The sequence below is a fragment of the Thunnus thynnus genome, chromosome 3, assembly GCF_963924715.1.
Source record: "Thunnus thynnus chromosome 3, fThuThy2.1, whole genome shotgun sequence".
NCBI lineage: Eukaryota > Metazoa > Chordata > Actinopteri > Scombriformes > Scombridae > Thunnus > Thunnus thynnus.
In genome coordinates this window covers 37,288,216-37,576,573 of record NC_089519.1, presented here as the reverse complement: position 1 = coordinate 37,576,573, position 288,358 = coordinate 37,288,216, and the positions used below count along the sequence as shown (strand labels likewise).

The 288,358-nt window shown below is 39.0% G+C and overlaps 15 protein-coding genes, 2 long non-coding RNA genes and 2 pseudogenes across 20 annotated transcripts in view; 5 read left to right on the top strand and 14 right to left on the bottom strand.

The window, feature by feature from the left end:
* Positions 1 to 4,193, bottom strand: part of LOC137180390 (protein jagged-1a-like) — a 33,093-nt gene extending 28,900 nt beyond the window's left edge. For both annotated transcript variants that reach the window (XM_067585722.1, XM_067585724.1), the window contains exons 1-2: positions 3,445 to 4,193; positions 1,265 to 1,567 (exon numbers count right to left, since the gene is read on the bottom strand). In XM_067585722.1, coding sequence (XP_067441823.1) covers positions 1,265 to 1,567; positions 3,445 to 3,876 — 735 coding nt within the window. In that variant the 5' untranslated portion in view covers positions 3,877 to 4,193. The remainder of the gene's footprint in view (positions 1 to 1,264; positions 1,568 to 3,444) is intronic.
* LOC137180410 (uncharacterized) lies at positions 1,581 to 3,633 on the top strand. Its single transcript, XR_010927965.1, has 2 exons — positions 1,581 to 2,566; positions 3,402 to 3,633. It is a non-coding gene; the product is annotated as an uncharacterized lncRNA (long non-coding RNA).
* A 42,632-nt stretch (positions 4,194 to 46,825) lies between the features above and the next one.
* LOC137180404 (E3 ubiquitin-protein ligase TRIM21-like) lies at positions 46,826 to 49,878 on the top strand. The gene has a single exon (XM_067585753.1). The coding sequence runs from the start codon at positions 47,313 to 47,315 to the stop codon at positions 48,954 to 48,956; it is 1,644 nt and encodes a 547-aa protein (XP_067441854.1). The 5' UTR covers positions 46,826 to 47,312; the 3' UTR covers positions 48,957 to 49,878.
* A 5,198-nt stretch (positions 49,879 to 55,076) lies between these two features.
* LOC137180389 (E3 ubiquitin-protein ligase TRIM21-like) lies at positions 55,077 to 57,944 on the top strand. Its single transcript, XM_067585721.1, has one exon. The coding sequence runs from the start codon at positions 55,572 to 55,574 to the stop codon at positions 57,213 to 57,215; it is 1,644 nt and encodes a 547-aa protein (XP_067441822.1). The 5' UTR covers positions 55,077 to 55,571; the 3' UTR covers positions 57,216 to 57,944.
* A 3,163-nt stretch (positions 57,945 to 61,107) lies between these two features.
* On the top strand, positions 61,108 to 63,754 carry LOC137180388 (E3 ubiquitin-protein ligase TRIM21-like). The gene has a single exon (XM_067585720.1). The coding sequence runs from the start codon at positions 61,108 to 61,110 to the stop codon at positions 62,746 to 62,748; it is 1,641 nt and encodes a 546-aa protein (XP_067441821.1). The 3' UTR covers positions 62,749 to 63,754.
* Positions 63,755 to 65,370: 1,616 nt separating this feature from the next.
* Positions 65,371 to 71,365, bottom strand: rrp36 (ribosomal RNA processing 36). The gene is made up of 8 exons (XM_067585719.1): positions 71,236 to 71,365; positions 69,710 to 70,102; positions 68,121 to 68,256; positions 67,968 to 68,034; positions 67,778 to 67,882; positions 67,613 to 67,690; positions 67,394 to 67,511; positions 65,371 to 66,586 (listed from the first exon to the last, which is right to left on the bottom strand). The coding sequence occupies exons 2-8, from the start codon at positions 70,095 to 70,097 to the stop codon at positions 66,432 to 66,434; spliced, it is 1,047 nt and encodes a 348-aa protein (XP_067441820.1). The 5' UTR covers positions 70,098 to 70,102; positions 71,236 to 71,365; the 3' UTR covers positions 65,371 to 66,431.
* Positions 71,366 to 75,755: 4,390 nt separating this feature from the next.
* On the top strand, positions 75,756 to 110,550 carry LOC137180384 (apoptosis-stimulating of p53 protein 2-like). Of its 2 annotated transcripts, none has more exons than XR_010927958.1 (18): positions 75,756 to 76,222; positions 90,772 to 90,919; positions 91,043 to 91,156; positions 93,102 to 93,178; positions 93,473 to 93,574; positions 94,707 to 94,887; positions 96,117 to 96,319; positions 98,052 to 98,216; positions 98,314 to 98,533; positions 99,143 to 99,265; positions 99,709 to 99,815; positions 100,809 to 101,211; positions 102,299 to 103,068; positions 103,902 to 104,039; positions 104,394 to 104,527; positions 105,710 to 105,876; positions 107,087 to 107,381; positions 107,565 to 110,550. XR_010927958.1 is itself a non-coding variant. In XM_067585717.1 (18 exons), exons 1-18 carry the CDS (start codon positions 76,214 to 76,216, stop codon positions 108,835 to 108,837), a joined length of 3,303 nt encoding a protein of 1,100 aa, XP_067441818.1. In that variant the 5' UTR covers positions 75,756 to 76,213; the 3' UTR covers positions 108,838 to 110,550. The 2 variants fall into 2 exon arrangements, 1 of the variants encoding a protein (XP_067441818.1); XM_067585717.1 differs by having other exon boundaries at positions 107,087 to 107,286; positions 108,796 to 110,550.
* A 686-nt stretch (positions 110,551 to 111,236) lies between these two features.
* Positions 111,237 to 124,974, bottom strand: gtpbp2b (GTP binding protein 2b). The gene is made up of 12 exons (XM_067585718.1): positions 124,613 to 124,974; positions 122,504 to 122,530; positions 121,844 to 122,028; positions 121,307 to 121,418; positions 120,506 to 120,703; positions 120,248 to 120,422; positions 117,999 to 118,218; positions 117,240 to 117,375; positions 116,680 to 116,738; positions 115,242 to 115,413; positions 114,916 to 115,080; positions 111,237 to 113,899 (listed from the first exon to the last, which is right to left on the bottom strand). The coding sequence occupies exons 1-12, from the start codon at positions 124,799 to 124,801 to the stop codon at positions 113,699 to 113,701; spliced, it is 1,839 nt and encodes a 612-aa protein (XP_067441819.1). The 5' UTR covers positions 124,802 to 124,974; the 3' UTR covers positions 111,237 to 113,698.
* Positions 124,975 to 126,307: 1,333 nt separating this feature from the next.
* LOC137180381 (E3 ubiquitin-protein ligase TRIM21-like) lies at positions 126,308 to 131,673 on the bottom strand. The gene is made up of 3 exons (XM_067585715.1): positions 131,428 to 131,673; positions 129,949 to 130,326; positions 126,308 to 129,267 (listed from the first exon to the last, which is right to left on the bottom strand). Exons 1-3 carry the CDS (start codon positions 131,573 to 131,575, stop codon positions 127,979 to 127,981), a joined length of 1,815 nt encoding a protein of 604 aa, XP_067441816.1. The 5' UTR covers positions 131,576 to 131,673; the 3' UTR covers positions 126,308 to 127,978.
* Positions 131,674 to 133,077: 1,404 nt separating this feature from the next.
* On the bottom strand, positions 133,078 to 157,054 carry LOC137180383 (uncharacterized). Its single transcript, XR_010927957.1, has 3 exons — positions 156,935 to 157,054; positions 134,444 to 134,472; positions 133,078 to 133,171 (listed from the first exon to the last, which is right to left on the bottom strand). It is a non-coding gene; the product is annotated as an uncharacterized lncRNA (long non-coding RNA).
* On the bottom strand, positions 136,309 to 140,156 carry LOC137180380 (E3 ubiquitin-protein ligase TRIM21-like). The gene is made up of 2 exons (XM_067585714.1): positions 139,766 to 140,156; positions 136,309 to 139,121 (listed from the first exon to the last, which is right to left on the bottom strand). Exons 1-2 carry the CDS (start codon positions 140,148 to 140,150, stop codon positions 137,848 to 137,850), a joined length of 1,659 nt encoding a protein of 552 aa, XP_067441815.1. The 5' UTR covers positions 140,151 to 140,156; the 3' UTR covers positions 136,309 to 137,847.
* LOC137180382 (E3 ubiquitin-protein ligase TRIM21-like) lies at positions 148,198 to 156,996 on the bottom strand. The gene is made up of 3 exons (XM_067585716.1): positions 156,897 to 156,996; positions 150,795 to 151,077; positions 148,198 to 150,194 (listed from the first exon to the last, which is right to left on the bottom strand). Exons 2-3 carry the CDS (start codon positions 151,069 to 151,071, stop codon positions 149,119 to 149,121), a joined length of 1,353 nt encoding a protein of 450 aa, XP_067441817.1. The 5' UTR covers positions 151,072 to 151,077; positions 156,897 to 156,996; the 3' UTR covers positions 148,198 to 149,118.
* A 14,684-nt stretch (positions 157,055 to 171,738) lies between the features above and the next one.
* Positions 171,739 to 172,709, bottom strand: LOC137180504 (E3 ubiquitin-protein ligase TRIM21 pseudogene; annotated as a pseudogene).
* An 8,759-nt stretch (positions 172,710 to 181,468) lies between these two features.
* On the bottom strand, positions 181,469 to 194,869 carry LOC137180503 (E3 ubiquitin-protein ligase TRIM21-like). Its single transcript, XM_067585892.1, has 3 exons — positions 194,769 to 194,869; positions 183,856 to 184,138; positions 181,469 to 183,039 (listed from the first exon to the last, which is right to left on the bottom strand). The coding sequence occupies exons 2-3, from the start codon at positions 184,130 to 184,132 to the stop codon at positions 181,748 to 181,750; spliced, it is 1,569 nt and encodes a 522-aa protein (XP_067441993.1). The 5' UTR covers positions 184,133 to 184,138; positions 194,769 to 194,869; the 3' UTR covers positions 181,469 to 181,747.
* Positions 194,870 to 196,207: 1,338 nt separating this feature from the next.
* On the bottom strand, positions 196,208 to 277,884 carry LOC137180378 (E3 ubiquitin-protein ligase TRIM21-like). 2 transcript variants are annotated; one of them, XM_067585710.1, is made up of 3 exons: positions 277,855 to 277,884; positions 198,935 to 199,217; positions 196,208 to 198,334 (listed from the first exon to the last, which is right to left on the bottom strand). In XM_067585710.1, exons 2-3 carry the CDS (start codon positions 199,209 to 199,211, stop codon positions 197,244 to 197,246), a joined length of 1,368 nt encoding a protein of 455 aa, XP_067441811.1. In that variant the 5' UTR covers positions 199,212 to 199,217; positions 277,855 to 277,884; the 3' UTR covers positions 196,208 to 197,243. The 2 variants fall into 2 exon arrangements, with proteins under 2 accessions (XP_067441811.1, XP_067441810.1); XM_067585709.1 differs by lacking the exon at positions 277,855 to 277,884 and adding an exon at positions 204,967 to 205,079.
* LOC137180502 (E3 ubiquitin-protein ligase TRIM21 pseudogene) lies at positions 220,434 to 225,984 on the bottom strand (annotated as a pseudogene).
* On the bottom strand, positions 263,267 to 267,849 carry LOC137180379 (E3 ubiquitin-protein ligase TRIM39-like). The gene is made up of 3 exons (XM_067585711.1): positions 267,748 to 267,849; positions 265,738 to 265,939; positions 263,267 to 264,877 (listed from the first exon to the last, which is right to left on the bottom strand). The coding sequence occupies exons 2-3, from the start codon at positions 265,799 to 265,801 to the stop codon at positions 264,234 to 264,236; spliced, it is 708 nt and encodes a 235-aa protein (XP_067441812.1). The 5' UTR covers positions 265,802 to 265,939; positions 267,748 to 267,849; the 3' UTR covers positions 263,267 to 264,233.
* LOC137180377 (E3 ubiquitin-protein ligase TRIM21-like) lies at positions 275,315 to 277,256 on the bottom strand. The gene has a single exon (XM_067585708.1). It carries the CDS (start codon positions 277,254 to 277,256, stop codon positions 275,613 to 275,615), a length of 1,644 nt encoding a protein of 547 aa, XP_067441809.1. The 3' UTR covers positions 275,315 to 275,612.
* An 8,523-nt stretch (positions 277,885 to 286,407) lies between the features above and the next one.
* LOC137180501 (E3 ubiquitin-protein ligase TRIM21-like) lies at positions 286,408 to 288,052 on the bottom strand. Its single transcript, XM_067585891.1, has one exon. The coding sequence runs from the start codon at positions 288,049 to 288,051 to the stop codon at positions 286,408 to 286,410; it is 1,644 nt and encodes a 547-aa protein (XP_067441992.1). The 5' UTR covers position 288,052.
* Between the last annotated feature and the right edge of the window lie 306 nt (positions 288,053 to 288,358).

Sequence of the window (288,358 nt, the reverse complement as noted above, 5' to 3'; positions counted from 1 at the left end):
AAACGTGTATCGTGTGTGTGTGTGTGTGTGTGTGTGTTCTCCTGGAGAGGAAGCTCACAGTTTGAAAACCTCTTTGAACCTCCATATACAACCACCTGATGACATATAGCTCATGTGATGACATCAAAATCATCTCCATGGCAACCGAGTCAAACCACCAGCCGTGTTTTGCTGCCTCTTTGCAAGTCAAAGGTTTAGTTTTAATTTAAAAAGGACCAGTTCCCAGTGTTCCCAGTGTTCCCAGTGTGTTAAACCAGCAGTCAGGTATCTGTAATCATTCCTCCTGTTCATACTGGATATTAAAAGATCCTTCAAATGTGTTTTCAATGCATTTAAAAGTCTGTGTGAAGCTTCTATTCAGCTTCAGCAGTCTGAGTTAGTCATATCAAGTGGATATCTGACACATTTACAGTCTTTGTGTTTCCTCGGACAGTGTTTCCCTGTTGAGCTGCAACCCAGTCGCCAGAAGAAAACGTCGGCATTGAACGTTTCTGCAAACCACAGAAACATTGAATATATATGTTTCAACACGTGAAATACGCAGCATATCAACATTTCTACCCGTTGAATAATGATGTTTTATGGTGTGACAACGCTGTGGTTCAGGTCTGGTTAGGGTTAGGCACAAAGACCATGTGGTTAGGGTTAGAGAAAGATCATGGTTTGGGTTAAAAACGTCTCGCTAAAAACATCCGCTTTAGTCGGTTGAAACAGGAAGCGGACATTGGTTTCGGTGTGCTCTCTGCTGCCCCTCCTCCTATATAGGAAAGATCAACTCATATAGATCACATGTGAACTACGTCACTTTAGAAATGTTGAGATGCTGTAGTTCATGTGTTGAAACGTACAGCGCCGACGTTTTATTCTGGCGACCAGGCTGTTGAGCTGCAGGTGGAAGTATAGTAACAAAAAGAGGAACTTTGGCACTAAAAAGACTGTAACGTTGAAAGATATCTACTTGATTTGACTCATTTGGACGCTGAAGCTTCATATTAGCTTCAGACTGTGGATTTTGTCCTCCATCACTTCCATTGTAAGGTCATTATGAAGGGATCTTCTAATGGTCAGTATGAACAGGAGGAATGATTACAGCACCTGAATGTTGGTTTAAGACACAGTTGAACAGTTGTGAACTCGTCCTTTAAGCTCATTGTGGATTTACTTGAACTCTGTTGGATCTAAATCTTTCATCCAGGATTTGAACATGTGGTTTGTGACACAACAAGCACCAAAAAACTTCCATCGTCTAAACTTCTGGACTCACCGGCCACGCGAAGCTGAACGGCAGCACAATCCTGGCTTTGTCGCTCTTGGCGTTGCGTAAAGAAAAGGTATTCCCACCGAGCACGGGCGTGGAGGCGGTGCCGAAGCTGCAGGGCCCGGCCGAGGACACCTTCAGCTGGTACTCCTTCAGACAGACGCGGAAGTAGGTGTCGCATTCGTCCGTCGTGCAGCGCCGATCCGTCGCGTCCCGGGATCCGTCGCAGCAGGCGCCGTTCTGCAGCTGCCCGTTAACGTTCTGCATCGACAAAATCTGAAACTCAAAGTGTCCTGAAGCTGAAGAAACCTGCAGAGAAGAACAACAGTTCAACAGTTACTGGAGGACGTTGAAGCCAAACTTCCTCTTGAAGAAGCTTTAGAGTTCCACATGTTGGTTGCTGCAGCTCCTTGTTGAAGCTTTTAGCATCATTTAGAATGAAGTAACGAAGCAACTAACGATTATTCTCATTATTAATCAATCTGCAGATTGTCTTCTGGTCTTTAAAACACCAGAGAACTTGTCACAATCTGCTAGATCTCAAGGTGACGTCATTAAATGTCTTTTATTCTGAAAGTCTGCAATAATGTAAAACAAGGACAGGAAATCCTCACATTGGAGAACTTAAAACGATCAATAGTTTGTCTTTAATTGCTTGAAAAGTCACTTTATAATCATCATCTGGTTGCAGCATCTCAAATGTGAGGATTCGCTGAAGATCTTTGGACACTTGAGAAACTACGTTGGACATTTCTTTTCATTATCATTCTGACATTTCATCAACAAACAACTACGTAAAGTTACACATTTCCACATGTTGGTTGTTGCAGCTCCTCGTTGAAGCTTTTAGCATCATTTAGAATGAAGTAACGAAGCAACTAACGATTATTCTCATTATTAATCAACCTGCAGATTGTCTTCTGGTCTTTAAAACACCAGAGAACTCGTCACCATCTGCTAGAGCTCAAGGTGACGTCATTAAATGTCTTTTATTCTGAAAGTCTGCTATAATGTAAGACAAGGAAAGGAAATCCTCACATTTGAGAGCTTAAAACGATCAATAGTTTGGTGTTAATTGCTTGAAAAGTAACTTGATAATTGTTCACATCATGTATCAAACATCATCTGGTTGCAGCATCTCATGTGAGGATTTGCTGAAGATCTTTGGACACTTGAGAATCTACGTTGGACAAACAACAACAAACAAGTACGTCATTGAAAAAAAAAAGGATCAACAGATTAATCGTTGCAGCAATGGATGAAAAAGGTCAACATCTTCACCTGGAAGTGAAAGTTCAATGTTATCAGGTGAACAACTGCTGCAGATTTTGACGAATATGTTTGGTGTCACAGAGTTCAGCTGCTGCAGAGTCAGTGTTCACACACACACACACACACACAGCAGGAAACAGCCTGAATCCATCATGTTCGGGACACTTTTACTTTACGACTTCATCGCTCCCTGAAGCAACATCAGACTCACAGAAAAAAAACTGCCAGAAAAACTCTTTAAATTCAACAAAACTGGAATAATTCTGACACATGCATCAACAATTAAAGTCCCGACCACAGTTTGCTCTCATGTGATCCAAAACCTGACCAACATTATGGAACCAGAATCTCATTAAAATGTTTTAATAATGTACACAGGTCTTAAAAATAAACTAATTTTTTAACATGAGAGCAGACTGAGGAGCTTTAGTAACATTTGGTTTGAAAAGTAGAAAATTCAGTAAGTTTAAAGCCCTTAAAGTCGCTTATTCACGTAAAAGTTCAAATGTAAAGGATTGTGTTGGTTTAGAGCAAAACTTTCTCAAACTTAGTAGAAATCCAAAGCAAGTTCATCACTTTACATGAATTTAGGACTTTAAAAGAACTTCATTCAACCCTTTTATCTCTTGAAAGTTGTTTTTTTTTCAAGGCATATTTCACCATAATATGAATAATTTAATATTTTAAACTTTAAAATGACAAGTTTCAGTTCACTTCTGCAACTTGACACAACTCTGCTTCAACTTTAAAGCAGGTAAATGCAGATTAATGAGCTGTCAGCGGGAGGAAGCTGCATATTCTTTATCCAGAACATGAAAGAAAGATTTATTACATATTTCTGTCTCTTCCTCCACAACTCAAACTAATCCAGCGAAAACCTGAATGACACAAACATCGGCGGGAGTCTGGTGTACCTTGATGCGGGCGGAGAGCAGCAGGAGCTGCAGGCTGAAGGCAGCGGGGAGGAGGAGGAGGAGGACGGGGCTCCGGGTGAGGGTCATACCGGCGGCGGGCTGCTGCCTGGCGGCTCTCGGGGGTTCACTGGAAGTCGGTGCGACCCTCCGCTCCGGGTTTATACTCCTCCGGATGGGACATGCACAAGCTTTTCTTTCCAAAAAAAAAAAAAAAAGATCCCCACAAAGTCCTGACAGTAAAGACGACGTCCTGCCTCCTTCCCGCACGGAAACCTTTTGTCTGCTATTGTCCTGATTCTCTTTATTATCGTCTCCGCTGAACACGGTCTGGAGCCCGACTGGCTGCAGCTGGAGCCCGGACAGCACTTCAGCGGCCCCGCAGGAGGCTGGGTAATATCCACCGACAGACCCCGCCCACTGATTAATATTCATGAGGTCGGTTTGTTTACAGTGAGTTCACAGGGAGGTGGAGAAGTGCCTTCACACATGGAGGCTAAAAACCCCCAAAACTGACATGAGAGGACTTTAACGTCTGAATGATAATTATACAAACAGACGAAGAAGAAGAAGAAGAAGAAGAAGAAGTCTTACAGGAGTTTACCGTTCAAATAAATATTCAAATGTTTTGCTTCTTTCCCCAATTTTTCTGTAATTTTTCAGTTATGTTGCGGCTTCTTCTTCTATGGTGGCTCTGAAATGTCAAACAACATTCCCCTGAAATGAAAAGAAAAGAAAAAATCCACAAAATCCATAATGTACGGAGTCCCGGAGGTCCCAAATGATTATATATTTATTTTTTTAAAAATATTTTAAATTCATTTTTTTCTAAAATTGGATTATGTTATACAGAAGCAGATAATTACAAGATCTTTTCTTGTAATTATGAGATAAGGACTCCATTTTGCACTTTGTTTTTTGTGCGTTTGAGATTTTAAAACAATCGTCTTTCAGGACTTCAGGAGCTCTGTAATAACAACTTAACCAACAATATATAACACAAGTTATTGAGATAAAAAAAGCAAAAAAACAACATCTCATTTTTGAGATGTTTTTGGGCCTCTTTAAAAAAACACACACACGCAATTAAAATACAATAAAATAGTTGTTTAGTTCATCATTTTTAGATGGTTTATTTTCTGTTTAGTTAATTAATTATGTGAAGAGTTCTGTTTACACTATATGATCAAAAGTATTTATTTTTCTGAGATAAGGAAATAATTGCAATGTTCTGTTTTCTTTCATCAACAACAACAACAAAAAATCAAAAATAAAATAAAGCACTCTTGTGTAACAAGTCATCCACAGATTCCTTCAGCTGCTGTCAAAATAACCACCTGATGATGATGATGATGATTCTTTATCTTCTTCCTCTTCCTTTGCCATTTCATGAAATCTTTCACATCACTTTTATAAATACATTTTATTCAGATTTTTCTTTATTCATATTTATGTTTTAGTTTGATGTTTTTTTCTTGTTATGTTTCTCATTCTGGACTCTATTGGACTTTATTTCTTTATTTCTTTCTATAACGTTTAACCTGAGAGATAGCTGAGCTACATAGAATATTTATATTTTTAAATATTTTATTTCACATTATTTTCTTTTCATGTATTATTTGAGAGGACATAAAGAGAGCACTGTGGAGAGAATGAGACCAAAAATATAGAAAATATTGAACAAAGTTGAAGTGGGAACATACATACAAAATATATTTTAAAACCTACCAGCATCAACAAAAACACATCAAACTGTATAATGTGTGATATGAAATTATAAGAGCTTCTGTAAATTTAAAGCAAAATATGTGGATTTGTGAAACGTGTGTGAGTGGAGGAATGAAAGGAGGCGGTGTAGGAGGGGGTGCTGGGAGGAGGGGGGAGGTGGCTGATGTTTCTTCATGAAATAGAGCCTGAGCGACAGAACAAAGGTGGCCTCCTCTTTATTCTCAAATTAGAGCAGCTGGGCCCTTTTTCCCCTCAAGGAGCCCCATGAATAGATTATTGGACTGCTGTCACTGAAAAAGATACAAAACACCACCCAAACCCCGCCTCCCTCACCCCCACCCCCCACCCTAAACAACAGCCCCGAGCCCCCCCCCCCGACCCCTCCCACCCCACTGCTGTGATCAGACCAGCATGAGACTGACCCCCCTGAAAACACAAGGACCAGACCTGAACCAGGTTTGAGGTTCACAAATGGTCCTAAACACATTTCTATGAACATCAATATTCCCAACAAGTCCTATAAATTAAACAAGCAGATACGGGGTTTGATCATGTGACTCCAGAACGACACATAGGAGCGTTTTCTAATCTGGAGCCTCTATCAGCAGTAATCAGCGGGACCAGGGACGATTCTAGGATCAGACCTTTAGGGGGGCTCAGCCCCTAATGAGAATGTGACATACATACATACAGCACCTTGCAACAGTGTTCAACGGCCCTGATAAATGGATAACAATTCATATATTATTATTTTTACATATATGATATTTCAATTTACAACAATAATCCCTTTAATGAATTACTAGTAACATGAGTTTTACACCACAAAATATCCAACCCCTTTCACTCTGGTAAACCTCAATTCAATTACGTACACAATGTTACCTTTAGACGCAACCTAATTAGTTGGGTCATCTATTGTAGGGCACAGTCACAGATTTCAATATAATGCACCTGTTTTAGAGACGACTCTCGGTCAGTTAATGAAACCTGAGGCAAAGACTCAGTCATGATGACCAGAACTTTCCAAAGTAAGTAAATGTTCAAGTTATAGCAAAGCAGATATGAGGAGAAATGTACAAAACATTGTTTCAGTCTCTGAACCACATGAGGACAGTTCATCATATCTATCAAGCAATGAAAGAAGCATCATACAATACAGATATTGTTAATTCAGGCCGTCCCTCCAATCTGTGCACCTGGGCAAGAAGCAAACAGGTAAGAGATAACAATCTGAGACCAAAAACAACTTTGAAGAAGTTCAGTGGCTGCAGTAAGAGAAACAGTCACATTTTCTGTTCCAATGCTTCAACTGTCCATAAATGTTCTGTAAATATACAATAAGGCTCAATTCTATCAGAATAACAAACATTCTGACCACTTTAACTAAATAATAAAGTGCATCTGTTGGCTCGTTAGCTGACAAGTGTGCAAGCAGACTAGCTCAGAGAGCTAACATTAACCAATAATCTCTGAGCTAGCTAGCTTGCTAGCAAACATCGTCATGCTCACACCATGGAACTATAACCAGAGACGCTCTAAGTCTTAAAGCGACTTTCCTATAACTATGAGTCACATAAACAACATTAACTAACTTTAACAGCACCAGAAAAATGACATTCATACAAGCAAGCTAGCTCAGAGATGATCTAACATTAACCGTTAACTAGCTAGCTTGTGAGCACACTAACAAAGTTAACGTCTGAAACTACCGCCAGTTAACATTATTGCTCATTCTGAATTGTTTGTGTCAACTGCACAGTAATAACAACCAATTTGACTCAATGTTCTCCGTCAGAACAGTCAGCAGTTTTATTTGCTAACGTTTCAATTTATTATTTATTAGCAAGTTATGGTTAATTAGCCAACCCACCACCTCCAAATGTGGAAATCTGTCAACTTATATAGAATATAGAATATTTTTTCTACCATTATTATTATTATTATTATTATTATTATTATTATCATTATGCACACTTATAAATGATCTCAATAAGTTTGTAATTTTAAATCTTATATTCTTTTTCAGAGTGATTTTGTAACATCTGTCCAGAGACTGCAGAAAAATTAATGTGCACCGTCCCTGTTAAATAAACCAATAAATAAATAAATGACCAGGTCCAACTGACCCTCCTGAGCCCAGGGACATTTTTGATGATTCATTCTGTGAAAACACCAATATTTGTGCTCAAAGTTGTGGATTGTTCATGGCTGCAGATGGACGCATAATAAATAAATTAAGTAAAATTAAAAATATATCAAAACTTCTATGAGACATCTAACGCATAATAACAATGACCCCAGTTTGATTCTTGACTATGAACTGAAAGACAAAAAACTTATTTCCTTACATTCAAGTAAATTTTGTCTTACTGTTTAGCTTATTGTAAGACTGCCTGAAGAACGTTTTCTTCTCAATGAAATTACTGGTTTGAAGCACGATGAACACGATCAATATACTTAAAATATGTATGTAAAATATAATAAATAGGTAGAATTAAAAAATTTTTTTAGTCCCAGTTGACACACAATCACACACAAAAGCAGAGCCGGAAACACCCATATGTGTCATGTGAAAACCATCTGAATGTGGTGCAACACGTAGAGGAGCTGTTCGTTTTCTATGGGATGTAAATGAAGAATCTCTCAAAGCATTGTGGGATAGATAACAGCAATGAAGGTGAGGGGTCGAAAGCAAGTCCTCAGGAACAGCGCTGGGCTTTGAAGCCAATTTGACATAGCAACCAAACCGTGTAATTATGACGTCACGTGATGCTATTGGGGCCCAAAAAGACTTTTTCCCATAGACTTACACTGTGAAAGAGACATCTGTAAATCAACAGATACATTTTTTTGAGAGTCACAACCCCTGTGAAATGATTAATTTCACTATCAGAATTTGATCCATTCGCTCGGATCACATTTCGAAAGTCTAGAGGAGCCACATGGTTGAATCATTTCATCCCCTTTCAAGTTAGCCGGAGGGCTAAACCGGAAGTTAGCCGTCTCGGCCAGCAGAAGTCTCTAGTGAGCATGCTTCATGGGCGCATGCAGCCCATAGAGTGTACCTGTATGTTTTCACACAGGTAATTTCTTTACAGCAGGAAGTGTTTTTTTTGGCTTCATGTGCCACTGAGCAACTTTCATAGGAATGAATGGGGCACCACCTCCAACGCTGTATCAAGTTCTCTTTAAACATCTCTACGTCCTACCTTTGGCTACAACATTCGAGTAAATTTTATCAGGCTGATTTTGGTCTGACTGCAGCTTACTGGTTTGAAGCATGATGAACACCATCAATATACTTAAAATATGTATGTAAAATATCATAAATAGGTAGAATTTGTTGTGAGTCCCAGTGAAAGTGCCCATATGTGAAGATCCACTGAATGTGGTGCAGCGCATAGAGGAGCTGTTCATTTATTATGGGACATAAATGAAGAATCTCTGAAAACATTGTGAGATAGATAGCAGCAATAAAAGTGAGGGGTCAAAAGTTGAAAACTGTAACTTTATGCAAATGAAAGTGAAGTTTGCCTGGAAGCTCCGTACAAGTTTGCCAAAAACTGACTTGCTGTGCTTCGTACAAAATCATGTTAATTGTTGGTGAAAGTTGTAGCTCATTAGCACAAACTTTGCTAATGAGCTATTAGCTAGCTTGCACACTGACACACCCACAGCGATAGTAGTACAGTAGTAGAAGTAAAGTCACCACCACTGAAGCTAAAGACTTCAAGAGAATATGAAGACAACAAGAAGAACCTGTATCTTTGTGTTACTCAGTGACACCAGCCAGGTTTCCATCCAAATGTAGTACAAATTTTGACCAGATATCAAGTAAATCTACAAAAGAAAATGTAGTGAATGTTTGTTTCCATCCACTCCTGTTTTGTGAATATTAGGAGTTTTTGTTGTTTCCAGTCCATTTTAATGTCCATAATTAAAATACAGATTAAAAAAAACAAGTAGATGGAAACACCCTTAATATTTGCTTTGAACGACATTCAACCTGCAGGTGTGAGGCCAAGTTGTGCCAATTGTGGCTGAATGCTGACACACTCACTTATCTTCCAGCACTAGTTGAACAAATACGTGCTGCTGCTAGCCCATATTTACCAGATTTGGCAGCCATGAATCGGGATTTTGTGGGTTTGTACCTGGCTGAGAAACAGCTTGTTAGCAGCCACCTTTAGACCAGAGTTGCACCCAGAATCTAACCAGTTAGACGCTTTCAGGAGGGAGAGTGATTGATACTCAGATTTTGGGTGGAGGTTGAATCTTCCAGTAATGACTGACTAAGAATTCCTGTAGGCTCTTAAGTGTTAACCACCTGTTAGCCTCCCAGTTATCTGTCACTGTTACACTCCTTTCCCACTGTACAGTCCTGTTTACTCAGTGCACACCGCTCATATAACCCAGATCTGATGACATTATGAATACACACTGTTCAATGTTGTGAATCATAAAATGATTTGACTCAGAGCACTGCTGTCTAACTCATTCACACGGGAACTTTTTTCTTGATGTGTTCATCAGCAACTGTTTTCATATCAGGGTACTTTACAACTCTGGTCGCATTTTGCCCATAATTTATATCAGTAATAATATCATTGGACATTGGATCTGTGAACACCATTGTTTTAATGGGGCTGCGTTAACTGTGGATAACGAAAGCTAACTGCTAAGCTAGGCTAAGCTAGAAGCTAAATAAACAGGACAGAACAGAGGCTACCAACTAATGCCAATGTTGGGCTAAGCACAGAATAACAACATGAATGAATGAAGAGGTTTATAAACTTAAAATGGCCATTGGCGTCATAGAAAGTGGACCTTTCATTATTCTGTTCCCAGGGACAAGTTATAACTTTAGTGTTTTCTTCTGTCATCATACAGACTCACTGGAGTTAATACTGTTGTAACCTTTGACCCTGAACCTATTGATACTTGTTGGTAATGCAGTTAATGAAGTAAATATCACCCTGCTGTCTCCTTCTCCATGTGTTTCTGTGTAACAGAGTAATTGTAGTGTAAAAATGAGAACCAGCGTCCTGTGAATGAATAACCAGCTCTGCTCTGTGTGAAAACTTCCCACGCTTTCTGCCTTCCTCTGTCTCTGACCTCGAGGTCAACGGAGTGGGGAGAGAGCGAGCGTTTCGAAACAAACGCCTGCCGCTAAAACCTCAAAACAACCACAAAGGTTCATCAGCGGCCAGCAGCTCGGCCCTGCTGCTTCCCCAGAGTGACTCATCTGTTTTATCCGCAGCAAGCTGCAGGCAGGAAACAAGCTACTACAAAATATCTGACTGTATATTTCACTTTTTGTCAACAAATCACATATGCAGACTCAAACCAACAACAAATTGATCGACTACCCAGTATTGTCTGTAATATATCTTCTTCCTCTGTGCCATGGAGCTCCATTGTTGTCCAAAAACTATTGACAATCCCACACAAAGTCCTGCTGCCAGAATACTCACTAGAGATTCATCCGCTATTGAAAATAGTCCCCAACAAATGCATTATTCCCTCCTATTTGTTAAAAACTACAATGGCCAGCTGTTTTAGGAAATTACTGGTTACAGAAATTAATTTGAACCAACAACTTAAAAATGAAGACTAAAAAACAGGAAAACATTAAATATATACAATATAATACAATACAACAGATTGCTTTGTGTGTGATGTTAATCAGAAAGAAGTAAATATTTACTTATTTAACTGGGATAATGCAAATTACATTTATTGTAGCAGATATAGTTAAAGGCTCATTTCCATCTGTGGAGTGGAGGCCACCAGTAATAAATAAAACAATAAAACAATTGAAACACTTTGAAAACAGACGCAGTGAAACATCAGTATTAGAATCTAATTTAGCACACTAGCTCATAAACAGGTAATAACTCAATTCAATTCAATTTTATTTATACAGCGCCAAATCATAACAGAAGTCATCTCAGGGCTCTTTTCACATAGAGCAGGTCTAGACAGAACTCTTTAACAGTTTTACAAAGACCCAACATTCCTCCATGAGCAGCAGCAAGGAAAAACTCCCCTTTAACAGGAAGAAACCTCAAGCAGAACCGGACTCTCGGTGGACGCCATCTGCCTTGACTGGTAGGGTTGAGAGAAAAAGAAGGAGGGAGAGAGACACAGAGAAGCATAATAACAACAATAATAGAGATATGACTAATAATAATAATAATAACAACAACAGCAACAGGGTTGCTGTTGAAGCCAACAGCAACCCTCAGACTCTGGATTTGGAAGGAGACAGGAGCTCAGTGCATCATGGGAAATCCCCCAGCAGTCTCGGCCTATAACAGCATAACTAAGGGCTGATCCAAGTTTTAAGCCTACTCTTAAACATAGAGAGGGTGTCTGCCCCCCGGACCAAATCTGGAAGATGGTTCCACAGGAGAGGAGCCTGATAGCTGAAGGCTCTGCCTCCAATTCTACTTTTAGAGACTGTAGGAACCACCAGTAAGCTGCATACTGGGAGCGCAGTGTTCTAGTGGGATAATACGGTATTATGAGCTCTTCAAGATATGATGGTGCCTGACCATTAAGGGCTTTGTAAGTTAGGAGAAGGATTTTAAATTCTATTCTAGATTTTACAGGAAGCCAATGCAGCGAAGCTAAAATGGGAGAAATGTGGTCTCTTTTTCTAGTTTTAGTCAGAACACGTGCAGCTGCATTCTGGACCAGCTGGAGAGTCTTTAGAGACTTGTTAGAGCAGCCTGATAATAAGGAGTTGCAATAATCCAGCCTAGAAGTAACAAATGCCTGGACTAGTTTTTCTGCATCTTTTTGGGACAGGATGTGCCTGATTTTTGTGATATTACGTAAGTGAAAAAAGGCAGTCCTTGAAGTTTGTTTTATGTGAGAGTTAAAGGACATATCCTGATCAAAGATAACTCCCAGATTCCTTACGGTGGTGCTGGAGGCCAGGGTAATGCCATCCAGAGTAGCTATATCATTAGATAATGTGTTTCTAAGGTGTTTAGGGCCAAGCACAATAACTTCAGTTTTATCTGAGTTTAATAGTAGAAAATTGCAGGTCATCCAGGTCTTTATGTCCTTAAGGCATGCTTGGAGTTTGTTTAACTGATTGGGTTCATCTGGCTTCATTGATAAATATAATTGGGTATCATCTGCATAACAATAAAAATGTGTGTTTCCTAATAATATTACCTAAAGGAAGCATATACAAGGTGAATAGAATTGGTCCAAGTACAGAACCTTGTGGAACTCCGTGTCTAACTTTTGCCTTCATGGAGGATTCATCATTAACATGTACAAACTGAAATCGGTCTGATAAATAGGATTTAAACCAGTTTAATGCAGTTCCTTTAATGCCAATTAAATGTTCCAGTCTCTGTAATAGGATGTGATGGTCAATTGTGTCGAATGCGGCACTAAGATCTAACAGGACAAGTACAAAGAGAAGTCCTTTGTCTCATGCAGTTAGGAGGTCATTAGTAACTTTCACCAGTGCTGTCTCTGACACAGACTGAATCTATGAGACGGTCCTCCCGTTAAAAACAACCACATGTTTCTCAAACCTTAACAAAGTGATAATTTTAACCCAAACCATGAGCTTTCCCTAAACTTAACCAGACCTTAACCACAGTGTTGTCACATCATAAAACATCATTATTGTTTAACAGTGATGTGTGACGGTTTTGGAAAGCACAGACAGAATGATGTCGTCCTGCAGATTACTGCCGATAGCGGCTGCAGATTAGGAAACACTCCTATGTATCATTCTGGAGTCATATGGTCAAACCACGTATCTGCTTGTTTCATTTGTAGGACTCGTTGGCATCTATCTGCATGGAAAGATTCAACTAGGAGGTATAAATTTTAGTCCATTAACTTCCAGGCATTTCATGGCTTTATGATGTAAACAATTTTGCTCCACAGCCGTTGCTTAATATTTTTCCTGAATTGTGAAACATGTAATATAACAGCTTCATTTACTGCAGGACATTTCAACATCATTACACTCAGCAGCTCACAAATCTGCATCATGTTCACCGTATGCAGAAACAAACATGTTTTTTAATTCCTGGGTACTGAACCTTTTCAAAAGGATTTCAAAAAGCACAAAAAACAAACTCCCTCTACCCCCAACGTAACGTCCAGCAACAACAGAAATGCGACTGCAGAAAGTTTCAGGTGTTGAAAGTTGGAATCAAATACCATCCTTCTTGTTATCCGATCAGATAAGCAGCGATATAAATCAGGAAATCAGGAATCTAATCTAATCTAATCAGGAATTTAAAAGACATTTTGTCTCAGAAATGTTCTTGTATGGCTGCTTTGTTTAATGGAAAAAAGTCTCTTAGACAAATATGTTTTTATTCCTCCAACAAAAGGTCTTGAAGGTCTTGTGCTGGTGCATAAACTCGTCTCATATTGGGACCATTATCTAAAAATATCTGTAAGCTGTAATCCTGATGTGACTTGACAACAACAACAGTGGAAACTTCTTCTCCTGCAGACTGAAGCATCTCTTCCTCTCTGCCCTCTGTTTACTGACAGATGCCTTACTGTCCAGAGTTTGTTTGAGGGAAATGTAATTAGATGAAGCTACTCTTTGCTTTGTGAAATGAAGCAGCTCTGTAAATAGCAGCAGCCTTCCCTTGATTTACTGATGTTAATGTGACATGAGTTCAAACCCAGTCTGAGCTTTAAAATAAAAAAGACTTTTGTCACCTGCTTCAGGGCGACACAGTGAAGATTCCTGTGAATAAAGGCTGCTCTATTCACATTAAATCCACATTAAAGTCTCAATATTGGAGAGATAGAGAATGTTTTTGCTGGAAACGATCAATTAATTATCAAAATAGTTGCCAATTATATTTCTGTCAATCAACTCAACATTTCGGTTCTACATGATATTGTAAAAGTGGAATTTCAGCCAGGAAACATAACGCTAGCACCAAGCTAACAGACCAGCGGGATGGCTGCTCATGATTGGCCTCGTGTAGGCAGATCATGTGATCTATAGCGGCCCCCCGGTCGGCGCTTAGAATGACACATGAGGATTTAATGGAGAATTCTGGATTCATCTGTATTCACCATCAACACACAACACGCTAACACCCAGAACTAGCTAATGCACAATAGCATGTGTCACAGGTGTGTGAACGAGGCGATATGAGGAGGAAACAGGTATCAGGTCACAAATACAGCTAGCAGATAATCAGCAGTGAAAGTAACTAAGTACATTTACTCAAGTACTGTATTTAAGTACAATTTGGAGGTACTTGTACTTTACTTGAGTATTTCCATGTGATGCTACTTTCTACATTTCAGAGGGAAATATTGTACTTTCTACTCCACTACATTTATTTGACAGCTTTAGTTACTTTTCAGATGAAGATTTGACACAATGGATAATATAACAAGCTTTTAAAATACAACACATTGTTAAAGATGAAACCAGTGGTTTCCAACCTTTTTGGCTTTTGACGTCTTACAAAAAGCAGTGTGTAGTCGGGGTCACATTTCACATGTCTATGAGTTGTTAACAGCTCCACCAAATAGTGATTTTTCCCTCTAAACTTCTCACATGCTTTCATTTCAATAAATGTTCAAATGATCCAATATTTCAGCAAAAATCAAAGATTAGACAAAAAGTCCAAAAACTGAAAACAGATTTGTGTATCAGAACTTTGTTTTTTCTTCTTTCCTCTCCCATTAATCATCTCACAACCCCTCAGATTTATCTGCTGACCCTTTGGAGGGGCCCCACCCCTAGGATGGGAACCACTGGACTAAACTAGCTAACTGTATATAAAGTAGTGTAAACTAGCTCCACCTCCAGCAGCTACAACAGTAACATGCTGCTCTAACACTGATGCTTCACTATTAATAATCTAATGATGTCATATATAATAATATATCAGTCAGAGGGACCAAACCACTACTTTTACTGCAATACTTTAACTACATCAAGCTCATAATACTTATGTACTTTTACTGTAGTAGGGTTTTTCATGTAGGACTTTTACTTGTAATGAAGTATTTTTATGTTGCTGTATTGGTACTTTTACTTCAGTAAAGCATCTGAGTACTTCTTCCACCACTATAATCAGGAAGAGGTAACCGGATGTCTAGACTGCAAAGGCATGCTGCACCATTGACAATCTGACAAGGACCAGTATGTCAACTACTGGGACTGATGAGGTAATGGGGAGTGGTAACAGGTGAGCAGGTGGGTGTGGAAACCAGGTAAAACAGTCTGGGAGCATCTAGTGCTCAGGTGGAGAAAGGCGAAACCATGGGCAGAGTGTTGGGGCTGAAAGCAGAGACGGAGGCAGAACGGACAAAGGAAAGTGAAGAATCAGGAATCGTGACGAGCTGTGAGAGGTTTAAATTGTCATAGAACGTTTGTGTCAGATTGATGTTCATACATGTAGGCGGTCTGACAATGGATTTATTTTTTTTATGATGTTTTGAATTATACCTCAGAAAGCCTGAAAATAACCATGACTGGAGTTTTTGGAGGTCACAAGTTTCTTTGTTCAGTGGAAACTGGCTGCAGGCCTGCAGAAAGATGACAGATCTTCATCTTCCTCTGGTTCAGTTTATAACAATGTTGTTGTTTTGGGTTTTTATTTTCCTGCTGTGGTTTGTGTTGGTTGCCGTTTTCTTTTCTCATCGGCTTCCATGAATCATTCTACGGTGGCCTGCAGGGGACAGTGGGCACATTCAGTTTTTTTGACAACTCAGCACAAGCAGTCTTCATTAGCTGTGGTCTTTTAAAACTTTAAATCATTTTTAAGCCATTTTTTAATGGTGCAGTTTAAATTTTTCATCTTTTACTGGAGATTTCTTTATTTCTACTTGACATAAAGATTTATGTATGAGGCGAGTGGTAAACAAATATATATCTTGATATGGTGAACCTGGAAAGATGTCTTGTGTAAACTGCCATTAGCAGTACACAAAGAGTGTGTGTGTGTGTAAAAAGCTGCCCCCCCCACCCCCCGCCTCACCAGCACTTTCAGATCAGCTGATGTTGACTCTCGCGGTTTGATGCAGTCGCATCAGGAATTTTCTCAGCGTGCGGTGTGGAAAACTTGGCGAAGCTCCATCATCAGTTCTTGTTCATTTTCACGCCTTCTGCAAAAGAAACTCACACAGGTTGAGAGCTGTGCTCGGACATATTTAGGCCAAGAGTATCTGTGTCAGCACGCAGCAGGAGGCCTCAACTCAGAGAAACTCTTTTCTTCTTGTCCTTCTTTTCAAAACTCCATGTTGACTCTGATCATTTTAACTTCTGGGTCACTCTAATTCAGTGACTATGGTGGCTCTTTTTGTTTACAAATTCAAAAGCTAATTACTGCTCTGATTCACACCTCTGACTGGCTTCTTCTTCATACTATTGGTATTTGTAGTATTCTCAGCTGTCACATCATGCCAAAACATGATTTCTCAGAAACAAAGATGATATGATTAAAACTGATGGCCACAACTTAAACCTGTAGGATTGTCAGATTATCCAGGAGAGTCCTGAGTGTCTTTGCTCAGTAACATTAAGAGGATTGTTTAAAGAAAAAAAATGAAATTGGACTAAAAAAATAGGGAAAAACACTTCACAACACTATGGCTGTTTTAAAACTTTTATGTTCCTAAACAAAGTTAACAGCCAACATCTTTATCCAGACATATTCAAACCGATCTATTAAAGAAGACATATTCTGCACATTTCCAGCTCTATATTTATATTCTGGGGCTCTACTGGAATATCTTTACATGATTTCCAGTTAAAAACTCCTTATTTATCTTCTACTGGTCCTTTATGCAGCCCCTCAGTTCAGCCTCTGTCTGAAACAGGCCGTTTTAGCTCCTGTCTCTTTAAGGCCCCGCCTCCTGATGAGCCCACTCTGTTCTGATTGGTCAGCTTTCAGGAAGCTTCCTCCGGCTCCGGAGGCTACGTAAACAAACTATAGTAGCAGGATTTCACTTCTTTTTCTCCTTCTTTACTCCAAATGTCAACTTCTCAAATCCATCCGTACATGTTGGAGCTGAACAACACATGGAAACACCTTAGCAACCACCTTAGCAACCACCTTAGCAACAAAGCTGTTTGTTGGCATTTGCGAACAATCTTACATCGTCATGAGGAGAAAGCAAACAAAAAGTCAGAGCAGCTGAAGCTGAAGTTCACCTCAAGTTTTGTGACATTGATCATGTTTAACATTCAACATCATAACAGGATATAAATAATAGAAAATCACAAAAAAGATGTCCCCTTGAAAATACGCCTGGCTCGGTTCGGGACGTCTCTACCAGAAACCTGAGTTCAGCGTCCAGCAGCTGCACTTCCAGCTTTATATTCAACTGTCTGTGTTATTGGGTGGGAAGCCAGTGAGGGATCATGTCCTTGTATTTTAATGTCTGTCCTCTTAGACTCTTTCACTGCTTTGATTCATTTGGGGGGGAAACAGAGTTTCCACCACTAAGTTATCCGCCTGTAGCAATAACTGGTCCTAAACCCTTTGACCTGACTCTGACTGAATCTTACATCTAAAAAATAACAGCACACAATGAACACAAATAATTGCCCAATCTGTACATTATGCACTCAGAATACCACAGGTTCTTTCTTTGCTTTGTTCTGGAGTCCCTCTGTGTTTTGCTTTGGCTGCAAGTAAAGTTATTATTATGCAATCTGACTGGGAAGACAAACCCAACGTTCCCCAGAGGTGCCGTGGTTAAATTAAAGTGCTGAACTGAATGTAACAGCGGGAAGAAGACCAGTTTGGTCGGCTAAACTCACAGCTGCCGAGGGCTCAAACCAAACATAGAAAGCTTTGAATTAAAGCTATAATATGTATCAATTCCACATTAAAATGTCTAAACGGCCAGACCACCAGTGTTATATATTTTGTTGAGTGGTGTACTTACGTTATCCCAAATGTTTCCAGCAATTTTCAAACCCAGAGAAATCTGTAATTTTAATCCGTAATGGTCCGTTTCATTTGGTCGCCTGTCAGTGGTGTCATACGCCCTCTACCAAAGAGTAAACACGCACAAGATGCATACGTTGGCATTGTGTTTGTCCGCCACAATAGTGTCTACCAAAGAGTATACGCATACAAGATAATACGTGTTATGGTTGTCTGCCAGGAAATGTCATAAATCAACTTTTATGCAGTTTTAAGCCGCATTTTTACGATAAACTTTTTTAGATTTTGGTCATTTTTAACTATTTTGAATTATTATTATATTATTTTTAGAGCTGCAACGATCATTAGTCGATCGTCGATCAATTGCTTAATCAGTGAATGCCAATTTTTTTACAATTTTTTAAAAACATTTTATTAACTAAATGATTAGCCAATTAAAACACACCTCTACTGTGTGTGTCCAGTACAGAGATAGAGCCAGGTTAGCTTTAGCTTAGCATAAAGACTGCAAGCAGGGGGAAACTGCTAGCTTAGTTTCATCAAAAAAGAAAAAAAAAATCATCTTCCAAGAATCCCAGTTCTGTCTGTTATACATGTTCTATCTTGTTTATTGAACAGATGTATAAACAGAAATGTTAAGATAGGAGACACTGTGGTTTTAGCAGCAGTTAGCGTTGGACGTATTTGTGGACCAACAACTGCAGCATCTCTAAAGTCCTGACCTCATAGTGGAGTGACTGGTTTGATCTCTGTCAGCTAAACCAGCAGACTACAGGATGGAGCTAGCTTGTTAGCTAATGGAGCTAGGCTAGAAGTTTCCTTCTTACAGTCTTTGTGCTAAGCTAGGCTAAAAATGTCCTGGACTTATCTTATTATTTTTTCTATAGATAATGTAAGTGATTACAGTTTGGATCAACATGTGAAACTCTCCTGGTTAAATCATCAAAACAAAAGATGAACAACTGTTAGAAAATATCTGGTTCTTTAGTAAAAAGTCAAAGCTAAAAGACTGAGGACATAAAGAGTTCAAGGTAGAAGTTAACTACAACTCCCAAGGTGCAATTCAGCAAGAAACACCCAATCATTGAGGTTAAAATTTGGTCATGTGCATCGCTAAGCTAAGGATAACAATGTTGAGAAAACTGATTTTACAACTTCAGCAATGAAGCATTTTGAATTCATTTCGCTCTGATTCACACCTCTGACTGGCTTCGTCTCCATAGCAACGGCGGACGAGGCTCATGGGTATTGTAGTATTCTGAACTGTCTACCAAAATCACAGACAAAACATGAAAGTGTTGTAAACTGGTGTCAGAATATAAACTTTTAGGATCGTTACATTATCCAGGAGAGTCGTGAGTTCTTATGTTCAGTAACATCAAGGAGATCATTTAAATAAATATTTGAAATGTGAATATAGAAGTCATGCTTCACAACTGTACTGACTCTAAATAAGACAACAAACAATTTCAAAAAACTGTTGGAGTGACGGTTCGCATTTCAAAGACGTTTAAAATTAATCTGAATATAAACGCTTCTCAGGAATTCGGCGATTTGGACGTGATTCTCTAATAACGTCTGACAGGCGTAAATGGAATGAACAATAATGTCCTGAAGGAGTTTCAGGTGCGGACGTGACTGACAGGAGACGTGACCTGAGATTACCTCAACTGTCTACTGTCATCACAGAGGAAACGACAAACTGAAGGAAATGGAAGAATTTATTCTTCAAACACATGCTGGAGATAAATTCATCAAACTGTCTGTAAGGTTCCTACAGGCAACACACAACCACACACACACACACACCTTCCTGACTCCTCCAGTACGCTGAAGACGACTGGAGGGGTAAAAATGTTAACTTAATAAGAGAGGAGAATCAACCTTCTGTCCTCACTAAGGATGCGTATCATTCCCAGAATTCACCGCTGCTGCAGACACAAGCCCTCTCTCTATGTCGCTGTTCCCACCGTCAGGAATCACATGATGGATGACTGCGTGGGAACTGCAGAGCTGCAGACACACTAACACAGGAACAACCTTATCACTACAGAGTCAGGCTCAGTGTTTGTAGCTGCTGCTGTGGTGCCCTTCAGCAAGGCAGCTCACCATTACAACCTCACAGGGACACGTCTACTCTCTATGATAAAATTTGTGTCTTTTTAGAGGTGGGGAGACTTTTATTTTCTGTTTAAAGCACCTTGTTTAATCTCATCTTGTGTATTTCTACTGCAGTTAGTGGTTTCCTACGTTTCCCAGGATGCCTTGTGGAAACCCTCAGAGAAGAGATGTGAACTCATCACATGTGGAGTTCTGAAAAGCTTCAGGCGACCGCAGGCTGAATCTCTATGGATCATCAGGACATTTTCCATCCTCACCAGCTGAAGAAAACAGACCGTGACTCCCAACATTTTACCTTTGGCACCGGATTATGATTTAACTTTAGTCTTTTTATGAGAATGTGCATTTGTTTCAATAAAAATGTAGTCATTAAAATTTGATTTTAGTTACTTTTAAACAAAAACTCAAGACATTTTAGTGACATTTTAAATTTTTATGTAATTTAAAGAGGACATATTCTGTACATTTCCAGCTCTATATTTATATTCTGGGGCTATACTGGAATATCTTTGCATGATTTACTGTTAAAAACTCCTTATTTATCTTCTACTGGTCCTTTATGCAGCCCCTCAGTTCAGCCTCTGTCTGAAACAGGACGTTTTAGCTCCTGTCTCTTTAAGGCCCCGCCTCCTGATGAGCCCACTCTGTTCTGATTGGTCAGCTTCAGGAAGCTTCCTCCGGCTCCGGAGGCTACGTAAACAAACTATAGTAGCAGGATTTCACCTCTTTTTCTCCTTCTTTACTCCAAATGTCAACTTCTCAGATCCATCCATACATGTTGGAGCTGAACAACACATAGAAACACCTTAGCAACCACCTTAGTGACCACCTTAACAACCACCTTAGCAACCAAGGCCACAGAATGAACGGCTGTTTATGGGCATGTGCGATGAGCCGACGTCAGCTCGTAAGCAAGGTAGGAAAAAAACATCACAAACGAAGTGTTCAGAGCACGTCGAAGCCCTGACTTTTGACTTGCAGGCAGCATTTCTACATATGTTCACCTAAAGTTTTGGAACTTTGACCATGTTTAACATCCAACATCAGAACAAGATATAAATACCAGAAAAAGCATTGTGACGCTACAGCTGTTGCCATCTTTGTTGAGTACAGTTACCGTTACTGAAAGAGACAGAACATTACTGGATGAAGATGCTTCTTATTAACCGCAGAGCAACAGGTCAAACAGCACAAGCATTATTTACACTCTCTTGTCTCATCTGGGTGTTTTATCTTTTAGACTATCTATGTAGACTATGGTAATGGACTACATTTATATAGAATCTTTCTAGTCTTCCAATCACTCAAAGTGCTTTACATTACATGCCACATTCACCCATTTATTCATATACTGATGGCAGAGGCTGCTATAAAAGGTACCAACCTGCTCATCAGCAATTTGGGGTCCATTTTGGGGTTCTGGAAAGTTGCCCATCAACCAGCGGACTGGAGGAGCCGGGGATCAAACCGCCTGTCTTCCAGTTAGTGGACAACCCGCTCTACCTCAGAGCTTCAGTCGCCCCTGTCTATCTTGAAACTTTGACTGAGTTCATGCCAGCTTCTAAACCAACTACTCGCCTACTTGACCCTTTACCGGTAAAACTTTTCTGGGACCTACAATGCTAGATATTGTTAATTTATCACTTACGACTGGTATTGTCCCCAGAAGCATTAGGATGGTTGTGGTTAAACCTCTATTTAAGAAACTGCACCTCAATCCAGGGTCTCTTAATAACTATCGACTGGTCTCTAATCTTCCATTCTTTTCTAAAGTACCAGAGAAAGTTGTGTCTCAACAACTTTCGACTCATATAAAAGAAAATCATCTATAAGAACCTGAATTTAAAACAAAACAAAACAATATCTTGACAATTTCTTTAAGATTATATCACCACTCTAACTGTTGTATGATGTTATGTTGGTGTGTTGTTATTTAGCTAATGTTTCATGTGTTTTCAAGGTACATTTCGCTTGATTTGTATGTTAATCCAATATGCAAGTTACAACAATGTTATGTTAGATTTATAACAGACTGGAGCTTCTTGTGCATATGTGATTGATGTTAGTAACAGACTTATGTTAGTAAGTTAGCAAAACTGTGGTAATACCCTAACTAAATTAACTCTGAGCCTGTTAGCTAACGTTATGTAACGTTATCCACAGTTGATCTGGCGGACAGCAGAGCACCAGACAAATGGGATTACAGCCCAGGCGTTGATTGTACATGATATTCCCGTAACACTAGCTATTATTAGCCCTGTCAATCGTCCTAAAGCAGCCGAAATAAAAGGAAGAGAGACGGATTGAAGACTATTATTTTGTTAGCAGTATTTATTTATCCTAAACTCAATATTTTCAAGGGCCACTTGCAACTTTTTAAAAGAATTTGCCATGGAGAGCATTTTAATTGGACTCACCATGAGCTGTAAAGTATGCTCTTTGGAGATCAACAGCAAATAGACGAATGCGCACATTTAGAAAAATCAGTCAGTATTCTGTGAAGAGTGTTCTTACATTTGGTAGAAGCATTTCTCCATCAAAGGTCATATGATGTAGATATGTTGGGTTTTAGTGTGCTTCTCCATAGACTTCAATAGAACCGGCACCAAGCAGTGCATTAGAACGTTGGTATTATGATGTAATGGTCCTTCAGTCTTTTATAGTTTCCTTGAGAGCAAAGAGGATGTGGGTAACATGATCTGTCATAGATGTGATTGATTGCCTGAAGAGGAGTGACAATGACGACAGCAGAGCCTTTCTGAAAGTTCAGAGCCACACAAAAAAGGCGGAGCGCTCTCTCCTCATTGGGAACCATCGAAAAAAGACGCCGGTGCTCAGAAAGAAACGTGATGTAGACACAAACTCTAAGCCGGCTAAATACATAAACACATCTTTCTATCTCCATTTTAACCCTCCATCCAGGCTAAAACAGTGTATTTTCTTCCACGAGAAAGCTCTTCCTTAACATCCTTCAGAGTGTGTAAATGTGAAAACGTCGGCTTGGCGTTGTCGTGTGTTCAGGGAAAACAGAGCTTTGTAGAAACGCTGTCATATCGCTGACTAAACAGATAGTGGCAGTAGTGTGACGTTTCATTGGAAGAGGAAGAAGAAGAAACAACAGGTTCATCTCAATTCCCTTAAATTACATCCATGTTTCCCTCACTTGCATCCTTGTGTCTTAGTCGCTCCTACTGAGGATGCATGAAGAGACGCGAGGAAACCAAGCGAGGAAACGAGGAAGTATGTTATCATGTGACGTGACGTCTGTTTCTGATCACAGCTGATCAGCTGTCAGTCGGCTTGAACAGCTGTAGAGACTTTTGAGTTTGTAGTTTGTGTCTACACACACATGCTGACACTAATAAAGCTGCACAGTTATCACAGCTGTTACCTGTTCAACAAACACCTGCACATGAATAAAAACCTGCATTCTGTATTTATACTGCGTCCTGCTCAGAGGCTCATCAACTTCTACTGGTCAAATGTGTTTATATTATTTCTGAATTATTTGTGTCTGTATTTATTGATATTCTGATTTTGAATTAATTATTGAATAAGCCAGAATATGATCAGGGTGTCTTTTGAACACTGGAAATGATTCATTAGGCTAAACGTTTCAGAGAAAATCCATAATAACAGTTAATGGGGGAAATAACAGATCATGAAAAGACAAAACTTTATGATTCTGTTATTGATCAGACCTTCTATTAACACAGATGTTTAACTAGATGGTGAAACAGATCCGTCCAATCATCTGCAGCGTCCAATCAATAACTGATATCCAATAAGGAGCCGTGTCGGCTGGTAAAAGACTTCCATGAAGGCTGCGCTCATGTATCACTCACATAAGCGTTTTGGGACAGCCTTCAAGATGGCGGACAGAGCGACTTCCGGGTCAAGGAGCGAGGAAAGATCAAATAACTACTGACGATGACAACAGAGTTAAACGTAGCTATCTACCACCTTTCTCCGCTCAAACTTGTAATCTGCTACAGTAAACAAAACGTCAGAAAGCCGCCGCAGAAACAAAAACACTACACCGTTTCTTCTTCGCTGGTTTTCTGTGGCTGACTTGCTCGTCTGTCCTCTGCACATGCCCAGTAGGAGGATCAGCCGTTTTAATGTGGACGAAGGTCGTTTTTGCATGAAAACATTTTAGAATTTGGTGGTTTCATGTAGACGTAGTCTGAGCGTGAGCAGACACTCAGCATGCTGTAGGATTATAACTTGAAACCAAATCTCCCATCTGATCCACCTGCACCTCCTCTAAGGTACAACTGCTTCTTCACAACTTAATGCGTCTGAGCTAAAACAGCTTCAAAGCATCAAGTCACTCTGTGAACCATCAGCTGTGGTGGTATTAGAAACATTTCACAGAAATACAAACATCAACGGGTTTCCTGTTTTCCACAGACAGCAGCATGAACAAGCTGCTGGATCGTCTGCAGCGACTTCTGCTAATTACCAGCAGATGTTTGGCTCCTGAAATCTGCATACACACACACACACACACACACACACACACACACACACACACACACACAGACTTACTAATGTGTGTCACAGACAATCACTTAACATGCAACTGTGTTCACATCCAGGAAAAAAAAAAACCCCAGAGGGAAACATCCGTTTTGTAAATGTCAGAGAGAAGCAGAGCTGCTTACTTGTGAAACAGAATAAAAATGTTTTTTTTTTTAATACCTGCTAGTGCAACGTTAGCTTAGATGCCTTTTCACCTACAAAGTCTTCACATGGTTGCATAGTTTGTATAAATACTGAAATGCTAAATATGTTAAAGATGGAAATAAACACTTGTGAGGAAAAACAAATGACCTTTGTCCTGTGCTGCATAAAATTTAACTGTAAATTTACAGATTCACAAAGTCTCAGTGGACCAAACTCGTGATGAATTCAACGTCTAAATCATCCAATTTACGCTGTTCAGTTTCCAGGCGCCGACACTGGGCCCAAAGCTGGGCCGAGTGGTGGTTAATTAGAGCTGACTCTAAGATTTAATTAGCATTTCCAGGTCGTTTTAGTAGAGAACCCTGTCCACAGAGAAACACATGAACAACATAAAAGGACTCAATCTCTTCTTCTTCATCTTATCAGCTGGCAAACCATCAAATTTCATCACAGCTAACATGTCTCAACGAGTAGGAGAGACGAACAGCTGACCGAGTAATTATCTTATAGTCGCAACACCATCTGACAAAATCAACATAAATGCAGGTTAACTTCATTAACTGTGCTAGGACACCAATGTTTTTCTCGTGGTTTTGTCGTGATCAGGAAGACCTCATGTTAACAGAAATATGGAGTCTCAAATGTCCTTTTTTAGAGATCCGCTTGAACCTTTTCATGAAAGAAACACCATAGAGTTGTCAGACTGGATGCTATCGTCTTACTGCCATTTAGCTTTACACATTAAGCCGCAAGACAGTTATTTAGACTGAAAACAGATGATTTTTTTTATTTTAGGCAGACAAAAGTTTTTAATTTTAATGATTTTCAAAGACCTTCTGCTGTGTTTCTGACACATCGGTTATGTCATTTTAGTTTGTTGTTTCAAAATAAGAGTGGAGTGGAGGATGTGCTGTATGATCGGCCATATTGTTGTTAGTTAGATGACAGAAACTTGTCTAACTGACAGCTACAGAAAGCTGAGTTTCAGTCTGTAATTCAAAATGTCATTGGTCTCATTTATATTTTTCTGTTTCCGTTGTCAGACAACGGAACAAGTATAAAATAGTGATTTATTGTTAACCAGCAGTCAAATCAATATTATATAATCACAACGTCATCTGACAAAGAGGAAGTTTGAAGCTTCTTTTGTTCACATCGAGGCCACACAGCCGCGACCCTCGCTGATCCTCATGTCATCGTTTAGTGAGAGTTTTGTTTCCCCGCATACACACAGCGTTTAAAGATTTACTCACTCTGGAAACCGTTTCAGAAAAGCTCAATTCTGGTGACACAAAAAAAAAAAAATGCAGATTTAGTCCAGATAGAAGGCTGAAACGGAGAGAAAAAGATGTCATTACAAAAGTTAGAATATAAACTCACATCAAACATTCAACCAAATTCATCTCAGCTCATATTTGGTCCTCGGGAGCACAGATCCAGATCAGCTGCTGGTTACATGAAGTCTCCATTAATCTGTAAATATAACTTAAAGTCACAGTTAAATTGATTAAAAGCAAAAATAATCACAAGATGTTTCCGTAATGTAAATAATCATTAAAGCCCTAATCTGTTGTTTTAGTTTATGGGAACATAATGTATAAATATATAAATATGTTGGTGTGCCACAGAGTGAAAAGACGATGTTTTAAAGAAACTGCAGGATTTGAGTCAAAAATCACAATTTAGCTGTTAAGCCAACACCCTAAAAACACACACACACACACACACACAGACACACACACACACACACACACACATACACACACACACAAATACACACACACACACACACACACACACACAAATACACACACACACAAATACACACACACACACACACACACACACACACACACACACACACACACACACACACACACACACAGACACACACACACACACAGCTGTTTCCTGGTTGGCCTGGTTTAGGGAGTCAATGAGTCAAATTTCTAACACATTACACGACACTGTGAGTACATTTACATGTAAGACTCTCAGCTCAGACCGAGAGAGAGAAAAAGACAAAAGACCGCCGGCTTCTTGTCCTGAAAAATCCTCAGTCAGGAGGCCGCGTTAGGATGCAAAATATTTTGTGGGTATCATTTTTCCGTTTTGGACAAATTCTCTTGAGAAAAAATGTATGTGCGATGATTCACTCGGTGCATGAAAATAGTCTTTTTTTTGGCAGATGATTTTAAAAGCTCCTTCATGCTTCCCGATCAATAAAGAATTGTCTACGGAACAATAAGACACGCACAGTGGACTCTGGTTTCTGAAATATGCAAGGAAAGAAAAACAACAATCTGTGAATCGATAGCACGGCCACAATCTTCAAAACATTCCCAAAACTCGTAAAGCATTTTCCTGCAGTGGGCTGTATTTCATAGCTTACAAATCCACAACATAAATCTCATCTAAGCATACAGATTTTTTTTTTTATTTTTTTTTTTTAAGTGAGCTGGCAGCCAAACAAAACTGTTAAAGGACAACTCTATCTCACACGACAGAAAGTTATTTTGCTGATTCCTGTGTTCATGAAGTTGATCACATTTTTTCTTTTTTTTTTTTGCTGCCCCACTAAAACAGAGAAGGGAAAAACGGGGGCATCCCTGGCTTGTAACGCAGCCAATCTCCAACTGTAATTGCAGGAGATCGCTGGGGGACTTTGTAGCAGCAGCATTCCTGCATGATAGAAATGTATTACAGGGCTGAGACAAGGCCTGGGAGTAGAGCCAAAGGTTTTGGGTGGAGTGGTGGCGGCGGTGGTGAGGGAGGAGGAGGGAGGGGGAGGAGGAGGGGGGGAGGCTGGCAGTGATCCCAACAAAACCATTTAACATGTTCAGTCTCCTCAAACAGAGCCCAGCAATTCCCTCACATAACTTTATACAGCTGCATTACAGGCACAATGACAAAGCACTGCTGCAACACCACATATACAGCACGTTAACAGTATGTTTGCAAAGAATGAAGCATATATTATTTTCTCATCAGAGTTTAATGCATTTTTTCCCCCCCAAAAAAAAAATAAAAAATCATCATGCAATGTGATTTTAAAGCATTCCAAAGGCCCCCCCCAAAAAATGTCATGCAGCTCAGGCAACACATTTGATGATCATGTCAGCTTTTATTTCTGAGGAAGGAAAAAAAAAGAAGTGCAACCGCAATATTGCAGCTCGGTGGGTTTTTTTTTTTTTTTTTTCCACGACAACAGCAAACAGAGTAATGACGGCGAGCTGGCATCTTAACGCTGATCCGTGGAGAGGAGAATAGAGCCGTTATTGTCTGAAGAGACTTTAAATTATTCATCAGGCTGATCCTGGAGTCTGCAGAGACCCCCGCCCCATTCCTCAGCAGCTCGTAGCAGTTTAAGGCGAGTTGATTTTATATTGGTTATTTTATTGTATTGTATTATTGTAAAATTCGCCTTGCTTGTGATGGAAGCAAATGATGATGGTTGTTTGGTCAGTTTGGTCCAGAACAAGATGCTCTATTTTTGGACTGGATATTTTTGGATTTCTGTGAATTTTGCAGTGAATATTGATGGTTCCCAAAGGATGAAAACCATCAAAACAAAATATACAAATCTAATGCTCAGATTATCCTGAAATTTACTGAGCACACACATTGATTGTAGCAGTGTCACTCAGAGTAAAAACAGTGATAAGACAGTAACCTGCAGCTGTGCACAAATGCAGTTTAAAGCTTGTGGGGGAAATTATTGTATGAATATGTATAAATGCTTGTGTGAACTTCTGAAAGGTTAAAAAATGCTTGGTGACAGTCATAGAAACCATGTTGTTCGTCTGAACAGTATGTTCCTGTGTGAAAGGGAAACAAAGAACATCTGTTCATGCTGAAGCTTATCCTTCCATGTCTGTATGGGTATAATCATGCATACAGTAGTCACAACAACTCCTAGAGGTCGGTGTGAAAGAGATAAAGGAGTGTTCACTTGTTCAGGGCTCACTCCTCTGCATCGGGTGTGAGTGAGCCGTGACAAATCTGTATTGAGAAATTGTTTCTTTCTTCATTGAAGTCAAGTGAAAGAGGTGAATCGCCACGTCAATATCGGAGCTCGTCCAGGATGCAAATCTCATTCCTTCATCTATTTTCAAACAGGTCAAATCTGCACAGCTGGTGAAAGGACTGCAAGTCACCTAAGACCTAGAAAGTCTACCTCCCAGGGTGAGAAGAGACTGCTATAAGACATATAAGGATTATAGATAACGGTTTGAATGAAACAGCATCTGAAAATGAGGATACAGTACTGAAGACTATGAGAGACGTCTGAAAGGTAAAAGACATTACATCAGGGGTGACGAACGTTAACAAAGGAATGACTGAATAATGTCTGATTGAGTGATTAAGAGCTCAGACTGAAATCAAAGGGTGAGTTCGCTTGGGTCGTGCCTGATAAAATAAGTAAAGGTCAAAGTAAAGAGTTTCCTAAGTTCTCAGGATGTGTGAAAATAATGAGTCATAAACATGGAGCAGAGACTTGTAGGCTGTTACAGTTGTGGATTGAATACTGGTGGTTCCTTGAAAACAGCAGTTTCAGTTTGGGTCAAATTGAGAAATTACAAAAAAGACTTGAAGAATGCGACTGTAAAAAAGGGAAAAAGAAAGTGTGGGTGGATTGGAAAGCAGTTTTCTGTGGAAAAATGAGGCCGAATATAGAGACAGACAGCGAAAACAAGAAAGACAGCCTAAAACACAAAAATAAGGGGGGAAAAGGTTGGGGAGGGGGACTGATCAATGTCCCCAGTTTTCTCTCCAGAAAGACTTGGACCTCCTCTCGATACCAGCCGTCCATCAAGGGCCAGAATCCAGGTCCGCTTCCAGACCAGTCACCACAACCAGATGCAGGCCAGCCAGACACACGTCCAGACCGGTGTGGCGGGGTTCGAGATGACCTGGACTGGATAGCGATGGGAGAGTCATCAGCCAGTTCTTCAGCCCTCATGGCCACCTCCCTCATATTCTACACAGTCAGCCCATGAAACTCTGTCAAAACAAGCAAAAGCAGGCCCCAAACACACCAGAGGCAGAGAAAGAGGAGAAAGGATAGAGGTCTCCAACCCTAGAGAAGACAGTGGAGAAATAATGTATGTCTACCGCCCTTGGACATGCGAAGAAATGGCCTCTGTGGCAAGCAAACTACCTATGTGATCATCCTGCGCCAAATCACTGAACAATACAAGACTATACTATCCATGCTAGAAAAATCCAGACAACAGCAGCAGCAACAGCCACTCGGAACGAAGAAAATTAACTAAGAGACTCAAAATGGCCCAGTTACCATGTGCCATGAATGGAAGAAATGGCGGTGGACCATGTCAACAACAATACCCACTGAAACCAGAAGCCACTAAGGGAATCACACCAGTGTTCAATAGTTTGCTATCAGCGAGAGTGACTGTGCCATGTTCTGACTCACCTGTCAGAAGCCCTGTTTTACCGCTCACAAAGGTTCGACCGGAGGGTCTGAGTTGAAAAACTGACGCAGTGACCCTGCTGAAATATTTAGCAGCACAAGGTGACAGGGCTAACCTGTTGTAAATTGCAGTTTGTATTACCTACAGTGACATTCCTTGGGCATGAGATCTCAGAGGGCAAATCCCTGAGCCCTAAAAGAGTGGAGGCTATCCTAAAAATTCCAAAGCCAAAAACTAAACGTTAATTGATATCATTTTTAGGCATGACGGGCTACTGTAGACAGTGGATCTGTGATAATGTCTCACTGGAAGTTCGACTCATGGCCACAGCCTCAAACCAACTGACCCAGTGACTTGGACCCCAGACTCAGAAACAGCATTCAGCATTGTTGCTTTAATTAGCAGAGGTGCACACACGGAGACCTCTCCACAATCACAAACCAACTTCCATGTATTTTGCTTCTTTTACTTCTCTAGTATTTCGCATCTATAACATAATCTACTGAAATGTCCATCAAAATAGGCTTCAGCTATTAATGTGACTCAGGCAACATGTTAGATTAATGTCTTAATTTTACATAAAGGTATCCAGGATGTGACTGATGTTCTGTTGCCATCGGCTGGCGGCGCGTCAGATTCTTTGACTTTATTAACTACCTGCAGCATCACACAGCAGCAGAAACAATAAGTGTGTCTTTAAATTGAGAGAGTGATGTGCACACTTACTCATGTGGCACAGCAGCGGTAACTTCATTAACACCAGATCGGTCGGGATCTGAGAGTAATTAATGTTCTGTGTTCTGCTACACATCTACACCATTGACTGGATATAAAGAGGTCGGCTGTTACACACAGATTTCTGATCCTGAGCTCCATCAGAGCTGTCAGGACATTTTTATTTTAAGTAGCTAAGGGTCCAAGATAAGCCTAAAACCCCATCCCCTCTTAGTCCCCTCCAACCCCTCTCATTGAAGTCAATTGCAAGAAGTGAGTTGCCATGACAACATATCAACTTATCAAAATATCTTCAACATATTTTGACTTTGTACTGATGTTCATTGAGAAATTTAATGTAGTACAAATTCAAGAGGCTGTGATATGTAGCACAACAAGGTGGAGCAGGTGGAGCCGTTATGGAAACCACTGTCTCCAGGAACAAAGGAACATGTCACCCAGTGCAGCGGTGTGGCTCATTGATGTGTTTTTAATGGTTTCTGGAACAACGAAGGTCTACAGCTCAGAAGAATCAGATATATCAGGCTTTGATACACACACAATACTTGTTAGTAGATCAGTTCATTGTTAGTTTTGTTCCAAACATGAGATTTGTTGACAAGAAGAAAAATATAGAAAATCAACAGTCAAATCCTTTAAGATAACAGGATGGGTCAGATGTAATTATCCAGATACAGATCACGTGTTTAGACGAGCAAGACGCAGGACCAGGAGCTCAGTTTGCAAGAACGTTCTCTCAGTAACATAACGTTTTGCCACAAAACGATACAGAAGTGACCGACCAGTCATCCTGCAGGTGTCAAAATGCATTCTGAGAAATGTAAGATCCACATAATATACAGTCATACTCATAGGCAGTTGCAGGTAATACCTACATGCTGTACAGGTCTTCTGGGTTGTGGTGGATTTTTAGGATTCCTGATCATCTCTATGACATTAACATCAACCAGTTCTATTCAAGCCTTCACTTTTAGAGTCTTTATAGCAGGATAAAGCCATCCATTCTGAAAAGGTCGTGGATCCTCAGGGGACATCACGTCAGCGGACAGGAAGATGACTCGCTTTTACCCGTTTAGGCCAGAGTTTACCCAGTGGGATTCTGGGATAAACAGCGAGTCGATCCAGTTGAAGTGATTAGCAGGTTCCCGTCAGCGGCAGTAAGCTGGACTGTCTGAGTTTATTAGTGTCATTGCTTCATGTTCTCTTACTAAGTTCTGGACAAAATGTTGGTAACTACAAATTTCGTCATCTTCAAGACCGATATTTTGCTCTGACTGGTCCTTGTTGTTGGCGAGGTGCAGTGCACCTATGTAAAAGTACCAGCAATGTAAAAATACTCCATCACTACAGTAAAAGTACATAAGTATTATGAGCTTGATGTAGTTAAAGTATTGCAGTAAAAGTAGTGGTTTGGTCCCTCTGACTGATATATTATTATATATGACATCATTAGATTATTAATAGTGAAGCATCAGTGTTAGAGCAGCATGTTACTGTTGTAGCTGCTGGAGGTGGAGCTAGTTTACACTACTTTATATACAGTTAGCTAGTTTAGTCCAGTGGTTCCCAACCTAGGGGTCGGGCCCCTCCAAAGGGTCAGCAGATATATCTGAGGGGTGGTGAGATGATTAATGGGAGAGGAAAGAAGAAAAAACAAAGTTCTGATACACAAATCTGTTTTCAGTTTTTGGACTTTTTCTCTAATCTTTGATTTTTGCTGAAATATTGGATCATTTGAACATTTATTGAAATGAAAGCATGTGAGAAGTTTAGAGGGAAAAATCACTATTTGGTGGAGCTGTTAACAACTCATAGACATGTGAAATGTGACCCCGACTACACACTGCTTTTTGTAAGACGTCAAAAGACAAAAAGGTTGGAAACCACTGGTTTCATCTTTAACAATGTGTTGTATTTTAAAAAGCTTGTTATATTATCCATTGTGTCAAATCTTCATCTGAAAAGTAACTAAAGCTGTCAAATAAATGTAGTGGAGTAGAAAGTACAATATTTCCCTCTGAAATGTAGAAAGTAGCATCACATGGAAATACTCAAGTAAAGTACAAGTACCTCGGAATAGTACTTAAGTGCAGTACTTGATTGAGTAGTAGTAGTAGTTACTTTCCATCACTGCTCTTGAACCCATTTGAACCAACAGTAAAACCAAAACCTGTCTGCAATCACAGTTGAAGTTTTATTTTATAGCTCTACTTTACTTTAAAGAACCTGAAATATTTAGGCTGCATTTGTTTCAGAATGTTTACTCTGAAAAACAACAGACAACAGAAAAACATGATAAAAGCTGGAAAACCGAAAATGAAAGAGAAACAACACAGAGTCAACCTTTTAAATGGATGTTTTACATTTTACATACTAACTGCTGAACTTCAGGTAACAGTTTTTATTTGAATTGAACCCCTCAGCTGTAACTCGTGCCGTCTGCTTGTCTCCTCTCCTGCTCTGCTTCACCGTGTCATTTCAGAGCAAAAACCCATAAAACCATGCAGCTGAAGTTTTCGGTCCTCCCATGATGCCCTGGGGGGAACAATCAGGAGCATAACGGACCGTGGGCTTCAAAGAGCTGCCAGCAGAACCAGCTATGTAATTACAAAGCTCTGCTGTTGTTAAAAGCCGTTTGATCGCTGCAGATACCTGACGGCAAATGAACGGAAAGTAGAGAAATCAGACTGCTGACTGTGCTGTTTCAGTCCAGGAGACAGATAACTTCTCTCTGATCCCCTTCAGTAAAACATGTGTCAATCATCTTCAGTCATTTTCTTCTTGTTGTCCTCCACATGATGAAATAAGACTACAGGGTCAACAGCCACACTCGCTGCATTACTGTGAGTGAAGGAAACACCAAAGTTACTATAATTCATCTTCTGGGGAACATGAATGAAATTGATCCATCCAATAGTTCTGAGATATTTCACTGAAAACCACAAATGATGAACCATATGGTGGCGCTAGAGGAAAAGTAAGGGGGATCACCAAAGTCGGCAGGATTCATCCTCTGCAGACCATGAATGTCGATTTCTCAAGATAAACCCAGACTGTGAACAGGTGAGTAAAAGATCAGCTGCTCGAGTGGAGAGCACGGCTAGCTGTGCTAATGCTAATGCTAATGCTAATGCTAGGTGAGAAGGAGGAGAGTCTGTCTGATGGATTACTGCAGAGAAATGTCACATGGACAACACTAACCTGTAACCATGGTAACCTGAAACAACAAAGATGGCTATGGCTGGAGCCTCAAAGTGCTTAGAGGACATAAAAATTAAAAATGCAACAAAAAGGGTCTATTTTGATTTGTGTATTTGTGACATTTTCAATGTGTAAAGACTATAAAACTAACAAAAATTTGACTAAAACTAACATACATTTCCGTCAAAACACTAAAATGAAATCAAATTCAGGATATTTCTCATAATTTGGAGTAAAACTATCTCCTGTTTGTTGTCTGCATGTTGTGTTAAGATGGATATTTGCATCGTCGTGACATCCGGCTCACCTGAACAGGGTCTGAGTGGATCAGGCAGACGGCATCACTTAATCTGAATGATGCTGACCACAGAGCAGCACTCACCAGCCTGATGATAAAGGATCAGATGAACCTGTCATTGATTTCTGCAGGTCAAAGGTGACAGCTGTGGTGTGATGGAAGTCCATCAGAGGAGGCAGCTCACAGGCCTGTAAACTAACCTGTTTTTCTTCTGTTTAAATATAGTTAATGAATGAAAATGTGTTCCAACCAGACTGATTCTCACTCCTGCAGCCTGCAGCCTGTAGGGGGCGCTAGCTGGACTTTACACTGTTAATCTAATGAAGTCAAAACTGGCAAAAAAAAATTTCACAAAATGTCAACAAAAGTGTAAAACTGAAGCTGTTCCCACAGTGATGAACATACACTCACAAACACACAGTGTTGTTCCGTGGCGTCTGGTATTGTGTTATCACTGCGCAGATATGGAGGTGCCAATGACTGACAAGTGGAAGTAAGAGGCAGCGGGAGGACAAACTCTTCTGTTAGATGTCATCATGTCACTGTGCTGCCAACAACCAGACAGCCAGACTCACCTCCACCGTCAGTGAGTCTGGAAAATTAGTTAATCTCTGAGTCACTGATATCAGTAAAGCCAAATCAAAGTTTGTAAAAACAGTGGTTCCAAAAATAAATCATATTAATGTTGTAATTTGTATATATATTTTTTTTTTTTACATTTTTTAACATGTCCCTGAAGGTCTCGTACCACTGCCCAGGTCACCAAACCAACCAGTTTTTACTCAATGGCAATGTCCAGACTGAAATATCTCACAACCTATTGGATGGATTACCATGAAATTTGGTTCATACATTCATGTTCCCACCAGGATAAATTGTAAAAACATTGAGCTCCTGAGTTTTTATTTAGCACCACCATCAGGTCAGGTTTTATTTTGTCCTATACTTTTAATTTCTGACCAATCTAATGAAATTCCCATCAGCCTCAGCTGCACTTTGCGTTCAGTGCTAATTAGCAAATGTTAGCATGCTAACATGCTAAACCAACGGGTTGAACATGCTAAACATTAAAACTGCTAAACATCAACATGTTAGCATTATCATAGTAAGCATGTTTAGCCTCGCAGAGCTGCTGGCATGGCTGCAGACTCTTAAGGGGACATTTACAAAGGATTTGCAGCCATTTTTAGACACTAAACAGGGCACTAAAAGTTTTTCCTTATTTACCATGGACCACAACAAAGTGTTATGCCGGTAAAATGGAAGAAAAGCGGCACCACTGAAAATTGTGTGTTTGGGCTCCTTCAATATGTGTTTTAAGGCATTCCTGTTCAGAGGCACAAAATATGGGAGGAGGGAATGGAAATTCTTACAAATATCTGCTGCACCAGATTTATCACCGCAGACTTACCACTGCAGCAAGAAACTTCGTCTGAAATTTAACATCTGAGAAAAAGCAAAAATCTGCAGCATTGTTTTATCAGATACTCAGAGAGAAACAATAGCAGAGAGAAACATAGACAAACATCAGACCCACATCAGCTTTTACTTAGTAGCACTTCATGCAGATCAGATGAACTGCGGCTCATTTACATTTGTAGTCTTTGTAAATGCCCCACTAAAAGAAAAAAAAGGCAAATACTAGTTTGCATCTATTACATCTCTCCAGATGTGTTTGGTTTTGTGTTACGTTTTATATCTCTTTATTTATACAACAAATAATTGATCACAAAAAAAAATCACAATGGCAATGAAGCAAAAGTTTGCATCCCTTAAGGTAATTCACAACAGGCTTAGTAAATATCACTTTTTGTCTTGTTTAATTGGTGCGTTTCAGTGATATTTCAACGTGTATTTAGGTTCTGCTTCATAATGAAATGTGGTTGTTCAACCACTGTTAAAACAACAGTTTGTGTCACTTGGATGTCTTAAAAAATTATCATTTCAACCAAATTTAGCCTAGTTTTACCCTGTTACGGTGGTTCACAGACTGTGGGGTGCAAGTGAAATGAATCTGATTCAAAACATGACATTTTTCAGCATCTAAAGGGGACCTGACAGAGAAATGTTAGTGAACTAGAGAATCAGTAGAAGTGTAAGTATAAACCACTTGGTCCCTGACAGCTGCTGAGTGTAGACATGGTGTCTTTAGAGGAAACCTGCAGCAGCAGATTGTATCTGCAGTGTTAGACGTTCACTGCTGCACTGACTCACTCTCACCTCCACTCGACTCAGACGTCTACAGATAAGAAGAAGAAGAAGAGGGTTGTTTTTTTTTAAAAGCATCACATGGGAACGCAGCAGCAGACGACTGACTCAGGGGAGTAAAAACCTTCTTCTGGACTCATAAAACCCTATAATGAGTCTGTAGACCACAACCTCCTGCTGGTCTGTCTTATCACAGTGTTCAGCTGAGCCTTTTACGTCATGTCAGTTGGTTATGGCTCTCTATATGTCCAGTGGAACATATAATAGGTTTACACACAAAACTTATCAACATCAGTTAAAAAAAGTACAAGGTCCAGCTACATTTTCCAACGTCACTCTGCTCTATATGGTTTTTTCTCACACAGGGTTTCTTTCATCAGTCTAAGACTACTTATTTAAATTATTTTTATTAAAAATGTACTATATGTTTCCTCAAACTGTTATGAATATTTGCAGCATCACTGTAAACCCAAACCAGACCTTCACACGGATATTACATACTTTGACACATCTGAAATATTTGTTTGATGAACAGCTAATGAAGCTTGTGTCAGCCTGTCCTCGGGACGTTTCTTAAGAAAAAATGTTTTCTTTTGCTGCTGTCTCAACAGTTTTAACCATTGAACTCTCCCGAGGAAGGAAGTCTGCAGATTTGATGGATGATTTCACTTGTCAAGAAGCATCATGTCTGTCTGTCAGAGGAAATGAGCAGCAGTTTCTGCTTAATTTCACCTGCAAGGCTGAACTATTCACCTGTGGTTGTCTCAGAGGACACCTGAGTCTCAACCACTTTGGTCCAGACTGAAATATGTGATATGAAAACCCCAAATCAATCCCAGTGACTTCAGTGACTTCAGTGATCCCTGTTGTGCCAAATTGAGTCTAACATTTCTGATTACCTGGTGGACTGACTTTTGTTAAAGACTTGCAAGCTACAATGCTAATGTTGCTAGCAGTAGATTGCTGTGTTGCAGAGACTCAAACTGTGAGATTTTGTAACAAACCTGGTAGCTGTAACTGCAAGCTGATGTTTCACCAAGCAAATATTGTTCTTGTCGGGTTCAGTTTGAGGCCATTTTGTTATTGTACAGTTCTTGGAAATTCAGAAATACCAGTAATTAGTGTTTCGTCCATCTTTCTGTTCAAATAGTGAGTCAACAGCGAGTGGCTGTGCCCAAAAAGGTCAGTGCAACTCAGGTCAAAGTTCAACAAATTGGCAATATTGTTGCATCCCACTCTGCTCAGAGCATCACTTACATCCAGGCAGAGCCTTTGCAACACACCACATACACAATAATGGAGGAAATGAATAGAAACGTCGCTAATGTGAATACACCTTTACTCTTGGTTTTAAATTTCAGATTAAGGAACTTTGATCCTTGGTTCATTCCTGCCAAGCTAGCACTCGACACACCAGAAAGAACAGCAGTGAAGTTCATGGTTCTAAAAGCTTGTTGATGTTCTGATCATTTGTAGGGCTAGTTAGTGAACCACTGTAGCTGGGAAGCTAACAGCTAACTGAAACAGCTAACATGCTACCTCTAGTCAGTCAACTGCTGTCTGAGCTAAGTAGTTTGCTAACTGTCACTTAAAAAACTAGCCAACTGTCGACAATGAAAACTATTGACTCCAGTCTCATAAGTTAATAAAAGTGGATGGTGGCATACGACCCTCAAAGGTCAGCACTGTCAAGACGGCTTGTTATTGGTCAACAGTGTATATTTGCATGTCAAAGTTCATGAAAGTTGAACTTGACATGAAAGATTCATGCAGACTTACTTTGCTCTTCACAGATTCCACTGAAACTGATTCCGCTGTTAAATTCTGTTGTTTTAACGGTGTGAAAGGACCACTGAAAGCATGAAAGGTCGTACTGTAGCCTGAGTAAAAATGAGATAAAAAATAAGAAATGCAAACTGGTTTTAAACATGATCTCTGTATAGCAGTAAAACGCTGCACCAGCAGCTGTAACACTGAATATTCAGCTGAGCTTTGGGATTTGGCCGCTGAAAACAACTAAATTCACATGAATGTTTTTCACATCAGTGTTTTCCTCCTGTTTGTCATCTGTGTTTCATTTTGCAGTATTATCTGTCACTGCAGTGTTTTTAACCTCTTGGATGTTGGGGTGTCCTAAAAGCTGCGTCAATGGATTTTTGGCTGGTAGAAGGCAGAAAAACATCAAATCAAACTAACAGATGCATAACCACCACATTTCACCAACTTATTAAGTTATTACTGCTAACATAGTGGTAAACAGCTGCCTGTTTACACATCCATCACATTGGAGTGGTGTTTGTGTCCACCTGGTGAATGTAAGTCCAATATTCACTCCCCCTTCACCGGCTAGTTGCTAACTTTGTGTGTCTGCTGTTAACTGCTGGAAAAAGACAGTAAATGTGCCATAAAACTAAAACTAGGAGTTACAAGAAGCTAAAAAGATCTGTAGAGCTGCAGAGCTGGTGCTAATTCAGCAAATTAGTTCACCTCAACCAAAAGATGTTACATGTCATCTTTATGAGCTGGAGTATTGCCTTAATTAAATTAACGTGTAAGTATTTTTGGGACATGTAAACATACTCAGTTATTCCTCTAAGCAGCAGGGAGATTAAATAAAGGTCGACTGTCTGGGAAACTTCATCAGCTGCAGAGTTTCGCTAAGAGCTTCGACTTTCCAGATGCACATAAAGGACAAAATTTATGACAACTGGAGGGAGACAAGGGGCTTCCCGTGACTCTGTAAACGTCCAGTAATGTCTTTTACACTGAATTCTGCCAAAACAGAACATTTACTTACATGTAATAATGACACACCCTGTTTCCACTTCACATACAGTGTAAAATGCTGTTAGACAGATCGGAGTGAGGAAAGTGTGATGCTGATAAGGCGGCAAAAGAGATGAATTATTTGCTCTGTTGACGCGCTGCTGTGGTTAGAATCCCACAGTGACATGAATGTGGCGCCCAGCGATTAGAGCAAGGGACTAACGCTGCCAGAGGTCAGGAAGTTCATTCCCACTCAGACCAATCAGGCTAAACTTTCACTCACACTGCTGTAAGACACTTTAGAGGAAACCTCCACCTAAATGGCTGATGTTTACGCCAGTTTGTAGCTGGAGAGTAACTCATCCTCTGTCGAAACCTCCTCCCTCCCTGCTACCCGCTGGACCGGACACATCTGCATCTGAAGGGTTTACAGTCTGTTTTATGAACTGTAGAAAGCCCGTCCAAAAACTCTTGAGTTTTACTTTCAGCCTGTAGAAAAGCCACCATGACAAACATTTAAATCTCACTTTGGAGTTATTAGACAGAGACAGACTTCTTGTGGACGGTCTGGTTTCATGAACACAGACTCTGAGTGTGGCTTAGATCTGATTACAGTAATAGTCAGACTTCACATACTGTAGATGTCACACAAAGCTGTCTACTTCTTGACTATGTTAAAGGACAGTTTCACGATTTTTCAAGTATCTCTAAAAACAACAGTCAGGAGCCCAAATAAACACTGAAACAATTATTCCTCCTGTTCATACTGAACATTAGAAGATCCCTTCATAATGACCTTACAATGGAAGTGATGGGGGACAAAATCCACAGTCCTCCCTCTGTGCAAAAATGTATTTAAAAGTTCATCTGAAGCTAAAGTGAGGTGCCAGCCATCCAAATTAGTCAAATCAAGTGGATAGTGGAGAGTTAGAGTAATTTAATTTTGTGTTTCCCTAAATAGTGTTTCCTTGTTGAGCAGCAGTGGAAGGATAGAAACAAAAAGAGGGACATTACTAATGAAAAGGCTGTAACTCTGGCAGATATCCACTTGAACTAACTAATGTGGTTGACTGAAGCCTCACATAAACTTCATAAAAACATTTGAATAGATTTGTGCACAAAATGTGGACTCACAGTGAGCAAAACTTGTTTCAGTGCTCACATGTGCCTGACTAAAAACAGACAGAAAAATTGTGAAACTCTCCTTTAGGACTAATTTGCCATGAATTCTGCGTAAATTGAGGCTTTTTCAAACTAAAAGCATGGCTGACTGAGCATTGACATTAAACTGTCAGCTTCTGGAAGAATTCAAGATTTATAAGGACACTTTATGGGACAATTTAGTGAGGAATTTTTATTTGTATCTGTATTTGATGAGGCAGCAAAATTATTTGTATTTGTATTCGAATAAAAGAGGAATGAGGCTTAAAAATCCTGTTTTTATTTTTATCATGCTTTTAATTTTAGAATATTAAAGTGTGAATAAAATAAAGTGATGATGATTTGGTTTTTGCTCTCTCTGACAACAGAAAGTCCCAGTAGACATTACACTCAATGTAACCACCAACACTGTAATTAATGAAAGACGACCTGAGCGACAGTGACGACTGCTGAGAAACCATGTCTTTCTCAGCTACATGTGTTTTTTTTTTTTATTTTAACACTTTTCTCAGTGAAGTCTATTTAGCAGCTTCTCTCTTTGTTTTACACGACGTGTTGTGGCGCGAGCAAGACGCTCAAATGAGGTTTCGGCGCTCTAACGAAGCGTCTGGACTGTTTCTCGCTCGTTTATGGAGTCGTGAACAATTATGGCTACAAGAAGCAATCCATAAAAACGCTTATAGAGCTTTAATACGATGTGTTAAAGTCTTTTCCCAGGACCCAGTGTGTGTGTGTGTGTGTGTTTTGAGCCTTTTGTCTAAAGTAAACAGTTAAAAATAAAAGATTTTGGACATTTTCATTGGAGACAGGAAGACGACATCACCCCCTCGTGACCCCAATGCCATCTGGTACTGGCTTCTTCTTCTTCTTCCCCTTCCTTCTCTTCAGCAAATATTATGTATGTATGTGCATCATTTTATACACATTTAACCAAATTTCAGCCTGACAGAAATGTATCCAGACCTTCAGGGTGTGAAATTAAACCAGTACTGATTATTCTCGGGGGGGCCTAGAATTCCCTTAATGGCCCCTTGGAGTCCCCAGAGTCCCCTGATCCTAAACACATCAAGAACACCCCGCCTTGACTGTTAAACCTGCTAAACAAATACATATAAACATTTATTTAGATGAAAGATCTTAAGTTATAGTCCGTAGTTTCTATCTGTTTCTGGAGGTTTCAGCCTCATTTCACAGTCTTCCTCAGCAGACAGAGTTTGCTCAGATGTATTTAAGTTTATTTCAGGGCAATTAAAGCAACACTGAACACATGATCCAACTGTAAAGTCACTTAGCAACCCTGCAGCCACTGAGGAGTGTTATTTTGGAATCACTATCAGTCTTTCAGTCTTTATTTAGCATTTTTAGCATTGTGCATTACATTATGTAATACGATGAAACAGGTTCTTAACAAACATATGCTTTTCATAACCTATTTAACTGAAATGGTATAAAAACAAGGGTAAACAGGTAAACACACATCTTTTTTTTTCATCATCACTTTTTTTTCCTGCTGATGAAGATCATGAGATATGATCAAAAGCTGCAGAACAACCACTAAATGGACCTTGTGGTGGTCAAGAATTAACTTTTGAGCTCAATTTTAAAGTGATGAGAAAAAATGCTCAGAAAAAAATTTGAACATCTACAATTCCATGACGACTGCTCATGAAGCTCATGTGATATGATCGAAAGCTCCAGAACAGCTACTAAATGGACCTTGAGTTGGGATTCTCAGTCTTTTTTTTTCAGCTTTTTCAATGGCCTGCTGTCCTTTGTCACTTCTGAGATTCAGAAGTGACAAAGGACAGCAAACTTCAATGAAACTTCAATGGTTTCATAAAAAAAAAAAATCTTTAAATATTTATTGTTCAGATTTTATATGTTTTTATTCAGATTCAGGTTCTGTGGTTCCACACAGCACCACTACACTGTAAAATAATCTCATCAGGTCAATTTTCTCTGTAATTGCATTCTTAAAGTCTGCAGTAAAAAGGTATTTCAATCTGTTTCTAAAGTTATTTTGAGTAAGTTTCTATGAATCAATTTTATTTCTCTTTCTAGTACAGAAACCCGTTTTATTCTTTACTTTTCTTGGACATTAATTTTGAGAAAATTCTTTAAAAAACTTCAGTTGGAAACAAGTAAAAATAATCTTACTGTTTTTAATTGTTAAGACTCAATTATAGACAAAATTGTTACGTTTTCATTAAATTGTGCAAGTTTCAAGTGAACTTCTGAGACTTCTGCAAAATAAATTGTGTTTCCTTTGACCACCTTTATGTGAATATGTTTGAGGGAATGTGATAAGACTTTTTTATCAGTTTCTATTGTTTTTATCATGCAGCAAGTCTTCTGTGTAGAGTGGACGTCTGTAAGTGACAGCAGGACGTGAATGTTTCATCTACAGCAGCAGAATAAAAAGAAAAACATTAAAACTAAATTAATAAAAACTCTGAGCTAAGCTAAAAGATTTAAACATTATTTGTTTGGGATGGACACGCTTCCAATCTGTTGATGGCATGTTGTTCTTGTTCCTGAGGAGTTTTAAGTTGAAAAGCGTCTGAATGTAATGTGATGTGACACTGACGTGTATTTTTCCGATCTGACATTTTTTTCCACCTTAGTGATATTTTGTTTTATTTTGTCTTTTATTTCTGATGTTTCCATTCAGGTTTTTTTAATGTGAAAATTGAAAATGTGCATAAAAGTAGTCTGATGGATGCTTTTACAGGATGTTTTCTTGCAGTGTTTTGGTATCAGTGCTGCGGCTCGCTGCTTAGTCTCAGATTAAACCTGTTAAATTCATATCAGCTCCGGCTCACGCGGCACTAATGGGGATTAAACCTGCAGCTTTTCATCACCAGCGACACCATTGACACCGTTGGCATTTAGTCCGTTGTCCCTGTTCGTGCATGCAGACCTCCTCTGGCCTGCATGTGCCTGACTGACTGCCTCTTCATTCAACCCTGCTCTAATTAATTGTAACACTGCAGTGAAAAGGCAGCTCATGAGCTGCAGAACAATGGCCGACAAATAGATCAGGGAGCTCGTTCACGCTGCCAGCAGCCGCCGCCTTCAGTGGCTCGCTGCCAGCTGCAACAGCAGTCAGCTTTTCAACCATCAGCTTAGCTCTTATGAAGTGTTGAAGGAGTCTGAGTGCCAGCAATCTGCATTGTTTCCCCTCCTTCTTCCCAAAGAAAACAGTCACTAAAGTCTCATTTGTTGCCACTTCTCCATGGCGGGCGTGGCGTTGGATGGAGCCCTTGTGTGGATAAAGGGATTATGAGGGCTTAATTGAGTGTGCTAATTGGTGGGACAGTGAATGTGGCTGAATGGAGGTGAGGGGCAGATGTGGTGTGAAACCCCTGGCTCTTTCTAAAGAATACAAATCAGCAGCAGAGGGATCCATTCTCTGCTCTCTATAACACTCTATTATCCCTTTCACAGGGTGAACAGGGGGCTGAACGGACAGATGGTTTCCACGCTGAGAGCTGTATGGAGGCCATCACGGCACCTTTTCTTTGGCTCCGATTCACCGTGGCACGATGGGCTTTTTATTGGCTATTCATGATGCACAGGGTCTAAGTGGAAACAATGGCTGACTGAGCGGCCATGAATCGGAATGAGAGCCGAGGTTTTAGTTCGGTGCCGGTGAAGCGTCCGTTACGCTTTGACGGCGAAGAGAAAGGAGGATGAGAACCGAGGAGGGGCGTGTTCACCTGGAGAGGAGGAGGAGGAGGCGGAGGAGGAGGAGGCGAAGAGTCGACGCACCGTCTGTCGACGGCCATTTCAAGTCAAGAACAATGACATCCTTCATCTAAAACACCCTCCCAACGATAAAATCCACCCTGTGTGAACAACAACCATACTTTCACCCGGGAGATAGAACTTAATGGAGCCTGTTGATATGTTTTCAAGTTCTTGTTCCTGTTGAAGTTCTTGTCTGCAGAGCTTCCAAAGACAAGATGTTTCTTTTTATCTTAGCAGTCAGCGATAACTTTGTAAAAGTATTCTCACTTCTTTTAAGGACGGGTTCAAATGTGTCTTAAAACAACAGTCAGGAGCCCAAATGAACAGTGAAACCTGTTTTTCTTGCTGTAATCATTCCTCCTGTTCATACTGACCATTAGAAGATCCCTTCATAATGACCTTACAATGGAAGTGATGGAGGACAAAATCCACAGTCCTCCTTCTGTGCAAAAATGGATTTTAAAGTTTATCTGAAGCTAATATGAAGCTTCAGCGTCCAAATGAGTCAAATCAAGTAGATATCTTTCAACGTTACAGTCTTTTTAGTGCCAAAGTTCCTCTTTTTGTTACTATACTTCCACCTGCAGCTCAACAGGGAAACACTGTCCGAGGAAACACAAAGAGGGAATTTAATGCTGTTTGTATACCGTTACTCTTTCAATATTGTCGCCACTTTTAGTTGAGATGATTAGGTTATCCCAATTAATATTTTTGGCTCTCGTGAAAAACATAAATTTGGTTTTGTCTGTGTTTAAGACTAACTTATGGATATTAAGTGCAACTTCTAAATCCATAAAACAGTGTTGAAGAGATACTACAGCAGACTGTGCAGTATTCGCAGTGCAATACAAAATTGTATCATCAGCGTAAAGATGAATATTATATACAGTTACAGCAGAAACAATACCATTTATATAAAGTGTAAACAGAACAGGACCAAGGACTGAGCCTTGCGGGACACCTTTTGCAACCTGAACAAATTCACATTTAATGGATCTTATTGTTACAAACTGCTGTCTGTCCGTGAGATAACTCTGGAACCAATTACATGCAACTTCATCAAAACCAATATTACTAATTTTCTTGCTGTAACTTGAATTTTCCCCCCAATGAACAATTAAGTCTGATCTAATAAAAGGTTTCTGTTACTGCAATAAAAGTTTCTTAAACAGGGAAGATCATTACAGTCATCAAGATTTACTAAAACAGGTTGAGGATTCAAACCATCCAACTCCTGCTAACAAACACTTTTTAATTCTTTAAATGTTCCAAACCTCAGATTGACAGCAGAGCTGCTGACATGACGTTAGCTCTGTGGCTAACAGGGTTCACACTACAACTCCCAAACTCCCAAAGGACAGTGCTGGCAGTGTGAAGCATCACTCAGTACAGAGATGATAGATTCTACATTTATCCCTGTCAGGACTGTGGTGGTTCACCACAAAACAGTCTCAACTAATCGGCTTTACAGCAAAGGAATAAATAAGGTAGAACATGAAGCAAAATATAGAAATCGTATCTGCATGAGATAAAATAAAATGATCCTTTGGTTGTTGTCGACTGTCTTTCACCTGATTTTGTGAAGTAAACTGGAAACTGTTTGTAGAAGTTAAAAAATGTGTTTTTGAAATAACTGTTGATTTAACATCAACGTTGACCAGACGACATTTGTTGAACTCGATTTAAGATTAAGAGAAAAATAAGTTAATAGTTTCATGAAAACTTCAGCAATAAAAACTGGCTGTCTGTTATTTACAGTATCATCTTTGCTCCATGATATTTCACAATAATGCTGTAAGTCAGAAAGAGGAAACAAACTCACAGTCAGAGCTGCAGTAAGAGGAGGTGCAACACCGGAAAGCCGCAATGTCACTCTGCAGAAATGAAACTAAAAGTTTGTCAGAGCGACAGCAGAGCTGCAGTCGAGTCTCTCCACTTCTGTCCAAATAAAAATTAAACTGAGTTCATCAAGTCTTTCTCAACAACACAGCAGAGTCTCTGCCAAACACTGGTGAGTACAACTGATCATATTTAATGTTTCAACAACCAGCTTTAACACAGCAGACAGGAAGTTCCACTCTTTTCACTTCATACTGACACTTTTGAAATTAGTGACAATATAACTAAAGATGTTTTTACACAGATTCAGTGAAACAACTTTAATTGTTTTTTAAACAGTCTCTCTGTGTCAGTTCTCAGGACTTTTGTAACTTGTAACTGAATCTCTGTGGTTTGGAGTTCAGCTTCACTCCAACCTTCCTGGTCTTATTACTATTTACTGATCACTTCCTACAGACACACTGCATTCTATTTCCTGTAGCTGTTTCACATTAAAAGCTTTCTACCAACAAGCAGCAGCTTGTGTTTGTCACCAAGTTAGCAGAGCTTTGTTAGCAGTGCTATTCTTCAATAACAGTTGGTCTACACAACAAGATATGGACATATTCTGTGTTATGTTGTCAGTGGTTCATTTTAAAGATTGTATGGAAGAATAGTACAAGCAGAAACAGCCACAATGAGCTGTTAGATAAAGAGCTGCAGATGACAGTCTCTTACTGTGTTTGTGTAAACCAGCTCACATAAAACACGTCATCAAAGTAAACAACAACTTTAAACTCACCATGCAGCCTTGTGGATAACTGTTTGAGCTGCCAGCACGACTTCAATGATCACGATTGCTCACGACTCCGTTCACGTGTTCCCATCCCGATCGATAACAGAAATATAATTCAATATTACTTCACCTTATATCACATGTTATACTTAATACAACAGTAATTATCTTTATTTCTTTTTGAACAAATAATTGAAATTTAATTTTAAACAAATTTTGTTTTTCACACTCAGTGTGTAGATATGTCTGCTGCCAGCTGTCTGCTATCTGAAGATCAGTTTCTGTGCTCCATCTGTCTGGATGTGTTCACTGATCCAGTCACCACACCATGTGGACACAACTTCTGCAAAAACTGCATCACTGAACACTGGAACAGTAATGTCCAGTACCTGTGTCCCATCTGTAAAGAGGTTTTCTACACAAGACCTAAGTTGAAGGTGAATACTTTCATCTCTGGGATGGTTTCTCAGTTCAGACAGGAAGCTCAACAGAAAGCCAGCAGCAGCAGCTCAGAGCAACAAGCTGCCAAACCAGGAGAAGTTCCCTGTGACGTCTGTACTGGAACCAAACTGAAGGCCCTGAAGTCCTGTCTGGTGTGTCTGACCTCCTACTGTGAGACTCACCTGGAGCCTCATCTGACAGTTTCAGGCCTGAAAAGACATCAGCTGATGGACCCTGTGGAGAACCTGGAAGACAGGATGTGTATGAAGCACGATAAACCTCTGGAGCTGTTCTGTAAGACCGACCAGACATGTGTCTGCATGCTCTGCTCTGTTTTAGACCACAAGACACATGAGTTTGTTCCTCTGAAAGAAGAATATGAAGGAAAGAAGGCAGAGCTGGGGAAGACAGAGGCTGAAATTCAGCAGATGATCCAGAAGAGACGACTGAAGATTCAAGAGATCAAACACTCAGTTGACCTCAGTGAGGAAGATGCAAACAGAGAGAAAGCAGAAGGTGTTCAGCTCTTCATCACTCTGATGGAGTCTGTTGAGAGAAGCCTGAATGAGCTCATTGAGACGATTGAAGAGAAGCAAAGAACGACAGAGAAACAGGCTGAAGACTTCATCAAAGAGCTGGAACAGGAAATCTCTGAGCTGATGAAGAGAAGCTCTGAGGTGAAGCAGCTCTCAAACTCTGAAGACCACCTCCACCTCCTCCAAAACTTCCCGTCCCTGAAAGCTGCTCCACCCACCAAAGACTGGACAGAGGTCAGCGTCCGTCCACCATCATATGAGGGGACTGTGGTGAGAGCTGTGACTCAGCTGGAGGAGACGCTCAGTAAAGAGATGAAGAAGCTGGTTGAGGCTGAGCTGAAGAGGGTCCAGCAGTATGCAGTGGATGTGACTCTAGATCCTGATACAGCACATCCTGATCTCATCCTGTCTGATGATGGAAAACAAGTAAATGATAGTGATGTGGAGAAGAATCTCCCAGACAACCCAGAGAGATTTTCTCTTTGTCCTGGTGTTTTAGGAAAGCAGAGTTTCTCTTCAGGCAGATTTTACTTTGAGGTTCAGGTTAAAGGGAAGACTGACTGGGATTTAGGAGTGGCCAGAGAGTCCATCAACAGGAAGGGAAAAATCACACTGAGACCTCAGAATGGTTACTGGACTATATGGTTGAGAAATGGAAATGAGTACAAAGCTTGTGCTGGTCCTTCAGTCCGTCTCTCTCTGAAGTCTCAGCTTCAGAAGGTGGGGGTGTTTGTGGATTATGAGGAGGGTCTGGTCTCCTTTTATGACGTAGATGCTGCAGCTCTTATCTACTCCTTTACTGGCTGCTCCTTCACTGAGAAACTCTACACATACTTCAGTCCTGGTCCTAATGATGGTGGTAAAAACTCTGCCCCTCTGATCATCTGTCCTGTCAATCAAACTGAGTAGAGTAATCACCTGTTTTATGTCATAAATGTGTCTTTGTTTTTGAAGAGAATAAATATACAAACACATTCTTGTTTATTATGAGAAAAAACACAAACTAGGATTTCTATCTAAAATTAAATCTCTATTTAAACATCTGATCAAATCCACAGAATTTTAGTTTCATTTCTAGTCAAAAACACAAAGTTTCCAAAAAACAAAACTTTCAGTTTGAAGTGAAACCACAGAAAACAAAGTGTGAATATTTCACAGTGTCATAAAGCTTCATTGTAGAGTTCGGCTGAGACCATGACTCCACAGAATATGTGTCAATATGTTACAGGCTGTAATAAGTGCTGAAACACTTAATGACAGAACAACAGAAATGAATTGATTTATTGATGATCATTTAAATTATTTGTCAGACAAACATTCTCAGGCTCCATCTTTTTAAATGTGAGGTTTTGCTGCTACTCTCTGCTCTATATGATGGTAACTTGAATATTTTTGGGTTTTGGACTGTTGGTCAGACAAAACATTCAAAGACACCTTGAACTCTTAGAAATTGTGATGAAAATTTTCATTATTGTCTGATATTTTACAGAGTAAATAATGATTCAAAAACAGGTTAAAACAAGGTTAATTGTTAATGAAAATCATTAGTTGCAGCTCTACAGTTGATTAATAGAATATATGTATAATGTGTATAAAGGATTTTCTTATCTTGTCTGAGGTTTGTTTAGTTTCTGTCCACTTTGGCTGATTTGTTTGTTTTAATACTGAATAGATTGATTATAATTTAAAGAAGTCTGTAAATATGTGATTGTAAAAATCTGTAAACTAAACTATGTCTGTAGTTTTAATGTAAAGCTTTAAAAACATGGCCTGAGTAAGCAGTGACTTGTTGAACACCAAACACAAAAAATAAAAGCTGGTTTACAGAGAAGCTGTGTTTGTGTTTCTGTTACAGTTCATTAACAATCACAGATGTTTTTCTGCTTTCTTTACCAAACACTTATTAGTCTACATATGCAGCTTTGTATCATCATGTTTCAATATTTTCTCTCTGCACTGATTATTGTTTTTTACTTAATTGACCTACAATCTATTGAGAGGTTTGTTTTCTACTGAAGTAAATTATCCAAATGTTTTTATTGTTGCACATTGTTAAACTTTACGCCATCTGTACAGTAACCAATATTTCAATTAAAAGAGATTCAATGATAAATTCAGTAAACTCATTCTGTACAAATAGAACAAACTACTATCAGCACTGAAAACCAGTCTGGACCAACAGTCTGTGGACTCCTGTTCCATGTCAATAGTCAGTAAATTATTGAGCTGAACAGAGGGAGGTTGAGACTCTCGGGGACCATGAGACGGAACAGAGTTTTTTAGGCACCCCTCCCACCAACCCATAATTTCCCCGGTGGCCCAGTTAACTTGTGGGCAGTGCTGGGATAACCAAGGGAACCCCAAAATGAGTGAGTGTAATGGGGAGCTATACAGGCGGAAACTTAGCTGTTCAGTGTGTCCCTTAGCTGTGAGGACTTGAAGGGGCTCAGTGCAGTTAGTGACTCTATATAATAACCTCCCATCCAAAGCGCTGGCTTCTAAAGGTTTAAGACGAAACAGTTAATTTAAGTCTTTTAGCAAGTTTCCAGTCCATAAAACTCTCATCAACACTAGAGTCTATCAACACCTTGAGTCTTTCAAAGAAAACAGGGGAAATTATCTCTACATCAGTCAAAGATCATGGCTTATAGTTAGGAGAGATTGTTTGGCTCACCAGTGCCCTCCTCTTCACCGGCGAGCCCGGTCTTTTAACGGACAGGAACTCAGAAAGTGGCCAAGCTGACCACAATAAATACACCGCCCCTCCTGTAGGCGTCGCTGCTGCTCCTCCAGGGACAGTCTGGTGCGTCCCAACTGCATGGGTTCCTCCTGCCCACCAGAGGGCGTTGCTGCCACTGGAGAAGGTGATCGACGCGGCGAGGAGCGTTGGATAGGAGGCCCCCTCCAGGAGAGAGAGGAAAAGGACAGACGGGCCCTCTCCTTTTCTCGTTCTCTCTGATGGTTGTCAATCTTAAAAGCCAAAGCGATAAAGGAATCCAGGTCAGAGGGGCGCTCCAGGGAAACCAGCTGGTCCTTAATGGCCTCGGCTAGCCCATGGTGGAAGACATCGAGCAGGGAGGGGACAGTCCACCCACAGTCAGCTGACAGGGTGTGAAACTCGATGGCGTAGTCCGCTACCTGGTGTTTACCTTGGCGTAAGTCCATGAGAGCCCAGGCGGCATCCGGACCTTGAGTCAAGTGGTCAAAAACCTTGGACAGGGTGGACATGAAGAGGTCCAGAGCCCACTCTGCCGTAGCCCATGCCTCTGTAGGCGACTCTGGAGCGGTCTGAGGGGAATGCCGCGGGCTGCAGCTCAAAGTGGAGTCCACACTGTACCAGAAAGGCCTGGCAATTGTTCTCGTTCCCCGAAAAGTGCTCTGGACTGGACAGAGGGAGAGCTACTGAGGAGGACACCATCACAGGAGAGGGAGGAGAAGAAGTACCGGCCGGCGAAGAAGAAGCTGACGAGACAGGGACTGGAGAGCTGAGTTTACCCAGGAGCTGCTGCATCTGATCGGTTAGCGTACTCACTTGGTTAGATAGCGAGGTGTGAAGCCCCTCGTAACGGCAGTTGAGTTCCCGGAGGCCTTGGCACACCGAACTCAGCTGCTCCTCATGCTGACTGAGACGCACGTCCTGAGAGCGCAGAGCGGCTTCTAGTGTGGTTGAGTCGGCTGGGTCCATGGTGTGGCCAGTTCGTACTGACACGGTTGTCTGGTACACCAGGGCTAGATCCAAACGCACGACTTGAACAACAGTTCCAAAAACAAAGTCTTTTAATAGCAGGTTCGGTACACGGGCAGGCAGTCAGCGAAGGCAACAAGACCAAAAGGGCTAGGCAGAGGCAGAGTAAAAAAAACAGATCCAGGGTCAAAAAACACTAGAGACTATAACAGAGAGAATAATGTTAGAACGCTTGCCACAAAGGGCAAAGATGAACTGGCACAGGGAGCAGGGATCACACAGACTAAATACACAAGAGGAGTGAAGGTAATGAGACACAGGTGGAGGATATTAGGGGATGATGAAGAGGACAGGAGCGGGAAACACACAAGGGCAGGAAGTGGATCTGAAATGAGAGGAGAGTTAGCAACCAAAATAAAACAGGAACTGCAGAACTAAATGGGGAAGAAAAAACAAAACATAACCTAAAGACAGGATGAGTCATGACAATATGACTAACTCAGACTGCTGAAGCTGAATAGAAGCTTCACAGAGACTTTTAAATGACTGTGTGGACACACTGGATTTTGGCCTCCATCACTTCCATTAAAAGCACATTTGAAGGATCTTTTAATATCCAGTATGAACAGGAGGAATGATTACAGCGAGGAAAACCTCTTTCACTGTTCATATGGACACCTGACTACTGGTTTAACACACTCCTGAAAAATGATGAACCGTCCTTTAAAGGTTCATTAAATGTTGTGTGTTGCACAAACTGACAACCAGCAGAAATTTGATTGTTCGGCTCTTCTTGAAAAACACAATCATGAAACATCAAGTTTCTATGTTAAAGTGGCAGAAAGAAGAGAAACTAATGGACGATGAAGTAGCTGAAGGATTTTACAACCTGCAAAATCAGTTTTCATCTGAATATTAACATTAGCATTGGCTTAATAACTTTTTGTATATTGTAACCCCTTAAGTATGGAAGCCCTTGAATGACAATACTGAAAAGAAATTGTTTTTGATTTGATTTTAGTTTGTGTGCTCTTGTCTGGCAAAAGACTAAACTGCATTTCATTTTTAATTTTAGGTTGTTGTTTTGGCTTTTTTTTTAAAAATTATAAATTCACATAATAAAATGTTTAGTTTAAAAAAACAAAGGTTCTGTAGTTTTGTCTGTTTGTATGTGAATAATAACATTTTTGTATTAATTGTCTATTCTCATTTATATGAATAAGTCAATCCAATTAACAACAATTGTAATAATAAGGAAACTTGCAGCTCTTTTAGCTCCACACACACCAACCGTCCATTAAAAGCAGCAACACTGAAGAGTCTTTTATAACAGCAGTGACACAAAAGAGAAGGTGGAGGGTGATGGGGGGGGGGGGATGGGTGAGGTTGAATGGGGTGTATTAGCTCATGAATATAAGGCCCTGTATTATTGCTGCCCCCCCCCCTTATAAAAGTATTCTCACTTCTTTTAAGGACGGGTTCAAATGTGTCTTAAAACAACGTTCAGGAGCCCAAATGAACAGTGAAACCTGTTTTTCTTGCTGTAATCATTCCTCCTGTTCATACTGACCATTAGAAGATCCCTTCATAATGACCTTACAATGGAAGTGATGGAGGACAAAATCCACAGTCCTCCTTCTGTGCAAAAATGGATTTTAAAGTTTATCTGAAGCTAATATGAAGCTTCAGCGTCCAAATGAGTCAAATCAAGTAGATATCTTTCAACGTTAGTCTTTTTAGTGCCAAAGTTCCTCTTTTTGTTACTATACTTCCACCTGCAGCTCAACAGGGAAACACTGTCCGAGGAAACACAAAGAGGGAATTTAATGCTGTTTGTATACCGTTACTCTTTCAATATTGTTGCCACTTTTAGTTGAGATGATTAGGTTATCCCAATTAATATTTTTGGCTCTCGTGAAAAACATAAATTTGGTTTTGTCTGCGTTTAAGACTAACTTATGGATATTAAGTGCAACTTCTAAATCCATAAAACAGTGTTGAAGAGATACTACAGCAGACTGTGCAGTATTCGCAGTGCAATACAAAATGGTATCATCAGCGTAAAGATGAATATTATATCCAGTTACAGCAGAAACAATACCATTTATATAAAGTGTAAACAGAACAGGACCAAGGACTGAGCCTTGCGGGACACCTTTTGCAACCTGAACAAATTCACATTTAATGGATCTTATTGTTACAAACTGCTGTCTGTCCGTGAGATAACTCTGGAACCAATTACATGCAACTTCATCAAAACCAATATTACTAATTTTCTTGCTGTATCTTGAATTTTCCCCCCAATGAACAATTAAGTCTGATCTAATAAAAGGTTTCTGTTACTGCAATAAAAGTTTCTTAAACAGGGAAGATCATTACAGTCATCAAGATTTACTAAAACAGGTTGAGGATTCAAACCATCCAACTCCTGCTAACAAACACTTTTTAATTCTTTAAATGTTCCAAACCTCAGATTGACAGCAGAGCTGCTGACATGACGTTAGCTCTGTGGCTAACAGGGTTCACACTACAACTCCCAAACTCCCAAAGGACAGTGCTGGCAGTGTGAAGCATCACTCAGTACAGAGATGATAGATTCTACATTTATCCCTGTCAGGACTGTGGTGGTTCACCACAAAACAGTCTGAACTAATCGGCTTTACAGCAAAGGAACAAATAAGGTAGAAGATGAAGCAAAATATAGAAATCGTATCTGCATGAGATAAAATAAAATGATCCTTTGGTTGTTGTCAACCGTCTTTCACCTCATTTTGTGAAGTAAACTGGAAACTCAGTTCAAGATAAAGAGAAAAAGAAGTTAATAGTTTCATGAAAACTTCAGCAAAAACAACTGGCTGCCTGTAAATAATCTTGTAAATCAGAAGGAGGAAACAAACTCCCAAACAGAGCTGCAGTAAGAGGAGGAGCAACACTGGAAAGACAATAGAGCTACAACGTCACTCTGCAGAACTGAAACTGAAAGTTTGTCAGAGTGACAGCAGAGCTGCAGTCGAGTCTCTCCACTTCTGTCCAAATAAAAATTAAACTGAGTTCATCAAGTCTTTCTCAACAACACAGCAGAGTCTCTGCCAAACACTGGTGAGTACAACTGATCATATTTAATGTTTCAACAACCAGCTTTAACACAGCAGACAGGAAGTTCCACTCTTTTCATTTCATACTGACACTTGTGAAATTAGTGACAATATAACTAAAGATGTTTTTACACAGATTACTATTTACTGATCACTTCCTACAGACACACTGCATTCTATTTCCTGTAGCTGTTTCACATTAAAAGCTTTCTACCAACAAGCAGCAGCTATTATTGTGAAGCAGCTGCAGGGAATAAAAGGTGTTTGTCACCAAGTTAGCAGAGCTTTGTTAGCAGTGCTATTCTTCAATAACAGTTGGTCTACACAACAAGATCTGGACATATTCTGTGTTATGTTGTCAGTGGTTCATTTTAAAGATTGTATGGAAGAATAGTACAAGCAGAAACAGCCACAATGAGCTGTTAGATAAAGAGCTGCAGATGACAGTCTCTTACTGTGTTTGTGTAAACCAGCTCACATAAAACACGTCATCAAAGTAAACAACAACTTTAAACTCACCATGCAGCCTTGTGGATAACTGTTTGAGCTGCCAGCACGACTTCAATGATCACGGTTGCTCACGACTCCGTTCACGTGTTCCCATCCCGATCAATAACAGAAATATAATTCAATATTACTTTACCTAATATCACATGTTATACTTAATACAACAATAATTATCTTTATTTCTTTTTGAACAAATAATTGAAATTGTCTTTTGTTTTTCACACTCAGTGTGTAGATATGTCTGCTGCCAGCTGTCTGCGATCTGAAGATCAGTTTCTGTGCTCCATCTGTCTGGATGTGTTCACTGATCCAGTCACCACATCATGTGGACACAACTTCTGCAAAAACTGCATCACTGAACACTGGAACAGTAATGTCCAGTACCTGTGTCCCATCTGTAAAGAGGTTTTCTACACAAGACCTAAGTTGAAGGTGAATACTTTCATCTCTGAGATGGTTTCTCAGTTCAGACAGGAAGCTCAACAGAAAGCCAGCAGCAGCAGCTCAGAGCAACAAGCTGCCAAACCAGGAGAAGTTCCCTGTGACGTCTGTACTGGAACCAAACTGAAGGCCCTGAAGTCCTGTCTGGTGTGTCTAACCTCCTACTGTGAGACTCACCTGGAGCCTCATCTGACAGCTTCACGTCTGAAAAGACATCAGCTGATGGACCCCGTGGAGAACCTGGAAGACAGGACGTGTATGAAGCACGATAAACCTCTGGAGCTGTTCTGTAAGACCGACCAGACATGTGTCTGCATGCTCTGCTCTGTTTTAGACCACAAGACACATGAGTTTGTTCCTCTGAAAGAAGAATATGAAGGAAAGAAGGCAGAGCTGGGGAAGACAGAGGCTGAAATTCAGCAGATGATCCAGAAGAGACGACTGAAGATTCAAGAGATCAAACACTCAGTTGACCTCAGTAAGGAAGATGCAGACAGAGAGAAAGCAGAAGGTGTTCAGGTCTTCACCGCTCTGATGAAGTCTGTTGAGAGAAGCCTGAATGAGCTCATTGAGACGACTGAAGAGAAGCAAAGAACGACAGAGCAACAGGCTGAAGACTTAATCAAAGAGCTGGAACAGGAAATCTCTGAGCTGATGAAGAGAAGCTCTGAGGTGAAGCAGCTCACACACTCTGAAGACCACCTCCACCTCCTCCAAAACTTCCCATCCCTGAAAGCTGCTCCACCCACCAAAGACTGGACAGAGGTCAGCGTCCGTCCACCATCATATGAGGGGACTGTGGTGAGAGCTGTGACTCAGCTGGAGGAGACGCTCAGTAAAGAGATGAAGAACCTGTTTGAGGCTGAGCTGAAGAGGGTCCAGCAGTATGCAGTGGATGTGACTCTTGATCCTGATACAGCACATCCTTATCTCATCCTGTCTGATGATGAGAAACAAGTAAATCATGGTGATGTGTGGAAGAATCTCCCAGACAACCCAGAGAGATTTTCTCTTTGTCCTGGTGTTTTAGGAAAGCAGAGTTTCTCTTCAGGCAGATTTTACTTTGAGGTTCAGGTTAAAGGGAAGACTAAATGGGATTTAGGAGTGGCCAGAGAGTCCATCAACAGGAGGGGAAACATCTCACTCAGCCCTGAGAAAGGTTACTGGACTATATGTTTGAGAAATGGAAATGAGTACAGTGCTTGTAATGACCCTTCAGTCCGTCTCTCTGAGATGTCTCAGCTTCAGAAGGTGGGGGTGTTTGTGGATTATGAGGAGGGTCTGGTCTCCTTTTATGACGTAGATGCTGCAGCTCTTATCTACTCCTTTACTGGCTGCTCCTTCACTGAGAAACTCTACTCATACTTCAGTCCCTGTAATAATGATGGTGGTAAAAACTCCACCCCTCTGATCATCTGTCCTGTCAATCAAACTGAGTAGAGTAATCACCTGTTTTATGTCATAAATGTGTCTTTGTTTTTGAAGAGAGTAAATATACAAACACATTCTTGTTTATTATGAGAAAAAACACAAACTAGGATTCATATCTAAAATTAAATCTCTATTTAAACATCTGATCAAATCCACAGAACTTTAGTTTCATTTCTAGTCAAAAACACAAAGTTTCCAAAAAGACAAAACTTTCAGTTTGAAGTGAAACCACAGAAAACAAAGTGTGAATATTTCACAGTGTCATAAAGCTTCATTGTAGAGTTCAGCCGAGACCATGACTCCACAGAATATGTGGAAACTCAGAAACTCAGTAGTCTAACTCAGACTGCTGAAGCTGAATAGAAGCTTCACATCAACTTTTAAATGACTGTGTGGACACACTGTGGATTTTGGCCTCCATCACTTCCATTGAAAGCACATTTGAAGGATCTTTTAATATCCAGTATGAACAGGAGGAATGATTACAGCGAGGAAAACCTCTTTCACTGTTACTATGGACACCTGACTGTTGGTTTAAGACACACCTGAAAAATGATGAACTTGTCCTTGTGAATAATAACATTTTTGTATTAATCGTCTATTCTCATTTATATGAATAAGTCAATCCAATTAACAACAATTGTAATAATAAGGAAACTTGCAGCTCTTTTAGCTCCACACACACCAACCGTCCGTTAAAAGCAGCAACACTGAAGAGTCTTTTATAACAGCAGTGACACAAAAGAGAAGGTGGAGGGTGATGGGGTGGGGTGGGGGGGGGGTGGGGGGGGGGTGAGGTTGAATGGGGTGTATTAGCTCATGAATATAAGGCCCTGTATTATTTCCCCCCCTCCATGTGATGGCCCCCACCTTGTCCTCTATTGTCCTGCTGTGGGGACTCTGATGGGATGAATGCCACCTGTCAGACAGCAGAGAAAACAGGATTGAGCCGCCGTGGAGGAAAGTATTAAGCGTTGTGTTCTCGTTATACACCGCTAATTGACTTTTAGGGACCCCGGGGGGGGGGGGGGGGGGGACCTCAGGATGAGATAGAGAAACAGAAAGAAAGACTTGTTCTCTGCTTTAAGCTAAAAAACTTGTGAGATCAACCGGTTTGGACAGATTTTCTGCTGATTCTCTGTACCATGTAGTGTTTTTTTCCTCCTGTTTTTGTTTTTATATTTAAATACACATATTTATAAGAAGTAGATTTGCTTTAACTTGTTTTCAGCTGAATTAAAGTATCTTCACTCTGTTTCCTAGAAATACGTTTATATTTGACTACATTTCTAAAAAAACGTAACGCTGCTGAGTTACGTCTCCGTCATCGTCACATAATGAGAAAATGTTGTTAATTAACGTATTTGGCAAGTTGCAAATATGTTGTTACTCAGTCGGTTTCCATCTGCCCTTTTTTTATAAGCTTTTTAATTATATATAAAGAAAGAACGAGAGTGGAAACGCTGGAAGTTTGAAAAAAATATCGCAAAAGAAATTGTCTGCTTGATTGAGAAGTTGATGTATCGATAAAAGCAAAATGTGATGGAAACAGATTTAGTGAAGAGGATGATCCTCCTGGATGACCCACTATGGATTACTCGTTTGGACAGATGCACTTTGTGCCTGGTCCCATCAGAAGAAGAAGAAATACGCCACCTAGCTGCCATATATCTATACAAACAGTTTATAGACGTGACAAAAACAGGCTGCAGTGAATATGAAGTTGCAAAAGTTAAAAGCACAACACCTGAATATTCCATGTAAAAAATATACTTATTTGGTTACAGTTATGTAGTTATATCGTCTAATCATGGTGTGGGTGACGAGCTATTTAATCTTTTTGGAATGAATGCACTGAAAAGCCTGATGTCCGAGTTTTCCATCAGCACGTTAACGCAGCATTCATTCGTCTCACAACTTCACGTGAACGTTACAGAAACAAATGTTATCAGATCTGTGAACGTGACGTTGAATATATACATATAAAATATATAAAGTACTTAAATTGTTTTGCATTTGTTCAAGTCATTTGTGGATTGGATGATGAATTTGTAAATGTATTTGTAGATCATATAAAATGCATTTGTTACCATTATTGAGACTAATTTCTCTTCGAACCAGAACCTTTGAAGTGTCGTCACTGAGATGAGCTGAAACTGCAGTGAAGTCAGTGGACGAGTCTGTTTAGCATCAAATTCCCTCTTTGTGTTTCCTCGGACAGTGTTTCCCTGTTGAGCTGCAGGTGGAAGTTTAGTAACAAAAAGAGGAACTTTGGCACTAACAAGACTGTAACGTTGAAAGATATCTACTTGATTTGACTCACTGTCTCAGTCTCAGAGAGAGAATGTTGGTTGAAGACACACTTATGTGAACTCGTCCTTTAAAACACAGCTGCAGCAGGTAAAACTGATTCAGATGTTTCACGTAACAAACACTGACGATGATGAAATGTCCCCAGATCATAAATCATTAGTGTCTCGTTGTCCTCTGAAGTGTGTTGAGCTGCTTGTATCTTCTGTCCTGCAGCTCCCTCTGCTGTCCGATCTACCACACTGCAGGTCTGTAGAGCTTTAAGTAGTTTCACACTGTAAATGTGACTAAATTCATCTCAGAGCAGTCGGTATTAATTAAAAACCTGCTGTTGATGGACTCGACAATATTAAGAGTAATCGTGAATGGTGGTGAAACAGCTGCAGGAACCAACCATTTTGTGAAGTAAACTGGAAACTCAGTTCAAGATAAAGAGAAAAAGAAGTTAATAGTTTCATGAAAACTTCAGCAAAAACAACTGGCTGCCTGTAAATAATCTTGTAAATCAAAAGGAGGAAACAAACTCCCAATCAGAGCTGCAGTAAGAGGAGGAGCAACACTGGAAAGATAAGAGAGCTGCTACTGTCAATCTCTAGAACTGAAACTAAAAGTTTGTCAGAGTGACAGCAGAGCTGCAGTCGAGTCTCTCCACTTCTGTCCAAATAAAAATTAAACTGAGTTCATCAAGTCTTTCTCAACAACACAGCAGAGTCTCTGCCAAACACTGGTGAGTACAACTGATCATATTTAATGTTTCAACAACCAGCTTTAACACAGCAGACAGGAAGTTCCACTCTTTTCATTTCATACTGACACTTGTGAAATTAGTGACAATGTAACTAAAGATGTTTTTACACAGATTCAGTGAAACAACTTTAATTGTTTTTTAAACAGTCTCTCTGTGTCAGTTCTCAGGACTTTTGTAACTTGTAACTGAATCTCTGTGGTTTGGAGTTCAGCTTCACTCCAACCTTCCTGGTCTTATTACTATTTACTGATCACTTCCTACAGACACACTGCATTCTATTTCCTGTAGCTGTTTCACATTAAAAGCTTTCTACCAACAAGCAGCAGCTTTTATTGTGAAGCAGCTGGAGGTAATAAAAGGTGTTTGTCACCAAGTTAGCAGAGCTTTGTTAGCAGTGCTATTCTTCAATAACAGTTGGTCTACACAACAAGATATGGACATATTCTGTGTTATGTTGTCAGTGGTTCATTTTAAAGATTGTATGGAAGAATAGTACAAGCAGAAACAGCCACAATGAGCTGTTAGATAAAGAGCTGCAGATGACAGTCTCTTACTGTGTTTGTGTAAACCAGCTCACATAAAACACGTCATCAAAGTAAACAACAACTTTAAACTCACCATGCAGCCTTGTGGATAACTGTTTGAGCTGCCAGCACGACTTCAATGATCACGGTTGCTCACGACTCCGTTCACGTGTTCCCATCCCGATCAATAACAGAAATATAATTCAATATTACTTCACCTAATATCACATGTTATACTTAATACAACAATAATTATCTTTATTTCTTTTTGAACAAATAATTGAAATTGTCTTTTGTTTTTCACACTCAGTGTGTAGATATGTCTGCTGCCAGCTGTCTACTATCTGAAGATCAGTTTCTGTGCTCCATCTGTCTGGATGTGTTCACTGATCCAGTCACCACACCATGTGGACACAACTTCTGCAAAAACTGCATCACTGAACACTGGAACAGTAATGACCAGTACTTGTGTCCGATGTGTAAAGAGGTTTTCTACACAAGACCTAAGTTGAAGGTGAATACTTTCATCTCTGAGATGGTTTCTCAGTTCAGACAGGAAGCTCAACAGAAAGCCAGCAGCAGCAGCTCAGAGCAACAAGCTGCCAAACCAGGGGAAGTTCCCTGTGACGTCTGTACTGGAACCAAACTGAAGGCCCTGAAGTCCTGTCTGGTGTGTCTGACCTCCTACTGTGAGACTCACCTGGAGCCTCATATGACAGTTTCACGTCTGAAAAGACATCAGCTGATGGACCCTGTGGAGAACCTGGAAGACAGGTTGTGTATGAAGCACGATAAACCTCTGGAGCTGTTCTGTAAGACTGACCAGACATGTGTCTGCATGCTCTGCCCTGTTTTAAACCACAAGACACATGAGTTTGTTCCTCTGAAAGAAGAATATGAAGGAAAGAAGGCAGAGCTGGGGAAGACAGAGGCTGAAATTCAGCAGATGATCCAGAAGAGACGACTGAAGATTCAAGAGATCAAACATTCAGTCAACCTCAGTAATGAAGATGCAGACAGAGAGACAGCAGAAGGTGTTCAGGTCTTCATCGCTCTGAAGGAGTCTGTTGAGAGAAGCCTGAATGAGCTCATTGAGACGATTGAAGAGAAGCAAAGAACGACAGAGAAACAGGCTGAAGACTTCATCAAAGAGCTGGAACAGGAAATCTCTGAGCTGATGAAGAGAAGCTCTGAGGTGGAGAAGCTCTCACGCTCTGAAGACCACCTCCACCTCCTCCAAAACTTCCCGTCCCTGAAAGCTGCTCCACCCACCAAAGACTGGACAGAGGTCAGCGTCCGTCCATCATATGAGGGGACTGTGGTGAGAGCTGTGGCTCAGCTGGAGGAGACGCTCAGTAAAGAGATGAAGAAGTTGTTTGAGGCTGAGCTGAAGAGGGTCCAGCAGTATGCAGTGGATGTGACTCTTGATCCTGATACAGCAAATCCTGATCTCATCCTGTCTGATGATGGAAAACAAGTAAATCATGGTGATGTGTGGAAGAATCTCCCAGACAACCCAGAGAGATTTTCTTTTTGTTATTGTGTTTTAGGAAAGCAGAGTTTCTCTTCAGGCAGATTTTACTTTGAGGTTCAGGTTAAAGGGAAGACTAAATGGGATTTAGGAGTGGCCAGAGAGTCCATCAACAGGAAGGGAAAAATCACAGTGAGACCTCAGAATGGTTACTGGACTATATGGTTGAGAAATGGAAATGAGTACATAGCTTGTGCTGGTCCTTCAGTCAGTCTCTCTCTGCAGTCTCAGCCTCAGAAGGTGGGGGTGTTTGTGGATTATGAGGAGGGTCTGGTCTCCTTTTATGACGTAGATGCTGCAGCTCTTATCTACTCCTTTACTGGCTGCTCCTTCACTGAGAAACTCTACCCATACTTCTGTCCCTGTCATATTGATGGTGGTAAAAACTCCGCCCCTCTGATCATCTGTCCTGTCAATCAAACTGAGTAGAGTAATCACCTGTTTTATGTCATAAATGTGTCTTTGTTTTTGAAGAGAGTAAATAAACAAACACATTCTTGTTTATTATGAGAAAAAACACAAACTAGGATTTCTATCTAAAATTAAATCTCTATTTAAACATCTGATCAAATCTACAGAACTTTAGTTTCATTTCTAGTCAAAAACACAAAGTTTCCAAAAAAACAAAACTTTCAGTTTGAAGTGAAACCACAGAAAACAAAGTGTGAATATTTCACAGTGTCATAAAGCTTCATTGTAGAGTTCAGCTGAGACCATGACTCCACAGAATATGTGGAAACTCAGAAACTCAGTAGTCTAACTCAGACTGATGAAGCTGAATAGAAGCTTCACATCAACTTTTAAATGACTGTGTGGACACACTGTGGATTTTGGCCTCCATCACTTCCATTGAAAGCACATTTGAAGGATCTTTTAATATCCAGTATGAACAGGAGGAATGATTACAGCGAGGAAAACCTCTTTCACTGTTACTATGGACACCTGACTGTTGGTTTAACACACTCCTGAAAAATGATGAACCTGTCCTTGTGAATAATAACATTTTTGTATTAATCGTCTATTCTCATTTATATGAATAAGTCAATCCAATTAACAACAATTGTAATAATAAGGAAACTTGCAGCTCTTTTAGCTCCACACACACCAACCGTCCGTTAAAAGCAGCAACACTGAAGAGTCTTTTATAACAGCAGCGACACAAAAGAGAAGGTGGAGGGTGATATGGGGGGGGGGGGGGGGGGGGGATGGGTGAGGTTGAATGGGGTGTATTAGCTCATGAATATAAGGCCCTGTATTATTGCTGCCCCCCCCCCCCCCCTCCTCCATGTGATGGCCCCCACCTTGTCCTCTATTGTCCTGCTGTGGGGACTCTGATGGGATGAATGCCACCTGTCAGACAGCAGAGAAAACAGGATTGAGCCGCCGTGGAGGAAAGTATTAAGCGTTGTGTTCTCGTTATACACTGCTAATTGACTTTTAGGGACCCCGGGGGGGGGGGGGGGGGGGGGGGGGGGGGGGGGGGGCCTCAGGATGAGAGAGAGAAACAGAAAGAAAGACTTGTTCTCTGCACTTGTGAGATCAACCGGTTTGGACAGATTTTCTGCTGATTCTCTGATTTCCTCCTGTTTTTGTTTTTATTTTTAAATACACATATTTATAAGTAGATTTGCTTTAACTTGTTTTCAGCTGAATTAAAGTATCTTCACTCTGTTTCCTAGAAATACGTTTATATTTGACTACTTTGCTAAACTACGCTGCTGAGTTACGTCTCCGTCATCGTCACATAATGAGAAAATGTTGTTAATTAACGTATTTGGCAAGTTGCAAATATGTTGTTACTCAGTCGGTTTCCATCTGCCCTTTTTTTATAAGCTTTTTAATTATATATAAAGAAAGAACGAGAGTGGAAACGCTGGAAGTTTGAAAAAAATATCGCAAAAGAAATTGTCTGCTTGATTGAGAAGTTGATGTATCGATAAAAGCAAAATGTGATGGAAACAGATTTAGTGAAGAGGATGATCCTCCTGGATGACCCACTATGGATTACACGTTTGGACAGATGCACTTTGTGCCTGGTCCCAGCAGAAGAAGAAGAAGAAATACGCCACCTAGCTGCCATATATATCTATACAAAAAGTTTATAGACGTGACAAAAACAGGCTGCAGTGAATATGAAGTTTGAATACTCCATGTAAAAATACTTATTTGGTCGCAGTTATGTAGTTATATCGTCTAATCATGGTGTGGGTGACGAGCTATTTAATCTTTTTGGAATGAATGCGCTGAAAAGCCTGATGTCCGAGTTTTCCTTCAGCACGTAAACGCAGCATTCATTTGTCTCACAACTTCACGTGAACGTTACAGAAACAAATGTTATCAGATCTGTGAACGTGACGTTGAATATATACATATAAAATATATAAAGTACTTAAAATTGTTTTGCATTTGTTCAAGTCATTTGTGGATTAGATGATGAATTTGTAAATGTATTTGTAGATCATATAAAATGCATTTGTTACCATTATTGAGACTAATTTCTCTTTGAACCAGAACCTTTGAAGTGTCGTCACTGAGATGAGCTGCAGTGAAGTCAGTGGACGAGTCTGTTTAGCATTAAATTCCCTCTTTGTTTCCCTGTTGAGCTGCAGGTGGAAGTTTAGTAACAAAAAGAGGAACTTTGGCACTAAAAAGACTGTAACGTTGAAAGACGTTACAGTCTTTTGACTGTACTTGATTTGACTCACTGTCTCAGTCTCAGAGAGAGTAATGTTGGTTTAAGACACACTTTTGTGAACTCGTCCTTTAAAACACAGCTGCAGCAGGTAAAACTGATTTAGATGTTTCACGTAACAAACACTGACGATGATGATGAAATGTCCCCAGATCATAAATCACTAGTGTCTCGTTGTCCTCTGAAGTGTGTTGAGCTGCTTGTATCTTCTGTCCTGCAGCTCCCTCTGCTGGCCGATCTACCACACTGCAGGTCTGTATTAATTAAACACCTGCTGTTGATGGACTCGACAAAATGAAGAGTAATCGTGAATGGTGGTGAAACAGCTGCAGGAACCAACAGAAAACAATAAAATAACCTTAAACTTTTTGAAAGAACATTTTTTTAATTGACTTTAATTCTGGAGTCACAGTGTGATTGCATCATTTCCTGCTAGTATAAAACAATGTAGTTTGCTGGTTTCATGAAGATTAGTATTATTATTATTATATATATATATATTATATAAATAATGAATTAGATTAATATGCAGGATGAATTCTGGGTAAATATTTTCTATTGTACCTCATGTGTGACAGTGTTCAAACTCTTAAAACAGGTTGGAGACATCAGGAAAACTTTAGAAATGAATATTTGCATATTTATAGATTCAGGATTTTTCAGTGAGGGACAAAGAGGAGATGATGTTTTCACGTCATTGAACTTTTTTTTTTTTTTTTTTTTTTTTTTAATAGGAACAAAAAAAGATATTAGAGACATTTTCTAAGCAGAGTGTTTGTTCTGATCTTTAAAAAAAAAGACTGACTGGAAACGCTTGAGGAAGAAACGTTATGAGGACGTTTTACAGGGAACATTCAGTGACGGAAAAGCAAGAGAAGAATATAAAAACAAACATGTTATATACAGTTCAGAGTTGGACAGCAACACAGAGACGCCATTTACATCCGTATTAGATGAACAGTTCGACTCGTAGCTGATTTTATAAAAGTTCTCCAACTTGAGGAAACATTTCTCTACATGATAAACACTCAGTGATGTTTGAGAAACACCGTCTCAAACACCCTTCCAACCATCTGGATGAAAATAGAGAGTTTAAACCGCTTTCTGAAGCTCGGACTTGGTGGCAGCTGCTGTTTATCTGGACAGAAAGACGTCGTTACACAGTTTGAAGCAGAGACTGGAAAACTCTCACTGACGGTGTGTTCACTGACACCCTTTCACCAGGAGCGCTCAGACGTCGGAGCGTCCCTGAATGCACCACACATTTTTCAATAAAACATATTTAAAAACTTTTGACAATAATATAAAGTTGATTCAGTTCTTCATCCATCAGGACCATCAGTCTGTCCGTTACTTCCCTTACACGCGGCGCCCTGCAGCTTCTTCTTCACGTGTTTTTTTTTTTTGGTCGTCGAACGCCTCACGCAGTCTTCTTCTTCTGCTGCATCTGCTTCGGCAGCTTCCTGCGGTCTTTGCCGGCGTTCCTCTTCCTCTTCTTGCTCAGGAAGTTCTCCAGCTTGCCGCTCTTCTTCAGCTCCTCGTATCTCTCAGCCAGCTGCAGCTTCTTCTTCTCCGCTGGAAAAAAAAAACAAAAAACAGATGATTTAGTTTAGAAACTCAACGAGTCGTCTGATCAAAGAATCACAAAGATGAGGTTGTTTTCATATTTACAGAATTTTTATAACCTTTTAAAGAGTTTTTATGTTCAACCAACAACTTTTAAGGATTAGCATCTCAATATATTCTAGATTCCTCCCTGCCTTCATTGATTTCCTGTTTTATCACATATTTAAACATATTTAAACATATTTAAATATTAATATTTAAACATGGTTTCGCTGCTTTCTTTTTCTTTTTTCATCATCTATATTTACTTGTAAAGCATTTTGAGTCACAAACAGGATATTAAAACACTTTCTAGCACATTTCTCTCAGATTATTATCTTTTAATCAAATGTTTTGTAATATTGTTCATTTCATTAATTAAAACTTTATTTAATCAGGTTGTCTCAGTGCAGATAGCACCTAGTTCATTACAGTGTCTGTATATTAAGTGGGGACACTTGTGATGAAAGACTTCTTAAACACATTTTGAGTTTCCAGAGAGACTCTACGGCGCCTCCTGGAGCTCAAAGGCTCAGACTGGCAGCTTTCTGCCAGGAGACACTTCCTTCCTCATCCTTTCTGTAAAGAGCTGAATCAAGACCGACTATTCTGCAACCATTAGAACCATCCTGGAACGTTTATTCAAGTGATCAGGTGTCCCAGACAGGAAGTTAAAGTTCTCCTGGAGCTCTGAGACGTTTAAATCTTGTTTCATACAGATAATTAATTATTTCTTGATGAATCTGATCAGTTATTCATGAACGTGTGTCGTCTTACATTTCTTGAGGAAGAACGGTCGTTCGCCCTGATTGGCTCGCTCTCTCTGCTGCCTCTTGAACTGCAGCTCTCTCTCTCTCTGCTGCTCTCGGCTCTTCCTCGCTCGCTCCTGGTTCTCCTGCACAGAGAGAGAGAGAGAGAAGTTCACACACGTTTAAAAAAACCGGACGCCGCCCGCCGTCATCGGACCGCACACAGGAAGCCCCGGAGGAGACTCACCATCCTCTTCAGCAGGAACTGCAGCTTCTCCTTCCTCTGGCCGCTCGTCTTCGTCTTCTTCAGCTTCTTCTGGACGATCTGCGGACAAAACAGGAAGTGAAGTTAACGTCCTGACTGATGGAAGCACCTCTACACCAGCAGCAGCAGCAGCAGACGTTCTCTCACCTCTTTCTCTCTGTCTTTGATGTCATTGATGAATTTATACGTCTTCTCAAAGATCTCAGCCTTGTATTCTCCCGACAGGTCGTCAAATCGAGGATCTCTCAGCGTCTGCAGCACAAAAAAAACAGAAACACGTGAGAAAACGTCTTCTCATAAACACACAAGCTCAGCTCTGCAGGTTTGCTTCACTCACTGGTTTCCTGACTGGGACGACCTGACGCAGGAACGGTGCTGGTTTCTTGGATGAAATCTCCATCGGCCTGAAAACAAAAGACACGGAACGTAAGAACACGCGTGATGAAAGTGTTGAAGGTTCAGCAGCTGAGCGAGCGGAGACGCTGCTCACCTGTTCTTGTTCAGTCGCTTCTTCTTGCTGCTCTGGTGACTCTTGCCGTCGTTGCCGTAGGCGACCTCGTTGTAAACTTTGGTTCCGACTTTGTTCTGCAGCTTCATGATGTCCTCAAAGGACATGTTGGACAGTTCTGACACAACAGAGTCGATAAGTTTAATTTACATGAAAACACTCATAAAACAGAGTTAAATATGAATCAGTTCATCATTTTAAGTCATTTCTTAAAGAAAAAAAGTAAAAATTCTCTGATTCCAGCTTCTTAAATGTGAATATTTTCTGGTTTCTTTAATCTTTATGACAATAAACTGAAGATCTTTGAGTTTTTGATGACGTCATGTTGAGCTTTAAGAAACACTGATCGACATGTTTCATCATTTAATGACATTTTATAAACCAAACGACTAATCGATTAATCGAGAAAATGATTCACAGATTCATTGATAATCAAAATAATCGTTAGTTGCAGCTCTAGTAGATCAATAAACAGAAAATTAATCAGTAACTGATCATCGAAATCGTTTCAGACATTTTTTTAAAGCAAAAATATCAAATATTTGCAGGTTTCAGTTTCTCAAATGCAAACATACATTTCCACTATTATTTATATTCATAAAGAAAATAAACTGCAGATTAATTGATAGAGAATAATCGTTAGTCACAGACATCGATTAAATGTTAGTTTAACAGCAGTTTTCTTCACATCAGCTGCTACGATAGTTTATCTCATTAAATCTCAGCCGTCAGTGGATCAGAAAGCTTTACAGATGTTAGCTTTGCTACGCTAGCTGTTTCCCTTTGTTTACAGGCTTTGTGCTAAGCTAAGCTAAGCTAAACTAAACTAAACTAAACTAAGCTAAGCTAAGCTAAGCTAAACTAAACTAAGCTAAGCTAAGCTAAGATAAGCTAAACTAAACTAAGCTAAGCTAAGCTAAGCTAAACTAAACTAAGCTAAGCTAAGCTAAGATAAGCTAAACTAAACTAAGCTACGCTAAGCTAAACTAAACGAAGCTAAACTAAACTAAGCTAAACTAAACTAAGCTAAGCTAAGCTGCTTCATGGTGACTGTATAGACCTGCTATCAGTTACTAACTGTTCTTTTAAAATAAGGTGAAGAAGTGAAAGAATGACGTTCACACTGATGTTTTCTGTTTATTCACCTTAAAATATTTAATTTACCGTCAAAAATCGTCACACATGAGAAGCTGAAATCAGAAATATTTGACTTCTTCTTTGAAAAACGACTGAAACGATTATTTGATCATCAGAGTAGCTGCAGATTGATTTTCTGTCGATCAACTAATTGATTAATCGTTGCTCTACTTGAAATTGTAGATGAATTGATTATATTGACGTCGATATAAACCAGATCTGATCAGAACATTTGATCCATTGATATGAACTGTAAACAATAAAAATGTCGGTTTATGATTTAAATAACTGAAAGAACATTTATATTATTAGTAGATGTTAATATTCAAAGATAAATTAAACTATCTGCATTTTTAAAGTATTATTTATATAATATCAGTTATTGATGTTTTTAAGTTATTATCTGTATTATTAATATCAGCAGATAAACTCACCGTTCTTAATGTCTTCTCTGGTTTGGATCTCACTGCTACCACCAACATCCTCTGGCTCTTCATCATCATCATCCTCCTCCTCCTCCTCCTCCTCATCAGAGGCTTCACTGTCTCTGTCCTCTTCTTCATCCCCTTCAACCTCCTCCTCCTCCTCCTCCTCCTCTTCAACATCAGACCCTTCCTCCTCGTCACTGAATTCCTCCTCTTCCTCTTCTTGGCAGTACTGCTCTCCTTCCCCACTCATTCCTCCTCCTCCTCCTCCTCCTCCTCTCTTGGTGAGCAGTGTGAAGTTCTTCTCCACATCAGAGTCTTCATCATCGCTGCTGCTCGCCATGTTTTTCTTCTCCGTGACCGCCGGCGCCCGTTGCTGCTTCTGTCTCCCCGTCATGACGACTGACGAAGAGAAGAACAGATGAAATGTTAAGATGATGAAGGTTCAGGACGGAGGAAGAAACATTTCTGACGTGACGCTGAAAACACAAAACCTTTAAAATCCAACACGCTGTTGTGATGTAACTTCCTGTCATTAACAGCAGCGCTGCAGGCGGAGGTACTGATTGAGTTTTACCATGTGATGCTACTTTATACTTCCACTTACAAAAAGCAGTGTGTAGTCGGGGTCACATTTCACATGTCTATGAGTTGTTAACAGCTCCACCAAATAGTGATTTTTCCCTCTAAACTTCTCACATGCTTTCATTTCAATAAATGTTCAAATGATCCAATATTTCAGCAAAAATCAAAGATTAGAGAAAAAGTCCAAAAACTGAAAACAGATTTGTGTATCAGAACTTTGTTTTTTCTTCTTTCCTCTCCCATTAATCATCTCACCACCCCTCAGATTTATCTGCTGACCCTTTGGAGGGGCCCGACCCCTAGGTTGGGAACCACTGGACTAAACTAGCTAACTGTATATAAAGTAGTGTAAACTAGCTCCACCTCCAGCAGCTACAACAGTAACATGCTGCTCTAACACTGATGCTTCACTATTAATAATCTAATGATGTCATATATAATAATATATCAGTCAGAGGGACCAAACCACTACTTTTACTGCAATACTTTAACTACATCAAGCTCATAATACTTATGTACTTTTACTGCAATACTTTAACTACATCAAGCTCATAATACTTATGTACTTTTACTGCAATACTTTAACTACATCAAGCTCATAATACTTATGTACTTTTACTGCAATACTTTAACTACATCAAGCTCATAATACTTGTGTACTTTTACTGTAATACTTTAACTACAGAGCCGGAAACTCGCCACCAAACCAGACAGTCAGTAGTTCATCGAGGCGGCGGTTGAGTGTAAATTAAAGTTATTAGTTATCAATAAGACAAACTCTTGGATTCTGCCTGCGTGGTTTTTTGTTGGTGAATCATTTTCATGTCGAAATAACTGTTAAATGTTACAGATGAAAGGAAACTCTCTGTTAGTGTGTTTACTGGTTTCACTGGTGAACCAGAAGCTGTTTAACAGGCAGATTTACGACACAAACACACACTGAGACTCACCGACTCACTGCTGGCAGCGCAGATCCAGTAAAAGCGTCTATTTCTTCATATAAAGTCCGGTGTTGCTGAGCTCCATTATCCACGTGTGTGCGCGTGAAGGCTGCACGTGACACTCCAAACATAAAACACACTTCCGGGTTCAAATTAAAAGTCATCATTTTATTTTTTCCATGTTTCCCACAAGCTGCTTCCGGTGTTTATTTGTCTTTATTCGTTTATTAGTCATGTTTCTACCACAGCTGGTTAGTTGTTAAATTATTTACCAACTCTTTTGATAATCAATTAATCACTTTGAGTCTTTTTTTCCAGGAAAAAACGTCCAAATTCTCTGATTCCAGCATCTTAAATATGAATATTTTCTGCTTTCTTTAGTCTCTATGACAGTCAACTGAATAATTTTATGTTATGGACAAAACAAGACATTTGATGACGTCACTTCGGGAAACGCTGATCAACATTTTTCACCATTTTCTGACATTTTATGGATTGATTGAAAAAACGATCAACAGATTAATCGATAATGAAAATAATAATTAGTTGTAGCTCTAGTTTCTACCACGATAGTTTATTTTTTTACGCTGTCATTTTGTAGAAACTGTAAACACTGCCTACTTCCTGTCTCGCAGCTTTTACTTCCTCTTTGGGAGAAACTCTGTCATGCGCAGTGCTGCTCTCTGCTGGCCAGATCATCAACGATCAATCTGTTTTTAAACGAAACATTAAATTTATCCCATAATCACCTCCCTCAGTAAATGCATTTCTGTGTCCAGTGTGTTATTTAGTCATTTTACTGCAGAACTTCCTCATATTACTGCTTTACTTTGTTTACTGTAACTGTTTTTACTCCTTAATTGACAATAAAGCTGAAAACATAAATGAACCGTACAGGAAGTTAAGAAAGTCTTTAAATGTGTCTTTAATGAATGAGAAAACTTTATTTATTTATATTATTTATTTTATTTTCTGCTCTGATGTGTTAATAAAGTGTTCAATACATGAAAATCCCTGCAGACTCTCAGATGTTCTGTGTGTTGATATTATTTTGAAAAACCATAAAATGTTGAGGGAAAAGCAGCGCGAAGCATCTGTTCATACTGTTCAACTGTGTGTTTCTACTGTATGTTCTATAGTACTTGACCAATACAGGAGGCTGATACTGATATTGATAAGGTATTAGAAAATCTGACAATATGACATATTGATCAATATTGATTTTCTTTCCTCAACTCAACATTGATAAGATTCCCTAGATTTTTTTTTTTAAACAAATGTGACATTTCTGTACTTTTTTCTGTTTTAAAAAAAAGAACATTTCTTGTCATGTATCAGCCTTCATATACACAGATACCAATATATACAGTATCTATAATGAGCTCCTATTGGCTGATATATCAGATGAGACAAAACAAACCATGAAGAAGAAAGACGTCATTGAGCAGTGATGCAGTTAAAGGTGCAGTCCAACCAGTTTCCAGTCTGTTATTATCTAAAGTGTTCTAACATTCAACACTGTGTCAGTGTCTGTTAAAAACCATTCATCCCATTAGTTAAACTGGTCATTAATGGAAACGCCAAGACTGTTTTACATCCCATGTACCTGCACTTTACTTTGAAAATTGATCTTAAATTATTTTTGAATTATTTATAGCAATTTAATCCTTTCTTTTTCATGAAGTTGCATCTAATATAGTGTGAGATGTGTTTTACTTACTGCTTTAGTAACTTATAATGTGGATGATGTTGATGTTGATCATCGTGCTGCAAGCTGAAGGTGAGTTTCTGCTGTTGTGCAACGAAGCTGAACAATAAAGCTGTTTTTGATTTCGATTTAATCCTGCATCCATACCAAGTACATCCAGCTGCAGCACAAACATGCAGCATCAATGGGGGGCTGGTTAGGGTCAGGGGTCAGGGGGTCAGGGGGTCGGGGGTCAGGGGTCAGGGGTCGCGGGGGGGTCATCAGGTCTCATAAACATCTTTAACCTGTTGGACCAGAACACATGAGTTCTCCAGGTGGAAGTCCAACAGAAATAGTTTGCTGATGTCATTTATTTATGAAACAACAACAACAGAACTTTCACAGATGAAGCTGCTGCTGTTTATTGTGTGAATAACTGATAAAGTCTGTAGAATCATTATTAGACAAATGAGATTAAAATAAACTGAAACTTACAAATGATGAACATAACATTTCCCCTCAGACACAACCTGAAACACGATTAGAAACCTGTTTTATTCTTAAATAAATTAAAAGAAATAAACTAAACATACAGACTTGTGTCGTTAGTTAACGGCTCTCCAGTGATAAATCTGGATGAAACTGGATCACGGTTGAACTTCGTGTTGTTCACTACTGAAGTGACATCAGCAACTGTCTGTAAGTCTGTAATCATCTGGAAACATCAGCTTTAATGTTTATAGTAAATATCCAAAGGTTTTGGTCCTTTAAGGCTTTGAAACTGTATTTATTTTGCCACAAGTTTCACTAAATACAGAATTATTTGGTGTTAATCTTTGAAACTAAACCTGTTCAGTAGTAGAACATATACATATATCATACAGATTTATCTCCTGTCCATGTTTATGGCATCTTTAATGTATCTAGTTGTATTAAAGACAATGTTATATCTCACTTATTTATTGTTATATTCATTTTTTTATGATTTTTGCCTCAGTGTGATGAAGTACTTTGATTTAATTTAATTCATTATTTTCCAGAAAATGTAGCTAATACATCATGATATTCTGTGTATCAACATCTCAATTTATACTGACACACATGTGACAGAGAGAGAGAATTATATTCATATTTCATTCTCTTACTCATTAATAACATTAATAACACGTCACAGATTCAGCGCAGGTTTGTTGGAGGTCGACACACACACACACACACACACACACACACACACACACACACACACACACACACACACACACACACACACACACGCACGCCTTAACGGCAGAGGAGGAGGAGTTTATTCCCGTTGCCAGGAGACCAGGTGAAGTCAAGTTGCTGATATTAAAACCGGACGATGAATAAATCGTCCTTCACAATAAAAGCTCTGGTTGCCAACAGTAAAACCAAACTGCAACTTTCAGCAAAGAAAAGTTTTGTTATGAAATGAATGTTGTCACATAAGACAATGTCTCGTGCATATTTGACTACTGTAGCTGAGTAATTTGATTTTATGCAAAAGGTTGTAAACAGTTTTTGGGGGAAATTAAATTGTAGAAACATAAAACCCTAAAATATTAATATCAAGATTAAACTGACTAGTAAAATGTTGCCTGGAATAAAGTGACCTTCAAGGTTACGATAACTGTTAAACTCCTTCATGATTAAGTCAAATTAAAGAATATGTTGACACTAAGTCCTCCTGTCTGTCCGTACTGTTTACTAAGAAATTCTGTCTTTCAGGATGTTTTAGAGATGCTGACTGACACTCGTTGCCACTCATGTGGGATCTGTTTACAGACCGGATGGACAACAGGAACCACACAGCAGTTTTTCTAAGTACATACAGGCATGAGAGCTGTATTTTAAGACACTTAAAGACTAAACGTACACTTTAAGGGAGATTTGAGCAGCTTGTCTCCTATAACTTGAAAATAAGTGAAAAATGAGACGTAAATGTACTTTTTTCTGATCAGATATTTCTGAATTGTGATCATTATTTTGTTGCTTTTAACAGCGTTTAATTTAGAAGAAGTTCTTGTGTTTTTGTGACATTAAAGACTGATTTTTGTTACAGTGACAAACTGCATCCTTAAATCCTCAAATGTCGTCCTGCCTCCCTACAACTCAAGTTTGTTTTAGATAACGATAGAACTTGGTACTCATTTACTGTTATATTTAAATATGTTTGTGATCATATTGTGTTTTTTTGTATATGGAGGGCTTAGACAGGTGTGAGATATTATTATAAAAATTATCAAACTTTCTGACTCTTTCACAATCCTGTTAATTGTTATTTTCAATAGAAATTATGCAGGATAAAAAACATGTGACTACGTTTTTTTGGTTCATTTCCTATTTGATTGATTGTTGATATAATAAATCACACACTGTCTGTCGCTCAGACTTTTACAATCAGAATCTTCTTTGAAGTCGCTTCTGAAAACTTTTATCATGAGGATTTTCTTATAATCTTTATTTATTTATATATTTCTAAATGTCATATATGTGGGAATGTGTGTGTGTTTGTTTACTGTGTCATGTCTGTCCTGTAAAGCACTTTGTAATTACTGATTTGGATAAGTCTTATATACAGTAAATAAGCTTCTTTTTGTTTGATTTTTATTATCATCCAGGCTATTTATCAATAAATATTTATGTTTTCTATGTCAGATAAATTATATATTTCTTTATTTATTTACAATTTATATTTATTATGGGAAATCGGTTTAAATTGTTGAACAAATCTGAGATGTGGGTGATGATGGCAGTTTGGAATCGGTTACTTTAGTCCTACAAACGACGCTGTTATTCTGAAAAGCCGCAGCGGAAGCGCTGAAGCTCTCCCGTACCGTGCCGCTGCCGGTCACCGGTCTGCGCTGATTGAACGGTCGTGATCCAAACACACGTACAGTCAGACTGATGCTCAGCAGGGAGCCGCCGCAGCTCCGCCCGCCGCGCTTTGTTTTCTGCTCACACCTTCAAAAAACCTGCAGCGGCTTTATGGTTAAAAGCTGCTTCCTGCCGCCTCGTGCTCAGCAGCTCTGAACATATAAATCATCTTTTATTCTCTCCGGAGGGATCAGACAGATAGAAGAAAGGGCCTGCTGGTTCACTGCAACAGGTCGAGGAGGAGCTGAAATATAAGATATAAATCAGATGTGAAGAAGAAGAAGAAGAAGAAGAAGAAGAAGAAGAACAGCCAGACGGACTGCAGAGAGGAAGAGGAGGATGATGGTTTGATGGTTTGATGGTTTCAGCTGCAGTCTGGATGCGACAGAGCGGAGAAGTGCCAACATGATGCCGGTGAGTTCAACACTTCATTTACTATTTGTCTCCATAGAAACAGACAGCTTCCTCTCAGCTTTCATTCGTATTCTTCTATCGACACAATCCGGTAAATTTACACGTTAAGGCTCCTGGAAAAAGAATCTTTACCGGGTAAAATATCTGAATATGATCCTGAACAGACCAGGTTCTGCCCTTCTAATGATGATATGAAGTTTCTATCATTTAAAGGGCAAGTTCACCGTTTTTTTTAAGTGTGTATTAAAACAACACGCAGACTGAAACTGGTTTTACTCGCTATAATTGTTCCTGTTGTTCATACTGACCATTAAACGATCCGTTGTTAATGTTCTTTCATTAAGATGGTGGAATAAATCCACAGCCCTCCTTCCCGTTAATGATTATTCTCATTATTGATTCATCTGCCGATTATTTTCTCGATTAATCAGTAAGTCGTTTGGTCTATTGAAAGGCTAGAGATGGTGAAAAATGCACATCACTGTTTCCCAAAGTCCCAAAGATATTTAGTTTATTATCATAAAACCAGAAAATATTCACATTAGAGAAGCTGGAATCAGAGATTTATTTTGTTTGTTCTTAAAGAAAATGACTCAAAACGATTAATCGATTATTAAAACAGTCGCTGTTTAATTCTCTGTAGTTCAGAAGTTTATCTGCAGTTAAAATTCAGCTTCAGCTTTTCAAACGAGTCAAATCAAGTGTTTGTCTTCTACAGTTGCAGCTTGTTTTTAGTCTTTTGTTACTGTTATAGAAGATTTCTACTATATTTGATTAATAATTAATACGGCTGAAGTTTCAGATTAGCTTTTAATTAACTTTTAAATACATTTTTGTACAAACTGAGGGCTGATGTTAACTGATGGATATGAATATCAAAACAAGTTAGACTCTGATACGAGGCTTCAGCAGTCTGAGTTATTCATATTGAACTGATGTCTTCTAAAGTTTCAGCCTTCAGTGACACAAAGAAGGAAGTTTGAACTAAACAGACTGTAACTTTGGATAAAATCTACTTGGTTTGTTTACGGTTCTTTAAATGTGTGTAAAAACTTTTAATAGCAGCGCTGAAACAGTTACATGTTTAATCACACGTTTCCTGAAGTAAACACATCATGACGGTCTGATCCAATAAAAAGTTAAAAGGATGATGAACTTTACTTACAGGATCAGACGACGCTCTGAGATCAGCACTAATAATAGAACTATTGTACCATTGTCTTCACCGTGAACGGAGGTTTATAAGGAAAGAAAGAGTTTTGACCTTTTCATCCAGACTGCAGCGGCTCCTGAAGCCCCGTTTCACTGCGTCTCAACACTTTGACATTTTAAGTTTAGTTTAGCAGCCGGATTTAAGACAATAGTCTGTAGCGTTAGAAAGGAACTAACAGTTAGTTTCAATATCAATCAATATGTTGATTATTTTCTCCATTAATGGATTCATTGTTTCATCTATAAAATGTCAGAAAATAGAGAAAAATGCACGTTGTGATTTATTAAAGCTCGAGACGACGATTTCAAATGTTGCTTTTTGTCTGATCAACAGACCAAAATTCAAAGATATTCAGTTTATTGTCACATATGAGACAGAAAAGCTTCAAATTCTCACGTTTGAGAGGCTGCAACGACTGAATATTTGGTATTTTTGCCTTAAAAAAACTACTAAAGTGGATCTATTATTTTAAACTCTTTTAACTCTTTGACTCTGAACTGTCAGTTTTGCTTCCATGGTTACAATCTGTGACATCAATCATGACTAATAATCAGTGGTTTGTTAATAACGTTGTGGAGGGAGTAATAAGAGTAATAAGAAGAGTTTTTACAGGAGCAGAAACTAGTTGGAAACATTCAACAGTGAAGAGGAAGAAACTCTCCTGAGTCGGACTGTTAGTTTGCAGAAGTTTTGCCACATGAACAAGTTTCAGTCTCTCAGTTCTGCTCCGACGTTCAGTCTGAACAGAAATCTTTTGTTTTGTTCTTTGCTGAAGTGTTTCAGTAAAACGTCCTCGAAACTGTAGAATTAGACATCAAACATTTTCTGCTGGAGTGAACGGAGCTGAATGCTTTGGGATGGTTGCGTCAGCCATGTTTTTTTTTTTTTAGTTTAGTTTAGTTAATTTACCCAGAATTCATAGCAAAGTATTCCCACTAAAGACATGTTAGAACTGGATGGTTTTGTGCTGATGTGACGTCTGTTTGTTGGATCTGAGCCGCAGTCAGTCGGGTCCTGATCTGGTCGATGATTATTTTCCCCTTTATGATTGTCTTAATGAAGCTGGGTTGGGTTTGTGTGATTGTTCTCACCAGTTTAACCATCTTACTGGACCAGAAACAGCTTTTTTATGAAGTGAAACTTTCACAGTGCAGCTTTATGAAAACAGTAAAAACTTGTTTCACTTTTTAAATACTTCAAGCTTCCGTTTATTCATCCATAAAATCAGTGGAAACCACACCGACCCTTACACAGACAAACAGCAGTAACTACAGAAACATTTCTGTTCTTCACAAGAGTAAAAACACCAGTTTGACACTAATTTGATCTGAAACCATAATGAGTTCTGGTGAAGACCGACTGGAAGCAAACAAATCACGCATCAAGGCCTCCGGATATGTTTACATCACAATAATAACACGTTTTATCCTGCATTTCTTAGGAAACATTGTGTAAATAATCAACTCACCACTTTTCTCTGACAGTTTGTGCTACTTTGTTCCAAGTCGCATTTCTTCTGTCATCTGGAGAAAAGTTGAGTAAAAGCAGAAACTATTACAACAATCTTCCCAGAGCTTCCTGGTCTAAACCTCTAAACCAAGCTACAGTTTCACTGCATCATCACCTCCAGGCAACGTCCGCCAGTCCTGCGTTGCTCAGAATCCCATAATGCCTCGTGAAGCAACTCACTCGTGTCCCATAGAAGATGAATGAGGGTGAACTTTGTCTTTAATCTGGATGAATCTGGAGTTTAAATATGATACTAAAATAAAATATATAAGTAAAACAAACATGGCTGCCGGTTCACTTTATTTGATGTGATGTTTCTGTCGATAGTTCAGCATCATGTTGTGTTGCAGCTGACTGTAACATCACCTACTGTAGGCTGTAGTATTCTCCTCTAATATCTCTGACTGTCACATGACCGCCTCTCATATCAGTGATGTAGCGCTTTGCTACGTTTTTTAGCATCTAACTTCATGTCAAAGCGTTCTCTCTTTATTTTGAGGTTACAGCAGAACATGTCGCCTTATATGTGACGTTTTAGGAGCATCAATGATGCTGAAATCTCAGGAACCTTCATGAACAGGTGACGTTCATCAGGCTGAAAGCAGAGATTCACTTCAAGTTTGTGACGTTGAGATACTTTGTTAAATCCGACCTTGGCCCGTGTGTTTGATGTGTGGTGGTTTATCTTTTACCTTTTCACCATGAGTTAAATGATCAACAGGAGCAGCATCTGATGGAGGAGGAAGGTCTGTTTAGAGGAAACTGAAGCACAGAAAGGAGGAAGTGAGCTGAACTTCTCTCAGCAGCATCACTGTTGTTATTCACACAGTAAAATCTACCTTCCACATAATGACTAACATTCAGCTGCTTTGAGAGTGTGTGTTTGACTGAAGGTGAACTGCTGTGTGTGTGTGTGTGTGTGTGTGTGTGTCCTTCAGTTGAAAACACTTAAATGCTCTCTAAGTGTTTCATACAGGCCTCCTCTCAAACACACACCCTGATCATTGTCCTCATCATCTTCCAGGCAGGGCTCAGTGGAGCTCGCCGTGCTGCTTGGTAACTGTTGCCACAGTGACCAGAAACACACACACACACACACACACACACACACACACGCTGTTCAAGGTCATATGGGAACAGTATTATTTTAGTATTCTTGAGCCGATGAGGAACTAAAGCGGGGAAGTTGTAACCTTCCTGTTCATTTGTAGTATCGGCCTGATGTTGACCATAAAATCAGATATCTTTTTCCAGCATTGATCGTGTTTCACTCGGACCGTTTTCACAGCCAGCAGCACTGTAGGGCTGTAATGTTCATTACAGTAACTGTACTGTAATGTTCATTCTCTCTTTGCTGCCCCGTATGAAGGGCAGAAGATGTTGGTTTGCTCTGGAAAACGTTAAAGAGGATGTTGAGGAAGCAGGTCAATGAGCAGGTGTACATGCAAACATTTCCAGCTGTATATTTATATTCTGGGGCTTTACTGGAATATCTTTACATGATTTCCAGTTAAAACTCCTTATTTATCTTCTACTGGTCCTTTATGCAGCCCCTCAGTTCAGCCTCTGTCTGAAACAGGCCGTTTTAGCTCCTGTCTCTTTAAGGCCCCGCCTCCTGATGAGCCCACTCTGTTCTGATTGGTCAGCTTTCAGGAAGCTTCCTCCGGCTCCGGCGGCTACGTAAACAAACTATAGTAGCAGGATTTCACTTCTTCTTCTCCTTCTTTACTCCAAATGTCAACTTCTCAAATCCATCCGTACATGTTGGAGCTGAACAACACATGGAAACACCTTAGCAACCACCTTAGCAACCACCTTAGCAACCAAGGCTACAGAATGGACATGTTAGCGAGGTAGAAAAAAAACATTGCAAACAAAGCGTTCAGAGCAGGTTGAAGCTCTGACCTGCGACTTGCAGGCAGCATTTCTATAAACGTTCACCTCAAGTTTTAGAACTTTAACCATGTTTAACATCCGACGTCACAACAGGATATAAATGACAGAAAACCACAAAAGCAGAATATGTCTACCTTATCAAAATATATCAACAAAACAGAGGCAAATATGAACTCCGGGAAATTCAACAGAGATAACTCAAACATCGTCCGTCTACTCTGGTAACCACAGGATGAGCTGGACCAGTACAAAGCTTTAAAGCATTTAGAACTACATTGATTCGAGGATTTCTTTGTTACTGCAGACACAACGTACGTACAAACACATACAGCCATGAATGCACCAAATTTAACAGAATGTAATTTACTACAAAACAGTTTTCCATGGAGCCCTCCTGGGGTCACATGGTGGAAGGAAAAAACTTGATGTGTAAATCCGTGTGCACAGATTTCTGCCCTCGGATTCACAATCTGTGCACACGGATTACATTTTGTTAAATCATATTGTTAAATCTGCAGATAAATCGAGATAAAATTGAACTTACTGGGTAAATGTGGTCACCGCTGTCCATGCGAGGCAGGTCCATCCACTGAAGAACAGAAGAGGACATGTAATCCATGTGTATGGATTGTGTGGATCCGAGGGAACAGTTTAGAAATCTGTTAGCACAGATTTATACATCGAGTTTATTTTCTTCCATCCGTAGTTTTCTCCTTCCTAAAACAAAAACTTGACAGTCTGTCAGAGAGCCAGGTTTGCAATTTTTCAAGTGTGTCTTAAACCAACATTCAGGAGCTCAAATGAACATTGAAGCTGTTTTTCTTGCTGTAATCATTCCTCCTGTTCATACTGACCATTAGAAGATCCCTTCATAATGACCTTACAATGGAAGTGATGGAGGATAAAACCCACAGTCCTCCGCCTGTACAAAAAATGTATTTAAAAATGTATCTGAAGCTAATATGAAGCTTCCAAATGAGTCAAATCAAGTAGATATCTTTCAACGTTACAGTCTTTTTAGTGCCAAAGTCCCTCTTTTTGTTACTATACTTCCACCTGCAGCTCAGCAGGGAAACACTGTCCGAGGAAACACAAAGAGGGAATTTGATGCTAAAAAGACTGTAAATGTGTCAGATATCCACTTGATATGACTAACTCAGACTGATGAAGCTGAATAGAAGCTTCACACAGACTTTTAAATGACTGTGTGGACACACTGTGGATTTTGGCCTCCATCACTTCCATTGAAAACACATTTGAAGGGGATCTGATAGATTGATTGATAGATAGATTGATATGTACAGTTCAGTTCAGCATATCAAGTAGCCCGACAGACAGAAAGTACAATGATTGATGTACCAAGTCCAGTCTGAGTTCAGTCCAGAGCACACAGAGAGATTAATATCCAGTATGAACAGGAGGAATGATTACAGCGAGGAAAACCTCTTTCACTGTTCATATGAACACTGTAAACCTGCCAGAACACACTGTGTGTATCCTTGAGGTCTAACAAAAATGTTCAACACATTTCCTTCCTCAGAAAACATTTTCAAAGCCACATTTTTAAGTATTTTAAATCCTGCATTGTTGTCCAGTCACTGCCTGGTGCTGGTGCAGAGTTTAGGAACATGCTAACTTTAACCTCGTTAGTGTAATATGGTAACAATGATGGGAATATGTCCATCAGGTTTATAGGTATGTTTTAGTCTTTATCGGCTGCTGGTTATTTGTTTTTATTGGTGACGTCAGAGCTTCAGAAGCCAACTGATAACTCAGCTGTTAGTGACTATAATCACCGATACGCTACACCAGTCATCTGCTGCTTGGAAAAATGAAAAATATGCGATTTTAAAAACAGCTGGCAGCCAATCAGAGAATGTTTCTGGCTTTTCAGCATCCTGAGTTGTTGATGTTGTTGTTGGTGGTGGTGGTGGTAGTATCCTGAACAGCAGGCAGGGTTTAGGGCTCTGTGTGTGTGTGTGTGTGTGTGTGTGTGTGTGTGTGTCTTGTTAATCCAATATTGTTGCGTCACATGATGCTGTCGGCCATATGGCTCCAGCCGTCCACGCCGCCTACAAAACATTTGGGATGTGACCTGCAGCGTGCCAGCTGCCACCACGTTTCCCCCGAGCAGAAATAGAGCAAAACTGAAATCATGCATCTTACCGGCACAGAATGTTTGAGTTCATTCAGTTTTAGTTCTGGAGCTTCTTCTTTTTTTTTTCCTCAAATCATTTTTCCCTCATGTGCCTGATTTTCTATTTCAGTCCACTCATGTAGATCTGAATTCTGATTGGACAACAGCTTCTCTGCTGTTTAAATTAAAGCTGCCATATGTTTCATTTTGAGAGTCTAAAAGGGGATTTTTGTAGAAATCATCAGAGCTGCAAAGATAAGAAATCGATCAATTAGTTGATCAACTAAAAGATAATCTGCAGCTGTTTTTGATAATCAAATAATTATTTCATTTTTATAAGTGAAAATATCCTTAAAAGTGACGATTTAATGCTTAAGATAGTAAACTGAATATCTTTGACTTTTGGAGCTCTAGACATCATCTTGGTGTTTAAGAAATTACATTTTTCTCACATTTCAAATGATTAGTTAATCAATCAAGAAAATAATCGGCAGATTAATTGATGATGAAAATAATCATTAGTTGCTGCCCTAGAAATCTAATATAATATATAACATCTTCTCAAAACTGCTATAAACTTCCTCACAGACTTTAAAACAGAACTAGAAATGGTTCAATATTCTGAAGTAAATGTTTGTGCTTCTCTTGTTTTGTCCAAAATCCAAAGATTCAGTTTACTTTCATGTATGAAACAGAAAAGCTTCAAATCCTCAAATTTGAGAAGCTGCAGCCAGGAAATATTTGGCATTTCTGCTTAAAAACAAAGACTAAAAATGATTAGTTGATTAAGATAGTTGCTGATTAGTTTCCCATTGATCACCTAATCGATTAATCTACTAGGCAAGGCACATTTCAACAAGAAGGCAATTCAAAGTGCTTTACATGGAGTATAAAAGGCATCAAGATAGAATATAAAAGCAACACAAGTTATAAAAAGACAGAATAAGACAGATAAAACAGGAGAATAAAAGCTACAGTGCCGTGCGTGATATTAAACAAACAGAAAAGTCTTCAGCTGTGATTTAAAAGAACTGAGAGTTGCAGCAGACCTGCAGTTTTCTGGGAGTTTGTTCAGATATGTGGATCATAAAACCTGAACGCTGCTTCTCCAGGTTTAGTTTTTACTCTGAGGATAGAAAGCAGACCTGATCCAGACCTGATCCAGATCTGATCCAGACACTTACAGTAGTCGAGTCTACTGAAGATAAATGCAGGACAAGTGTTTCCAAATCCTGCTGAGACATAAGTCCTTTAATTCTTGATATATTCTTCAGGTGATAGTAGGCTGACTCTGTAATTGTCTTAATGTGGCTGTTGAAATTCAGGTCTGAGTCCATGACGACACCAAGATTTCTGGCTTGATTTGTAGTTTTTAACATTATTGATTGAAGCTGAGTGCTGACTTTTAAATGATCTTCCTTGGCTCCAAAAACAATTACTTCAGTTTTGTCTTTGTTTAATTGAAGAAAATTCTGCCACATCCAGTCGTTGATTTGTTCAATGCACTTACGCAGCACTTGTATTGGACCAGAGTCCCCTGGTGATACGGTTATGTAAATCTGTGTGTCGTCTGCATAATTATGGTTACATATTTTGTTGTTTTCCATAATCTGAGCCAGTGGGAGCATGTAGATGTTGGAACAGAAGAGGCCCCAGAATGGAGCCTTGAGGAATGTGTAATTAACTATTAGTCATAAAGTAATCCCTGTCCTTTAAGTTTTTGTTATTATTATATTTTTATCTTTTTTATTTATTTCTTTTAGTCCTTGCTAGACGCGACATAGAACTGGACCAAGTAAGACCAACATCTCAAAACGTCATGAGGATCAGATTTACATCAACAAAATCACTTTTTAGATTCTTTTTCTCTTTGTTTTTGTGTTTCATGTTTTTATTGTAAAGGACTTTGTAACTGTGTTTTGAAAAGTGCTACAGTATATATTATTATTATTTATTGTTGCATTCAACTGCAGTAGTTTTAACAAAAAGGACCTAATAAACTTAACAATGAAACAGCAGATGTTAATTAAAAGGCTCCTGCCCAAAAGAAGCATCTCATAACAGAAGAAGAGTTTTTGTTGATAAAGTTCGACACACGGATGTTCTTTTGTCTCATTTGTGAAGAATCAGAGGAAGTCGACCTGTCGATGTGAACGTGTCGGTCTGTTACAGCCGGTGATGTCTCAGTGGTTGACTGCGCAGCGACAGGATTAGGAGACGACTTCGTGTTGATGAGTCTTCATTGTTCTGAAGAAGCTGCTGACGTCTTTCAGACAGTCGATGGATCATTAGTTTCCTCCTTCACAGCGGTGGGGGGTTGTGGGTGGTGGTATTAAAGCTGCGTGATGCTGTGCTAATTCCTGGCTGGATTAAGAGCTGCAGCCTCAGGAGTTTAATGAGGCCTCAGCCTGTTGACAGACAGACAGGCGGACAGACAGACAGACAGACAGACAGGTGTACTCTGCTGCTCTGTCAGTTTTATTGCAGCTTCCTGTTGTTAGTTTTCACTGTCAGCATCATGGTGTTTATGGCAGTATGCCAGCCACTCAGCCCTTCACCCTCTGCATATGTTGGAGAAAAGATTATCGTTAAGCTAAACTTAAAGGCCTCGTGAAATGAAAAATACATTTTCCCAGTTTTAATCCTGCGTCCCCCGTATTAATAGTTCATTTATCTCTTGTTTTATGCCAAATATACGTCACAAAATCAGTATTTTTATGTCTTTTCTCTTCCTGTAAAACGGTTTCAAATGTTTGATGACTCATCCTGCACTCAGGGGTGTTTACAAAAGTTCATCCAATCAAATGTGACTTTGTGCGAGTTGCAGCCAAACCGCACGCCATTGTTTGTGTGTCGTAGAGGCTAACTGAGCGATGAGGGGAGCTGAGCGTCGACCTCCTGATCTAACAACAGGTGAGGCCTCCGCAGCTCCGTAAGCCCCGCCCACATTTTAGTGGTCCAATCAAATGCGATGATTTGATTTAAATAGCTCTTGTAATTGTACACCGCTCAAATATTCGGTTTCACTGGGAAATACGTCGCAGTACAGAAGCTAAAGACGCTCTAACTTCTGTTTCATGGAGCCTTTAAAGGGCCACTCCACCTATTTATCATCGGACTTGGAAAATAATGATCAAAATAAAAGCAACTATTCTGACTTTGCTGGATACTAAAACTCCCATATTGCAGCTGGATGGTGTCTTATATGTTTGTATCTCCAAGCCCAAGTTGAGATGACCCTGATGACATCACATCACTATGACATCATCAGGGTTATTTTCTCCACTGAAGACGCCGTGCAGCTGTTTTCACAGGCTGAGTAAAGCTCGACGGACGGTCGCTCAGAGCCGGTTGTTAGGATGTGTTGTCTGTTTATAGTCGTTCCAGACGGCTTCACTCAAAGGTGACCGTCACAGAGAGGGGAGGGGGGGCGGGGCCAGACGTGATATCATTAAAATATGGAGATAATGGTGCATATTTTCAGACAGTCTGTCCTAGAAGGCAATCATAGTGTTACACTCTGTTGTTCACATGAAAAGTTACAGAAATAGTGGATGAAAAAGAAGAGCTGGAGAGAAAAGAGATTTACTCAAGTACAGTTTTGAGGTACTTGTACTTTACTTGAGTATTTCCATGTGATGCTACTTTCTACATTTCAGAGGGAAATATTGTACTTTCTACTCCACTACATTTATTTGACAGCTTTAGTTACTTTTCAGATGAAGATTTGACACAATGGATAATATAACAAGCTTTTAAAATACAACACATTGTTAAAGATGAAACCAGTGGTTTCCAACCTTTTTGTCTTTTGACGTCTTACAAAAAGCAGTGTGTAGTCGGGGTCACATTTCACATGTCTATGAGTTGTTAACAGCTCCACCAAATAGTGATTTTTCCCTCTAAACTTCTCACATGCTTTCATTTCAATAAATGTTCAAATGATCCAATATTTCAGCAAAAATCAAAGATTAGACAAAAAGTCGGAAAACTGAAAACAGATTTGTGTATCAGAACTTTGTTTTTTCTTCTTTCCTCTCCCATTAATCATCTCACCACCCCTCAGATTTATCTGCTGACCCTTTGGAGGGGCCCGACCCCTAGGTTGGGAACCACTGGACTAAACTAGCTAACTGTATATAAAGTAGTGTAAACTAGCTCCACCTCCAGCAGCTACAACAGTAACATGCTGCTCTAACACTGATGCTTCACTATTAATAATCTAATGATGTCATATATAATAATATATCAGTCAGAGGGACCAAACCACTACTTTTACTGCAATACTTTAACTACATCAAGCTCATAATACTTATGTACTTTTACTGCAATACTTTAACTACATCAAGCTCATAATACTTATGTACTTTTACTGCAATACTTTAACTACATCAAGCTCATAATACTTATGTACTTTTACTGCAGTAAAGGATCTGAGTTCCTCCACTGCTGCTCCTTTCTCATCTCCACACAGCTGAACAAACACTGTATGAAGTGAGTGTGAATGTCAGCTTATCTGTTTCAGAAAGTTACAGAAACGGCTGCAGTTCATCTAAATTTGATCTAAACACAATCTGCAAAGACGGAGGGTCAACAGGTCCTGTGATGCTCTGACAGTTTCCTACTTCACTGAGTATAAACACACACCTTCAGTCTTTATTCAGGACATTTTGAGGGTCCGTAACCTGCCCTTCTGACGACAGGAGGTCTCACTCCCCCTCCCTATTGTCGTCCTGAGGGACAGACGGCCTCACCTTCCCGGGCTCTGATTGGCTCCGGTGTTTCCTGGCCGACCTGCATTTGGTGAGTGACGGCGGTGACCCACTTCATGTGCATGAACCTGAACGAAGACGGCACTGCTCCAGTTTTCCTTGTGAGCTGAATGTAGGACAGCAGGCCGGGCCAGACGGCTGCTTCTCCCCGAGACGAACTCATCTCTCTCACTTAGCTTCAGCCTCTGATTATCTGATCTAAAAGATTTATTTTGATTTTCTGTTGACAAGAACTTTGGGGTGGTTACTTTAGCTGACAGCATGATAAATCTCGCATGAGTCACGTCTGCAGACGAGCTAAACGACGCCCTTTTTTGGATGAGACACTTCGTTTCCATTCGCTGCAGTCGAACAGCTCGCTGTGGCTGACTGGTAACCTTTTAGTTTGAATGTGAACCAGGACAGAGCTGACAAAGTGAATATAACTTTTTTTTAAAAAAAAAAAAAGCTTTTTCCAGACTAATTAGGACTTAAAAAGAGAAACATTTACAGTCTGACTGGCAGTCCCTCCTGGTGTTTGACCTGCTGTTTAAAAACTGGCAGCAGGAAGCTTTTGATGAACTTGTTCCAAAAACCCAAAGAGCAAATTCTCTCTGCCAGACTCACACTTTATCTGTCCAGTCTGAGTGAGAGATTTTATATAACGACGAATCAGATCCAATTTCATACAACTGTTATGAATCCCAGGTCACCAGACTCCCTCTAACAACACCGAGAAGAACATTTCTGAAATTTTACAAGTATTTTATTTATTCAGTCGTCTGTTCAATTATGTTTTCTGCAGGTTTCATTTAAATGAAGCAGATTTTAAAATGAAACTCAACTGTAGCTATAATAACTGTAACTTCTGTTTGGATTAAATAGCTGCTTCCAGGAAACCTCCAAGGACTTTATTAGGAAATTTCAGAATAAAGCGTTAACATTTTGTTTCCTAATATTATATATAATAGTCTAAATGAATCTATATAAATATAGTTTGTTAAAAGAAGTTAAATTTAAATCTAAAAAACGTGAGGTCAATTGTAAATCACTTTGGATAAAAGTTAAATATAAAAAAAAGACATTTAGCTCAAAACACAGCTGTGCTTACGTCAATATGTCAATGTGTTGTATTTTAAAAGCTTGTTATATTATCCATTGTGTCAAATCTTCATCTGAAAAGTAACTAAAGCTGTCAAATAAATGTAGTGGAGTAGAAAGTACAATATTTCCCTCTGAAATGTAGAAAGTAGCATCACATGGAAATACTCAAGTAAAGTACAAGTACCTCAAAACTGTACTTAAATACAGTAACTTGAGTAAATGTACTTAGTTACTTTCTACCACTGATGTACAGTGATGAAAAGAAAATATAACTGTTTTAGTATTTTGGTGGAAACAGCTGAGAGTCAGAATGAGGACAGAAGAGTCTAAACCATGACAAACCTGCTTGTCTTGTTCTTCATCATGTAACTACTTTTTAAAATCTTTTTTCTGCCATAAAGAAGCAGTGTGACTTGATTTTTGTGTGAATCAAATTCCGTTTCTCTGGTATTTATGTACCTGTGCATCAGAGGAACATCTGCATGTAAATGATGCTGCAGTCGGTCTCACCCTGTGAGACGAAAAACCACCAGAAAGGTCGAAAGGAGGCAGCTCGTTTTTCAGATTCAAGCCGAGAAGGGGAAAAAGTGAAGCCAGAGAGCAGACGAGAGCTGAAGAGGACAGCGGAGAAACCAGCTCAGGACTGTCAGGTCCAAGGTTCAGATCCTGTAGAGCAGCAGGAGGAGCCGAGGAGCATCAACACCACCTTCCTCAGGATAAATAAAGACGCTGAACGCTGCCTGCCTGCCTGCAGGTTGGCGGGCTGTGGGAGGCGATCTGGCTCTGGGCCTGACGGCAGCAGATACCCTGCTGGAGTAACAGATGGCCCAATGCATCATGGGAGTTATGTCCACAAATATCTATTATGGTCTTAAATAGCACAGGAAGCTGCAATAAAGGTGGAAGAGGCAGGTTTGTTACATACTGGTGTACCAGCACAATCTGTTACAGGAACATTAACTGTCCACTAGTTTCCATCAGAAACAAGCTGTGAACACAACTCTGACACATCATCATCTTTTAAGTTGATTTGTTGAACTTGTTAGCAAACAGTTGCTTATTTCCATATCAAGCAGTTACGGAGCAACATTATCATTCATGTGGTGAATGTAAGTCCAATATTCACTCTCTTTTAGCTCTTGTTTTTACTCTCTACCAACTCCTGAGGGAAATATCTGGCTCTTTAGCTGCTAAATGCTCCACTATGTTCACCAGCTAGTCTACAGCTAACTGTGTCTGTTTGGTGCTGAGCAGGTAGTGAACAGTGACTTTTTACAGCTTTTTTCTCTGAAAACGACGCTATGAGACGCTGAGAGTGAACCAGAACAGTAAAGTTGCAGCCGGACAGATAAACAATGAGCTGAAACTCACTATAAAGCTCCATAAAGCTGAGAGGAGCTGCAGAGTCTCTGATAATTCTCTGTAGGTTCATCACTACGAGACACGACCAACACTGTCACTGTATAGATCAGACTGTGGAGCTGATTATAGCTGCTGTAAGGGTCAAAACACATCATATATTGCAAACATCATCTTACCAATAATACTGTGGTTAGAGGTTATGAGTGATAATTCTGTCAGAAAATACTGATCTGACTCCAAAAACAAACATTTTCATTATTTGGTTTTGTCTTATTGTGTTTGTTCAGTTCTGCACGCTGCCAGGAAATGCACTTTGCTTCATTAGTGAGTCTAAATATTGGATTTAGACTATAAATTACCCACCATGTGTTTGTTTTTAAAAATTGTGGCATGATTTTACCCCCAAATTCCCAGAGAACACACTGAGGACGTGACCTCAGTGTTGTCAGCAGCAGCTACAGTCCTGATCTCAGTGTTGGAAACAGTCCAACAGTCCAACCGGACGTTGCAGGAACCTGGATGCCTGATAGAACTCCACCCACGTTGTTTATGATGTTCCTGCTGTGTTTTTTTCTAGATGTTCCTCACTGTGTACCTCAGCAACAACGACCAGCACTTCAATGAGGTTCCCATCACGCCGGAGACGCTGTGCAGAGACGTTGTGGATCTCTGCAAGGAGCCCGGCGAGGCCGACTGCTACCTGGCGGAGACGTGGAGAGGCTCCGGTCAGTTCCCAAAAAATCCCTCAAATCAAAAAACTTTTTTTTTAGGACTGTTATCTTGAGATCACAATTTAATCATCTGATTTTCTCGAAACAACAGAAACTGTTTGTTTTTAAACCAATCAGAGCGCGTTGTCGGGGAAGGGGAACGGATCCTGGAGGTGTTGCAGCGATGGGGGCAGCAGAGAGGGGAGGTTCGGTACCTCCTGCGTCACCAGAGAGCTCCGGGTCGAGAGTCCGGTAAGAAACACACACACACGAGCGAAACACCTGCTGCCATCACAGAGTTTATTATAACTTTATTATAAATAAGGAGTGTGTGTGCTGACCGCTGGGAAGCCAGTGAGGGATCATGTCCTTGTTGCTGCAGTAGTGAGTTGGACTGATGTGAATCTGCACATTTCAAAGAGGGAGCCTCTGAAAAAGTCATGTCTTAACTGTAAAAGTAATCAGTTTCTCTTTGAGAAACAATGGAGCGACTTTATTGATGACAGAGTGTCGTGATCCCATCGGGGTCACCTGCTCTAGAGGCGTTTGGTTTGCTTGGATTTATATTTATCTTGCATATGTATGTTTATGTACAGTATGTCTGTTCATACAGGCACGTATAGGTCTCTATAGGTTTATACTCTTTACCTTAGTGCATGTAATATAAGTAATATTGCCATTAGTTGTATTATTCTTTGAAGACTTTCAGGTGAAGGAACGCAGGAAAACATATGTTATATATTCTTTATTGTCCTTTGATACTCGTGTCATATTCACAAGATATTGTGAAAAAAAAGAATCTGAAAATTAAGGCTGCATCTACCGACTATTTCATCATCTATTAATCTGACTATTATTTTCTCAATTAGTCAATCTATGACATATCAGAAAATAGTGAAAAAAATATTTAAATTGCATGTTTTATCCAATCAAGAGGCCCAAATGTTCAGATATTCAGTTGACTATCATAGAATAAATGTATTTATATATATATATATATATATATACGTGTGTGTGTGTGTGTTTGTTTCAATAATTACTTAAACAATTAATTAATTATCAAAATGTTCACTAAATCTGTCGATGAACAAACTTTATTCAAAAATTACAAATGTCTCGTCGGCCAGTGTATTCTGCATTATTTCATGTCATATTCTGATTGGTTGCTTTGACTTAACAGTCACATTGTGAGAATTTGGTCTTAAATTTCTGACTCTGTCAGTTTGACTCAGGATGTTTTTTGTCATCAGTAAACATGTCAGTCAGATCTCGGACGCTGTTCTGGATTGATGACTAAAGATTTCACCACGTTTCTCTCACGATTGTCAACTTTCTTCTCAGGCAGAACAAAAGAGAGTTTCAGTGAGAAGTCCAGAAGGCCACATTATGTATTATGTAAAATTAAACCCAATAAAATTAATCAGTGTTTTATTTTGCAGGTCTAGAGAGGAAATATATCAAAGCCACATCTTATAGAAAACTGCTTCAATCAAGTACTTTGAGGTTTAGTAGAAACTGCACTTTGTTCACAGTCGTCTTATTTAACTTTGCTGAGGTTGTTGCTGCTTTTCAGAAGTGGGATCATCATGTAAAGGAAGATGATAAACATGTACAAGAAAGTCTGTGAAAATGAGTATAAATACTTGAATTACACGTCTGCTGAGTATTCACAGTAATCCAGTTGTTTTAGTGCACGTGGAGGTGCAGATCACCAGCAGGATCTGCTGCACAGTAACAGAGGAGCTTCAGTGTGTAACTACAGTAGATGACAAACTGTAATCAGCTTATGACTGAAGGGAGTGGAGGAGTGTGCAGCTGCTGGGCTCTGTGGGGGTTTTTCAGGGGGAATTGTCATTTGTGTGGGTTTTTTTTTTCTGTCCTAAAAAACCAGGAAATCTCCCCCGAGGATTTCCTGAGCTGATAAACAATCCACGTCGTACGGTTTAACTCTGTCGGATCATTTTTTACTGATCTTAAAACCACTACAGAAAAAAAACATGACTTTAAAGTTGCCTCTGGTCAGGTTTTTTTTTTGCAGAATGACGTGTATGCAGAGTTTTTTTTACATTCATCTACTGAAGGAGGAAAGTTTCTCTGAGCTCACCTTATATCTCAGTTTAAGGATTTGTGTAATATCGACCCACTTTGGTGTCCAAAGAAAAATTAGCATCGAAACTAAGTGTGTTTTCTTGTGCAGGTGGATCCAGAGCTGCAGATCACATGATGAAGAGGAACCAGGTGAAGACTTCTGTGGAGTGGTGTCTGGAGAACGGGGTGAGAAACTGCTGGACGAGTTTGTTAGTCATATAGTTTCAGATGGATGCAGGTCCAGTTTAGCCTAGCTTAGCACGAAGACTGTTAGCAGGAGGAAACTGCTAGCCTAGCTTCATAAAAACAGCTCCAACAACTCGTCTATTGAACATGTGTAGAAACAGAAATGTAAAAAGGACACATTGTGGTTTTATCAATTCACAAATACCACGTTAGATCTTCTGTTATATTCTATGAGGACAGAGTCCTGTGTGAGTGTCCATGTGAAGGTGAACTCTGACTCTGTGTGTGTTGCAGGTCTCAGCTTCTCACCTGGACGTGACTCTGAACGAGCTGCAGGATCTGGCAGCGCGACAGCAGCAGCAGATCAACGCCCAGCAGCAGCTGCTGGCCTCCAAGGTACAACTACTGATACTGATACTGATGTTTGGAGTCTTAACTCAGTCACATCTCAACACATAGACATGAAACATATCGATGTCTTTCAGTGTGACTTACACCTCCAGAGGATTTCATCATCTCTGACGTCCATCGCCAATAAACATCCATGAATCCATCTTAGATATCAGAGAAAAAGAGGCTGCAGAACTCGCTGTGGTTTTCTTCAGTATCACAGTGATCAGTGATAGTTGTCTGTACATCAGGAGCTGCTAACAGCTGATTCACAGGACGTTTAATGGAGACTATTTGTGTGAACGACTTCTATCATTTTCACACAAAAGTCAAACGTCACACTGAGCCGGAAAAATAAAAGTAAACAAATGAAATATATCAACAAAGTACCGTCAAGTAACAATTACTGGATCACCTGATCCTCGTGCACTACTGCACTCTGTCTAGTCTGTATTATAGCATATTAGCCTTACATATTGCACAATCCATGTTCATAAACGCTGCTACAGTTTTCAACTGATTTCAATCAATTCAACCTTGCACACTATGTTCTTTATATTATATTTAAATATGTTTTTAAAACCTTTATCTTAAGTTTAAACACCTCTTGTATTTATGATACCTTTTCACCAAATCCCAGGAAACACAATTCCATGTCTTCATATGTAGCATTTGAAACTGAAAAGTATAAATGTAACTGTGCTGAGGCGACAATAAAGGTCCTTGAATCCTTGAAGTATCTCGTCCTGCGGAAAAAAACTCAGAGATCCGCTTTAAAACACGAGGACGTCGCTCCGGACAGGATTTAATAAGAGGAGGAGCAGCGAGTTCACTGATAAACAGACGCCCGTTGCAGCTGTAATTGTTTCTGGGTGGAAAATGAGCCACATACAGAGAGAGACTGGATTAAAATGACTGAACAGCAGGTGATCATCACACCTCCTCTCCACACACAAATCCAGTCTGAATGAGGCTTAATTCTGCTTTCATTCCCACTTTCTGCACACACCTTTCACGCTGCTTCCACTAGCGCTAGCTTAGTTTGTTTTAAGCAGCCTTTAGCGTCTCGCTGTGCGCGGGCTCTACCTGGCCAGGTGTGACCGGCGGCTGCTGAGTGTTTTTTGCTGGCTGTTTGCAGGAGCAGCGTCTGCGGTATCTGAAGCTGCAGGATCAGCGGCAGCATCAGCAGCAGGAGGCGTCTGAACAGGAGCGACTGCGGCAGCTCAGAGAGAACGCTCACAACCAGGAGGCCAAACTGAGGCGAGTCCGGGCCCTCAGGGGCCAGGTGGAGCAGAAACGCCTCAGCAACAGCAAACTAGGTGAGCGTGTGGTGGAGGTCGGGGTGGAAGGAAAATAATAACGGATTAATAACATATATGAGGATGTCAAGCAGCTTCCAGGTGACGTTATTACGGATCCCACTGCTTTTCCTGGCAAGACCCGCCCTATTCTGCCTCTGATTGGCCTCAGAGGCAGAGTAAGGCGGGTCTTGCCAAGAAAAGCAGCAGGAACAATAATAAAAAACAGATATGACCTGAGCCACGTGACCTCCATCACCATGGAAACCAGGGGAGAGAACAGACGACACATGCACACGGGGGGGAAACTCACATCACAACGTTCACACACTCAGGTGTCAAAGACGTGTGTCTCTCTGTGATGTGTTCAAGGACCACTTTGAAATCAGAGATAAAGTGGCTCCTCATAACTTGAGATCTTTGCTTCATAATCATCAAGTTCTGAACTTTTTCTCCAATAAAAGTTTTTCTTAGCTACATCCATGATCTGTGTGTTGTTATCAATCAGAATGACGTCACTATTGATCCTTTGCTGGCTGATACAGAACAATTACAAGCAGTAAATCAATCAGAGTGATCAAATCAATGAAAATGTCGCTTTGGCTTCGATCGATACATGTTTTGACATCACTAAGGCTCAGAATGTCCCATCAACATGGATCTCATCTCCCTGGAACTCTGACAATCTCCTCTAAACATTTAGATATGCAGATTTATGCCGAACTGAAAACTTCTGACATAAAAACAAAAAAATGCAAAACCTCAATTTAAATTTACAGTTTTTTTCCCCATAAAAAGTCTCCCAGATTATGTAAAGTTATACTCACATACAAAATTATAGCATTTCTGAATAGCCTCAGTCCCAGTGAAAACAAAATATGGCTGCCTGGAGGACACATATAGTGACTCTGCAATATGCATTAAAATGAGCATCAAGGGTTAAACTGTCTCATCTGTAACAGCAGGACGTAAACATCAGTGTTTCTGTCCAGTCAACACTAAATATTCTGCAGCCATGTGTGATGACAGAGCTGTGTGGACCAGATCAGATCAGATCAGATCAGATCAGATTAGATTAAATAGATTTGACCCTGATTCAGGCTCATCATTATGGAAATTACAGGATTACTGTTGCGTTCCCACTAACTGTGCAACAAAATGCTGAATCAAGTTCAAGTCTCTGCACAGTGTTCACTGTGCTCTTCTGTAAATATACGTGTACGTGTGAAATATGTGTGTTTGTGTGTCAGTGGAGGAGATCGAGCAGATGACCGGCCTGTTCCAGCAGAAGCAGAGGGAGCTGCTGGTCGCCGTGGCGAGGGTGGAGGAGCTGAGCGACCAGCTGGAGGCGCTGAGGAGCAACAGACTGGAGCCTCCTCTTCCTCTACCTCTACCTCACCTCCACAACACCTCCAACACGGTGGAGCTGGAGCGCCTCTATAAAGAGCTGCAGGTGAGACAGTGGTCGATGATGCAATGAGGAATCAAACCAAAATAGCCTCCTGACCTGCAGGTCCTCTGTGGGTTATTCTGGGCATCCAGGGTTTCTACAGTAGAAGAACTTCTGCGTACAGTACAGTTCAACTTTGGTGAGCTTTGACATTTGTGCTATTGACCAACACCGACTTCACAATGCTTTCATTTAAAGCGGCTTTAATCTATATTTCTATAACTCCACAGTCTGATCTAAACAGTGAGTAACGTGTTGGTTGTGTCTCGTAGTGATGAACCTACAGAGAATTATCAGAGACTCTGCAGCTCCTCTCGGCTTTACGGAGCTTTATAGTGAGTTTCAGCTCATTGTTTATCTGTCCGGCTGCAACTTTACTGTTCTGATTCACTCTCAGCGTCTCATAGCGTCATTTATGGAGAAAAAGCCATAAAAAGCCGCTGTAGTTAGCTGTAGACTAGCTGGTGAACATAGTGGAGCATTTAGCAGCTAAAGAGTCAGATATTTCCCTCAGGAGTTGATAGAGAGCAAAAACAAGAACTAAAAGAGAGTGAATATTGGACTTACATTCACCAGGTGGACAGAAACACGACTGGGAAGTACTTTAACACAATGCTGATTTAGCTTATCACCACCAGATAAATCTCTCTGTATTTGACAGTGTATGGAGTTTAATCATGTGGCTCTTCTAGATTTTCCAAATGTTATGGGACCGAATGGATCAAATTCTGACAGTGAAACAAGTCATTCTGTGGGGGTTGTGTGATGTTCAAAACAATTCATCCACCGTTTTACAGCCGCAACAGTAGCGACAGAGTAGGCTATGGCGGAGTATATGAAGTGAGCATGTGCCGACAGTGCGTCTGTAATTTCTCTCACTGCTAGAAGGGGGAGACAAAAGTCCTGCTCTTGAGCTTAAAAAAGCTGATATAATTACAAATTTTACACCAAATTGTCACTGATTTTGCTTCATACTTTCATACTTTGGCCGGTATGACCATGAAACAGGTGTTAAATTGCATTCTATGTGGAATTAAAAAGGTTGTAAAAAGTCTTGATTTGACTTGGGGAACCTGCAGAAACCCTGTATTTGCTGTGTGGGTAACTTATTGTGAGGTTAGCGACTGAGCTATCACTTGCTAACTGGCTTAGATAGCTGTTGTAGCAGGCTAGCGCTAAAATGTTCCTAGCTAGCTACAGTAGTGCTTGAGAATTTGTTTTTTGAGTCTCTGTCCACTAATACTTGATTGTCTTGTCTCGCTTGTAAGTCGCTTTGGATTAAAATGTCAAAATGTCAAAATGTCAATGTCACCCACCACCACCGGTGAAACAAAAGTTTTGGCTTCAACTCATTGAAAAAAGTTGGAAGTTTTAATTTATTCACTCTTCAATTTAGATTAATCCAGAAACTATTGTGCAGTGTTTTATTCCTAATTACAGCAACAAACAAATTACCCAGAAAACTGAATATATGTGTTTGTGACTGTTGAGGAGATATTTAAACTTTACTATCAGACTGTTAATTAGGAGGAACATTTATTACTGTACAATTTTGCAGTTGATCACCAGAAAAAGAGCAACTCTAGATCCACAAATCTCTGATGATGTAATGTCAGCTAGCTAACTATCTTACTAAACAGTAACAGGCTAGGTGAACAAGCTAACATAGCCTTTGCAACATTAGCATCCTTTTTCCTTACCTGTCTTACACTAAACTTCATCCCTGACCTTTCAGCTGAGGAACAAGCTGAACCAGGATCAGAGCGCCAGGCTGCAGCAGCAGAGAGACGGCCTGAACAAGAGGAACCTGGAGGTGGCAGCGATGGACCGACGGCTGGCCGAGCTCCGACAGCGACTCTGGAAGAAGAAGGCCGCCCTGCAGCAGAAGGAGAACCTGCCGGTGAGGAAACTAGCAAACTAATCAATCAGTGAAAGGTTGTCATTAACATCAACCAACTATTATTATAAACATCGACCAAAATCTCTGTTCCCTCCAGGTGGCGTCAGAGAGCGCGGCCCCTCAGCATGGCGTGGGCTCCAGAGTGGCGGCGGTGGGGCCGTACATACAGTCGTCCTCCACAACAAGCTCTCAGGGGCCCCCGGTTCCGGCCCGCCAGGAGGCTCTGGTGAAGCCGGCGTACCCGGACGGCACCGCCACCCTGCCGATGCCCGACTCGTCCCTGAAGCCGCCTCCCAGACCAGTCAAACCAGCCTCAGGTACGATAAGAAGTTAATACATTTATACATATATGTTTTTCTTTAAGCTGTAATTTATTTAAAGTTGCAACGATTAATTGATTAGTTGCTTAGATTAGCAACTTTTCAGCTATTAAACCATAGAAATATGTAATTTTCATGAAAACAGTCACAAAATGGAGATAAAGGTTGCAGTAACTGCACCAGAGCTGCAATGATTAGTTGATTTATTGATTAGTTGCCAAATATGATATCAATCGTTTACTATTTTGATAATTGATTGATCATTTGAATCATTTTTTAAAGTGCAAATTCTCTCTTCAGCTTCTTAAATGTGAATATTTTCTGGTTTCTTTAGAGTCTGAAGATCTTTGTGTTGTTAACAAAATAAGACATTTGAGGAAACAGTGATTGACATTTTTCATCATTTTCTTACATTTTATAGACCGAACAACTTATCGATTAATCAAGAAAATAATTGATAACGAAAATAAATGTTAGTTGCAGCCCTAAATTTATTAAATCTCAAACAAACGTGTGACGCTCCGTCCTCTGTCTCGAGTGCTGAAGCATCACTCGGACTAACATCTACAACAGCTTATTGGATCTCTGTTTTTCTGCTGTTTACAGGTTTCAACACATCAAAAATAACCAAACTCTCTGACTGGAACAACTCATTTTCTGAATCCAGTGGAGGTTACAGCCACGCCTCCACCCTGCCGCGCATGTCCAGCCTCGGCTGCCGCAACTCAGGTCGGTTATGGACAAAACAACAGCAGAAGCTGCTCATTTCTGGATATTGCATTAACAAGGAGGATCTATTTTAAAAACTCTCAATGTTGGTGTGTTCAAGGACACTTTAAAGGACAGGTTCACAATTTTTCAAGTGTGTCTTAAAACAACAGTTCGGTGTCCATATGAACAGTGAAAGAGTTTTCCTCCTCCCCTGCATTTAAGTCTCTGTGAAGCTTATATGAGGCTTCAGCAGTCTGAGTTAGTCATATCAAGTGGATATCTGCCACTTGTGAACCTGTCCTTTAACATCCCAGATGTGTGCTAGAAAGCTCTGCAGTCATCAGTGAGTTTATAATATTTCATAAAAGGAAACTTTCCATTTGGCAGATGAAAACTCTGCCGGCTGTGCTCAGGAACGAGTAGAGTCGTGTGTGTCACCAGGATGATTTTCTCTCCTGCAGGTGGTGAGACCCTCACAGACCAGAAGGGGCTCTCTGGGTCCGACATCCCGCCTCCTGTCCCCTCACGGACCAATCACATCACTGAGAACCTGCTCAGGGACAATCAGGTACCTGTGGACTCTCATTCTTCACATTTACAAACGTCATGTTTAAAATATGTTTAAATAAAACATGTAAATGAGATCCTGTCATCACCTCTAGATCTGAGACTTGAGAGGGTTCGGGTTAGATTCTGTCCCCACAGCAACATAAAATTAAATAAGACAGTGACAGGCAGCATAGGCTGACAGCTGGAATATTTACTCATTAAAGTGGATGAATGTAAGGAACCTGGTCTATAAATGAAATGCTGCGTCATCTTTAATGTGCAACTTTCAGAGATCTCAAACACTTGAAACTGACTTTCCATTTGCTGATTAAGGCCCGAGACTGGAGTTCTCCCAAAAGACTTAAAGGCCAGATGTAGTCCAAAATGTTTGATCCTGCACTGGACGTCTGCATATAGACTGCACATGCTGCATGCAGACGTCCACACAAACACACACAAGCATTTCATTTCCGTTTCAGATGCATTTATTCTTAAATGCATGGTGTACATGCACAGTATCCTGCTTTTTCGGCACAAACTCATCTTTAAGTCTAACTTATCATTTTCTTGATTTAACAAACTATAAAGATACCAGCAACTCAAATGACAAGAATAATGACACAGGCACAAATCTTTACTGATAATCAAACAAAATATTATTTTGACAGTTCAAAGTTGCAAAAAATATAGTTTCACTGTTCATACACACAATGTAAGAAATAAAAGTATAATATAATCCATTTCAATGTAAAGTGATTTGAACTCTTTTGTGTCATCCAGAGTTGAACTATTCAACTGTAAATCACTGAAAATATTAATAATTCAGTTTTAAAAATGTCTTTAGAAAAATATTTAATGGTTGACAGACTTTACACTAATATCTTGTATTAATAAAGTTATGTTACTATAAATACATGTAAATACATCCATAAAACTGTATATTCACAGTCGGGTTAAAATCTGCCTTCAGCATCATCACTGTATGTCAGTATTTGCTCTGTGTGTCACTCAGGCTTCAGGTAAAGGTCTGGCCAAGATGGCGGGACCACCCCCAGTTCCTAGTAAGCCCAAACCGTTCTCCTCGTCCGGCCCGCCAACCTTCTCCAAGCCCCCCTACAGCACCGGGACCTTCCCTGGGAAGGTGCGTCCGGTTGGGGGCCACCTCAGGGCTCCGGTGCCCCTCTCCAGCCACAGTCACACCCTCCCACTGCCGAACAAGCAGGAGAGCCCGCCGGCCGCCGCCGTGCGACCTTACACCCCCGACCACTCGGACGCCCCCCCACCGGTGCTGCAGAAGCCTCAGACTCTGGCGGCTTCATCTACGTCCATCTACTCCATGTACACGCAGCAGAGCACGCCGGGGAAGGGCTACCAAGCAGGCGGCCAGGGCACGCTGCCCCGCAGCCAGAACCGAGGTGACTACTGTTCATACTGCAAACACTCACAGTTACCACTCATGTACAATCTGAAGTACAACTTTTAGGTACTTTTACTTAACTTGAGTATTTACATTTTGTTCTACTTTATACTTTTTACTTTATTAATTTCAGAGCTACAGTTTCATGGTTAACTGTAGTTACTCTTCAGATCATTATTTTATACATAACCAGCAGTAGAAGTTAACATTAAATCTGCCTTTACAACATTTAAAAAGCTGCTTACATGTGTAAGTCAATAAATATTAATAAGTGTGAGTATTTCAATCATAAATATATTATAAATATATAACTAAATTAGGCCATTTTGTGTAATGAAGTCCTTTACTTTTGATACTTTAAGTACATTTTACTTTCAAATACTTCTGTACTTTTACTTAACCAAGATTATGAACGGAGGACTTTTACTTGTAATGTAGTATTTCTACATTGTGGTGTTTCTACTTTTACATAAAGTTATAATTTCAAAGATTTTCATTTAATCATCAGTCCGCTGATGAAAGCTCTTGCATTTGTAGTATTATGATTACTATGAACCAGATGTCAGTGGCAACTTTCCCGTCATGTATTCAAATCACAAGCGGCGCATTAGTGACGTGTTTTCCGTTAGCCAGCGAGGGTAGGCGGAGCTAACGCAACAGACTCGCTTGTCAATACACTACGTCATACAGCGTCATTGTTTGGATCTCTGGGAGTGAGGTCGAGTGAGGTCCAAAACACACCTGCAATTACTGCTTATCGCCACAGGTGTCGCCAAAGAGAACAAAACTCGCTCTTCAAGATTGTTACTTTAAGTAAAAGGTCTCAGTGCGTCTTCAACCGCCGACGTTCTCACCGCTCGACTCACAACTAACAACTAACACAAAAAACTAAATTTCACATTTAATTCTTTGAAAAGTGATTACATTTACTTATTTTACAGTAAGACAACTCAAAACAAGATAACAGGTGAATTAAGGTTGTATTTGTAGGATTGACTGTTTAGTTCAGTTTTGTGTTGTACTGTGATGAAACAGATGTTGGTTTGTTGGCGTTGCCTCTGATGTCAGAGTCTCTGTCCCCCCAGTTTATGGGAAACCAGTCCTCCCAGCCAGCAGTGGGCAGCAGCCTGTCGGCTCAGACAGCACCGCCGTGAATTCTGGGTCTTGTGTGACGGACGGGAGCGAGTTTGACACCAGTTGCCTTGGTAACAGCGAAGTTGTCGGAGCGGAGACGTCAGACCGCGCCACCCCTCGACCGCTCAGCCCCACCAAGCTCCTCCCCTTCCTGTCCAACCCTCACAGGAACCCGAGCGACGCCGACCTGGAGGCCCTGCGCCGCCGGTTGCACCACGCCCCCCGGCCCCTGAAGAAACGCAGCTCCATCACGGAGCCTGAGGGGCCGGCGGGCCCAAACATCCAGAAGCTGCTCTACCAGAAGACCACTCTGGCTGCCATGGAAACCATCCCCATGGAGACGGTTGGTCCAGCGGGGGCATACATCCAACCCGCAGCCACAGAGGACGTGATGGGCGGCTTGGACATCCACACTGCTGGACCTGGTTTCACCAAGCTGCTCGCTGAGAGTCCAGAGGAAAGCCTGACTCCTCCCCCTCTGCCCCCCCGCTCACCCATCTCTGACCCCGCCTCCTGCCGCGTCCTGCCTCCCCCTCTTGAGGACAAGGAGGAAGAGCAGGAGGTGGTCTGTCCGGCCGCCTCGCTGCTGCAGGACCGCTTTGCAGAGGATTTCCCCCCCTACCCGCCCCCACCTTACCCCACCTGTGGGGAGGCGGAGCAAGGAGACGACGCCCTCAACCTGCAGCCGCCAGAGGTCACCGGACAGGTCACAGTGCCGCCGGTGAGTGTCGACAGTCTAACAGTACACAGGGACAGTGATATATTGCTTTTTTGCAGCTTTATTTTTGTTGATATTTTCAGGCGAAGAGAACAAGTTCATACAGGAAACAAAATACTCGATTAATCAATCAGTCAATTGACAGAAAATCAATTGTCAACTATTTTGATAATCAAATAATCATTTTAGTCATTTTTTTAAGCAAAAATGTCAAACATTTGCTGGTTGCAGCTTCTCAAATGTGAAGACGTTTGATGATGTCACCTTGAGCTCTAAAAAGTTACAACTAATATTTTTCATTAATTTCTGACAATTATAGACAAAATGATTAATTGATTAATAGGAAACTAATCCCATTACTTTTTATGTATTGTTTTCTCCAGTATTGGTCATAGTGTACTCTTTAGTATCCACACAGTTTGTTATTTCACATGATGAGGATCCCTTAAATTAGATTTTTTTATAAGAATTGTGACTAAGATATGTAGAGAACGGGACATTTTACAGTGTAAAAATAAACTTGTCGTTCTCTGGTGAACAATACGTCAAACATTTCTTTGACATTTATCTACTCACACGTCTTGTCACATATTTGTTGACAAAAACACTAGTACTGATATATCTGCACCTGTAAATGTGTCTATTCGACAGTGAACACATATCACACTCTAAACATTTAGCTGCTAAAATAAAAAAGTCCCATTTTAACCAGCCGCTGTGTCTGGAGGGTTAACACAGCTGCTCTCTGTCCAGATACAGTTTTTCTGACTTGTTCTGGTCGTACTCTAATGAAAGTTGTTCTTATTTCCTCTCTGTGTGTCTGTCCCATGTTTCAGGGTAAGAGGTCGATCCTCCGTAAAGCCGGCTCCGAGCGGATCGACCACAACATGCGGGTCAAGTTCAACCCTCTGGCCCTGCTGCTGGACTCATCCCTGGAGGGCGAGTACGACCTCGTCCAGAGGGTCATCTACGATGTGAGTCCCGCTGTCTGTTCCTCCAGGTGTAGACAACTCTGTACGGGGATGTCCCTGATAAATAAAACAACTACAGCTACTGTATTTATGCTAAAATCTGGTACTATGTAAGCAATAAGTGATCTCCATGAAGTCCTGCATTCACAAGTTTATAACTTCCACTGAAAAATAGCACAAAACATGTAATGCCGAGGTTGTGTTTGGGGTGAGTGTGTCTACAGAGAACACTTGAGATGTTTTTAGTTAATATTTCATTTATTATTGTTTAGATTAAATATCAGAAATCAGCAGCTTCACTCCAGAATATATAAAAACCTGCCTCAGACTAACGTTGATCACATGTCCGTCCTGCAGGTGGACGATCCCAGCATGCCGAATGACGAGGGCATCACGGCGCTACACAACGCCGTCTGCGCTGGCCACACCGAGATTGTCAAGTTTCTGGTTCAGTTTGGCGTCAACGCCAATGCTGCTGACAGCGATGGCTGGTGAGTCTGAACCAACCAGCAGCTTCCATGTCTTGAGGCTGAAGTCCCTTAAAAGGCCACAGACAGCCGCTAGCTGCTCCAACTGACTCCCATTCAAAAAGCTTCAACTTCCCTCTAGAAATACTGAGTCAATGATTGGTTTCAACAAGTCATTCTGGTCTCCATCTCTAAATTCAGGCCCTCTAGTAAGTGCGCTGGTGGTCATTTTGGAGATTATTGCTCCGTTTAATAAGATTTGAAGACTGAGACAGAGACATGAATGAGCTGTGAATGTGTGTACCTAATGACCAATCTTTGATCCCCATTGTTTTTATTCTAAATGCTTTAACTTTACTATCTAAGTTTGTTTTTGTTTTGTCAAAACAGAATTAACAACAGCAAATTTGTTCCAGTGCATAATCATCTCTCTATTCATGATACTTCAGTTACAGTTTTTTAATATTACAGGTAGATTTAGATGCACATTGAGGAGCTGCTTGAAAAAATAGCTAATGATATAGCCAGTCACAGTTAATTTTCTTTAGATTTTTTAAAATCTTGTATGTATATAATTACATCATGATGTCATAGATATGCAAATTAGTATGTGACATCATCTAGCAACATCTAGCGACTTTTCCGGCAGGCTGTAGCTACTCTCCACTGAAAATAGTTGGCAACACTGGGTGTTCACAGTAAGCTAGCATTAGCTTGGGTCCGAGCTAGCGAGGCGTGTTTGATGGTGCCGACTATAAGCTGCAACTCACGGCTTCAAACAGGCCCCAATGAAAGCAACGGGTGACGTCATCTCGCTACGTCCATCTTTAAATACAGTCTGTGGTCAGAACCAGAACATCCGTCCAGTCCTGCCGACGTCATTGTCAGTTGACACAGATGCTGTGGTAACGGTTGCTGTACAGCTGCAAACATCTCATCCACGCTTGTTGCTATTTTCCCTTCACTGTTTTAATGAATGTAGCTTGGTAGCTAGCTCTGTAGGGAAATGATATCCACGTTGTTAATCCCTTCTACAAAGCTCTGATTAGTTGTTCCTCCACCTGAGAAAACAGCTGTCAGGGAGAAGAACACCAGACCTTTTTGAATCACTGAATGAATCTGAGAGATGGTTCAGAGGTCTGGGACCAGGCTAGTGAGTCTCAACAAGCCTTACAAACCTTTTTCCCCTCTTCTCTTTGTCTCCAGGACTCCCCTCCACTGCGCCGCCTCCTGTAACAACGTTCAGGTTTGTAAGTTCCTGGTGGAGTCGGGGGCGGCCGTGTTCGCCACCACCTACAGCGACATGCAGACGGCTGCAGACAAGTGTGAGGAGATGGAGGACGGCTACGCCCAGTGCTCCCAGTTCCTCTATGGTGAGACACAACACAACTCAAAATGGATCTTCAACATGTTGATTGGAAACATTGAAGAGGTTCATGATGGGTTCAGGAGATGTTCTAAGGGTCTATGGGAAGGTTCCATGTTTCATGGTCATCAGAGGGTATTTTGGATCCCTGAGGGAGTTCAGGGGGTCCATGAGGCCTGATTGGATTTTGAGTTGTTAACTTGTTTCAAGGAGTTAGAAGAGGTTTAATCAGTTCGGTGAAAGAGGGAATTTGGACTTTTTAAGTCCATGAGAAAGTTCTAGGGATGTGTGAGGTAGTTTCAGAGGCTTTTCAGAAGGGTCCATGATTCATTGAGGGGGTTTTGGGAACTATGTGGGAGTTTTAAGGTTAACTTGAGAAAGTTTGAGTTCTAGGTCAACATGAGGAATTTTTGGGGATGTTTGAGGTGGTTAAATTGATTCTGGGAGTCGTACTTGGGTTACAGATGAGGTAAGAAACAGAATTTTGGAAGATTTTAGGGGGTTTCAGAGTCTATGGAGAAGTTTTAAGTCTGTGAGGAGGTTTCAGAGCTTTTTTGGAACACTTTGAGGGAGTTCTAGGGCAACATGAAGAAGTTTCAGGGATGTTTAAGATGGTGGATTTGGAATATTTTTTTTTATTGACACCCTGAGGGCCTTCCAGGGACCATTGTTGAGGTCCAAGTGGTCCCATTGAGGTTACAGGGGTCCACAGAGGGTTTTGAGGGGTCTCTGAGGGAGTTTCATGTGCAAGTTAAGTCTTTCACGACCCTTGACGAAATATTAATATTTTATATATTTGTATGTATATTATGTGTGTATATATATATTAGATATTTCTATTTCCTGTTTGGGAAGAAGGTCAGGAGCAGTGGAGGAAAAATCAAGGATTCTTCTGTGGACACTTGTACTGTATATATGTAAATGAACTGTATATGACTGTAAGTTTAAATATGTGGGACTAGGTACATATGTGCTTAAACATGTATGTATTTTCATTCTTTTCTTATTAAAGTCATGAAAAAAGGCAAAAAACCCAAAAACAAGAATAAGACTAAGACCATCTATTCTAATCACAGATTATTGATCTCCTGCTACACTACCTCTTACAGTCGTGGTTTGATAAAAACATCAAACACTTTATTACAGTTCTTAGTCTGAAGGTGATTTTGATTGTTGATGATCCAGTTGTAAATGGTTCCTCCTCTGTGTCCCGGCAGGCGTTCAGGAGAAGATGGGTGTGATGAACCGCGGTGTGGTCTACGCCCTCTGGGACTACGAGCCGCAGAGTGACGATGAGCTCGGTTTCATCGAGGGCGACTGCATGACGGTGTTGAGACGGGAGGACGAGGTGGAAACGGAGTGGTGGTGGGCGCGATGTGGTGACCACGAGGGCTACATCCCCCGCAACCTGCTGGGGGTGAGCTGACATCCAATCACAGTCCATCTTAACAACTGATTGATGTATTAACAGCTCAACAAATGTTTTTCGACTGAAGCCGCTGACAGTTGATGGTGGTTTTGACTATCTAAATTTCTCCAAAATTTCTGGATTTAAGCTCCCGTCACACCAGAATTAACAATGGTGAAATTCTGCAGAAAAGACGAATTATTTCCATGGAATCATCCAAATCATCTTTTTTAAAATGAGTCGACAAAAAAGCCTAACTTTACTTTTACTTTGTTAACAAACAAAAGAGAAACGTCCTCCCCATGTTTTAAATAGATACTACAGTACTTCCTTGTTTTATGAATGAAGTTGAAGCAGCTGCACTGTCTGTCTTTGACCAATCAGTGATGGTCCTCACTGGAAACCCCGCCCCTAAAGTTCCTGTACTCTGGAAAGTAACCCCCTCCCCCAATTATTACCAAATAACGTACTACCTTATAGGAACCTTCATATAAGTATACCGTTATATTTCAGTACCTTTCTAGGAAATTACTGGGAAATTATGGGACTCGTAAAATAAAGTGCTAAAATATGCTGCTTTCAACTTTAAAGTTGACAACTTTCTCCCAGAAATGTTCAACTATTCAGTGTCTCCTGAAGATTTATGTTATCTAGAGCTGCAACGATTAGTCGATTAGTCAATCGGAAAAAATTCATCAGCAACTATTTTCATAACCGATGAATCATTTTGAAGCAAAAATGCCAAATATTTACTGGTTCCAGCTTCTCAAATATAATAAATTGCTGCATGTTTTTTTCAATCCAATCCAATCCACTTTATTTATATAGCACAATTTTAACAAACACGAGGTTTCCAAAGTGCTGCACAGCAAGATAAAAAACACAATAAATAGCACAACAGAACACAATAAAACGATGAAGGACACAATAGGATAAAAGTAATAAAATAAAATCAAAGATAAAATCAAATAAAATAAGATTAAAAAAACAAATAAAATTAAATAAAATAAAATAAATAAAGTGCACTGCTCACGCTTTTATCAGACATGATAGTAAATGTTATGTTTTGGGGTTTTGAACTGCTGGTTGGATAGAACAATTAAAGGACATTACTGAGGGCTTTGTGAAGTTGTTTTCTTCTTTTTGACGTTTCATAGATAAATAATCTGCTGACTAATCAGTAATGAAAATAATCGTTAGTTGCAGCACTGATTTGATGTTTAAGGCAGGAAGCTTCTGAAAACACGTTTAGAGCTTCATCATACATTTATCACACAGTGTTCATACATGCAGACATCTAAACGTTTCATCTGATTAATGAAGGGAATAAGTGAATAATAATAGAACCATCAACCCTGCCTCTGTTAGTCTGCTGCTGCTTCTTCCACTTGTTCTGAATCTGATTGAATCAGGTTTAAAGCAGCTCTGAGGATCCTGTTACTCAACAGTCTTATATAAGAAGTTAGAGTATTTAATGTTATCTTGATGGTGTTTTAATGAAAAACTTTTATTCCTCAGCTGTATCTGAGGATCAAGCCGCGGCAGAGGACCCTGGCTTAACCGACGGCTGACGAATCCTCCACAAGACCAAAACGTCCTGCGAGGAAGAAACAAATGAAGCTCTGATCACGTCCAGCAGGAGCACAAAATGTTAGAGATTGTTGTTCAAAAAGAGACTGATGTACCTCTGGTTGTTTTTTTAGCCTCAGCACAAAGAATGTCACAGTGAAGTTTTGTTGATCCAAACTGCTGAAGAGGAGACAGAAACCGTAGTTTCAGCTTCTCCTTGTGGAAGAATTAACAAATGACCAGTTTACCGAAATGTATCAGCAAATATACGACTTTAACAGTTGCTATCGTTGGAAAAACATCCAACAGATGACTTTACTAAAACAAAATGTGAAATTCTTTTGGATTCATGTTGTAAGATTCTTTTTTTTTTTTTTTGGTATTTTGTCTTTTTGTTGATTAGCAGTTGAGATGAAAACAAGACAGGAAACAAAAGTCAAAGACTGGAACAGAACAGCGGACATGACGGTTCATTACAGCGTTGACTGTTTCCACCAAACGTAGCATCCAAAATATATAAAAATATTGGATAAATCACATAATAGGGTTGCTGTACCAAATCTGGCAATTAGGAGACATTAAAACTCCAAGTTTATCTTAAAGTTTGAATCATCTGTGATGTTCTTGATTAAGTTTCCATATTTTTTTCTGATCCCCAAAGTCTCAAAACAAGATATTTTTGTGTGCACAAGTTAATAACTTTTGTTAATGAGATGATAACTTGCGTACATAAGACAGAAAACCTTCTGAACAAGACAAACAGAATTATAACTTTTGTGAGCAAGATAATAATTTCCTGGGAACAAGAAAATACAAACAAGATGAACAAGAGAACTTAGATAGAATCTGGTGAACAACAAACTGTAGTAACTTGTGCAAACAAAAGATCATTTTTCAGGACTTAAGTGGCTTCATAGTACGTATAATTTTCTGATTCGTCCATCTTGGGGACTCAAACAGGCTGCCAGGTGTTCATGTTAATGATAATTTTGTTGAAAGGAAAAGCACTTGTTTTTATAAAGCATAAAGAGGATTTTTCAGTTTTTTTTTTAGGTTACAAATGTTTCTTTTGTATTTAATTCAGTCATTTTTATTAATAAGTCCCTGTTCTGCTGCAGCACAAGAAGTTTGTGTCATTTTTAAAGTCAGTAACAGATTTTGTTTAATTTTTTCATCAAATTCTTTAAAAAAAAAAAGACAATCTACATCAGCAGATTTATCATTTAGTGAAAATTAAAAGTCTGAATCCAGTTTTGATCTGTTGAGTAGAAATGAAAGAGTTCATCCCAAAAATCCTAAAATATGGAGGCTCAGTGTTTCTTCAAATATGTGGGAAACATTTTCCTAAATAAAGACCTGAAATAAAGATAATCAAGACTCAATAAACTGTCTGTTAATCTCACTGTTTGTGTTCTTTCTTTCTGCTTCTGACGGACAACAAGAGGATTTATCAATGATTGACACCATCTGTCAGTTTAATGAGCAACTTCAACATCCTGCGAAAAATAGCAATAATGTCGAATAACTATGGCTGTAGTCAACCAAAGAAAATCTTGGTCGACTGAAATCATACATAATCTTCAACTAATCGATTAGTCGCGGGTGGGTTTCTCTGTTCTGTATTTCTCTGTTTCGTGTCTTCAGGTTATGCTAACCCATTGTTGCTAACTTTGGAGCTAACCTCCTTTACTTTTCCAGCATTTGGGGAAACAACAGACGTGACTTTTTAGCATTTATTAACTGACACACTGTAGTCTGTACTGTACATTTACTGCCAGACTGACAATTTACTACTAACCTTTTCCTCTGCTCCGCTCATATCCACCGTCACTTCTCTGCCCCTCGCTCTTTCCCGCTCGCTACGCAAACATACTCCTTAACGGAGCCGCGCGACCAGTGGTTTCCCAGGCAACGACAGAGGTTGACTCACGTACCGGAACAGCGCTGCACAGAGACTCCCAAACGCTGTCGATTTTCAAATGAATGGATGCTCATTCGGATATCAAATAATAAAAAATATGTTTTTGGTCTGGCGGGAGTTCTCGTTGTGTCATTATGGAGAAACACAGATTCAGTAAACGTTCAGTAAACGTTGAGCACAGTTAGACCCAGCAGTCTCCGTTAAGTTGGGCGAGTTCAAAGTTGTGAAAACAACGGGGGTGTTTTGAATACACCCCCGTTGTTCTCACAGGTAATTTGTTAGTCTGTCCCTCCCGCCGCAGGAAATAATGGATCAATCCTGGAAAGCTGTTGATGTAGCACTTTTCTCCTTATGAAAATAACACGGAGATTATTCGACCAATGAGAATTTAGTCGGACAAGAGCATATCGACCAACTAATCGACCAGCAGACTACAGCCCTAGAAATAACAGAGGCGAGATATTTCAGATCACTGTAACAGTTTTATTTATTAACTAGAGGGACGGTCAGGAAAAACAAAATCCACTCTCATGTTTAAATGTGTCTCAGCGCTGCATCGACACACATGCAGAACCAGAAGACAAAGTGCAAAGTCGACAGTAACTCCATCCGAACAGTTAAGCAGTTTCAAATGCTACACAGGATCAATGGAAAGTACATTCAATATTTAGGTTTTCAATTGCACAGAACCTCAAAAAAAAAAAAAAAACTTCATACATATACATATTTTCTATCTTGAAATGAGGATTAGAGGGGTTTTTCCTCTGCCAGTCAGTGAGCATGCAGGTTATGTTTAGCTGGGAAAAGCTGTTTTATATGGTCACTAAACATGAACTGATCATTCAGAAAGAAACTGGAAACCCAAGATGCAAATATTTCAGTGTCAGTCGTTTGTAAAAATGCAGATTTTTCCTGCAGAATTTTACAGGTTTTATTAAGGGCTGAACAGACGGTGATGAATGTACAGTAAGGCTGTGATGTGAAGGGAAAACCTCGGCGTTTGGAGCGTTTCATCCCCCAGAACACATTTACATAATGAAACTTTTATCTTCCTCCAGTATTCCACCAATAGAAACCAGTTCAGAGAATCCATCAACCTCCAGAATGTGGTTCATATCATCTGTCGAAGTCGCTGCCAGAAAGAAAATAAAGCAAAAACAAAGAGGGTGAAGAAGTCGACGTGTGATTGATTTAACAGGATTCAAACTGGATAAAGTGCAAAAGAACAGAGAAGAAGACGATGAGCGGCAGGATAAAAAACCTCATCAGTCTAAACTCTTGTGGAATGTTTGCAGGTGTCAAGAATACTTTTCTTTTAAAAACTTGAACACACAGATAAGTAATTTATGCTCTCCAGTTAATAAATGAGTCATATATGATCTCCAATAAGTGACCTGAAATTTTAAAATTCATCCAAATGAACAGAGTTTGCTTCAAGACATGAATTTGTATCGTTAGTTGAAGCTTTAATAAATTAATCTGCAACTACTCTGATGATCCAATAATCATTTCAGTCATTTCATTTAAAAGCAAAAATATCAAATATTTGCTGCTTGATTTGATGTTTCTGTATTGAACAGTTATAAGAAATTATAACGAGCATTTACACTGAGAGAATAAAACTGCAGATTAATTAACAATAATCGTTACAACTAGCTGTCTTCAAATTAGCTGCAGAGATGCAGTTTTATGGACCAAACACCTAATTGATTAATTGATCATGAAAACAATCGTTAGTTGCAGCCGTGAACATCATAACGTTCTCCAGTTTTGGACTCTTTGTCTCTTCAGTGTTGAGACAGTTTGTTCAGTTCGGTTTAACTCACCGAAGTTAAAGACTGAAGTTCACTTCACCTCCATGAATGTATCCACAGATCAGTAATTCATGCGCTAATAGTTAATATTTTGAGTTAATAATTAATGAATTAACATAATGTTACTCAACCTGTTATCCTATAAAACATGTTTAACACATCATTGTGTGTTTAAGAGGTCAAATCTGACTTCTATAATGTTTTCTCTGTTCTGTATCATTGTAAACTAAATATATTTGGATTCTGGACTGTTGGACAAAACAACACATTTAAAGGCATCAGTTTGAATTCTGGGAAATTGTAAATAATAATAGTTGCAGCGTTAGCTTTCACTGCTGTATGAAAAACACTTTATTTCTTTAAAAAAAACTACAACTCGGAGATGATTCGAGAGCAAAAATGACTTGTTTGTGCACACAAATTAAAAAAAAAAAGACCCCTGACACCAAACTGGAGGGAAAATACTCAGCAGAGAATCTTTATGATGTGAAGTCGATGAGCTGAAACATGCGAAACCATCGTAAATGTTCTGTCCACATCGAGAAAGAAGGAAACCGCGGCTCCTTCAAAAGAACATCCTCACATTCAGTTTCACGTCCAGTCTGAGCATGTGGACATGTTGGGAGATGAATCTTCAGCTCACATCTCATCTCATCAGCAGTCGACACGTAAGCTCTTCAAAAGCGTTCCTCAGATATAATCCTGCCATCTTCTCATGACAGCGGCGCAGATAAAAAGGAGCCTCTTAAATCAATCTGTGGCACAACATCAGATTAAGTGTCCGGGCTTAAGTCCGCAGAGGTCAGCCGGCTTTAACTCCAGGACACAAACAAACGGTCCGGCGGGCGAGCAGCCGAGCAGCAGATTGAGCTGCAGGGAGGAGGAAGAAGAAGAAGAAGATGAGATGATGATGATGGACTCATTTCCAGAAGAGTTTAGACTGTGACATCACAGCAGGAGCAGAACAGAACTATAGATCCGAGACGGGAGGATTAATGCGCCGACATGTGGCGGGAGAGTTAACCCGTTAATCAGAGATGCAACGATGACGTCCGACTGGTCCGAGTTCTCACGGGAGCTCCTTCCATCTGTCGCCGGAGGAGGACGAAGGAGGTCTTCAGTGCTCCTGCAGGTTCTGGTCGTGGTTCTGGTTCTGGTTCTGGTCGTGGTTCTGGGAGGTGGGCAGGAGGCGGGTGACGTGGCCGATGCCCTTGGTGACGCCTTCCCTGAAGAGCAGCTTGGCGCCCAGTCGCAGGTACTCGGGATGTTTGATGAAGCGGAAGCGAACGACGGCTCTCTCGCCCGTTCGCAGCTCGTCCTGCAGCAGGAAGGACGAGGTCACATGACCACGTCACATTAATACAACATATACACACACTTCATACTTCATACAGTCCCTCCAGGATTTCACTGAGGTTTTTGTCATTATTGAGGCCAAAAATGTTTGATTCTGCAGCAGCTTTTCTCAGAAATTGTGACAGTTTGTGATGTTTTTTTATCTCTTTTTTTGGTAAAATTGTGAAGATTGATAACAACTCCTTGATCAACAAGATGCCAACTGTGTGTCTTTCCTGCCTTTGACCCCTGCTGGTTTGACCTATTTGATCCTGCCCCCCCCCCCCCCCCACTACGCTGCCTTGATCCTGTATGCAGATGCCCTTCCTACCTTTCAGTTACCAGTTGTTTGATCTTACGGTTTAAAGTGTTTCCTTCTGCTCTGGTCAGTGAGCTATTAAAACGCTATTAAACCACTTCTACTGCAGCAAACTTTGAACAAGATTTGAGTGATTTTTCTTCAACAACTGCAAGCAAAGGAAAATAAAAAAACTACTACCGATGAAGAATCATATGTATTTGGATAAAAAACATCCGTCATATCACAGAAACAACTAGAACTCAGTGAGAACCATGAACTCAAAGTTCTATAAAGAAAGGAAAATACTGCACTTGACTTCCATTAATAAGCCTTTTTTTAATCAATTATCACCAAATAAAATCAATAATACTATTCAAATAAATCAGTTAACATAAAACTATAGTCAGCCAGGAGCTTTGATGCAGCTGCTTCGGTCACACTGAATCTCTGATTCTCTGGTCGACCACGATGTGAAACTGTTTCCCTCCAATCTGCTGCATCATTTTCTTGGCAGGTGAGACGTGTCCGTCTTCCTGCACTGACATAAGTTACCACGACATGAATCATAAACCGTCTGGAAGTGGAAAAGTTCAGGCTCTTTTAAATATGAAGAGAGATTTCTTGAAATTTGTGTTAATCATTGCGCAATATCCTATAACTTCCTGGAGGGACTGATTACATGACGCACACACACTGACCTTCCCGTGAAGGCACTCCACGGTTGCTGTCTGCCGGACGTTACCGACGTGAACGGTGACCTGCGACCCCCGGCGGAAGGTCTTGGCGTGGAAGAGAAGGACGATGGCGGCTTCGAACTCACAGCAGATGGTTGGATTCATCTTAGGACTCACCATCACCATCCCCTGCAACACACACACACACACTTCAACACACACACATCAACACACACATCAACACACACACACATCAACACACACACATCAACACACACACACATCAACACACACACATCAACACACACACATCGTCTCATCACTGTCTTGAGGTTTGCGTGACCTCTGACCTTGCGTAGCAGCGAGCGGTCAAAGCTCCCCAGAGCCAGCGTGGCGGCCTGTCCGGCTCTCAGCACCCTGCAGGCCGAGCGGTTCCTCTGGATGCTTCCAACCTTCAGACGCAGGAAACGACCCTCGTCTGTCGGACCGACCACCAGCCGCTCGCCCTCCCGACACACCCCGCTATAAACACACACACACACACACACACACACACAGACACACATTAATACACATTATTACTGCAGTTTACTGCGCTTCAAGTCAGATCAATGAACCCTACAGAGAACTGGTCTGTTGGTTCTTTATTCCCTCAGAGACAGTTTGAGTTTATTTAGAAGACAAATTAACATCAATAAAAAAGAAGCTGAAGTGAGAATCTGAGATCTGAACAAAAACCTTGATATTTAAAAAATAAAACATGTGATGTTATGAGATTAGAGCTGCAGCTCATGATTATTTATGATTACTATTGATTCATCTATCGATTATTTTATCGTTCAGTTTCATCCATAAAATGTCTGAAAATCAGTGTGTCCCAAAGTGACGTCATCAAATGTCTTGTTTTGTCCCAGTTTACTGATGAAACCAGAAAATATTCACATTTAAGAAGCTGCAATCAGAGAACTGGCACAGTTGGCAATTAACTTAATAAGTGGCAACTAATCAATTTATCGTTGCAGCTCTATATGAGATAATGATGTCATTTCAAGAATAAAAGTCATAATGTTACAAAAATAGTTTTTTTTGAGTAAATATCAAGTGAGATCTTTATGTAATATTACAACTTTTTTTCTCAGAAAATTAAGAGTTAATTCTGAAAATACTTTTATTCTGAAAATCTCAGATTGTTTCCTTTACGACAGAAGTCCAAAATGTATCTGTTGTCTCTCAGGTAACAGATTAATTAGCACTTTTCTTTTTTAAAGTTATAATCTGGAAGATTTTCATATAAATAAACATCTGTTCAGTCATACAGGAGACTGAGTTTATGTCCCGTTGATGCAGCAGCAGCAGCAGCAGCAGCAGGTCCACCTGAGAGGAGCTGACACAACAGACTCACTCCTCAACTCTGACGTCACACAGGCGACACTGTCTGGATCTCTGCGAAGTGACGTCCAGAAACACACCTGTAAGTACCGTTAATCACCACAGGTGCCGCCAGAGAGAACGAAACAGAAAACCTTCAACGCTGTTACTTTAACCTTCCAGCCTTCATCACACAGTCAGCTCTGAGAACTAAACACAGAACCGTCGGCGAACAAACTTGTTGAAAATGTTTCCCAAACTGCAAATGACTTGACTTGAGATATCCTGTGTGACTGCTTACTACACTGTAAGATAAGATACAATGTAAACTACATTAAATACCAAACACTTTTAATGCTTTTTCAGACTTGTTTAAGCATTAAGTAAATCTGTGGTTATGATCTGTTGTGACGTTCTGACCTGTACAGAGTTCCTCCCACCACAGTCCCAACATCAGGAACCGAGTAGATCTCATCCACCTGCAAACACACACAGACGTGATGGAAAACAGGCAGATTATTAGTTATAGTTTCATTTTCAACAACTTAACCAATCATGGTCATCATCATGTCTGCAAACGAAACACACAGTAAACTGAGAATTACAGTGTAAAATATAACTGACTGACATTTTATCAGCTGACAGCATGTCAGTGTTCAGACTGCAGGAGATAAACATACAGAATATTATGGGGTGTATGGTGGAATGAGTCAAAACACTGAACAAGCTGGAGACGCCAAACATGGCCGCCAGAGTGTTACAACATCACCTGAACACCTGGTAGGGGAAGGCTTGTGTGTATGTGTGTGTATGTGTGTGCGTGTGTGTGTGTGCATGTGTTTATGTGTGTGTGTGTGTGTGTGTGTGTGTGCATGTGTTTATGTGTGTGTGTGTGTGTGTGTGTGTGCATGTGTTTATGTGTGTGTGTGCGTGCGTGCGTGCGTGCGTGCGTGCGTGCGTGCGTGCGTGTGTGTGTGTACCTGGAACTCAGTGAGCTGCTGCATCAGCTCTTCCTGCTCTTTGCTGTTGCTCAGTGGAGGAAGGATGTTGAGGAAAACCTTCAGGAGGTCCAGACTCTCTCCAGACACACTGGACAGGGTGAAGATGGGCGTGATGCTGCACACACACACACACACACACACACACACACACACACACACACACACACACACAGGAAACTTCATTATACTGCCAGGTGTTTCTAATATTTTGACCACACATTCTGACATGTCTCAGTAGGAGAAGCACAGATGTCATTAATGAAATGAACGATGCTGAATTATATCAATCTGATTCAGTTTCAGGGTCCCAGTTTGTTCTGTCATGGTTTACTGGGACTGTTGAATAGAACAGACTCCTCATTAACGGTGTAAGTAACACCTTTAATTCTCCTGCTGTGAAACGCAACAACGACCATAAAAAACAAAAATGTTCCTATAAACAGATGCAGTGTGAACTGTAGTATTAACAGTAGTATTAGTAGTATATTAGTAGTATATTAGTAGTATTTTAGTAGTATATTAGTAGTATATTAGTAGTATTCTACCCACCATGCAGACTGTGTGAACTGTAGTATTAACAGTAGTATTAGTAGTATATTAGTAGTATATTAGTAGTATATTAGTAGTATATTAGTAGTATATTAGTAGTATTCTACCCACCATGCAGACTGTGTGAACTGTAGTATTAACAGTAGTATTAGTAGTATATTAGTAGTATATTAGTAGTATTCTACCCACCATGCAGACTGTGTGAACTGCTGCGCGGCCGTCACGGCGTCGTCGGGACTCGACACCACCATGGGAACCTTGTTGCATCCCGGCTGCTTCAGGACTCGCTCCAGCTGTCGGACGGTTCGCTCCACGGTGCCGCGAGAACACAGGTCCACTTTACTGACCACGATGAAGATGGGAACTTTCAGCGCCATGGCCAGACCCAGGTGCTCCCGGGTCGTACCGGCTGGACGGAGGAGAAGAAGAACGCTGTGAGCATGTTGACGACGTTCATACATCTAAGATAAATACTTTATTATCTGACAGACTCCCGCAGTAAACGATACACTAAAAACATTCAGATTTGTTACATTTTTATGGTTTATTGTATCTTACTTACTCTTTTCCTTCTTAAATCACAGCTCTTATCAATAAAGGTATAGACAATTAGCTGATTAAACAATTAGTCGATTGAAAGAAAACTAATCAGCGACTACTTATCAATAATAATATCAATAATCAATTAATCACTTGAGTCATTTTTTGAGCAAAACATATTAAACGTTCTCTTGTTCCAGCGTCTTAAATGTGATGATTTGATATTTTTCTTTGTCATATTTGATAATAAACTGAACAAAAACTATTAATCAATCAATAAAGAAAACAATTGCAGATTAATCTGTAATAAAAGTAGTTTTTAGTTTCCTCCTGCTGTCTTTAAAAACACATTCACAAACACACACACACACACACACACACTCACACACACACACTCACACACACACTCACACTCACACACACTCACACACACACACACACTCACACACACACACTCACACTCACACACACACTCACACTCACACACACTCACACACACACACACACACACACACACACTCACACACACACACACACACACACACTCACACACACACACACACACACAGTAGTCGTTATAGATCAGTTCATTGTTGGTTTGAGTTTGTTCAAGAGGTCATCATGTTTAACATCAACTAAACCTTCAGAACAACCAGCTGATCAACACTGACCTCTTCTGACCTCTAGTGGCGACTTGCAGGTGTTGTTAATATTTCACCTCTAGCAAAGAACTTTATTAACGTTACTGCAAGAAATCTTTAGACCAAAAGCTCCAGAGTCTGTGTGATTTCACTCACATGTCACATGATGCAAATATCTGTGAGGAGTGAAGTTATGATGTAGCACTACTGTACTAGTCGATTCTTGCTAATGTGAGAAGAGATGATTCAGTTCAACAGTCAAGATTTTTCTTTTTAAGATGATTTTTTGCTTTTGTTTGGGGTCGGCGGGGGAGGAAGAGGAGGAGGAGGAGGAGGAGGTGATATATATGATATATGATATGAACTTTAACCATGAGGTCACCAGGACGATCCGTCACGCTGTGATTTCAACTGATATATTTACTGTTTCTATCTGAGAATAAACAGTCGTCTTATTATGATGCCAGAACATTTCATCAAGTTTAGTTTCTAAAAACACATTCTCATCATAACGACACTGTTCAATGTTTCTGGTTCCATTAGTCAGAAACTTTATTCAACATGACAGGAAATGATGTCATATCTTTTTATATATAGTAGAGCTCGTTTGGTCTGTAAAATGTCAGAAAAATGGTGAAATAATTTTGGAGAGATTCAGATTTTATCTCTTAAACACTTGACGACTCTGAAACATGTTTAAGAGGAGAACAGATTGAGTGACGATATGTTCAAATGATTCACTTTATGGTACGAATTATTAGTTTATGGACACGTTCATGGAGATGAAGTGAATTCTAGTCTTTAATGCTAAAGAACAGAAGGACAAACTGGAGGAGGTCATCATATTTAAAGATGAAACTAAGAATTATTTTCATGACCAATTGATCAGCTGATTATTTTCTTGATTAATCAATTAGTTGTTTGGTCAATAAAATGTCAATCGGTGTTTCTCAAAGTCCAAGAAACCAGAACATCTTCACTTTGAGAATCTTATGAATAAAAAGAATGAACCGATTATCAAAATAGTTCGTTCTTGTTTTGAAATGTTAAGTGTGTCTATTTTATTGTGTGTTGTAAATGTTAATATGTATATATATATATTTATTTCATCCAGTGACACGCATGTCACTGACGTGTTTTTAAGTTTCTGGACAACAACGGACTAATTCCAGATGAAAATATCAGATTTTGTGGTTATCGTCCAGCTGGATCAGCAGCCAAAACGCCGGCTGCTCTCTGCGTGCGGCTGCAGCTCACCGATGCCCGTGTTGGCGCTCACCACCAGCATGGCGAAGTCGGGGCAGTAGCTGGTGAGGCCGAAGATGGTGGTCTTCAGGTACTTGTGGTGTCCGGCCAGGTCGATGAAGGTGATCATCTTGGAGGAGCTCTCACAGATCTCCTCCGCTGTCCGAGACTCACTGTAGTTCACCACCTGCACAAACACACGTTACACACCAGGAAATCCAAATTACAAGGAATTAAAAGAAAAAGTAAAGTGGACACTGGTGCTCTCACCTCTCCTTTGCTGTTGAAGCCGAGGATCTCGAAGCTGATGCTGGAGGTTCGTCCCGTCTGGATCTCGTGCAGATGTCTGAAGAGGTTGAGGCGCGCTCGTCCTCGGCCGTTGTCCAGCTCGCCCTGCGTCAGGACGCCCAGCAGGGTCGACTTCCCCGAGTCCACGTTCCCCAGCACCGCCACGCGCAGGTCCAGGAACTGCTCCGTGATGTCATAGTTATGTTTTTCAAGTATGGAAAAAAAATAAGATGCTTGTGATAAAACTAGAAGTGTTTCAAATGAAGGTCAGTCTCAGAGTTTTATTGTGGGCAAAAATCTTTCATTCGCTGTGTTTGATGTGCTTGTTTTGCAGTAAAATTGCAGGAATTGAGAAAAATTGCAAGCAAAGGAAAATAATGCAAGTAAATACTGTACTTGAGTTCCATTTAAAAGCCTTTATTAATTAACTTTCAGCTCAACTTTAGCACCAAATCCATTAACTTAAAAATATAGTTTCATCTCCAAAGAGTCCATTTTAATGTTTGAGGTGGATGATGTTCATCCAATCAACATCAGCTTGTGTGTCAGTGACATCATTGTTTGTTATAAATCATAAGCATCTGTTGATTTGGACGTTTTATGTGGAAAAGTTAATTATTGTGATCACAAAATCATAATTTCCTGAAGGGACTGAAAGATCTGGTTCTGTCTGCAGTTCAGGTAGATATTTATAGTAAATCATGCTGTGATCTATAAACTCCATCCAGTCAGAAACATGCAGACCGCGTCCAGGATCCAGGAACCTGGAGGACAAGATCTCACCTGCTGGTCATCTGGAACCTTTCGAACGAGGACCTCTGCGATTTTTCTGGTGTTTCTGTCGGAGTCGTAGTCGACCTCCCTCTCTCTGAGGAGAGTGATGTCAGCTCCGACCCTGTCCACACACGGAGACACCAAACCTCATCAGACTCATCACAGCTGACACCACAGCGCTGATATAAAGGACCAAACCAGTCCTTTATTCATGTTTTAACCCCTTAAGTACAAACTGCATTTAGTTGCCGACCTTTCCCCCAAAAGCATCGATCTCATACTTGAGGTCACACTGATCAACTCATCGGCTTCATGTTTGGTCAGTTACCTTTTCATCATGTCAGTCATGCAAAGTGGAAGTTTGGAAACGTTTGAAGAAGCAAAGTTTACGTTCTAGGCTTGTGTCTGTAGTACTTTACAGCAGATGGCTTAAACATCGTAGGGTCCTTGAATGCATCACAGAGACGGAGCATTTTCTATTGCACTGAAATGATTTCACAGTTATTGAATAAACCTTTCAAACCTCATCAGACCAAGGTGACCTACTTCTCTGCCATCCTCTTTAAGGTCCTGAGCGAGGCCTTCATGTCGGCCTCGGTCAGGCCGACCAGCAGGCCGTTGTCCTCCACTCCGATCTGGTAGACGGCCTCGCCGCGACCCTCCTGCAGGCGCCACTTCAGCTGCGTGGCCAGATGCTCGAAGCGATACTGAGTGGGGTTGACCAGCTTCAGCTAGGACGACGGCAGAGAGGAAGACATGACGGTAACAGGAAGTAAACATCCACACACCTTATTATCACGACGTCAGTTTCTCTGAATGTAAGAGCAACACTTTAATATAAGTCCCTCTGTTCACAGCAGCATTTATAACCGTTAACATGTTGGGCTTTAGGTAACAGTCATCAACATCTTTCACCCTTTTCTGACATTTTATAGACCTCACAACTAAATCATTCATCGAGAAAATGATCAACAGATGAATCGATAATGAAAATAAGTAGCTAAGTTATCATTATCAAACCAGAAAAAAAAGCAGAAATGTGTATTTGAGAGGCTGGAACCATCAGCTGTTTGGCATTTTTGCTTAAAAATTGATTAAAAACGTTGAATCAATGATCAGAATCATTGCAGATTCATTTTCTGTTGATCAACTAATCAATGAATTGACTAATTGTTGCAGCCCTGATGGGGATGAAGAGTTATTTACCTTATATTCAATGTTTCCTTCTTCAGCCTGGGAAACAGACAGAGAGACAGAAGACAAATGAGGAAACATAAACACACAGACACCCCCGTCCACAGACTGCAGTCTAGTTTTGCTCTGTGGCTGTTTTTCCTGGTTTGTGGCTCTTAGTTCAGATGAAGGGAAATGTTAATGATACAGATATTATAGACAACGGTGTGTTTCTAAATGTGACCATCTGCACAACTATCAACTGGTTTGGGTGTCCACATACTTTTGGCCGGTGAGATCAACTACAGGACACACACACAGCACAGTGTCTTCTCGTCCAGAGTATCTTGACCTGACTGTCAGACATCTACATGGACACTTTATCTTGACTCTGTTCTTTCCTTTTTCTATTTTCTTCTCACAACATAAAGGGACATTTTGAAGAATATGTATCCAAACCTGTAATATTTCTCTTATTGATCGAACCGTTTCCATCACCGCCGTTATCATCGCTTTCAAAGGGAAACCATGAACCTTCACCAGCAGGTTGACTTTAAGAGTCCAGTATGACTGTTAATATGTTCTCTGTGTGTTTATAAATGTTTCTGCCTTTTAAAAACACAAAATCAACCAATGTCATCAGGAAAAATAATGAATTTCCAAAGTCTGACTGTGTGTGTAGAATCTAAGAGACGCTGAGTAAACTGTCTTCAACTCTGAACAGTATTTAACTGCAAAACTGCAATAAAACTGTATTCTACTCGAATGTCAGCACTTTTATATGAAGGTGAGTAGGACTGAGTATCGATACCTTTAAGATATCAACTGAAATAACCCAGAACCAAACAGTATCGAAACTTCTCCATTCAAACGATACCTGCATTCACTCATTTTTGTTTCTGAGATCTAGAAACAAACGACTATTTGTATTGTTTTGCTCGCAGCCAATCACTGCAAGCGATTGGCTCATTACTGCAGCAGGTACAACTAATACAGTCTGTGGTGATGATACTTCATTGTACAGTTTTGTAGTCATTTCATAAATATTTCAATAATAACACTTTCAAAATGTATTTGTGTAAAAATCATTTGGATGAGGAGGAGTGATGACATTTTACCCAACTGAATGAATCATTAACATGATGAATGAAGGAGAAAAAAAAAGTATAGAATTAAATACTATATTGGTATCACTTTAAGGGTACTGGTATTGGTGCTGGTATTGTCATTTTTTTAAACAATACACACTGCACATTGTTCATTTCTAACATTAAATATTATCATAATTTAAGATTTCTTTGATAAAAACTGGGTTATTTTCTACAGAAATATTAGACTGACTGTTCTTACTTTTTAATTAGGCACACAGTTAATTATCTGTTTATACAACTGCTTCCCGTCTCTTATTACTGATTTCTTATTGAGTGTCAGCAGTAGCAGAAAGTGTTAAACTAGTCTGAAAGATGTAAGCAAATAAAGGTAAAGCAAATATAAGGTGTTGATCATTATTGTGTATGAAATAATTATAACCTTTGTTTTTGTTTGTTTTGTTTTAGTACAGCCTACACCTGGAGAGGGTGGCCTATTAGAATGTAAAAAGGGAAGGTTAATATATTTTGTTGTTTTCCTTTTGGTGTAATGCCTTATTGTTATTTATTTGTATCTGCATTCTTTTTGAAAAGTTATGTTATTAAGGACAGAAATAAATTACTACTACTAATGCCGAATTATTACTCGTTTATTGTTGTTTAAGAGGACATATTTAGTCTTCTTCTGTGGTGTTTGTATCTTTACCAACCAGGTGAGTTTGTTTAATTTGGCAGATATTTGAGTGCAGTTTGGCGAGATGTTTTCACCGGACTGGAGAGGAGCAGACACTGAGGCTTCGAGGTCCAATATGGAGTCTGACTCACAACAACAGTGTTTTAATGCCATGTTATTGATGTTTTATTGGTTTGTTGTGAATAAACTGTAGCAGCAATTAGCCTGCGACAAGCTAATGTTAGCCGGCTAGTTCAGCGGGCTGACCTCCGTCCTTTAACGGGCTTCGCTATTGGTTTACCTCGGCGGGTAAACCAATAGCGAAGCCCGTTAAAGGACGGAGCACTGTTAGTTAATCCCCGGATAAAGCCCGGTAGCTACCTCCGGTGGTAAATACGGTGGCGGCGTTTTATTGTTCCTGTTGTTCTTTTTATTCCGTCTCCTCCTGCCTCGTTTCCCTCTTCTCGTTCGCGACTTTTTCGACGTTTTCCTCCCGTTGTTACCGGAGCCCTGCTGTCCGTGTCTGCTGTGTCCGGGCGACACTGCAGCACTTTCTGATAAATCCACCATGGAGCCTGAAGCGGGAGATCACCGGCAGCAAACTGAGCTAACGTTAATAAAATAACGTAATAATATTAATTATCTCTCTGACATCACATCTACCAGAACACACGGCCTGCCGGAGAGGAGACCTGCCGCGGAGGAGGATGCTCTCTCTCCTCAGCATCATCCACGCTGTCAACACTAGCACAATAAACACATTCAGTTTCCGGCTAAGAATAATTTCAAAATAATTTCAGCAGCAGTTTTGCCAAATAGAAAAGAGAATACAAGTTTCAAAGTAAAAGTACAGCAAGGCCTAAGAATCGTTTTCTCTGCAGATCTTCTCCAGACATGTTTTAACATTTATAAAATAAATGATAAAATAAATAAAATAAATCTTAATAACAGTTTGTGTCTGATATGGTTTTTTCCACAAAAAAAGTCCAGTTATCTTGATAAAATCCTTAAAATGACATCTGCCCCTCCTCCCTCATTACAAATCCAGAACCAATGAAAATGCAAATATATTTCATTTCAGAAGTTTAACTGCTGGACACAAGATATCTCTTAATTCACTGAAAAGTCACAGCCTTCTAGTGTCAAACTCTGCACATACATCATTCTGCACAGTGAAGTTCAGACATTCAACTGTAGGAACAAGAAGAAAAACATATTTTTGAGTGGAGGGGGACTTTAAAAAACATATTTTCATGCTTTTTATCCTATTTTTGCTATCTATCTATCTATCTATCTATCTATCTATCTATCTATCTATCTATCTATCCCGATATCTGTACCAGTGGTCTTGTAAAAGGATATGGTTACTACATGACAGGGAATAAATGTACACATGTACAGACATTAGAGATATGCAATAGTGATAAACATCAACAGTGTGGCATGAAATACACAATGCAATAGTGATACAGGACAAACAGTACAAAGATGCATACATGAAGAAAATACAGTCCTCATAAGTGTAAGGGCGTATCAACAAGCAGCAACATTTTAGCTTAGACAACACATATCTGCTGCTAATGGTATAATGCACAGAGAGAGCTAAAGAAATGTGTGACGGTCCTTTAACAGACGCATTAACACTCTCACAATGCTGCATCCCGGCAACACAGTGATAAATCACCAATAAACATAAATAACATCATCAGGGATCATATACATTACAATGAAGTAAACTGAAGTAACATGACCGTCAAACTATTACAGAGACTCAAACGCTGTCACTATACATGAAAGTACATTAACATATCACTACTACAACGCTAATTGCAATAACAGAATAATAACTGAGTACTCACATTCTCATGAACTCACAGGAAAGAGTAAACACGGGTCTCTCTTGACAAAGACATCCTGATCTTAATAAAACTACCTGTTTAAATAAAGGATTTAAAAAACAAAACAAAATGAAACATTATACTATAAAATCTTACACAACTTTTTGATCTTAGAGGACAGGTTCACAATTTTTCAAGTCTTAAACCAACAGTCAGATGTCCATATGAGCAGTGAAAGAGGTTTTCCTCGCTGTAATCATTCCTCCTGTTCATACTGGATATTAAAAGATCCTTCAAATGTGCTTTCAATACATTTAAAAGTAGATGTGAAGCTTCTATTCAGCTTCAGCAGTCTGAGTTAGTCATATCAAGTGGATATCTGACACATTTACAGTCTTTTTGGCATCAAATTCCCTCTTTGTGTTTCCTCGGACAGTGTTTCCCTGTTGAGCTGCAGGTGGAAGTAAAGTAACAAAAAGAGGAACTTTGGCACTAAAAAGACTGTAACGTTGAAAGATATCTACTTGATTTGACTCATTTGGACGCTGAAGCTTCATATTAGCTTTTAATTAACTTTTAAATACATTTTTGCACAGAAGGAGGACTGTGGATTTTGTCCTCCTTCACTTCCAATGTAAGGTCATTATGAAGGGATCTTCTAATGGTCAGTATGAACAGGAGGAATGATTATTATTAGAAGATATTCACTTTATTTGATTGACTCATATTACTTTCAGATAACCCTCACTTACAATAAAAGCATATTATACATTTTTACAGCTGCATTGTTACATCAAACAGAAATATTATTAAATGATCATTTCAACTTGACAAATGTGGTATCTTTGGACACTTTGGGATCTCCACTTTCATTTAATGCAGCATGTTTTTATGTATTAGGGCTTTCAAAAATTATTAAAACGATTAATCAATTATCAAAATTGTTGCGGATTCATTTATTTGTGTGAATGTTCTTACTGTGAGGAACACAAACTACACAAGTCTGGTTTTACATTTACAATCATCACACTTTATAGAACAACATGTTAACATGTTTCAGTGATTCTTTGCTTCTCATTGATACTTACAGACAGCAGTTATGTTACATTTGATTGTAAAACCTCGTAAACCCCTAAAAATGTCTAAGTAGCTTCAAAATTGTAAAGAGAACATATTTTCACCCTTTGTAACAGAGACACATACTCTACTCTTCCTGTTCATGTTCAAACCTTGAAGCTAAATGACACACAATGAAATATTCAACCTCAGGACATCATGACTGTTATGGCTGCATCATTATATCTGATGAAATAAATCTTGATATATTTTACATCACTGTAGATACATTTCCCTAAAATTCAGTCTTGATACAGATTTGGTATCTTTGTAAACTTTGGGATGTTCACTAGATTTTAAAGCTCTGTTGGTTTGAACAGAGTTTCTTTTCACGTGTGTTTTTTATGATGGATCCATCACCACTGAAGAGGTTAATGAATGAATATTGGGAGGATATTGAAGCAGTAAAAAGACAAGTAAAAGGTAAAAATCCATCAAAAAACAACAACAAATGATATAATAAATCATAAAGGAATGAACACATTAATTATATCCTGATTAAATCAGGTTTATACTGTATGTTACCACTGAATATGTATAATTTGTAACATGGATGACAGTGAATCTTTTAAAAATGTATCAGTTAATCATTGTTTGGTGTGTTTTCATGTCTCTAATCCATTGTCATGTAAGTATTGACTACTGTGTTAGTATTGTAGTATACAGTAAATACTTCGTCTGGTGTATGTTTAGACAGTAGACTCAATATGTACATATTTATAATAATAAGTATTGATGTACATTACTGACAATGCTTCATAGCTTAATAAATTGCTGATCATAAAAAAATAGTTTAGGCAGTTTGATTGACAGGACAGATGATCAGAGGGGCGGAGTTTTTACCACCATAATTAGGACCAGGACTGAAGTATGGGTAGAGTTTCTCAGTGAAGGAGCAGTCAGTAAAGGAGTAGATAAGAGCTGCAGCATCTACGTCATAAAAGGAGACCAGACCCTCCTCATAATCCACAAACACCCCCACCTTCTGAGGCTGAGACTTCAGACAGAGACGGACTGGAGGGTCAGCAAGAGCTTTGTACTCATTTCCATTTCTCAACCATATAGTCCAGTAACCATTCTGAGGACTTAGTGTGATTTGTCCCTTCCTATTGATTGACTCTCTGGCCACTCCTAAATCCCATTCAGTCTTCTCTTTAACCTGAACCTCAAAGTAAAATCTGCCTGAAGAGAAACTCTGCTTTCCTAAAACAATAACACACTTAAAGAATCTCTCTGGGTTGTCTGGGAGATTCTTCCACACATCACCATGATTTACTTGTTTCTCATCATCAGACAGGATGAGATTACCATGTGCTGTATCAGGATCAAGAGTCACATCCACTGCATACTGCTGGACCCTCTTCAGCTCAGCCTCAACCAGCTTCTTCATCTCTTTACTGAGCGTCTCCTCTAGCTGAGTCACAGCTCTCACCACAGTCCCCTCATATGATGGTGGACGGACGCTGACCTCTGTCCAGTCTTTGGTGGGTGGAGCAGCTTTCAGGGACGGGAAGTTTTGGAGGAGGTGGAGGTGGTCTTCAGAGTGTGAGAGCTGCTTCACCTCAGAGCTTCTCTTCATCAGCTCAGAGATTTCCTGTTCCAGCTCTTTGATGAAGTCTTCAGCCTGTTTCTCTGTCGTTCTTTGCTTCTCTTCAATCGTCTCAATGAGCTCATTCAGGCTTCTCTCAACAGACTCCTTCAGAGCGGTGAAGACCTGAACACCTTCTGCTTTCTCTCTGTCTGCAGCTTCCTTACTGAGGTCAACTGAGTGATTGATCTCTTGAATCTTCAGTCGTCTCTTCTGGATCATCTGCTGAATTTCAGCGTTTTTCTTCCCCAGCTCTGCCTTCTTTCCTTCATATTCTTCTTTCAGAGGAACAACATCATGTGTCTTGTGGTCAGAATAGGTGCAGAGCACGCAGACAATTTTCTGGTCGGTCTTACAGAACAGCTCCAGAGGTTTATTGTGCTTCGTACACATCCTGCCCTCCAGGTTCTCCACAGGGTCCATCAGCTGATGTCTTTTGTCATGTGAAACTTTCACAGGAGGCTCCTGGTGAGTTGGAACTAACCAAATTATAACTAAAGAAAAAGGAACAGACATCACTTATTGTAATGATATTACATGCTAACAACACAAATTAGTAACATATTTGGCTCTAAACAGACAGTATACTGTGGCAGACGATCTAACCACAGTAACTGATAATAACCTGAGAAAGACATTGATGATGTTCAGACTGAGTGATCATAGTCTGGCAATAGAGAAGGTCAGACACAGGCAGACCTGGCTGTCCAGAGAGAACAGACTCTGCTTTCATTGTTATGAAGGAGCTGTAGAGACAGAATTACACTTTCTATCAGAAAACCAAAACTACAGAAATATTAGGGAGGAATTATTTCCAAAATTTGACAAAAAGTTGCCCCAACTTCCAAAGTCTGACAAAAAGGGAGAAATAAGCCCTGATTCTGGAGGAAAAGAAGAATGTGCAGTGTTGCTAAATATGTCACTTCCTGCCACAACAAGTAGGGCATAGACATTTATAAATATACTTCTAATTAACATATTCTACTTACCACTACCATCTCCTTTTGTTTTTTATATTGTTATTTATAGACTAACAGCTGTCTTTTATTGTCCTTAATAATACAATTATTTTATGACCACTACATCAACACCATCATAATTTGTAATCATCATTTGTGCTTTGGAAATACAAGTCTAATTTCATGTCTGTTGAAATGAATTGAATTGAGCCTCACAGGAGAAGAAAGCCGCCAGACACCCCAGAAACACCAGACAGGACTTCAGTTTGGTTCCAGTACCGACGTCACAGGGAACTTCTCCTGGTTTGGCAGCTTGTTGCTCTGAGCTGCTGCTGCTGGCTTTCTGTTGAGCTTCCTGTCTGAACTGAGCAACAACCTCAGTGAGCAAAGTGTTGATGTGAAGCTCAGGTTTTGTGTTGAAAACTTCGTTACACATTGGACACAGGTACTGGTCATTACTGTTCCAATGTTTATTGATACAGTTTTTGCAGAAGTTGTGTCCACATGGTGTGCTGACTGGATCAGTGAACACATGCAGACAGATGGAGCACAGAAACTGATCTTCAGATCGCAGACAGCTGGCATCAGACATATCTACAAACAGAGAGCAAAAGTGAAAATGTGAAAAAATATTTCAATTGCAGAAATATTCATTGTATGTTGAGTATTAACTTCTGTAGTTTAATTTCAGTTAACTTCACTTGAGTCACTTAAATCAGACTTGTCATTATTGGCAGGCCCCAAAGGGCCAAGCTTCTCCAGTCTGACTGCTTAAATGAAAGTACTAAGACTTAGAATCTAAAAGATTTTCAATGTAATGAATCTATATTATTTATGTCTCAGAGACCGAACTGGAAGAGGATCCTCTGTTTTCCCACAAAACAACAGCAGGTGATCAGCAGGCAGCATGAAGGAGAGAATGATTAAGCTGTTCTTTTCTGTTTTGTGAGTTTTAAAATAATAACTTACCACTCAGATCAGATCAAAATGACCAAGAAAATAAAAACTGTCAGATGTAAAATGAATAGGACCTGAACCTTGGATGTAGATAACATGGATGTTTTTGTGGAGAGGAAGGAAAGAAAACTCAGCTGGTTTAAGGAAAGACAGCTCAATCTGTGTGTTTATGTTCATGGCTGGTTTAGTTGTGTAACAGAATGTCAGGCTTAACAAATAGATCAATAAATATCAGGTTGTGTATAATGTTATAACAATTTTCAGAGGTGCTTGGCAGCTGTCAGTCATAAGTAAGTTTTATATGGTGCAGAACAATTCTGGCTTTGTATTGAAAATCTCTACAGCCAATTGCAGGGTGCAAAGTGAACATGACCCACACCAGAATGTTTTTAAGACATAAAGGATATGTCTGGTGATTTTTTTGTATTTTTCTTATTATCAACAAATCTCATGTTTGGATCCAAACCATCAATGAACTGATCTACTAACAAGTATTGTGTGTATGAAAGCCTGATATATCTTATTCCTCCGTTGTTGTCCAGAAACTATTAAAAACACATCAGTGAGCCACACCGCTGCACTGGGTGACATGTTCCTTCATCATGAAGAGTTTGGTCACGTTAGTTTGTTTAGAAATGGATCCAAAGACTAATAACAGCGATCAGGTTTTCAGTCTCCAGAGAGTAGTTCTGTGTAAGGCAAACGCCACTGAGCATGTGCAGCTTTGAGCAGCTTTACCTTCCCTCTGACTGCTGTCGGTCAGAAGCTGAAAGGAGGAAAGTCTTCTGTTCTCTGAAGCCTCCTCATCATTATAAATATCATCTGACACAAAGAGAAACAGAGAGACATAATTTTGAAATTTAGTAACCCTGCATTGAAATAGCATGAGTCAGTGGAAAGTTCAGGAAGAGGATGAGTCTGAGAGGAGGAAGGTCCTCTGTTCTCTGAAGCCTCCTCACCGTCACTGACATCCACTGAGAGAGAGATAATTAACAATCAATAAAATATAATAATATGCAATTTAGCTATGACAATACTGTAACGGCATTTGTGTCAATAAAGCTGATTTTGAATTGATAATTACTATATCAGAGTGGAAGTGAAGACTTTTCCACTGACAGTGAAAGCAGAGATGTTTGTGTTAATCATGGTAGACAGATGAAGGTCGTCTGTGTGAATGTGGAAGTTCTTCAGTATTAAAACAAATAAATAACATGAACGTAACGTTTCTGTCTGACCTCCACAGTCTGGATGTGACAGATGGCATCTTGTGTGAACAAGTTAATATCTTGTTTGCATAAGATTGTTGCAGTTTCTGTCTTCCTGTGACTGACCTTCTGGTCCTGAGCTGCTGTCTGATAAACTCTGCAGCAGATCATTCCTGTTGATCTTCTTTAAAAGCTTCTTGGTCACCTCCACAGCTCCAGGAAGTTGGTAGGTCTGCACCATTAGATCCACAGTGTCCTGTCTCTCTGCCTTCTCCAGCTGGGATGCTTTGATGGCTTGGTGGCCTTCCAGACTTTCATCCTTTAGGAGCCACTTGAAGTCCTCAAATTCCTTCTCTATCAAATCCTCCAGAGTTTTCACCAGGTCCTCCTCCTTCATCATTTTCCCTGTAAACATGGCAGAATATTTTCAACATGAAGGACTTGCCATTTCCACAAACACTAGTTCACAGCCAGATTTTCACCACCATGGTCATTGTGTTTAAGTCTCTGATCCTGCCTGCTTCCCTTTTGGATTCTGCTGACTGACGACTTGTTATCAACCTCTGCCTTCAATCAAAGGATTTTTTTAGAACTTTTATCTTATCTGATCTGTTGTTGATTCTTGCTTTTGAGTCCAAACATCACCTACCAGATTAATTGGAAAATCATAAATGTATTGCTTGTTATCTGTGCTGTTAAATGTAAGAACAGTAATAATGTTTATGACTGATATTGTTTGAAGGTTTAAAGGCTTGGCTCAGATTTGTAAATTGGTTTTGGGGCCTGGAGTTAGAATGTTAGTTGTTTGTTAATTAATTGTAAGAATTCTGTATTTTCTGTTTGTATTTTTGTGAGTCATTAAAAAAATGTATCGCACATGTGATGTACAAACAGTACAGAAACCATATTCAGATTCCATATTTCTCCACTCTCCCAAAAAAGTTGTCAGCTCTCTGTGGCTTCTTCACACCTTGATTTCACATGTGAGTCATTATTTTCTGTACTGTATGACAAAACCACAAGAAAGAGAGAGACAGTCGACTAGCAGACGCTGCTGTCTTAGCAGAGTTAATAACATTAATACTAAAGGACTCAACATCCACCACAACATGTTGGTTTGCTTGAATAAGGTCGACCACTCTCTAAAACAGTAAAGAGACAGAAATGTATTTAACACTCACAGAGAAACAACAACTGAAGTCTTGTTGATTGTAGATTCTCCTGCAGACTGCAAGAACTGAATCTGTGGAGTCTTTATGAGCCAATGAGCAGAGCTGAGAGACACAACATGAAGAGTGATGAAGACCTCAAACAGGAAATAAACCTTCACATTTACTCATGCAAGAGAAAACAAGATCATGATTGTTTAAAATAAACCAGTATGTTGAGTCACTACACCCATGACATGTGATCGTGACTTTGATAGATTCAATTCAATTCAATTTTTATTTACATGGCACCAAATCACAACAGAAGTTATCTCAGGGCACTTTTCACATAGAGCAGGTCTAGACTGAACTCTTTCATTTACAGAGATCCAACATTCCTCCATGAGCAGCACTTGGTGACAGCAGCCCCTTAAACTTTAACTCTCGACTTCCTTTATAATCACCAAAGATTTGTTAACATTTCTTCATTATGTGCATGTTCAATAAAATATTTGTCATCTTCTTTTTTCTGCAGTTATAGTTTATTGCAGCTCTGAAAAATCTTACTGTCAGTCCAAAGCTCAGCTCATTGTTTGTCCTGTAATGTTTTAACCTTTTCATGGAATTGTATTTTCTTCTATCATGTAGTTGTTACTAAATTAGGCTGGTAAGCATCATTGGATTAAATGTTGTTGAGTCTGATTTGTTGTTTCAATGGTGATTTTACTGTCAGTCCTGCTGTCTGGTGTGTATTTTTGCAAAACTGCAAGAATTTAATTATGCTGGGGTATTAAGTGTTGGGAGATTTTGCTCTTTGTGCTTTTAATGCAGTGCGCTCTATTCCTTCATTTACGACATCAGCCTAATAATCATATCAGTAATGATTATGTGAAAATAGACCAGTAAGAATATATCTTAGGATCAAAAGGAACCAACAGTCCCTTTACAATCCTTTACAACTCTGCAACAATTTTACTGTCAGTCCAAAGTTCAGCTCACTGTTTGTGCTGTAATGTTTTAACCCTGTTAAAGTTGTTTAACAAGAAAATAATTTAAAGTATGTTACCTTATGTTATTATGTTAAAATTTGCATAAAGATAATGATCCAACAGGTGCAGCAGCCCCTCACAACAAGAACTAATAAACTAATTTATCAATTTATGCCTCAATTTTCTTCATCAGTGTTGTTGGAATATAATGGAGATATTGTTCTTCATGAATAATGAATATATTTCAGAAACATACCCACAGTTAAATAACGGTACAATAAATTTCCTCTTGCGACGGGTCTGACATATTTATTTGACAATTGTGAGTTTAAAATAAAAAGTGTAACTTCCTGGTTGAGAAGAACTGTAAGTTTGTTGAAACACAGTAAATATTATCAGCTGTACTCACCAGTGTTTGCATCAGTTGTTGAGAAAGAACTCGTGAAGAGAGAGAGACGTGTCGACTGCAGCTCCTCTGTGTTTCTGAAACTTTCAGTTTAATTAGAGGAATATGACGTTGAAGCTTCTTCTTTGCAGTGTTGCTCCACCTCTTACTGCAGCTTATCTGTGAGGTTTTGTTTCCTCCTTCAGGTTTAGACATAATCATAGTCACAAACATCTGGCACAAGATGAGTTTAATCTTTAGGGAGACATTTTACTTCTTTTATCTTCGTTTTCAGCAGTGTTAGTTTATTGCAGCTCAGAGAACCGTTTTCACAAAAAGGTCAGTCCTACATGTAAGAATAAACCTTGGGATGACGAAGAAGTAAGTAACTTTATTTATATATCACCTTTCAAGAGCAGAGATGTCACAAAGTGCTTCACAGCAGAAATAAAGCATAAATATACAGACATAAAACACACAAAAAAAAACAAAATAAATAGAAAATAGGAAAATTACATTGAAGTATGTCTGAACAAATGGGTCTTGAGCTGCTTTTTAAAGGTTTCCACAGATCTTAAATCCAATGGGAGCAAGTTCCAATGTTTAGGAGCCACAACCTCAGAAGCACAGTCTCCTTTAGATTTAAGCCTCATTCTAGTTGTTGCTGAATCATATGAAGAAGTTGAGAGGTGTGTGCAGTCTGTCCCTGCCTTTAACAATCTGTCCTCTTTGATGTGTGCTGTTATACTGACCTCTGCTGGACACGGGGGGGGGGGGGGAACACATACAACTTGTACAAACCTCAGTGACTTTCATGCACATGGACATAAAGTAGCTGTAATTAAACCTCTTCTTTAGAAGCCTACCCTTGATTCAGGTGTCCTAGCCAACTACAGACTTAAAAATGACACATCCTGAACCACTGCACAGCTAAAATGACTTCTTTGTTTAGAAACAATATGTATATGCTAAATGGACTTGGACCAATACTATTCATCTTATATATGCTTCCTCTAGGTAAGATTATTAGGAAACACTCCATAAATTTTCATTGTTATGCAGATGATACCCAAATATATTTATCAATGAAGCCAGATGAAACCAATCAGTTAAACAAACTCCAAGCATGCCTTAAGGACATAAAGACCTGGATGACCTGAAATTTTCTACTACTAAACTCAGACAAAACTGAAGTTATTGTGCTTGGCCCTAAACACCTTAGAAACACATTATCTAATGATATTACTATCACTATTGCAGCTACTCTGGATGGCATTACCCTGGCCTCCAACACCACCATAAGGAATGTGGGAGTTATAAGTAAATTCTGCTTCTGATCCTATTTTTCACTAAATGGGTGAAAACTGGGATAATCTGGTCTTAACAAGGACTTTCTGCCTCACCTGACTGTCACTTTAGACACTGAACCACTACAACACAGCTTAGACAAGCTTAAAGGTAATGTCAATGTTACTACTACCAAGTGCATATGTGAGACTTTCATTGTATTCTTCAGTACAGTGAGAATCACAAACCACATAGTTCTCACCTTCATTGGATTTGTATCGAGGCAGAAAACTCAGAGACGGTGATTTCACTCACAACTTGGGAGGCTGGACACAAACATAATTTATAGAATAAAATATGTGTTTTCATGATTTGGGTGAATTTAAAGTGTCCTTAGTGTATCTAGTGTGTGCACTAACTCTGCCTGATGTACTCTTGTACTTGCCTACAGATTCACTGCTTGCAGCTTCATCTTAAAAATGAAATCTACATATTTTGCTTCACTCATCATCATCACAGAGGAAAACAGTACATTTCTGTGTTCTGATCAGTAACAAACTCAACTGAAAACACCAAAACTGTTTCCATTTAATTATATTTATTTGTGTAAATGTTCTTACTGTGAGGAACACAAACTACACAAGTCTGGTTTTACATTTACAATCATCACACTTTATAGAACAACATGTCAACATGTTTCAGTGATTCTTTGCTTCTCATTGATACTTACAGACAGCAGTTATGTTACATTTGATTGTAAAACCTCGTAAACCCCTAAAAATGTCTAAGTAGCCTCAAAATTGTAAAGAGAACATATTTTCACCCTTTGTAACAGAGACACATACTCTACTCTTCCTGTTCATATTCAAACCTTGAAGCTAAATGACACACAGTGAAATATTCAACCTCAGGACATCATGACTGTTATGGCTGCATCATTATATCTAATGAAAATAAATCTTGATATATTTTACATCACAGCAGATACATTTCCCTAAAATTCAGACTTGATACAGATTTGGTATCTTTGTAAACTTTGGGATGTTCACTAGATTTTAAAGCTCTGTTGGTTTGAACAGAGTTTCTTTTCACGTGTGTTTTTTATGATGGATCCATCACCACTGAAGAGGTTAATGAATGAATAGTGGGAGGATGTTGAAGCAATAAAAAGACAAGTAAAAGCTAAAAATCCAACATACATAAAAAAACAAATGCTATTACATGTCATAAAGCAATGACCACATTAATTATATCCTGATTAAATCAGGTTTATATTGTATATTACCACTGAATATGTACATTTGTTACCATGGATGACAGTGAATCTGTTAATGTAAAAATGTATCAGTTTATCATTGTTTGTTGTGTTTTTATGTCTCTAATCCATTGCTATTTAAGTATTGACTGCTGTGTCAGTATTGTAGTATAAATAATTAGTCCAGTGTATATTTACACAGTGGACTCAAAATGTACAGATTGATTATTAGTATATACTGTACATTGCTTTGACAATTTTAGATTATTCTCAAATTTGTGCCTAGTTTATAACATTTTAAATGGTTTGGCCCTCCTCCACTATGTGACTTTGTGTACAGTTGCTCAGTAAGTTCTATTAGATCCTCCAGAATATCCTCTATACAAGATTGTACCATTTCATCACACAGCATATGGGCAGTCAGCTTTCTCTGTGAAAGCCACAACTCAGTGGAACGTCCTACCTGATGATATGAAGAACTGTTGTTCTATCAGTACATTCAAGGCCAAATTAAACAATTAACTCAAGATGAATCAGCTGTGTGACCACTGAGCCTAGTTTACATTATCAATTCTTAATTGACATTGTGGGTGTATTTGATGTGCTGTTGTGTGTAGCTTTGTATTTTGTACGGTGTGTTCTGTGTTTTTTTTTTGTTGTTGTTTTTTTTGTTGTTGTTGTTTTTTGCTTTGTACTGTTTGTTGTTGGGCTGTTGTATGTTTTGATTGTGGGGGACTATGGATGCAAATTAGCTTCAAGCTAACTCCAGTGCAGTGTATCATTTATGCTTAACACTACACACTGTCCCATTCAATAAATCAAATAAAATCAAATCATATTGGCAATGCTTCATTGTTTAGTGAATTGCTGATCATAAAAAAATAGATCAGGCAGTTTGATTGACAGGACAGATGATCAGAGGGGCGGAGTTTTTACCACCATCATTAGTAGAGGGACCAAAGTATGGGTAGAGTTTCTCAGTGAAGGAGCAGCCAGTAAAGGAGTATATAAGAGCTGCAGCATCTATGTCATAAAAGAAGACCAGACCCTCCTCATAATCCACAAACACCCCCACCTTCTGAGGCCGAGACTTCAAAGAGAGACGGACTGATGGACCAGCACAAGCTTTGTACTGATTTCCATTTCTCAACACTATAGTCCAGTAACCATCCTGAGGTCTCAGAGTGATCATTCCCTTCCTATTGATGGACTCTCTGACCACTCCTAAATCCCATTCAGTCTTCCCTTTAACCTGAACCTCAAAGTAAAATCTGCCTGAAGAGAAACTCTGCTTTCCTAAAACATTAGGACAATAAGAAAATCTCTCTGGGTTGTCTGGCAGATTCTTCCTCTTATAACCATGATTCACTTGTTTTCCATCACGAGACAGGGTGAGATTAGGATGTGCTGTATCAGGATCAAGAGTCACATCCACTGCATACTGCTGGACCCTCTTCAGCTCGACCTCAACCAGCTTCTTCATCTCTTTACTGAGCGTCTCCTCCAGCTGAGTCACAGCTCTCACCACAGTCCCCTCATATGATGGTGGACGGACGCTGACCTCTGTCCAGTCTTTGGTGGGTGGAGCAGCTTCCAGGGACGGGAAGTTTTGGAGGAGGTGGAGGTGGTCTTCAGAGTGTGAGAGCTTCTCCACCTCAGAGCTTCTCTTCTTCAGCTCAGAGATTTCTTGTTCCAGCTCTCTAATGTTGTCTTCAGCCTGTTTCTCTGTCGTTCTTTGCTTCTCTTCAATTGTCTCAATGAGCTCATTCAGGCTTCTCTCAACAGACTCCTTCAGAGTGATGAAGACCTGAACACCTTCTGCTTTCTCTCTGTCTGCATCTTCCTTACTGAGGTCAACTGAGTGTTTGATCTCTTGAATCTTCAGTCGTCTCTTCTGGATCATCTGCTGAATTTCAGCGTTTTTCTTCCCCAGCTCTGCCTTCTGTCTTTCATATTCTTCTTCCAGAGGAACAACATCATGTGTCTTGTGGTCAGTATAGGCACAGAGCACGCAGACAATTTTCTGGTCGGTCTTACAGAACAGCTCCAGAGGTTTATTGTGCTTCATACACATCCTGTCTTCCAGGTTCTCCACAGGGTCCATCAGCTGATGTCTTTTGTCATGTGAAACTTTCACAGGAGGCTCCTGGTGAGTTGGAACTAACCAAATTATAACTAAAGAAAAAGGAACAGACATCACTTATTAGAATGATATTACATGCTAACAACACAAATTAGAAACATATTTGGCTCTAAACAGACAGTATACTGTGGCAGACGATCTAACCACAGTAACTGATAATAACCTGGGAAAGACGTTGACAATGTTCAGACTGAGTGATCATAGTCTGGCAATAGAGAAGGTCAGACACAGGGAGCTTTAGAGACAGAATTACACTTTCTATCAGAAAGCCAAAACTACAGAAATATTAGGGAGAAATTCTTTCCAAAAAAAATTGCCCCGACTTCCTAAGCCTGACAGAAAGGGAGAAATAACTCCTGATTCTGGAGGAAAAGAAGAATGTACAGTGTTGGCTGCTAAATATGTCACTTCCTGGAAGGAACAGGTAGGACATAGACATTTATAAATATACTTCTAATGAACATATTCTACTTACCACCACCATCTCCTTTTGTTTTTTATGTTGTCACTTATAGACTAATGGCTGTCTTGTATTATCCTTAATAATACGATTATTTTATGACCACCAGATTAACACCATTGTAATTTTTAATCATCATTTGTGCTTTGGAAATACAAATCAAATGTCATGCCTATGGAAATGAATTGAATTGAGCCTCACAGGAGAAGAAAGCCGCCAGACACCCCAGAAACACCAGACAGGACTTCAGGGCCTTCAGTTTGGTTCCAGTACAGACGTCACAGGGAACTTCTCCTGGTTTGGCAGCTTGTTGCTCTGAGCTGCTGCTGCTGGCTTTCTGTTGAGCTTCCTGTCTGAACTGAGCAACAACCTCAGTGAGCAAAGTGTTGATGTGAAGCTCAGGTTTTGTGTTGAAAACCTCTTTACACATCGGACACAGGTACTGGTCATTACTGTTCCAGTGTTCATTGATGCAGTTTTTGCAGAAGTTGTGTCCACATGATGTGGTGACTGGATCAGTGAACACATCCAGACAGATGGAGCACAGAAACTGATCTTCAGATCGCAGACAGCTGGCAGCAGACATATCTACACACAGAGAACAAAAGTGAAAATGTGAAAAAATATTTCAATTGCAGAAATATTCATTGTATGTTGAGTATTAACTTCTGTAGTTTAATTTCAGTTAACTTCACTTCAGTCACTGAAATCAGACTTGTCATTATTGGCGGGCCCCAAAGGGCCAAGCTTCTCCAGTCTGACTGCCTAAATTAAAGTACTAAGACTTAGAATCTAAAAGGTTTTCAGTGCAATGAATCTGTATTATTTATGTCTCACTGGAGACCTAACTGGAAGAGGATCCTCTGTTTTCCCACAAAACAACAGCAGGTGATCAGCAGGCAGCATGAAGGAGAGAATGATTAAGCTGCTCTGTAGCTTTAGTGCAGATGAACTTTTTTTTTTTAAATCTCCAGTGAGTTTTAAAATAATAACTGACCACTCAAACTGAGCGAGAAAGTGCTTGGTTTTTTTTAACCAAGAAAATAAAAACTATCAGATGTAAAATGAATAGGACCTGAACCTTGGATGTAGATAACATGGATGTTTTTGCACAGAGGAAGGAAATAAAACTCAGCTGGTTTAAAGAAAGACAGCTCAATCTGTGTGTTTATGTTCATGGCTGGTTTAGTTGTGTAACAGAATGTCAGGCTTAACAAATAGATCAATAAATATCAGGTTGTGTATAATGTTATAACAATTTTCAGAGGTGTTTGGCAGCTGTCAGTCATTATTAAGTTTTATATGGTGCAGCATAATTCTGGCTTTACATTGAAAATCTCTACAGCCAATTGCAGGGTGCAAAGTGAACATGACCCATACCAGAATATTTTTAAGACATAAAGGATATGTCTGGTGATTTTTTTTTGTATTTTTCTTATCATCAACTAATCTTATGTTTGGATCCAAACCATCAATGAACTGATCTACTAACAAGTATTGTGTGTGTATCAAAGCCTGATATATCTTATTCCTCCGTTGTTGTTCCAGAAACTGTTAAAAACACATCAGTGAGCCACACAGCTGCACTGGGTGACATGTTCCTTCATCATGAAGAGTTTGGTCACGTTAGTTTGTTTAGAAATGGATCCAAAGACTAATAACAGTGATTACGTTTTCAGTCTCTAGAGAGTAGTTCTGTGTAAGGCAAACGCCACTGAGCATGTGCAGCTTTGATCAGCTTTACCTTCCCTCTGACTGTTGTCAGTGGAAAGTTCAGGAAGAAGACGAGTCTGAGAGGAGGAAGGTCCTCTGTTCTCTGAAGCCTCCACATCCACTGAGAGAGAGACAATTAATAATAAATAAAATATAATAATATGCAATTTAGCTATGACAATAATGGCAGCATAAGTAACATTTGTGTCAATAAAGCTGATTTTGAATTGATAATTACTATATCAGAGTGGAAGTGAAGACTTTTCCACTGACAGTGAAAGCAGAGATGTTTGTGTTAATCATGGTGGACAGATGAAGGTCGTCTGTGTGAATGTGGAAGTTCTTCAGTATTAAAACAAATAAATAACATGAACGTAGCATTTCTGTCCGACCTCCACAGTCTGGATGTGACAGATGGCATCTTGTGTGAACAAGTTAATATCTTGTTTGCATAAGATTGTTGCAGTTTCTGTCTTCCTGTGACTGACCTTCTGGTCCTGAGCTGCTGTCTGATAAACTCTGCAGCAGATCATTCCTGTTGATCTTCTTTAAAAGCTTCTTGGTCACCTCCACAGCTCCAGGAAGTTGGTAGGTCTGCACCATTAGATCCACAGTGTCCTGTCTCTCTGCCTTCTCCAGCTGAGATGCTTTGATGGCTTGGTGGCCTTCCAGACTATCATCCTTTAGGAGCCACTTGAAGTCCTCAAATTCCTTCTCTATCAAATCCTCCAGAGTTTTCACCAGGTCCTCCTTCTTCATCATTTTCCCTGTAAACATGGCAGAATATTTAAACCTGAAGGACTTGCTATTTGGTGGTGGTGAATCATAAATGGAAGATAACACACAGCACGACAATTCTGTTTACTTCATAAAAAGGTTCAGGCAGATTTCCAAAAAGGAAATTTGGAGACTCCGTATTTTTGTAAACATAAAGTCTTCCTGATTATGACAAAATGAGAAGAAAGAGAGAGACAGTCGACTAGTAGATGTCGCTGCCTCAGCAGAGTTTATGATGTTAATGCTACAGGACTCAACATCCACCACAACATGTCAGATAGGTTGGTTAGCTTGAATGTGGTCGACCAATCTCTAAAACAGTAAAGAGTCAGAAATGTATTTAACACTCACAGAGAAACAACAACTGAAGTCTTGTTGATTGTAGATTCTCCTGCAGACTGAGAGAACTGAATCTGTGGAGTCTTTATGAGCAGGAGAGCAGAGCTGAGAGACACAACATGAAGAGTGATGAAGACCTCAAACAGGAACTAAACCTTCACATTTACTCATGCAAGAGAAAAGTTTGTTTGTTTTTGTTTTGATTTACCATTACAATATTTATTTCAGCTCTCCTTGTACTTTTTCACACTTTTGCACACTTAGTGTCCTGTTCAGTTTACAAAAAACAGTGTATTGACATTGTATGTTCTTGTCCATCAGTTGTTTCTATATGTATGTGTCTGTTATTTATTATTATATTTTGAAAAGGCTGCTGCAAAATCAAGTATTTTTGGCTGCAATAATAATAGAAAACCTCTGTGAAATCCTGGAGGGACTTTTTATTGAAGCAGGTCATCACAATGAGATCAATATAAGCTCCTTTTTCAACACAGAACTGATCAGGACACAAGTGAGCTGCTGGGCTGATGAACATTCATGGGAATAAGTTGAGTGAGTGGAACTGACATCTTTTCATTAAAGGAAAATTAGACGTTTTATATTATTTGTTTACATCTCACTGCTTTGTAACAGCTTTAAATTTCCTCCTTTTGCAGTCAAAAATCTTCATCTCTGTGAGAAGGACATGAAAAGCTGTAGAGCCTGAAACACATATGGCTGAAATGTTGCAGTCCAGATAAACAGTTGGTCTGAACTCTTCATGTCTGTCAAAATTTGATGATTGATGTGATTGCTTATCGGTTTTTATTTTCTGTGCTTTCATATGGAAAGTGTTTAGTGCTGTAGGTACCACTGGAACTCCACAGATGAATTTGTACATTTGTGTGATTTAAACTGGACTTTGTTCATGAATGAACTCAACCTCCCAGAGTCCTCAGGTTTCCACACCTAGAGCTGTGGCATTTCTCAGTCTTTATTCTTGCCTGTGCTTATGGACTTGTGAAACGTCATCAGCTCAAGTACTGCTCCAATTCAGCATCTGCATCTAGCTAAGTACAGTCCAAATACCCGGATGTGTTCTTGCTCTGCCCATTTTATTGGGAATGCATCAGGAGCTGACTGGTGTGGACTTGGGAAAGCCAAGTATCCAAGAATGTTTTTCACACCAACCGGCAGTCATGGCTGAGATTTTGAGCCAGGCTAAAAACTGTGGTAATATTCACTGTAAGATTGTTAATATGTCACTTTATGAAGTTTTAATATTTTATCAGGCGAGGAAGTAACCATGTGTGGTCAGTTTATCCAAATAATGCCTGTTTGTAATCTGCTCTGACATTTTTAGAGATGTTTGGGAGCTGCTGGCCAGGTGAGATGAGCCCATCATCTCAGCTGCTAGCAGCCCGACTCCTGATCGGCCAGTCAACATGTCGTCATCCCAGGGAGAAGATGATCCGATGAAGTGATGTGTGCAGGTCTTTGGTGATTTACCATTGGCTCTAATGTCTCTGCAGCATTTTGATATGTGATATAATTAATTTTGGAAGATAAATATTGGTCTCACAGATGAAATCTAACAATTGTAGCCGCCACATTAGTTTGTCTGAATGTAAAATGAGGCTTTATGTTTTTATTGGACAGAACAGTGCTGCCTCTAGGGCTCTATATATACAGATATCACCACATTTACAATATAAATATATTAAAATGAACAGATCAGTCTGTATTAAATTTTATTTATTTTATTAAACTACATAACAGTTTGAATTTTTATAATAACTACATTACAGACTGAATAACACAATTTACTGCATCTCTCTGTCAATGAGGGTGTTTTTGTGAGGAAAAAAGTGTTAGTGGAGCTTTGAGTTGAAATTATTGTGTCATAGTACACTCAGGTATGTGTGCTGAAGCTGAGCCGCTGCTGTCAGCAAGTATGCTCTTCCAACTGCAGAATGGTATAGTATCTTCTCATCCCTGGAGTTTTTACTCCTAAGTCGAACTTCAAAAGTCCAAAATAGCAAGTAACAAACTTGGCATACTTGGTATTGAGGAACACCTCTGAACTGCACTCTATGGGCTCTCCCCCAACCACCATTGGTCAATATGACTCATGATGTCACCAGATCAACAAAACCAGAGCTCCACCTCTCCACCTTCTCTTTCTGTCCTCTTTCTTGTGGATGCTCAGCTCTAATGCTCTAAGCAGACTAGCAAACACCTTCTTCAGGTGCAACACGACAGCCTGTTTAAGATGAACTAAGATTAAGATTCAGTAAACAAGTTTATTTACCATCAGCGGCACAGAAGTAAGGTGCAATAAAAAATCTGATATGTATTTATACTGTTTTTCTCCAACTGATCTTCCTGAACTAACTTCAACAATCTCCTCATCTAAACCATTAACAAATCCAGAATAGAATTTAAAATCCTTCTCCTCACTTACAAAGCCCTTAATGGTCAGGTACCATCATATCTTAAAGTGCTCATAGTACCCCATTACCCCACTAGGACACTGTGCTCCCAGAATGCAGGGTGACTTGTGGTTCCTAGAATCTCCAAAAGTAGAATGGGAGGCAGAGCCTTCAGCTATCAGGCTCCTCTCCTGTGGAACCATCTTCCAGATTCAGTCCGGGGGGCAGACACCCTCTCTACATTTAAGAGTAGGCTTAAAACTTTCCTTTTTGATAAAGCATTGACACTGTACAGATTAACAGATTTTTAAGCCTGATGCACACACAGTATGTATTAAGCTTGTACCTGAGAAACTGTGTATTGACTCTATTGTAGGTTACAGTGACCTACTAAACTAAATATAGATGTGATAAAACTTTGTGTACATATATCAATTTAATAATAATTAACTATCTTAAGTCCTCTATAAAATAAAATATTCACAACCCAAATGAGAAATAATTAATTATTAGAAAAAAACACCGTTAAGTATTATTAAATGTTTATATCTTTATAACAATAACCTAATCCAGCCTAATACTATATAGAGAAGCCTGTGAAAATGTGACATGGACACCACTAATTTAAATTAAAAAGTAAATGAATAAATCTGTTTTTTAATTAGTTAATGTGAGAGCAGTGGTGACCTAGTGTGTAAACAGAGTTACTTTAAATATGTTTTAGACTGTTTAACAGGACACCATCGAAACCCTAATTTATTCTGTTACCATCAGACCAGTTTATTGTTTATTGTTAAGAGGATCCATATTAGCTTTTGCTGACACAGTTGCTAGTCTTCCTGGGGTCCAACCAGTCACACTGCATTCTTTGTTAATGTTTTTTTTAATCAAGCATTGTTTATTCAGGAAATTTCATGGAGATCTTTAAGTCCCTCAGAAGAACAAATGGGTCTAACTTTAAGCGGTGTTGCAGTTCCTTCTAGTAGTGAGGTGTTAGTGGAAACCAGTCTGCTCCAGTTCAGAGTTTGTATGAGGGACTTTTAAAGTCAACCTGCTCTGTGATCTGGTGTCATGGTTATCAGCTCGGAGCTCAACTAAAGATGTTAAATAACTCTGCAGTTTATACCAAGGCCCTATGACTGAAGACACGGATCTGCTGGTTATGACCTCTGACCTTTTCTTATAACTCACAGTGATGAGTCCGATAACTGTCTGCTGTAATGAACCTAATGACACTGTGGTAGGAAACATCTAGAGCTTTCAGTGGCGGCAGCAGCAGCGTACAGGATATCTCCATAATCCAGTGTGGACAGTATGGTAGATTGAATAATTTGTTTTCTGCTTTGAAAAGAGAAACAAGCTCTGTTCTGGTTCAAGAATTCAATCTGAATTTTTTGTTTTCAGCGAGACGTTTGATGGATAGTTAGCCTAATAATCATATCAGCAATAATTATTGGAAAATGGACAGTTGAACAAGAAAATAATTTTGAAAAAAATGTAAAATTGCATTAAGATAATGATCCAATAGGTGCAACAGCCCACCACAACAAGAACTAATGAACCAATGTATGCCTCAATTTTCTTCATCAGTGTTGTTGGAATATAATGGAGATATTGTTCTAAATGAATAGTGAATATATTTCAGCTTTAAAATAAAGGTGCCCAAAGTCAGATGATGTTAAAATAAATTTCCTCTGACTGTTTGTTTGACAACTGTGAGTTTAAAATAAAAAGTGTAACTTCCTATTTGAGAGGAACTATACATTTTGTATGTGTGTGTATATATATATATATATATATATATATATATATATGTGTGTGTGTACATTATCAGCTGTACTCACCAGTGTTTGAATCAGTTGTTGAGTAAGAACTGAAGAATTCATTTTTTTTCCCTTCGACAGAAACAGTTGTGTCGACTGCAGCTCCTTTGTGTTTCTGACTAACTTTAAGTTTCATTTGATGAATGTGACGTTGAAGCTTCTCTTTGCAGTGTTGCTCCACCTCTTACTACAGCTGGTTTGGCAGGTTTTGTTTCCTCCTTCAGGTTTGGACATGATTATAGTTACATAACTCTGGCACAAATGAGTTTAATCAACAGGGAAACATTTTACTTCTGTTATCTTCTTTTTTCAGCAGTGTTATTTTATTGCAGCTCACAGAGCAGTTTTCTCAAAAACAGATCAGGTCCTCTGCAGCTCTGAAAAACTCTTACTGTCAGTCCAAAGTTCAGCTCACTGTTTGTCCTGTAATGTTTCAACCTTTTCATGCTGAATCAGATGAGGAAGTTGAGAGGTGTGTGCATTCTGTCCCTGCCTTTAACAAACTGTCCTCCCTGATGTGTGCTGTTATACTGACCTCTGCTGGACACAGAGGGGGAAACGCATACAACTTTTACAAACCTCAGTGACTTTAAGAGGAAGACTCTGATAGTAAAATAAAACACCTCCCCAAACAGTTTCTTCTTCAGCACATGATTTAACTGCAGTGATACTGTATAGCAGAGTAGTTTCATTCACCACAAAATGTCTTTTCATTCACTTTACAGCATCTGTTTTAGTCTCTGACATACATCAACATTTTCTGTCTTTTAGGAATGAAGTTGAGGACTCAATGCTGGACTAAGTCACATGTTTAAAACAACCTGTCATAAACTTGTTAGAAAAGCTTTTAAACCAATGTTATCTGGTAATTAATGTATTTAAACACAGACCAGCCATCCAAAGTGCTTTACATGAAACATCAAAATTAAAATAATGAGAATCAAAACACAAAAACATCAAAAGTAAAATAGTAGAAAATGTGAAAGAATATAATCAATACAGATTTTGAAAAACAAGTTGATCAATTACAATTCAATATAATGAAATCATATTTTTGAGTTAGCAACAACTATCACAGGATTTTACAAATATTTCTTACAACATTTAAACTCTAGCAAATAAAAATAAAAATAATAAAAATAAAATTAATAATATAGAATGATATGAAAACAGGCTGAAGCTGAATATTATTCCACCAACAGGATGTGTTCATTTTCAGGTGTTTTTAGCATAAAGAGCTGCTATATGACAGCTGACACAAAACGATATTTAAAGATTATTTTACAGTCATAAAAGAAGTCTGCTGAGATGTGATGTTGCTTCATTACTTGAGTCAATAGTTTCTTTCTTCTTTCATGTTAAGAAACAAACATCCAGATGTCTTTCTCAGAGTGTTGCTGCATCCTCCTGCAGCTCAGACAACCAAGGTGGATAACCAATCAAGAGGCTGGATCTAAAGACAAGACTGAGCAAAAAACACACAACAAGACGCTTCTTTTTAAAAGTTTAATAACGCTTGAATTGTTGGGTTATCAACAATTTCTACATGATATAGAAATGTATACATCAGCATGTTAGTATACTTCAAATGAAATATGTTAATTTCACTTGAGTAGACCATTCTCTCTCATTTACCAAATAAATATCTGTATTCATTTGTTGTGAAGGAACATGGTTGTTTACTGATACTGACCCTGTTCAGCTGTAAAATGGTTTAATGACTCACATCAAAATGTGTCTGTTATCATAATTAAAGGTGAAAAAAGTCACTATCACTATTAATATTGATAGAGATCAATAGAATTATACCCACAGCCAAGTAACTTACAAACCAAACTTAAAACTTAAAGACACTAAAATAATTGTATATCAGTACAATTGCATCCATAGACCAGTAATTTACATTCTAACAGTAATATTAACTTATCACTACATCACTGAGTATAACAGATACCAGTAAACATCTATTTTCACTTTAATAACTCCATCCTTTATAACAGAGACACATACTCTACTCTTTCTGTTCATGTTCAAACCTTGAAGCTAAATGACACAGAGTGAAATATTCAACCTCAGGACATCATGACGGTTATGGCTGCATCATTACATCTAATGGAAAAAAAAAAACTTGATATATTTTACATCACTGTAGATTAATTTCCATAATCAAGGATGTAGAGTTAAATGAATCAATAGTTTGGGGAAATTGAAGCAGTAAAAAGAGACAAGTAAAGGGTAAAAACAGAGAAAATCACAACATAAAACAATGCTATAATAAATCATAGAGGAATGGAAGGAAGGAATCATATTAATCATATCCTGATTAAATCAAGTTCATATGGTATATTAATATTGAATATGTAAAGCTTTAACTGTAGTAAGAATACTTCCTCTATATATTTACATAGTGGGTGTGAAATGCAAAGATTAACTGATTAAGTTTATGAATTGTTGAAACTGCTTAATAAGTTGTTGATAATTAAAAAATAGATCAGGCAGTTTGATTGACAGGACAGATGATCAGAGGGGCGGAGTTTTTACCACCATCATTAGAACAGGGACTGAAGAATGGGTAGAGTTTCTCAGTGAAGGAGCAGCCAGTAAAGGAGTAGATATGAGCTGCAGCATCTACGTCATAAAAGGAGACCAGACCCTCCTCATAATCCACAAACACCCCCACCTTCTGAGGCTGAGACTTCAGAGAGAGAATGACTGGAGGGTCATTACAAGCACTGTACTCATTTCCATTTTTCAGCACTATAGTCCAGTAACCATCCTGAGGTCTCAGTGTGATTTTTCCCTTCCTGTTGATGGACTCTCTGGCCACTCCTAAATCCCATTCAGTCTTCCCTTTAACCTGAACCTCAAAGTAAAATCTGCCTGAAGAGAAACGCTGCTTTCCTAAAACATCAGCATAACACCTAAATCTCTCTGGGTTGTCTGGGAGATTCTTCCACACGTCACCGTAATTTACTTGTTTCCCATCATCAGACAGGATGAGCCAGGAATTTGCTGTGTCAGGATCAAGAGTCACATCCACTGCATACTGCTGGACCCTCTTCAGTTCAGCCTGAGCGAGCAGCTTCTTCATCTCTTTACTGAGCTTCCCCAGCTGAGTCACAGTCCCCTCATATGATGGACGAACGCTGACCTTTGTCCAGTCCTTGGTGGGTGGAGCAGCTTTCAGGGACGGGAAGTTTTGGAGGAGATGGAGGTGGTCTTCAGAGCGTGAGAGCTGCTTCACCTCAGAGCTTCTCTTCATCAGCTCAGAGATTTCCTGTTTCAGCTCTTTGATGAAGTCTTCAGCCTGTTTCTCTGTCGTTGTTTGCTTCTCTTCAATCGTCTCAATGAGCTCATTCAGGCTTCTCTCAACAGACTCCCTCAGAGCGATGAAGACCTGAACTCCTTCTGCTATCTCTCTGTCTGCAGCTTCCTTACTGAGGTCGACTGAGTGTTTGATCTGTTGAATCTTCAGTCGTCTCTTCTGGATCATCTGCTGAATTTCAGCCTCTGCCTTCTTTCCTTCATATTCTTCTTTCAGAGGAACAAACTCATGTGTCTTGTGGTCTAAAATAGAGTAGAGCATACAGACACATGTCTAGTCAGTCTTACAGAACAGCTCCAGAGGTTTATTGTGCACAACAAACTATTTTTTTTTTTATCTCCAGTGAGTTTTAAAATAATAAATGACCACTCAAACTGATAGAGAAAGTCCTTTTTAAAAAATTGAGACATAAAAGTAATGAACAGAAAACCAAAATGACCAAGAAAAAAAAACTGTCACATGTAAAATGAATAGGACCTGAACCTTGGATTTAGATAACATGGATGTTTTTGCACAGAGGAAGGAAAGAAAACTCTTCTGGTTTAAAGAAAGACAGCTCAATCTGTGTGTTTATGTTCATGGCTGCTTTAGTTGTGTAACAGAATGTCAGGCTTAACGAATAGATCAATAAATATCAGGTTGTGTATAATGTTATAACAATTTTCAGAGGTGCTTGTGGAGGGTGAATGTGGAAGTTCTTCAGTATTAAAACAAATAAATAACATGAACGTAACATGCTGTCTGACCTCCACAGTCTGGATGTGACAGATGGCATCTTGTGTGAACAAGTTAATATCTTGTTTGCATAAGATTGTTGCAGTTTCTGTCTTCCTGTGACTGACCTTCTGGTCCTGAGCTGCTGCCTGATAAACTCTGCAGCAGATCATTCCTGTTGATCTTCTTTAAAAGCTTCTTGGTCACCTTCGCAGCTCCAGGAAGTTGGTAGGTCTGCACCATCAGATCCACAGTGTCCCGTCTCTCTGCCTTCTCCAGCCGGGATGCTTTGATGGCTTGATGGTCTTCCAGGATATCAGGCTGCTCCAAAAACCATTTGAATTTCTTGAATTCCTCGTCTTTCAAATCCTCCAGAGTGTTCAACAGGTCCTCCTTCGTCTTCATTTCTCCCTGTTAAAATCACAGAATATTTTCAACATGAAGGACTTGCCATCTCCACAAACACTAGTCCACAGCCAGATTTGTAGTAAGGATCAGAGACTTAAACACAATGTGTTTAAGTCTCTGCCTGCTTCCCTTTTGGATTCTGCTGACTGCTGACTTGTTCCTAACCTCTGCCTTCAATCAAAAACTTTTTAAACTTTTTATTTGTCTTGTTGCTGAGTCTTGCTCTTGAGTCCAAACATCACCTACCAGAAACATTGGAAAATCATAAATGTAGCATATGTATTGCATTGTATCTGTGCTGTAAGATGTAAGTACAACGAGAATTAAAGGTGCAAGCAGCAATGAATGGGTCTTTCACGTCAGGCTGCGGCGCAATCGAAGGGCTTCTGTCACAGGCATGTAGATGTCTTCAGGCACAGGCTGTTTTTTGAGACAGGGCAAGAAGGAGATAAACATCACTTCCTTTGTTCACTGTTTTGCCTGCTGCTGGGGCTGCTTTACTGAAATTTCGTAGGGGGCGCTATTCAGCCAGTTTGCATCACTGATGGAATATTGTCATGTAGACGTGTTCAGGCCGGGACTCTTATTAAACATGTAAAGTCTGGTGCAGACTGGAGCATTTACAATAAAGTTATAGCAACTTCCTCTGTCATGGCGAAACATCAAATCTCAACGGTGTGAGGATGAGAATTTCTTTTTAGAAAAGGAAAGACTTTTAACCCACATGACCTGGTCAAAGTTTGATTGACATGTGTACTGTCAGGTGTGTAGAGACAATAAGTAACTGCAGCTGGACACAGAAAAATACTCATATATTTGAATGGAGAGTGTGAGTGAACCGCTAGGTGTTCGGGCCCTAATAAAGGAAAAACTGCAGTACAGAGCTACAAATTTTAGTTTTGATGGTATTTTTCTGCAGCACTTTATCACTAAACTGTCACCCTCACTCTAGGTCATCCCCACTACTGAATTATACATATAAGACCTATAATTATTGTAAAATAAATGGTAATAACACCAAACTTCATACAAAGTTTGTATATAATGTACTGTATGTATATAGATCTTTCTGCTGTATCCTAGAAAAATGAGCTGCATTCAACTCCCACACCCACCCAAGATCTCCTCTCTTCCTCTCCATCCCCCTCATGGGAGGTAACAGCTGTGGTGTCCCCCCAAGTCACATGACATGGGCAGGTGGGAGAAACCTATGTGGGACATTCAACCCCTGCATACTGTATGATATAAGTTTGAGGAAGTTTGTCAGATTGTTTGATGAATGTGTGATGAATAATAAATGGAAGATAACACACAGTATGACAATCTGACATGTCAGATAGGTTGGTTAGCTTGAATGAGGTAAATCACTCTCTAAAACAGTGAAGAGACAGAAATGTATTTAATACTCACAGAGAAACAACAGCTGACTTTTTCCTGACTGAACTCTTGTTAATGGTAGATTCTCCTACAGACTGAGAGAACTGAATCTGTGGAGTCTTTATGAGCCAGTGAGCAGAGCTGAGAGACACAACATGAAGAGTGACAAACAGGAACTAAACCTTCACATTTCCTCATGCAAGAGAGAAATAATGTGATTGTTTAAAAGTAGATCAGTATGTTGTGTCACTACACCCAGGAAATCTCATCTGTCCAATGAACACATCCTGTTACTGCAACTGACACACAGACTGTTGCAACATATTAAAAAAGCACAGAGAAACTGCATCATATCAGGATGGAGACAAATATCTTAAAACAACATAAACCAAATCTGATACCACCAGAAAGAAGATATGATTTCTTTTATTTAGTTGAACTGCCGCTAAACTGATTAAAACTTAAAACACTTTCATGATGAGCACATGCAAACACAAAGTATAAACTGAACAAATCTAAATGTAAGAGACAAACATCAAATATCCAGAGGGGGAAGGCAGGCAGGTCAAAACACAGGCAGCAAATAATACTGATAGTAAATTAGATTTTAATCACCTTTCAGGTAAAACAAGGACACAACATCCAGAAACAAGCAAAACAATAAAGAAATGTGCCAAGCTGACAGACTCTTACCCAAAAAGACAGAGTGTTGTAATAAAATCAAGAGCTGCTTCAACAAGTGTTAGTTTAGGGGTGTGAACACTTATGCAACCAACACAAGTTGGGGGGTTTGTTTGATTTACAAAAACAGTTTACATGTATATTGACATTGTATGTTGTTGTCCATTAGTTGTTTCTATATGACTGTATCTATTTTTTCACCCATGTGCTTGTACATAACAGTGCTATGTTCAATTATCTTTGTTTGACCTGTTGTTCATGTGTATCTTCCTGAATATTTTAGTGTGTAAGTACACTGAGAGCCACTAGAAACTGGAATCAGAGTCCTTGTATGCATAAACATATTTGGAAAATAAAGCTGATTCTGATTCTGAGTACACACATACATCTTAGACCCTTACCACAAAAACATTGCAGATTGTAACTTCTAAAAAATCCTATTTTATCAGACCATTACTTTATAACTTTTGAATTTTTATTACTGGACTACACATCATTAGACAAAATGTCTTGACTAGATGTCTATCTGATAGTGCTGTAGCTAAATTTGAGGAAGCGACTCCTTTCTAACTGAATTCAATGCCATGTATCAATACTACAGAGGACTCTTATGCTAACTTAAGTCCCCAAATTGATAATCTTGTTGATAGTGCCACAGGCTCATTGCAACTGACACTGAACTCTATTGCCCCTTTAAAAAAGAAGACAAAACATAAGAGGTTAGCTCTGTTGTATAACTTCTGCAAATTAAAGCAAACATCACTAAATTTGAAAGGATTTGGCGTTCCACCAAACTAGAAGAATTCTGTTAGTCTGGCAGAATAGTCTTAAAACATATAGGTAGGCCCTCTGTCATACCAGAGCCGCCTCTTACTCATCATTAATAGAGGAGAATAAAAACTGCCCTAGGTTCCTTTTCAAACAAAGAGTCTTCACTCTATTGATCCATGTATTCCTATAGCTCTCAGTAATAACGACTTTATGAGCTTCTTTAATGATAAAATTCTAACTAATAGAGACGAAATTAACCACCTCCTGCCCTCAACAGGCACCATTTTCTCCCCAAACACAGGCACCTTAGAAACAGCTGTAAATCCTGACATATATTTAGACTGTTTTTCTGCAGTTGACTCTCCTGAGCTAACTTCAACTTCGATTTGTTCATCTAAACCATCAACCTGTCTCTTAGACCCCATCCCAACTAGGCTGCTTAAGTACCACAGTCCTTTAAAGTAGCTGTAATTAAACCTCTTCTTAAAAAGTCTACTCTTGATTTATGCATTTTAGCCAATTATAGACCTATATCTAACCTTCCATTTCTATCTAAGATCCTTGAGAAAGCAGTCTCTAATCAGTTATGTGACTTTCTACATAACAATAGTTTATTTGATGATTTTCAGTCAGGATTTAGAGCGCATCATAGCACAGAGACAGCACTGGTGAAAGTCACAAATGACCTCCTAACTGCATCGGACAAAGGATTTGTCTCTTCACTTGTCCTGTTAGATCTTAGTGCCGCATTTGACACCATGGACCATCACATCTTATTGCAGAGACTGGAACATTTAATTGGCATTAGAGGAACTGCATTAAGCTGGTTTAAGTCCTATTTATCAGACCGATTTCAGTTTGTACATGTTAATGATGAATCCTCCGTGAAGGCAAAAGTTAGACACGGAGTTCCACAAGGTTCTGTACTTGGACCAATTCTATTCACCTTATATATGCTTCCTTTAGGTAATATTATTAGGAAACACTCCATAAATTTTCATTGTTATGCAGATGATACTCAATTATATTTATCAATGAAGCCAGATGAAACCAATCAGTTAAACAAACTCCAAGCATGCCTTAACGACATAAAGACCTGGATGACCTGCAATTTTCTACTACTAAACTCAGATAAAACTGAAGTTATTGTGTTTGGCCCTAAACACCTTAGAAACACATTATCTAATGATATAGCTAGTCTTCACTTACGTAATATCACAAAAATCAGGCACATCCTGTCCCAAAAAGATGCAGAAAAACTAGTCCACACATTTGGTACTTCTAGGCTGGATTATTGTAATTCCTTATTATCAGGCTGCCCTAACAAGTCTCTAAAGACTCTCCAGCTGGTCCAGAATGCAGCTGCACGTGTTCTGACTAAAACTAGAAAAAGAGATCACATTTCTCCCATTTTAGCTTCACTGCATTGGCTTCCTGTAAAATCCAGAACAGAATTTAAAATACTTCTCTTCACCTACAAAGCCATTAATGGTCAGACACCATCATATCTTAAAGAGCTCATAGTTCCCATTACTGGAGCTCCACTGAATCTCGGTCCTGTCTGTCAGCTGAGCATGCCAGCTGCAGTCGGACATGTTCAGTAACAGGTCCAGTTAATCTCCAAGATTTAATATTTTAAAGCAAGATTTTTTACCAGCTGATAACCGCAGGAACAGACAGCCAGAGAGCTGAAGAGCTGCAGGGTGAGGTGCGAGGAGGATTTCTGTTATTTTTGTGACTTTCAGCTCTGACCTCTGGCTTGTTTAAGTGTCGTTGCGCCGTTTGTCTCCCTTTCACTATTGTTATTATATGTCACTGAGCAACTCCTACCCTCCTGCCTCTCCCAGCCCCCCTCTCAGCCCCTTGCCCACTTTTTAGCATTTTTCAGAATTATGCAGAGTTAGGCTCAGACCTAGAGGTGACGTTAAACTTTATTATAATTATTAATTATTTCTGATAGCCACTTTCTGATAGCTGACGTTATAATAAATTTGCTTTGGCGATGTGTCTGACTTATATTTTTTTGACAATTGTGAGTTTGAAATGAAAAGTGTAACTTCCTGTTTGAGAAAAACTGTGAGTTTTGTGGTAATGCTGGTTGTTGAAACACAGTAGCCTAAATATACACACAGAACAACAGAAACAATTATGTAGACTGCGTCTCCTCTGTGTTTCTGACAAACTTTCAGTTTCATTTTGAGGAATGTGCCGTTGAAGCTTCCTCTTTGCAGCGTTGCTCCACCTCTTACTGCAGCTTGTTTGTGAGGTTTTGTTTCCTCCTTCAGGTTTTGACATGATTAAAGTCACATCTATCTGGCACAGAATGAGTTTAATCCTTAGAGAGACATTTTAATGAAGTTTAGTCTAAATTCAATCAGGCTATTATTCATTCATTCATTCATGTTATTCCCCCCTCTCTCTCCTCCGCTTCTCCTGCTCTTGTATCAGCTGATTAGAGGCCTTAACTCTATTCAGTTTAGTTTATCCAGTTAGATTCCACCACAATCTCATGTCTTAGCTGTCAAACTTTAAATCTGTTCTTCTCTCTGTTGCTGTCAACTTTCATTTCAGTGCGAATCATTGCGAACCTCCTCCACTCCATTCACCTCCACTTCATCATGTCAGCACCAGGTCTGAGATGATGTTAGCCTAATAATAATATTATTAATGATCCAACAGGTGCAGCAGCCCTTCACAACAGGAACTACACACTAATTTATCAATTTATGCCTCAATTTTCTTCATCAGTGTCTGAATATAATGGAGATATTGTTCTTGATGAATAATGAATATATTTTAGCCTTAAAAGAAATGTGCCCAAAGTCAAATGTCATTATAATACATTTCCTCTAGCAATGGGCCTGATTTAGCCTATGTTTATTTGTCAATTGTGAGTTAAAAATGAAAAGTGTAACTTCCTGTCTTAGAAGAACTGTAACTTTTGTGTTAATGCTGGTTGTTGAAACACAGTAAATAGTATCAGCTGTACTCACCAGTGTTTGAGTCACTTGTTGAGGAAGAACTGAAGAACTCGGTTTAATTTTTATTCAGACAGATAAAGAGACGTGTCGACTGCAGCTCCTCTGTGTTTATGAAACTTTCAGTTTAATTAGAGGTATGTGATGTTGAAGCTTCCTCTTTGCAGTGTTGCTCCACTTCTTACTGCATCTTGTGAGGTTTTATTTCCTCCTTCAGATTTAGACATAGTTTGATCATAGTCACAAACATCTGGCACACGATGAGTTTAATTTTAGGGAGACATTTTACTTCTTTTACCTTCTTTTTCAGCAGTGTTTCTTTCTTTCTTTATATGGTACTTTTCAAGAGCAGAGATGTCACAAAGTGCTTCACAGAGGAAATAAATCATAAACATACAGACATAAAACACAATAAAAAAAAAAAACAGAATGAATAGAAATCTGAAAAAAGGCAAGTCTGAACAAATGGGTCTTGAGCTGCTTTTTAAAGGCGTCCACAGTCTCCACAGATCTTAAATCTAATGGGAGCGAGCTCCGACATTTAGGAGCCACAGTCTCCTTTAGTTTTAATCCTCGTTTTAGGAACAACCAGCAAACCCTGATCAGAAGACTGTAGAGACCTGCTGGTGACACAAGGCTGCAGTAGATCTCTCATGTAGGCAGGTGACTGACCATGCAGAGAGCTATAGGTGATCACAAGTACTTTGCTGACCTCTGCTGGACACAGGGGGGAAACACATACAACTTGTGCAAACCTCAGTGACTTATACTGATGAGGATGTTCTAGTGAAGGAGATTGTGAATTGAATAAACATGTGGACAGATGTAGGGGGGGTGATAGTCAGAGAGTATTACCTGCTTTGTATGTGGGACAGAAGTGACAGGAAGTCAGCTGCTTGGGTTTTGTCAGTATGGATATTGACAATCAGTGGTTGTCATCATCAGGAATGGCTGAGAGTAACATGTCTAGTTCGACTACAAAGTTTCCCAGTTGATATCCTGGTGGGAGGTATATGACAACCACAAGTGACTAGTCCCTAAATGTCTGACAGATTAGTAAACACTTGGATAAATTCTGTTTTGTGTACAACCAATGCCAAGAGTTAAGGAGGAGTGAGTAGAGGAGGCTTTTCTGAGTGAATGGACGTTCTCAGGGTTGCATTGTCTGTGACAGATGTAATTTTTTGGAAAGCCTTGGATGACAGGGATGTCTTTGTAGCACATGGTGAGTGAGGCTACGTGAATAGATAGTAGAAAAGGAATAACCAGGCGGTGTCCTTGATCAGTGGACTCACACAGGTCTTCACCCAAGTCGGTCTTAACACAATGAGAGCTGACGCTTCCGCTGATGCTATATCACAGCTTGTGTGTTTAAGTACCAGGAAGTATCACAGCTGAACCCATCAGATTTTCACAGCAAGGCAACAATAGAGGATGTGACCTGCGTCAGCTGACCCACCAGTTGAAACTCTGAGAGTGAAACCAGGAAGTGCTCTGCTCCAACGAAGCCTGACAAAACTCAAACAGACTCAAACGAACTCAAAAACAAAGTTTCAAAAACACCAACCAACTGCTATCTCCTGTGTTCTAGATCAGAGCTTGATATACTGCCATGAATTAGGGAACATAAACATGTGCACACATACACCTATGCAACACATGTAAAATGATTGTAATGTGGCGTAAATATTGTAATATTTGTATGTTTATGTCACATTTATGAGAATGTCACTATTTATGATGTCCTCAATTTAACTAATATACTTTTGGTAATGATGTGATGATATGTTATCACCATTTTTAAGTAGAAAAGTTTAAACAAAGACAAATCCTATATGCAACACATCTGTGTCAAACCTGTTACAATGTGTTTTGCATTGTCCTTGACAAATAAATTAATAAATAAATAAATAAATAAATTTGAGAGGAAGACACTGATAGCAAAATAAAACACTTCCACAAACAATTTCTTCTTCAGCACATGATTTAACTGCAGTGATACTGTATAGCAGAGTAGTTTCATTCACCACAAAATGTCTTTTCATTCACTTTACAGCATCTGTTTTAGTCTCTGACATACATCAACATTTTCTGTCTTTAAGGAATGAAGTTGAGGACTCAATGCTGGACTAAGTCACATGTTTAAAACATCCTGTCATGAACTTGTTAGAAAACCTTTTTATAATTAATGTTATCTGGTAATTATGGTATTTAAACACAGACCAGCCATTCAAAGTGCTTTACATGAAACATCAAAAATAAAATAATGAGAGAATAAAGTAAAATAGTAGACTTTGAAATTTTATAAATATTATAATCAATGTAGATTTTAAAAACAGTTAATCAATTCCAACTCAATACAACTGAATCATATTTTTTTTTTAAAAAACCGACAGAATCAGACTGTTTCCCAAAAAGTGTTTGAAAAGACATAGAAAATGTTATTATTAGCAGCCATGTACTGCATCGCGTGTTTGATTGATTTAAATTAGTATTAGCAGCACAAATGTGTGCATGAGCTAATTTTGACAAGTAAGAATAAGTAGAAAAAAATATGATTAGGAAAAAAACCTATTCAGTAATAACTATAAGTATAACATTACAGGTTGTGTTTTGTGTGTTTAGTGGTGAAATGGGAATGTCCAGTCATGTGTCACATGATATGATGATGATTTGAATAATGATCAGTAGGAATCACATTGATGTAGTCTATAAACTAATTTAGTGTAAATAAACATTTTATGAATGTCTACAGGATATGATGACTGATTATAAAGTATGTAGAATATAATTGTGTTTATTGATGTGACCCATATTTTTTCCAGACAACATTAGAAGGAGAAATATTTCTACATGAACATTGTAAGAACTCCTTCTATGTGTTTGCATGTGTTCATTTTCAGGTGTCATTAGCATAAAGAGCTGCTATTTGACAGCTGATACAAAACGATATTTAAAGATTATTTTACAGTCAGAAAAGAAGTCTGCTGAGATGTGATGTTGCTTCATTACTTGAGCCAATAGTTTCTTTCTTCTTTCATGTTAAGAAACAAACATCCAGATGTCTTTCTCAGAGTGTTGCTGCATCCTCCTGCAGCTCAGACAACCAAGGTGGATAACCAATCAAGAGGCTGGATCTAAAGACAAGACTGAGCAAAAAACACACAACAAGACTCTTCTTTTTAAAAGTTTAATGAAGCTTGAATTGTTGGGTTATCAACAATTTCTACATGATATAGAAATGTATTAATACATCAGCATGTTAGTATACTTAAAAAAAAATATGTTAATTTCACTTGAGTAGACCATTCTCTCTCATTTACCAAATAAATATCTGTATTCATTTGTTGTGAAGGAACATGGTTGTTTACTGATACTGACCCTGTTCAGCTGTAAAATGGTTTAGTGACTCAGCTTCTGTATGTTATTAAAATGTGTCTGTTATCATAATTAAAGGTGAAAAAAGTCACTATCACTATTAATATTGATAGAGATCAATAGAATTATACCCACAGCCAAGTAACTTACAAACCAAACTTAAAACTTAAAGACACTAAAATAATTGTATATCAGTACAATTGCATCCATAGACCAGTAATTTACATACTAACAGTAATATTAACTTATCACTACATCACTGAGTATAACAGATACCAGTAAACATCTATTTTCACTTTAATAACTCCACCCTTTATAACAGAGACACATACTCTACTCTTTCTGTTCTAATTATAATTTAATAAGTATATACTGCACATTATTGGCAATGCTTCACTGCTTAATAAATTGCTGATCATAAAAAATAGATCAGGCAGTTTGATTGACAGGAGAGATGATCAGAGGGGCGGAGTTTATACCTTCATAATTAGGACCAGGACTGAAGTATGGGTAGAGTTTCTCAGTGAAGGAGCAGCCAGTAAAGGAGTAGATAAGAGCTGCAGCATCTACATCATAAAAGGAGACCAGACCCTCCTCATAATCCACAAACACCCCCACCTTCTGAGGCCGAGGCTTCAGAGGGAGACGGTCTGGAGGGTCATTACCAGCACTGTACTCATATCCATTTCTCAACACTATAGTCCAGTAACCTTTCCGAGGGCTCAGTATGATGTCTCCCTTCCTCTTGATCGACTCTCTGACCACTCCTAAATCCCATGCAATCTTCCCTTTAACCTGAACCTCAAAGTAAAATCTGCCTGAGGAGAAACTCTGCCTTCCTAAAACATTAGCACGAAATGAAAATCTCTCTGGGTTGTCTGGAAGATTCTTCTCCACATCATCATTATTTACTTGTTTTCCATCATCAGACAGGATGAGTTTAGGATGTGCTGTATCAGGATCAAGAGTCACATCCACTGCATACTGCTGGACCTCAGCCACAGTGAGGTGTTGGTTCCTCCAAATGTCTTTAACCAAAGAAAAACCAAAGAAAAAGAAACAGACATCACTTATTGGAATGATATTACATGCTAACAAATTAGAAACATATTTGGCTCTAAACAGACAGTTTTAAACAGTTTTTTTTCTTGCATTGTCACATTGAAGCTCTACCAATACTGACTTAATTATATAATATATATATGTATATCATTTTCCATTTATTTATTTCATTATCTACTGTCACTCATTACTTAACATTGTTATTTGTTATCCTAATTTGTGCTTTGGCAACACATGTCAAATGTCTTGCTATTGAATTGAATTGAGCCTCACAGCAGATGATGGCCAGAAACACCAGATACACCAGACACTTCAGGGCATTCATTTTGGTTCCAGTACAGACGTCACAGGGAACTTCTGGTTGGGCAGCTTGTTGATTTGAGCTGCTGCTGGCTTTCAGTTAAGCTTGCTATCTGCACCTCAGAGTGTTCATCCAGTCCTCCTCGTTTATTCCTGTTAAAATCACAGAATATTTAACATGAAGGACTTTCCATTTCCACTTAGGCAAGGACTACTGTAAAACAGTAGTCCTTGCCTAAGGGCAAGGACTCTATTGTTTTTCGTGTGTTTGTCTGTTTCTTTGTTTCTTTCTTTCTTTCTTTATTATTGCGCCACTTAAACCCTAAATTTGACCCCATAAACATGCTCAAAAACTCACATAATTTGGCACACACATCAGGTCTGGTGAAAAATTTGATAAAATGTCAAATTTAACCCCCAAAGTGCCAAAATTTTCTCTCTAGCATCACCTATGTAACTAAAATGGCCGCCACAGCCCGTAGGAATGTCGTAGAAAGATCAAACCAAAACTCAATTATTCATCTCATCAAGACCTACAAATCATACACTGACACCCCTGACCTAAATCCAACAGGAAGTCCGCAATTAGCCTTTCAAAATAAGACTTTGTCCCAATTTTGGCCCCCGAACAAACGCTATCTCCTCCGAGGGCGTTAATGGTATTGGCTTCAAACTTTAATAGATGACTTATGACACTGTGCTGAAAAAAAGTTGTCAAAAACTTTGTAATAACTCGAACGATTTGGATTTAATGAGCCCTGAAAGTTGCAGTGCCACATCACCCTTACAATGTAAACCAATGGGGAGGCAATCTATGGGCATGAACTTTATGTCAAACAGAGGCTTCTGATGTCTAAACTATAAGTCTGACCACTTTGAAACCTGTATCAATGGATTCGCAACGAAATTTCCTACCAAAAAATATGATTTTTAATGTAAGCTTTGGCCAAAGTCATGGGATTTATGAGGAGATTTCACAAAAAGCGTACTCTAAAATCCTCCTCTCCAACTGCTCCTGGTGATGTCACTCCCTCAGTGCTGTGAAACATTCCGCAATACACACTCATTATAAAATCACAGGAGGAGCAAGAAAAGACTTTAAAACTCACACTCTAATATCTCAAAAACAATAAAAGATAGAAAAAACATGTAGATTCAAGATTTGTAGGTCAAAGTCTCGTGACTCATTTAAAGTTCAAATGAAGTTTGTATCTAAAACTATGTGGAAGCAGTAAATGTTCAAAAAGGTGTGAGTTCGCTCACACTCTCCATTCAAATATATGAGTATTTTTCTGTGTCCAGCTGCAGTTACTTATTGTCTCTACACACCTGACAGTACACATGTCAATCAAACTTTGACCAGGTCATGTGGGTTAAAAGTCTTTCCTTTTCTAAAAAATAGACTTGATGAAAATTAGGAAAATAATTTGTTTTACACACAAACTCATCAAAAGTTTTCAATTTACTAATTGAAATTCAAGTGAATGGGCCCAAAACTTGCATCATTTTGATGACACAAGAGTGAGCATGACATGTCTCACCCTGCAGAAAATTCTCATCCTGTCAATCAAACTTTCAAAATAAAAGCACACCACACTTATCCCTCACTTTTAAAAAGCAAAATGATCTGATCCCAATGGACCAGAGTGCAAAGTCCTGACCAATGCTGCTTGCAGCTTTAATTTTAAACTTGTATCTTATCTACTCTCTTGCTGAGTCTTTCTTTTGAGTCCAAACATCACCTACCAGAAACGTTACAAAATCATAAATGTATTGCATGTTATCTGTGCTGTAAGATGTAAGCACAGTGAGAATTAAAGGACAGTAATAATGTTTATGACTGATATTGTTTGAGGGTTAAAGGCTTGGTTCAGATTTGTAAATTGGTTTTGGGGGGGTGGTGTTAGAAATGTTAGTTGCTTGTTAATAAATTGTCAGAATTCTGTATTTCTGTTTGTATTTTTGCCATTAAAAAATAATCAAATGTATTGCACAAAATAATGATTCACATGTGAAATCAAGGTGTGAAGAAGCCACAGAGAGCTGATAACTTTCTTTCTGGTGTCTCAGCAGAGTTAATGACATTAATACTAAAGGACTCAACACTCCACCACGACATGTCAGATAGGTTGATTAGCTTGAATGAGGTCGACCAATCTCTAAAACAGTAAAGAGACAGAAATGTTTTTAATACTCACAAAGAAACAACAACTGTCTTTTTCCTGACTGAAGTCTTGTTGATTGAAGATTCTCCTGCAGACTGAGAGAACTGAATCTGTGGAGTCTTTATGAGCAGGTGAGATGAGCTGAGAGACACATCATGAAGAGTGAAAAAGACCTCAAAGAGAAAATAAAACACATTTCCTCATCTGAGAGAGAAAGAACGTGACTGTTTAAAAGTAAACCAACACGTATTGTCGCTTCAGCCACGAAATGTGGTCGTGACATAATAAACAGAAAGTCCAAATCATGAGATACAAAAGAGTCCGTTAGGATAAAAGTTTTCTTACACACTGACCTGGCGTTGATTAATGCCATCTTAATCGGAGTGGATTGCAGTGAAGATTTATGATTGCAGGTGATCTGGATCAGGTTGCTACCATTTACTGTAGATTTACAAACGGGGAAACATTTCTTTGGCCTGAAGTTTGATAACTGGGATCAGTGAGTCAGGATCTAAAGAGGGGATGTGTCCTTGGGTAAGATACTGAAACCCCAAATTGTTCAGTGTGTGAATGACTAGGTTTCCTCTGATGGGCGGATGAATGTGATTCGTAGTGTGAAAGTGCTTTGAGTGGTCAGAAGACTAGAGAGGTGTTATACTGGCAAACAGGGGTGGACCACCCAAGTACCATCATTTCATGTGTTATGTGGGCCGGAAGAGAATATGGACTGTGGGCCCGATCAGGGCCAAAATGAAAATGAACTGTGGTCAAGATATGGGCCAGATCTGGTTTATTTGTTTAGTTTTTGGTTTACATGTGGCATTGCTATGGTTTGCTTGTGGCCCGGATCTGGCAAACAGGAGCGGACCGCCCAAGTGCCATCATTCCATGCGGTATGTGGGCCACATGAAAGTGTCCGGTGTGGACCACAGCAATTTTCCTATCTGGGCTGTGTCATATATTTGCCAGAACTGGCCCCGATATATTTGAGATAAACGGGCCATTTTCTGCATCATATGTGGGCCATTTCAGGCTCACAATCAGATAAGCCAGTACCAATTGTGCCACATCTTTACCTAAAGTGGCCAATAATGTTCAGCAATATTTTGGCCATATTTACTATTTCAAATGTGGGCCACATTAGGCTCACACTATGACAGCCAGTGCTGACTGTGCCATGCAATTGCCAAAAGTGGGCCAAATTTGTTGTATAGTATTTGGGCCATATTTGCCATATCATATGTTGGCCACTTTAGGTTCACATCAAATCAAGCCAGTGCTTACTGTGCCATATCTTTGTCAGCACTGGCCTAGATATGTTTTAAGATAACCGGGCCACATTTGCTGCACCATATGTGGGCCACTTTTGGTTTAAACCCACATCAACTATTATCGACTGGGCCAGATCTTTTCCAAAGGTAGCCCACATTTCTTTTGTGATATTTGGGCCATATTCCCTATGTATCACATGGGTGACTTTAGGGTCACATCCAGTTTACACATCGCCGAGAGCACCGCACCTTTGTGAAAAATGGCCCACATTTGTTTTGGGATATTTGGGCCATATTTGTTATTTTATGTTGGCCACCTCAGGCTCACTTCTAGATTAGTCAACACCAATTGCACCGCATCTTTACCTATAGTGGCCCAATACTGTTCAACCATATTTGGGCCATGTTCACCATTTCAAATATGGGCCATATTAGGCCCACACTCTAATTAGCCAGTGCTGGCTATGCCATATATTTGCCAAAACTGGCCCAGATTGTTGTAAAATATTTGGGCCAAATGTGCCATATCATATCCGGACCATTTCAGGCTCACTTCCAGATTAGCCAGTGTTTACTGTGTCGTATATTTTCCAGAACGGGCCTACTTTTGGTTTACACCCACGTTAACTATTGTCGACTGGGCCATATCTTTGCCAAAGGTGGCCCACATTTGTTTTGGGATATTTGGGCCATATTTCTTATTTCATATGTAGGCCACTTCAGGCTCACATCCATTTTGTCCGGACTAGAAGAAGGCCAGCAGTGCAATATCATTTCCTGAGGTGGCCCACTTCTGTATGCTATCTGGGTGGAGTGGGCCCTGGGTTCCTCCTGGTGCAGGACAATGCCCAGCCTCATGTGGCCAGAGTGTGTAGGCAGTTCCTGGATGACGAAGGCACTGATGCCATTGACTGGCCCTCTTGTTCACCTGACCTAAATCCCACTGAGCACCTGTGGGACGTTATGTATCGGCGCATCCAATGCCGCCAAGTACCGCCACAGACTGTCCAGGAGCTCACTGATGCCCTGATCCAGGTCTGGGAAGAGATCCCCCATGACACCATCCATGAACTCAGCAGAAGCATGTCCAGACATTGTTGGGAGTACATACAGACAAACTGGGGCCAAACACACTAGTGAGTCACATTAAGAGTTGCTGTGATAAAATACACGCAAGTTGGATCAGCCTGTGATTTCAATTGTTTACTTTGATTTTCGATGTGATTTTGAATCCAGCCCGCAATGGGTTGATGATTTTGGTTTTCATTGACCTTTGTTATGTCATTTTCTTCCCAATAGTTTAAACAATGTACATCAGTAAAGATTTTCAACTTGAATAATTCGTTCATCAAGATCTGATGTGTGATTTAAGTGTTCCCTTAATTTTTTTGGGCAGTTTAGATCCTGCAGACTGAGAGAACTGAATCTGTAGAGTCTTTATGAGCCGGTGAGCAGAGCTGAAAAACACAACATGAAGAGTGATGAAGACCTCAAACAGGAACTAAACCTTCACATTTCCTCATCTGAGAGAGAAAGAACATGACTGTTTAAAAGTAGACCAACATGTATTGTTGCTTCAGCCATGATATGTGGACGTGACTTTGACAGGTTAAAGTCAAAGTCATTTCATCTGTCCAATGACCACATCTTGTTACTGCAACTGACACACAGACTGCTGCAACACATTAAAACAACACAGAGAAACTGCATCGTATCAGGATGGAGACAAATATCTCAAAACAACATAAAACCAAATCTGACACCACTAGAAAGAAGATATGATTTCTTTTATTTCGTTGAACTGCCATTAAATTGATTAAAACTTAAAACACTTTCATGATGAGCACATGCAAACACAAAGTATAAACTGAACAAATCTAAATGTAAGAGACAAACATCAAACATCCAGAGGGGCAAGGCAGGCAGGTCAAAACACAGGCAGCAAATAATAATCATAGTAAATTAGATTTAATCACCTTTCAGGTAAAACAAGGACACAACATCCACAAAACAAGCAAAACAATAAAGAAATGTGCCAAGCTGACAGACTCTTACCCAAAAAGACAGAGTGCTGTAATAAAATCAAGAGCTGCTTCAACAAGTGTTAGTTTAGGGGTGTGAACACTTATGAAACCAACACAAGTTGGAGGATTTGTTTATTTAGGGACCGAGCCCAAAAGGCAGAGGACTACTGTAAAACAGTAGCCCTTAGACGAAGACCCTATTGTTTTTCGTGTGTTTGTTTGTTTCTTTCTTTCTTCTTCTTATTCTTCTTTATTATTATGCCACTTAAACCCTAAATTTGACCCCCTAAACATGCTCAAAAACCCACCAAATTTGGCACACACATCAGGTCTGGTGAAAATTTGATAAAATGTAAAAATGAACCCCTAAAGTGCCAAAATGTGCTCTCTAGCGCCACCTATGTAACTAAATGGGCTGCCACAGCCCATAGGAATGTCATAGAGAGATCAAACCAAAACTCAATTATTCATCTCATCAAGATCTACAAATCATATGCTGACACCCCTGACCTAAATCCAACAGGAAGTCCACAATAAGCCTTTCAAAATAAGACTTTGCCCCAGTTTTGGCCCTCGAACAAACGCTATCTCCTCCGAGGGCGTTAATGGTATCGGCTTCAAACTTTGATACATGACTTATGACACTATGCTGAATAAAAGTTGTTAAAAACTTTGTAATAACTTGAGCGGTTTGGATTTTATAAGCCCTGAAAGTTGCAGTGCCACATCATCCTTACAATGTAAACCAATGGGGAGGCAATCTATGGGCATGGACTTTGTGTCAAACAGAGGCTTCTGACATCTAAACTATAAGTCTGACCACTTTCAAACCTGTATCAATGGAATCGCAAAAAAATTTCCTACTAAAATATGATTTTTAATGTAAGATTTGGCCAAAGTCATGGGATTTATGAAGATATTTCATAAGAATCGTACTCTAAAATCCTCCTCTCCAACTGCTCCTGGTGATGTCACTCCCTCAGTGCTGTGAAACATTCTGCAATACACACTCATTATAAAATCACAGGAGGAGCAAGAAAAGACTTTAAAACTCACACTCTAATATCTCAAAAACAATAAAAGATAAGAAACACAGGTAAATTTCAGGTTTTGTAGGTCAAAGTCTCGTGACTCATTTAAAGTTCAAATGAAGTTTGTATCTAAAACTATGTGGAAGCAGTAAATGTTCAAAAAAGTGTGGGTTCGCTCACACTCTCCATTCAAATATATGAGTATTTTTCTGTGTCCAGCTGCAGTTACTTATTGTCTCTACACACCTGACAGTACACATGTCAATCAAACTTTCAAAATAAAAGCACACCACACTTAATATCCCTCATTTTTAAAAAGCAAAATGATCTGATCACAATTGCGCCAGAGTGCGAGGTCCCGACCAACGCTGCTTGCAGCTTTAATTTTGTTTTGTTTTACCATTACAATATTTATTTCAGCTCTCCTTGCACTCTTTGTACACCTTTACACTATTTGTATCCTGTTAATTTACAAAAACAGTTTACATGTATATTGACATTGTATGTTGTTGTCCATTAGTTGTTTCTATGTTTGTATCTATTTTTTCACCCATGTGCTTGTACACAACAGTGATATGTTCAATTATCTTTGTTTGACCTGTTGTCCATGTGTATCTTCCTGAATATTTTAGTGTGTAAGTACACTGAGAGCCATTATAAACTGGAATCAGAGTCCTTGTACGCATAAACATATTTGTCCAATAAAGCTGATTTATACATACATCTTAGATTCTTACCACAAAAAGAGCACACAAAACATTGCAGATTGTAACTTCCACAAATTCCTATTTTTTCAGACCATTACTTAATAACTGTTGAATTCCTAATACTGGATTACACACCATTAGACAAGGATGTTTTCATTAGTCTATCTATAGACGGGTCTGACTTAGCCTACATGTATTTGAAAATTGTGAGTGTGAAATGAAAAGTGTAACTATCTGTTTGAGAAGAACGGTGAGTTTTGTGGTAAAGCTGGTTGTTGAAACACAGTAAACACACACGTAGAAAACAGAGACAGTTGTGTGGTCTGCAGCTCCTCTGTGTCTCTGACAGACTTTTAGTTTCATTTAGAGGAATGTGGTGTTGAAGCTCTTCTCTTTGCTGCGTTGCTCCACCTCTTACTGCAGCTTGTTGTGAGGTTTTCTTTCTTCCTTCAGGTTTAGACATGATCATAGTCACATACATCTGGCACAGAATGAGTTTAATCTTTAGGGAGACATTTTACTTCTTTTATCTTCTTTTTCAGCAGTGTTAGTTTATCAGAGAACAATGTTCACAAAAAGGTCAGTCCTACATGTAAGAATATACTTTGGGATGACAAAGAAGTACATAAGTAATTTTATTTACATATCACCGTTCAAGAACAGAGATGTCACAAAGTATTTCACAGAGGAAATAAAGCATAAACATACAGACATAAAACACAATAAAAAAACAGAATAAATAGAAAATAACGGTGACACAGGGCTGCAGTAGATCTCTAATGTAGGCAGGTGTCTGACCATGCAGAGAGCTATAGGTGATCACAAGAACTTTGCTGACCTCTGCTGGACACAGGGGGGAAACACATACAACTTGTGCAAACCTCAGTGACTTTCATGCACTTGTGCACGCACACATGCACATAGACATGTACACACAGATAGAGGAACAGAGACACATAGATAAACATTCATGCATACTCATAAAGACTATGCGCATGCACATGGACACACACACCTATAAACATTTTGCACATACAGATACAATTTACAATTTACAGTTTCACTTAGCAGACACTTTTATCCGAAGCAATGTACATCTGAGAGCTGATACAACACGAGTAAGAATCTAGTCAGGAGAGAACAATACCATGAAGTGCCATAAAGCTAAGTTCAAGTCTGAAAGAATGTAGGTGCCAACAAGTAGCACACAGACACAATGCATAGAGTGGATGGAAGCAGATTTTGAGGTGATGATAACAACATTTTACTGGAGTTGACGACAACTACACTAGTTACTTTAAGTGCAACAAAACTGTTGCAAGTAAAAAGCCAATAAGTCAAACCACCTGTTCAACAAGCACAACACTGGTATGTTTTACACAACCACAGCACGCTGGTTAAGGTACCACGACACATAACCCACAGGGAAACTGAGAAATATCCATTTGATTTGTGTCACTATGAAATCGGGAGATTAATGGAAATTAGAGAGAAATTACCAATTGGGAGCACAACAGGAGAAAGGGTTAAAAAAAAAGGGTAAAGGGTTACTATAATGTGAAACAAATAAAATAGCAGCAAAGTCTTGAACTAGAGAATGTTTGGAATTTTTGCCTAAAAAATATTTAAACGAATAATCATTTATCAGAATAGTTGCAGATTGATTTTCTAGCAATCAATAAATCGACTAATCTATATGATGTATTTCCTTTTTATTTAAAGTAAATTCTGGTTCTGACCCCATTTTCCACCAAGTGGAGGTGAAAACTGGGATAATCTAGATTTTACAAAGACTTTCTGCCTCACCTGACTGTCACTTTAGACACGGAACCACTACAACACAGCTTAGACAAGCTTAAAGGTAATGTCCATGTTACTACTACCAAGTGCATATGTGAGACTTTCATTGTATTCTTCAGTGCAGCGAGAATCAAAAACCACATAGTTCTCACCTTCATTGGATTTGTATTGAGGCAGAAAACGCAGAGACGGCGATTTCACTCACAACTTGGGAGGCTGAATACTAACATAATTTATAGAATAAAATATGTGTTTTCATGATTTGGGTGAATTTAAAGTGTCCTTAGTGTATCTAGTGTGTGTGCACTAACTCTGCCTGATGCACTCTTGTACTTGCCTACAGATTCACTGCTTGCAGCTTCATCTTTAAAATGAAATGTATATATTTTGCTTCACTCATCATCATCAAAGAGGAAAACAGTACATTTCTGTGTTCTGATCAGTAACAAACTCAACTGAAAACACCAAAACTGCTTCCATATAATTATATTTATTTGTGTAAATGTTCTTACTGTGAGGAACACAAACTACACAAGTCTGGTTTTACATTTACAATCATCACACTTTATAGAACAACATGTCAACATGTTTCAGTGATTCTTTGCTTCTCATTGATACTTACAGACAGCAGTTATGTTACATTTGATTGTAAAACCTCTTAAACCCCTGAAAATGTCTAAGTAGCCTCAAAATAACATAACATATTTTCACCCTTTGTAACAGAGACACATACTCTACTCTTTCTGTTCATGTTCAAACCATGAAGCTAAATAACACACAGTGAAATATTCAAGCTCAGGATATCATGACTGTTATGGCTGCATCATTACATCTGATGAAAATAAATCTTGATATATTGTTCATCACTGTAGATACAGTAAAAAAATAAAATAAAATTCAGTCTTGATCTCTGTTGGTTTGAACAGAGGTTTTCTTCACATATGTTGTGAAGAAGTTAATGAATGAATAGTGGAGAGAGTAAAGGAAGCAGTAAAAAGACAAGTAAAAGGTTAAAATCCAACTTACATAAAAAAAACAAATGCTATAATAAATCATTAAGGAATGACCACATTAATTATATCCTGATTAAATCAGGTTTATACTGTATATTACCACTGAATATATACATTTGTTACCATGAATGACAGTGAATCTTTTAATGTAAAATATTAGTTCAAATTGTTTGGTGTGTTTTTATGTCTCTAATCCATTGCCATGTAAGTATTGACTGCTGTGTCAGTATTGCAGTACAAATACTTTTTCTGGTGTTTATTTACACGGTGGAATCAAAATGTACAGATTCATTTAAAAATGTATATACTGGACATTATTGGCAATGCTTCACTGCTTAATGACATGTTGATCATAAAAATAGATCAGGCAGTTTGATTGACAGGAGAGATGATCAGAGGGGCAGAGTTTTTACCACCATCATTAGAACAGGGACAGAAGTATGGGTAGAGTTTCTCAGTGAAGGAGCAGCCAGTAAAGGAGCAGATAAGAGCTGCAGCATCTACATCATAAAAGGAGACCAGACCCTCCTCATAATCCACAAACACCCCCACCTTCTGAAGCTGAGACTTCAGAGAGAGACTGACTGGAGGGTTATTACAAGCTCTATACTCGTTTCCTTTTCTCATCACTATAGTCCAGTAACCATCCTGAGGTCTCAGAGTGATTTGTCCCTTCCTGTTGATGGACTCTCTGGCCACTCCTAAATTCCATTCAGTCTTCTCTTTAACCTGAACCTCAAAGTAAAATCTGCCTGAAGAGAAACTCTGCTTTCCTAAAACACTAACACAAGGAGAAAATCTCTCTGGGCTGTCTGGAAGATTCTTCTCCACATCACCATGATTTACTTGTTTCTCATCATCAGACAGGATGAGCCAGGGATTTGCTGTATCAGGATCAAGAGTCACATCCACTGCATACTGCTGGACCCTCTTCAGCTCAGCCTCAGTTTCCTCATATGATGGATGGATGCTGACCTCGGATGTGCAGTTTTGGTTCTTCCAAGTGTCTTTAACCAAAGAAAAACCGAAGAAAAAGAAAAAGATATCACTTATTGGAGTGATATTACACACTAACAATACAAATTAGTAACATATTTGGCCCTAAACAGACAGTATACTGTGGCAGACGATGTAACCACAGTAACTGATAATAACCTGAGAAAGACGTTGACAATGTTCAGACTGAGTGATCATAGTCTGGCAATAGAGAAGGTCAGACACAGACAGACCTGGCTGTCCAGAGAGGACAGACTCTGCTTTCATTGTTATGAGGGAGCTGTAGAGACAGAATTACACTTTCTATCAGAAAACCAAAACTACAGAAATATTAGGGAGAAATTCTTTCTAAAATTTGACAAAAAGTTGTCCCGACTTCCAAAGTCTGACAGAAAGGGAGAAATAAGCCCTGATTCTGGAGGAAAAGAAGAATGTGCAGTGTTGGCTGCTAAATATGTCACTTCTTGCCACAACAAGTAGGACATAGACATTTATAAATATACTTCTAATTAACATATTCTACTTACCACCACCATCTCCTTTTGTTTCTTTATGTTGTTATTTATTGAATAATTGCTGTCTTGTATTATCCTTAATATTAACATCTTTATATTATTATAATTAGATTAACACTTGCATTGTTTTTTCTTGCATTGTCACATTGAAGCTGTAAAAAAAAAAAAAAAAAATATATATATATATATATATATATATAGTATAGCAGCTGGATTGCTCAGTGGTTAACACTGCTGACTTCGGCGCAGGAGGTTCGAATCCCGGCCAGGGCGGGGTACCACATATCCAGTGTGGACCCTTAAGCAAGGTCCTTGATGCTGCTGGCCTACCTCAGTATGAGTGAAACCGCAAATTCGAGAGTCATACCGGCTCGGACGTCGTCAACAAGGTCCGTGTCAGGTGTTGGGGAACCAGGACACCCTGATGAGAAATGGGCTACTGGGACAAGACATAGATGGAGCAGAGCAGAGGATAGGGATCTGTTGGAATGCTACTATACAAGTAACCCCGATGAGAGAGGCTACATGCTGAGGTTGTGGGATATATGGATGCTTCGAAACCCAACATCTATGCTTACAAAGAAACAACTACTAGCACAGTGTTCCAACATCCGCAAATGACAACTGCTATCACAACTAGAGATTGATGACGTACAACAAACATGCTACAGCAAGGGGGAGCCTGGACGACAGGTCAGAGGGGAGATACTATACAGGACTCAACAGGACACAAGGAGCCTTCATCAAGAACTCAATGGGGCTGTGGAAAACAACTCTGGAGGCCAACTCAAAGCCAATTGCACAAGTTAACATCAAGTGCGGTATATACCAAGGTGATGCACGATCCCCACTGCTGTTCTGCATAGGCCTGAACCCCCTCAGCCAGATCATCTCAAAGAGTGGCTACGGATACCGGTTCCAAAGTGGAACAACCATCAGTCACCTCCTCAACATGGATGACATCAAACTGTATGCCAGGAATGAGCGAGACATCGACTCACTGATCCACCCCACCAGGATCTACAGCAACGACATCAGAATGTCATTCAGACTAGATAAGTGTGGTCGGATGGTGTCAAAGAGAGGGAAGATGATCAGGACCGAGGGGGTCGAGCTACCAGAAGGCAACATTGCAGATGTTCAGGACAGCTACAAATACCTTGGGATCCCGCAGGCAAATGGGGACCTTAAGGAGGCCGCAAGGAAGTCAGCCACAGCCAAATACCTACACAGAGTAAGGCAGGTCCTGAAAAGTCAGCTGAATGGGAAGAACAAGATACGACCCACTGCCAGTCATCAGATACCCCACTGGTATAATAAGCTGGCCAAAGGAGGAGATAAAGGCCACTGATATGAAGACAAGAAAGCTCCTCACAATGTATGGAGGGTTTCATCCCAAGTCCAGCACCCTGAGACTGTACACTAAGTGGAACGAGGGAGGCCGAGGACTGGTGAGCGTCAGAGCCACTGTCCAGGACGAAACAACCAACATCAGGAAGATGGGCCCCAAAGATGAACTGCTAAGTGAATACCTCAGGCAGCAAAATCCCGATGATGCAGAGGAGGAGGAGGAACCATTATGGAGGGACAAGCCCCAACATGGTATGTACCACCAACAGATAGAAGAAGTGGCTGATATCAAGAAATCCTACCAGTGGCTGGAAAAGGCTGGACTGAAGGACAGCACAGAAGCACTGATCATGGCAGCACAAGAACAGGCACTCAGTACAAGATCAATAGAGGCGAGGATCTACCACACCAGACAGGACCCCAGGTGCAGGCTGTGCAAAGATGCTCCTGAGACAGTTCAGCACATAATAGCAGGGTGTAAGATGCAGGCAGGAACAGCATACATGGAACGCCATAACCAAGTGGCTGGCATAGTGTACAGGAACATCTGCACTGAGTATGGGTTGGAGGCCCCAAGGTCACAATGGAAGACAGGTCGGTTGAGAATGACCGAGCCAAGATCCTGTGGGACTTCCAGATCCAGACTGACAAGCTGGTGATGGCTAACCAACCGGACATCGTGTTGATTGACAAACAACAGGAGAAGGCAGTGGTGATAGATGTAGCAAGCCCAAGTGACAGCAACATCAAAAAGAAGGAACACGAGAAGATCGAAAAATTCTAAGGGCTAAAAGAGGAGCTAGAAAAGATGTGGGGAGTGAAGGCAACAGTGGTGCCAGTGGTAATTGGAGCACTGGGGGCTGTGACCCACAAACTGGGAGAGTGACTCCAGCAGATTCCGGGTACAACATCTGAGGTCTCTGTCCAGAAGAGCGCAGTCCTAGGAACAGCTAAGATACTGCGCAGAACCCTCAAACTCCCAGGCCTCTGGTAGAGGACCCAAGCTCGAGGAAGACACACCACCACCCCCCCATGGGAGGGGGGTGAGAGGGAGATTTTTTTTTTGTATATATATGTATATAATTTTTCATTTATTTATTTCATTATCTATCGTTATATTCATTCCTTAATGTTATGGATATTCCATAACTGACCAGGACAACAGAATGTCAAGCTGTACTCTTCTGTTCTCTCAAACAGAAGATAACACATGTTGTTTAATAAACCAGGAGCCTCACAGGCGAACCAAGGCCAGAATGCAGGTCATCATCAGACGCAACAAGACAAACCAAAGATACAGATTTAGGTCATAGGTTTATGATTCGGAACTGACGAACTAGTTTCTATGATTGGCTTAAAGGCTGGTTTTGGACTGTGAGGGTCAGACGAGTTTGGGGACACCGTATGAACAGGAGGTGTCCCTTGAGTCGCTCTCCCTTGCAAGGTTCTTCATTAAAGTTTTCCCAGAATCATCATACGAAGTTTGGTTTGGTCTTCTCTTCTTCAAACTGACAACTGCCAGTGCATCAGCTCCGAAAATCCACAACACTTAACATTGTCTTTTGTAATCCTAATTTGTGCTTTGGCAACACATGTCAAATGTCATGCTATTGAACTGAATTGAACCTCACAGCAGATGGCCAGAAACACCAGATACACCAGACACTTCAGGGCCTTCATTCTGGTTCCAGTACAGACATCACAGGGAACTTCTGGTTGGGCAGCTTGTTGATTTGAGCTGCTGCTGCTGGTTTTCTGTTGACTTTCCTGTCTGCACCTCATAGTGTTCTCCCCCATCATCATTTCTCTCTGTTAAAATCACAGAATATTTTCAACATGAAGGACTTTCCATTTCCACAAACACTAGTCCACAGCCAGATTTCTGCCTCCATGGTCATTGTGTTTAAGTCTCTGATCCTGCCTGCTTCTCTTTTGGATTCTGCTGACTGACGACTTGTTATCAACCTCTGCCTTCAATCAAAAACTCCTTTTAAACTTTTATCTTATCTGCTCTGTTGCTTTTGAGTCCAAACATCACCTACCAGAAACATTAGAAAATCATAAATGTATTGCATGTTATCTGTGCTGTAAGAGGTAAGATGTAGTGAGAATTAAAGGACAGTAATAATGTTTGTGACTGATATTGTTTGAGGGTTAAAGGCTTGGTTCAGATTTGTAAATTGGTTTTGGAGCCTGGGGTTAGAAATGTTAGTTGTTTGTTAATTAATTGTCAGAATTCTGTATTTTCTGTTTGTATTTTTTCCATTAAAAAAATGTATTGCACAAAATAATGATTCACATGGGAAATCAAGGTGTGAAGAAGCCAGAGAGCTGACAACTTTCTGTTAATGCCTTAATTCAACAAGACTAATAAAAGCCGTTAGATTGTGCAACAACATCAGTTGTGTAAGTTTATTGTGTCACACTGTGTCAGACTGTATGATATCAGTTTAAGGATGTTTGTCAGATTGATGAATGTGTGGTGAATCAGAAATGGAAGATAACATACAGTATGACAGTCCTGTTTACGTCATAAAAAAGTTCAGGAAAATTTGCAAAAATTACATTTGGAGATTCCATATTTTTGTAAAAATAAAGTCTTCCTGATTATGACAAAACCACAAGAAAGAGAGAGACAGTCGACTAGCAGACACTTCTGTCTCAGCAGAGTTAATAACATTAATATTAAAGGACTCAACATCCACCACAACATGTCAGATAGGTTGGTTTGCTTGAATGAGGTTGATCACTCTCTAAAACAGTAAAGAGACAGAAATGTTTTTAATACTCACAGAGAAACAACAACTGAAGTCTTGTTGATTGAAGATTCTCCTGCAGACTCAGAGAACTGAATCTGTGGAGTCTTTATGAGCCAGTGAGCAGAGCTGAGAGACACAACATGAAGAGTGATGAAGACCTCAAACGGAAACTAAACCTTCACATGTCCTCATCTGTGAGAGAAAGAACGTGACTGTTTAAAAATAGACCAACATGTATTTTCGCTTCAGCCATGATATGTGGACTTGACTTTAACATGTTAAAGTCAAATTCATCTCATCTGTCCAATGACCACATCCTGTTACTGCAGCTGACACACAGACTGCTGCAACACATTAAAACAACACAGAGAAACTGCATCATATCAGGATGGAGACAAATATCTCAAAACAACATAAAACCAAATCTGACACCACCAGAAAGAAGATATGATTTCTTTTATTCAGGTGAACTGCCGCTAAACTGATTAAAACTTAAAACACTTTCATGATGAGCACATGCAAACACAAAGTATAAACTGAACAAATCTAAATGTAAGAGACAAACATTAAACATCCAGAGGGGAAAGTCAGGCAGGTCAAAACACAGGCAGCAAATAATACTTATAGTAAATTAGATTTTAATCACCTTTCAGGTAAAACAAGGACACAACATCCAGAAACAAGCAAAACAATAAAGAAGGTGCAGCAGCCCCTCACAACAAGAACTAATGAACTCATTTATGCCTCAACTTTCTTCATCAGTGTTGTTGGATGAATAATCAATATATTTCAATTTTAAAAGAAACATGCCCAAAATCAGATGATGGTGCAATAAATTTCCTCTGATGACGGGTCTGACTTAGCCTACATGTATTTGAAAATTGTGAGTGTGAAATGAAAAGTGTAACTATCTGTTTGAGAAGAACGGTGAGTTTTGTGGTAAAGCTGGTTGTTGAAACACAGTAAACACACACGTAGAAAACAGAGACAGTTGTGTGGTCTGCAGCTCCTCTGTGTCTCTGACAAACTTTTAGTTTCATTTAGAGGAATGTGGTGTTGAAGCTCTTCTCTTTGCTGCGTTGCTCCACCTCTTACTGCAGCTTGTTGTGAGGTTTTGTTTTCTCCTTCAGGTTTAGACATGATTAAAGTTACATACATCTGGAACAGAATGAGTTTAATCTTTATGGAGACATTTTAATTAAGTTTAGTGTAAGTCCAATAAGACTATATATTATTCATTCATTCATCTTATTCTCCTCTCTCTCCCACTTCAGCTGATGAGGGGTGTTCACTCTTTTAGTGAATCCAATCATCTTTTATCAGCCAATCATTTCTTAGCTGTCAAACTTTAATATCTTCTTCTCTCTGTTGCTGTCAATTGTCATTTCAGCGTGAATCGTCGCGACCCTCCACCACCCCATAACCTCCACTTCATCACGTTGCACAAGGTCTGTGATCACTAGAAGCCTGCTCCTCCTCTCATCACCCAGATCTCAGCATTCCCTTTATTCATCACCACCACCAGTGTCTGGACTCCATTGAGGTGTCCTACTCTACTCTCAGTTTCCATTATAAATAAGATGACATCACGAGAGAGCTATAGGTCATCACAAGAACTTTGAATTAAATGCTGACCTCTGCTGGACACGGGGGGAAACACATACAACTTGTGCAAACCTCAGTGACTCATACTGATGAGGATGTTGTGATAAGGAGATTGTGAATTGAATAAAGAGATAGTCAGCACATGTAAAATGATTGTAATGTGGTGTAAATATTGTAATTTTTGTATGTTTATGTCACATTTATGAGAATGTCACTATTTATGATGTCCTCAATTTAACTAATATACTTTTGGTAATGATGTGATGATATGTTATCACCATTTTTAAGTAGAAAAGTTTAAACAAAGACAAATCCTATATGCACCACATTTGTGTCAAACCTGTTACAATGTGTTTTGCATTGTCTCTGACAAATAAATAAATAAATAAATTTGGGAGGAAGACACTGATAGCAAAATAAAACACTTCTACAAACAGTTTCTTCTTCAGCACATGATTTAACTGCAGTGATACTGTATAGCAGAGTAGTTTCATTCACCACAAAATGTCTTTTTATTCACTTCAGCATCTGTTTTAGTCTCTGACATACATCAACATTTTCTGTCTTTAAGGAATGATGTTGAGGACTCAATGCTGGACTAAGTCACATGTTTAAAACAACCTGTCATGAACTTGTTAGAAAACCTTTTTATAATTAATGTTATCTGTTAATTATGGTATTTAAACACAGACCAGCCATCCAACGTGCTTTACATAAAACATCAAAAATAAAATAATGAGAGAATAAAGTAAAATAGTAGACTTTGAAAATTTATAAATATTATAATCAATGTAGATTTTAAAAACAGTTAATCAATTCCAATTCAATACAACTGAATCATTTTTTTAAAAATAAAATAATGAGAGAACCGACAGAATCAGACTGTTTCCCAAACGGTGTTTGAAAAGACATAGAAAATGTTATTATTAGCAGCCATGTACTGTGTTGCGTGTTTGATTGATTTAAATTAGTATTAGCAGCACAAACGTGTGCATGAGCTAATTTTGACAAGTAGAAAAAAATATGATTAGGAAAAAAACCTATTCAGTAATAACTATAAGTATAACATTACAGGTTGTGTTTTGTGTGTTTAGTGGTGAAATGGGAATGTCCAGTCATGTGTCACATGATATGATGATGATTTGGATAATGATCAGTAGAAATCACATTGATGTAGTCTATAAACTAATTTAGTGTAAATAAACATTTTATGAATGTTTACAGGATATGATGACTGATTATTAAGTATGTAGAATATAATTGTGTTTATTGATTTGACCCATATTGTTTCCAGACAACATTAGAAGGAGAAATATTTCTACATGAACATTGTAAAAACTCCTTCTATGTGTTTGCATGTGTTCATTTTCAGGTGTTTTTAGCATAAAGAGCTGCTATTTGACAGCTGATACAAAACAATATTTAAAGATTATTTTACAGTCATAAAAGAAGTCTGCTGAGATGTGATGTTGCTTCATTACTTGAGTCAATAGTTTCTTTCTTCTTTCATGTTAAGAAACAAACATCCAGATGTCTTTCTCAGAGTGTTGCTGCATCCTCCTGCAGCTCAGACAACCAAGGTGGATAACCAATCAAGAGGCTGGATCTAAAGACAAGACTGAGCAAAAAACACACAACAAGACTCTTCTTTTTAAAAGTTTAATACAGTTTGAATTGTTGGGTTATCAACAATTTCTACATGATATAGAAATGTATTAATACATCAGCATGTTAGTATACTTCAAATAAAATATGTTAATTTCACTTGAGTAGACCATTCTCTCTCATTTACCAAATAAATATCTGTATTCATTTGTTGTGAAGGAACATGGTTGTTTACTGATACTGACCCTGTTCAGCTGTAAAATGGTTTAATGACTCAGCTTCTTTATGTTATCAAAATGTGTCTGTTATCATAATTAAAGGTGAAAAAAGTCACTATCACTAATAATATTGATAGAGATCAATAGAATTATACCCACAGCCAAGTAACTTACAAACCAAACTTAAAACTTAAAGACACTAAAATAATTGTATATCAGTACAATTGCATCCATAGACCAGTAATTTACATACTAACAGTAATATTAACTTATCACTACATCACTGAGTATAACAGATACCAGTAAACATCTATTTACACTAATACACTAATAACTCCATCCTTTATAACAGAGACACAAACTCTACTCTTCCTGTTCATGTTCTAACCTTGAAGCTAAATGACACACAGTGAAATATTCAACCTCAGGACATCATGACTGTTATGGCTGCATCATTACATCTAATGAAATAAATCTTGATATATTTTACATCACAGCAGATACATTTCCCTAAAATTCAGTCTTGATACAGATTTGGTATCTTTGTAAACTTTGGGATGTTCACTAGACCTTAAAGCTCTGTTGGTTTGAACAGAGTTTCTCTTCACATGTGTTTCTCATGATGGATCCATCACCACTGAAGAGATTAATGAATGAATGTTGGGAGCATGTTGAAGCAGTAAACATCCTCCCAAAGTAAAAGGTAAAAATCCATCAAAAAACAACAACAAATCCTATAATAAATTTTAAAGGAATGAACACATTAATTATATCTTGATTAAATCAGGTTTATACTGAATATTACCACTGAATATGTACATTTGTTACCATGGATGAAAGTGAAACTTTTAAAAATGTATCAGTTAATCATTGTTTGGTGTGTTTTTATGTTTCTAATCCATTTCCATGTAAGTATTGACTGCTGTGTCTGTATTGTAGTATAAATACTTTGTCCGGTGTTTATTTACACAGTGGACTCAAATGTACAGATTGATTTAATATATATATACTGTACATTACTGGCAATGCTTCATTGCTTAATAAATTGCTAATCATAAAAAAACAGATCAGGCAGTTTGATTGACAGGACAGATGATCAGAGGGGCGGAGTTTTTACCACCATAATTATTACAGGGACTGAAGTATGGGTAGAGTTTCTCAGTGAAGGAGCAGCCAGTAAAGGAGTAGATAAGAGCTGCAGCATCTACGTCATAAAAGGAGACCAGACCCTCCTCATAATCCACAAACACCCCCACCTTCTGAGGCTGAGACTGCAGAGAGAGATGAACTGGTTGCCCAGCAAAGGCTTTGTACTCATTTCCATTTCTCAACCATATAGTCCAGTAACCATTCTGAGGACTTAGTGTGATTAGTCGCTTCCTGTTGATCGACTCTCTGGCCACTCCTAAATTCCACTCAGTCTTCCCTTTAACCTGAACCTCAAAGTAAAATCTGCCTGAAGAGAAACTCTGCTTTCCTAAAACACAGCAACAATCAGAAAATCTCTCTGGGTTGTCTGGGAGATTCTTCTTCACATCACCATGATTTACTTGTTTTCCATCATCAGACAGGATGAGATGAGGATTTGCTGTATCAGGATCAAGAGTCACATCCACTGCACACTGCTGGACCCTCTTCAGCTCAGCCTCATCAAACAGCTTCTTCATCTCTTTACTGAGCGTCTCCTCCAGCTGAGTCACAGTTCTCACCACAGTCCCCTCATATGATGGTGGACGGACGCTGACCTCTGTCCAGTCTTTGGTGGGTGGAGCAGCTTTCAGGGACGGGAAGTTTTGGAGGAGGTGGAGGTGGTCTTCAGAGTGTGAGAGCTGCTTCACCTCAGAGCTTCTCTTCATCAGCTCAGAGATTTCCTGTTCCAGCTCTTTGATGAAGTCTTCAGCCTGTTTCTCTGTCGTTCTTTGCTTCTCTTCAATCGTCTCAATGAGCTCATTCAGGCTTCTCTCAACAGACTTCATCAAAGCGGTGAAGACCTGAACACCTTCTGCTTTCTCTTTGTCTGCATCTTTCTTACTGAGGTCAACCGAGTGTTCGATCTCTTGAATCTTCAGTCGTCTCTTCTGGATCATCTGCTGAATTTCAGTGTTTTTCTTCCCCAGCTCTGCCTTCTGTCTTTCATATTCTTCTTCCAGAGGAACAACATCATGTGTCTTGTGGTCAGAATAGGCGCAGAGCACGCAGACAATTTTCTGGTCGGTCTTACAGAACAGCTCCAGAGGTTTATTGTGCTTCATACACATCCTGTCTTCCAGGTTCTCCACAGGGTCCATCAGCTGATGTCTTTTGTCATGTGAAACTTTCACAGGAGGCTCCTGGTGAGTTGGAACTAACCAAATTATAACTAAAGAAAAAGGAACAGACATCACTTATTGTAATGATATTACATGCTAACAACACAAATTAGAAACATATTTGGCTCTAAACAGACAGTATACTGTGGCAGACGATCTAACCACAGTAACTGATAATAACCTGAGAAAGACGTTGACAATGTTCAGACTGAGTGATCATAGTCTGGCAATAGAGAAGGTCAGACACAGAGAGACCTGGCTGTCCAGAGAGAACAGACTCTGCTGTCATTGTTATGAAGGAGCTGTAAAGACAGAATTACACTTTCTATCAGAAAACCAAAACTACAGAAATATTAGGGAGGATTATTTCCAAAATTCGAAAAAAAGTTGTCCCAACTTCCAAAGTCTGACAGAAAGGGAGAAATAAGCCTTGATTCTGGAGGAAAAGAAGAATGTGCAGTGTTGGCTGCTAAATATGTCACTTCTTGCCACAACAAGTAGGACATAGACATTTATAAATATACTTCTAATTAATATATTCTACTTACCACCACCATCTCCTTTTGTTTTTTTATGTTGTTATTTATAGACTAATGGCTGATTTGAATTGATAATTACTATATCAGAGTGGAAGTGAAGACTTTTCCACTGACAGTGAAAGCAGATGTTTGTGTTAATCATGGTGGACAGATGAAGGTCGTCTGTGTGAATGTGGAAGTTCTTCAGTATTAAAACAAATAAATAACATGAATGTAATGTTTCTGTCTGACCTCTACAGTCTGGATGTGACAGATGGCATCTTGTGTGAACAAGTTAATATCTTGTTTGCATAAGATTGTTGCAGTTTCTGTCTTCCTGTGACTGACCTTCTGGTCCTGAGCTGCTGTCTGATAAACTCTGCAGCAGATCATTCCTGTTGATCTTCTTTAAAAGCTTCTTGGTCACCTTCGCAGCTCCAGGAAGTTGGTAGGTCTGCACCATCAGATCCACAGTGTCCCGTCTCTCTGCCTTCTCCAGCCGGGATGCTTTGATGGCTTGATGGTCTTCCAGGATATCAGGCTGCTCCAAAAACCATTTGAATTTCTTGAATTCCTCGTCTTTCAAATCCTCCAGAGTGTTCAACAGGTCCTCCTTCGTCTTCATTTCTCCCTGTTAAAATCACAGAATATTTTCAACATGAAGGACTTGCCATCTCCACAAACACTAGTTCACAGCCAGATTTTCGCCCCCATGGTCATTGTGTTTAAGTCTCTGATCCTGCCTGCTTCCCTTTTGGATTCTGCTGACTGACGACTTGTTCCCAACCTCTGCCTTCAATCAAAAACTTTTTAAACTTAAAACTTTTTAAACTTAAACTCAAAAACACTTTAAACTTGTCTGCTCTCTTGCTGAGTCTTGCTTTTGAGGCTTAGTTCTGATTTGTAAATTGGTATTGGGGCCTGGGGTTGGAAATGTTAGTTGTTTGTTAATTAATTATCAGAATTCTGTATTTTCTCTTTGTATGTAAAAGTCAATGAATAAAACTTTAAAATGTATTGCAAATGTAATTTACAAACAGTACAGAAAAATAATGAGCTGACAGATCTGAGCTAAGTGGAACACAAGTTTACCTGATTGCTCTTCCCACAATTCACTCACATTATGTTTCTTTTTTCTCTTTTTGTGACCAGAATGATATTTCCGCTTCATCCTCTCAATGAAGTTGAGACCTGCTTTGACACGAGGGAGAGATGAGGCCCTACGCAACTTGTGTAGTGAGCATGTAGGGCCAGCCGGCTCTGAAACAGAATTAATGATGTTAATGCCACAGGACTCAATAATCCACTGCAACATGTTGGTTAGCTTGTATGAAGTCTCTATAACAGTAAAGAGATAGAAGACTCACAGAGAAACAGGAGCTGTCTTTTTCCTGACTGAAGTCTTGTTGATGGTAGATTCTCCTGCAGACTGAGAGAACTGAATCTGTGGAGTCTTTATGAGCCGGTGAGCAGAGCTGAGAGACACAACATGAAGAACGATGAAGACCTCATTTTTTTCCCACCCGCATTCCGCCAAGACCTGCCCTACTCTGCCTCTGATTGGCGAGTACTCATTGCCTTCGTTGGTTAAGTTGGTTAGGTTTAGGCATGAGGAGTGAGATGGTTAGGGTTAGGCCGTATTCAGACAAAATCAGGCAGTGCGGCCCACTGCCACAGGGTTGGGCGGAGGCGTCAACTTTTGGAGAAATGCAACCCGATGTCAGTGTGGCTGAAGGCTGCGGTAGCCAATCACAGACTGATCAGAGCTGTAAACTATCACCTCTCATGGAGGTGTGTGGAGGTGGTTGTGCTCTACAACATAACCGCTGTGAAACAATCAGAAAATAACGTTTTATTGATGTGATTCACCGGCTTTCTCACTACCGGCGCTCACTCTCTTCATTCACACTCTAGCTCACTTGACCACAGCTGCTGTCTCTCTCTCTCTCTCTCTCTCTCTCTCTCTCTCTCTCTCTCTCTCTCTCCCTCTCTTTCTCTCCCTCTTTCTCTCTCTCGCTGGTGCTCTCAGCTCTCTCTCTCTCTCTTTTTTTTCTCATGTATTTTTTTGAAATGAGTCTGGAATCCGACAGCAGAGTCTAACTTTACTTTTAACATCATCAAACGAAGAGACATGTCCTCCCTTCCTCCTAGTAACGTCTTTGTCCTCCCTCAGGGCAGAGTTTAGTGTTTATTCACTAACAGTAGGCTACATGTAAATCATTCTAAAACATGTGTTCTTTTCTGATATAAATTTCCTTTAGAATGTTTATACCTGCAAACGTTAAATAGATATTTTTGAAACAATTAATCAACATAAAGAAACATTTGAGCTGTACAGCTGTGACGTTTCTACCTTTTGTGCGTTACTGTCAATTTCCAGTTATCACTTCAGACTAGCGTCCTTTCAAAATAAAGTACTACCATTGTAACTGTTGTTTGTAATTTGTAATGTCGGTATTGTCTTTTAGAATACATTTGAGTCATTTACAGTATATTTCAGTTATCTTTGATGTTTTGTATTATTTTAGTTGCGCTGTTCTGACGTACGTGAGAAGGGAGAAATGAGCAGGTAAAGATGTACATGTACTCCAGCTAAGATACATGCTAAATATCAACCTATTTAAGTGGTTGTGAAATGTTTAAGGACCCTTCAAGGACCAAGAATAATTCCCTTATTTGCAGAAAGCAGCCAACGAGGTAATTCATATTTTTGTCTTTATTTTACTTTGATGAGCTGGCACACACAAGCCACTTGTGTGTGCCTGTGTTTCGAGGGAATTACAACTATTGAGACGGGAAATATTAAGATAAAACTCAGAAGAAAAGACTTTGATGAATAAGATTTTACATCCAGTGTCCGACAAACTCATAAAAATCAAGCATCAACTTTATTGCTTTAATTTCTTAAGTCTGAAAATGGTTTGTTTTGTGGCGTTCATACTGTATATTCATGTTAACTCCAGCCATAATTGATTCAAAAGTACAATACAGTATATCTACACAGTGAGAATAAAAGTTAGGTTGTAAAAAAATATGCTGTTATTAAAGAATGATTCATAAGTCGCTGAAAAATATCAAAGTATGTCTGCAAGAATGATGAACCAACAACAGGTTGGAAGGCGGAAACAAAACTTGAAAATGAAATAAGGTTAAGAATGAGACAGGCTGTGGTTTGGGGTAATTTTAAGGCCACTGAGCATCAAACTCTGTTTCATGTACTTTCATGTACTACAACTCACACCTGTACTTCACCTTTCAGTTATAGTGTGAATCTCTAGTGTTATAACTTGATTGTCTCATCAGTGACTAGACATTATTAATTTGTGAGCTCCAACTGTTCATATGTTTCAGAATAAAAAAGTAATAAAAAGAAGAAGAAATAAAAAGTTACCTTATGATGCTGTAACCTCAGAAACCACAACAACTCAAACACACTGATCCAAAAGGATTTTCGTGTTAGAAAAGAATCTGAAGAATTCTGGTTCATTCATAATCTGCTCTTTAGCAACTGTGTCAAAATCGTACAATTTTGCAGAAATGTTTGCAAAATCATTAAGCAATATGTAACCAGGTGGTAAAATAATAATATTTATGGGAGATAAAAATCCATGCTGAAGAAGTTGTCCATTGTCGCTATCCAGCTGGGTATGCTCACGTTGGACAGCAGGGGGCGTGGTTTTGCCATTTGTTGCGGTATGCCTGCTGAGTGGACAGGTAATGCTGGGAAAATACAGGAAGTACAACATAACGCGCCACTTTTTGATGGGAATAGCTACTGGTCCAGGTCCTATTTGATGCACTTACTTAAAAGCCATATTTTGTGCAATTGTTTTGGTAGGATTGCAGATGTTGGTGGATTGAAAACCACACGTGCGGAGCACAGCTTGCTATCCGTGAATTTGGTAGGAAACAGTTTGATTATTTCTGTTTTGTATTTTTGTTTCTCAAATGTATGAGGCAAAATGAATGTTGCTTTCTTTGTGAACTGACAAGACTGCTAAATTTGATATATTAACGCTGATATGTTAGAGAATTTACATGGCAATTTGGTGAATGTTTTTGTGTTCCTCTGTTTATAGAGGTGCCACTGCCGTATTTGTGCTGTAGCTGTGACGTATTCGAGCCATATTTTTGTGCCACTTTTGTCACGATTTCTGTGACGTGTTTTCTGTACATGAAAAGTACTGAGTTTCGTTTTTTGTTTATCATTTATTTTTGGGGGTTAAATGTTGCTTTTATGAATTTGAAAGCCTGGCCTTTAGTGGAAGCCAAGATTCTTCTGTAAATTGCTCTCCATATTTGGATAACAAAATAAGGAAAATATCACAAATTTAGCATTTGAAGTTTTGTGCTCAATTTATCCCTGGCTTCAAATATAATGTGTCATGTCAACATGCTCCAGAGATTTTCAGAAAAATGCCTCTTATTGACACTTGATGCTGTTGCAGTTATTAGATCAGATTTGATTACATTACATAAAATTTAAAATCTTGTAAACCCAGATTATCTCCTCACATTTACCCTTCAAGTAGCTTTGAGGTAAAATTTTGACATTGTCCCTATTAACATCAACAATGATCAATAGAATTATACATACAGCCAAGTAATTTACACACCAAGTCAGTAAATCTTAAAGACACTAAAATATCTGTATATCAGTACAATTGCATCCATAGACCAATAATTTACATACTAACAGTAATATTAGCTTATCACTACATCACTTAGTATAACAGATACCAGTAAACATCTATTTTCACTTTTAAAAACTCCACCTTTTTAGCAGTGAGACATACTTTACTCTTTCTGATCATTTTCAAAGTTTGAAGCTAAATGGCATGTCTTCATGAATGTCTTCAGCCTTTTTCTCTGTCTTTCTTTGCTTCTCTTGTTACTGGACATGCTGCTGATGTGCTGCAGTAAACTTATTGTCTCATTTCTGGTTGCCGACTGTGTTACTGATAACATTTTTGCTGCTCTCAACTCAGTTAATTTTGATATGCTCCATTTCTGTGGATAATTACCTGCTTTACATTTTAACTTACACTAGTTCTGCTCTAGCACTCTTAGCTCTCTCCCATTAGTGTCTCTATCACTAATCCCACAGTTGTTAGCTATTTTAGCTCAGGAGTTAGCTGAGCAGCTGACTTAGCTTAGCAGTAAGTGATGGCTTCTCTCTCTCCCTCTCGCTCTCCTGCTCTCTCTTGCTCAGCATGTCATATGTTTAGCTATTCCTCTGCCTCCTTTAGCAATAATGGTACGTGTAATAAGTGTAATTTATTTGCTGTATTGGATGCAAGGCTCACTGAATTTTAGCTCCTACTCCCCCGGTAGTTCCTGAGCAGCCGGGAAGCCAGGGCGGCTGGGTGACTGTCCAAAGGAAGCATAGCCCTAAGCAGAAGCCCACGGTTCACCACCAACCAGTTCACGTTTAAAGCAGATTCTCCTCACTCAGTGACACACCCGCTAAGAAACCAACTCTGATTATTGACAGCTCCATAGTGAGAAATGTGAAGGTGGCAACACCAGCAACGATAGTCAAATGTATTCCTGGGGCCAGAGTGGGCGACATTGAATCAAATTTAAAACTTCTGGCTAAGGATAAACGTAAATATGGTACAGCTTTCCTGATTATGCCAATTGGCATTAAAATTAATACTGAGTCGGTGTGTACATTTGAAAAAGACAATGTCGGACTCCATAGTTTTCTCTGGGCCCCTGCCTAATCTGACCAATGACGGACCTCCTCTCATATCTAGAAATATGGCTGAGTTTATTAGTAGACCAAAAGCATGACAACCCAGAGTTGAGACCAGGAGGCAGAGCTGCAGTCCTACACGCTTCTCTGCGCTTCCATCAGAGCAGTTACCCACCCAAAACCACATAGAGACTGTGTCTGTCCCCTGACCACTTAAATCAATTAAATCTAAAGTAAACAGAAGAGGATTCACTCATAAAAATCTAATAAAAATTAACACCAACACTGCAATAGGACAACAAAATAGGAGATTAAATGTGGACTCTTAAACATTAGATCTCTTTCATCTAAAGCTGTTTTAGTAAACAATTTAATCTCAGATCATCATATTAGTTTATTTTGTCTCACTGAGACCTGGCTGTGTCATGAAGAATATGTCAGCCTAAATGAATCCACTCCCCCCAGTCATATTAATACTCATATTCCTTGAGACACTGGCCGAGGAGGAGGAGTTGCAGCCATTTTCAACTCAAGCCTAATCATCAACACTACAGATAAAGTAATTATAGTAGGTGATTTTGATATTCATGTGGACGTTGATAATGACAGTCTTAGCACTGCATTTATCTCATTATTAGACTCAATTGGCTTCTCTCAGAGTGTAAATAATCCCACTCACTGTCTGAACCACACCCTCGACCCTGTTCTGACATATGGCATCTAAATTGAATATTAAATAGTTTTTCCACAGAATCCTATTTTATCAGATCATTACTTAATAACTTTTGAATTCCTATTACTGGATTACACACCATTAGACAAAAATGTCTTCACTAGATGTCTCTCTGATAGTGTTGTAGATAAATTTAAGGAAGCAATTCCATCAGTACTGAATTCACTGCCATGTCTCAATACTACAGAGGACTTATGTTAACATTAGTCCCTCCAAAATTGATAATCTTGTTGATAGTACCGCAGGGTCATTGTGAATAACACTCGACTCCATCGGCCCTTTAAAAAGGAAGATAGCTCCATGGTATAACTCCCAAATCTGCAAATTAAAGCAAACATCAAAAAAAGATCATATTTCTCCCATTTTAGCTTCGCTGCATTGGCTTCCTGTAAAATTCAGAATAGAATTTAAAATCCTTCTCCTCACCTACAAAAGCCCTTAATGATCAGGCACCATCATATCTGAAAGAGCTCATAGTACACTATTACCCCACTAGAACACTGCGCTCCCAGTATGCAGCTTACTGGTGGTTCCTACAGTCTCCAAAAGTAGAATGGGAGGCAGAGCCTTCAGCTATCAGGTTCCTCTCTTGTGGAACCATCTCCCAGATTCGGTCTGGGGTGCAGACACCCTCTCTATGTTTAAGAGTAGGCTTAAAACTTTCCTTTTTGATAAAGCTTATAGTTAGGGCCGACCAGGCTCGCCCACCTAGAACCCAGTGCTGCTTGAGGTTTCTTCCCGTTAAAGGAGAGTTTTTCCTTGCCGTTGTCGCCAAGTGCTGCTCATGGAGAATTAAAGAGTACGGTCTAGACCTGCTCTATGTGAAAAGTGCCCTGAGATAACATCTGTTGTGATTTGGTGCTATATAAATAAAATTGAACTGAATTGGACAAAGCCACACACACATTTAAGAGAAAGTTTAAAGCCCCACTTTACGTACTCTTTGTTTCTGGCCAAGCACATGTGGTCTCAGCCAGCACATCGTCTGAGTTCCACCATTGTATCTTCCGAAGAGGCACAAGGTTAGTATTTGGTCTAATATTAATGCGAGGTTAGTTTCTTAAAGTAATTTATGAAACATTTTATTACTGTTTGGTTAACTAATTGAGTTAGCTTTAGCTTAATGCAAGCTAATGCCAAGGTATGGTGAGGTGGCTAATACATTGTTTGTTTTGTGTTTTGTACCCAGCTCTTACGTTGGTTTTGGGATTGTCATTAAACCTAAAATCATCAGTTCAAGTGTCAGACCATCTTTCGGTGGGGTATGTTACACTCATAATTATAAATTATTTCTGATAGCAACATTGAATCTAAATGCCCTACATAAATGATGCATGATCACTACAGTGCGGAGTTCATTGTGTTACATTAAGGCAAAAAGACACTGTACAGATTAACAGATTTTTAAGCCTGACGTACACACAGTGTGTCCTTGTACCTGAGAAAATGATCAGAAGACACATTTTGTCCTATTTACAGCACTGAATATCATAAAGTGTGTATTGACTCTACTGTAGGTTACAGTGACCTATTAAATTAAATATAGATTTGATAAAACTTTATGTACAATTTAAAAATATTTTTCATAATTATTTAATTTTAAGGGCTCACAAAAGTGTTTCTCTATAAAATAAAATATTCACAACCCAAATGAGAAACAATCAAAGGTCAGAAAGAAAACACCCTTAAGTATTATTAGGGCCTGAGCCCCAAAGGGGCGAAGACCCTATTGTATTTCATGTGTTTTTCTTTCTTTCTTCTTTATTATTCCGCCACTTTAACCCTTAATTTGACCCCTATTCTTAGTCCGTCTTCCGTACGTTTTTTGCCGCGTTTCAACTGCTGCACACTTTGTGCTATAAAATCCATTCAGCAGATGTGTGCTTGTATTTTTCTTAAATGTAACGTGTTTCAGCGATTTTATATAATTTTTTAAAACATTAAAATTTATAATGGCAGTCTATGGGATGAACCGTCCAACTGAGTTGGAACCTTGGTCACTTTGACACTCAACTGCTCAGAAGTCCCTTATCGCACAGACACCATTCAAACTGTAAAATCAAAGTTATCAGATTGTTTAGTGATATCTTTTGTAGTTTTTCAGCAATTTAAGCCCAAAGTCAGGGGTTTTGAAGACTTTGTCAGGTCTCACCAGTGTGTCATGTGATCAGGCACAGTGGATTCATTCTCATGTTAAACCAGTCTTGCTTTCACTAATGATGTACAAATCTCTGGGCTTCAAGCTCTAGTTTGAGACAAATATATTTTCATCATCAAAATGGAGATTTTTTCCTCCCGTTTTTGAGAATGTCTGTTGGCTCAGTGGTTTAGAACACTGTTCTCTGATCAGCTTTACCTTAGATGACAAGGTTGTGTGTTCGATACCTGCTCACTGCAGTGCTCCTCATAATATTGCTCTCATGTACAAAGTTGCTTCACATCTTTATCCTGTACCAGAATTCAATTCCTCTCTAGCTTACACTAACATTACTACCTAGAATATGGATTGATATGCTTGTTAAATATATCTTTTCCTGTGGTATACAGTATGTCTGAGTAGTCCAGTGGTTTAAGCTCATGTCACTACTGAACCCCTTTTAGATCCAAAGGTTGTGTGTTCGAGCCCTGCTGAGGGCAGAAGTCAGTAGAGTTGAAGGATGAAGGAGTCCAGGTGGTCTCAATCTGCTTGCTGAGTTGAACTGCTTTTTTGTCAATTTCATGCAATTGATAGAGTAAATAGCAGAATCTGGCCTGACATTTATGTGTGACATGTTAGCTCAGTGCATAGCATGTCTGTCTTACAAACATGAGGGTGTGGGTTCAATTCCACCCATTGCTAATTTTAATCTTGCTAGATTTTTCAATAGTGTTCAGCTTCCAGTTATGCAATCTAAATTCTCTTTCAGCAATCACACGCAATTTCTACAGAAATTGCATTTTCTAGTTTATTTTACAATAATTATAAGTCTTATATGTATAATCAGTAGTGGGGATGACCTATGAGGGGAAGGGAAAAAATGGAGTGAGGATGGCTGTTAAGTGATAAAGTACAGTAGAAAAATAAAATCAGAACTAAATTTTGTAGCTCTGTACTGCAGTTTTTCCTTTATTAGGGCCCGAGCACCTAGTGGTTCGCTCACACTCTCCATTCAAATATATGAGTATTTTTCTGTGTCCAGCTGCAGTTACTTATTGTCTCTACACACCTGACAGTACACATGTCAATCAAACTTTGACCAGGTCATGTGGGTTAAAAGTATTTACTTTTCTAAAAATAGACTTGATGAAAATTAGGAAGTGAATTTTTTTTACACATACACTTATCAAAGGTTTTCAAATTATTTATTGAAATCAAAGTGAATGGGCCCAAAACTTGCATAATTTTGATGAAACAGGGGATGAGCAAGACAGACATGTCTCACCCTGCAGAAAATTCTCATCCTCAATCATCACACACACTCAGACACACACCTTCAAACAATCAGAAACATCCTGAAGAATAGCAGCTACTAAAACTTTAAGTCCCTCAGAAGAACAAATGGTTATAACTTTAAGCGGTGTTCCAGTTCATTCCAGTAGTGAGGTGTTAGTGGAAACCAGTCTGCTCCAGTTCAGAGTTTGTATGAGGAACTTTTAAAGTCAACCTGCTCTGTGATCTGGTGTCATGGTTATCAGCTCTGAGCTCAACTAAAGATGTTAAATAACTCTGCAGTTTATACCAAGGCCCTATGACTGAAGACATGGATCTGCTGGTTATGACCTCTGACCTTTTCATATAACTCACAGTGATGAGTGCGATAACTGTCTGCTGTAATGAACCTAATGACACTGTGGTAGGAAACATCTAGAGTTTTCAGTGGCAGCAGCAGCAGCGTACAGGATATCTCCATAATCCAGTGTAGACAGTATGGTAGATTGAATAATTTGTTTTCTGCTTTGAAAAGAGAAACAAGCTCTGTTCTGGTTCAAGAATTCAATCTGAATTTTTTGTTTTCAGCGAGACGTTTGATGGATAGTTAGCCTAATAATCCTATCAGCAATAATTATTGGAAAATGGACAGTTGAACAAGAAAATAATTTTGAAAAAAATGTAAAATTGCATTAAGATAATGATCCAATAGGTGCAACAGCCCACCACAACAAGAACTAATGAACCAATGTATGCCTCAATTTTCTTCATCAGTGTTGTTGGAATATAATGGAGATATTGTTCTAAATGAATAGTGAATATATTTCAGCTTTAAAATAAAGGTGCCCAAAGTCAGATGATGTTAAAATAAATTTCCTCTGACTGTTTGTTTGACAACTGTGAGTTTAAAATAAAAAGTGTAACTTCCTATTTGAGAAGAACTATACATTTTGTGTTATATTATATATATATATATATATATATATATATATATATATATATATATATACATTATCAGCTGTACTCACCAGTGTTTGAATCAGTTGTTGAGTAAGAACAGAAGAATTCAGTTTTTTTCCCTTCGACAGAAACAGTTGTGTCGACTGCAGCTCCTCTGTGTTTCTGACTAACTTTAAGTTTCATTTGATGAATGTGACGTTGAAGCTTCTCTTTGCAGTGTTGCTCTTCCTCTTACTGCAGCTGGCTTGGCAGGTTTTGTTTCCTCCTTCAGGTTTGGACATGATTATAGTTACATAACTCTGGCACAAATGAGTTTAATCAACAGATAATTAGATAACTGTGAGTTTAAAATAAAAAGTGTAACTTGAGAAGAATTCTTAAACAGGAAGTTTTCTGAAGAAAAAAGTTTTTTTGTTAATTCTGGTTGTTTAAACACAGTAAATATTATCAGCTGTACTCACCAGTGTTTGAATCAGTTGTTGAGAAAGAACTGAAGAACTTGGTTTGATTTTTCTTCAGACAGAAACAGAAACAGTTGTGTCGACTGCAGCTCCTCTGTGTTTCTGACTAACTTTAAGTTTCATTTAAAGAAAATGACGTTGAAGCTTCTCTTTGTAGTGTTGCTCCACCTCTTACTGCAGCTTCTTTGGCAGGTTTTGTTTCCTCTGTCAGGTTTAGACATGATCACAGTTAAACACATCTGGCACAAATGAGTTTAATCATCAGGGAAACATTTAACTTCTGTTATCTTCTTTTTTCAGCAGTGTTATTTTATTGCAGCTCACAGAACAGTTTTCTCAAAAACAGATCAGGTCCTCTGCAGCTCTGAAAAAATCTGACTGTCAGTCCAAAGTTCAGCTCACTGTTTGTCTAGTAGTGTTTCAACCTTTTCATGCTGAATCAGATGAGGAAGTTGAGAGGTGTGTGCATTCTGTCCCTGCTTTTAACAATCTGTCCTCTCTGATGTGTGCTGTTATACTGACCTCTGCTGGACACAGAGGGGGAAACACATACAACTTGAACAAACCTCAGTGACTTTGAGAGGAAGACTCTGATAGTAAAATAAAACACCTCCCCAAACAGTTTCTTCTTCTGCACATGATTTAACTGCAGTGATACTGTAAAGCAGAGTAGTTTCATTCACCTAAAAATGTCTTTTCATTCACTTTACAGCATCTGTTTTAGTCTCTGACATACATCAACATTTTCTGTCTTTTAGGAATGAAGTTGAGGACTCAATGCTGGACTAAGTTACATGTTTAAAACAACCTGTCATGAACTTGTTAGAAAACCTTTTTATAATTAATGTTGTCTGGTAATTAATGTATTCAAACACAGACCAGCCATTCAAAGTGCTTTACATGAAACATCAAAAATAAAATAATGAGAATCAAAACACAAAAACATCAAAAGTAAAATAGTAGAAAATGTGAAAGAATATAATCAATACAGATTTAAAAACAAGTTGATCAATTACAATTCAATATAATGAAATCAAATTTTTGAGTTAGCAACAACTCTCACAGGATTTTACAAATATTTCTTACAACATTTCAACTCTAGCAAATAAAAATAAAAATAATAAAAATAAAATTAATATTATAGAATGATATGAAAACAGGCTGGAGCTGAATATTATTTCACTACCAGGATGTGTTCATTTTCAGGTGATTTTAGCATAAAGAGCTGCTATTTGACAGCTGACAGAAAACAATATTTAAAGATTATTTTACAGTCAGAAAAGAAGTCTGCTGAGATGTGATGTTGCTTCATTACTTGAGCCAATAGTTTCTTTCTTCTTTCATGTTAAGAAACAAACATCCAGATGTCTTTCTCAGAGTGTTGCTGCATCCTCCTGCAGCTCAGACAACCAAGGTGGATAACCAATCAAGAGGCTGGATCTAAAGACAAGACTGAGCAAAAAACACACAACAAGACTCTTCTTTTTAAAAGTTTAATGAAGCTTGAATTGTTGGATTATCAATAATTTCTACATGATATAGAAATGTATCAATACATCAGCATGTTAGTATACTTCAAATAAAATATGTTAATTTCACTTGAGTAGACCATTCTCTCTCATTTACCAAATAAATATCTGTATTCATTTGTTGTGAAGGAACATGGTTGTTTACTGATACTGACCCTGTTCAGCTGTAAAATGGTTTAATGACTCACATCAAAATGTGTCTGTTATCATAACTAAAGGTGAAAAAAGTCACTATCACTATTAATATTGATAGAGATCAATAGAATTATACCCACAGCCAAGTAACTTACACACCAAACCTAAAACTTAAAGACACTAAAATAATTGTATAACAGTATAATTGCATCCATAGACCAGTAATTTACATACTAACAGTAATATTAACTTATCACTACATCACTAAGTATAACAGATACCAGTAAACATCTATTTACACTTTAATAACTCCATCCTTTATAACAGAGACACATACTCTACTCTCTATGTTCATGTTCTAACCTTGAAGCTAAATGACACACAGTGAAATATTCAACCGCAGGACATCATGACTGTTATGGCTGCATCATTACATCTAACGAACAAAAATCTTGATATATTTTACATCACTGTAGATTCATTTCCATAATCAAGGATGTAGAGTTTAATGAATCATTTGGGGAAATTGAAGCAATAAAAAGAGACAAGTAAAGGGTAAAAACAGAAAAAATCACAACATAAAACAATGCTATAATAAATCATAAAGGAATGGAAGGAAGGAATCATATTAATCATATCCTGATTAAATCAAGTTCATATGGTACATTAACATTGAATATGTAAATCTTTAACTGTAGTAAGAATACTTCCTCTATATATTTACATAGTGGGTGTGAAATGCAAAGATTAACTGATTAAGTTTATGAATTGTTGAAACTGCTTCATAAGTTGCTGATCATTAAAAAATAGATCAGGCAGTTTGATTGACATGACAGATGATCAGAGGGGCGGAGTTTTTACCACCATCATTAGAACAGGGACTGAAGAATGGGTAGAGTTTCTCAGTGAAGGAGCAGCCAGTAAAGGAGTAGATAAGAGCTGCAGCATCTATGTCATAAAAGGAGACCAGACCCTCCTCATAATCCACAAACACCCCCACCTTCTGAAGCTGAGACTTCAGAGAGAGACGGACTGGAGGGTCATTACCAGCTTTGTACTCATTTCCATTTTTCAACACTATAGTCCAGTAACCATCCTCAGGTCTCAGTGTGATTTTTCCCTTCCTGTTAATGGACTCTCTGGCCACTCCTAAATCCCATTCAGTCTTCCCTTTAACCTGAACCTCAAAGTAAAATCTGCCTGAAGAGAAACTCTGCTTTCCTAAAACATCAGCATAACACCTAAATCTCTCTGGGTTGTCTGGGAGATTCTTCCACACGTCACCGTAATTTACTTGTTTCCCATCATCAGACAGGATGAGCCAGGGATTTGCTGTATCAGGATCAAGAGTCACATCCACTGCATACTGCTGGACCCTCTTCAGTTCAGCCTGAGCGAGCAGCTTCTTCATCTCTTTACTGAGCTTCTCCAGCTGAGTCACAGTCCCCTCATATGAAGGACGAACGCTGACCTTTGTCCAGTCTTTGGTGGGTGGAGCAGCTTTCAGGGACGGGAAGTTTTGGAGGAGGTGGAGGTGGTCTTCAGAGTGTGAGAGCTGCTTCACCTCAGAGCTTCTCTTCATCAGCTCAGAGATTTCCTGTTCCAGCTCTTTGATGAAGTCTTCAGCCTGTTTCTCTGTCGTTCTTTGCTTCTCTTCAATCGTCTCAATGAGCTCATTCAGGCTTCTCTCAACAGACTCCTTCAGAGCGATGAAGACCTGAACACCTTCTGCTATCTCTCTGTCTGCATCTTCCTTACTGAGGTCGACTGAATGTTTGATCTGTTGAATCTTCAGTCGTCTCTTCTGGATCATCTGCTGAATTTCAGCCTCTGCCTTCCCCAGCTCTGCCTTCTTTCCTTCATATTCTTCTTTCAGAGGAACAAACTCATGTGTCTTGTGGTCTAAAACAGAGCAGAGCATGCAGACACATGTCTGGTCAGTCTTACAGAACAGCTCCAGAGGTTTATTGTGCACAACAAACTATTTTTTTTTTATCTCCAGTGAGTTTTAAAATAATAAATGACCACTCAAACTGAGAGAGAAAGTCCTTTTTAAAAAATTGAGACATAAAAGTAATGAACAGAAAACCAAAATAACCAAGAAAAAAAAACTGTCACATGTAAAATGAATAGGACCTGAACCTTGGATGTAGATAACATGGATGTTTTTGTACAGAGGAAGGAAAGAAAACTCTTCTGGTTTAAAGAAAGACAGCTCAATCTGTGTGTTTATGTTCATGGCTGGTTTAGTTGTGTAACAGAATGTCAGGCTTAACAAATAGATCGATAAATATCAGGTTGTGTATAATGTTATAACAATTTTCAGAGGTGCTTGTGGAGGGTGAATGTGGAAGTTCTTCAGTATTAAAACAAATAAATAACATGAACGTAACGTTTCTGTCTGACCTCCACAGTCTGGATGTGACAGATGGCATCTTGTGTGAACAAGTTAATATCTTGTTTGCATAAGATTGTTGCAGTTTCTGTCTTCCTGTGACTGACCTTCTGGTCCTGAGCTGCTGTCTGATAAACTCTGCAGCAGATCATTCCTGTTGATCTTCTTTAAAAGCTTCTTGGTCACCTTCGCAGCTCCAGGAAGTTGGTAGGTCTTCACCATCAGATCCACAGTGTCCTGTCTCTCTGCCTTCTCCAGCCGGGATGCTTTGATGGCTTGATGGTCTTCCAGGATATCAGGCTGCTCCAAAAACCATTTGAATTTCTTGAATTCCTCGTCTTTCAAATCCTCCAGAGTGTTCAACAGGTCCTCCTTCGTCTTCATTTCTCCCTGTTAAAATCACAGAATATTTTCAACATGAAGGACTTGCCATCTCCACAAACACTAGTTCACAGCCAGATTTTCGCCCCCATGGTCATTGTGTTTAAGTCTCTGATCCTGCCTGCTTCCCTTTTGGATTCTGCTGACTGACGACTTGTTCCCAACCTCTGCCTTCAATCAAAAACTTTTTAAACTTTTTATTTGCCTTGTTGCTGAGTCTTGCTCTTGAGTCCAAACATCACCTACCAGAAACATTGGAAAATCATAAATGTAGCATATGTATTGCATTGTATCTGTGCTGTAAGATGTAAGTACAATGAGAATTAAAGGTGCAAGCAGCGATGAATGGGTCTTTGCAACTCCGCGCACGTCAGGCTGCGGCGCAATCGAAGTCACAGGCATGTAGATGTCTTCAGGCACAGGCTGTTTTTTGAGACAGGGCAAGAAGGAGATAAACATCACTTCCTTTGTTCACTGTTTTGCCTGCTGCTGGGGCTGCTTTACTGAAATTCCGTAGGGGGAGCTATTCAGCCAGTTTGCATCACTGATGGAATATTGTCATGTAGACGTGTTCAGGCCGGGACTCTTATTAAACCTGTAAAGTCTGGTGCAGACTGGAGCATTTACAATAAAGTTATAGCTACTTCCTCTGTCATGGCGAAACATCAAATCTCAACGGTGTGAGGATGAGAATTTCCTTTTAGAAAAGGAAAGACTTTTAACCCACATGACCTGGTCAAAGTTTGATTGACATGTGTCCTGTCAGGTGTGTAGAGACAATAAGTAACTGCAGCTGGACACAGAAAAATACTCATATATTTGAATGGAGAGTGTGAGTGAACCGCTAGGTGCTCGGGCCCTAATAAAGGAAAAACTGCAGTACAGAGCTACAAATTTTAGTTTTGATTTTATGTTTCTACAGCACTTTATCACTAAACTGTCACCCTCACTCTAGGTCATCCCCATTACTGAATTATACATATAAGACCTATAATTATTGTAAAATAAATGGTAATAACACCAAACTTCATACAAAGTTTGTATATAATGTACTGTATGTATATAGATCTTTCTGCTGTATCCTAGAAAAATGAGCTGCATTCAACTCCCACACCCTCTCCTCTCTTCCTCTCCATCCCCCTCATGGGAGGTAACAGCTGTGGTGTCCCCCCAAGTCACATGACATGGGCAGGTGGGAGAAACCTATGTGGGACATTCAACCCCTGCATACTGTATGATATAAGTTTGAGGAAGTTTGTCAGATTGTTTGATGAATGTGTGATGAATAATAAATGGAAGATAACACACAGTATGACAATCTGACATGTCAGATACGTTGGTTAGCTTGAATGAGGTAAATCACTCTCTAAAACAGTGAAGAGACAGAAATGTATTTAATACTCATAGAGAAACAACAGCTGACTTTTTCCTGACTGAACTCTTGTTAATGGTAGATTCTCCTACAGACTGAGAGAACTGAATCTGTGGAGACTTTATGAGCCAGTGAGCAGAGCTGAGAGACACAACAGGAAGAGTGATGAAGACCTCAAACAGGAACTAAACCTTCACATTTCCTCATGCAAGAGAGAAATAATGTGATTGTTTAAAAGTAGACCAGTATGTTGTGTCACTACACCCAGGAAATCTCATCTGTCCAATGAACACATCCTGTTACTGCAACTGACACACAGACTGTTGCAACACATTAAAAAAGCACAGAGAAACTGCATCATATCAGGATGGAGACAAATATCTTAAAACAACATAAACCAAATCTGACACCACCGGAAAGAAGATATGATTTCTTTTATTCAGGTGAACTGACTTTAAACTGATTAAAACTTAAAACACTTTCATGATGAGCACATGCAAACACAAAGTATAAACTGAACAAATCTAAATGTAAGAGACAAACATCAAACATCCAGAGGGGTGAGGCAGGCAGGTCAAAACACAGGCAGCAAATAATACTTATAGTAAATTAGATTTTAATCACCTTTCAGGTAAAACAAGGACACAACATCCAGAAACAAGCAAAACAATAAAGAAATGTGCCAAGCTGACAGACTCTTACCCAAAAAGACAGTGTTGTAATAAAATCAAGAGCTGCTTCAACAAGTGTTAGTTTAGGGGTGTGAACACTTATGAAACCAACACAAGTTGGGGGGTTTGTTTGATTTACAAAAACAGTTTACATGTATATTGACATTGTATGTTGTTGTCCATTAGTTGTTTCTATATGATTGTATCTATTTTTTCACCCATGTGCTTGTACATAACAGTGATATGTTCAATTATCTTTGTTTGACCTGCTGTTCATGTGTATCTTCCTGAATATTTTAGTGTGTAAGTACACTGAGAGCCACTAGAAACTGGAATCAGAGTCCTTGTATGCATAAACATATTTGGAAAATAAAGCTGATTCTGATTCAGAGTACATACATACACCTTAGACCCTTACCACAAAAACATTGCAGATTGTAACTTCTAAAAAATCCTATTTTATCAGACCATTACTTTATAACTTTGAATTTTTATTACTGGACTACACATCATTAGACAAAATGTCTTGACTAGATGTCTATCTGATAGTGCTGTAGCTAAATTTGAGGAAGCGACTCCTTTCTAACTGAATTCAATGCCATGTATCAATACTACAGAGGACTCTTATGCTAACTTAAGTCCCCAAATTGATAATCTTGTTGATAGTGCCACAGGCTCATTGCAACTGACACTGAACTCTATTGCCCCTTTAAAAAAGAAGATAAAACATAAGAGTTTAGCTCTGTTGTATAACTTCTGCAAATTAAAGCAAACATCACTAAATTTGAAAGGATTTGGCGTTCCACCAAACTAGAAGAATTCTGTTAGTCTGGCAGAATAGTCTTAAAACATAAAGGAAGGCCCTCTGTCATACCAGAGCCGCCTCTTACTCATCATTAATAGAGGAGAATAAAAACTGCCCTAGGTTCCTTTTCAAACAAAGAGTCATAACTCTATTGATCCATGTATTCCTATAGCTCTCAGTAGTAACGACTTTATGAGCTTCTTTAATGATAAAATTCTAACTAATAGAGACAAAATTAACCACCTCCTGCCCTCAACAGGCACCGTTTTCTCCCCAAACACAGGCACCTTAGAAACAGCTGTAAATCCTGACATATATTTAGACTGTTTTTCTGCAGTCGACTCTCCTGAGCTAACTTCAACTTCGATTTGTTCATCTAAACCATCAACCTGTCTCTTAGACCCCATCCCAACTAGGCTGCTTAAGTACCACAGTCCTTTAAAGTAGCTGTAATTAAACCTCTTCTTAAAAAGCCTACTCTTGATTCATGCATTTTAGCCAATTATAGACCTATATCTAACCTTCCATTTCTATCTAAGATCCTTGAGAAAGCAGTCTCTAATCAGTTATGTGACTTTCTACATAACAATAGTTTATTTGATGATTTTCAGTCAGGATTTAGAGGCATCATAGCACAGAGACAGCACTGGTGAAAGTCACAAATGACCTCCTAACTGCATCGGACAAAGGATTTGTCTCTTTACTTGTCCTGTTAGATCTTAGTGCCATTTGACACCATGGACCATCACATCTTATTGCAGAGACTGGAACATTTAATTGGCATTAGAGGAACTGCATTAAGCTGGTTTAAGTCCTATTTATCAGATCGATTTCAGTTTGTACATGTTAATGATGAATCCTCCATGAAAGCAAAAGTTAGACACGGAGTTCCACAAGGTTCTGTACTTGGACCAATTCTATTCACCTTGTATATGCTTCCTTTAGGTAATATTATTAGGAAACACTCCATAAATTTTCATTGTTATGCAGATGATACCCAATTATATTTATCAATGAAGCCAGATGAGCCCAATCAGTTAAACAAACTCCAAGCATGCCTTGTGTTTGGCCCTAAACACCTTAGAAACACATTATCTAATGATATAGCTACTCTTCACTTACGTAATATCACAAAAATCAGGCACATCCTGTCCCAAAAAGATGCAGAAAAACTAGTCCACACATTTGTTACTTCTAGGCTGGATTATTGCAATTCCTTATTATCAGGCTGCTCTAACAAGTCTCTAAAGACTCTCCAACTGGTCTAGAATGCAGCTGCACGTGTTCTGACTAAAACTAGAAAAAGAGATCTGATTTCTCCCATTTTAGCTTCACTGCATTGGCTTCCTGTAAAATCCAGAACAGAATTTAAAATACTTCTCTTCACCTACAAAGCCATTAATGGTCAGACACCATCATATCTTAAAGAGCTCATAGTTCCCATTACTGGAGCTCCACTGAATCTCGGTCCTGTCTGTCAGCTGAGCATGCCAGCTGCAGTCGGGCACGTTCAGTAACAGGTCCAGTTAATGTAACACTGAGATTTAATATTTTAAAGCAAGATTTTTTACCAGCTGATAACCGCAGGAACAGACAGCCAGAGAGCTGAAGAGCTGCAGGGTGAGGTGCGAGGAGGATTTCTATTATTTTTGTGACTTTCAGCTCTGACTTCTGGCTTGTTTAAGTGTCGTTGCGCTGTTTGTCTCCCTTTCACTATTGTTATTATATGTCACTGAGCAACTCCTACCCTCCTGCCTCTCCCAGCCCCCCTCTCAGCCCCTTGCCCACTTTTTAGCATTTTTCAGAATTATGCAGAGTTAGGCTCAGACCTAGAGGTGACGTTAAACTTTAATATAATTATTAATTATTTCTGATAGCCACTTTCTGATAGCTGAAGTTATAATAAATTTGCTCTGGCGATGGGTCTGACTTATATTTTTTTGACAATTGTGAGTTTGAAATGAAAAGTGTAACTTCCTGTTTGAGAAAAACTGTGAGTTTTGTGGTAATGCTGGTTGTTGAAACACAGTAGCTTAAATATACACACAGAACAACAGAAACAATTATGTCGACTGCGTCTCCTCTGTGTTTCTGACAAACTTTCAGTTTCATTTTGAGGAATGTGCCATTGAAGCTTCCTCTTTGCAGCGTTGCTCCACCTCTTACTGCAGCTTGTTTGTGAGGTTTTGTTTCCTCCTTCAGGTTTTGACATGATTAAAGTCACATCTATCTGGCACAGAATGAGTTTAATCCTTAGAGAGACATTTTAATGAAGTTTAGTCTAAATTCAATCAGACTATTATTCATTCATTCATTCATGTTATTCCCCCCTCTCTCTCCTCCGCTTCTCCTGCTCTTGTATCAGCTGATTAGAGGCCTTAACTCTATTCAACTTAGTTTATCCAGTTAGATTCCACCACAATCTCATGTCTTAGCTGTCAAACTTTAAATCTGTTCTTCTCTCTGTTGCTGTCAACTTTCATTTCAGTGCGAATCATTGCGAACCTCCTCCACTCCATTCACCTCCACTTCATCATGTCAGCACCAGGTCCGAGATGATGTTAGCCTAATAATAATATTATTAATGATCCAACAGGTGCAGCAGCCCCTCACAACAAGAACTACACACTAATTTATCAATTTATGCCTCAGTTTTCTTCATCAGTGTCTGAATATAATGGAGATATTGTTCTTGATGAATAATGAATATATTTTAGCCTTAAAAGAAATGTGTCCAAAGTCAAATGTCATTATAATACATTTCCTCTAGCAATGGGCCTGATTTAGCCTATGTTTATTTGTCAATTGTGAGTTTAAAATGAAAAGTGTAACTTCCTGTCTTAGAAGAACTGTAACTTTTGTGTTAATTCAGGTTGTTGAAACACAGTAAATAATATCAGCTGTACTCACCAGTGTTTGAGTCACTTGTTGAGGAAGAACTGAAGAACTCGGTTTAATTTTTATTCAGACAGATAAAGAGACGTGTCGACTGCAGCTCCTCTGTGTTTATGAAACTTTCAGTTTAATTAGAGGTATGTGATGTTGAAGCTTCCTCTTTGCGGTGTTGCTCCACTTATTACTGCATCTTGTGAGGTTTTGTTTCCTCCTTCAGGTTTAGACATAGTTTGATCATAGTCACAAACATCTGGCACACGATGAGTTTAATTTTAGGGAGACATTTTACTTCTTTTACCTTCTTTTTCAGCAGTGTTTCTTTCTTTCTTTATATGGTACTTTTCAAGAGCAGAGATGTCACAAAGTGCTTCACAGAGGAAATAAATCATAAGCATACAGACATAAAACACAATAAAAAAAAAAAAACAGAATGAATAGAAATCTGAAAAAAGGCAAGTCTGAACAAATGGGTCTTGAGCTGCTTTTTAAAGGCGTCCACAGTCTCCACAGATCTTAAATCTAATGGGAGCGAGCTCCGACATTTAGGAGCCACAGTCTCCTTTAGTTTTAATCCTCGTTTTAGGAACAACCAGCAAACCCTGATCAGAAGACTGTAGAGACCTGCTGGTGACACAAGGCTGCAGTAGATCTCTCATGTAGGCAGGTGACTGACCATGCAGAGAGCTATAGGTGATCACAAGTACTTTGCTGACCTCTGCTGGACACAGGGGGGAAACACATACAACTTGTGCAAACCTCAGTGACTTATACTGATGAGGATGTTCTAGTGAAGGAGATTGTGAATTGAATAAACATGTGGTCAGACAGATGTAGGGGGGGTGATAGTCAGAGAGTATTACGTGCTTTGTGTGTGGGACAGAAGTGACAGGAAGTCAGCTGCTTGGGTTTTGTCAGTATGGATATTGACAATCAGTGGTTGTCATCATCAGGAATGGCTGAGAGTAACATGTCTAGTTCGACTACAAAGTTTCCCAGTTGATATCCTGGTGGGAGGTATATGACAACCACAAGTGACTAGTCCCTAAATGTCTGACAGATTAGTAAACACTTGGATAAATTCTGTTTTGTGTACAACCAATTGGCAATTCCATAGGCCAAGAGTTAAGGAGGAGTGAGTAGAGGAGGCTTTTCTGAGTGAATGGACGTTCTCAGGGTTGGATTGTCTGTGACAGATGTGATTTTTTGGAAAGCCTTGGATGACAGGGATGTCTTTGTAGCACATGGTGAGTGAGGCTACGTGAATAGATAGTAGAAAAGGAATGACCAGGCGGTGTCCTTGATCAGTGGACTCACACAGGTCTTCACCCAAGTCGGTCTTAACACAATGAGAGCTGATGCTTCCACTGATGCTATATCACAGCTTGTGTGTTTAAGTACCAGGAAGTATCACAGCTGAACCCATCAGATTTTCACAGCAAGGCAACAATAGAGGATGTGACCTGCGTCAGCTGACCCACCAGTTGAAACTCAGAGAGTGAAACCAGGAAGTGCTCTGCTCCAACGAAGCCTGACAAAACTCAAACAGACTCAAACAAACTCAAAAACAAAGTTTCAAAAACACTTACCAACCAACTGCTATCTCCTGTGTTCTAGATCAGAGCTTGATATATTGCCATGAATTAGGGAACATAAACATGTGCACACATACACTTATGCAACACATGTAAAATGACTGTAATGTGGTGTAAATATTGTAATATTTGTATGTTCATGTCACATTTATGAGAATGTCACTATTTATGATGTGCTCAACTTAACTAATATACTTTTGGTAATGATGTGATGATATGTTATCACCATTTTTAAGTAGAAAAGTTTAAACAAAGACATATCCTATATGCACCACATCTGTGTCAAACCTGTTACAATGTGTTTTGCATTGTCTCTGACAAATAAATAAATAAATAAATAAATAAATTTGAGAGGAAGACTCTGATAGCAAAATAAAACACTTCTACAAACAGTTTCTTCTTCTGCACATGATTTAACTGCAGTGATACTGTATAGCAGAGTAGTTTCATTCACCACAAAATGTCTTTTCATTCACTTTACAGCATCTGTTTTAGTCTCTGACATGCATCAACATTTTCTGTCTTTAAGGAATGACGTTGAGGACTCAATGCTGGACTAAGTCACATGTTTAAAACAACCTGTCATGAACTTGTTAGAAAACCTTTTTATAATTAATGTTATCTGGTAATTATGGTATTTAAACACAGACCAGCCATCCAAAGTGCTTTACATAAAACATCAAAAATAAAATAATGAGAGAATAAAATAAAATAGTAGACTTTGAAATTTTATAAATATTATAATCAATGTAGATTTTAAAAACAGTTAATCAATTCCAACTCAATACAACTGAATCATTTTTTAAAAAAATAAAATAATGAGAGAACCGACAGAATCAGACTGTTTCCCAAAAAGTGTTTGAAAAGACATAGAAAATGTTATTATTAGCAGCCATGTACTGCATCGCGTGTTTGATTGATTTAAATTAGTATTAGCAGCACAAACGTGTGCATGAGCTAATTTTGACAAGTAGAAAAAAATATGATTAGGAAAAAAACCTATTCAGTAATAACTATAAGTATAACATTACAAGTTGTGTTTGTGTGTTTAGTGGTGAAATGGGAATGTCCAGTCATGTGTCACATGATATGATGATGATTTGGATAATGATGAGGAGAAATCACATTGATGTAGTCTATAGACTAATTTAGTGTAAATACATTTTATGAATGTTTACAGGATATGATGACTGATTATTAAGTATGTAGAATATAATTGTGTTTATTGATGTGACCCATATTTTTTCCAGACAACATTAGAAGGAGAAATATTTCTACATGAACATTGTAAAAACTCCTTCTATGTGTTTGCATGTGTTCATTTTCAGGTGTTTTTAGCATAAAGAGCTGCTATTTGACAGCTGACAGAAAACAATATTTAAAGATTATTTTACAGTCAGAAAAGAAGTCTGCTGAGATGTGATGTTGCTTCATTACTTGAGTCAATAGTTTCTTTCTTCTTTCATGTTAAGAAACAAACATCCAGATGTCTTTCTCAGAGTGTTGCTGCATCCTCCTGCAGCTCAGACAACCAAGGTGGATAACCAATCAAGAGGCTGGATCTAAAGACAAGACTGAGCAAAAAACACACAACAAGCCTCTTCTTTTTAAAAGTTTAATACAGCTTGAATTGTTGGATTATCAATAATTTCTACATGATATAGAAATGTATCAATACATCAGCATGTTAGTATACTTCAAATAAAATATGTTAATTTCACTTGAGTAGACCATTCTCTCTCATTTACCAAATAAATATCTGTATTCATTTGTTGTGAAGGAACATGGTTGTTTACTGATACTGACCCTGTTCAGCTGTAAAATGGTTTAATGACTCACATCAAAATGTGTCTGTTATCATAATTAAAGGTGAAAAAAGTCACTATCACTATTAATATTGATAGAGATCAATAGAATTATACCCACAGCCAAGTAACTTACAAACCAAGTCAGTAAATCTTAGACAGTAAAATAACTGTATAACAGTATAATTGCATCCATAGACCAGTAATTTACATACTAACAGTAACATTAACATATCACTACATCACTGAGTATAACAGATACCAGTAAACATCTATTTTCACTTTAATAACTCCATCCTTTATAACAGAGACACATACTCTACTCTTTCTGTTCATGCTCTAATTATAATTTAATAAGTATATACTGCACATTATTGGCAATGCTTCACTGCTTAATAAATTGCTGATCATAAAAAATAGATCAGGCAGTTTAATTGACAGGAGAGATGATCAGAGGGGCGGAGTTTATACCACCATCATTAGGACCAGGACTGAAGTATGGGTATAGTTTCTCAGTGAAGGAGCAGCCAGTAAAGGAGTAGATAAGAGCTGCAGCATCTACATCATAAAAGGAGACCAGACCCTCCTCATAATCCACAAACACCCCCACCTTCTGAGGCCGAGGCTTCAGAGGGAGACGGTCTGGAGGGTCATTACCAGCTTCGTACTCATATCCATTTCTCAACACTATAGTCCAGTAACCATCCTGAGGTCTCAGTATGATGTGTCCCTTCCTCTTGATCGACTCTCTGGCCACTCCTAAATCCCAGTCAGTCTTCCCTTTAACCTGAACCTCAAAGTAAAATCTGCCTGAAGAGAAACTCTGCTTTCCTAAAACATTAGCACAAAATGAAAATCTCTCTGGGTTGTCTGGAAGATTCTTCACCACATCACCATGATTTACTTGTTTTCCATCATCAGACAGGATAAGTTTAGGATGTGCTGTATCAGGATCAAGAGTCACATCCACTGCATACTGCTGGACCTCAGCCACAGTGAGGTGTTGGTTCCTCCAAATGTCTTTAACCAAAGAAAAACCAAAGAAAAAGAAACAGACATCACTTATTGGAATGATATTACATGCTAACAAATTAGAAACATATTTGGCTCTAAACATTTGCATTGTCACATTGAAGCTCTACCAATACTGACTTAATTATATAATATATATATGTATATCATTTTTCTTTTATTTATTTCATTATCTATTGTCACTCATTACTTAACATTGTTATTTGTTATCCTAATTTGTGCTTTGGCAACACATGTCAAATGTCTTGCTATTGAATTGAATTGAGCCTCACAGCAGATGATGGCCAGAAACACCGGAAACACCAGACATAACTTCAGGGCATTCATTTTGGTTCCAGTACAGACGTCACAGGGAACTTCTGGTTGGGCAGCTTGTTGATTTGAGCTGCTGCTGCTGGCTTTCAGTTAAGCTTGCTATCTGCACCTCAGAGTGTTCATCCAGTCCTCCTCGTTTATTCCTGTTAAAATCACAGAATATTTAACATGAAGGACTTTCCATTTCCACTTAGGCAAGGACTACTGTTTTACAGTATTACTAGTATTTACTACTGTAAAACAGTAGTCCTTGCCTAAGGGCAAGGACTCTATTGTTATTCGTGTGTTTGTCTGTTTCTTTGTTTCTTTCTTTCTTTCATTAGGGCCCGAGCACCGACCGGTGCGAAGCCCTATTGAAACTGAAGGAGTTATTATTATTCCTCCGAAACAAACGCACTCATGAAAATTTGCACAGATGTCAGGACTGGCGAAAATTTCGATATTTTATGGATCTCGAAATAAAGCGGGACAAAATGGCTCGACAGCGCCACCTAGAAAGTCAAGAAAATTGAGCCCCTCGATACAGATTGTCGTAGGAGAACGAAATTCGGTATGCATATGTATCATGACCAGACGCACCAAAAAGTCTCAAGGACACATAGCCTAACTCCAACAGGAAGTCGGCCATTTTGTATCAAAGTTGAAATTTTGCACCGATTTTGTCATTTCCAGCCCGCATACTTTAACGAACTCCTCCTAGAGATTTGACCCCAGGACTTTCAAATTCGGTCCGTATCATCTACAGGCATAGGAGATTAAAAGTTGTTAAAACAATTCTCATTAGTCTTTCCTAGGGGGCGTGGCTGGGCGGCGAATTTCGATCCTTCGCCATGAAAAATGAAACGGCTATAACTCCGGCATACATGATCCTAAGAGAGCCAAACCTTTTGTGCTTCATAAGAGTCCCGCCCTGAACGGGTCCATGTGACAATACAGGATATGAGTCATAGCGCCACCTCCTGGCAACAGGAAGTTACATGTTTTACGCTCTGACGCCCTGTGGGCAGCACGGTGATCGAATCCAGCTGAAATTTACTGAGAATAGCCTCAAGACCTTGGAGATCTTATATTATGAAGTTGGTGACCCTTCGTTGAAAGGTGTTGCCATGGCGACGCTGCGAATTTCGATGTGACGCCATGAAATTTCAATGCCTTATAACTTGACTCCACGTGGTCTGATCTTTTCCAAATTTCATATGCTTGTTAAGAGTCCCAATCTGAACACATGTCCAGTCTCATATTTAGCGAAAGTCATAGCGCCACCTACTGGCAACAGGAAGTATCATGCGTCGTACTTTGTCTAATTACTCCTAGGAAATTTGGCTGATGCACCTGAAATTAAGTCAGCTAATAAACAAGTCCTTGGTGATGCTACATTTGGCAGCTCATGACCCAAAACTGAATGCTGTTACCATGGCGACACATCCTTTGCCATGAAATATGATACTGTTTTTCAGGGAGAAGGGATTGCTCTACAGTCATGAAACTTGACACACATGTCTAGAGTGATGTCAGCTAAAATCCTATGTGGTCGCTTTGAATGGGCGTGGCAAAATGGCTCAACAGCGCCCCCTTTAAAATTTCAAAATTGCAGCCCCGCCTTCCAGATTAACGTAGAAAGATGAAATTCACAGGGCACATGTATAATGTCAACACGCACAAAAAAGCCTCTTGAAGCCTTATTGTAAGTCGAACAGGAAGTCGGCCATCTTGAAAAAAATGGTACATTTTCGCCTTTTCTTGGCCATTTCGCATACCTTGTATTTTAAAGAACTCCTCCTACAGAATCCATCGTAAGGACTTAAAAATCAGTGTGTGTCATCTAGACTAGTGTATGATCATGATGGTTTGGCCGTGGCGTGGCGTTGACTTTTGATGTTTCGCCATGACAGAGGAAATTGATATAACTTGAGTGTACACGGTTGGATCTGCCTCAAACTTTACACAACAAGTCACTGACAAAAGCCCTTCGACTGAGCGTCACTTCGACATGCGCTGGGGTGCGAGGGCCCGATCATCGCTGCTTGCAGCTTTAATTATTATTGCGCCACTTAAACCCTAAATTTGACCCCATAAACATGCTCAAAAACTCACATAATTTGGCACACACATCAGGTCTGGTGAAAAATTTGATAAAATGTAAAATTTAATCCCCAAAGTGCCAAAATTTTCTCTCTAGCGTCACCTATGTAACTAAAATGGCCGCCACGGCCCGTAGGAATGTCATAGAAAGATCAAACCAAAACTCAATTATTCATCTCATCAAGACCTACAAATCATACACTGACACCCCTGACCTAAATCCAACAGGAAGTCCGCAATTAGCCTTTCAAAATAAGACTTTGCCCCAATTTTGGCCCCCGAACAAACGCTATCTCCTCCGAGGGCATTAATGGTATCGGCTTCAAACTTTGATAGATGACTTATGACACTGTGCTGAAAAAAAGTTGTTAAAAACTTTGTAATAACTCAAATGATTTGGATTTAATGAGCCCTGAAAGTTGCAGTGCCACATCACACCTTACAATGTAAACCAATGGGGAGGCAATCTATGGGAATGAACTTTGTGTCAAACAGAGGCTTCTGACGTCTAAACTATAAGTCCGACCACTTTCAAACCTGTGTCAATGGATTTGCAATGAAATTTCCTACAAAAAAATATGATTTTTAATGTAAGCTTTGGCCAAAGTAATGGGATTTATGAGGATATTTCACAAGAAGCGTACTCTAAAATCCTTTTCTCCAACTGCTCCTGGTGATGTCACTCCCTCAGTGCTGTGAAACATTCCACAATACACACTCATTATAAAATCACAGGAGGAGCAAGAAAAGACTTTAAAACTCACACTCTAATATCTCAAAAATATCTCTAATATCTCAGTAAAAGATAGAAAAAACATGTAAATTCAAGATTTGTAGGTCAAAGTCTCGTGACTCATTTAAAGTTCAAATGAAGTTTGTATCTAAAACTATGTGGAAGCAGTAAATGTTCAAAAAGGTGTGTGTTCACTCACACTCTCCATTCAAATATATGAGTATTTTTCTGTGTCCAGCTGCAGTTACTTATTGTCTCTACACACCTGACAGTACACATGTCAATCAAACTTTGACCAGGTCATGTGGGTTAAAAGTCTTTCCTTTTCTAAAAAATAGACTTGATGAAAATTAGGAAAATAATTTGTCTTACACACAAACTCATCAAAAGTTTTCAATTTACTAATTGAAATTCAAGTGAATGGGCCCAAAACTTGCATCATTTTGATGACACAAGAGTGAGCATGACATGTCTCACCCTGCAGAAAATTCTCATCCTGTCAATCAAACTTTCAAAATAAAAGCACACCACACTTATCCCTCACTTTTAAAAAGCAAAATGATCTGATCCCAATGGACCAGAGTGCAAAGTCCCGACCAACACTGCTTGCAGCTTTAATTTTAAACTTGTATCTTATCTACTCTCTTGCTGAGTCTTGCTTTTGAGTCCAAACATCACCTACCAGAAACGTTACAAAATCATAAATGTATTGCATGTTATCTGTGCTGTAAGATGTAAGCACAGTGAGAATTAAAGGACAATAAAAATGTTTATGACTGATATTGTTTGAGGGTTAAAGGCTTGGTTCAGATTTGTAAATTGGTTTTGGGGGGGTGTTAGAAATGTTAGTTGCTTGTTAATAAATTGTCAGAATTCTGTATTTCTGTTTGTATTTTTGCCATTAAAAATAATCAAATGTATTGCACAAAATAATGATTCACATGTGAAATCAAGGTGTGAAGAAGCCACAGAGAGCTGATAACTTTCTTTCTGGTGTCTCAGCAGAGTTAATGACATTAATACTAAAGGACTCAACACTCCACCACGACATGTCAGATAGGTTGATTAGCTTGAATGAGGTCGACCACTCTCTAAAACATTAAAGAGACAGAAATGTTTTTAATACTCACGAAGAAACAACAACTGTCTTTTTCCTGACTGAAGTCTTGTTGATTGAAGATTCTCCTGCAGACTGAGAGAACTGAATCTGTGGAGTCTTTATGAGCAGGTGAGATGAGCTGAGAGACACATCATGAAGAGTGAAAAAGACCTCAAAGAGGAAATAAAACACATTTCCTCATCTGAGAGAGAAAGAACGTGACTGTTTAAAAGTAAACCAACACGTATTGTCGCTTCAGCCATGAAATGTGGTCGTGACATAATAAACAGAAAGTCCAAATCATGAGATACAAAAGAGTCCGTTAGGATAAAAGTTTTCTTATACACTGACCTGGCGTTGATTAATGCCATCTTAATCGGAGTGGATTGCAGTGAAGATTTATGATTGCAGGTGATCTGGATCAGGTTGCTACCATTTACTGTAGATTTACAAACAGGGAAACATTTCTTTGGCCTGAAGTTTGATAACTGGGATCAGTGAGTCAGGATCTAAAGAGGGGATGTGTCCTTGGGTAAGATACTGAAACCCCAAATTGTTCAGTGTGTGAATGACTAGATTTCCTCTGATGGGCAGATGAATGTGATTCGTAGTGTGAAAGTGCTTTGAGTGGTCAGAAGACTAGAGAGGTGTTATACTGGCAAACAGGAGCGGACCGCCCAAGTGCCATCATTTCATGTGTTATGTGGGTCGGAAGAGAATATGGACTGTGGGCCCGATCAGGGCCAAAATGAAAATGAACTGTGGTCAAGATATGGGCCAGATCTGGTTTATTTGTTTAGTTTTTGGTTTACATGTGGCATTGCTATGGTTTGCTTGTGGCCCGGATCTGGCAAACAGGAGCGGACCGCCCAAGTGCCATCATTCCATGCGGTATGTGGGCCACATGAAAGTGTCCGGTGTGGACCACAGCAATTTTCCTATCTGGGCTGTGTCATATATTTGCCAAAACTGGCCCAGAAATGTTTGAGATAAACGGGCCACATTTTCTGCATCACATGTGGGCCATTTCAGGCTCACAATCAGATAAGCCAGTACCAGTTGTGCCACATCTTTACCTAAAGTGGCCAATAATGTTCAGCAATATTTTGGCCATATTTACTATTTCAAATGTGGGCCACATTAGGCTCACACTATGACAGCCAGTGCTGACTGTGCCATGCAATTGCCAAAAGTGGGCCAAATTTGTTGTATAGTATTTGGGCCATATTTGCCATATCATATGTTGGCCACTTTAGGTTCACATCAAATCAAGCCAGTGCTTACTGTGCCATATCTTTAGGCTCACACCCTAATTAGCCAGTGCTGGCTGTGCCATATATTTGCCAAAACTGGCCCAGATTGTTGTAAAATATTTGGGCCACATGTTCCATATCATATCCGGACCATTTCAGGCTCACTTCCAGATTAGCCAGTGTTTACTGTGTCGTATATTTTCCAGAACGGGCCTACTTTTGGTTTACACCCACGTTAACTATTGTCGACTGGGCCATATCTTTGCCAAAGGTGGCCCACATTTGTTTTGTGATATTTGGGCCATATTCACCATATATTACATGGGCGGCTTTAGAGTCACATACAGTTTACACATCGTCAAGAGCACCGCACCTTTGCCAAAAATGGCGCACATTTGTTTTGGGATATTTGGGCCATATTTCTTATTTCATATGTAGGCCACTTCAGGCTCACATCCATTTTGTCCGGACCAGAAGAAGGCCAGCAGTGCAATATCATTTCCTGAGGTGGCCCACTTCTGTATGCTTTCTGGGTGGAGTGGGCCCTGGGTTCCTCCTGGTGCAGGACAATGCCCGGCCTCATGTGGCCAGAGTGTGTAGGCAGTTCCTGGATGACGAAGGCACTGATGCCATTGACTGGCCCTCTTGTTCACCTGACCTAAATCCCACTGAGCACCTGTGGGATGTTATGTATCGGCGCATCCAATGCCGCCAAGTACCGCCACAGACTGTCCAGGAGCTCACTGATGCCCTTATCCAGGTCAGATCCCCCATGACACCATCCGTGAACTCAGCAGGAGCATGTCCAGACATTGTTGGGAGTACATACAGACAAACTGGGGCCAAACACACAAGTGAGTCACATTAAGAGTTGCTGTGATAAAATTCACGCAAGTTGGATCAGCCTGTGATTTCAATTGTTTACTTTGATTTTCGATGTGATTTTGAATCCAGCCCGCAATGGGTTGATGATTTTGGTTTTCATTGACCTTTGTTATGTCATTTTCTTCCCAATAGTTTAAACAATGTACATCAGTAAAGTTTTTCAACTTGAATAATTTGTTCATCAAGATCTGATGTGTGATTTAAGTGTTCCCTTAATTTTTTTGAGCAGTTTAGATTCTCCTGCAGACTGAGAGAACTGAATCTGTAGAGTCTTTATGAGCCGGTGAGCAGAGCTGAGAAACACAACATGAAGAGTGATGAAGACCTCAAACAGGAAATAAACCTTCACATTTACTCGTGTGAGACAAAGAACGTGACTGTTTAAAAGTAGACCAACATGTATTGTCGCTTCAGCCATGATATGTGGACGTGACTTTGACAGGTTAAAGTCAAAGTCATCTCATCTCTCCAATGAACACATCCTGTTACTGCAACTGACACACAGACTGCTGCAACACATTAAAACAACACAGAGAAACTGCATCGTATCAGGACGGAGACAAATATCTCAAAACAACATAAAACCAAATCTGACACCACTAGAAAGTAGATAGGATTTCTTTTATTTAGGTGAACTGCCGCTAAACTGATTAAAACTTAAAACACTTTCATGATGAGCACAAGCAACCACAGAGTATAAACTGAACAAATCTAAATGTAAGAGACAAACATCAAATATCCAGAGGGGCAAGGCAGGCAGGTCAAAACACAAGCAGCAAATAATACTTATAGTAAATTAGATTTTAATCACCTTTCAGGTAAAACAAGGACACAACATCCAGAAACAAGCAAAACAATAAAGAAATGTGCCAAGCTGACAGACTCTTACCCAAAAAGACAGAGTGTTGTAATAAAATCAAAAGATGCTTCAACAAGTGTTAGTTTAGGGGTGTGAACACTTATGAAACCAACACAAGTTGGGGGGTTTGTTTAATTTACAAAAACAGTTTACATGTATATTGACATTGTATGTTGTTGTCCATTAGTTGTTTCTATATGATTGTATCTATTTTTTCACCCATGTGCTTGTACATAACAGTGATATGTTCAATTATCTTTGTTTGACCTGTTGTTCATGTGTATCTTCCTGAATATTTTAGTGTGTAAGTACACTGAGAGCCATTAGAAACTGGAATCAGAGTCCTTGCATGCAAACAAACATATTTGGAAAATAAAGCTGATTCTGATTCTGAGTACATACATACACCTTAGACCCTTACCACAAAAACATTGCAGATTGTAACTTCTAAAAATTCCTATTTTATCAGACCATTACTTTATAACTTTTGAATTTTTATTACTGGACTACACATCATTAGACAAAATGTCTTCACTAGATGTCTCTCTGATAGTGCTGTAGCTAAATTTGAGGAAGTGATCCCTTTCGAACTGAATTCACTGCCATGTATCAATACTACAGAGGACTCTTATGCTAATTTTAGTCCCTCCAAAGTGATAATCTTGTTGATAGTGCTGCAGGCTCATTGCAAATAACACTCGACTCCATCACCCCTTTAAAAAGGAAGATAATAAAACATAAGAGGTTAGCTCCATGGTTTAACTCCCAAACCCGCAAATTAAAGCAAACACCACAAAAATTGGAAAGGATTTGGCGTTCCACCAAGCTAGAAGAATCTCGCTCAGTCTGGCAAGATAGTCTTAAAACATAAAGGAAGGCCCTCTGTAATGCCAGAGCCGCCTATTACTCAGTATTAATAGAAGAGAATAAAAACAGCCCTAGGTTCCTTTTCAGCACTTTGGCTGACAAAGAGTCATAACTCTATTGATCCATGTATTCCTATAGGTCTCAGTAGTAATGACTTCATGAGCTTCTTTAATGATAAAATTCTAACTATTAGAGACAAAATTAACCACCTCCTGCCCTCAACAGGCACCGTTCTCTCCCCAAACACAGGCACCTTAGAAACAGCTGTAAATCCTGACATATATTTGGACTGTTTTTCTCCAGTTGACCTTTCTGAACTAACTTCAACGATTTCTTCATATAAACCACCAACCTGTAGACCCCATCCCAACTAGGCTGCTTAAGGACCCTTAGTTAGCACTTCTTTACTAGATGTGATCAATCTGTCTTTAGTAACAGGCTATGTACCAGCAAGACCTTAAGATACAGGTCTGCTGTAATGAATCTAATGGCAGTGCGTTAGTTAGTGTCCAGAGGTTTCAGTGGCAGCAGCATCAGCATACAGGATACCTCCATAATCCAGTATTGACAGAAACAAGCTCTGCTCCAGTACAAGAATCCAATTAGAATTTGTTGTTTTTAAGCAAGATGTTTGATGAATAGTTAGCCTAATAGCCTAATAATCATATCAGCAATAATTATTTGAAAATGGACAGTAAATATGTGTTTAATAAGAAAATAATTTTGAAAACAATTTAAAATTGCATAAAGATAATGATCCAACAGGTGCAGCAGCCCCTCACAACAAGAACTAATGAACTCATTTATGCCTCAACTTTCTTCATCAGTGTTGTTGGATGAATAATCAATATATTTCAATTTTAAAAGAAACATGCCCAAAATCAGATGATGGCGCATAAATTTCCTCTGATGACGGGTCTGACTTAGCCTACATGTATTTTAAAATTGTGAGTGTGAAATGAAAAGTGTAACTTCCTGTTTGAGAAGAACTGTGAGTTTTGTGGTAAAGCTGGTTGTTGAAACACAGTAAACACACACGTAGAAAACAGAGACAGTTGTGTGGTCTGCAGCTCCTCTGTGTCTCTGACAAACTTTTAGTTTCATTTAGAGGAATGTGGTGTTGAAGCTCTTCTCTTTGCTGCGTTGCTCCACCTCTTACTGCAGCTTGTTGTGAGGTTTTGTTTTCTCCTTCAGGTTTAGACATGATTAAAGTTACATACATCTGGAACAGAATTAGTTTAATCTTTATGGAAACATTTTAATTAAGTTTAGTTGAATGCTGGACTAAGTCACATGTTTAAAACAACCTGTCATGAACTTGTCAGAAAACCTTTTTATAACTAATGTTATCTGGTAATTATGGTATTTAAACACAGACCAGCCATCCAAAGTGCTTTACATAAAACATCAAAAATAAAATAATGAGAGAATAAAATAAAATAGTAGACTCTGAATTTTATAAATATTATAATCAATGTAGATTTTAAAAACAGTTAATCAATTCCAATTAAATACAACTGGAACATTTTTAAAAAAATAAAATAATGAGAGAACCGACAGAATCAGACTGTTTCCCAAAAAGTGTTTGAAAAGACATAGAAAATGTTATTATTAGCAGCCATGTACTGCATCGCGTGTTTGATTGATTTAAATTAGTATTAGCAGCACAAACGTGTGCATGAGCTAATTTTGACAAGTAGAAAAAAATATGATTAGGAAGAAAACCTATTCAGTAATAACTATAAGTATAACATTACAAGTTGTGTTTGTGTGTTTAGTGGTGAAATGGGAATGTCCAGTCATGTGTCACATGATATGATGATGTTTTGGATAATGATCAGTAGAAATCACATTGATGTAGTCTATAGACTAATTTAGTGTAAAATTTTATGAATGTTTACAGGATATGATGACTGATTATTAAGTATGTAGAATATAATTGTGTTTATTGATGTGACCCATATTTTTCCAGACAACATTAGAAGGAGAAATATTTCTACATGAACATTGTAAAAACTCCTTCTATGTGTTTGCATGTGTTCATTTTCAGGTGTTTTTAGCATAAAGAGCTGCTATTTGACAGCTGATAGAAAACAATATTTAAAGATTATTTTACAGTCAGAAAAGAAGTCTGCTGAGATGTGATGTTGCTTCATTACTTGAGCCAATAGTTTCTTTCTTCTTTCATGTTAAGAAACAAACATCCAGATGTCTTTCTCAGAGTGTTGCTGCATCCTCCTGCAGCTCAGACAACCAAGGTGGATAACCAATCAAGAGGCTGGATCTAAAGACAAGACTGAGCAAAAAACACACAACAAGCCTCTTCTTTTTAAAAGTTTAATACAGCTTGAATTGTTGGATTATCAACAATTTCTACATGATATAGAAATGTATTAATACATCAGCATGTTAGTATACTTCAAATAAAATATGTTAATTTCACTTGAGTAGACCATTCTCTCTCATTTACCAAATAAATATCTGTATTCATTTGTTGTGAAGGAACATGGTTGTTTACTGATACTGACCCTGTTCAGCTGTAAAATGGTTTAATGACTCAGCTTCTGTATGTTATTAAAATGTGTCTGTTATCATAATTAAAGGTGAAAAAAGTCACTATCACTATTAATATTGATAGAGATCAATAGAATTATACCCACAGCCAAGTAACTTACAAACCAAACTTAAAACTTAAAGACACTAAAATAATTGTATATCAGTATAATTGCATCCATAGACCAGTAATTTACACACTAACAGTAATATTAACTTATCACTACATCACTGAGTATAACAGATACCAGTAAACATCTATTTTCACTTTAATAACTCCACCCTTTATAACAGAGACACATACTCTACTCTTTCTGTTCATGCTCTAATTATAATTTAATAAGTATATACTGCACATTATTGGCAATGCTTCACTGCTTAATAAATTGCTGATCATAAAAAATAGATCAGTCAGTTTGATTGACAGGAGAGATGATCAGAGGGGCGGAGTTTATACCACCATAATTAGGACCAGGACTGAAGTATGGGTATAGTTTCTCAGTGAAGGAGCAGCCAGTAAAGGAGTAGATAAGAGCTGCAGCATCTACATCATAAAAGGAGACCAGACCCTCCTCATAATCCACAAACACCCCCACCTTCTGAGGCCGAGGCTTCAGAAGGAGACTGACTGGAGGGTCATTACCAGCTTCGTACTCATATCCATTTCTCAACACTATAGTCCAGTAACCTTTTCGAGGGCTCAGTATGATGTCTCCCTTCCTCTTGATCGACTCTCTGACCACTCCTAAATCCCATTCAATCTTCCCTTTAACCTGAACCTCAAAGTAAAATCTGCCTGAAGAGAAACTCTGCTTTCCTAAAACATTAGCACAAAACGAAAATCTCTCTGGGTTGTCTGGGAGATTCTTCACCACATCACCATGATTTACTTGTTTTCCATCATCAGACAGGATAAGTTTAGGATATGCTGTATCAGGATCAAGAGTCACATCCACTGCATACTGCTGGACCTCAGCCACAGTGAGGTGTTGGTTCCTCCAAATGTCTTTAACCAAAGAAAAACCAAAGAAAAAGAAACAGACATCACTTATTGGAATGATATTACATGCTAACAAATTAGAAACATATTTGGCTCTAAACAGACAGTTTTAAACAGTTTTTTTTCTTGCATTGTCACATTGAAGCTCTACCAATACTGACTTAATTATATAATATATATATGTATATCATTTTCCATTTATTTATTTCATTATCTATTGTCACTCATTCCTTAACATTGTTATTTGTTATCTTAATTTGTGCTTTGGCAACACATGTCAAATGTCTTGCTATTGAATTGAATTGAGCCTCACAGCAGATGATGGCCAGAAACACCAGATACACCAGACACTTCAGGGCATTCATTTTGGTTCCAGTACAGACGTCACAGGGAACTTCTGGTTGGGCAGCTTGTTGATTTGAGCTGCTGCTGCTGGCTTTCAGTTAAGCTTGCTATCTGCACCTCAGAGTGTTCATCCAGTCCTCCTCGTTTATTCCTGTTAAAATCACAGAATATTTAACATGAAGGACTTTCCATTTCCACTTAGGCAAGGACTACTGTAAAACAGTAGTGTTTGTCTGTTTCTTTGTTTGTTTGTTTCTTTCTTTATTATTGCGCCACTTAAACCCTAAATTTGACCCCATAAACATGCTCAAAAACTCACATAATTTGGCACACACATCAGGTCTGGTGAAAAATTTGATAAAATGTAAAATTTAATCCCCAAAGTGCCAAAATTTTCTCTCTAGCGTCACCTATGTAACTGAAATGGCCGCCACGGCCCGTAGGAATGTCGTAGAAAGATCAAACCAAAACTCAATTATTCATCTCATCAAGACCTACAAATCATACACTGACACCCCTGACCTAAATCCAACAGAACGTCCGCAATTAGCCTTTCAATATAAGACTTTGCCCCAATTTTGGCCCCCGAACAAACGCTATCTCCTCCGAGGGTGTTAATGGTATCGGCTTCAAACTTTAATAGATGACTTATGACACTGTGCTGAAAAAAAGTTGTTAAAAACTTTGTAATAACTCGAACGATTTGGATTTAATAAACCTTGAAAGTTGCAGTGCCACATCACACCTTACAATGTAAACCAATGGGGAGGCAATCTATGGGAATGAACTTTGTGTCAAACAGAGGCTTCTGACGTCTAAACTATAAGTCTGACCACTTTCAAACCTGTGTCAATGGATTCGCAACGAAATTTCCTTCCAAAAAATATGATTTTTAATGTAAGCTTTGGCCAAAGTAATGGGATTTATGAGGATATTTCACAAGAGGCGTACTCTAAAATCCTCCTCTCCAACTGCTCCTGGTGATGTCACTCCCTCAGTGCTGTGAAACATTCCGCAATACACACTCATTATAAAATCACAGGAGGAGCAAGAAAAGACTTTAAAACTCACACTCTAATATCTCAAAAACAATAAAAGATAGAAAAAACATGTAAATTCAAGATTTGTAGGTCAAAGTCTCGTGACTCATTTAAAGTTCAAATGAAGTTTGTATCTAAAACTATGTGGAGTGCAGTAAATGTTCAAAAAGGTGTGTGTTCACTCACACTCTCCATTCAAATATATGAGTATTTTTCTGTGTCCAGCTGCAGTTACTTATTGTCTCTACACACCTGACAGTACACATGTCAATCAAACTTTGACCAGGTCATGTGGGTTAAAAGTCTTTCCTTTTCTAAAAAATAGACTTGATGAAAATTAGGAAAATAATTTGTTTTACACACAAACTCATCAAAAGTTTTCAATTTACTAATTGAAATTCAAGTGAATGGGCCCAAAACTTGCATCATTTTGATGACACAAGAGTGAGCAAGACAGACATGTCTCACCCTGCAGAAAATTCTCATCCTGTCAATCAAACTTTCAAAATAAAAGCACACCACACTTATCCCTCACTTTTAAAAAGCAAAATGATCTGATCCCAATGGACCAGAGTGCAAAGTCCCGACCAATGCTGCTTGCAGCTTTAATTTTAAACTTGTATCTTATCTACTCTCTTGCTGAGTCTTTCTTTTGAGTCCAAACATCACCTACCAGAAACGTTACAAAATCATAAATGTATTGCATGTTATCTGTGCTGTAAGATGTAAGCACAGTGAGAATTAAAGGACAGTAATAATGTTTATGACTGATATTGTTTGAGGGTTAAAGGCTTGGTTCAGATTTGTAAATTGGTTTTGGGGGGGTGGTGTTAGAAATGTTAGTTGCTTGTTAATAAATTGTCAGAATTCTGTATTTCTGTTTGTATTTTTGCCATTAAAAAATAATCAAATGTATTGCACAAAATAATGATTCACATGTGAAATCAAGGTGTGAAGAAGCCACAGAGAGCTGATAACTTTCTTTCTGGTGTCTCAGCAGAGTTAATGACATTAATACTAAAGGACTCAACACTCCACCACGACATGTCAGATAGGTTGATTAGCTTGAATGAGGTCGACCACTCTCTAAAACATTAAAGAGACAGAAATGTTTTTAATACTCACGAAGAAACAACAACTGTCTTTTTCCTGACTGAAGTCTTGTTGATTGAAGATTCTCCTGCAGACTGAGAGAACTGAATCTGTGGAGTCTTTATGAGCAGGTGAGATGAGCTGAGAGACACATCATGAAGAGTGAAAAAGACCTCAAACAGGAAATAAAACACATTTCCTCATCTGAGAGAGAAAGAACGTGACTGTTTAAAAGTAAACCAACACGTATTGTCGCTTCAGCCATGAAATGTGGTCGTGACATAATAAACAGAAAGTCCAAATCATGAGATACAAAAGAGTCCCTTAGTATAAAAGTTTTCTTACACACTGACCAGGCGTTGATTAATGCCATCTTAATCGGAGTGGATTGCAGTGAAGATTTATGATTGCAGGTGATCTGGATCAGGTTGCTACCATTTACTGTAGATTTACAAACGGGGAAACATTTCTTTGGCCTGAAGTTTGATAACTGGGATCAGTGAGTCAGGATCTAAAGAGGGGATGTGTCCTTGGGTAAGATACTGAAACCCCAAATTGTTCAGTGTGTGAATGACTAGGTTTCCTCTGATGGGCGGATGAATGTGATTCGTAGTGTGAAAGTGCTTTGAGTGGTCAGAAGACTAGAGAGGTGTTATACTGGCAAACAGGGGTGGACCACCCAAGCACCATCATTTCATGTGTTATGTGGGCCGGAAGAGAATATGGACTGTGGGCCCGATCGGGGCCAAAATGAAAATGAACTGTGGTCAAGATATGGGCCAGATCTGGTTTATTTGTTTAGTTTTTGGTTTACATGTGGCATTGCTATGGTTTGCTTGTGGCCCAGATCTGGCAAACAGGAGCGGACCGCCCAAGTGCCATCATTCCATGCGGTATGTGGGCCACATGAAAGTGTCCGGTGTGGACCACAGCAATTTTCCTATCTGGGCTGTGTCATATATTTGCCAGAACTGGCCCAGATATGTTTGAGATAAACGGGCCACATTTTCTGCATCATATGTGGGCCATTTCAGGCTCACAATCAGATAAGCCAGTACCAATTGTGCCACATCTTTACCTAAAGTGGCCAATAATGTTCAGCAATATTTTGGCCATATTTACTATTTCAAATGTGGGCCACATTAGGCTCACACTATGACAGCCAGTGCTGACTGTGCCATGCAATTGCCAAAAGTGGGCCAAATTTGTTGTATAGTATTTGGGCCATATTTGCCATATCATATGTTGGCCACTTTAGGTTCACATCAAATCAAGCCAGTGTTTACTGTGCCATATCTTTGTCAGCACTGGCCTAGATATGTTTTAAGATAACCGGGCCACATTTGCTGCACCATATGTGGGCCACTTTTGGTTTAAACCCACATCAACTATTATCGACCGGGCCAGATCTTTTCCAAAGGTAGCCCACATTTCTTTTGTGATATTTGGGCCATATTCCCTATGTATCACATGGGTGACTTTAGGGTCACATCCAGTTTACACATCGCCGAGAGCACCGCACCTTTGTGAAAAATGGCCCACATTTGTTTTGGGATATTTGGGCCATATTTGTTATTTTATGTTGGCCACCTCAGGCTCACTTCTAGATTAGTCAACACCAATTGCACCGCATCTTTACCTATAGTGGCCCAATACTGTTCAACCATATTTGGGCCATGTTCACCATTTCAAATATGGGCCATATTAGGCTCACACCCTAATTAGCCAGTGCTGGCTGTGCCATATATTTGCCAAAACTGGCCCAGATTGTTGTAAAATATTTGGGCCACATGTTCCATATCATATCCGGACCATTTCAGGCTCACTTCCAGATTAGCCAGTGTTTACTGTGTCGTATATTTTCCAGAACGGGCCTACTTTTGGTTTACACCCACGTTAACTATTGTCGACTGGGCCATATCTTTGCCAAAGGTGGCCCACATTTGTTTTGTGATATTTGGGCCATATTCACCATATATTACATGGGCGGCTTTAGAGTCACATACAGTTTACACATCGTCAAGAGCACCGCACCTTTGCCAAAAATGGCGCACATTTGTTTTGGGATATTTGGGCCATATTTCTTATTTCATATGTAGGCCACTTCAGGCTCACATCCATTTTGTCCGGACCAGAAGAAGGCCAGCAGTGCAATATCATTTCCTGAGGTGGCCCACTTCTGTATGCTTTCTGGGTGGAGTGGGCCCTGGGTTCCTCCTGGTGCAGGACAATGCCCGGCCTCATGTGGCCAGAGTGTGTAGGCAGTTCCTGGATGACGAAGGCACTGATGCCATTGACTGGCCCTCTTGTTCATCTGACCTAAATTCCACTGAGCACCTGTGGGACGTTATGTATCGGCGCATCCAATGCGGCCAAGTACCGCCACAGACTGTCCAGGAGCTCACTGATGCCCTGATCCAGGTCTGGGAAGAGATCCCCCATGACACCATCCGTGAACTCAGCAGGAGCATGCCCAGACATTGTTGGGAGTACATACAGACAAACTGGGGCCAAACACACTAGTGAGTCACATTAAGAGTTGGATCAGCCTGTGATTTCAATTGTTTACTTTGATTTTCGATGTGATTTTGAATCCAGCCCGCAATGGGTTGATGATTTTGGTTTTACCATACTTAATATCCCTCATTTTTAAAAAGCAAAATGATCTGATCCCGACGGGCCAGAGTGCGAGGTCCCGACCAACGCTGCTTGCAGCTTTAATTTTGTTTTGTTTTACCATTACAATATTTATTTCAGCTCTCCTTGCACTCTTTGTACACCTTTACACTATTTGTATCTTGTTAATTTACAAAAACAGTTTACATGTATATTGACATTGTATGTTGTTGTCCATTAGTTGTTTCTATATGTTTGTATCTATTTTTTCACCCGTGTGCTTGTACACAACAGTGATATGTTCAATTATCTTTGTTTGACCTGTTTTCAATGTGTATCTTCCTGAATATTTTAATGTGTAAGTACACTGAGAGCCATTAGAAACTGGAATCAGAGTCCTTGTACGCATAAACATATTTGTCCAATAAAGCTGATTTATACATACATCTTAGATTCTTACCACAAAAAGAGCACACAAAACATTGCAGATTGTAACTTCCACAAATTCCTATTTTTTCAGACCATTACTTAATAACTGTTGAATTCTTATTACTGGATTACACACCACCAGACAAGGATGTCTTCACTAGTCTATCTGATAGTGCTGTAGCTAAATTTAAGGAAGTGATTCCTTTCAAACTGAATTCAACGCCATGTCTCAATACTACAGAGAACTCTTATGCTAAAAAAATGTAAAACTTGCATAAAGATAATGATCCAACAGGTGCAGCAGGTAAAGTTGTTGGAATATAATGGAGATATTGTTGTTGATAGATAATCAATATATTTAAGCTTTAAAAGAAACATGCCCAAAATCAGATGACGTTACAATAAATTTCCTCTGATGACGGGTCTGACTTAGCCTACATGTATTTTAAAATTGTGAGTGTGAAATGAAAAGTGTAACTATCTGTTTGAGAAGAACGGTGAGTTTTGTGGTAAAGCTGGTTGTTGAAACACAGTAAACACGTAGAAAACAGAGACAGTTGTGTGGTCTGCAGCTCCTCTGTGTCTCTGACAAACTTTTAGTTTCATTTAGAGGAATGTGGTGTTGAAGCTCTTCTCTTTGCTGCGTTGCTCCACCTCTTACTGCAGCTTGTTGTGAGGTTTTCTTTCTTCCTTCAGGTTTAGACATGATCATAGTCACATACATCTGGCACAGAATGAGTTTAATCTTTAGGGAGACATTTTACTTCTTTTATCTTCTTTTTCAGCAGCGTTAGTTTATCAGAGAACACTGTTCACAAAAAGGTCAGTCCTACAATATATACTTTGGGATGACAAAGAAGTACATAAGTAATTTTATTTACATATCACTGTTCAAGAACAGAGACGTCACAAAGTATTTCACAGAGGAAATAAAGCATAAACATACAGACATAAAACACAAAATAAATAGAAAATAATGGTAACACAGGGCTGCAGTAGATCTCTAATGTAGGCAGGTGTCTGACCATGCAGAGAGCTATAGGTGATCACAAGAACTTTGCTGACCTCTGCTGGACACAGGGGGGAAACACATACAACTTGTGCAAACCTCAGTGACTTTCATGCACTTGTGCACGCACACATGCACATAGACATGTACACACAGATAGAGGAACAGAGACACATAGATAAACATTCATGCATACTCATAAAGACTATGCGCATACACATGGACACACACACCTATAAACATTTTGCACATACAGATACAATTTACAATTTACAGTTTCACTTAGCAGACACTTTTATCCGAAGCAATGTACATCTGAGAGCTGATACAACACGAGTAAGAATCTAGTCAGGAGAGAACAACACCATGAAGTGCCATAAAGCTAAGTTCAAGTCTGAAAGGATGTAGGTGCCAACAAGTAGCACACAGACACAATGCATAGAGTGGATGGAAGCAGATTTTGAGGTGATGATAACAACATTTTACTGGAGTTGACGACAACTACACTAGTTACTTTAAGTGCAACAAAACTGTTGCAAGTAAAAAGCCAATAAGTCAAACCACCTGTTCAACAAGCACAACACTGGTATGTTTTACACAACCACAGCACGCTGGTTAAGGTACCATGACACATAACCCACAGAGAAACTGAGAAATATCCATTTGATTTGTGTCACTATGAAATCGGGAGATTAATGGAAATTAGAGAGAAATTACCAATTGGGAGCACAACAGGAGAAAGGGTTAAAAAAGGGTAAAGGGTTACTATAATGTGAAACAAATAAAATAGCAGCAAAGTCTTGAACTAGAGAATGTTTGGAATTTTTGCCTAAAAAAATATTTAAACGAATAATCATTTATCAGAATAGTTGCAGATTGATTTTCTAGCAATCAATAAATCGACTAATCTATATGATGTATTTCCTTTTTATTTAAAGTAAATTCTGGTTCTGACCCCATTTTCCACCAAGTGGAGGTGAAAACTGGGATAATCTAGATTTTACAAGGACTTTCTGCCTCACCTGACTGTCACTTTAGACACTGAACCACTACAACACAGCTTAGACAAGCTTAAAGGTAATATCCATGTTACTACTACCAAGTGCATATGTGAGACTTTCATTGTATTCTTCAGTGCAGCGAGAATCAAAACCACATAGTTCTCACCTTCATTGGATTTGTATTGAGGCAGAAAACGCAGAGACGGCGATTTCACTCACAACTTGGGAGGCTGAATACCAACATAATTTATAGAATAAAATATGTGTTTTCATGATTTGGGTGAATTTAAAGTGTCCTTAGTGTATCTAGTGTGTGTGCACTAACTCTGCCTGATGCACTCTTGTACTTGCCTACAGATTCACTGCTTGCAGCTTCATCTTTAAAATGAAATGTATATATTTTGCTTCACTCATCATCATCAAAGAGGAAAACAGTACATTTCTGTGTTCTGATCAGTAACAAACTCAACTGAAAACACCAAAACTGCTTCCATATAATTATATTTATTTGTGTAAATGTTCTTACTGTGAGGAACACAAACTACACAAGTCTGGTTTTACATTTACAATCATCACACTTTATAGAACAACATGTCAACATGTTTCAGTGATTCTTTGCTTCTCATTGATACTTACAGACAGCAGTTATGTTATATTTGATTGTAAAACCTCTTAAACCCCTGAAAATGTCTAAGTAGCCTCAAAATAACATAACATATTTTCACCCTTTGTAACAGAGACACATACTCTACTCTTTCTGTTCATGTTCAAACCATGAAGCTAAATAACACACAGTGAAATATTCAAGCTCAGGATATCATGACTGTTATGGCTGCATCATTACATCTGATGAAAATAAATCTTGATATATTGTTCATCACTGTAGATACAGTAAAAAAATAAAATAAAATTCAGTCTTGATCTCTGTTGGTTTGAACAGAGGTTTTCTTCACATATGTTGTGAAGAAGTTAATGAATGAATAGTGGGGAGAGTAAAGGAAGCAGTAAAAAGACAAGTAAAAGGTTAAAATCCAACTTACATAAAAAACAAATGCTATAATAAATCATTAAGGAATGACCACATTAATTATATCCTGATTAAATCAGGTTTATACTGTATATTACCACTGAATATATACATTTGTTACCATGAATGACAGTGAATCTTTTAATGTAAAATATTAGTTCAAATTGTTTGGTGTGTTTTTATGTCTCTAATCCATTGCCATGTAAGTATTGACTGCTGTGTCAGTATTGCAGTACAAATACTTTTTCTGGTGTTTATTTACACGGTGGAATCAAAATGTACAGATTCATTTAAAAATGTATATACTTGACATTATTGGCAATGCTTCACTGCTTAATGAAATGTTGATCATAAAAAATAGATCAGGCAGTTTGATTGACAGGACAGATGATCAGAGGGGCAGAGTTTTTACCACCATCATTAGAACAGGGACAGAAGTATGGGTAGAGTTTCTCAGTGAAGGAGCAGCCAGTAAAGGAGCAGATAAGAGCTGCAGCATCTACATCATAAAAGGAGACCAGACCCTCCTCATAATCCACAAACACCCCCACCTTCTGAAGCTGAGACTTCAGAGAGAGACTGACTGGAGGGTTATTACAAGCTCTATACTCATTTCCTTTTCTCATCACTATAGTCCAGTAACCATCCTGAGGTCTCAGAGTGATTTGTCCCTTCCTGTTGATCGACTCTCTGGCCACTCCTAAATTCCATTCAGTCTTCCCTTTAACCTGAACCTCAAAGTAAAATCTGCCTGAAGAGAAACTCTGCTTTCCTAAAACACTAACACAAGGAGAAAATCTCTCTGGGTTGTCTGGAAGATTCTTCTCCACATCACCATGATTTACTTGTTTCTCATCATCAGACAGGATGAGAAAGGGATTTGCTGTATCAGGATCAAGAGTCACATCCACTGCATACTGCTGGACCCTCTTCAGCTCAGCCTCAGTTTCCTCATATGATGGATGGATGCTGACCTCGGATGTGCAGTTTTGGTTCTTCCAAGTGTCTTTAACCAAAGAAAAACCGAAGAAAAAGAAAAAGACATCACTTATTGGAGTGATATTACACACTAACAATACAAATTAGTAACATATTTGGCCCTAAACAGACAGTATACTGTGACAGACGATCTAACCACAGTAACTGATAATAACCTGAGAAAGACGTTGACAATGTTCAGACTGAGTGATCATAGTCTGGCAATAGAGAAGGTCAGACACAGGCAGACCTGGCTGTCCAGAGAGGACAGACTCTGCTTTCATTGTTATGAGGGAGCTGTAGAGACAGAATTACACTTTCTATCAGAAAACCAAAACTACAGAAATATTAGGGAGAAATTCTTTCTAAAATTTGACAAAAAGTTGTCCTGACTTCCAAAGTCTGACAGAAAGGGAGAAATAAGCCCTGATTCTGGAGGAAAAGAAGAATGTGCAGTGTTGGCTGCTAAATATGTCACTTCTTGCCACAACAAGTAGGACATAGACATTTATAAATATACTTCTAATTAACATATTCTACTTACCACCACCATCTCCTTTTGTTTCTTTATGTTGTTATTTATTGAATAATTGCTGTCTTGTATTATCCTTAATATTAACATCTTTATATTATTATAATTAGATTAACACTTGCATTGTTTTTTCTTGCATTGTCACATTGAAGCTGTAAAAAAATCGGTGCTGGAGACGAAATGCGCACAACTTCAAATCTGAAAATAATGTCAGATGCACAGTTACGATCAGGAATAAGCAAACAGAGTAAAGCAACAGTACTCATTGATCCATCTTGAGATCAATCAGTGAGTGCTGTTGCTTTACTCTGTTCACATTGAAGCTGCACCAATACTGACTTGATTATATAATATATATATGTGTATATGTATATATATATATATATATATATATATATATATATATATATATATATAGTAATATAGTATAGCAGCTGGATTGCTCAGTGGTTAACACTGCTGACTTCGGCGCAGGAGTCCACATAAGGGTCCACATATCCAGTGTGGACCCTTAGGCAAGGTCCTTGATGCTGCTGGCCTACCTCAGTATGAGTGAAACCGCAAATTTGAGAGTCATACCGGCTCGGACGTCGTCAACAAGGTCCGTGTCAGGTGTTGGGGAACCAGGACACCCTGATGAGAAATGGGCTACTGGGACAAGACATAGATGGAGCAGAGCAGAGGATAGGGATCTGTTGGAATGCTACTATACAAGTTACCCCAATGAGAGAGGCTACATGCTGAGGTTGTGGGATATATGGATGCTTCGAAACCCAACATCTATGCTTACAAAGAAACAACTACTAGCACAGCGTTCCAACATCCGCAAATGACAACTGCTATCACAACTAGAGATTGATGACGTACAACAAACATGCTACAGCAAGGGGGAGCCTGGACGACAGGTCAGAGGGGAGATACTATACAGGACTCAACAGGACACAAGGAGCCTTCATCAAGAACTCAATGGGGCTGTGGAAAACGACTCTGGAGGCCAACTCAAAGCCAATTGCACAAGTTAACATCAAGTGCGGCATATACCAAGGTGATGCACGATCCCCACTGCTGTTCTGCATAGGCCTGAACCCCCTCAGCCAGATCATCTCAAAGAGTGGCTACGGATACCGGTTCCAAAGTGGAACAACCATCAGTCACCTCCTCAACATGGATGACATCAAACTGTATGCCAGGAATGAGCGAGACATCGACTCACTGATCCACCCCACCAGGATCTACAGCAACGACATCAGAATGTCATTCAGACTAGATAAGTGTGGTCGGATGGTGTCAAAGAGAGGGAAGATGATCAGGACCGAGGGGGTCGAGCTACCAGAAGGCAACATTGCAGATGTTCAGGACAGCTACAAATACCTTGGGATCCTGCAGGCAAATGGGGACCTTAAGGAGGCCGCAAGGAAGTCAGCCACAGCCAAATACCTACACAGAGTAAGACAGGTCCTGAAAAGTCAGCTGAATGGGAAGAACAAGATACGACCCACTGCCAGTCATCAGATACCCCACTGGTATAATAAGCTGGCCAAAGGAGGAGATAAAGGCCACTGATATCAAGACAAGAAAGCTCCTCACAATGTATAGAGGGTTTCATCCCAAGTCCAGCACCCTGAGACTGTACACTAAGTGGAACGAGGGAGGCCGAGGACTGGTGAGCGTCAGAGCCACTGTCCAGGATGAAACAACCAACATCAGGAAGATGGGCCCCAAAGATGAACTGCTAAGTGAATACCTCAGGCAGCAAAATCCCGATGATGCAGAGGAGGAGGAGGAACCATCATGGAGGGACGAGCCCCTACACAGCATGTACCACCAACAGATAGAAGAAGTGGCTGATATCAAGAATACCTACCAGTGGCTGGAAAAGGCTGGACTGAAGGACAGCACAGAAGCACTGATCATGGCAGCACAAGAACAGGCACTCAGTACAAGATCAATAGAGGCGAGGATCTACCACACCAGACAGGACCCCAGGTGCAGGCTGTGCAAAGATGCTCCTGAGACAGTTCAGCACATAATAGCAGGGTGTAAGATGCAGGCAGGAACAGCATACATGGAACGCCATAACCAAGTGGCTGGCATAGTGTACAGGAACATCTGCACTGAGTATGGGTTGGAGGCCCCAAGGTCACAATGGAAGACAGGTCGGTTGAGAATGACCGAGCCAAGATCCTGTGGGACTTCCAGATCCAGACTGACAAGCTGGTGATGGCTAACCAACCGGACATCGTGTTGATTGACAAACAACAGGAGAAGGCAGTGGTGATAGATGTAGCAATCCCAAGTGACAGCAACATCAAAAAGAAGGAACACGAGAAGATCGAAAAATTCTAAGGGCTAAAAGAGGAGCTAGAAAAGATGTGGGGAGTGAAGGCAACAGTGGTGCCAGTGGTAATTGGAGCACTGGGGGCTGTGACCCACAAACTGGGAGAGTGACTCCAGCAGATTCCGGGTACAACATCTGAGGTCTCTGTCCAGAAGAGCACAGTCCAAGGAACAGCTAAGATACTGCGCAGAACCCTCAAACTCCCAGGCCTCTGGTAGAGGACCCAAGCTCAAGGAAGACACACCACCACCCCCCCATGGGAGGGGGGTGAGAGGGAGATTTTTTTTTTGTATATATATGTATATAATTTTTCATTTATTTATTTCATTATCTATCGTTATATTCATTCCTTAACATTGTCTTTTGTAATCCTAATTTGTGCTTTGGCAACACATGTCAAATGTCATGCTATTGAACTGAATTGAACCTCACAGCAGATGGCCAGAAACACCAGATACACCAGACACTTCAGGGCCTTCATTCTGGTTCCAGTACAGACATCACAGGGAACTTCTTGTTGGGCAGCTTGTTGATTTGAGCTGCTGCTGCTGGTTTTCTGTTGACTTTCCTGTCTGCACCTCATAGTGCTCTCCCCCATCATCATTTCTCTCTGTTAAAATCACAGAATATTTTCAACATGAAGGACTTTCCATTTTCACAAACATTAGTCCACAGCCAGATTTCTGCCTCCATGGTCATTGTGTTTAAGTCTCTGATCCTGCCTGCTTCTCTTTTGGATTCTGCTGACTGACGACTTGTTATCAACCTCTGCCTTCAATCAAAAACTCCTTTTAAACTTTTATCTTATCTGCTCTGTTGCTGAGTCTTGCTTTTGAGTCCAAACATCACCTACCAGAAACATTAGAAAATCATAAATGTATTGCATGTTATCTGTGCTGTAAGAAGTAAGATGTAGTGAGAATTCAAGGACAGTAATAATGTTTATGACTGATATTGTTTGAGGGTTAAAGGCTTGGTTCAGATTTGTAAATTGGTTTTGGAGCCTGGGGTTAGAAATGTTAGTTGTTTGTTAATTAATTGTCAGAATTCTGTATTTTCTGTTTGTATTTTTTCCATTAAAAAATGTATTGCACAAAATAATGATTCACATGTGAAATCAAGGTGTGAAGAAGCCAGAGAGCTGACAACTTTCTGTTAATGCCTTAATTCAACAAGACTAATAAAAGCCTTTAGATTGTGCAACAACATCAGTTGTGTAAGTTTATTGTGTCACACTGTGTCAGACTGTATGATATCAGTTTAAGGATGTTTGTCAGATTGATGAATGTGTGGTGAATCAGAAATGGAAGATAACATACAGTATGACAGTCCTGTTTACGTCATAAAAAAGTTCAGGAAAATTTGCAAAAATTAAATTTGGAGATTCCATATTTTTGTAAAAATAAAGTCTTCCTGATTATGACAAAACCACAAGAAAGAGAGAGACAGTTGACTAGCAGACGCTGCTGTCTCAGCAGAGTTAATAACATTAATATTAAAGGACTCAACATCCACCACAACATGTCAGATAGGTTGGTTTGCTTGAATGAGGTTGATCACTCTCTAAAACAGTAAAGAGACAGAAATGTTTTTAATACTCACAGAGAAACAACAACTGAAGTCTTATTGATTGTAGATTCTCCTGCAGACTCAGAGAACTGAATCTGTGGAGTCTTTATGAGCCAGTGAGCAGAGCTGAGAGACACAACATGAAGAGTGATGAAGACCTCAAACGGAAACTAAACCTTCACATTTACTCATCTGAGAGAGAAAGAACGTGACTGTTTAAAAATAGACCAACATGTATTTTCGCTTCAGCCATGATATGTGGACTTGACTTTAACATGTTAAAGTCAAATTCATCTCATCTCTCCAATGACCACATCCTGTTACTGCAGCTGACACACAGACTGCTGCAACACATTAAAACAACACAGAGAAACTGCATCATATCAGGATGGAGACAAATATCTCAAAACAACATAAAACCAAATCTGACACCACTAGAAAGTAGATAGGATTTCTTTTATTTAGGTGAACTGCCGCTAAACTGATTAAAACTTAAAACACTTTCATGATGAGCACATGCAAACACAAAGTATAAACTGAACAAATCTAAATGTAAAGAGACAAACATCAAATATCCAGAGGGGCAAGGCAGGCAGGTCAAAACACAGGCAGCAAATAATAATCATAGTAAATTAGATTTTAATCACCTTTCAGGTAAAACAAGGACACAACATCCAGAAACAAGCAAAACAATAAAGAAGGTGCAGCAGCCCCTCACAACAAGAACTAATGAACTCATTTATGCCTCAACTTTCTTCATCAGTGTTTTTGGATGAATAATCAATATATTTCAATTTTAAAAGAAACATGCCCAAAATCAGATGATGGTGCAATAAATTTCCTCTGATGACGGGTCTGACTTAGCCTACATGTATTTTAAAATTGTGAGTGTGAAATGAAAAGTGTAACTATCTGTTTGAGAAGAACGGTGAGTTTTGTGGTAAAGCTGGTTGTTGAAACACAGTAAACACACACGTAGAAAACAGAGACAGTTGTGTGGTCTGCAGCTCCTCTGTGTCTCTGACAAACTTTTAGTTTCATTTAGAGGAATGTGGTGTTGAAGCTCTTCTCTTTGCTGTGTTGCTCCACCTCTTACTGCAGCTTGTTGTGAGGTTTTGTTTTCTCCTTCAGGTTTAGACATGATTAAAGTTACATACATCTGGAACAGAATTAGTTTAATCTTTATGGAGACATTTTAATTAAGTTTAGTGTAAGTCCAATAAGACTATCTATTATTCATTCATTCATCTTATTCTCCTCTCTCTCCCACTTCAGCTGATGAGGGGTGTTCACTCTTTTAGTGAATCCAATCATCTTTTATCAGCCAATCATTTCTTAGCTGTCAAACTTTAAATCTCTTCTTCTCTCTGTTGCTGTCAATTGTCATTTCAGCGTGAATCGTCGTGACCCTCCACCACCCCATAACCTCCACTTCATCACGTCTGCACCAGGTCTGTGATCACTAGAAGCCTGCTCCTCCTCTCATCACCCAGATTTCAGCATTCCCTTTATTCATCACCACCACCAGTGTCTGGACTCCATTGAGGTGTCCTACTCGACTCTCAGTTTCCATTATAAATAAGATGACATCATGAGAGAGCTATAGGTCATCACAAGAACTTTGAATTAAATGCTGACCTCTGCTGGACACAGGGGGGAAACACATACAACTTGTGCAAACCTCAGTGACTTATACTGATGAGGATGTTCTGATAAGGAGATTGTGAATTGATTAAAGAGATAGTCAGCACATGTAAAATGATTGTAATGTGGTGTAAATATTGTAATTTTTGTATGTTTATGTCACATTTATGATGTCCTCAATTTAACTAATATACTTTTGGTAATGATGTGATGATATGTTATCACCATTTTTAAGTAGAAAAGTTTAAACAAAGACAAATCCTATATGCACCACATTTGTGTCAAACCTGTTACAATGTGTTTTGCATTGTCTCTGACAAATAAATAAATAAATAAATTTGAGAGGAAGACTCTGATAGCAAAATAAAACACTTCTACAAACAGTTTCTTCTTCTGCACATGATTTAACTGCAGTGATACTGTATAGCAGAGTAGTTTCATTCACCACAAAATGTCTTTTTATTCACTTCAGCATCTGTTTTAGTCTCTGACATACATCAACATTTTCTGTCTTTAAGGAATGAAGTTGAGGACTCAATGCTGGACTAAGTCACATGTTTAAAACAAACTGTCATGAACTTGTTAGAAAACCTTTTTATAATTAATGTTATCTGGTAATTATGGTATTTAAACACAGACCAGCCGTCCAAAGTGCTTTACATAAAACATCAAAAATAAAATAATGAGAGAATAAAGTAAAATAGTAGACTTTGAAATTTTATAAATATTATAATCAATGTAGATTTTAAAAACAGTTAATCAATTCCAATTCAATACAACTGGATCGTTTTTTTAAAATAAAATAATGAGAGAACCGACAGAATCAGACTGTTTCCCAAAAAGTGTTTGAAAAGTTTGTGCTGCTAGTATTAGCAGCATAAACGTGTGCATGAGCTAATTTTGACAAGTAGAAAAAAATATGATTAGGAAAAAAACCTATTCAGTAATAACTATAAGTATAACATTACAGGTTGTGTTTGTGTGTTTAGTGGTGAAATGGGAATGTCCAGTCATGTGTCACATGATATGATGATGATTTGGATAATGATCAGTAGAAATCACATTGATGTAGTCTATAAACTAATTTAGTATAAATAAACATTTTATGAATGTTTACAGGATATGATGACTGATTATAAAGTATGTAGAGTATAATTGTGTTTATTGATGTGACCCATATTTTTTCCAGACAACATTAGAAGGAGAAATATTTCTACATGAACATTGTAAAAACTCCTTCTATGTGTTTGCATGTGTTCATTTTCAGGTGTTTTTAGCATAAAGAGCTGCTATTTGACAGCTGATAGAAAACAATATTTAAAGATTATTTTACAGTCATAAAAGAAGTCTGCTGAGATGTGATGTTGCTTCATTACTTGAGTCAATAGTTTCTTTCTTCTTTCATGTTAAGAAACAAACATCCAGATGTCTTTCTCAGAGTGTTGCTGCATCCTCCTGCAGCTCAGACAACCAAGGTGGATAACCAATCAAGAGGCTGGATCTAAAGACAAGACTGAGCAAAAAACACACAACAAGATGCTTCTTTTTAAAAGTTTAATGAAGCTTGAATTGTTGGATTATCAGCAATTTCTACATGATATAGAAATGTATTAATACATCAGCATGTTAGTATACTTCAAATAAAATATGTTAATTTCACTTGAGTAGACCATTCTCTCTCATTTACCAAATAAATATCTGTATTCATTTGTTGTGAAGGGACATGGTTGTTTACTGATACTGACCCTGTTCAGCTGTAAAATGGTTTAATGACTCAGCTTCTGTATGTTATTAAAATGTGTCTGTTATCATAATTAAAGGTGAAAAAAGTCAGTATCACTATTAATATTGATAGACATCAATAGAATTATACCCACAGCCAAGTAACTTACAAACCAAACTTAAAACTTAAAGACACTAAAATAATTGTATATCAGTACAATTGCATCCATAGACCAGTAATTTACATACTAACAGTAATATTAACTTATCACTACATCACTGAGTATAACAGATACCAGTAAACATCTATTTTCACTTTAATAACTCCACCCTTTATAACAGAGACACAAACTCTTCTCTTTCTGTTCATGTTCTAATTATAATTTAATAAGTATATACTGCACATTATTGGTAATGCTTCATTACTTAATAAATTGCTGATCATAAAAAATAGATCAGGCAGTTTGATTGACAGGAGAGATGATCAGAGGGGCGGAGTTTATACCTTCATAATTAGGACCAGGACTGAAGTATGGGTAGAGTTTCTCAGTGAAGGAGCAGCCAGTAAAGGAGTAGATAAGAGCTGCAGCATCTACATCATAAAAGGAGACCAGACCCTCCTCATAATCCACAAACACCCCCACCTTCTGAGGCCGAGGCTTCAGAGGGAGACGGTCTGCAGGGTTATTACCAGCTATGTACTCATATCCATTTCTCAACAATATAGTCCAGTAACCTTTCCGAGGGCTCAGTATGATTTGTCCCTTCCTCTTGATCGACTCTCTGACCACTCCTAAATCCCAGTTAGTCTTCCCTTTAACCTGAACCTCAAAGTAAAATCTGCCTGAGGAGAAACTCTGCTTTCCTAAAACATTAGCACAAAACGAAAATCTCTCTGGGTTGTCTGGAAGATTCTTCTCCACATCACCATTATTTACTTGTTTTCCATCATCAGACAGGATAAGTTTAGGATGTGCTGTATCAGGATCAAGAGTCACATCCACTGCATACTGCTGGACCCTCTTCAGCTCAGCCTCAGTTTCCTCATATGATGGATGGATGCTGACCTCGGATGTGCAGTTTTGGTTCTTCCAAGTGTCTTTAACCAAAGAAAAACCAAAGAAAAAGAAACAGACATCACTTATTGGAATGATATTACATGCTAACAAATTAGAAACATATTTGGCTCTAAACAGACAGTTTTAAACAGTTTTTTTTCTTGCATTGTCACATTGAAGCTCTACCAATACTGACTTAATTATATAATATATATATGTATATCATTTTCCATTTATTTATTTCATTATCTATTGTCACTCATTACTTAACATTGTTATTTGTTATCCTAATTTGTGCTTTGGCAACACATGTCAAATGTCTTGCTATTGAATTGAATTGAGCCTCACAGCAGATGATGGCCAGAAACACCGGAAACACCAGACACTTCAGGGCATTCATTTTGGTTCCAGTACAGACGTCACAGGGAACTTCTGGTTGGGCAGCTTGTTGATTTGAGCTGCTGCTGCTGGCTTTCAGTTAAGCTTGCTATCTGCACCTCAGAGTGTTCATCCAGTCCTCCTCGTTTATTCCTGTTAAAATCACAGAATATTTAACATGAAGGACTTTCCATTTCCACTTAGGCAAGGACTACTGTAAAACAGTTGTTTTTCGTGTGTTTGTCTGTTTCTTTCTTTCTTTCTTTCTTTCTTTATTATTGCGCCACTTAAACCCTAAATTTGACCATAAACATGCTCAAAAACTCACATAATTTGGCACACACATCAGGTCTGGTGAAAAATTTGATAAAATGTAAAATTTAACCCCCAAAGTGCCAAAATTTTCTCTCTAGCGTCACCTATGTAACTAAAATGGCCGCCACAGCCCATAGGAATGTCGTAGAAAGATCAAACCAAAACTCAATTATTCATCTCATCAAGACCTACAAATCATACACTGACACTCCTGACCTAAATCCAACAGGAAGTCCGCAATTAGCCTTTCAAAATAAGACTTTGTCCCAATTTTGGCCCCCGAACAAACGCTATCTCCTCCGAGGGCGTTAATGGTATCGGCTTCAAACTTTAATAGATGACTTATGACACTGTGCTGAAAAAAAGTTGTCAAAAACTTTGTAATAACTCGAACGATTTGGATTTAATGAGCCCTGAAAGTTGCAGTGCCACATCACACCTTACAATGTAAACCAATGGGGAGGCAATCTATGGGCATGAACTTTATGTCAAACAGAGGCTTCTGACGTCTAAACTATAAGTCTGACCACTTTCAAACCTGTATCAATGGATTCGCAACGAAATTTCCTACCAAAAAATATGATTTTTAATGTAAGCTTTGGCCAAAGTCATGGGATTTATGAGGAGATTTCACAAAAAGCGTCCTCTAAAATCCTTCTCTCCAACTGCTCCTGGTGATGTCACTCCCTCAGTGCTGTGAAACATTCCGCAATACACACTCATTATAAAATCACAGGAGGAGCAAGAAAAGACTTTAAAACTCACACTCTAATATCTCAAAAACAATAAAAGATAGAAAAAACATGTAGATTCAAGATTTGTAGGTCAAAGTCTCGTGACTCATTTAAAGTTCAAATGAAGTTTGTATCTAAAACTATGTGGAAGCAGTAAATGTTCAAAAAGGTGTGGGTTCGCTCACACTCTCCATTCAAATATATGAGTATTTTTCTGTGTCCAGCTGCAGTTACTTATTGTCTCTACACACCTGACAGTACACATGTCAATCAAACTTTGACCAGGTCATGTGGGTTAAAAGTCTTTTTCCTTTTCTAAAAATAGACCTGATGAAAATTAGGAAAATAATTTGTTTTACACACAAACTCATCAATAGTTTTCAATTTACTAATTGAAATTCAAGTGAATGGGCCCAAAACTTGCATCATTTTGATGACACAAGAGTGAGCAAGACAGACATGTCTCACCCTGCAGAAAATTCTCATCCTGTCAATCAAACTTTCAAAATAAAAGCACACCACACTTATCCCTCACTTTTAAAAAGCAAAATGATCTGATCCCAATGGACCAGAGTGCGAGGTCCCGACCAACACTGCTTGCAGCTTTAATTTTAAACTTGTATCTTATCTGCTCTCTTGCTGAGTCTTGCTTTTGAGTCCAAACATCACCTACCAGAAATGTTACAAAATCATAAATGTATTGCATGTTATCTGTGCTATAAGATGTAAGCACAGTGAGAATTAAAGGACAGTAATAATGTTTATGACTGATATTGTTTGAGGGTTAAAGGCTTGGTTCAGATTTGTAAATTGGTTTTGGGGGGGTGTTAGAAATATTAGTTGCTTGTTAATAAATTGTCAGAATTCTGTATTTCTGTTTGTATTTTTGCCATTAAAAAATAATCAAATGTATTGCACAAAATAATGATTCACATGTGAAATCAAGGCGTGAAGAAGCCACAGAGAGCTGATAACTTTCTTTCTGGTGTCTCAGCAGAGTTAATGACATTAATACTAAAGGACTCAACACTCCACCACGACATGTCAGATAGGTTGATTAGCTTGAATGAGGTCAACCACTCTCTAAAACAGTAAAGAGACAGAAATGTTTTTAATACTCACGAAGAAACAACAACTGTCTTTTTCCTGACTGAAGTCTTGTTGATTGTAGATTCTCCTGCAGACTGAGAGAACTGAATCTGTGGGGTCTTTATGAGCAGCTGAGCAGAGCTGAGAGACACCACATGAAGAGTGAAAAAGACCTCAAACAGGAAATAAAACTTTACATTTACTCATCTGAGAGAGAAAGAACATGACTGTTTAAAAGTAGACCAACACGTATTGTCGCTTCAGCCATGAAATGTGATCGTGACATTGACATGTTAAAGTCAAATTCATCCCATTTTTGCAGGGATCACATCCTGGATCCAGAATGAGTTATGCTGAAGAATTCAGCGGCAAACTTATTTGATGCTTCATCAACATGAATATTGAAGTCACCGACTATCAGAACTTTGGAAAGTTTAACAACCACAAAAGATAAATACTCAGCAAATTCAACGAGGAAGCCATTATTTGGGCCAGTTGGGCAGTAAATCAACACACAGTAAAAAGGATTAGTCAGGCCAATCCTGAACATGTACTGTACACCTCAAAAGCATTGAACTCGCCTATGTCCACAGAACAGCAGATAAACTGTTTGGAAAAAACAGCAGCTAGGCCTCCTCCTCGACTTGACATCCTGGGTGCACTAACAAAGTCACAGTGCATGGGACACAGTTCAGTCAAGGCCATGTTGTCACCACATTTCATCCAGGTGTCAGTAATAAACAGAAAGTCCAAATCATGAGATACAAAAGAGTCCCTTAGGATAAAAGTTTTCTTACGGAGTGGATTGCAGTGAAGATTTATGATTGCAGGTGATCTGGATCAGGTTGCTACCATTTACTGTAGATTTACAAACGGGGAAACATTTCTTTGGCCTGAAGTTTGATAACTGGGATCAGTGAGTCAGGATCTGAAGAGGGGAGATGGACGGATGAGAGAGTTACTGCAGGTGGAAGATGATAGGGGGAGCTGGCACAGGAGATGGTGAGAAGGCTGGAGGACTGCATATGCGAGATATGCTTTGCCTGGGCAGCGGTGATGGAGATAAAACTGTCAATCAGCTGATCTTTTTTAGAAATTCTGTCTTCAGGTTGTGGATATCCTCCTTCAACTTCAAGTACTGATGATTGCAGTCCACACACACAGCCATTATATCTGAAATTACTGCAGAAAACAGGTCCTTAAAACAGCTGCACAGCTTAATTCCATTGCATGCAGGATGTGGGCCATATAAATGTGGGCTAGTTCTTGGGCGGCTGTGGCTCAGGAGGTAGAGCAGGTTGTCCACTAATCGGAAGATTGGTGGTTCAATTCCTGGCTCCTCCAGTCTGCATGTAGATGTGTCCTTGGGTAAGATACTAAAACCCCAAATTGTTCAGTGTGTGAATGACTAGATTTCCTCTGATGGGCGGGTGAATGTGATTCGTAATGTGAAAGTGCTTTGAGTGGTCAGAAGACTAGAGAGGTGCTATACTGGCAAACAGGAGCGGACCGCCCAAGTACCATCATTTCATGTGTTATGTGGGCCGGAAGAGAATATGGACTGTGGGCCCGATCAGGGCCAGAATGAAAATGAACTGTGGTCAAGATATGGGACAGATCTGGTTTATTTGTTTAGTTTTTGGTTTACATGTGGCATTGCTATGGTTTGCTTGTGGCCCGGATCTGGCAAACAGGAGCGGACCGCCTAAGTGCCATCATTCCATGCGGTATGTGGGCCACATGAAAGTGTCGGGTGTGGACCACAGCAATTTTGCTATCTGGACTGTGTCATATATTTGCCAGAACTGGCCCAGATATGTTTAAGATAAACGGGCCACATTTTCTGCATCATATGTGGGCCATTTCAGGCTCACAATCAGATAAGCCAGTACCAGTTGTGCCACATCTTTACCTAAAGTAGCTGATAATGTTCAGCAATATTTTGGCCACATTTACTATTTCAAATGTGGGCCACATTAGGCTCACACTATGACTGTGCCATACAATTGCCAAAAGTGGGCCAAATTTGTTGTATAGTATTTGGGCCATATTTGCCATATCATATGTTGGCCACTTTAGGTTCATATCAAATCAAGCCAGTGCTTACTGTGCCATATCTTTGTCAGAACTGGCCTAGATATGTTTTAAGATAACCGGGCCACATTTGCTGCACCATATGTGGGCCACTTTTGGTTTAAACCCACATCAACTATTATCGACCGGGCCAGATCTTTTCCAAAGTTGGCCCACATTTCTTTTGTGATATTTGGGCCATATTCACTATGTATCACATGGGTGACTCTAGGGTCACATCCAGTTTACACATCGCCGAGAGCACCGCACCTTTGCCAAAAATGACGCACATTTGTTTTGGGATATTTGGGCCATATTTCTTATTTTATATGTAGGCTACTTCAGGCTCACATCCGTTTTGTCCGGACCAGAAGAAGGCCAGCAGTGCAATATCATTTCCTGAGGTGGCCCACTTCTGTATGCTATCTGGGTGGAGTGGGCCCTGGGTTCCTCCTGGTGCAGGACAATGCCCGGCCTCATGTGGCCAGAGTGTGTAGGCAGTTCCTGGATGACGAAGGCACTGGTGCCATTGACTGGCCCTCTTGTTCACCTGACCTAAATCCCACTGAGCACTTGTGGGACGTTATGTATCGGCGCATCCAACGCTGCCAAGTACCACCACAGACTGTCCAGGAGCTCACTGATGCCCTGATCCAGGTCTGGGAAGAGATCTCCCATGACACCATCCGTGCACTCAGCAAGAGCATGTCCAGACATTGTTGGGAGTACATACAGACAAACTGGGGCCAAACACACTAGTGAGTTACATTAAGAGTTGCTGTGATAAAATACACGCAAGTTGGATCAGCCTGTGATTTCAATTATTTACCTTGATTTTTGATGTGATTTTGAATCCAGCCCGCAATGGGTTGATGATTTTGGTTTTCATTGATCTTTGTTATGTCATTTTCTTCCCAACAGTTTCAACAATGTACATCAGTAAAGATTTTCAACTTGAACAATTCGTTCATCAAGATCTGATGTGTGATTTAAGTGTTCCCTTAATTTTTTTGAGCAGTTTAGATTCTCCTGCAGACTGAGAGAACTGAATCTGTAGAGTCTTTATGAGCCGGTGAGCAGAGCTGAGAAACACAACATGAAGAGTGATGAAGACCTCAAACAGGAAATAAACCTTCACATTTACTCGTGTGAGAGAGAAAGAACGTGACTGTTTAAAAGTAGACCAACATGTATTTTCGCTTCAGCCATGATATGTGGACTTGACTTTGACAGGTTAAAGTCAAAGTCATCTCATCTCTCCAATGACCACATCCTGTTACTGCAACTGACACACAGACTGCTGCAACACATTAAAACAACACAGAGAAACTGCATCGTATCAGGATGGAGACAAATATCTCAAAACAACATAAAACCAAATCTGACACCACTAGAAAGAAGATATGATTTCTTTTATTTAGGTGAACTGCCGCTAAACTGATTAAAACTTAAAACACTTTCATGATGAGCACATGCAAACACAAAGTATAAACTGAACAAATCTAAATGTAAGAGACAAACATCAAATATCCAGAGGGGCAAGTCAGGCAGGTCAAAACACAGGCAGCAAATAATAATCATAGTAAATTAGATTTAATCACCTTTCAGGTAAAACAAGGACACAACATCCAGAAACAAGCAAAACAATAAAGAAGGTGCAGCAGCCCCTCACAACAAGATCTAATGAACTCATTTATGCCTCAACTTTCTTCATCAGTGTTTTTGGATGAATAATCAATATATTTCAATTTTAAAAGAAACATGCCCAAAATCAGATGATGGTGCAATAAATTTCCTCTGATGACGGGTCTGACTTAGCCTACATGTATTTGAAAATTGTGAGTGTGAAATGAAAAGTGTAACTATCTGTTTGAGAAGAACGGTGAGTTTTGTGGTAAAGCTGGTTGTTGAAACACAGTAAACACACACGTAGAAAACAGAGACAGTTGTGTGGTCTGCAGCTCCTCTGTGTCTCTGACAAACTTTTAGTTTCATTTAGAGGAATGTGGTGTTGAAGCTCTTCTCTTTGCTGCGTTGCTCCACCTCTTACTGCAGCTTGTTGTGAGGTTTTGTTTTCTCCTTCAGGTTTAGACATGATTAAAGTTACATACATCTGGAACAGAATTAGTTTAATCTGTATGGAGACATTTTAATTAAGTTTAGTGTAAGTCCAATAAGACTATCTATTATTCATTCATTCATCTTATTCTCCTCTCTCTCCCACTTCAGCTGATGAGGGGTGTTCACTCTTTTAGTGAATCCAATCATCTTTTATCAGCCAATCATTTCTTAGCTGTCAAACTTTAAATCTCTTCTTCTCTCTGTTGCTGTCAATTGTCATTTCAGCGTGAATCGTCGTGACCCTCCACCACCCCATAACCTCCACTTCATCACGTCTGCACCAGGTCTGTGATCACTAGAAGCCTGCTCCTCCTCTCATCACCCAGATCTCAGCATTCCCTTTATTCATCACCACAATCAGTGTCTGGACTCCATTGAGGTGTCCTACTCTACTCTCAGTTTCCATTATAAATAAGATGACATCATGACAGAGCTATAGGTGATCACAAGAACTTTGAATTAAATGCTGACCTCTGCTGGACACAGGGGGGAAACACATACAACTTGTGCAAACCTCAGTGACTCATACTGATGAGGATGTTCTGATAAGGAGATTGTGAATTGAATAGAGAGATAGTCAGCACATGTAAAATGATTGTAATGTGGTGTAAATATTGTAATTTTTGTATGTTCATGTCACATTTATGAGAATGTCACTATTTATGATGTCCTCAATTTAACTAATATACTTTTGGTAATGATGTGATGATATGTTATCACCATTTTTAAGTAGAAAAGTTTAAACAAAGACAAATCCTATATGCAACACATCTGTGTCAAACCTGTTACAATGTGTTTTGCATTGTCTCTGACAAATAAATAAATAAATAAATTTGAGAGGAAGACACTGATAGCAAAATAAAACACTTCCACAAACAGTTTCTTCTTCTGCACATGATTTAACTGCAGTGATACTGTATAGCAGAGTAGTTTCATTCACCACAAAATGTCTTTTCATTGACTTTACAGCATCTGTTTTAGTCTCTGACATACATCAACATTTTCTGTCTTTAAGGAATGACGTTGAGGACTCAATGCTGGACTAAGTCACATGTTTAAAACAACCTGTCATGACCTTGTTAGAAAACCTTTTTATAATTAATGTTGTCTGGTAATTATGGTATTTAAACACAGACCAGCCATCCAAAGTGCTTTACATGAAACATCAAAATTAAAATAATGAGAGAATAAAGTAAAATAGTAGACTTTGAAATTTTATAAATATTATAATCAATGTAGATTTTAAAAACAGTTAATCAATTCCAACTCAATACAACTGAATCATATTTTTTTTAAAAAAATAAAATAATGAGAGAACCGACAGAATCAGACTGTTTCCCAAAAAGTGTTTGAAAAGACATAGAAAATGTTATTATTAGCAGCCATGTACTGCATCGCGTGTTTGATTGATTTAAATTAGTATTAGCAGCACAAACGTGTGCATGAGCTAATTTTGACAAGTAGAAAAAAATATGATTAGGAAAAAAACCTATTCAGTAATAACTATAAGTATAACATTACAGGTTGTGTTTGTGTGTTTAGTGGTGAAATGGGAATGTCCAGTCATGTGTCACATGATATGATGATGATTTGGATAATGATCAGTAGAAATCACATTGATGTAGTCTATAAACTAATTTAGTGTAAATAAACATTTTATGAATGTTTACAGGATATGATGACTGATTATTAAGTATGTAGAGTATAATTGTGTTTATTGATGTGACCCATATTGTTTCCAGACAACATTAGAAGGAGAAATATTTCTACATGAACATTGTAAAAACTCCTTCTATGTGTTTGCATGTGTTCATTTTCAGGTGTTTTTAGCATAAAGAGCTGCTATTTGACAGCTGATACAAAACAATATTTAAAGATTATTTTACAGTCATAAAAGAAGTCTGCTGAGATGTGATGTTGCTTCATTACTTGAGTCAATAGTTTCTTTCTTCTTTCATGTTAAGAAACAAACATCCAGATGTCTTTCTCAGAGTGTTGCTGCATCCTCCTGCAGCTCAGACAACCAAGGTGGATAACCAATCAAGAGGCTGGATCTAAAGACAAGACTGAGCAAAAAACACACAACAAGACGCTTCTTTTTAAAAGTTTAATACAGCTTGAATTGTTGGGTTATCAACAATTTCTACATGATATAGAAATGTATTAATACATCAGCATATTAGTGAACTTCAAATAAAATATGTTAATTTCACTTGAGTAGACCATTCTCTCTCATTTACCAAATAAATATCTGTATTCATTTGTTGTGAAGGAACATGGTTGTTTACTGATACTGACCCTGTTCAGCTGTAAAATGGTTTAATGACTCAGCTTCTGTATGTTATTAAAATGTGTCTGTTATCATAATTAAAGGTGAAAAAAGTCACTATCACTATTAATATTGATAGAGATCAATAGAATTATACCAACAGCCAAGTAACTTACAAACCATGTCAGTAAATCTTAGACAGTAAAATAACTGTATAACAGTATAATTGCATCCATAGACCAGTAATTTACATACTAACAGTGATATTAACTTATCACTACATCACTGAGTATAACAGATACCAGTAAACATCTATTTTCACTTTAATAACTCCATCCTTTATAACAGAGACACATACTCTACTCTTTCTGTTCATGCTCTAATTATAATTTAATAAGTATATACTGCACATTATTGGCAATGCTTCACTGCTTAATAAATTGCTGATCATAAAAAATAGATCAGTCAGTTTAATTGACAGGAGAGATGATCAGAGGGGCGGAGTTTATACCTTCATAATTAGGACCAGGACTGAAGTATGGGTAGAGTTTCTCAGTGAAGGAGCAGCCAGTAAAGGAGTAGATAAGAGCTGCAGCATCTACATCATAAAAGGAGACCAGACCCTCCTCATAATCCACAAACACCCCCACCTTCTGAGGCCGAGGCTTCAGAGGGAGACGGTCTGGAGGGTCATTACCAGCTATGTACTCATATCCATTTCTCAACACTATAGTCCAGTAACCTTTCCGAGGGCTCAGTATGATGTCTCCCTTCCTCTTGATCGACTCTCTGACCACTCCTAAATCCCATGCAATCTTCCCTTTAACCTGAACCTCAAAGTAAAATCTGCCTGAGGAGAAACTCTGCTTTCCTAAAACATTAGCACAAAACGAAAATCTCTCTGGGTTGTCTGGAAGATTCTTCTCCACATCACCATTATTTACTTGTTTTCCATCATCAGACAGGATGAGTTTAGGATGTGCTGTATCAGGATCAAGAGTCACATCCACTGCATACTGCTGGACCTCAGCCACAGTGAGGTGTTGGTTCTTCCAAATGTCTTTAACCAAAGAAAAACCAAAGAAAAAGAAACAGACATCACTTATTGGAATGATATTACATGCTAACAAATTAGAAACATATTTGGCTCTAAACAGACAGTTTTAAACAGTTTTTTTTCTTGCATTGTCACATTGAAGCTCTACCAATACTGACTTAATTATATAATATATATATGTATATCATTTTTCATTTATTTATTTCATTATCTACTGTCACTCATTACTTAACATTGTTATTTGTTATCCTAATTTGTGCTTTGGCAACACATGTCAAATGTCTTGCTATTGAATTGAATTGAGCCTCACAGCAGATGATGGCCAGAAACACCAGATACACCAGACACTTCAGGGCATTCATTTTGGTTCCAGTACAGACGTCACAGGGAACTTCTGGTTGGGCAGCTTGTTGATTTGAGCTGCTGCTGCTGGCTTTCAGTTAAGCTTGCTATCTGCACCTCAGAGTGTTCATCCAGTCCTCCTCGTTTATTCCTGTTAAAATCACAGAATATTTAACATGAAGGACTTTCCATTTCCACTTAGGCAAGGACTACTGTAAAACAGTAGTCCTTGCCTAAGGGCAAGGACTCTATTGTTTTTCGTGTGTTTGTCTGTTTCTTTGTTTCTTTCTTTCTTTCTTTATTATTGCGCCACTTAAACCCTAAATTTGACCCCCTAAACATGCTCAAAAACTCACATAATTTGGCACACACATCAAGTCTGGTGAAAAATTTGATAAAATGTCAAATTTAACCCCCAAAGTGCCAAAATTTTCTCTCTAGCGCCACCTATGTAACTAAAATGGCCGCCACAGCCCATAGGAATGTCGTAGAAAGATCAAACCAAAACTCAATTATTCATCTCATCAAGACCTACAAATCATACACTGACACCCCTGACCTAAATCCAACAGGAAGTCCGCAATTAGCCTTTCAAAATAAGACTTTGTCCCAATTTTGGCCCCCGAACAAACGCTATCTCCTCCGAGGGCGTTAATGGTATCGGCTTCAAACTTTAATAGATGACTTATGACACTGTGCTGAAAAAAAGTTGTCAAAAACTTTGTAATAACTCGAACGATTTGGATTTAATGAGCCCTGAAAGTTGCAGTGCCACATCACACCTTACAATGTAAACCAATGGGGAGGCAATCTATGGGCATGAACTTTATGTCAAACAGAGGCTTCTGACGTCTAAACTATAAGTCTGACCACTTTCAAACCTGTATCAATGGATTCGCAACGAAATTTCCTACCAAAAAATATGATTTTTAATGTAAGCTTTGGCCAAAGTCATGGGATTTATGAGGAGATTTCACAAAAAGCGTCCTCTAAAATCCTTCTCTCCAACTGCTCCTGGTGATGTCACTCCCTCAGTGCTGTGAAACATTCTGCAATACACACTCGTTATAAAATCACAGGAGGAGCAAGAAAAGACTTTAAAACTCACACTCTAATATCTCAAAAACAATAAAAGATAGAAAAAACATGTAGATTCAAGATTTGTAGGTCAAAGTCCCGTGACTCATTTAAAGTTCAAATGAAGTTTGTATCTAAAACTATGTGGAAGTAGTAAATGTTCAAAAAGGTGTGGGTTCGCTCACACTCTCCATTCAAATATATGAGTATTTTTCTGTGTCCAGCTGCAGTTACTTATTGTCTCTACACACCTGACAGTACACATGTCAATCAAACTTTGACCAGGTCATGTGGGTTAAAAGTCTTTTTCCTTTTCTAAAAATAGACCTGATGAAAATTAGGAAAATAATTTGTTTTACACACAAACTCATCAAAAGTTTTCAATTTACTAATTGAAATTCAAGTGAATGGGCCCAAAACTTGCATCATTTTGATGACACAAGAGTGAGCAAGACAGACATGTCTCACCCTGCAGAAAATTCTCATCCTGTCAATCAAACTTTCAAAATAAAAGCACACCACACTTATCCCTCACTTTTAAAAAGCAAAATGATCTGATCCCAATGGACCAGAGTGCGAGGTCCCGACCAACACTGCTTGCAGCTTTAATTTTAAACTTGTATCTTATCTGCTCTCTTGCTGAGTCTTGCTTTTGAGTCCAAACATCACCTACCAGAAATGTTACAAAATCATAAATGTATTGCATGTTATCTGTGCTATAAGATGTAAGCACAGTGAGAATTAAAGGACAGTAATAATGTTTATGACTGATATTGTTTGAGGGTTAAAGGCTTGGTTCAGATTTGTAAATTGGTTTTGGGGGGGTGTTAGAAATATTAGTTGCTTGTTAATAAATTGTCAGAATTCTGTATTTCTGTTTGTATTTTTGCCATTAAAAAATAATCAAATGTATTGCACAAAATAATGATTCACATGTGAAATCAAGGCGTGAAGAAGCCACAGAGAGCTGATAACTTTCTTTCTGGTGTCTCAGCAGAGTTAATGACATTAATACTAAAGGACTCAACACTCCACCACGACATGTCAGATAGGTTGATTAGCTTGAATGAGGTCAACCACTCTCTAAAACAGTAAAGAGACAGAAATGTTTTTAATACTCACGAAGAAACAACAACTGTCTTTTTCCTGACTGAAGTCTTGTTGATTGTAGATTCTCCTGCAGACTGAGAGAACTGAATCTATGGGGTCTTTATGAGCAGCTGAGCAGAGCTGAGAGACACCACATGAAGAGTGAAAAAGACCTCAAACAGGAAATAAAACTTTACATTTACTCATCTGAGAGAGAAAGAACATGACTGTTTAAAAGTAGACCAACACGTATTGTCGCTTCAGCCATGAAATGTGATCGTGACATTGACATGTTAAAGTCAAATTCATCCCATTTTTGCAGGGATCACATCCTGGATCCAGAATGAGTTATGCTGAAGAATTCAGCGGCAAACTTATTTGATGCTTCATCAACATGAATATTGAAGTCACCGACTATCAGAACTTTGGAAAGTTTAACAACCACAAAAGATAAATACTCAGCAAATTCAACGAGGAAGCCATTATTTGGGCCAGTTGGGCAGTAAATCAACACACAGTAAAAAGGATTAGTCAGACCAATCCTGAACATGTACTGTACACCTCAAAAGCGTTGAACTCGCCTATGTCCACAGAACAGCAGATAAACTGTTTGGAAAAAACAGCAGCTAGGCCTCCTCCTCGACTTGACATCCTGGGTGCACTAACAAAGTCACAGTGCATGGGACACAGTTCAGTCAAGGCCACGTTGTCACCACATTTCATCCAGGTGTCAGTAATAAACAGAAAGTCCAAATCATGAGATACAAAAGAGTCCCTTAGGATAAAAGTTTTCTTACGCACTGACCTGGCGTTGATTAATGCCATCTTAATCGGAGTGGATTGCAGTGAAGATTTATGATTGCAGGTGATCTGGATCAGGTTGCTACCATTTACTGTAGATTTACAAACGGAGAAACATTTCTTTGGCCTGAAGTTTGATAACTGGGATCAGTGAGTCAGGATCTGAAGAGGGGACATGGACGGATGAGAGAGTTACTGCAGGTGGAAGATGATAGGGGGAGCTGGCACAGGAGATGGTGAGAAGGCTGGAGGACTGCATATGCGAGATATGCTTTGCCTGGGCAGTGGTGATGGAGATAAAACTGTCAATCAGCTGATCTTTTTTAGAAATTCTGTCTTCAGGTTGTGGATATCCTCCTTCAACTTCAAGTACTGATGATTGCAGTCCACACACACAGCCATTATATCTGAAATTACTGCAGAAAACAGGTCCTTAAAACAGCTGCACAGCTTAATTCCATTGCATGCAGGATGTGGGCCATATAAATGTGGGCTAGTTCTTGGGCGGCTGTGGCTCAGGAGGTAGAGCAGGTTGTCCACTAATCGGAAGATTGGTGGTTCAATTCCTGGCTCCTCCAGTCTGCATGTAGATGTGTCCTTGGGTAAGATACTAAAACCCCAAATTGTTCAGTGTGTGAATGACTAGATTTCCTCTGATGGGCGGGTGAATGTGATTCGTAATGTGAAAGTGCTTTGAGTGGTCAGAAGACTAGAGAGGTGCTATACTGGCAAACAGGAGCGGACCACCCAAGTACCATCATTTCATGCGGTATGTGGGCTGGAAGAGAATATGGACTGTGGGCCCGATCAGGGCCAGAATGAAAATGAACTGTGGTCAAGATATGGGACAGATCTGGTTTATTTGTTTAGTTTTTGGTATACATGTGGCATTGCTATGGTTTGCTTGTGGCCCGGATCTGGCAAACAGGAGCGGACCGCCTAAGTGCCATCATTCCATGCGGTATGTGGGCCACATGAAAGTGTCGGGTGTGGACCACAGCAATTTTGCTATCTGGACTGTGTCATATATTTGCCAGAACTGGCCCAGATATGTTTAAGATAAACGGGCCACATTTTCTGCATCATATGTGGGCCATTTCAGGCTCACAATCAGATAAGCCAGTACCAGTTGTGCCACATCTTTACCTAAAGTAGCTGATAATGTTCAGCAATATTTTGGCCACATTTACTATTTCAAATGTGGGCCACATTAGGCTCACACTATGACTGTGCCATACAATTGCCAAAAGTGGGCCAAATTTGTTGTATAGTATTTGGGCCATATTTGCCATATCATATGTTGGCCACTTTAGGTTCATATCAAATCAAGCCAGTGCTTACTGTGCCATATCTTTGTCAGAACTGGCCTAGATATGTTTTAAGATTACCGGGCCACATTTGCTGCACCATATGTGGGCCACTTTTGGTTTAAACCCACATCAACTATTATCGACCGGGCCAGATCTTTTCCAAAGTTGGCCCACATTTCTTTTGTGATATTTGGGCCATATTCACTATGTATCACATGGGTGACTCTAGGGTCACATCCAGTTTACACATCGCCGAGAGCACCGCACCTTTGCCAAAAATGACGCACATTTGTTTTGGGATATTTGGGCCATATTTCTTATTTTATATGTAGGCTACTTCAGGCTCACATCCGTTTTGTCCGGACCAGAAGAAGGCCAGCAGTGCAATATCATTTCCTGAGGTGGCCCACTTCTGTATGCTATCTGGGTGGAGTGGGCCCTGGGTTCCTCCTGGTGCAGGACAATGCCCGGCCTCATGTGGCCAGAGTGTGTAGGCAGTTCCTGGATGACGAAGGCACTGGTGCCATTGACTGGCCCTCTTGTTCACCTGACCTAAATCCCACTGAGCACTTGTGGGACGTTATGTATCGGCGCATCCAACGCTGCCAAGTACCACCACAGACTGTCCAGGAGCTCACTGATGCCCTGATCCAGGTCTGGGAAGAGATCTCCCATGACACCATCCGTGCACTCAGCAAGAGCATGTCCAGACATTGTTGGGAGTACATACAGACAAACTGGGGCCAAACACACTAGTGAGTTACATTAAGAGTTGCTGTGATAAAATACACGCAAGTTGGATCAGCCTGTGATTTCAATTATTTACCTTGATTTTTGATGTGATTTTGAATCCAGCCCGCAATGGGTTGATGATTTTGGTTTTCATTGATCTTTGTTATGTCATTTTCTTCCCAACAGTTTCAACAATGTACATCAGTAAAGATTTTCAACTTGAACAATTCGTTCATCAAGATCTGATGTGTGATTTAAGTGTTCCCTTAATTTTTTTGGGCAGTTTAGATTCTCCTACAGACTGAGAGAACTGAATCTGCAGAGTCTTTATGAGCCGGTGAGCAGAGCTGAGAGACACAACATGAAGAGTGATGAAGACCTAAAACAGGAAATAAAACTTCACATTTACTCGTGAGAGAGACAAAGAACATGACTGTTTAAAAGTAGACCAACATGTATTTTTGCTTCAGCCATGATATGTGGACGTGACTTTGACATGTTAAAGTCAAAGTCATCTCATCTCTCCAATGACCACATCCTGTTACTGCAACTGACACACACAGACTGCTGCAACACATTAAAACAACACAGAGAAACTGCATCGTATCAGGATGGAGACAAATATCTCAAAACAACATAAAACCAAATCTGACACCACTAGAAAGAAGATATGATTTCTTTTATTTAGTTGAACTGCCATTAAATTGATTAAAACTTAAAACACTTTCATGATGAGCACACGCAACCACAGAGTATAAACTGAACAAATCTAAATGTAAGAGACAAACATCAAACATCCAGAGGGGCAAGTCAGGCAGGTCAAAACACAGGCAGCAAATAATAATCATAGTAAATGAGATTTAATCACCTTTCAGGTAAAACAAGGACACAACATCCAGAAACAAGCAAAACAATAAAGAAATGTGCCAAGCTGACAGACTTTTACCCAAAAAGACAGAGTGTTGTAATAAAATCAAGAGCTGCTTCAACAAGTGTTAGTTTAGGGGTGTGAACACTTATGAAACCAACACAAGTTGGAGGATTTGTTTATTTAGGGACTGAGCCCAAAAGGCAGAGGACTACTATAAAACAGTAGCCCTTAGGCGACGACCCTATTGTTTTTTGTGTGTTTGTTTGTTTCTTTCTTTCTTTCTTCTTCCTCTTTTTCTTTATTATTATGCCACTTAAACCCTAAATTTGACCCCGTAAACATGCTCAAAAACTCACCAAATTTGGCACGCACATCAGGTCTGGTGAAAAATTTGATAAAATGTAAAAATTAACCTCTAAAGTGCCAAAATGTGCTCTCTAGCGCCGCCTATGTAACTAAAATGGCCGCCACGGCCCATAGGAATGTCGTAGAGAGATCAAACAAAAACTCAATTATTCGTCTCATCAAGACCTACAAATCATACACTGACAACCCTGACCTAAATCCAACAGGAAGTCCGCAATAAGCCTTTCAATATAAGACTTTGCCCCAATTTTGGCCCCCGAACAAACGCTATCTCCTCCGAGGGTGTTAATGGTATCGGCTTCAAACTTTGATACATGACTTATGACACTATGCTGAAAAAAAGTTGTTAAAAATTTTGTAATAACTCGAACGGTTTGGATTTTATAAACCCTGAAAGTTGCAGTGCCACATCATCCTTACAATGTAAACCACTTTCAAACCTGTATCAATGGAATCGCAATGAAATTTCCTACTAAAATATGATTTTTAATGTAAGATTTGGCCAGTCATGGGATTTATGAAGATATTTCATAAGAGGCGTACTCTAAAATCCTCCTCTCCAACTGCTCCTGGTGATGTCACTCCCTCAGTGCTGTGAAACATTCCGCAATACACACTCATTATAAAATCACAGGAGGAGCAAGAAAAGACTTTAAAACTCACACTCTAATATCTCAAAAACAATAAAAGATAGAAAAAACATGTAAATTCAAGATTTGTAGGTCAAAGTCTTGTGACTCATTCAAAGTTCAAATGAAGTTTGTATCTAAAACTATGTGGAAGCAGTAAATGTTCAAAAAAGTGTGGGTTCGCTCACACTCTCCATTCAAATATATGAGTATTTTTCTGTGTCCAGCTGCAGTTACTTATTGTCTCTACACACCTGACAGTACACATGTCAATCAAACTTTCAAAATAAAAACACACCACACTTACAAGAAATACCCCTCATTTTTAAAAAGCAAAATGATCTGATCCCGACGGGCCAGAGTGCGAGGTCCCGACCAACACTGCTTGCAGCTTTAATTTTGTTTTGTTTTACCATTACAATATGTATTTCAGCTCTCCTTGCACTCTTTCACACCTTTGCACTATTTGTATCTTGTTAATTTACAAAAACAGTTTACATGTATATTGACATTGTATGTTGTTGTCCATTAGTTGTTTCTATATGTTTGTATCTATTTTTTCACCCGTGTGCTTGTACACAACAGTGATATGTTCAATTATCTTTGTTTGACCTGTTTTCAATGTGTATCTTCCTGAATATTTTAGTGTGTAAGTACACTGAGAGCCATTAGAAACTGGAATCAGAGTCCTTGTATGCATAAACATATTTGTCCAATAAAGCTGATTTATACATACATCTTAGATTCTTACCACAAAAAGAGCACACAAAACATTGCAGATTGTAACTTCCACAAATTCCTATTTTTTCAGACCATTACGTAATAACTGTTGAATTCTTATTACTGGATTACACACCATTAGACAAGGATGTCTTCACTAGTCTATCTGATAGTGCTGTAGCTAAATTTAAGGAAGTGATTCCTTTCAAACTGAATTCAACGCCATGTCTCAATACTACAGAGAACTCTTATGCTAAAAAAATGTAAAACTTGCATAAAGATAATGATCCAACGGGTGTAGCAGGTAAAGTTGTTGGAATATAATGGAGATATTGTTGTTGATAGATAATCAATATATTTAAGCTTTGGAAGAAACATGCCCAAAATCAGATGACGTTACAATAAATTTCCTCTGATGACGGGTCTGACTTAGCCTACATGTATTTGAAAATTGTAAGTGTGAAATGAAAAGCGTAACTTCTTGTTTGAGAAGAACAGTGAGTTTTGTGGTAAAGCTGGTTGTTGAAACAGTAAACACACATGTAGAAAACAGAGACAGTTGTGTGGTCTGCAGCTCCTCTGTGTCTCTGACAAACTTTTAGTTTCATTTAGAGGAATGTGATGTTGAAGCTCTTCTCTTTGCTGCGTTGCTCCACCTCTTACTGTAGCTTGTTGTGAGGTTTTCTTTCTTCCTTCCGGTTCAGACATGATCATAGTCTCAAACATCTGGCACAGAATGAGTTTAATCTTTAGGGTGACATTTTACCTCTTTTATCTTCTTTTTCAGCAGTGTTAGTTTATCAGAGAACAATGTTCACAAAAAAGTCAGTCCTACATGTAAGAATATACTTTGGGATGTTAAAGAAGAACATAAGTATTTTTATTTATATATCACCTTTCAAGAGCAGAGATGTCACAAAGTATTTCACAGAGGAAATAAAGTATAAACGTACAGACATAAAACACAATAAAAAAACAGAATAAAGAGAAAATAGGTAAAATAAAGTAAGGCAAGTCTGAACAAATGGGTCTTGAACTGCTATTCAAAAGTGTCCACAGTCTCCACAGATCTTAAATCTAATGGGAGCGAGTTCCAACATTTAGGACCCACAACCTCAGAAGCACAGTCTCCTTTAGTTTTAATCCTCATTCTAAGAACAACCAGCAAACTCTGATCAGAAGACTGTAGAGACCTGCTGGTGACACAAGGCTGCAGTAGATCTCTAATGTAGGCAGGTGTCTGACCATGCAGAGATCTATAGGTGATCACAAGAACTTTGAATTGAATGCTGACCTCTGCTGGACACAGGGGGGAAACACATACAACTTGTGCAAACCTCAGTGACTTTCATGCACTTGTACATGCACATGGACCTGTACACACAGATAGAGGAACAGACACACATAGATAAACATTCATACATACTCATAATATATAATAATATATATGACAGTGAATCTTTTAAATATGTATCAATTCATCATTGTTTGATGTGTTTTTATGTCTCTAATCCATTGCCATGTAAGTATTGACTGCTGTGTCAGTATTGCAGTATAAATTCTTTTTCTGGTGTTTATTTACACAGTGGAATCAAAATGTACAGATTGATTTTATAAGTATATACTGGACATTATTGGCAATGCTTCATTACTTAATAAATTGCTGATCATAAAAAATAGATCAGGCAGTTTGATTGACAGGAGAGATGATCAGAGGGGCGGAGTTTTTACCATTATAATTAACTGCAGGACTGAAATATGGGTAGAGTTTCTCAGTGAAGGAGCAGCCAGTAAAGGAGTAGATAAGAGCTGCAGCGTCTACATCACAAAAGGAGACCAGACCCTCCTCATAATCCACAAACACTCCCACCTTCTGAGGCTGAGACTTCAGAAAGAGATCGACATCAGGCCAAGCAAGAGCTTTGTACTCATCTCCATTCAATCTTATAGTCCAGTAACCATCGTCAGGGCTCAGTGTGATGTGTCCCTTCCTGTTGATCGACTCTCTGGCCACTTCTAAATACCATTGAATCTTCTCTTTAACCTGAACCATAAAGTAAAATCTGCCTGAAGAAATCTGACACCACTAGAAAGTAGATAGGATTTCTTTTATTTAGGTGAACTGACTTTAAACTGATTAAAACTTAAAACACTTTCATGATGAGCACATGCAAACACAAAGTATAAACTGAACAAATCTAAATGTGAGAGACAAACATCAAACATCCAGCGGGACAAGTCAGGCAGGTCAAAACACAGGCAGTAAATAATAATCATAGTAAATAAGATTTTAATCACCTTTCAGGTAAAGCAAGGACACAACATCCAGACACAAGCAAAACGATGAAGAAATGTGCCAAGCTGACAGACTTTTACCCAAAAAGACAGAGTGCTGTAATGGGGGGATGTGAACTCTACGACACATCCCAGATAGCAAAATTGCTGTGGTCCATATCTGGCCCACGCTCAACACTTTCATGACACTGGAGCGGACCGCCCAAGTGTGGTATGTGGGCCGAATGAAAGTGTTGAGCGTGGGCCAGGTATGGGCCACAGCAATTTTGCTGTCTGGGCTGTTTCGTATGTTTAAGATAAACGGGCCACATTTGCTGCATCATATGTGGGCCATTTCAGGCTCACATTCAAATAAGCCAGTACCAATTGTGCCTCATATTTACCTATAGTGGCCCCCGTGTTAACTATTTCAAATATGGGCCATATAAGGCTCACACCCTGATTAGCCAGTGCTGGCTGTGCCATATATTTGCCAAAACTGGCCCAGATTGTTGTAAAATGTTTGGGCCATAGGTGCCATATCATATCTGGGCTATTTTAGGCTCACTTCCAGATTAGCCAGTGCTTACTGTGTCATATATTTGCCAGAACGGGCCCAGATATGTTTAAGATAACCGGGCCACATTTGCTGCACCATATGTGGGCCACTTTTGGTTTACACCCACGTTAACTATTGTCGACTGTGCCAGATCTTTGCCAAAGTTGGCCCACATTTGTTTTGTGATATTTGGGCCATATTCCCTATGTATCACATGGGCGACTTTAGGGTCACATCCAGTTTACACATCGCCGAGAGCACCGCACCTTTGCCAAAAATAGCCCACATTTGTTTTGGGATATTTGGGCCATATTTGTTATTTTACAGGTAGGCCACTTCAGGCTCACATCCATTTTGTCTGGACCAGAAGAAAGCCAGCAATGCCGTATCATTGCTTGAAGTGACCCACTTCCGTACGCCATCTGGGCAGGATCTGTAACAAACCTGTCCAACTCAAATGCCATGATGGCCAACAACAAAAGTGAATACTACTCTATGAGCGACCAGATAGTAGCATACACACTGAAGTTAAATACATTAGCCTGCTAACCGACACATTGTCAGTTAGTGTTATCAACAATGTTTCATCCACTACAAACAAACAACAAATGTCTCCACTGTGACTCCAAGCTTGCAAAAAGGGTTTACAAAAGCTGTATGATTGGTGGCTATAAGTCACAAACAAATCACAGCTCACAAGCAGAAATTAGCATTCAAGAAACTGTCACCTAAACTAAAGTACCCTCAGTACAAATTACCCCTTGAAGTACCACACAATGTGTATACTGCAAAAGCAGAGTCACACAGACAAAACTCACAAACAAAAGTGAGCACAATCCACAATGGCTTCTAAATTACTAGCCTCACAAAAGGTACAACGGTTACACCAGTGACAGCTTTGCTATGTATGTTCAACACTAACTACAGCTCCTTCACACACAAAGCAAGCCTCACACAGGTCATCATGGGCGGCTGCATGCTACTCTTAAGACGGATTGTGACATGTCTAACCTACTCTAGAACTAACCCAATTCCCTATTTATCTCACAGGGTTACTACCGTACTCTACCTATTTATCTTAAGTGATGCACCCAGGCATGCCATAGACCACCCCAGGGCTATCACACAAAAATAAAAAAGTGGTGCTGGTCTCTCCAGCACCCGCCGGCTTACTCACTGTGCAAGTTCAGCAAACTACCTCATGTGGCTGCACATAGATGACCTCACTAACTAACCAGAAACTAAATGACTAGGTCTGTATCCAGGACAAGCCCCCATTATTATGTTAAGGCTGGCTCAAACACCTAACATGATAATGGACACCACACCAGTAGTATGAATTTATTAAAGTAACTTAATGAAAATGGATAGTAGAAAAGGAATAACCAGTAAGCATCCTTGCTCAGTGGACTCACACAGGCAGACTCACAGGTCTTTACCAAATTTGGTCTTAACATAATAAGGGCTGATGCTATATTACAGATTGTGTGTTTAAGTACCAGGAAGTATCACAGCTGAACCCATCAGATTTTCACAGCAAGGCAACAATAGAGGATGTGACCTGCGTCAGCTGACCCACCAGTTGAAACTCTGAGAGTGAAACCAGGAAGTGCTCTGCTCCAACGAAGCCTGACAAAACTCAAACAGACTCAAACAAACTCAAAAACAAAGTTTCAAAAACACTTACCAACCAACTGCTATCTCCTGTGTTCTAGATCAGAGCTTGATATATTGCCATGAATTAGGGAATATAAACATGTGCACACATACACTTATGCAACACATGTAAAATGATTGTAATGTGGCGTAAATATTGTAATATTTGTATGTTTATGTCACATTTATGAGAATGTCACTATTTATGATGTGCTCAACTTAACTAATGTACTTTTGGTAATGATGTGATGATATGTTATCACCATTTTTAAATAGAAAAGTTTAAACAAAGACAAATCCTATATGCAACACATCTGTGTCAAACCTGTTACAATGTGTTTTGCATTGTCCTTGACAAATAAATTAATAAATAAATAAATAAATTTGAGAGGTAAATTCTGATAGCAAAATAAAACCCTTCCACAAACAATTTCTTCTTCTGCACATGATTTAACTGCAATGATACTGTATAGCAGAGTAGTTTCATTCACCACAAAATGTCTCTGACATGCATCAACATTTTCTGTCTTTTAGGAATGAAGCTGAGGATTCAATGCTGGACTAAGTCACATGTTTAAAACAACCTGTCATGAACTTCTTAGAAAACCTTTTTATAACCAATGTTGTCTGGTAATTATGGTATTTAAACACAGACCAGCCATCCAAAGTGCTTTACATAAAACATCAAAAATAAAATAATGAGAGAATATATTTATATTTTATAAATATTATAATCAATGTAGATTTTAAAAACAGTTAATCAATTCCAATTCAATAAAACTGAATTATATATATATATATATATATATATATATATATATATATATATATATATATTTACTTAACAACAACTATCACAGGTTTTTACAAATATTTTTGTAATAATCTAGATTTTACAAAGACTTTCTGCCTCACCTGACTGTCACTTTAGACACTGAACCACTACAACACAGCTTAGACAAGCTTAAAGGTAATGTCCATGTTACTACAACCAAGTGCATATGTGAGACTTTCATTGTATTCTTCAGTGCAGCGAGAATCACAAACCACATAGTTCTCACCTTCATTGGATTTGTATTGAGGCAGAAAACTCAGAGACAGTGATTTCACTCACAACTTGAGAGGCTGAATACTAACATAATTTATAGAATAAAATATGTGTTTTCATGATTTGGGTGAATTTCAAGTGTCCTTAGTGTATCTAGTGTGTGTGCACTAACTCTGCCTGATGCACTCTTGTACTTGCCTACAGATTCACTGCTTGCAGCTTCATCTTTAAAATGAAATGTATATATTTTGCTTCACTCATCATCATCAAAGAGGAAAACAGTACATTTCTGTGTTCTGATCAGTAACAAACTCAACTGAAAACACCAAAACTGTTTCCATATAATTATATTTATTTGTGTAAATGTTCTTACTGTGAGGAACACAAACTACACAAGTCTGATTTTACTTTTACAATCATCACACTTTATAGAACAACATGTCAACATGTTTCAGTGATTCTTTGCTTCTCATTGATATTTACAGACAGCAGTTATGTTACATTTGATTGTAAAACCTCTTAAACCCCTGAAAATGTCTAAGTAGCCTCAAAATTGTAAAGAGAACATATTTTCACCCTTTATAACAGAGACACATACTCTACTCTTCCTGTTCATGTTCAAACCTTGAAGCTAAATGACACACAGTGAAATATTCAACCTCAGGACATCATGACTGTTATGGCGGCATCATTACATCTAATGAAATAAATCTTGATATATTTTACATCACTGTAGATACATTTCTCTAAAATTCAGACTTGATACAGATTTGGTATCTTTGTAAACTTTGGGATGTTCACTAGATTTTAAAGCTCTGTTGGTTTGAACAGAGTTTCTCTTCACATGTGTTTCTCATGATGGATCCATCACCACTGAAGAGGTTAATGAATGAATAGTGGGAGGATATTGAAGCAGTAAAAAGACAAGTAAAAGCTAAAAATCCATCAAAAAACGACAACATATGCTATAATAAATCATAAAGGAATGAACACATTAATTATATCCTGATTAAATCAGGTTTATACTGTATATTACCACTGAATATGTATAATTTATAATATGAATGACAGTGAATCTTTTAAAAATGTATCAATTCATCGTTGTTTGATGTGTTTTTATGTCTCTAATCCATTGCCATGTAAGTATTGACTGCTGTGTCAATATTGCAGTATAAATACTTTTTCTGGTGTTTATTTACACAGTGGAATCAAATGTACAGATTGATTTTATAAGTATATACTGGACATTATTGGCAATGCTTCATTACTTAATAAATTGCTGATCATAAAAAATAGATCAGGCAGTTTGATTGACAGGAGAGATGATCAGAGGGGCGGAGTTTTTACCATCATAATTAACTTCAGGACTGAAGAATGGGTAGAGTTTCTCAGTGAAGGAGCAGCCAGTAAAGGAGTAGATAAGAGCTGCAGCATCTACGTCATAAAAGGAGACCAGACCAACCTCATAATCCACAAACACCCCCACCTTCTGAGGCTGAGACTTCAGAGAGAGACGGACTGAAGGGCCAGCACAAGCTATGTACTCATTTCCATTTCTCAACACTATAGTCCAGTAACCATTCTGAGGTCTCAGAGTGAGATCTCCCTTCCTGTTGATGGACTCTATGGCCACTCCTAAAGCCCAGTCAGTCTTCTCTTTAACCTGAACCTCAAAGTAAAATCTGCCTGAAAACAAACTCTGCTTTCCTAAAACACAAGGACCGGGAGAAAATCTCTCTGGGTTGTCTGGGAGATTCTTCCTCTTATCATCATGATTTACTTGTTTCTCATCATCAGACAGGATGAGATTAGGATTTGCTGTATCAGGATCAAGAGTCACATCCACTGCATACTTCTGGACCCTCTTCAGCTCAGCCTCAGTTTCCTCATATGATGGATGGATGCTGACCTCGGATGTGCAGTTTTGGTTCTTCCAAGTGTCTTTAACCAAAGAAAAACCGAAGAAAAAGAAAAAGATATCACTTATTGGAGTGATATTACACACTAACAACACAAATTAGTAACATATTTTCATTTTTATTATCTATTATGAAATGGTTTCTTACATATTTGCATTATCATGGCAACAAAATAAGATATATTGAATCATAAATATAATTTCTGTAATAATAAAGGGAACATAGCTAATTTAAATACTAATCAATATTAGACTGCAATCATCTATATTTATTCAAGTTGTCTACAGGACACATTAAAGCTAGAATAACATATTTCCATTTAAAATAATTTAAACCCGGATTCTTGACCTTTTTTCACTCATGTAATTGAACAATTCTGGTCAACCGTTATCTATAATTAATGCTTCAGATGTGTTTATTGCCTGATCTGTTGTAATTTATGAATCATTGTGTGTCCTTACTAAAGGATTAATAAACTATATTTGCATGTGTGTTTAGATTTGCCTGCAGGTGAAAGAACAACATACATAACATCCACTATTACTACTCTACAGCCTGCAGACTGCGCCAAAATGGCTAAAGAGAAATAACTCCTGACTCTGGAAGAAAAGAAGAATGTGCAGTGTTGGCTGCTAAATATGTCACTTCCTGCCACAACAGGAAGAACATAGACATTTATAAATATACTTCTAATTAACATATTCTACTTACCACCGCCATCTCCTTTTGTTTCTTTATGTTGTTATTTACAGACTAATGGCTGTCTTGTATTATCCTTAATCTATCGTTATATTCATTCCTTAACATTGCCTTTTGTAATCCTAATTTATGCTTTGGCAACACATGTCAAATGTCATGCTATTGAATTGAATTGAACCTCACAGCAGATGATGGCCAGAAACACCGGAAACACCAGGAACACCAGACAGAACTTCAGGGCATTCATTTTGGTTCCAGTACAGACATCACAGGGAACTTCTGGTTTGGCGGCTTGTTGCACTGAGCTGCTGCTGCTGGTTTTCTGTTAAGCTTGCTATCTGCACCTCAGAGTGTTCAACCGGTCCTCCTCTGTCTTCGTTTATTCCTGTTAAAATCACAGAATATTTTCAACATGAAGGACTTTCCATTTCCACAAACACTAGTCCACAGCCATGATCACTGTGTTTAAGTCTCTGATCCTGCCTGCTTTGGATTCTGTTAACTGCCGACTTGTCATCAACCTCTGCCTTCAATCAAAAACTAATTAGAGACCGAGCCCAAAAGGCAGAGGACTACTGTTAAACAGCAGTGAGGACCCTATTGTTTTTCATGTGTTTGTTTGTTTGTTTCTTTCTTTCTTTCTTTCATTATTATTACGCCACTTAAACCCTAAATTTGACCCCCTAAACATGCTCAAAAACTCACCGAATTTGGCACACACATCAGGTCTGGTAAAAAATTTGATAAAATGTCAAAATTAACCCCCAAAGTGCCAAAATGTGCTCTCTAGCGCCACCTAGGTAACTAAAATGGCCGCCACGGCCCGTAAGAATGTCGTAGAGAGATCAAACCAAAACTCAATTATTCATCTCATCAAGATCTACAAATTATATACTGACACCCCTGACCTAAATCCAACAGGAAGTCCGCAATAAGCCTTTCAAAATAAGACTTTGCCCCAATTTTGTCCCCCGAACAAACACTATCTCCTCCGAGGGCGTTAATGGTATCGGCTTCAAACTTTGATAGGTGACTTATGACACGGTGCTGAAAAAAAGTTGTTAAAAACTTTGTAATAACTCGAACGGTTTGGATTTTATAAGCCCTGAAGGTTGCAGTGCCACATCGCACCTTACAATGTAAACCAATGTAGAGGCAATCTATGGGCATGAACTTTGTGTCAAACTGAGGCTTCTGACGTCTAAACTATAAGTCTGACCACTTTCAAACCTGTATCAATGGATTTGCAATGAAATTTCCTACCAAAAAATATGATTTTTAATGTAAGATTTGGCCAAAATCATGGGATTTATGAGGATATTTCACAAGAAGTGTACTCTAAAATCCTCCTCTCCAACTGCTCCTGGTGATGTCACTCCCTCAGTGCTGTGAAACATTCCGCAGTACACACTCATTATAAAATCACAGGAGGAGCAAGAAAAGACTTTAAAACTCACACTCTAATATCTCAAAAACAATAAAAGATAGAAAAAACATGTAAATTCAAGATTTGTAGGTCAAAGTCTCGTGACTCATTTAAAGTTCAAATGAAGTTTGTATCTAAAACTATGTGGAAGCAGTAAATGTTCAAAAAGGTGTGGGTTCGCTCACACTCTCCATTCAAATATATGAGTATTTTTCTGTGTCCAGCTGCAGTTACTTATTGTCTCTACACACCTGACAGTACACATGTAATCAAACTTTGACCAGGTCATGTGAGTTAAAAGTCTTTCCTTTTCTAAAAATAGACTTGATGAAAATTAGGAAAATAATTTGTTTTACACACAAACTCATCAATAGTTTTCAATTTACTAATTGAAATACAAGTGAATGGGCCCAAAACTTGCATAATTTTGATGACACAAGTGTGAGCAAGACAGACATGTCTCACCCTGCAGAAAATTCTCATCCTGTCAATCAATCATTTTGTCAATCATTTTGTATTTCTGTTTGTATTTTTGCCATTAAAAATAATCAAATATATTGCAGAAAATAATGATTCACATGTGAAATCAAGGTGTGAAGAAGCCACAGAGAGCTGACAACTTTCTTTCTGGTGTCTCAGCAGAGTTAATGACATTAATACTAAAGGACTCAACACTCCACCACGACATGTCAGATAGGTTGGTTAGCTTGAATAAGGTCGACCACTCTCTAAAACAGTAAAGAGACAGAAATGTTTTTAATACTCACAGAGAAACAACAGCTGAAGTCTTGTTGATTGTAGATTCTCCTGCAGACTCAGAGAACTGAATCTGTGGTGTCTTGATGAGCCAGTGAGCAGAGCTGAGAGACACAACAGGAAGAGTGATGAAGACCTCAAACAGGAACTAAACCTTCACATTTCCTCATCCAAGAGAGAAAGAACATGACTGTTTAAAAATAGACCAACACGTATTGTTGCTTCAGCTATAATATGTGGACGTGACTTTGACATGGTTAAGTCAAATTCATCTCATCTCTCCAATGACCACATCCTGTTACTGCAGCTGACACACAGACTGCTGCAACACTTTAAAACAACACAGAGAAACTGCATCATATCAGGATGGAGACAAATATCTCAAAACAACATAAAACCAAATCTGACACCACTAGAAAGAAGATATGATTTCTTTTATTTAGTTGAACTGCCGCTAAACTGATTAAAACTTAAAACACTTTCATGATGAGCACATGCAAACACAAAGTATAAACTGAACAAATCTAAATGTAAAGAGACAAACATCAAATATCCAGAGGGGCAAGGCAGGCAGGTCAAAACACAGGCAGCAAATAAAACTGATAGTAAATTAGATTTTAATCACCTTTCAGGTAAAACAAGGACACATCATCCAGAAACAAGCAAAACAATAAAGACATGTGCCAAGCTGACAGACTCTTACCCAAAAAGACAGAGTGCTGTAATAAAATCAAGAGCTGCTTCAACAAGTGTTAGTTTAGGGGTGTGAACACTTATGCAACCAACACAAGTTGGGGGGTTTGTTTATTTAGGGACCGAGCCCAAAAGGCAGAGGACTAGTGTAAAACACTAGTCCTCGCCTAAGGCGGACCCTATTGTTTTTCGTGTGTTTGTTTCTTTCTTTCTTTATTATTACGCCACTTAAACCCTAAATTTGACCCATTAAACATGCCCAAAAACTCACCAAATTTGGGACACACATCGGGTCTGGTAAAAAATTTGATAAAATGTAAAAATTAACCCCCAAAGTGCCAAAATGTGCTCTTTAGCGCCACCTATGTAACTAAAATGGCAGCCACAGCCCGCAGGAATGTCGTAGAGAGATCAAACAAAAACTCAATTATTCGTCTCATCAAGATCTACAAATCATATGCTGACACCCCTGACCTAAATCCAACAGGAAGTCCGCAATTAGCCTTTCAATGTAAGACTTTGCTTCGATTTTGGACCCTGAACAAATGCTATGTCCTCCGAGAGTGTTAATGGTATCGGCTTCAAACTTTAATAGGTGACTTATGACACTGTGCTGAAAAAAAGTTGTTAAAAACTTTGTAATAACTCGAACGGTTTGGATTTTATAAGCCCTGAAAGTTGCAGTGCCACATCACACCTTACAATGTAAACCAATGGGGAGGCAATCTATGGGCATGAACTTTGTGTCAAACAGATGCTTCTGACGTCTAAACTATAAGTCTGACCACTTTCAAACCTGTATCAATGGAATCGCAACAAAATTTCCTACTAAAATATGATTTTTAAGTCATGGGATTTATGAAGATATTTCACAAAAAGCGTACTCTAAAATCCTCCTCTCCAACTGCTCCTGGTGATGTCACTCCCTCAGTGCTGTGAATCATTCCGCAATACACACTCATTATAAAATCACAGGAGGAGCAAGAAAAGACTTTAAAACTCACACTCTAATATCTCAAAAACAATAAAAGATAGAAAAAACACATGTAAATTCAAGATTTGTAGGTCAAAGTCTTGTGACTCATTTAAAGTTCAAATGAAGTTTGTATCTAAAACTATGTGGAAGCAGTAAATGTTCAAAAAGGTGTGGGTTCGCTCACACTCTCCATTCAAATATATGAGTATTTTTCTGTGTCCAGCTGCAGTTACTTATTGTCTCTCCACACCTGACAGTACACATGTCAATCAAACTTTCAAAATAAAAGCACACCACACTTATAAAAAATACCCCTCATTTTTAAAAAGCAAAATGATCTGATCCCGACGGGCCAGAGTGCGAGGTCCCGACCAACGCTGCTTGCAGCTTTAATTTTGTTTTGTTTTACCATTACAATATTTATTTCAGCTCTCCTTGCACTCTTTCACACCTTTGCACTATTTGTATCTTGTTAATTTACAAAAACAGTTTACATGTATATTGACATTGTATGTTGTTGTCCATTAGTTGTTTCTATATGTTTGTATCTATTTTTTCACCCGTGTGCTTGTACACAACAGTGATATGTTCAATTATCTTTGTTTGACCTGTTGTCAATGTGTATTTTCCTGAATATTTTAGTGTGTAAGTACACTGAGAGCCATTAGAAACTGGAATCAGAGTCCTTGTATGCATAAACATATTTGTCCAATAAAGCTGATTTATACATACATCTTAGATTCTTACCACAAAAAGAGCACACAAAACATTGCAGATTGTAACTTCCACAAATTCCTATTTTTTCAGACCATTACGTAATAACTGTTGAATTCTTATTACTGGATTACACACCATTAGACAAGGATGTCTTCACTAGTCTATCTGATAGTGCTGTAGCTAAATTTAAGGAAGTGATTCCTTTCAAACTGAATTCAACGCCATGTCTCAATACTACAGAGAACTCTTATGCTAAAAAAATGTAAAACTTGCATAAAGATAATGATCCAACAGGTGCAGCAGGTAAAGTTGTTGGAATATAATGGAGATATTGTTGTTGATAGATAATCAATATATTTAAGCTTTAAAAGAAACATGCCCAAAATCAGATGACGTTACAATAAATTTCCTCTGATGACGGGTCTGACTTAGCCTACATGTATTTGAAAATTGTGAGTGTGAAATGAAAAGTGTAACTTCTTGTTTGAGAAGAACGGTGAGTTTTGTGGTAAAGCTGGTTGTTGAAACACAGTAAACACACACGCAGAAAACAGAGACAGTTGTGTGGTCTGCAGCTCCTCTGTGTCTCTGACAAACTTTTAGTTTCATTTAGAGGAATGTGGTGTTGAAGCTCTTCTCTTTGCTGCGTTGCTCCACCTATTACTGCAGCTTGTTGTGAGGTTTTCTTTCTTCCTTCAGGTTTAGACATGATCATAGTCACATACATCTGGCACAGAATGAGTTTAATCTTTATGGAGACATTTTACTTCTTTTATCTTCTTTTTCAGCAGTGTTAGTTTATCAGAGAACACTGTTCACAAAAAGGTCAGTCCTACATGTAAGAATATACTTTGGGATGACAAAGAAGTACATAAGTAATTTTATTTATATATCACCGTTCAAGAACAGAGTCGTCACAAAGTATTTCACAGAGGAAATAAAGCATAAACATACAGACATAAAACACAATAAAAAAAACAGAATAAATAGAAAATAACGGTGACACAGGGCTGCAGTAGATCTCTCATGTAGGCAGGTGTCTGACCATGCACAGAGCTATAGGTGATCACAAGAACTTTGAATTGAATGCTGACCTCTGCTGGACACAGGGGGGAAAACACATACAACTTGTGCAAACCTCAGTGACTTTCATGCACTTGTGCACGCACACATGCACATAGACATGTACACACAGATAGAGGAACAGTGACACATAGATAAACATTCATGCATACTCATAAAGACTATGTGCATGCACACGGACACACACACCTATAAACATTCTGCACATACGATTTACAATTTACAGCTTCACTTAGCAGACATTTTTATCCAAAGCAATGTACATCTGAGAGCTGATACAACATGAGTAAGAATCTAGTCAGGAGAGAACAACACCATTAAGTGCCATAAAGCTAAGTTCAAGTCTGATAGGATTTTATTCTTACAAAGTTGAGTAAGCAGCAGAAACCTAACTGAAATCAATATTTGCTGTGAGCAGCTTTGCCTTTAAAACAGCAGCAGTTCTCCTCAGTTCACTTTAACACAGTTTTTCATGGTAACAAACAAATTTAAATAAAAAATAACTAAAAAAAATTTTTTTAAAAGTTGCATTGAATAATATGAAAACAGGCTGGAGCCAAATATTATTTATTTATTTATTGAATAGTATATGTTATGTCACCAACAGAATTAGAAGGAGAAATATTCCTCCCTGAACACTATGAAAACTCCTTATATGTGTTTGCATGTGTTCATTTTCAGTTTCACGTGAGCCAATAGTTTATTTCTTCTTTCATGTTAAGAAACAAACATCCAGATGTCTTTCTCAGAGTGTTGCTGCATCCTCCTGCAGCTCAGACAACCAAGGTGGATAACCAATCAAGAGGCTGGATCTAAAGACAAGACTGAGCAAAAAACACACAACAAGACGCTTCTTTTTAAAAGTTTAATAATGCTTGAATTGTTGGATTATCAACAATTTCTACATGATATAGAAATGTATTAATACATCAGCATATTAGTATACTTCAAATAAAATATGTTAATTTCACTTGAGTAGACCATTCTCTCTCATTTTACAGCTGAACAGGGTCAGTATCAGTAAACAACCATGTTTCTTCACAATAAATGAATACAGATATTTATTTGGTAAAATGGTTTAGTGACTCAGCTTCTGTATGTTATTAAAATGTGTCTGTTATCATAATTAAAGGTGAAAAAAGACACCATCACTAATGGCATTGATAGAGATTAATAGAATTACATCCACAGCCAAGTAACTTACAAACCAAGTCAGTAAATCTTGGACACTAAAATAACTGTATATCAGTACAATTGCGTTCATAGACCAATAATTTACATTCTAACAGTAATATTAACTTATCACTACATCACTGAGTGTAACAGATACCAGTAAACATCTATTTACACTTTAATAACTCCATCCTTTATAACAGAGACACATACTCTTCTCTCTCTGTTCATGTTCTAACCTTGAAGCTAAATGACACACAGTGAAATATTCAACCTCAGGACATCATGACTGTTATGGCTGCATCATTACATCTAATGAAAAAAAGTCTTGATATATTTTACATCACTGTAGATTCATTTGCACAAGATTCAGACTTGATACAGATTTGGTAACTAACTAAAACTTTGGGATGTTCACGAGATTTTAAAGCTCTGTTGGTTTGAACAGAGTTTCTCTTTGGGCTGCTCGATTATGGCAAAAATCATAATCATGTTTATTTTGGTCAATATTGAGATCATGGTTATTTAACATGATTACTCATTGACTTTGGACACATGCATTTATTGAACAGCAGATTTCCTTGAACTTTAAATATAATTCAACTGAAAAACATATCTAAGTACATGTTTAAAAAAAGAGATAAATAAATAAAATGAATCATATATAAATATATATTAATTTAAATAAATAATACAAAAATAGTACATAAATATGAATTATATCAAAATAAATAGGATCAACTATGTTGTAGTGCAGTTCCACAACCTACAGAAAATTACTAAACATATATTCAATATATAAAAATAATAAATAAAAATAAATTAGACCAAAATAAATTAGATCCAATATGTTATAGTGCACTGCTATAACCTACTGATAACTCCTAACGTTTGATAATGTTGAAAGTAAAGTTAGTCTTTGCTGTCGGCTTCCATTTTAAAAAGAGCGAGAGAAAGCAGCGCTGGTTGAGCGAGCTAGAGCGTGAATGAAGAGGGAGTGGCGATAGCGAGAACAAAGCAAGTGAATGAGAGATATAAAATGTTATTATCTGATTGTTTCATGGCAAACAAAGTGAAATGTACCCCTCTCATCCTCAACTGCTCCTAAATCGATACTAGAGCACTTCCTTGTTCTGACATTGACGAGACAAAATGAGAGCATTATTGCGAAACGGAAACAATAATCGATTTATATCTGATTAATCGCACAACCCTAGTTTCTCTTCACATGTGTTTCCCATCATGGATCCATCACATTACAATGTACATTAACTATGTACATTTGTTAACATGAAGGACAGTGAATCTTTTAAACATGCATCAGTTTAAATCGTTTGTTTTTATGTCTCTAATCCATTGCCATGTAAGTATTGACTGCTGTGTCAGTATTCTAGTATAAATACTTTTGGCCAAATCCACAAAAGGATTGCGCTGCTTTTGCGGCGGCTAAACTGGTGCAAATGAGACAAAAAGATAACGTGTAATTCACAACGCACCCGCAAAGCAGCCTGGTCGCCAGAATAAAACATTGGCATTGTACGTTTCTGCAAACAGAAACGTTGAATATCTACGTTTCAACACGTGAAATACGTATCATATCAACATTTCTACAAACGTAGCATATCAACATTTCTACAAACGTATCATATCAACATTTCTACAAACGTATCATATCAACATTTCTACCCGTTGAATAATGATGTTTTATGGTGACAACGCTGTGGTTAAGGCCTGGTTAGGTTTAGGCACAAAGACCACTTGGTTAGGGTTAGGGAAAGATCATGGTTTGGGTTAAAATAAAAATAAAAAATAAAATAAAAATGGCCGATGTCTCACTAAAACAAAGCCAGTTTTCTGTCCAGAAAAAGGGCTGCAAATGTCCTGATGTCTCGCTAAAAACACCCGCTTTTGTCAGTTGAAACGGGAAGCGGACATTGGTTGTCCAACTTGCTGCCAACAAACGTACTAACCATCCACCTGCCCCTCCTCCTCCTATATAGGAAAGATCAACTCATATCACGCATGTGAACTAAGTCACTTTAGAAATGTTGAGATAATACGTTTTGTTGACATTTTGATATAATACGTATTGTTGAAATGTTACAGCCTGGTCGCCAGAATAAAACGTTGGCATTGTACGTTTCTGCAAACAGAAACGTTGAATATCCACGTTTGAACACGTGAAATACGAAGCGTATTAACATTTCTATAAAACGTATCATATCAATATTTCTACAAAATGTAGCATATTAACATTTCAACAATACGTATCATATCAAAATATCAACAAAAGGTATCATCTCAGCATGATGTCAACATTTTAACAAAACGCATCATCTCAACATTTCTAAAGTGACGTAGTTCACATGCCATCTATATGAGCTGATCTTTCCTATTAAGAGGAGGAGGGGTCGGTGGATAAGGCAGCAACTGCAAACTGGAAATCAGCAGAGACCTCGAAACCAATGTCCGCTTCCCGTTTCAACCGACAAAAGCGGGTGTTTTTAGCGAAACATCGGCTGTTTTGTTTTTTTTTTTTTATTATTTTAACCCAAACCATGATCTTTCCCTAACTCCATGATTTGTGTGCCTAAACCTAACCAGACCTTAACCACAGCGTTGTCACACCATAAAACATCATTATTCAACAGGTAGAAATGTTAATATGCTGCATTTGTAGAAATGTTGATATGATACATATTACATGTGTTGAAATGTATATATTCAATGTTTCTGTGGTTTGCAGAAACCTTCAATGTCGACGTTTTCTTAGGGCGACTGGGTTGCTAATTTCACTCCGCTTGTCTCCAGTGTGTGGGTGCACACACAGCTGTGCACACCGCGCCTGTCTCTGGTTGTATAAGATGTTTATCTCCTGAGTGCTGACTCATGATAATAATGAATATGATGTTAATTTAGACATGGAGCAGGATGTGTTTTGGTTGTAGAGCGGATGTTTGTTGTTCGCTATTGTTTCATCTGTACATTTGTGTAAATAGGTTTGGCCTGTTGCGCAAAATAGTTTGTGAATAGGATCTTGACACAGGGCAGATTGCGGGTGCAAATATTACACAGTTCATGGTGCTATTAGTGGGCGCAATCCATTCTTAGTGGATTTGGCCTTTTGTTTGGTGTATACTTACACAGTAGATTCAAAATGTCCAGATTGATTGATACTGTACATTATTGGCAATGCTTCATGGCCTAATAGATTGCAGATCATAAAAAAATAGTTTAGGCAGTTTGATTGACAGGACAGATGATCAGAGGGGCGGAGTTTTTACCATCATCATTAATACAGGGATTGAAGTATGGGTAGAGTTTCTCTGTGAAGGAGCAGCCAGTAAAGGAGCAGATAAGAGCTGCAGTATCTACGTCATAAAAGGAGACCAGACCCTCCTCATAATCCACAAACACCCCCACCTTCTGAGGCTGAGACTTCAGAGAGAGACGGACTGGAGGCCCAGCAAGAGCCTTGTACTCATTTCCATTTCTCAAACATATAATCCAGAAACCACTACGAGGGGTCAGCATGATTTGTCCCTTCCTCTTGATCGACTCTCTGGCCACTCCTAAATCCCAGTCAGGCTTCTCTTTAACCTGAACCTCAAAGTAAAATCTGCCTGAAGAGAAACTCTGCTTTCCTAAAACACTTACATAACGTGTAAATCTCTTTGGGCTGTCTGGGAGATTCTTCACCACATCACCATATTTCACTTGTTTCTCATCATCAGACAGGATGACTTTAGGATGTGCTGTATCAGGATCAAGAGTCACATCCACTGCATACTGCTGGACCCTCTTCAGCTCAGCCTCAAACAGCTTCCTCATCTCTTTACTGAGCGTCTTCTCCACCTGAGCCACAGCTCTCACCACAGTCCCCTCATATGATGGTGGACGGACGCTGACCTCTGTCCAGTCCTTGGTGGGTGGAGCAGCTTTCAGGGACGGGAAGTTTTGGAGGAGGTGGAGGTGGTCTTCAGAATGTGAGAGCTCCTCCACCTCAGAGCTTCTCTTCATCAGCTCAGAGATTTCCTGTTCCAGCTCTTTGATGAAGTCTTCGGCCTGTTTCTCTGTCGTTCTTTGCTTCTCTTCAATCGTCTCAATGAGCTCATTCAGGCTTCTCTCAACAGACTTCATCAGAGCAATGAAGACCTGAACACCTTCTGCTTTCTCTCTGTCTGCATCTTCCTCACTGAGGTCAACCGAGTGTTTGATCTCTTGAATCTTCAGTTGTCTCTTCTGGATCATCTGCTGAATTTCAGCCTCTGTCTTCCCCAGCTCTGCCTTCTTTCCTTCATATTCTTCTTTCAGAGGAACAAACTCATGTGTCTTGTGGTCTAAAACAGAGCAGAGCATGCAGACACATGTCTGGTCGGTCTTACAGAACAGCTCCAGAGGTTTATCGTGCTTCATACACATCCTATCTTCCAGGTTCTCCACAGGGTCCATCAGCTGATGTCTTTTCAGACAAGAAGCTGTCAGATGAGGCTCCAGGTGAGTCTCACAGTAGGAGGTCAGACACACCAGACAGGACTTCAGGGCCTTCAGTTTGGTTCCAGTACAGACGTCACAGGGAACTTCTCCTGGTTTGGCAGCTTGTTGCTCTGAGCTGCTGCTGCTGGCTTTCTGTTGAGCTTCCTGTATGAACTGAGAAACAACCTCAGTGAGCAAAGTATTGATGTGAAGTTCAGGTTTTGTGTGGAAAACAGTTTTACACATGGGACACAGGTACTGGTCATTAATATTCCAGTTTTCAGTGATGCAGTTTTTGCAGAAGTTGTGTCCACATGGTGTGCTGACTGGATCAGTGAACACATCCAGACAGATGGAGCACAGAAACTGATCTTCAGATCGCAGACAGCTGGCAGCAGACATACCTACACACTGAGAACAAAAGTGAAAACATGTGAAAAATGCTAAATAGAGAAGCTAAGAGGAGTGGTTAAATGACTCAGCAAATCTGTTAGCTAATAGAGAAAGGAAATGTAAATGAGAAGGGGAGTTGTGCTTTTAAATTCCTGATTGAAAGCTGTTTCATTAATTATTGAATAGTTAGCCTAATAATCATTTAAACAATAACATGTGAAAATGGACAGTAGACATTTGTTAAACAAGAAAAAAATTTGGAACAAATATTAAAACTTGCATATGCTAAAGATAATGATCCACCAGGTGCAGCAGCCCCTCACAACAAGAGCAGATGAACTGAGATATAAATTTTCTTCATCAGTGTAGTTGGAATATGATGGAGATATTGTTCTTGAAGAATAATTAATATATTTCAACTTTAAAACAGATGTGCCAATAGTCAGATGAGAGTACAATAAATTTCCTCCGGTGACGGGTCTGACTTGCATTTATTTGACAATTGTGAGTTTAAAATGAAGAGTGTAACCTCTTGTTTGAGAAGAGCTGTAAATGTTCTGTTACCGCTGGTTATTGAAACACAGTAAATATTATCAGCTGTACTCACCAGTGTTTGAATCAGTTGTTGAGAAAGAACTGAAGAGATTTTTCTTCAGACAGAAACAGAAACAGTTGTGTCGACTGCAGCTCCTCTGTGTTTCTGACCAACTTTCAGTTTCATTTGATGAATGTGACGTTGAAGCTTCTCTTTGCAGTGTTGCTCCACCTCTTTCTACAGCTGGTTTGGCAGGTTTTGTTTCCTCCCTCAGGTTTAGATGATCACAGTTAAACACATCTGGCACAAGATGAGTTTAATCTCCAGGGAGACATTTTACTTCTGTTATCTTCTTTTTTTCTGAAGAGTCAGTTTATTCAGTTCACAGAACAGTTTTCACAAAAACAGATCAGGTCCTCTGCAGCTCTGAAAAAATCTGACCAAAGTCCAAAGTTCACCTCACTGTTTGTCCTGAAATGTTTAAACTGTTTCATGTAATTCTTCTATTTTCTTCTCTCCTGTAGTTGTTGCTGAATCATATGAGGAAGTTGAGAGGTGTGTGCATTCTGTCTCTGCCTTCAACAAACTGTCCTCTCTGATGTGTGCTGTTATACTGACCTCTGCTGGACACAGGGGGGGGAAACACATACAACTTGTCCAAACTCAGTGACTTTAAGAGGAAGACTCTGATAGTAAAATAAAACACCTCCACAAACAGTTTCTTCTTCTGCACATGATTTAACTGCAGTGATACTGTATAGCAGAGTAGTTTCATTCACTACAAAATGTCTTTTCATTCACTTTACAGCATCTGTTTTAGTCTCTGACATACATCAACATTTTCTGTCTTTAAGGAATGAAGTTGAGGACTCAATGCTGGACTAAGTTACATGTTTAAAACAACCTGTCATGAACTTGTTAGAAAACCTTTTTATAATTAATGTTATCTGGTAATTAATGTATTCAAACACAGACCAGCCATTCAAAGTGCTTTACATGAAACATCAAAATTAAAATAATGAGAGAAAAAAGGAAGAAATAAAAAGTAAGACAGGAGAAACTATGAAAGAATATAATCAATGCAGATTTAAAAAGAAGTTGATCAATTACAATTCAATATAATGAAATCATATTTTTGAGTTAGCAACAACTCTCACAGGATTTTACAAATATTACTTACAACATTTCAACTCTAGCAAATAAAAATTAAAATAATAAAAATAATCAAATTAATAATATAGAATGATATGAAAACAGGCTGGAGCTGAATATTATTTCACCAACAGGATGTGTTCATTTTCAGGTGTCATTAGCATAAAGAGCTGCTATTTAACAGCTGACAGAAAATTATATTTAAAGATTATTTTACTGTCAGAAAAGAAGTCTGCTGAGATGTGATGTTGCTTCATTACTTGAGCCAATAGTTTCTTTCTTCTTTCATGTTAATGTTGGGACAGGCAGTAGTGCGTTTGGTTATTAGCAATAATTCACAATTATCATAGATAATTATGAATTATGAAATCAAGATATTGTTAACCTTAACCAACTGTTGGATCTGTGACAAACACAGTTGATTATTTGCAATAATTATCAATTATCAAAGATAATTAACTAATTATAACAATTAATAGAATTATGAATATGAATTAACAAATACAGGGCACCACCCGGAAACCGGGACCAATAACCAAACAAGGTAGTCTCATAAATGGGAGTTCACCTAGAATGTTAATATCTGAGAGATATCAACATTCAAGGATGAACAAAGAAGGGTGAATTCGAGCTCTGACTCTTTCAATCAGCCACTTTTCACAATATTACACACAATAATGACAGAAGAATTTCTCTTTAAAGATATAACAGTGTTTATTAAACTTAGCAAAATTAACAAAGTTAACAAATGCTTCATTCAATAAACAGCTATTCTAAAATCTAATCCTACCAAACAAAACACAACAGCTATGTACAGGGTCGGACACATGCAGGGGAATGCATGTGTGTGTGTGTGTGTGTGTGTGTGTGTGTGTGCGCGTGCGTGTGCGACAAGATGGCGATGGGGCCTGACGTGATGACGTCGTCGGTCTGCGACGCGGACGTGACTATGGGAGGAAGTCACGTCGCGCGGGAACCGGATAGCAGGAGTGTGGCGGTGTCTTGGTTAGACAGAAGCAAGATGGCGCTGCCTGGTGGTCGGCGTCTTGCACTCACCCACTTCTGTGAAAAACACACGTGTCTGATGGCGGATAAAGAAAGACAAAGCAAAGCTTTGTCTGACGTTATCTGACCATCAGATGTGCAAAAAGATGTCGATGCGTGTATGTGTGTGTGTGCGCATGTAGGTGTTAGTCAGAAGAGAGAGGGAAGAAGGAGAGAAAGCGATCGTGAGAGGAAGAGAAGCAGTTCCTTTGTCCACAGACAGCGTGTGTACGGACGGCAGTCTGTACCGCACGTTGTCTGGTTTCTGACCGACAAAGCAACTTACTTCCTGACTCACGATGGCACAAACACAGCAGTAGTCCCGAGCGGGACAAACCCAAAATAGTCTAGTGTGGTGAACACAACTAAACAGGCAGCAAACTTAAAATACTCCTCAGAGTAAACAGAGAAAAATGGACTCAGTGGTCCGTCAATAACACAACAAAACTATAGCAATAAAGCTCAAAGCTAAATGCTAAACAACAGCAACTGATGCTGATAAGAACACACAATTAACACTGCCTCTTACTTGGGTCGCTTCAGGAAGCGAGCAGGGTGTGTGTGTAATCCGTCGTTATGTCCGGCTTTGTCCTGGGCTCGGAGGCAGACGGTGGCCGTTCTCGCACGGTTGGCGAAAATAACGGCAGTTGGCTCTCAGCGGCGTGGCGGAGAGAACAGCAGAGTCGACTTGGTGAAGAAGCGTTTCTTCCTTCTCGAGGGAATTTGAGGACGCTGGTTGCAGCAGCGGTCTCTCTCAGATCCAGGAATGTGTTCTGGTGAACATGGGCGAAGTCTCGTCTCGTCCGGCGAGGGGAGTCTTCGATGAGGGGAAAACACGTGCGTGGGGTACCCCCTTTAGTCAAGCTGACTCACAGAGGAACAGAAGTTACCCCTAGCTCAGTGACATGGGAAAGGTGTGTGCTTCAGGGCATGTTCAGTTTTTAAAGGGGCGATGATGTCATGGCTGCATCATCAGGACGCTCCGCTGTGCAGGAGCATCTCCGCCAATGAGAGATTGTATGTTGACTGTTCCCTGCTGAGGTGTGAAAATCACAAAGCATCCTTGGAAATGGAGTTTGCAATGGACTCCCATTGTCTGTAAGCAGCATTTTGGCGCTATTCCTTTGTCTCGGGGGAAACAAAGGAAAAAGCACCTCATGGTCAGGCCTCACAGGTTACATGTAGGCCTTCTCTGTGTGACCTCATGGTTTGAGGCCCAACATTAAGAAACAAACATCCGGATGTCTTTCTCAGAGTGTTGCTGCATCCCCCTGCAGCTCAGACAACCAAGGTGGATAATCAATCAATCAATCAATCAATCAATCAATCAATCAATCAATCAGTTTTTATTTATATAGCGCCAAATCACAACAAAAGTCATCTCAAGGCACTTTTCACATAGAGCAGGTCAAGACCGTACTCTTTAATTTACAGAGACCCAACAATTCCCCCATGAGCAGCACTTGGCCACAGCGGTAAGGAAAAACTCCCCTTTAAAGGGTAGAAACCTCAAGCAGAACCAAGCTCTTGGTGGGTGGCCATCTGCTTTGACCGGTTGGGTTGAGAGAGAGAAAGAAAGAGGGAAAGGGGGAGGAGGGGGGGGGGGGGGGGGGGGGACAGAATAACAACAATTATAACAATAACAACAACAACAGCCAGGGAAGGATACCATCAGGACTGTGAAGGACCACGAAGGCTCAGCCCAGAACCCAGGGTTTCCTGCGAGATGAGAAAGCACAAAAAAAACTCCGGGGAAGAAGCAAAGTTAGTGACATGCATTGATGTTACATGAATACATACAGATAGAGAGGAGGAGGAGGAGAGAGGAGCTCAGTGCATCATGGGAAGTCCCCCAGCAGTCTAGGCCTATAGCAGCATAACTAAGGGCTGATCCAAGGCGAGCCTGGTCGGCCCTAACTATAAGCTTTATCAAAAAGGAAAGTTTTAAGCCTACTCTTAAACATAGAGAGGGTGTCTGCACCCCGGACCGAATCTGGAAGATGGTTCCACAGGAGAGGAGCCTGATAGCTGAAGGCTCTGCCTCCAATTCTACTTTTAAAGACTGTAGGAACCACCAGTAAGCTGCATTCTGGGAGCGCAGTGTTCTAGTGGGGTAATACGGTATTATGAGCTCTTCAAGATATGATGGTGCCTGACCATTAAGGACTTTGTAAGTTAGGAGAAGGATTTTAAATTCTATTCTAGATTTTACAGGAAGCCAATCTAGCGAAGCTAAAATGGGAGAAATGTGATCTCTTTTTCTAGTTTTAGTCAGAACACGTGCAGCTGCATTCTGGACCAGCTGGAGAGTCTTTAGAGACTTGTTAGGGCAGCCTGATAATAAGGAATTGCAAACAATTGCTGTTGTTAATCCAGCTTAGAAGAAACAAAAACGTGGACTAGTTTTTCTGCATCTTTTTGGGACAGGATGTGCCTGATTTTTGCGATATTACATAAGTGAAAAAAGGCAGTCTTTGAAATTTGTTTTATGTGAGAGTTAAAGGACATATCTTATAATAACTCTGCTTATAATAACAGATAACTGATTAGAGACTGCTTTCTCAAGGATCTTAGAGAGAAATGGAGGGTTAGATATAGGTGTATAATTGGCTAACATGCCTGAATAAAGAGTAGGCTTCTTAAGAAGAGGTTTAATTACAGCTACTTTAAAGGGTTGTGGTACATAGCCTGTTACTAAAGACAGATTGATCATATCTAGTAAAGAAGCGCTAACTAAGGGTAAGGCTTCCTTAAGCAACCTAGTTGGGATGGGATCTAAGAGACAGGTTGATGGTTTAGCTGAACAAATCATTGAAGTTAGTTCAGAAAAGTCGACTGGAGAAAAACAGTCCAAACATATGTCAGGATTTACTGCTGTTTCTAAGGTGCCTGTGTTTGGGGAGAGAACGGTGCCTGTTGAGGGCAGGAGGTGGTTAATTTTGTCTCTAATAGTTAGAATTTTATCATTAAAGAAGCTCATAAAGTCATTACTACTGAGAGCTATAGGAATACATGGATCAATAGAGTTATGACTCTTTGTCAGCCAAAGTGTTGAAAAGGAACCTGGGGCAGTTTTTATTGTCTTCTATTAATGATGAGTAATAGGCAGCTCTGGCATTACAGAGGGTCTTCCTATATGTTTTAAGACTATCTTGCCAGACTAAGCGAGATTCTTCCACTTTGGTGGAACGCCAAATCCTTTCCAATACCCATCAAGAAGCTGGATCTAAAGACAAGATGAGCAAAAAACACACACCAAGACGCTTCTTTTTAAAAGTTTAATAAAGCTGTTATTAGTACTTGTTGGGTTATTAGTACTTTTCTACATGATATAGAAATGTATTAATACATCAGCATGTTAGTATACTTCAAATAAAATATGTTAATTTCACTTGAGTAGACTATTCTCTCTCATTTACCAAATAAATATCTGTATTCATTTGTTGTGAAGGGACACGGTTGTTTACTGATACTGACCCTGTTCAGCTGTAAAATGGTTTAGTGACTCAGCTTCTGTATGCTATTAAAATATGTCTGTTATCATAATTAAAGGTGAAAAAAGTAACCATCACTATTAATATTGATAGAGATCAATAGAATTATACCAACACCCAAGTAACAATAACAGATACCAGTAAACATCTATTTTCACTTTAATAACTCCATCCTTTATAACTGAGACACATACTCTACTCTCTCTGTTCATGTTCAAACCTTGAAGCTAAATGACACACAGTGAAATATTCAACCTCAGGACATCATGACTGTTATGGCTGTATCATTACATCTAATGAAAAAAAGTCTTGATATATTTTACATCACTGTAGATTTATTTGCACAAGATTCAGACTTGATACAGATTTGGTAACTAACTAAAACTTTGGGATGTTCACGAGATTTTAAAGCTCTGTTGGTTTGAACAGAGTTTCTCTTTGGGCTGCTCGATTATGGCAAAAATCATAATCATGTTTATTTTGGTCAATATTGAGATCATGGTTATTTAACATGATTACTCATTGACTTTGGACACATGCATTTATTGAACAGCAGATTTCCTTGAACTTTAAATATAATTCAACTGAAAAACATATCTAAGTAAATGTTTAAAAAAAGAGATAAATAAATAAAATTAATCATATATAAATATATAGTAATTTAAATAAATAATACAAAAATAGTACATAAATATGAATTATATCAAAATAAATAGGATCAACTATGTTGTAGTGCAGTTCCACAACCTACAGAAAATTACTAAACATATATTCAATATATAAAAATAATAAATAAAAATAAATTAGACCAAAATAAATTAGATCCAATATGTTATAGTGCACTGCTATAACCTACTGATAACTCCTAACATTTGATAATGTTGAAAGTAAAGTTAGTCTTTGCTGTCGGCTTCCTGATTCATTTTAAAAAGAGCGAGAGAAAGCAGCGCTGGTTGAGCGAGCTAGAGAGTGAATGAAGAGAGGGAGTGGTGATAGCGAGAACAAAGCAAGTGAACGAGAGATATAAAATGTTATTATCTGATTGTTTCATGGCAAACAAAGTGAAATGTACCCCTCTCATCCTCAACTGCTCCTAAATCGATACTAGAGCACTTCCTTGTTCTGACATTGACGAGACAAAATGAGAGCATCATTGCGAATCGGAAACAATAATCGATTTATATCTGATTAATCGCACAACCCTAGTTTCTCTTCACATGTGTTTCCCATCATGGATCCATCACATTACAATGTACATTAACTATGTACATTTGTTAACATGAAGGACAGTGAATCTTTTAAACATGCATCAGTTTAAATCGTTTGTTTTCATGTCTCTAATCCATTGCCATGTAAGTATTGACTGCTGTGTCAGTATTCTAGTATAAATACTTTTGGCCAAATCCACAAAAGGATTGCGCTGCTTTTGCAGCGGCTAAACTGGTGCAAATGAGACAAAAAGATAACGTGTAATTCACAACGCACCTGCAAAGCAGCCTGGTCGCCAGAATAAAACGTTGGCATTGTACGTTTCTGCAAACCACAGAGACGTTGAATATCTACGTTTCAACATGTGAAATACGTATCATATCAACATTTCTACAAACGTAGCATATCAACATTTCTACAAACGTAGCATATCAACATTTCTACAAACGTATTATTTCAACATTTCTACCCGTTGAATAATGATGTTTTATGGTGTGACAACGCTGTGGTTAAGGTCTGGTTAGGTTTAGGCACAAAGACCACTTGGTTAGGGTTAGGGAAAGATCATGGTTTGGGTTAAAATAAAAATAAAAAATAAAATGAAAACGGCCGATTTCTCGGCGTATTAACATTTTTACAAAACGTATCATATCAATATTTCTACAAAATGTAGCATATTAACATTTCAACAATACGTATCATATCAAAATATGAACATAAGGTATCATCTCAGCATTTCTACAAAACGTATGATGTCAACATTTTAACAAAACGTATGATGTCAACATTTTAACAAAACGCATCATCTCAACATTTCTAAAGTGACGTAGTTCACATGCCATCTATATGAGCTGATCTTTCCTATTAAGAGGAGGAGGGGTCGGTGGATAAGGCAGCAACTTGGAAATCAGCAGAGAGTACGGTTCGAGACCTCCTTGAAACCAATGTCCACCTCCCGTTTCAACCGACAAAAGCGGGTGTTTTTAGCGAGCCATCGGCTGTTTTTTTTTTTTTTAATTTTTATTTTAACCCAAACCATGATCTTTCCCTAATCCCATGATCTGTGTGCCTAAACCTAACCAGACCTTAACCACAGCGTTGTCACACCATAAAACATCATTATTCAACAGGTAGAAATGGTAATATGCTGCGTTTGTAGAAATGTTGATATGATACGTATTACACGCATTGAAATGTATATATTCAATGTTTCTGTGGTTTGCAGAAACCTTCAATGTCGACGTTTTCTTCTGGCGACTGGGTTGCTAATTTCACTCCGCTTGTCTCCAGTCGGTGGGTGCGCGCACAGCTGTGCACACCGCGCCTGTCTCTGTTTGTATAAGATGTTTATCTCCTGAGTGCTGACTCATGATAATAATGAATATGATGTTAATTTAGACATGGAGCAGGATGTGTTTTGGTTGTAGAGCGGATGTTTGTTGTTCGCTATTGTTTCATCTGTACATTTGTGTAAATAGGTTTGGCCTGTTGCGCAAAATAGTTTGTGAATAGGATCTTGACACAGGGCAGATTGCGGGTGCAAATATTACACAGTTCATGGTGCTATTAGTGGGCGCAATGCATTCTTAGTGGATTTGGCCTTTTGTTCGGTGTATACTTACACAGTAGATTCAAAATGTCCAGATTGATTATATATATATATATATACTGTACATTATTGGCAATGCTTCATTGCCTAATAGATTGCAGATCATAAAAAAATAGTTTAGGCAGTTTGATTGACAGGACAGATGATCAGAGGGGCGGAGTTTTTACCATCATCATTAATACAGGGATTGAAGTATGGGTAGAGTTTCCCAGTGAAGGAGCAGCCAGTAAAGGAGTAGATAAGAGCTGCAGCATCTACGTCATAAAAGGAGACCAGACCCTCCTCATAATCCACAAACACCCCCACCTTCTGAGGCTGAGACTTCAGAGAGAAACGGACTGAAGGGTCATCAAGAGCCTTGTATTCATTTCCATTTCTCAAGCATATAATCCAGAAACCACTACAAGGGCTCAGCATGATTTGTCCCTTCCTCTTGATCGACTCTCTGACCACTCCTAAATCCCATTTAGTCTTCTCTTTAACCTGAACCTCAAAGTAAAATCTGCCTGAAGAGAAACTCTGCTTTCCTAAAACACTTACATAATGTGTAAATCTCTTTGGGCTGTCTGGGAGATTCTTCTCCACATCACTATCATTTACTTGTTTTCCATCATCAGACAGGATGAGATCAGGATGTGCTGTATCAGGATCAAGAGTCACATCCACTGCATACTGCTGGACCCTCTTCAACTCAGCCTCAAACAGCTTCCTCATCTCTTTACTGAGCCTCTTCTCCAGCTGAGCCACAGCTCTCACCACAGTCCCCTCATATGATGGTGGACGGACGCTGACCTCTGTCCAGTCTTTGGTGGGTGGAGCAGCTTTCAGGGACAGGAAGTTTTGGAGGAGGTGGAGGTGGTCTTCAGAGCGTGAGAGCTCCTCCACCTCAGAGCTTCTCTTCATCAGCTCAGAGATTTCCTGTTCCAGCTCTTTGATGAGGTCTTCAGCCTGTTTCTCTGTCGTTCTTTGCTTCTCTTCAATCGTTTCAATGAGCTTATTCAGGCTTCTCATAACAGACTCCCTCAGAGCGATGAAGACCTGAACACCTTCTGCTATCTCTCTGTCTGCGTCTTCCTCACTGAGGTCGACTGAGTGTTTGATCTCTTGAATCTTCAGTCGTCTCTTCTGGATCATCTGCTGAATTTCAGCCTCTGTCTTCCCCAGTTCTGCCTTCTTTCCTTCATATTCTTCTTTCAGAGGAACAAACTCATGTGTCTTGTGGTCAGAATAGGTGCAGAGCATGCAGACACATGTCTGGTCGGTCTTACAGAACAGCTCCAGAGGTTTATCGTGCTTCATACACATCCTGTCTTCCAGGTTCTCCACAGGGTCCATCAGCTGATGTCTTTTCAGAGGAGAAGCTGTCAGATGAGGCTCCAGGTGAGTCTCACAGTAGGAGGTCAGACACACCAGACAGGACTTCAGGGCCTTCAGTTTGGTTCCAGTACAGACATCACAGGGAACTTCTCCTGGTTTGGCAGCTTGTTGCTCTGAGCTGCTGCTGCTGGCTTTCTGTTGAGCTTCTTGTCTGAACTGAGAAACAACCTCAGTGAGCAAAGTGTTGATGTGAAGCTCAGGTTTTGTGTTGAAAACCTCTTTACACATTGGACACGAGTACTGGTCATTACTGGTCCAGTGTTCATCGATGCAGTTTTTGCAGAAGTTGTGTCCACATGGTGTGCTGACTGGATCAGTGAACACATCCAGACAGATGGAGCACAGAAACTGATCTTCAGATCGCAGACAGCTGGCAGCAGACATATCTACACACTGAGAACAAAAGTGAAAACATGTGAAAAATGCTAAATGGAGAAGCTAAGAGGAGTGGCTAAATGACTCAGCAAATCTGTTAGCTAATAGAGAAAGGAAATGTAAATGAGAAGGGGAGTTGTCCTTTTAAATTCCTGATTGAAAGCTGTTTCATTAATTATTGAATAGTTAGCCTAATAATCATTTAAACAATAACATGTGAAAATGGACAGTAGACATTTGTTAAAAAAGAAAAAAATTTGGAACAAATATTAAAACTTGCATATGCTAAAGATAATGATCCACCAGGTGCAGCAGC

Coding starts and splice junctions, on each gene's coding strand:
- LOC137180378 (XM_067585710.1), bottom strand. CDS start 199,211: ATGAAGACGAAGGAGGACCTGTTGAACACTCTGGAGGATTTGAAAGAC. Junction 198,335..198,934: donor CAGCAGCTCAGGACCAGAAG/GTCAGTCACAGG, acceptor GCTCTGTTTTAG/ACCACAAGACACATGAGTTT.
- gtpbp2b (XM_067585718.1), bottom strand. CDS start 124,801: ATGGTGGATTTATCAGAAAGTGCTGCAGTGTCGCCCGGACACAGCAGA. Junction 117,376..117,998: donor CAGTTCACACAGTCTGCATG/GTGGGTAGAATA, acceptor GTGTGTGTGCAG/CATCACGCCCATCTTCACCC. Junction 115,414..116,679: donor GTGGGAGGAACTCTGTACAG/GTCAGAACGTCA, acceptor GTGTGTTTATAG/CGGGGTGTGTCGGGAGGGCG.
- LOC137180503 (XM_067585892.1), bottom strand. CDS start 184,132: ATGAAGACGAAGGAGGACCTGTTGAACACTCTGGAGGATTTGAAAGAC. Junction 183,040..183,855: donor CAGCAGCTCAGGACCAGAAG/GTCAGTCACAGG, acceptor CTTTTTCTTTAG/TTATAATTTGGTTAGTTCCA.
- LOC137180379 (XM_067585711.1), bottom strand. CDS start 265,801: ATGAATGCCCTGAAGTTCTGTCTGGTGTTCCTGGTGTTTCCGGTGTTT. Junction 264,878..265,737: donor GTTTCTGGCCATCATCTGCT/GTGAGGTTCAAT, acceptor CTTTGGTTAAAG/ACACTTGGAAGAACCAAAAC.
- LOC137180382 (XM_067585716.1), bottom strand. CDS start 151,071: ATGAAGACGAAGGAGGACCTGTTGAACACTCTGGAGGATTTGAAAGAC. Junction 150,195..150,794: donor CAGCAGCTCAGGACCAGAAG/GTCAGTCACAGG, acceptor ACTCTATTTTAG/ACCACAAGACACATGAGTTT.
- LOC137180381 (XM_067585715.1), bottom strand. CDS start 131,575: ATGCTATTTCAATGCAGGGTTACTAAATTTCAAAATTATGTCTCTCTG. Junction 130,327..131,427: donor CGACAGCAGTCAGAGGGAAG/GTAAAGCTGCTC, acceptor CTCTGTTTGTAG/ATATGTCTGATGCCAGCTGT. Junction 129,268..129,948: donor TCTGGCGGCTTTCTTCTCCT/GTGAGGCTCAAT, acceptor CTTTTTCTTTAG/TTATAATTTGGTTAGTTCCA.
- LOC137180404 (XM_067585753.1), top strand. CDS start 47,313: ATGTCTGCTGCCAGCTGTCTGCTATCTGAAGATCAGTTTCTGTGCTCC.
- rrp36 (XM_067585719.1), bottom strand. CDS start 70,097: ATGACGGGGAGACAGAAGCAGCAACGGGCGCCGGCGGTCACGGAGAAG. Junction 67,691..67,777: donor TCAAAGACAGAGAGAAAGAG/GTGAGAGAACGT, acceptor TTTTGTCCGCAG/ATCGTCCAGAAGAAGCTGAA. Junction 66,587..67,393: donor ACCGTTCTTCCTCAAGAAAT/GTAAGACGACAC, acceptor TTTTTTTTCCAG/CGGAGAAGAAGAAGCTGCAG.
- LOC137180377 (XM_067585708.1), bottom strand. CDS start 277,256: ATGTCTGCTGCCAGCTGTCTGCGATCTGAAGATCAGTTTCTGTGCTCC.
- LOC137180380 (XM_067585714.1), bottom strand. CDS start 140,150: ATGTCTGCTGCCAGCTGTCTGCGATCTGAAGATCAGTTTCTGTGCTCC. Junction 139,122..139,765: donor TCTGGCGGCTTTCTTCTCCT/GTGAGGCTCAAT, acceptor TAATTTGGTTAG/TTCCAACTCACCAGGAGCCT.
- LOC137180388 (XM_067585720.1), top strand. CDS start 61,108: ATGTCTGCTGCCAGCTGTCTACTATCTGAAGATCAGTTTCTGTGCTCC.
- LOC137180389 (XM_067585721.1), top strand. CDS start 55,572: ATGTCTGCTGCCAGCTGTCTGCGATCTGAAGATCAGTTTCTGTGCTCC.
- LOC137180501 (XM_067585891.1), bottom strand. CDS start 288,051: ATGTCTGCTGCCAGCTGTCTGCGATCTGAAGATCAGTTTCTGTGCTCC.
- LOC137180384 (XM_067585717.1), top strand. Junction 94,888..96,116: donor CCTCAGCAACAGCAAACTAG/GTGAGCGTGTGG, acceptor TTTGTGTGTCAG/TGGAGGAGATCGAGCAGATG. Junction 96,320..98,051: donor GCCTCTATAAAGAGCTGCAG/GTGAGACAGTGG, acceptor CTGACCTTTCAG/CTGAGGAACAAGCTGAACCA.